Source organism: Sorex araneus, chromosome 4 (genome assembly GCF_027595985.1).
Source record: "Sorex araneus isolate mSorAra2 chromosome 4, mSorAra2.pri, whole genome shotgun sequence".
In the NCBI taxonomy this organism is placed as follows: domain Eukaryota; kingdom Metazoa; phylum Chordata; class Mammalia; order Eulipotyphla; family Soricidae; genus Sorex; species Sorex araneus.
This window is the reverse complement of record NC_073305.1, coordinates 42,756,674-43,038,745: the sequence shown is the minus strand read 5'-3', so window position 1 is coordinate 43,038,745 and position 282,072 is coordinate 42,756,674. Positions and strand designations below refer to the sequence as shown.

Genomic DNA, 282,072 nt, shown 5'->3' with positions numbered 1-282,072 from the left:
GGAGGGCTATGGGATGTCTGCAGGAGGAGGCTGGAGGGGAACTTGGTCATGCAGTTTGATGCCCCAGCACCTCTTGTTTGAATGGCCGAGGGCCTCAGATCAAGCCTCTATGCAGTGACTCACTTGAAATAAGGGTTGATTTACTCGAGGCAGCACACCAGGATTCCTTCATTAACTGGACACCCCTGGAGAGGCATGGCAGCTATGGGATACCTCTGTGTGTATGTGTGTGTGTGTGTGTGTGTGTGTGTGTGTGTGTGTGTGTGTGTAGAGGCATGGCAGCTATGGAATACCTGTGTGTGTGTGTGTGTGTGTGTGTGTGTGTGTCCCTGGAGGGGGGAGGGTAAGGGTGCATGCACCAGACTCTGCAGCCCTTGGCATCGGCGCCTCCCCTCGCTGCATCGCGCCCACTGAGCCTTGAGTAGCCCGAGGTGTCTCTGAGCCCTGTGCTTCGTCCCCAGCAGTCCTGGCCCAGCTGTGTCTGCAGGCCCCCTCCAGAGTTGTGGGCTCCACCGGAGGACGGCCGGGTTCCCAGGTGACTCAGAAGGACACCCTGCAGGGCCAGCCCTCTGGGTTTGAGGCTGCATGGGAAAAGTCCAGCAGCAGGCGCCGGCCGCCCACACTCATTCACAGAGCAAACAGACAGTGAAACCTGTCTTCTCGCTACATGAGGAAACGGACTTTGTTGGGGTTTGGGGTTTTTTTTTTTGAGGGAGCTGTTGAGGCTAGAGCCACCATAAACTGGGGCCGCCGAGCTGCTGTGAGAGCCACTCAGTGTGGCATCGGGTTCAAAGAAAGTTCAGCCTCTTACTCTTCCCACACCCACTGTTTTCTGAAGAAAAATGGTGAGAAGCACACAGAAGCGCTAGTATCAGTCTCTGGTCTTTGATGTGTGTCTGCCTCCGGCCCCGCCGGCCGGCCTGAGCTCTGTGGGAGGACACGCACTGTCGTGTGTCGTAGTTTCCTCACCCATGGCACGTCTGCACCGAGGTTCTCTCGGATTTGGCACCTCCCACTGAAACCCACTGGTGTCTCCACCCTGGGGAGGAGTCGGACCTTCTCAGCTCAAAAGATGGACCAAGCGGGGCAGGCCCAAGGTGGCCGCCTTCCCAAAAGGGCTCCAGACTTTTTTTTCCAGACCAGGTTGGTTATGTGGGCTTGTGAGGCTAAATTTCTTCCCATGCTCACTTTTCACTTAAATATGGATGAAGTGGTATCTTTAATTTTTTTTAATTGAATCACAGTGAGCTAGTTAAAAAACTTTCATGTTTGAGTTTTAGCTATACAATGATTGAACACCCATCCCTCCACCAGTGTATATTTTCCACCACCACTGTCCCCAGTATTCTGCTCCCCATCCTGCCTCTCCCCTGCCCCCATAGCAGACAATTTCCCCCATACTCACTCTCTCTCTTTGGGCATCATGGTTTGCAATACAGATACTGAGAGGCTATCATGTTTGATCCTTTATCTACTTTCAGCACACATCTCCCATCCTGAACGGTCCCCCCAACCATCATTGACTTAGTGATCCCTTGTTCTATTCCAGCTGCCTTCTCCCCCAGCTCATGAGACAGGCTTCCAGCCATGGAATAGTCTTCCTGGCCCTTGTGTCTACTGTCCTTGGGTGTCAGTCTCGTGTTATTTTATATTCCACAAATGAGTACAGTCATTCTATGTCCCTCTCTTTTCTGACGTATTTCACTTAGCGTGATACTGCCATGAGAGATGGTGTCTTCAATGGAATTCTTTCACAAACCAGGATTCACTCTGACTGCTCTTGACCTTCAAACCCTGAGTCGGCGTCACGCTGGTGCAAAAGACCCCACCATTAGGTCATGTCGCAATAGCACTACATAAGAAACAGTCTGGAGCCGGACACTCAAATCTCGCTTCACGAGTCTGCAGTTTGACTAGGAACGTCTTTGGGACTCACTCATGCTAGGTCCACTGATTTGTCTGCCGGTGCTTGGCCTCTGCTCTGGGCAGTGCCAGTCACATGCCTGCAGCCTGGCTGGCTGCCAGATCTCAGCAGGTTCACTCCTGTGTCTGTTGGTTGGTCAAAGAGGGGCTGGCTGGTGAGGGGTGAGAGTGAGGCCTTCGTTTCTGAGCTGACACATCTCTTGGCCTTATTCTGTTGGTCAAAGCCAGTCACCAGGTCTTCCCACTTTGAGGTGCGAGGAAAGGGACTCCTCTTGATGGGAAAGGTCATAAGGTCATGTTGTCAGGGTGTGGGGACCAACAAGAGTAAAAATTTGGGAACAGGGGAACAGTTTTGCAGTTATCCTACCACAGAATCTGAGGATCGTCCCTGTTGCACCCCCACATACACCCTTTCTGTCCCAATTCTCACTTGTCATCTTCAGGAAAAGTTTTGCCTTCTCTCCAGACACAAAGACATACACGTGACTTCTCATGGACCACTGTGATAGCAAAAACAAGAAAGGATGTGTTTTTCAAAAGGGGAAGGGCAAGAATAGGGAGAGGGGACGGATTCAAGGACTGCATAACCATACCCTGGAAGACAGGGCCACAGAACACAAGTCACCCAGATATCTGGCTGAAGCCACTTGAAGTTTAATTAACTGTGGCAGTTTCTGAAAATGGGGCAGGGGCATCTGCCAAGACCTGGGAGAGGGCGGCAGAGGTGGGAAACTTGCACTTTTCTCTTGATACTCATCTATACTGTAGAATTGTTTGATTCCGTGCAGTTTGGCAGACTTGTTAACTCTGGAAAGAACACATTCACAATCAGTGGATGACTATCTGCATTTCCCAATAAGCCGGTGAATATCCATTTCTGACCAGCTGATTCACAACAAGGTGGTGGTGGTTGTCTTCCCCAGAGGGTCCACCATGCAACTTTCAGCAGGCCAACACAAAGGCAGGCGGGGGGCGGGGAGAAAGCCACAATGCTCAGAGTTCCTGCTGCCTACACTTCCTCGGGGCTGGCCCAGGCAGGGTCTCCATCCTCCTGACCCAGAGCCTGTGTGAGAAGAGAGCACGTTACCTTCCACAGGGGAATGTCCATCGGAAAAGAAGGGTTCGACAAGATCAGATTCTAGTAACACACTAATCCAGTTTTCTTTTCAGAGGGGTCCCACACTAGATTATGCTCAGGGCTTGCTCCAGGTGAAGTTCTGAGGACCACATGCAGCACCAGGGATCAAACTGAGGCCGGCCCTAGTCTAAGGCATAGCTGTACCCCTCTATGATGTCTCTGGTCCTTGGACCTTTTCATCTGTAGAAAATGGAGATTTTTCTAGTATTGCAGGTATAGACCCTGATCTCCAAGTACTACCACCACCAACACCATTACAACAAGGAAAAGGCATCTCTATACACTTATTCAGTCCTTTTTCCTCTCCTTGGCTCTTGTCACCCATGGTGGTAGCTTGGCAGTTGAAGGACTGAGTAACTGGGGACATTGAAAGACAAGTTACCTTACAGAGTAATAGCTACGTAGCGGTTTCAAAATATGACCACAAAATGACTTGGCATCCTCTCATAAGAGGTTAGGTCTATGACCACTCCCCTTGAATCTGGGCCATCCTGTGTCTGCTCTTATATAACAGCTGAAGCAACACGAGGTGACTTTTGGTGCCACGTCAGAAAAATAACAGCTGGTTCTCTTCAGCACTTGCCCAGGGGAAGCCAGGTGCCATGTAAGAAGCCTGAGTGCAGTGAGATCTCTGCTCTAAAACGGCCATAGACTGGCATCTGGTTTGCAGCCAGCATCGGCTCTGGCCACAAGGTCGGACCCCTCCGGTCAGCTTCCAGTCCTGCACAACTGCAGCCATTGCTGGCCTCACACACACGAGCCAGTCCCTGTAGAGAGGCCAGGCCAAGCCACAAAATGATGAGCACAGCACATAAGGACTGTTGTACTGCTGTGTTTTGTGGCAACGGTAATTGGGACACAACTGAGCTGAATACAAGCAAGCTCTTAAGATCACTTCTTGTGTTAGGTTATGTACGTGCCAAGAAAGAGGACATCGTATCTCCCCAAAAATAGTTTCACCAAGTAACCAGGAAGAAAATTTGACTAATTTTTTCTGCACGTTCTTCTTCCTCACCTCCCACTTGCTCCTCACCTGCTCTCAGTCTGCCTGGATCTAGCCTTGGAAGTGACTCCTATTAAGGCCACCACCAACATCTTCGGGGCCAAGACAGAAGCACTTCCTGTTCTTGACTTCCTGCCTTCATTTTCCTGTTCTCTGCTTCAGTCTCAGCAGGACTGATCATCCTTCCTCTTGAACTCCTTCATTTGCTTGGCACCCAGGGTTCCCTTCCTTTCCCATTTCTCCTTCCTATATTGTCACTCCTTGTTCTGTACAGCCTCCACCAATAGGAAGTTAGAGGATGGTGGTGACATCCCATCCTCCCTCTCACTTCTGCCTCTCATCCTTCCTCTCATTCTCCCTCTCTCTGTCTGTCTCTCTTAGTCCCATCTTCGACTCTCTCTTTCTCTCCCTCTCATCCTTTCTCCCATTCCCCATTTTTCTCCCTCTCCCTCTTCTACTCTCTCATTCCCACTCTTTCTCTCTCTTTTCTTCTGCCTCTCACCCTCTTTCTCATTTCGCCCCTTTTCTCCCTCTTTTCTCTCTTTTCCCCACTCCATCTTCCTCTCCCTGTCTCCACCTCTATCTCTCCCTCTCTTTCTCCCTCTCTCCACCTCTCCTTCCTCTCTCCTTTCCACTCCATCTTGGCCTCAGCATCTCCCATGCACATGACTGCCATCTTCATGCAGGTGATCTCTGTCGCTGACCTCTGAACTCTACCCTTGCATAGATATCTAGGGGGCCTCTCTATTTGGGTAGCTCTCTATTTGGATAACTTTATTTCTACCACATCCAGGAACTGATTCTTCACACTATTCATTCCTTCCCCAATTAGGAGAACCCTTAACTACCCAGAAGTAATCTGAAAACCTGAGTCATCCTTGATTCTTTCCTTTATCACAATCCTCACCTTTAGCTCGTGTCTCCCCAAAAATAATTTTCAAAGTTCTCCAGCACATCTCTCTAGCCCCACCACAGTTTCCATCATTACAACCTCAGTCGCCAGCATCTCTTCCTTGTTGACTGAAATGACCTCCTGATTATTCTTCTGCTTCTTCTCTTGCCTCCCACCCAACCTCTGTTTTTCACCTAGAGTCTTTGGACCAGGGAGCAATAAAATGTGAATGATATTATCAGTTGATTTTTTTCTTTTATTTTGTCCATCCCATCCTCAAAATGCTTATAAGCCTGGAGCCATCCCCAGAATTCTAAGTCAGGTGATATTGACCTGATGGTTCAGTGTTTGCTCCACCAGAGCTACACTACATGGTGTTTAGGGGTCCATGAAATGCCAGCGATCAAACTCAAGAGTCAACACACTTGCTAGGTATGTGTTTGACCGCTTGAACAAACTCCCTAGCCCAGGTCAGTGGTTTTTCAATCTTTTTATAGTTACAGACCAGCCCATAGAGAGGAGATTAAAAACCACTAAATTAGATGATATTACACCCACACTTCAAACTATTTCCTGAAAGGACCATGGAGACAGCTCAAGTGGCAGAGCACACGATGAGCAAGGCCCTGGGTTCCATGCTGCACTGCCAAGGACAGATACACGGAATATTTAGCTTTGAAACCAGTTTTCCAAGAAATTTTAGAAGTGCTTCTTTAAAAGACAAGACAAACTTCTCAGTCCTATGCCACTGAGGATGGTATTCAGTCATGGCCCTTATGGTTGCCCTCTATAAGATTTAGAAATCTTGGTTGTTCCTAGCTTGCTAAAGGATTTTATGTTTTTCCAATAATAAATTAATGTTTCATTTCATTTGAATGTTCGAGTCCTATTCTGCTGATTTTGTTGTATTTACATAAATTTTGATTATAATCTTTTACTTATTAATGCAGATGCTTAAGCATTATCAAGAAGGTAATATTTTCCATTTTAAGCATAAAGCAAATGTTCATGGACCTATTCAAATTTTCCCTTAACATTTTCTTAATTTTCCTCTTCCTCATTTTTACTAAATTGTACATTTATAGGATTTATCTATTTTGTGTTAATTTTAGATGTAATAGCAGAAAATTATTTACATTATTAATTTTTAAATTTGGACTGGAGTGATAACAGCGGGTAGGGCATTTGCTTTTCATGCAGCCGACCTGGGTTTGATTCCTCCATCCTTCTTGGAGAGCCCAGCAAGCTAGCGAGAGTATCCTGCCCAAGTGGCAGGGCCTGGCAAGCTCCCCGTGGCATATTCGATATGCCAAAAACAGTAACAACAAGTCTCACAATGGAGACATTACTGGTGCCCACTCGAGCAAATCGATGAACAACGGGATGACAGTGCTCAGTGCATATATATATAAAAGAAAAAGACACAGTTTTTGAAAAAAATCTTTTCAACTTATTGATTTGCAGTTTTGTAGAATTTGGGGAGTTTCACATGAATCACGTGAATATCCCGTTGCTCATAGATTTTGCTCGAGCGGGCACCAGTAACGTCTCCATTGTGAAACTTGTTGTTACTGTTTTTGGCATATCAAATACACCACGATATGGGGAACTTGCCAGGCTCTGCCTTGAGCTTGCCAGGCTCTGCCATGATTCAACTTTATAACATTGGAAATTTATATAAATATACATATACACACACACACATATATATATATACATACATATATATTGCTTTTTGGGTTGCACCCGGCGATGCACAGGGGTTACTCCTGGCTCTGCACTCAGGAATTACTCCTGGCAGTGCTCAGGGGACCATATGGGATGCTGGGAATCGAACCCGGGTTGGCCTCATGCAAGGCAAACACACTACCCGCCGTGCTATTGCTCCAGCCCCCAGATACTACGTTTGTGTCTTTGTTTTTGTGGGTCACACCCAGCGATGCTCAGGGGTTACTCCTGGTTCTGCACTCAGGAATTACTCCTGGCAGTGCTCGGAGGACCATATGGGATGCCAGAGATTGAACCTGGGTCGGCCAAGTCAAGGCAACCCACTGTACTATCGCTCCGGCCCTGGAAATTTATATTTTAAACTAAATCCTTATACTTTGAATCAGGTTTTTTAAAGTTTGCCTCAATTATTTCAAATCATGAGTTTTATAGAATTGATATTCTAACACTTTCGCACAGAAACAAGACAAACGTGAACCTTTAGACACAGAAAGGAACCCTTTGTTTTCACTAAATTTTAAAATACTGGCATAAGAAAACAGTAGAACTGCCAATGTTTATGAAAACATGAAAACTTTTTTTGACTTTAATTTTTATAGCTTCTGTACCTCTGTAAAGCAAATTCTTCACAGAAATTGTCTAAGGCTTATAGGATAAAGTCCTGCAACTGTTTTCATGGAGCCCTAATCTTAACTTTTGCTTTTGGGTTCCAATCCTGCTGCCCTTCCTGAATAGTACAGGTTCTGAAGCTCAGAAGACTTTCAGGAGTTAAGAACAATTTTATCTTTTCCAATAAGAAAAAAGAATAAGAGGAGGGCGGCTGAGGTGGGTCAAGAAAGACAGGATGGAGATAAATCTGGAGCCGCTGAGCGTGAATCGGACCCTCTGCGCCTAAAGACCTTGATTCCAGAGATGTAACACATTCGGGCATCCAGCGCAGCATCCGATAGCAATGCACTGGGACTGCGAACTGGGCTACAACTGGGGGGAATTTTTCCCCCCCCACCCTGTCTTCCTGCATGGAAAGCGGCGGCCTGGCAGCACCCACGTGGCAGGCGCCATCTTCTGTGACTCCAAACCCAGAGGTATTCGGTTTTTACTTTTGGGGCTCCCAGGAACTCATGGGAAGGGGGCGTAACCGGCACGCCCTCGGCCCAGATAAATCCAGAGCCGCTGAGCGAGAATCGGACCCTCTGCGCCTAAAGACTTTGAATTCAGAGACTTCTTACAGCAATGCACTGGGACTGTGAGATGAGCTATGTAATTTCTGGCACAATTTTCCCTGGACTTTATACAGAAATCCAAAACCTCGCAGACGCTGCCGCGTCCGCGCGACTTAACATTTATAATTGTCAGCAATGTGAAACGGTTCCTTTTGAACAGGTCTGACTTGGGGGGGAAACTCCAAATAATAACAGTAAGTTTTTGTTGAAATTTTGAAGGTTTTTAATGTAGCAGCCACCTCTCTGGACTGTGAACTAAGCAAAAGCCCCACGCTGGCGGACGCGGCATGGCGTACACCATACTATGAGGCGAGGGAAGGGAGATGAGGGGGAAAAAGAAAAAAAAAAGGGAAAAGGAAAAAGGGAAAAAAAAGAGAGAGTGAGAGTTATGTACTTGTAGTAGTGGGGCTACATATCTCTTCATTTCCAGCAATGAAAAACTAATTATCAAATGTAGTAGGTCTGTCTCTCTTGGTTGGAAACTCCAACAACTATAGTGAGTTTTGTGTTGAATTATGGAATGTAATCAAGGTAAAGAAAAAATGAAGTGAAATTCATTAGTTATACAGTAGGGGGTAGGGGGTGGGGGCGGGGGTTATACTGGGGTTTCTGGTGGTGGAATATGGGCACTGGTGAAGGGATGGGTGTTTGAATATTGTATAACTGACATATAAACCTGAGAACTTTGTAACTTTCCACATGGTGATTTCATAAAAAGTTAAAAAAAAAAAAAAGAAAGACAGGATGTCTCCAGGATGAATTGAATCCCTTGGGTGATTGCGACCACCCAGTGTTTCCCTACCCCCACACTCTGCTCCCAGTCTGTTTCTCAGGGAAGTAGAGAGCTCTACTGGTATGTGGCTGACAAATTAGATCGTGGCCAAATCATTATAAATCTAAGACATTATCCTCTTCGGCTTTCCTGATCCTGAGGTAGACAAGCAACATTTTCTTTTTTTGGGGGGGGGGGGGTCACACCTAGAGATGCACAGGGGTTACTCCTGGCTCTGCACTCAGGAATTACTCCTGGCGGTTCTCAGGGGACTATATGGGATCCTGGGATTCGAACCCGGGTCGGCCATGTGCAAGGCAAACGCCCTACCCGCTGTGCTATCGTTCCAGCCCCAGACAAGCAACATTTTCTTATCAGACCATGGGCTTGTGACCGGCAGCCTTTTAGCAGGCCTGAGAGAGAGATGGAATTGATGGCTTAGCCTGGCAGCAATCCCTCTGGAAGGGAGTAGGAGTCAGGTGAAGAGGCCACTGGTGTGAGAGCAGCAAGGTGCCAGCACTCACTGGCCAGCTTTTCTGCTTTTTCGTTTCTCTGGCAGCTTAGAATCACCAGGCACAAGTCTCCAAAAATAACTTGATTGGGGAAATTCTTGCCAGGGCTGGAGCGATAGCAAGCGGGTAGGGCGTTTGCTTTGCACGAGGCTGACCTGGGCTCAATTCCTTCGTCCCTCTCAGAGAACTTGGCAAGCTATCGAGAGTATCCCTGTCCGCATGGCTGAGCCTGGCAAGCTCCCCATTGAGTATTTGATATGCCAAAAACTAGCAAGTCTCACAATGGAGACGTTACTGGTGCCTGCTCGAGCAAATTGATGAACAACAGGATGACAGTGCTACAGTGCTACAGGGAGTTTTGGGTATCCATCCTCATCTTTCAAACTAGAATAATATCTAATTGCTATGAAGCTCTGTGAAATTTGAGAACCAGTGGGAGGAGGTCTTCTAAATGTTAGGGTCTTAGATGTGAGAACCTTTTCAGTTTCAATTTTAACTTCTTCTTCCATAACTTTTCCTTCCAAAACTTTTATCACAGCACTTACTGATGCCATTGTTTCAGTGCGGTTTTTTTTTAATAAAAATTTTATTTTATTAAATCACCATGTGGAAGATTACAATGCTTTCAGGCTTAGGTCTCAGTTATACAATGCTGAACCAACCATCCCTTCACCAGTGCCCATATACCACCACCAAAAAAAAAAAAACACACAGTACACCTCCCATCCCGCCCCCCCCCCGCCTTGTAACTGACAAGTTTCATTTTACTTTCTGTTTACTTTGGTTACATTCAATATTTCAACACAAACCTCACTACTGTTGTTAGGAGTACCCCACTAGATTCAGACATACTGTGAAGACAAATGAGGTCGCGCAGCCGCAGTAGCGGCCGCACGGTTTTAAATTTCTGTACTTTAACAACTAAGTCCAGGGAGATTTCTTCCAGATATTGGATCAATGCAGGCTTGAAAACCAAATCTGTGGTCATCATAATATGGCGGACACCGCGCCCTTCATCCCTGGAGAGAAAGAGGCGAGAGAGAGAAACACCTTTCCCCTCCTGGGCGGGCAAGGGGCCCAGGCTTAGTTCTCAGACTGGAGACATTCTGTGAGGAGTTGCCCATGCCGAAAGAGGTTTTGCTGGGTCTGGATTCACGCTCTTGCAGCTGCGGAGAGGCCGCACATGCGTGCGGCCCCGGGATCACATCTCGGCGGTGGGAGGGGCCGGTCTCAGTACATTTTATACATTATTCTTTGCCCTTTCTAAAAAGGGCTTAGCTCTGCACTGATTTTGTCCCATTTCCCCACTTAGCACATTATGTGGGGGCTTCCAGTATCACTGTTTCTTGGGTTTTTTTTTGCCTTTTCTGCTTTTTGGGTCACACCCGATGATGCACAGGGGTCATTCCTGGCACTGCACTCAGGAATTACCACTGGTGGTGCTCAGGGGACCATATGGGATGCTGGCAATCGAACCCAGGTCGGCTGCATGCAAGACAAATGCCCTACCCGCTGTGCTATCGCTCCAGCGCCGATTGTCACTGTTTCTTAACATCATCTAGGTCCTTGTTCAGGCACCACTTGTCACCGTCTCACGGTGATGGGGTACCTGGGAGAGACAAGCCATTTGAACCTGGTCTAAGACTGATAGTTCCTAGACAAGAACACAAGCTACCAACTGGGAATTAATAGACGCGGGCCAATGACTGGTGGTTAATTGACAATTTTATTCAGGCCAAGTAATAATTATATAGAGGCAAAGTGGGCAAACTGTAAGGGGACGAGGGCCCACAAGGAAGATCAAAGGTTGCGGGGCAACATAAAGTTTCAGGGGGACACAAACTCAGCATCTCCAAGCTTTCTAAACAGAAACAAAACTTATTCTTAAAGGTTTCCGAGACAATCATGAATGTTTCTAGGTAACCCACATCCCTGAGCCCAACCAAAGGTGAATTAGTAAACTCTACTGTTCTCTTGGGAGAATCAAGTTCCCTGTCATCAGCCCATTGTCATTGTCTGGACTTAGTATCGGAAGTCATTGCCTCTAGGAACTCTGGAGAGATCTCCCAGGTTACCCAGTCCATTCCAACACGGCTGTATTATTGTTTTTTCTTTTCTTTGCTGTCTTCTTTTTCTTCTTTGGTTTCCCTTTGGTCCCATCTTCAGGGAGACTGTATCTATTCAGATCATAGTTTCTAGAGGAATTGCTCTTTCCCCCCCGCCCCCTCAGCAAGAAGACCCCTCAGGAGAGCAGTCCCGAGCTTGTGTCCAGCGATAGGGAAGAGAGCCTCAAGCTTCCCTCTCTTCTTGTAAATAAAACCCACCGAGCGAGGTTGCTGCAACCCAAATCCTTTAGGGTTTTCACAAGATCCTGACGATATCTCTCACCCACAAAAACATAGAGAACAGGATTCAGGCAACTGTGGGAAAAGGCAATGCTTCGAGTGACCTGGAAGCAGATGTCGATTCCAATGGTAATCGTGCAGTTGAAAAGAAAGTTGTTGTAGGCATCAATGGTCTGTACCAATAGAACACAGTTGTAAGGGAACTGAGACAAGATGAAGACAGTAAGAACAGTGATGGTCACCTTGAGGGCTTTATATTTGGATGAATTCTTGACTTGTTTGAGAGCATGAATTATGAGCACATAGCAGCAAACCATGACCATAAGGGGAAGGAAAAATCCTAGGATGACATTCAAGGTCAAGAAAGCAGACTTCAGTTTGGTACTCTCACCTCCAGGATAAACCATGGTGCAGAGGATCATGTTAGATTTCTCTGTGATTTGACTGTACAGGATCTCGGGGATGCAGAGTGTGGCTGCCACCACCCAAACAGCACCGCTAACCATCTTGCTATACAGAAGTCTTTTCTGCCTCCAAGTCTGTGCTCTTATAGGCCAAGCAACGGTGAAGTATCTGTCCACACTGATGCACATGATCAGCAGCACACAGCTGTAGAAGTTTATCTTGTACATGCTATTGACCATTTTGCACATGAAGGACTGAAATATCCACCCCTCGACAGCAGCAATAGACCAGAAGGGAAGAGTGAGAAGAAAGAGCAGGTCAGCAATGGCCAAATTAAAAATAAATGTGTCTGTCATGGTCTTCGGTCTTTTACAGCGCCAGTAGACGAGGATGACCAGAAAATTGCCCAAGGCACCCAGGATGAACACAAACGTGTAAAAGAGTGGGATGAAGTAGCTTGCAAACTGCCTGACATGGTCTTTTATGCAGAAATAGTCGATGCCACTTTCACTCTGGTTATGTTCCAGAGTTGGTATGGTCCAGGAGTAATCATCACTGAGTTCATCAGGCATATAGGACTGCAAGGAGAGACAAAATGGCACCAGGTCAAGGAATTAGTTTTTAGAATTAGTTTCTACAATTAGTTTAGTTTCTGTCTGATCGTAGTGGCATGGAACACTTAACCCTTCCAATCCCAAAAGTCTATGATATGACAAAATAAATCATATGGGTAGTAAGAAAGAATTTTTGGAGCATCTGCATGGATTGAAACAGGTTTATTTATCCAATGAATGTTTGTTGAGATCATTCAATACATCACGTACTATGTCATTTTCATTCATGGTAAAAATAGCGTAAGTGAGTAAGTCATATGTGGTTCCTGCTCTCACAAACTTACCTATTGTTGGAGGATAAATGTGAGTACATGGGCAGTTATAGGATGGAAGAAAGCTCTGATGGAACAGGAAACTGTGTTTGGGGTCCACTGATGGGGGCACAGATTTTTTAATCAACTATGAGAAGAATTCTGATTGTTCTCTTCTTTATTCTGTCTTCCCATAAAGGTCCCTCAGGGGCTCTGAAAATTTTCTGGGTCCAACCTTTGAGTCTTCTTAAAACTATGGATTCTTCACTCCAGAAGCAATGACACAGATACACATATGTTCTTACAATCTCACATAGGGACAGACATAAACATTAGAATAATCTTAGTGGCTATCAGAGACCCTTTGTCCAAAACCCTGTTAACAATGTAAAGATAGCAGGGCATTAAGTCAAGCAGAAGCCTGGGTCCTGTGCAACAGTACAGATCATACACCAATGAAACCTATACTCACACACACACACACACACACACACAAATGGAAACATCCAGTTACATGCCCTAAATGGGTATGTTCAAACACACATGAATATGTCTACATTAATACCTTCACCATCCATGCACACACTCACATATTCACACACATACACCCTCCCTTCACACATGCACACTCCCAACTCCATGTGTCCAATCACAAGTCATATGTGAATGTGTGCACACACATGTACACACATCACATCAATACCATTTCAGTGGACTACTTTCCTAAAAGTTAGAACCCCTGCCAGAGGAAAAATAAATAAGGACTAGAGGTGAGATAAGAGCCTTTAACAGAGAAGGAGGATTCCCAAGATGAAGGGGTGACTCAGTCCCCCATCTGCCAAGTTCTAAGCCTCTACTTGCTTCCTTAAACACTCTCTCATTTCCCACAAGTTCCCACCCCAGTGTTCCCAACAAGGTCCCTCAATTCCACCAGGGCCCAAGAAATAGTTCTCACTTCATCTGGCAAGTACAATTGCTGTTTGATTCATCTGTTTATATATTATGGACTAGAAATAACATCAAGTACACAGTGGGGTTTGGTTTTGTTTTGAATATCAACTCTACTTAATAAATAAATATACTCAGTTTATGTATTTAACTCTTCATATTGAAATATGAATATCTCTACCAGTTTGGGAGGGTTAGTTGTGTTCTCCCCATCTATATGCCTCATAATTCCCATCTATTTCTGATAACTTCAAGAAGCATTTCCTGAGCCATAGCATAGGTGGCTGACTTGTGGCTAAATAGCTAAGAAAGTCGGCTTCCAGTATGCTTGAGTATCTGAAGGCCTCTGCAATCCTGAAGCACTTGTTATCTCTTCATTGCATGTGAGTGGAGAAAGGTCTTTAAGAAGTCCACCAAAGTGCCTGCTCGTGGGGCAGAGGCGAGAAAGATGACCTCGCCCAGCTTGCCCACACCGCTGCAGGAGCATGTGGGCCAGGGCACTGTCAGCAATGTGTACGAGTCCGTGGAGGATGCTTTCCTGCTGCTGGACGCACTGGAGAAGGCAGTGCCTTGAAATAGAGTCAGGGTCTGGCGTGTATCCGCATGCCTAGCCTCTCTGAGTAGTCCTCAAGCTTGTACCTGTGCACTGGCATTAGCCCTGTACCTTGGAGACATCCCGCAGGAATCAAGTTGATCTGCAACCCATAACAATGGATTTTGCCAAAGGCTTGCTACCTAGATTAAAGGAGAAAGTTGTTCTTCTGGTGTTTAATGATCCCGTATGCAAAGACTCCACCTGAAGAGGTGGGAAGTCATGGGAGAGAGGCCGCTTGGGCTGGTGGCAGAGACAGTCGAGAAGTTAACGGACAGATTCTTCTCTCTTGCTCTGGCTCTCCTTTGAGTACAACCCAAAAGAGATTTTGAAAACAGTGACGATAAAAGGTCTACAGGGGAGCACTGCATTTTCCAGGCAAGCAGGTGGAGAAATCCTCAGTCCTGAAGTTCACCAAGTTCTGATTTTAGTGTATGTCCTGGATTGTATCAAATACATATAGATGTATATATATCGTTGTATATATATATATGTAGATATATATGTATGTATATATAGATGATGTACACATACATAAAATAATGTACCCTATTAAATATGTATATAAGTTGATAAGCTGACCTTTAATATATTTTGATTTGTTAGGGGGGATTGGTTTTTGAGGGCCTTATCTGGTACTGCTCAGGAGTTACTCCTGTTTCTGTGCTCAGGGATCACTCCTGGCAGGCCTGGGGGACCAAACCGGGTCAAACCTAAGTCTGCCACATGCAAGGTCCTGCTTTGCTATGCTATCTCTCTGGCTCCCAACAAGTTGATATTGAATATATCTTGAAATGGAAGTAATTTCTTGGTTGACAAATAAAACTGAAAAAGTTATAATATAGAAAAAGTAAAAGGGTAGGATTCTCTTTTACCCAGGAATTAGACCTACAAAAATACTTGCATACACACACACACACACACACACTCACGCGCACACACACACGTGTGTGTAATTGTTATTTAGATATAAAATACAAATGAAAGGATAATTTTAGTGTTGCCTGTTAAAGCAAAATAATGAAATCAACTTGTGTCCCTCAGTAAATAAATTATAGTATATACATTTGTCACAGAACATGAGTGGCATATCCTGTGCCACTCATATTTATATATGAGTGTATATATATATTGGGTCTGTATTGGGTCTGTATATACTGAACTAGAGGAACTATGTTGTATTATTGAGTATAAAGAGCAATGCTATCCTGTACATATATTTTTGAAAAACAACAAAAGGGTGTGTGGGATATATATATAATAGGATCTCATAAAAGTGGGGATGGAGGAATATTCAATTTTGGGGGGAGGTAGTATTTGCACTATAACATATTCATGAAATTTTCATAAAGATTTTTGCTGTAAAAAAATAGACATATGAACTTATTCTACCATGGCAGAGGGTGGGTTGTGGGGGGTGCAGTTACTGAGACAGTGGTTGAGGGAAGCAATGCTATGGTAGACAGAAAGTTGTGTGCATGAAGCCATCATTAACAGTATTGTAAGTCACAGTGCCCCGAGGAAAATTTTAAAATGAAAATTTATTTTAGAAAAAGAAGAAGTCCATCAGAATCTGTTGAATTTTGTTTAACTATGTTTCCTAGACTTATTTGAACATGGAAACCTGTTGTGTGTTGAGTGCTCATTAAGATAACCAGATACACTTAAACATAGATGAAATGGTCGCACTATCCACTGTCCTCCCATTATTCATCAATTTTCTAGAGTGGGCAGTTTCCATTGTGAGACTTGTTGTTACTGTTTTTGGTATGCAGAATACACCATGGGGAGCTTGCCAGGCTCTGCCGCGTGGGCGGGATGCTCTCGGTAGCTTGCTGGGCTCTCCAAGAGGGACCGAGGAATCGAACCTGGGTTGGCCACGTGAAAGGCAAACAGCCTACCCACTGTGCTATCGCTCCATAGACAAATAATAAAATAATATGCTAAATATTCAACAAATATTTATAAGTATCATCTACCAGCCATGACACTTTCAAAGGAAAGTGTCTTTTCTTATCCAATGCAATCACTTCCACAGGACACATTTGTCTAAAATATAGAACTAGGAAAGGAGAAAGGTGTTAGAAAGCACCCCAGTTCTTTCTGAACCATGACAAACAGGCTCAGGTGAGCCTGGCTAACTGGGGTCCCAACAGGAGCTCTACCACGTAGAGGCCACGTACCAGGCATTGGGGTCACCTGCGTTACTTCCAGAGACCATGTAAGACATAGAATTTAAATCATTTATTTGAATCTGAATGATTTGATCAAGAAAAATAAAATTCAGTGCCTGGTAACTGTAGATGTAAGCAAACAAAAACCTCTGCACTATGTGAACCCAGCTGGCACCGTGGGCAGCAGCACAGGCGGCTTCTTCTCACTCGGGCTTTTTGTTTCTACGCCACAAAAATCTTGAAACTTCAACAGCTTTGTTTTGTGTGTATGCGTGAGTTCGAGACTTTAGAGACCCTGATCCCAACCTCAAGACTTCGAGTGATAAGCCTGTGTCGCATGACACCGAGTTCCCCATTGCTCGAAAGCAGCAAGATGGCACTGGGCGGGGACAGGGAGGTGCCCCCACACCCTCACCCACAGCCGAGAGACCAGCTTGTTAGGAGCGGCAGCTATAGCCTTCCCTGCCAGCACCCTCTGTCTCTAAACCCTTTGGGCAGCCCAGAGGAGCCTTGGGAGCAAACAGCACCCTTCAGGGCTCTGGGACCCCTCAGGCCACTCTCCCAGCCATAATTTGCTCATCTGCACACATGACTCTGCCTTTGTTGTGAGGCTAAAGGTAAGAACGTAGGGCATCTTCAGAAAACGAATGATTTCTCCACATGCAGTGGCCAGGATCTTTGAATTCCCAACTTTTTTTAAAATTTATTTATTTTTTTAATTAGTGAGTCATAGTGAGGGTATAGTTATAGATTCACACATTTTTGTGCTTGTTTTTCCCTCATGCAATGTTTAAGAGCCCATCCTTCCGCCAGTGTCCATTCTCCACCACCAATGAACCCAGTATCCCTCCCGCCCACCTTTTCTGGTCAGAGGTATGGAGCTTCTTTTATATGTTAAAAAGTTGGGAATTCAACTTTTTAACATATAAAAGAAGCTCCATACCTCTGACCAGAAAAGGTCATTTTGACTTCCCTTTTCTTCTTCCCCGGGTCTGCCTTGCAGAGTCTGGATGGTGTCCAAAGTCCCAAATGAGAAAAAACAAACAACTAACAGTCTTAGAAGCAGGCTCAAATCCCAATGACCAGAAGTCAGAGGAATACTATAGTGAGCAAGTCATTTGCTTTGCATGCAGATGACATGGATTCCATCCCTGGTACCATGTATGGGCCCCAGGGCCCCCACCAGGAGTGATCCCTGAGCTCAGAACCTGGAGTTAGCCCTAGGTAATGCCAGGTGTGGCAGAATTTTTTTCAATTTTTAATTGAAATGAATGATATACTCTGCCAGCCCAGCTCTATTTGCCTTGTGCTGAAAATGGACCACGCCTCCAGAGGGACCGGAGGGCGTATCCTGGTCCAAAAAGTGGAAATTAGGCTCCTCACTTCATTTTGCCCAATGGATTCTTTGGTTATTCTCGTTAGAAATACATACGCAGTATTAAGCCTCATCAGTTTGTCGTGAGTGATTTCTTGAGCATCCATTGTTACCAACTCCGCAGACCACCGAGACCCACACTGTGAGCTCCACTAAACAGGCTGGACTTCAGCTCTCTTGCCCATGGGGAAAAGAAAAATTTAAATCCACAGCTATCTTAGTGAGTTGTCTAGTAACATAACAAAGACATCGGAATTGGATTTGACTCTCTACTTGATTAGATTAATTTATAAAAAAAATCACAAGTGAGTCTCTGGATAATAATGTTATTCTAATTTTTTTAGCCTCCTTGAGAAATATAGTATATATACTATTCTGTGTTTTTATTCCAGCCACATAATACTACGGAAGAAAGACAGCTCACATGCCCATCAGGGCTCTTCAAAAAGACAAATGGGGTTTCCTTTGTCTGTGTTGGTCTGAGTTTCAGACCAGACAAATGGAACTAAGCATACCTTAGTTAAAAATCATCAACCCACACTTACTAATAATCTTTTTTTTTTTTTTTTTTTTTTTTTTGCTTTTTGGGTCACACCCAGCGATGCCTAGGGGTTAGTCCTGGCTTTGCACTCAGGAATTACTCCTGGCGGTGCTTGGGGGAACTTACTAATAATCTTAATTGATAGTTCTACTTCTCTATTCATTATATTGTGTGTTAATCAGATACTTCCGTTTTAATTTAAAGTCTGTTGTTTTATATTGCTTCACAATATTCAGTAAATATCGGGAGTAGAGCTTCACACCTCTGTGTGTATCAACTTCACTATATCCACGACTGAAGTTTTAGTGCTATTCTCAATCCCACCTATCAGTCATTTATTAATAAAATCTAAAGTATCACTCCCTCTGTCTTCACAGCATACTTGGCAAAAGCATATATGGTGGTTTGTGTGCACAAAACCCTGAGAGTGTCTTAGATATCTACTAAAGAGTGAAACAGGGCTCAGAAGAGACCTTGCACTGGTAAATGCCCCAGAGTCCCTCCTCCACCCAAAGGCTTTCCCAAGCCCCCAGAGAGACAAGAGGGCATTTGGAGGAGGCTAAGGAGTAGGGCTATACTCACCATGTATTCTATGGGTACCATAGTGTCCATGAAAGTTGTTTCTAGAAAGAAAGAAGACAAGTCACGTGGAGGACTGGCTTGTACATGCAGTAATAGACACATAAAGATTGAGATTAAATGTTAGCTCTGTGCTCATGAAAAAAATCTTAAGCAAGAGTTCATTCTATTGACACCAAGTCAAACACTCTATATTTCAAGATTATCTTGGCTATTATTGTAGGAATGAAAGAAATGCTTCCGTGGAGAGTCTGGTGCTTTAACATTTCCCCCAACATATTCTTCTCTCTCTCTCTTTTTGTTTTTGTTTTTGGGTCACAACCAGCGATGCACAGGGGTTACTCCTGGCTCTGCACTCAGGAATCATCCCTGGCAGTGCTCAGAGGACCATATGGAATGCGGGGAATCGAACCCGGGTCGGCCGCGTGCAAGGCAAACGCCCTACCCGCTGTGCTATTGCTCCAGCCCTATTCTTCTCTTCTCTTTCTTTCTTTCTTTCTTTCTTTCTTTCTTTCTTTCTTTCTTTCTTTCTTTCTTTCTTTCTTTCTTTCTTTCTTTCTTTCTTTCTTTCTTTCTTTCTTTCTGGTTGGGGGAGCATCCAACTAGTGCTTAAGGGTCCTAGGTGCCCTTGACCAATCAGATTGGCAGCTGAGTGACAGTGCCTGAGGGTGTGCTTCAGTTTAGGCCTAGGGATCACCTGGCTGCACCTGTGGGTGCTCCAGGGCCCCAGAGCTACACCCAGCAATGCTTAGGGCACTCTGTGGTGCCAGGGATTGAGCTGAGGGTCGGTCCATGCAGGATACATACCCTAAACCCTGGAATATCTCTAGCTTATCAGCACATCCTTCTCACATTAGTTCATTATCCACCCCTCCACCCACCCACCCCGTACTAGATTCAGCTTCCCTGTCAGAGACTGTTTTGTTCAGTATCTCATCCTCATTTTATTAATCAGGGGACTCCACACAGGGAGAGGACAGCAGGGAGTACAGGGAAATCTCTGGGTAGGGACTCTGCAGGGAAAGGCTCTCAGGGAACAAGAACACAGTTAGGGATCTACCAGCAGGAGGATGTTCTTCTCCTGAGGGGCCCAGCACCCCAGCACCTATCTGCATGCTCTAGACAACGTTGGGGCTAGAATATGGACCCTACTTTCCCTGTACCCTGACTGCAGCATGAAAGGAAGTGGTACACTTGTTTACCCAATAAAGACAGTTCCCTAATGAAAGGTCCTCTCAGCTGCTGACATAAATATTGCTGTTGTTTTAAATCTGTCTCTGTCTCTCTGTTTCTCTGTCTCTATCTCTCTCTGTCTCTGTCTGTCTCTCTGTCTCTGTCTCTGTCTCTCTCTGTCTCCATCTCTGTCTCTGTCTCCATCTCTGTCTCTGTCTCTGTCTCTCTCTGTCTCTCTCTCTTTTCCACCCCCCCTACATTTGGAGGCCATACCCAATGGTGCCAATGGTTCCTGCCTTGGTGCTCAAGTATCACTCCTGGTACTTGAAGACCATGAAGAGGAGGATTGAGCCTTCCATATGCAGAACATGTGTTCCAACCCTTTGGATTGTCCTCCCAGTCTTAAATTGTTTTCAAACCCATCCCTGTGTGACCAGAAACAACAGCCTTATTCCGTTATGCATCTAGGCTGGGCCTTTTCCTTCAAACCTTTGGTGTGTACATCCCAAAGTAACATGTCCTGTTCTACACCCCATGTGTAGAAGGACTTTCATAAGTCCAACTGTAATCTACTGTTTTTTCATCACGCAGCTTCATGACTTACCTTGCTTTTCTGAAAGTACCATAGTTTTCAGTACATAGTGTGTGGGCTAACTGCTTTGGAAAACTGTTTTTGTCGGATTCTGTAAGACTTAAATATAAACTCACCATGTGATATAGTTCTTCCACTCCTAAGCACCTCCCTAAGATAAAAGCAGGTTTGTCCATACAAAGACTGCATAGGAACCCTCCCAAGAGGTTTTATAATAACCAGTGACTGCAAACAATGCCGTGTCTGTCAAAATGGATAAGCTAGCTGGGCAAGGGTCAGGGAGATGACTCAGAGGACTGGAGTGTCTGATTTCTGGGGCCCTGGGTTCACCCCCTGCGCCATATGTCCTTGAGCAGAGATACAAGCAGTCCCTGAGAACCACCCAGTTGATCTAGTAATAATATTTTAAGTTAGCTGTGTAATAGCAACATAATGGGAAAGAACTGAACGGTCATTACACTCAGCCAAAATATAACCGTCAAAATTATGCCAAGAAGCCAGACCTCAAAAGAAGTATATGTTGAGTTATGTTAGCAATACAAAATTCTAGAACATGCAAATTATAGTGACCGAAAGTAGGTTAGTGACTTTCTCATAAGAAAAAGGTGAGAAATGGGAGGTCAGGAGGATGCATCTGTGCCTAAGGCAGCCACTTGATGATGTGTTCTCCATAGCACTGATGTGATGGCTCCAGGACACTATACATTTCAAATGTTCGTGTTAACTGAAGTCAGGCCTGATAAATACTAAGAAAGTGAAGAAAGAAAATAAAAGGCAAGCTCTTATGAAATCTTTCTGGTTTCCTTCGACTCCATGCTACTGTAGCCCCATGTGGTTATTAGCAGACAAGAAGAAAAACTGCCCAGACTTCCTCCTTCAACCTTCCCAAAAGTGGCTTTTCAAAAATGCCTTAGAGTGTCTTACATTCATCTCTGGGGATCAAGGGCTCATGTGAGCTTGTGTTCTTAAATATTTGTTGAAATGAGATGAGATGAAATTAGTTTTGAAGTAAAGCATTGAATTGGACATATCGTGTGTGTGTGTGTGTGTGTGTGTGTGTGTGTGATGCATATTTCTGAATCTAGCAATTGAGAGTCAAAAAGTAATGAAATACTTCGGTAGGATGAACCATTAGTGCCCAGATCTTGGTTTCTAAATACCTTTCTCCAAAATGAACCAAGTCTCCGTGAAGAAAGGTCTGGTTCTAGATCCAGGACAGGGAAACCACAAGATGAACCTGGAACTCTGCCCTGCCACTCTTTTGGCATCAGAAAGCAATTAAGTGCTCAAAGGTACACTAGGGTTTATAAAACATATACAGGAATCAACCCAATGGGAAATCAAATTGCCTTTGATTTCCCACTGGCAAGTAATAATTACAGCATAATTAATTATTGAGATTCCATGAATCCATAGCAATGTGTATCAGTGGAAAAATAAACAGGGAAAATTAATTTTGTTGTAGGATACTAACTAATAAATATAGAAGGAATCATGGTATTAGAAAGCCACAATTGGAAATTAGTGGGTAAGTATTTGATAAATAATAGGATACTTATCTCAGTTCAAAGAATCTCCTCACAAATCACAAATTCCACCATCAACTTTCTCATTTTGTGCTCTTTCTCTGTATTTTCAAAATGTGATAACTAAAAATGTTATTTAAATTTACAATTGAGTTTAGGAGACCTCAGTTAATTGTACTGTATTAATTTTGGGGAATAGGGAATATCTACTTCTGAGATATCAACTAGGAAGCAAACACTTCATGTATTTCTCTGATAGGTTAGGGCACCTACTTTTTACTTGCATGAAGAGACTGCGTATTAATAAAACAATATATGATTAAACACCTCCTGTAGAAAGAAGCCACATGAAGAGGAAAGAACAGTGTAGATTATAGATAGTTTTAGGATACAGACTGTTAGTAATGACAGTGAAAGAATTTGAGAAAAAAAGTTCTTCGGGGCTGTGGAAGTGAAAATTTGCATGAGCACTTTAGCGGTTTTAGCCATATCCGTCAAAATTGACAAAGCGCCATAGCTCTGACTCAGTACTTCATGGTCTGGAAACACACCCTACTGGTATTCTCACAATTCAGGCACATATACAGACATCAAGGTCTCAGCTTTTTGCTTTTTCCTGCAGAGCAAAAAAAAAAAAATACTCCTGAAAAAAACCTAAGTCTATGGCATTGGGTAATATTCTGGTGCATACATTTATTAAACCACATGCAGCTAATTAATAGAATATCATAGACCTCAGATAATACAAGCAGACCACGAGATTATTAGGTAAACATAATAATGTGTAGAAGACTATGTATCTTTATTGTATATTTTAGATACATATATACGTATATATTTATATATTCGTTCTTTCACTGCTAATCAATCCTGAAACACTTTCGGGACGGAGCCTGAATAACGAAGACCAACAGAAAGTGAGTCTTTCAGTTTCCCCCTATAGGGAAGCCATTTTGGTATTTCACCTTGTGCATGACATTGTGAGAACTATCATAAAAATAACTTGTTGGTGTTAACCAAAAAAAAAAAAAAGAAAGAAAGAAAAGAGAAAGGAAAAGACAAGAACCCACCAAGTTCTTGCACCCTGCACACCTGTGAGCAGCCCTTGTCCAGTGGGAGCCCGCACCCACCCACCAGCCAGCCTAGCAACAGGCCCCACCCAGGCTGCATCTTACAACCTTGGCCCCTGCTAACTTTTTCAGAGCTTGATCTTCCTTCCATTATACATGTGTTGATGGCTCGTAGAAAATTTGGAGAAAGACTAAAAGAATAAAACAGAAACTTGTTCCTTCTTAGAGCCATCATCCAGAGGCCCCTACTAGAATGATCTTTGTATGGTTAGAGTATTCTATTCCCCAAATTGCCAAGTCTCTGAGCTAGCCTTCGCTTATTTCTTGCCCCTGAGAAAGAGGGAACAGGAAAGAGAAAACCCACAGGAGACTATGCAAAGCTAGGAGCGCAGGACGGCTGACTCAGCACTGCCCCTGCCTCACTCACCCCTTGCTGCCTCATTACTAGCCCTAAGCTGTCCCACCTGGAGACTGTTGAAGTTGAGTGCCACAGTGGGGTGAGGTGAAGGACCCTCCCCGGTCCAGAAGTGAAATCTCCCTCCTCCCTCCCTGTTCTTGGTCCCTTTCTGCCCTTGGGATCTCAGGCAGGAGTGACATGTTCTCACGAGTCCTGGGGTTCTCTGGAGAAACAGCTCAGCTTCTTCCTGGGTTAGTGGGACATATACTTTGCATAATTTGAGAAGGGGAACATGCTCCATGTCAAGTTCATTGCTCATGTGCCATACCACACATTTGTTTGACTCAATGGATAATACAAGACCCACATCTTCAAGAAACACAAGGAAGTCAAAGAGCTGGGTTGTGTGTACTGCATGGAGGAGTCGTGGACTCATTCCCCAGCACCACATGGTCCCTTGAGCACCACTGGGGAGAATCGCTGGATGCACCCTTCCACCCTCACCCAGAGAAGGTGGGGGGAAGCTCATGTTCATTTGTAACAGATACATCGTGACTGCAAATTCCATCCATGCTCTGAGAAGCTTTGGAAACCATGAGAAGGAAGGCATGTGATTAGCACTGGGGAAAACTAGGAGGACTTTGTAGAGATGACATTTTTGCTACCCCTTGAAGGGTAGAGGGTCTGGAGACAGGTCATGAGGAGAGAAAACTCTGCTTTGGGACAAGGAAACACATCCACAAAGGCACAAAAGCCAGAAAGGGCAAGACTGTGCCTTGAAGAGAGGGGAATGGGAGAAGATGAGGAGATTCTTCAAAAGCAGAAAATGCCTAGTTCAGAACATAAGCCTGGACTGTGTCACTACCCACCTGTTACTTTCATGTTCTCTGTGGTGCTTGAGCCACACCAGGAACACCTGCACGCCCTGCCGAGACGCAGCCTCTCCCACTCCCACCTCTGCCTCAGGTGTTTGCAGCAGCTCATGCAGTAACGCAGGGACTAACTAACTCGGAATGCCGGTCTGGACTCTGTCCGCAGCACTATGCAGAAGCTGTCGCATCTCTGGCATTTTTGTTTTGTGGTCTCTCAGCTTCTCTCACCCTCCACAACAAGTGTGGGGGCTCCGTCTTGTCTAGCAAGTCACTTGCTCCCCAAGCCTGGGTCTGGGGTCCCCTCCTGTCACTCGGACACTGTGCTGGGCCCAGGAGGCTCCCTCCCTGTGTGCGTCAGGGAGAAGGGGGTGCAAAAGAGGAGGCTTCAGAGCAGAGAGGTAGACTCTGGAAAGAGGAGACGTTCAACCTCCGGGTGCTAAAACACCCATTAACTCCAGTTTGTTCTGCACAGAGGAGATACGGAGGGGCTCTGCAGGCCACTGGCAGCACCCCATTGCTACCTCAATGCAAAGCAGCAGCTCCTTAGGGAGCTGGGAAGAGCGAGCATGTTTGAAGAGTAAGACAGAATTGGCTGGTGACTTCTTTCAAATAAAGTAGCTGAGACATCTTTTCTCAATGCAACCCCCCCCCCAAACACACACGCTCCCAAATCTCACCCAAGTAAACAGAGGAATTTTTTTTTGGTTGGCTTTGGTTTGGGGGTCATAACCACAGTGCTTGGGGGACCATGCTGTGCTGGAGATGGAACCCAGCAAAGCCAACATGCAAAGCCAACATTCAACTCATGAAGTCAACTCCCAGCCCAAGCAAACATAAGTCATGGAGGAGAGAAAAATTCTCCCCTGGGGCATGGCTTTTTTGAGACACGGCCTTTTAGGACTTCTCTCTGCAACTCGGTGACACTCTGGCCAGCTGGCAGGGCATCCAGCTACTGGGCACACTCTAGTCTTCCTTTCCAGTTAGCAGCAGTCACTGAATTTGATGCCAAGTCACTGGGTGCGACACCAGCTGCTTGGAGGGGTATAAGATTCCACCCCCTACATCTACCACAATCTGCTGACCTCTCTGGTCACTTCTCGGGATAAAGTTCACCCCTTTTCAATTTGCCACAGCTACCAAACTGCCAAACCCAGCTTTCAGCTGGACACTCTAGGCCCCAGGCTGCCCTTGCTGGGCTTCACTCTCTCGGCCTCTGATCCCCTGCTGTGTAGTGTTCACCTTTTCTCCCCACTTAGAGGTACACATCAGACAGGACGACTAGACGCCGCTGCCGTGGCTGTGTGGGTGGAGAGATGAGACTCCTTCCCTGCCCTCAAAGCCAGGACAAGACTCTTGCCTGATTCATCTTCCCCCTCTACCCACCGCCCTTTTCTAGCAGTTTCTAGCAAGTGGCTGGGCCTCAGGTCTGCGGGACAAAGGAAGTGAAAGCCTGGGGTTGAGAGTTGGTGTAAGCAGCACCTTATCTTGGGCCTAGGTCCCTCTAGACATGGGGAGTAGAAGAAGGAAGGGCGATGCTACTCACAGCAGGAGAGGCTCCAGGAGTAGCTGGCACGAGCCCCAGGTCTGAAGCTGGTCTGGGACGAGCAGCTGGCACGGGCCCCCTGGTCTGAAGCTGGGCTGGGACGGAACAGCACTGTTCTAAGTGCTGAGTGCACCCCTGCTGGATAAAAGAAGTAGATCTCAAAACGGAGTCACCCTAGTGGTGCTGTTATTTATGTGGTTATTTATGAGGGGGCGGGGTGAGGGGGTAGGAGGGTGGAGTGGGGAGCAGAGGGAAGGGAAAAAGTAGGGGTGGGGAAGGCAATGAGGGTTACAGCTGCCTCTCCCAGCAGAGCGGATGATGGGTGAACAGCAAAGAAAAACCCAGAGCTGCTGGTCATCCTCAAACACGCATACCACGTCACAGGGCGATCATCGAAGAACAATTCTCCTAGGCAGCATGGTTGCTGACAGGACAGGGGCACTGGGAAATTCTGCTGGGTCAGCAGGTGGGACTGTGGTAGGGGCGCAGTTGGGAGGGGTCTCAGCAGGTCTGTCTGGCATGGTCACCCTCAACCCTGTGGGCCACCCTGCAACCCATTTGGGCCCTTGTCCTGTCCTCTGATGACCAGGATAAAGCCACACATGCCTCTTTAGATAAAAATGAGTGAAAATATGATTCACTCCTCCCCCCCGCCAGCCACACCTGAAGTGTCCCAGGGCCACTGTGGTAGACAGAGCAGCTGGAGACCAGGCCCATCACCCCCAGCCTCTCTGGAATGGGGCTGCTCTAGAAAGCCAAGTACGTGGCCACTACATAGAAACCCAGAGTTCTGGGAGGCCACGGACGTCTTAAGATCAGTCTCAAACACAGAAAGGTTTGATTCTGACATGACCTCAGTCCATCGGGTACGTTAATAGTCTCTGTATGCTCCTCCTCACCCCAACCCCCGCTTTTTTGTCTTGGGGGCCACTCCTGGTAATGCTCAGAGGTCACTCCTGGAGATGTGCAGAGGACCATGTGGTGCTGGGGATTGGACCCAGGGCTCCATATGCGTCCGATGTAGCTACTCTAAAGTAGCTCCCACATGCTTCACCTAATTTATCCTGGGAATTCACTGACCTTTTGAAAAAGCCTAAAGAACCAGAATGCTGCTCACAGATCACTCTGGGCTGGGAGGTAATAGGTTCTCCAGTCCCGTTGTTGCACCCCTGGCTCCCAGGCCACGCCAGGCACAGGCCTGATACTAGAGAGAATAATAGTGAAATAGGAGCTGCAATTCATCTCCCACTCTACGGCACAGAAAAGACTGCTGACTCCTCATCCCTGAGGCAAATGCTTTTTCATGCTTGTTCTTCGGGGAGAGATCCCGCTCAGAGTAGTCATCATTCTGTGAACTTGCTGGGGCCGGGCACATGACCCGTTAACCATCGCCCACTCCTCAGGCAGAATCCAGCATGCTTCAAGACGTGGCTAAGTCTTAGCTACAATTATTTAACCATTGAGTCCATTAAGATGCACCGAACATTTTCAAAGACATACTCTGGCAGTAAGGAGAATAACTAGGACCTGGTGATAAGAACAGCTTCCCTCTTGTTCTATTTTTGGTGTTTAAAGAAATGACTTGGATGGTCTCAATGGGCTTTGAGATGATATTAACACTGGAAAATAAATGCTTCATGCCATAAAAAAAAAAAATGTAGCTAAGTCTGTTACCTAAACGAGAAAGGCCAATGACCACAAAAGATGCAAGTCAGAATGAAAGCAATGGTTGAGACCGCTGCTGAGATGTGACCCTGGGGGCCACACGCACGTGCGGCCCCTCCACAGCTGCACAAGCGTGAATCCAGACCCAGCTGAACCAAATTCAACATGGGCAGCTACTTGCAGAATGCCTCCAGCCTGAGAACAAAGCCGCGACCCCATGCCCGCCCAGGAGGGGAAAGGTATTTCTCTCTCTTGCCTGTCCCTTCCGGGGGATGAAGGGCATGGGGACGCCATATTATGACGACCACAGATGGGATTATACGACAAAAACTGCAGCAAAAGGACTCGAGGGTGTTCTTGGGAAGGTGGGAGGCACCGGCCCCTCCTACCACTGCTGAGATGTGACCCCGGGGGTCGCACGCACGTGCGGCCCCTCCGCAGCTGCACGAGCGTGAATCCAGACCCAGCTGAACCAAATTCAACGTGGGCAGCTACTTGCAGAATGTCTCCAGCCTGAGAACAAAGCTGCGACCCCATGCCCTCCCCGGAGGGGAAAGGTATTTCTCTCTCTGGCCTGTCCCTTCCCAGGGATGAAGGGCGTGGAGACCGCCATATTATGACGACCACAGATGGGTTTACAAGCTTGCAATGATCCAATATCCTGAAGAAATCTCCCTGGACTTAGTTGTTAAAGTACAGAAATCCAAAACCGAGGGGCTGCTACTGCGGCCGCGCGACCTCATTTCCCTTCACAACAGGTCTGACTCTAGTGGGGTGCTCCTAACAATAATGGTGAGGATTGTGTTGAAATATTGAATGCAACCAAAGTAAATAGAAAGTAAAGTGAAATTTATCAGTTACAAGGGTGGGGTGTGGGGGTGGGCGGGATGGGAGGTGTACTGTGTTTTTTTTTTCTTTCAGTGGTGGGATATGGGCACTGGTGAAGGGATGGTTGTTTCAGCATTGTATTACTAAGACTTAAGCCTGAAAGCATTGTAACTTTCCACATGGTGATTCAATAAAATAAAATTAAAAAAAAAAAAGAAAGCAATGGTTGATTCAGCCCCGTCAGAGCGCTAGGGCAAGGAGACCACTTAAGACTGGCCCCGTCCCAGGTTCACCAAGCAGGAGGGCTGAGCAGTGCTCAGCCAGGCTCTGCCAAGTGCTCCAGACTTTTCCCTCTCCCTCTAAAGGGCAGGTGTGACAGGGAAGTCAGGGCCCAGGACAGGAGCAAAGGCTCCTTTGGGGCAACCTCCTGGCTGCCTTTGGTCAGGGAGAGCCTCAGGAAGCTGCACCCCACATGCCACCCCAAGAGTGATTCCAGCTGATCTTCCCCAGGTCAGAGTGTCCCCATGCACTCTGTTCACCCACCAGGTGGTTGAGTAAGGCTGGGGGAAGGTAGAGATGAGGGTCGAGTTCAGGGAAGAGGAGGAGGAACAAATGCACCCTTGTGGGACGATGCCCTTGGCCATGGGGGTGGCCTAAGGTCCAGGGGAGGCTGGGACATAGAGGGGATGTCAGGTTCTAAAAGACCTGCCTTAGAACTGCTTTCTCTTGTGAGCAGAGTGAAGGGTGAGGCTGGAGAGGCAGGTAGGTGCAACTAAGCCCGAGAAGAAACTGAGAGGCTGGAAGGTGCAAGGAAGCCCTGGAGGAAACAGATTTCTTTTTTTTTTTTTTTGCTTTTTGGGTCACACCCAGCAATGCTCAGGGGTTACTCCTGGCTCTGCACTCAGGAATTACTCCTGGCGGTGCTTGGGGGACCATATGGGATGCCGGGGATCGAACCTGGGTCGGCCGCGTGCAAGGCAAACGCCCTACCCGCTGTACTATCGCTCCGGCCCCGGAAACAGATTTCTTGAATGAGCCTGGGGTGAATGGTTTTTAGGCAACGTCCTGTTCCAGTTCACTCATGATATTACTCCTGGCGGTGCTCAGGGGACCATATAGGATGCTGGGAATTGAACCCGGGTCGGCCGCATGCAAGGCAAACGCCCTACCTGCTGTGCTATTGCTCCAGCCCCCAGATTCTCCATATTTTAAAGGAGATCATGGTGTTCTTCTTTTTGCTGGGCCTCCCTTACTTAAATCTTGGGAAAGTAATTCCAAAAGCATGTTGAGGGCCTTTGTGTGTTTTTTGTTGTTGCTGTATTTTTTTTGTGTGTGTGGGGGGTTACTGAATCACTATGAGATACAGTTACAAACTTTCATGTTTGAGTTTCAGTCATACAATGATCGAACACCCATCCCTCCACCAGTGCACAATCTCCACCACCAATGTCCCCGGTATACCCCAACTTTCCAACCCTCCTCCTGCCTCCATGGCAGACAATTTGTTGAGGGTCTTTGGAAGAGCATGAGGGTAGAGGTCTACACTTTGTGGATGAAGTGCTTGTTTAGCTTGGGAAGTTCAGCATGGCTTGAAAGGGTCAAACATAGTTTTGTGGGGAGGGTCTCATTAGGGCAGATGAGGCGTAGCCTTGGATAACTTCCCAGGAGTGAAGCTGCCAACACTCTTCTCTGCCTACTCCTGCAGGTAGGGGGGAAGCACTACTGAAGGGGGGGGGGGTCTTACTTGTACTGAGGCCCAGTGCACCACCTCCTTTTGCCATTATCCCTTGGCTACTCCGATGGAGCAAACAGGCCTCATAGAAGACCTGGGAACCTAGAGCAGTGCTGTCCAGTGGTGCTCATGGTGGTCGTGTACAATGGGGGTAAGGGCCTATCTGTACCATGCAGCCACCTGGCACGTGCAGGTGCTAAAACTGCAGTGGATGCAACTGAGAAAATGTGATTTTTTTTTTTAATTGACTTCTCTGCAATTGTATCTTTAAGAGAAGTAGCTACACATGGCTAGTGCCACCAGCGTGGACAGATGATGACTCATCTTTCATCAGCTAATATCTCTACCACCACAGCTTTCTTTTCCCCCTTTAGTTTTGAAGCCATACCCAGCAGTGCTCAGTACTTACTCCTCACTCTGTGTTCATGGATCACTTCCGATGGACTCAGGGGGCCCTATGGGGTGCTGAGAATCAGACCTGGACTGACTGTGTGCAAGGCCAGCACCCTACCCATTGTACTATCACCCCAGCCCCCCACCCACCCCCAGCAGCAGCTTTAAGACAGTTCATGCTATGATGCCAGTCAGAGCAGTAGGCCAGTGGCTGAGCCACCATCTTCCCCTTGAAGTCAGAGGGACTTGAACATCTGCTCCTTCTTTCCCAGGAGGATTAAAACTAATGCATCCTTTAGGGCCATTGCTTTTCTAGGCATCCTGGTGTGTGTGTGTGTGTTTTAATTTCTCTTTTTTTTTTTTGTAATTTGTAACAGACCTCACTAGAGGATAAGAGCAAGGTGAAAGGAGATAGTCTTGTTCAGTTCAGCCCCCAGAGCCCTATGAGGTAACACACAGAGGAAGAGAGAAAAGATGGAGCAAGGGAGAGAGTTCACAGCAATAGTTAGAATTAGCGACCAAGAGAGAGGGCTAGAGGGACATGGGTCATGACCATGTGGCCCTCAGGATCTGGCACACAATGGCGATGTTGTGGATGCAGGTTGTGGTATGTTCACGTTTTTGGTTTGTTTGTTTGTTTGTTTGTTTTTGGTGAGGGGTGGGAGGTGGAATGTATTCTGGAAAGACTTGGGTTCTTTATTACAGAGGAGGTATGAGAATAAAGTTGATTTTTAGCTGCCAATGAAGCATTCTCTTGGGATGTGATTATGGCTGAGGTTTTGAAGTCAAGATGCCTGGGTTTAGAGAAGAGGTCAAGAGTTCATTGTGCGTCCACCAAGCTCTTGCAGAACTGAGCTATTTATAAGGGAAATAAACATCACCCATACCTCTTAAGGGCCGGGCTTTGTAGCCCCTGAGTTGTGGGACCAGCTGCAGGATTTGTGGTTCAGTTTGCTTCGCCTGTTAATAATAGAAATCATCCATTTGTTCTGACACGCAACCTCATTGGAAGAGATTACTTAGCACTGACTGGCAAGTGCTTCCCATGCACCAATAGTGACCTAACAAAGGGAACAGGCAGAGAATTAAAGCCGGGAGATGGCCAGAGACCAAGAGAAAGACTCCAAGAGGTTGACTTTGGGGGAGGAGGCCCCCCGGGGACAGTTGATCAACCAAGCTTGTGGTTCAATGCAAGAGGCTCAGGTTGTTGAACTGCTCGAGCCCTGTGGTCCCAGGGGTTAACCAGACACCCCAGCAATGCTGAGAGTCATACCCACTGGTGCTTGAGGGCCTCCGCGACAAAATCTGGTGATGCTCAGGGGAACTTGTGGTGCTGGGGATCAAATTGGGGTTAGCTGTTTAAAAGGCTGAAACGTTAACCTCTGTCACTGACCCAAAGAGGCGAGTTTTAAGACCTGAATGTGAAGTGCCCTTAAATGTGAAGATGAGGGTCCCCATTCCTTCACAGATAACAGTGTTATCTGTTCCCACTCAGGGAACAGATAACAGGGAAAGCTTGGAGAATGAGAGACCCAGTATGCTGGAGGCAGAGGCTGAAGGGCTGACCAGAGAGAAAGAGGGTAAGTAGTTTGGATCTGACGCCTGCAGAAGGTGGAAAGCCACAGAAGGAATTTATTCATGCAATGACAAGATACAATTTCCATTTCTGGTTTGTTTTGGGTTAGTTGTTGTTGTTGTTTTTGTTGTTGTGTTTTGGTGAGGTCACACCCAGTGGTGCTCAGGGATCACTCCTGACAGCGCTCGGGAGATGACTGTATGGGCTGCTGGGGATCAAACCCTGTTCGGCCATGTGCGAGGCAAGCACCCTATCACTCTGGCCCCTAATTTCCATTTGTAACAGATCATGGGCTGCAGTGGGTTAACTTCATGGGAATCACCAAAAGTTGGTGGCTTCTCTGCAGGCATCCTCAGCCTGAGCTCTTCCAGGGCAGGGCCAGGTGGTCCCAGTAGAGTGTTCCCAGAGGCGGTTGCATAAGACAAAGGTCACCATAGCCCCTGGGGGCCTGACATTGCCCCTTATTGATCTTCCATCTCTAGGGAGACATCAGGGTGAGTTCAGAGCACTCCTATTTCTCCTTCCTCCCTTCCTCCTGGTACCCAGTGGAAAGCAGCCACTAATTCCTGGAGAATCTTTACATGGCGGTGACAATTCTACATCGAGATACACTGAAGTAAATCTAAGGGCTGTTTTATTGACAGTCTTTATTTTTTGGAGTGGTTTTAGGTCACAGTAAAAATTATCAGAAGGCATAGTGGCAAAACCTCCCTCTGCCCACTAGCAATATGGAGGCTCAGTGACATTTTTTACAATTGATGAACCTATATAGACACCTATACATCACTCAAAGTCCTTAGTTTACCTGAGGGTTAATGCCTAGGTTCCCTCCAGATATCTTCATGGATTGATATCTGCATCCTTTTTAGCTGATATTTCATCATCTGGCATAAGTGCAATTTATCTATTTACCTGCTGCAAGGTGATAGTGACTGGGTTTGGGAAAAATATGAATAAAACTGCTAGTCACATTCACGTCACTGTCACTGTCACTGTCATCCCATTGCTCATGGACTTGCTCAAGTGGGCACCAGTAACATCTCCATGTAAGACTTGTTACTGTTTTTGGCATATCGAATACGCCACGGGTAGCTTGCCAGCCTCTGCCGTGGGGGCGAGATACTCTTGGTAGCTTCCTGGACTCTCCAAGAGGGGCGGAGGAATTGAACCTGGGTCGGCCACGTGCAAGGCAAACGCCCTGCCCGCTCTGCTATCGCTCCAGCCCCACATTCATGTACAAGTTTTTATTAGAATATATGTCTTGAAATCCTTTACCAAGAGGTGAGATTATTGTAATGTCTGGTAAGAGCATGTTGAACATGCAAGATCTCCCACCAGCTTCCAAACTTTTATATCTCCACTGGCCATGGAGGAAGTTATAGTTACTCCACATCCTACAGCATGTTCTGATTTGGGACATTCTAACTGGTATGTGGAGGTATCTATTTTTTGTTTAAATATACTTTTTTTTGGGGGGGAGGTGGAGAGAGAGAGATTGAAGAAAAGTGCCAGCCGGAGGCAGACAGGGGGTGTGGGGCAGGAGGGAAACTGAGACTTTGAATGGTGGAAAATGTCCACTGGTGAAGAACATTATATAATGTTATCTATCTGGTGTTGTAACATTACATAACTGAAACCCAATTACGAACAACCTTGTAACTGTGTATGTCACTGAATCAACTTAAAACATTTTTAATTAAAATGAAGGAAAGACTAACACACAAAAATAAATAAATAGATCTACTTTTCTACAATGGCACATTATATGAAGAAGTTCTCTATCTGGTCTTTGCCATCTGTATATCTTTCTTGGTGAGATGTCTTTAAGGCCTTTGATGTATTTTCTGTTTCTTACATCAATACTATACAGACTTATTTACTTATAGGCTTCTTTTTCAAAAAATATTTTGAACTTAGAGGACTTTTGTAAGCTCAGAAATAGACCATTGATCTTTAAATTCTTCCTTTCCTATAAGAAATATTGCTTAGGGTCAGAGAGATGGCACAGAAGATTAGGTACTTGCTTCACATGCTGTCGACCCAGGTTTGAAACCTGGCATTCCATATAGTCCCCTGAGTACCACCAGGAGTGATTCCTGAGTGCAGAGCCAGAAGTAACCCTTAAGTATCACCTGGTGTGTCCCCAAAACAAACAAAACAAATGTATCTTAAAAATAGACCCCACCCCACCGCCTCATGTGCCCCCCTTTGTCATCTTCCCTTCCCCACCCAACCACTTGCTGCATTGATACCAATTCCGTTTCTCAAAAGATGAAAGTTCAGTAGCAGGTGTTTTTTTAAGTTAGAAAATTTCCACAGCACTGAGAGCTATATCAAAATATTCTCAGCTTCAAACTGGTCACAACAAGGCTCCCACATCTAAAGTCAGATGCCTGCAATGAAGACTTCAGAACCAAGTCTTGAGGGGCCAGGGCCCATTTCCTCTTGGAGTCACACTTGTACCTGTATCCAGCTTACAAAAGCCCTAGACACACATACATACCCAATACCGTGATCTGCTACCCGCTGGACGCAGGCAAATGCAAAGAGCCAAAACGGGCTTCAGACAGAAACACACTGAAACAATAGGGAATAAGTTTTAATGACCACATTTGGAGGGGAATAAAAAGAGCTCCCCTGCCTCCACAAACAGCACACACCCTGCCCCAAAGAGCACACAGCCACGCCCCAAACTGATTTCTGCAGTCCAGAGACACCTCTGGAGACCTCAGTACAAGGTGAGTCCTTTGCAGATCTAGCAGAACATTGTATTCAAGGTTCAGAGAAGTCCTGCAACAATGACAGTGGCTTGTCTTTTGTACTTGGCTGTTCCTCTGACACGGAGAGATGAAGCCTTTTCCCCTTTATTAGAGATTACAGAAGATGGAGACTGTTGCTTTGGCTGCGATTTTGCTGTCTTGTAGCCAAGGGACTCCTAGAAGAGGCTGAGGGGACTTCTCCTTCCCTACCTCAAATAATTGTTCTTCCTTTGCCTCAAAAATGTAGCTCGGGGCTGGAGTGATAGCACAGGGTATTTGCTTTGCATGTAGCCAACCTGGGTTCTATTCCCAGCATCCTATATGGTCCCCCAAGCACCTCCAGGAGTAATTCCTGATTTCAGAGCCTGGACTAAACTCTGTGCATCACTGGGTGTGACCCTCCTCCCCAAATTTAGCTCACTGCTCTTTCTGTTTTCAGGTTCCCACTCTCAGTATAGTTTCTTGCACTTTCCCCCACCCACCCACACTTCTAGGATGACCTAGAAAGAGAGCAAAAACTTCAAGTCAGCTGAACAGCGTTGGAGTGACTGCTACTTACTGTGAGGCAGAGCCAGGGATTTCACTTCTCTGTCAAAGAGGACCTTTCAAAGGGCTTCTCTGAGGAAAGCAGCACTCCTGCAGGTAAAAACCAAGCCCAGACTGGCACTGAATGCATGCTCCATGAGTGATCTTTTTCGGCCAAGGGGCTCATCACTCATTAGAAGGTTGGGATTTACTCCTAGTCTCTAATTCTGCACTTACAGGCCAGGCCATCATTGACTCAGAGGGTCAGTATCTCCTTCTTTATAGCAGAACATTGATTAGTATCCCTGGGGTTGCTGGCCAACTGTCTAGAGATGCCAAAGCAGCATTTACCTCTGTGTGTATGTATGCATATATATATGTATGTATGTATGTATGTATGTATACAAAGAAGTCAGTGGCTTTGGAAGGTTCTCATGGTTTGATAATGAGTAATGCTTCAACAGCTTGCCTGTGAGCCTGTGGGAAGGAATGGGTAGAAGAGAGGTAATGGGATTCTAGGGGGAGTCCATGGCCTGAGGAATGCTCAGAGGCAGGAATGCTTCCCCTTTTGTTTGAATTTGGGATGGACAAGTGTACAGGAGTAAGTAGGGAGGTCTTCCAGAGAGAAGGGGACTCCGTAAGATGTCTTTGATGGTGAGTTTTGGATGGGAGATCTGCACAGGAAGGGGAGGGGCAAACAGAGCATTATTATGAGCAAAACATTGTAGGAAGAAAAGAAAATATCCTTCAAAATTCCTGGAAAAGCAAAAGGCTGTTTGGGGCGGGGAAGCATAATAATGATTCTCTACTTGGCTGCAGGAGACACTTTTGCGTAGTCTCTAGAGCACAAACACAATATATTGATGTTGATAAAAATGCTAAATATGCTCTATGGGGAAGATGGGAACCATCATGGGATTGAAATCCTCATCTATAAGGATTGGAAGGTGCCTATAAATGATGACTGGAACACATAGCTAGTGATTTAAAAACCCTCCAATCTAATGACTTAAAGAAATACCTGGAGGTGGTGGTGGGTGAGGAGTGATAGTACAGCAGGTAAGATTCTTGCCTTGCATTCAACCAACCTAGGTTTGATCCCCCCATCCCATACGGTCCCCCAAGGCTGCCATGAGTGATTGTTGAGCACAAAGCCAGGAGTAACCGTTGAGCACAAAGCCAGGAGGAACCCCTGAGCACCACTGAGTATGCCTCCCCCCGACACACACACACTGCAAAAGAAAAGAAAAGAAATGGAAAGAGGAGAGGAGAGGAGAGGAGAAGAGAGGAGTGGAGGGGAGAGGAGGGGAGGGGAGGGGGGAGGGGAGGGCAGGGCAGGGCAAGGGAGGGCAGGGGAGGGGAGGAGGGGAGGGGAGGTGGGAGGGGAGGGGAGGGGAGTAGGGGAGAGGAGGGCAGGAGAGGGGAGGGGAGGAGGGGAGAGGAGAGGAGGGGATGGGGAGGGGAGGGGATGAGGGGAGGGGAGGGGAGGGGAGGAGAGGAGAGGGGAGGGGAGGGGAGGGGAGGGGAGGAGAGGGGAGGGGAGGAGAGGAGAGGGGAGGGGAGGGGAGGGGAGGGGAGGGGAGGGGAGGAGAGGGGAGGGGAGGAGAGGAGAAGAGAGGAGGGGATGGGGAGGGAAGAAAGAAAAAAAAAGTAAAGAGATGCCTAGGAGCTGGTGATATAGTACAGGATATAGTACAGGGTAGAAGGCACTTGCTTTGCAAGAGATGACCCCAAATTTGATGTCTAGTACTGCTTGTGGTCTCCAAGCATTGCCTAGAGTGATCACTGAGCCCAGAGCCAGGTGTAAGCCCTGAGTATCGCCAGGTGTGACCCAAAACAAATAGCAAACGCCCAGGTACAATGCGAACCTTTCCTCAGCAGTTCTTCATGATAGTTCACTGACCTCCAGTGCCGGGTCCAGCTTTGACCTTGGAGAGGGAGTTATGGGAGTGGGGCTGAGACACCATATGGCGCAGCGGTGCCACCCAGGCCTTCAGCTTCACCAGCCTTTAGAAGCTCCAGGGGTGACTCATTCTCATGGGCACCATCAGAACATGGCTCAGAGCCATGCTGACTCTGCTCCCCACTCCCCGGCCCCTGAGAAGTGCTCATGAACACATCCACTTAACCTGCAGGCAGCCATTCCCTTTTCCTGGGCAACTTAGCTCCATCCCAGCAATTCTTCAAGTGTGTCCCCAGGAACCAGCCTCAGCGGAGCCTCCTAGAGCCTCTGTTGCACTAGGAAACCTCAGCGACCTGTGCTTGTGGCCAACAACCCCCAGTTGTGTTGCTGGGTTTTACCCAGGATCACCCAGGCTGCTCAGGGGCTCTTCTGACTTCTGCCACATCCACAAAGTACGGAAAACACCTTCCCCAAGCCCATTTTCTAGAAGAGGAGTGAGAACTCTTCTACCTAAGCAATTATTTTTAGGTGATGTCTATAAACAGAGGGCTACAAGGATTGTGTTACTCACTTCTAGCCCTCTAATCCACGCCGTTGGAGATTCTTGGGTTGATTTTTTTTTTGTCCCTCCACGCACACACATCAGAAACCAAAGCCACCAAGGCCTCTCGCCTGCTTCCTCCTTACCCCTCCTCGCCCCCTGAGCTCCCTGCTAGATGCCCCATGAAGATAAATTCCTCCGCCTCCTGCGGTTGCTTTTGTGTACATGAGTGGGACCTGCCACTCCTTGCTACCACCTGGTTGTCCCCCAGCCTCTGTCACTAACAGTGAGTGATGAGCCCCCTCCCCGCCCCCAGATACACCCAGACGAGGCCACAGACTTACCTCACTTCCTTGGGTGGGCAACTGATAAGTATGAGCCCAGAGCTCTAGATTCGCTTTAGAAAAGGTTTTGTGTGAAAGAACTGGATTGGAGATGGCAAGAAAAGCTGCCTGCTGGCAGGGAGAGACAGATGCCAGCTTCCGAGGCAGCTGGAAATGGTCCTTCTAGTTATTAAATAACTGGTAGGAGTGCCTTGTTTTTCTTCATCTTTCATCTTTGCCTGTTGCCGTTACAAACTTTGGGGGCTTCACTTCGTTTACTCAAAGTGTGTGGGTGTCAAAGTCACACCGTGGAAAAAAACACACACACATACATATACCGCAGGCTTTTTTTTCTCTGCCCTTATGTAGAAGCATTTATGGCCTCCTGGAATAAAGAAAACTGCCTTTTGCAAATTGCCTTTTGTGATTTCTCTTAGAAAACAAGTTTTGCTTCTTCTAACTCACACCAAAGATGTTGGATAACACTGGGCTGTCTTTGCTGCTCCCGCAGGGAGCTTAAGGTTTATTGAGCCAATCTTTCAACAGTGAAACTGAGACATAACTAATAATCCTATATTGCTTTTCTCTTTCCTTTATATAATTTGTTTGGTTTATTTAGCAATGTCCTTTTTTGTATAGACACAGGAAGACAGTTGACACTATACTATGTAACATGGAAGTTAATTGACCCCAAAATATTTACACCTGGGCATCCATATTTACTTGACTTAAGCCTCAGTTGCCCTTAGTTCCTAGCACTCCAAGACCAGGGTCTCAACAAGGGACTAATGGACCCAGGGCAAGCTGTGAGCTACCCTGACATCAAAATGGGCCAGGTCAAGCGCCATGATACTTAACTATAAGTTAAAAGCACAGTCATGGACAAACTCTGTCATGACCCCAAAACAGAGGTAACTAAATAAGGACCCTGCTGGGGTTAGAAAGACTAACCTGGCTTGAGAACATATATATATATATATATATATATATATATATATATATATATATATAACTGTGCTGATACAAAATGACATTGCTAGAAATATTATAAGAAGTAAATTTACTGTGACTATTTAAGTGGATTACTAGCTGAGGAGAAAGCAATACACCCTGAATGAAATTCCATCCTTGGGCGGATCTCCCAGTAATCTTGAGTAATCTTAGATGAGGTTTTGTCCTTGAGGAGTGGCCTTTACCTCTCTTTGTTGATTTACTAATGTTCAACCCCACCTTTGCATCCCCACCCTACATGATTCCTACATAACTGTACTGTAAAGGGTTGTGGGGAGAAACTAATAAGGGAGTGGAATACTGGAGATGACAGAGCAAGACTGGAGGGAGGAGAAGAAGACAATGGCAGAGGAAGATAGAGGCAAGAAACTAAAGAGAAAAAAGATGACAGATAAAAGGAAGACAACAGCAGCAGACTAGAGACCATGAGACAGAGAGAGACAGAGACTGAGGGAGATGGAGGCAGGAGACGGAAGGGGAAGACAAAGACTTGGAGATAGAGAAGACATCACACCAAGGGAAGACTGACAGTGAAGACTAGATGCTGAGGACTAGATGTTGAGAACGAGAATGTCAACAACGAGATGCTGAAGATGAGGAGGAGAACTGAGACTTTGGGGACTTTGAGGTCACCGAGGAGACTTGGATGATGGAACTCTGGTGACCGGCCATAACGACGACTACGACTGCTCCGTAGAGGGAGAGATCCCACGATGCCGGAGAGTCTTCCTGCTGCCTGTCCTTCACCTATAGGTCAGGAAGGGTCTGGGGAGGCAGCTCCCTGCCACCAAATGCCACCTCCAGGTCCTACCCGCACATGGGCCCACCACTGCCAACTATTTCACCCTTATCCTCTTTCTTCTTCCTTTCTACCCAACCTTTCAATCCTTTGCATCTTGTGGTTTGTGAAAACTCACACAAATACCAAAAAAAAAACCCTGAATTTTTCAGTATGCAAACTATGAAGAGGTAATTGATAGAGAAAGTGGGGGGAGCTGAAAAGATGGCTTAAGTGTAATGGAAATGGACATTAAACGTTTTCATCCTTGGAGGGCTCAAATTTTTCTTGTATTGAGATGGAAAATGGGGTACTAGCACAGCTCCTGCGATTGTGATTTGGTTCAGCCACACTGGGGGAAGTACACTGTTCAGTGGATCTAGTCACACAGAAGGTTGTCTATTCCATGATGTTTTCCCTTCTGAGAGTATTCACTAATGGCCCTCCCTCAAGCGAGTATCACAACAGAGGTACCTGTCTTGGAGAAAATTAAAACAAAGGGTTGGAAAGATGGCTCAAAGTGCTGAGTGTGTGCTTCGCATGCAGGAGACCCAGGTTTGATCTCCAGCACTGCATAATCCCCAGTGACCACCCCACTCCCTAGGCACATAGCTTGGAGTAGCCCCCAGCACCACCAGGTGTGCCCCATCCTTAACAAAAAAAAAATTGTTTTAAACAGGCAGCATGTGCACAAACAATATCTGATTTTTATAAAGAATGCTACAGGTAACTCCAACATTTTGTTTATTCTAGTTATATAACTCTGCTTTAATGAAAGACTTACATTAGTCTAATGCCATACCTAATGTCAGTACTAACTAAAAGAAATCTAAAGAAAATTTTCACTTCTATTATAAGAAATAAAAAGCTAAAATAGTGTTCAACATTGGTTTTGTAGCAGCCATTCTAGAAAAGACTGTGTATTTACATGAGCTGTGTGTTTCTCATGCCTTTCCTGCTTTCTCTATGTCTATGTGTTATTTTTTATTTGTATATGCTAATTGGTATAATTTGGTAGGTTATTTGGCACTTTGAGAGTTATATTTCCTTATTTATTTAACTTATTTCCACTAAGTTATATTCCCATATAACTTAATAGAAATTGTTACTTTGACTTACACCACTTTTAACTATAAAAGGCTTTTTTTTCAAATTATAAAAGGATTTATAATAACACTTTACTTTATATCCTTATATCAATTTTGTATATCCATCTGTGGATACTGTATAGCAGTTAGAATGTGGTGGATAGGTACTAACATACAAAGTTCTCTGGGTTATGTTTCTAAATGGGCAATTGTGATATGTTCAATATTATGGCATTTACAATGGCAACAAAAATGCCAAAATGACATTATCTGTCTAAAAACACATAATGTTTATAAGTGCAGAGAAATGTTTTGGAGAGATTCATACCCAAATGTCACATTTCTTACCTCCTGGAAGACATGGGAGTCAGTGGAAAGTGGTCAAAGGAGAGATTTGGCTTTGTCTATAATCATGGACTATTTTACTCTGAATGTATTCAGGAATAAACTGTATAATTGTGCAACTAATCTGTATTTAAGAGAATACAGATTTTAGGATTTTAGGATCTTCAGGACTGGGCCTCCTCTACCCAGCTCCCCAGTTATCCAGTAGCTTGGTAGTCACACCCACAAACTGCCCCCAGCACCATGTGATCTCATCAACGGCCAAGATCCAAAGACTATAAGATAAAGCTCCTAGAAGATTTCAGTATTTCCTGGAGCATGCAGCTACAGGTTCAGACCTGTAGCCCACTGATGTACCTAAAGTAGCACACTTTTTTTTTTTTGGTTGTAACATACTTGCTTGTAATCTCTTAAATACAGGCTTAAATGAACCCAGAATGAAATACAACAACCTTCACACACTTCCCTCTTATTGTGGTGGGAAGACGCTTGCTGTGGTGGGATGGGTGTTTGAATATAATCTGTAATGAACTACTGTGAACTACTTTATGAAAATAAAATGTATAAAAATCACAAAAAATATTTTAGGATCTTAATAAGTGTTTCTGTTTGCGTAAAATATCTATAAATATAATTTTTCTCTTAAATTTAATTGTGTAAAATACTTTCTTCCATTTAGAATTTTTTTTTAAATAATTTCATCTCATCAATATATCTCACCTTTGTAATTAAGAACCAAGGTGGAGAGGCTGGAGTGATAGTACAGCAGCTAGGGCGTATGCCTTGCACAACACTGACCAGGGTTCCATCCCTGGCATTCCTTATGGTCCCCTCAGCACTGCCAGGAGTAACTCCTGAATAGAGAGTCAGGAGTAAGCAACCTATGAGCATTGCTACATGTGACCCAAAAAATAAAATTCCTCAAAGGCAGACCATCATTTAAAAAAAAAAAAGTCTTGGGGCTGGAGTGATAGCACAGCGGGTAGGGCGTTTGCCTTGCACGGGGTCGACCCGGTTAGATTTCCAGCATCCCATATGGTCCCCCAAGCACCACCAGGAGTAATTTCTGAGTGCAGAGCTAGGAGTAACCCCTGTGCATTGCCGGGTGTGTGTGACCCAAAAAGAAAAAAAAAGTCTTGTATTCCACCACATACATATACACTATACTAAACATACGCGTACGCAATAACATACACAACACAAACAGTCACATGTCCAAGGCACAGCAGTTTCCACCCTATGCCACACTGTGTGAACTTTCAGGGTGTCTAAACCACATCCAAGCAGGTCTTTCTGATTAGCTGATAACTTCATTTCCAGGCTTCCGTGCCATCTGATTGTCAACTCATAATTTCAGAACTGCCAAAACCAAGAGGCACCTGATTTTGTGGTGGTGCTTGGGTCTGTGGGTACAGCCTGACAGCCACGCACCTGGTTTTCTGACCCCAAACCACAAAGCTCCCCATGTGGCTCCTCAGCATCCTTGTGACTTCATCTTGTTCCTATGACTAGTCTGAGCTCCAGAGCAGACACGAGGGAAATGATAGAAGGCCCAGAAAACTATTGACTTTGACAGAAGATCTTTCAGAAACAGCTTCATTCAAACATTTTAGTCTTTACTCATTTATTTAGGCTGAATGTAATGGAATAACAGGTAGATTTGGAGGAAAATGTAAAGCCAGATAACACAAAAGTTTTTGATACCTTTTGTGGGTATAATCTCCCTCCTTCCTTCCATAATTCCTGTCTTTGTCCCCCTAGTCCATGGGAAGAACCACTGGACAATCCAAACTATTGATCTGGAGGAAATGATTTCAGATCAGAAATTGGAAAATGATAAATATGTCAGTCTTAAAAATAATTTTAAATTTTATTTTCATAAGGTTGTTCACATTAATTGATTACATTCACTCTTTTAACACCAATCCCACCACCATTTCACCTTCCCACCAGCATTATTTTGAATTTTTAAATAATTCATTTGAAAACCACCATTCAAACCTGCTTGCCACAGGGAGATGCTAGATAATTTATTTTCTATTACCTATTTTTTTTAATTTTATTTTATTGAATCACCATGAAATACAGTTACAAGCTTTCATGTTTGAGTTACAATCATACAGTGTTCGAACACCCATCCCTCCACCAGTGCACATTCCCCACCACCACTCTCCCAGTATACCCCCCCTTTCCCACCCTCCCCTTGACTCCCTGGTAGACAATTTCCCACATACTCTCTCTCTACTTTTGGACATTATGATTTGCAACACAGATACTGAGAGGCCATCACTTTTTGTCCTTTATCTACTTTCAGCACACATCTCCCATCCCGACCAATCCTTCCAACCATCATTTTCTTCCGGGAGCCAAAATGTCAGTATAGCCTGACCTGCAATTAAGGATCCAACCTTTTTTTTTGGAAAAATGTCTATACATTAAGAAACTAACCTCTTCTTGGAAAAATGTTAGAACACATTGTGTAAAGTTTCTGAGCAATGCCCGAGATAACTGTCATGCGCCCACCGTTAGGGCTTGCATCCTGTGTCACTGAAAATGTGCATGTATTGTTACTTCCCCATTTTGCCTACTTCCTCATGTAATCAATTATAAAAAACTAGCTTGAGAGAAATAAAGAGCTTTTGCTTGCTGCTTGATCATAGCCTTGTCTTGCTTCCATTCTTCTCTCTCTCTTTCTTCCACTTGCGCACCCTCTCCTGGTTAACCACATTGACTAGTCCCGAGGGCTGGGACAATTTTCTTAGTGATCACTTCTCTATTTTAGCTTCTCTTTCACTGTTGGTGGGAATGCCAACTGGTCCAGCCTTTCTGGAAAACAATTTGGACAGTCCTTCAAAAACTAGAAGCTGAACTTCCATCTGACCCTGCAATACCACTTCTGGGAATATATCCCAATGATACAAAAAAAAGTCACAGTAGAAATGACATTTGTTTATTGCAGCACTGTTCACAATAGCCAGAATCTGGAAACAATCCGAGTGCCAAAGAACAGATGACTGGTTAAAGAAACTTTGGTACATCTACACAATGGAATACTATGCAGCTGTTAGGAGAGATGAAGCTATGAAATTTGCTTATAAGTGAATAGATATGGAGAGTACCATACTAAGTGAAATGAATCAGAAAGAGAGGAGCAGATATAGAAGGATTGCACTCATTTGTGGAGTATAAAATAACATGAGACTGACACCCAAGGACGGTAGACACAGGGGCCAGGAAGATTGCTCCATAGTTGGAAGCCTGCCTCATGAGCAAGGGAGAAAGATGTCATTTTTGGTCCTCTCAGACTTTCAGATGAATTCCTCTCTCACGCTTTCCTGGGATCTTCAGCCACTACCTTTGCAACAAGTGGTTCCTCCAGACACCACCCATGCTGCTTCCACCTGCCTTCCACTGAGGGTATCCCCCCGCAGACTCCAAGTTGATTGACCACAACTCCTTAAAAATATTAAAGTGAGGACAGGATGCTGCTCAGTGGTAAAGAACTTGCTTTGCATGTGTGAGACCCTGTGTTTGATCCCATTGCACTGAAAAATAAATAAATAGAGGTGAGGCAGAGAAAGCAGCTCCTTTCTGGGGCTGTGTCCCAGCACCACAGAGAGGACAGAATGTAAGGGTCCAGAGAGAAATGGCTCCTTTGGTGTCAATGGCCATGTCTCCCAGAGAAGCTTAAAAGAGAACCACCAGGATTTGTGAACAAAGAGAAGCTTTGGCCTGAGAGTCAGTATTTTCAGTAATTTTTTACCTTGACTTCTAGGGAGTTCCTCATGAATCTCAACCACTGCAAGTGGAATATTGGCCACCCAGCCTCTTACTCCAGGGTCTTTCATGACAAACTCCACACAGCAGTTGGTACAGAGGCACGATGCATCCCTGACAGAGCAGGCCTGACGCTGCCATGGACCTTTAGCACAAATCTTCATCCCCCAAATTATGTTGGCACTGCCTGAGATCAGTCAGTTCATTGACACTCCTTTCTCCTTCCTTCCCTCCCTGAGGGGGCCACTCCAATGCACACATTCCCCCCAGCTCTTCAGGAGCACACAAGGCACAGACATAGAAGAATTGCACTCATCTGCGGAATATAAAACAACAGAATGGGAGACTAACACCCAAGAATAGCAGAAATAAGTAGCAGGTTTGCTCCATGGCTTGGAAGCTGGCCTCACATGCTAGGGGAAAAGGCAGTTCAGATAGAGAAGGAAACACCAAGTAAAGTGTGGCTGGGAGAGGCGTGCCCAAAGCAGACTATAGACTGGACATGATGGCCACCCAATACCTTCATTGCTAACCACAACACCCAAAAGGAGAGAGAGAACAAAGGGAAATGCCCTGCCCCGGGTCGGGGGGAGGGATGGAATGGGGGTGGGTGGGAGGGAGGCTGGGGTCATCAATGGAGAGCGGGCACTGGTGGAGGGATGGGTACTCAAGCAGTGTATGACTGAAACAGAAGCATAAAAATATGTAAATCTGTATCTGTACCCTCACGGTGATTCATTAATAAAAATTTTTAAAATAAAATAAAATCACTAAGTGGATGGTTGATGGGGATCTGTATGTTTATATAGGACCAAAGTAATACCAAGATGATATGGTTTGAGTCATCTGGAGAAAGCATAAAAATAATGGCCTAAAAGATAGTTATGGCTGTCCTCTTTTTAATGCAGTGGTTAACTTTAGCATCAGAAATTGGAAGGAGCTATTATTATATGGCTTTAACTGTCATATATTCTGATATCACAGCATAAATGGTATGCAATATAGTCAATATAGTCAGCATTTACCTCAGTTTAACTATATCATCCTGAAGGTGTAAATTACAGGAAATATAGGAGAGAGGAAAGTGTGTTAGGGATGTCATAGACAAGCATGGGTTGCCTCAATAGGCCCAGTTGTTGCAAGATTTTATGAAGAAAAAAATAGAAAGGCAGGACAGATGGTATAGTAAGGCACTTGACTTGCATGTGGCCAATCTGTATTTGAGCCTTGGTGCTACATATGGTCCTCTGAACATGGCCAGGAGTGATCCTGAGAATAGAGCACTGCCAAATGTGAACCAAAAACAAAAAGAGAATAGGGGTTGAAAATATACTTTAGCAGGTAAGTTGATTGCCTTGCATGCAGCTGACCCAGGTTCAATCCCTGAACCTGGTGGACATGATTCCTGAGTCAAAAATCAATAGTAATCCCTGAGCACATAGGATGTGGAAGAAGAAAAAAGAAAGAAAGAAAGAAAGAAATGAAAGAAAGAAAGAAAGAAAGAAAGAAAGAAAGAAAGAAAGAAGAACAAGAAAGAAAGAAAAGAAAGAAGAAAGAACAGAAAGAAAGAAGAAAGGAAAGGAAGGAAGAGATAAAGAAAGAGAGAAAGAAAGGAGAAAGAAAGAAAGAAAGAAAGAAAGAAAGAAAGAAAGAAAGGAAAGAAAGAAAGAAAGAAAGAAAGAAAGAAAAGAAAGAAAGAAAGAAAGAAGGAAAGAAAGGAAGCAAGGAAGGAAGGAAGAAAGGAAGAGAAAGAAAAAGAAAGGGAGAAAGAAAGAGAGAAAGAAAGAGAGAAAGAAAGAAAGGGAGAAAGAAAGAGAGAGAGAAGAAAGAAAGAAAGAAAGAAAGAGAGAGAGAGAAGAAAGAAAGAAGAAAGAAAGAAAGAAAGAAAGAAAGAAAGAAAGAAAGAAAGAAAGAAAGAAAGAAAGAAAGAAAGAAAGAAAGGGAGGAAAGAAAGAGAAGAGAAAGAAAGAAAAGAAAGAAAGAAAGAAAGAAAGAAAGAAAGTAAAGAAAGAAAGAAAGAAAGAAAGAAAGAAAGAAAGAAAGAAAGAAAGGAAGGAAGGAAGGAAGGAAGGAAGGAAGGAAGAAAGGAAGGAAGAAAAGAAAGAAAGAAAGAAAGAAAGAAAGAAAAGAAAGAAAGACAAGAAAGAAAGAAAGAAAGAAAGAAAAAAAGAAAGAAAGAAAGAAAGAAAGGAGAAAGAAAGAAAGAGAAAGAAAGAAAGAAAGAAAGAAAGAAAGAAAGAAGAAAGAAAGAAAGAAAGAAAGAAAGAAAGAAAAGAAAGAAAGAAAGAAAGAAAGGAAGGAAGGAAGAAGGAAGGAAGGAAGGAAGGAAGGAAGGAAGAAGGAAGAAAAGAAAGAAAGAAAGAAAGAAAGGAAAGAAAGAAAGAAAGAAGAATGAAAGAAAGAAAGAAAGAAAGAAAGAAAGAAAGAAAGAAAGAAAGAAAGAAAGAAGAAAGAGGGAGGGAGGGAGGGAGGGAGGGAGGAAGGAAGGAAGGAAGGAAGGAAGGAAGGAAGGAAGGAAGGAAGGAAGGAAGGAAGGAAGGAAGGAAGGAAGGAAGGAAGGAAGGAAGGAAGGAGGAGGGAGGGGGAGGGAGGGAGGGAGGGAGAGGGACATAGGCAGAGAGACAGAGACAGTAAGAGATAGAATAGAGACAAAGATTAAAAATCACTGATAAAATGTAGCATCTGAGTGCAAAGCATGGTCTGAGATTCTGGGATAGGTTCCTGGTTTGGTGAAACAATTGTCCCACAAGGCTGCAAAGAACATTTTGAAGAACATTGAGAGAATGGCTATTGGCTATTAGACAGCGTTCAAAAATGATCACTGATTTTCGGCATGACAGTCTTAAACTCTGTACCATCTTCCCAATCCAGTGTTCTCCTTTTTGAGAAATGCAAGGGGAAATAATATAATGTATTTAATTATTTGTGGGGGGGGTATGTGAGACATTTCATCTAAAAATACTGTGATGTTCAGGTCCACTACGGAGTGGATTTTGAAGGAACCACATTTGTTAAAGGCTAGAAGTACTTATAAACTGCTGTCATTTGACCGAGTACATACTGAGTATTGACTGTATTTACTGAGCTAAAATGTTGCCCAATGTTTTCTAGAGTTTGCATTATTTAAAGTGAGTAACATGTCATAAAATACTTAATTCAAAATTATAAAGAAGACACTATCACAAGAAGGTAAAAAAATTAATATCTGATAAACAACTTGGTTCAGCACCAGAAGCTAATTTCCACGACCAAAGCAAATAAATTTTATAACTTTTCTTCACTTCAGGCTACTTAAAGTCTATGTTCATTTGCACAATTCGATCAGCCTTATGATTAGTTATGGTTATGTAAGTGATTAGATAAGGTTATGGTATGTTTGAATCTTAAATACTGTAAAGTCATTAGCAGCTCATATTTTACTTGAATGAATAATGAAATGAAAGGATGTTTGTGATAAGATGTCAAATTTTGGGTGAACAATTATGACATTCTCATAATGTAAATGACTGGCTAACCTCCAGATAAATAGCTTAATTTACAAAAATTAGTCTGCATGCCTCAGACTTCAAACCACTGAGGTGAAAAGGATGTTGCATGAGTGGAACCCCTTCTCCCCACCAGCCCACCACCCTCTTCTATGTTCGCCTCCTTCCTCCACTTTTGTCAACTTGCTGAAAGAGGGCTAAAGAGCACCACTTACTGTACTTCTAGCAAGCACAGTAAGACTGCTGAAAAAAAGAGAATAGAAAAAAGACATACATAGAGACTGGAAGAAATCATAGCACTCACCAAAAAACATGACAGTTTTGTACTCTGACAAACAGGAGATGGGAGTGACCAGGACAAGGCAATGATGATGTTTAGCCTAGGGACTCCACTGATGTTTCGTTTCCCACTGTCAAACTTTAGAAAGGGGCCCTTCCAATGGGGCCACCAGGAGATGAGGACTTGCCTTTGCTCACAGTAAGGGGGAGATTGTCTGCCATAGAGGCAGGGGAGGGGTGAGATGGGGAGGAATATTGGGGACCTTGGTGGTGGGAGATGTGTGCTGGTGGAGGGTTGGGCGATCGATCATTGACTGAAACTCAAACAGAAAAGCTTTATAACTGTAACTCACGGGGATAAGATATACATATATGTAATAAAATAATAATACAATAAAATTAACATTCTGAATTTTTAAAAAGTAATGTGGAGTTTATGCCCAATCAAATCAAACTTGATCACTGGCCAAATAAATAGCAGTACTCCTACATCTTTTTAATTACATTTTTGTCTTAAAGCACAAGAGCAGAATAGAGTCAACCAATGTACATACTTTCTGATGTGTTTAAAATAAATCCCTAGGGGTTGGAGCGATAGCACAGCGGGTAGGGCGTTTGCCTTGCACATATCCAACCTAGGTTCGACTGCCAGCATCCCATATGGTCCTCTGAGCACCGCCAGGAGTAACTCTTGAGTGCATGAGCCAGGAGTAATCCCTGTGCATCGCCGGGTGTGACCCAAAAAGCAAAAAGAAAAAAGAAAAAAGAAACCCTGGTGTTACTCATTTCTAAAGTTGAAAGTTGAAGAGCCCTTTTGCCCTTCTCAGAATGATTAAACCTAAGTGAATCGTCCTGTCAGTGTCACCTGCATTCCGGAAGAGGCAACTGTGCTCTGACAAACAAGAAGCGGGAGAGATAGGGCAAGGCAATGCTGTTTAGCCTAGGGAGCCCAGTGATGTTCGTTTTCCTCAGTCTAACTTTAGAAAGGGGCCCTGCCAGTGGGGACACCAGGAGATGGGGACTTGCCTTTGCTCACAGGCAGCCTTTCCTCGGTGATGAGAAGAGAATGATTTTATTCTTCAGCTTCATTTAAAGCTTTGAAGACAACTGCTTCTTTTACAGAACAGAAAACTGAAATCCTAACCACATTTAAAAATAACCACTTTTTAATTGTTGAAGTAAAGAAAATTTATTGGGGAATAAAGGAGGGAAGGAGAGAGGTTGATAAAAACACATGCTCAAGGGGCTGGAGTGGTAGCACAGCGGGTAGGGCGTTTGCCTTGCACGCGGCCGACCCAGGTTCAATTCCCAGCATCCCATATGGTCCCCTGAGCACCGCCAAGGGTAATTCCTGTGTGCAGAGCTAGGAGTGACCCCTGTGCATCGCCGGGTGTGACCCAAAAAAGAAAAAAAACACATACTCAAGAGGGAACACGGACTTCTCCTGAATGGAGAACCACAAACATATTTGTTTCCCAAGCAGGGGTGTGGGGACTGGGTCTTAAAGTATGAAAGTTCCATGTCAAGAGGGTCATGAGGGCAGCATGTGTGCGCCAGTTCTCTGTCAGGTTAGGTTATAGACACTTTCCCCCAACTTAGAGCTGTTGGTGGTCTTTTGCCACTCTTGGCATGGCCTTGGTTTCAGCTGGGGACCCTCTCCTCTCAGGGGGTCCAGCATCTCTTTTCTCAGGAAGTCTCACACACCTGGAATTCTGCAGCTCCATGGAATTAGAGGATGATGTTTCCTTCATCCTTCTATATGTAGCTGGCATTCTGCAGAATAGGGCTTTATCTGGTCAGCAGGGGCTTACCCCGAAATGTAGTTCCCATGGAACGGCATTAGGCTTCCCCTTTAATCTTGTGTCAGAATAAGGAGTGTGACTACTAACTGTTTCAAATGAATTTCTTCTGGCTTTCTCTAGGTCGAGTATCATTGCAGATATATTCAAGGGGTATTTTAAAAAGTCATTCTTGATGCTCATGTGCCCTGAGATGGGTCATTTGCAACACTTGTTAAAAACATCCCACTCTTGAAGTAGAATTCTCAGCAACCACTAAGAACAATTAAGTTGCATTGGTGAGGAAGTTATTTCCAGTCCTGGAATTAAATCAGGTATTTAATTAAATCAGATAATTTAATTGAGTCATTAATTTTCAATCCAGGAATTAGCAACAGGCATCACAGAATCTCTCTCTCTCTCTCTCTCTCTCTCTCTCTCTCTCTCTCTCTCTCTTTCTCACACACACACATACACACACATACATACACACAGGCAAACAAAAGGCTCCAAATTAACACACAACAAATTAGAAAAGGATTGGAATAAAAGGGAACTTTGGCTTTTTGGGAATAATTTGTGAATTTTTTATAGCAGCATTCCTTTATTTCTTACACAGTTCAAGAAAAGGTTGGAGATAGTACAGTGGTTAAAGCACTTGCCTTATACACAGTCAACCCTGGTTCCATCCCCAGCACTGCCTAGAGTAAGCCAGTAGGCCTGAGTACAGCTGGGCGTGGTCCCTAACACACACACACACACACACACACACACACACACACACACAAGAAGATGAATTACTAGTAGAAAGATGGAAAATGGTGTAGTCACTTGAAAAGTTTGGCAGTTTCTCAGGAAGATAAGCAGAGACTTACCACAAAGTCAGCCAAAACATTCCACTTTGATATGTTTTCCCAAGAGAAAAAGAGATGTACATGTGCAGACACAAAGATATGACTATTCACTGAAGCATTATTTGTAGTGGTCCCAAACTTGAAGCTAGCAAAATGTTTACTGATGTGGTTGGGGATGGGAGGGGGGTGAATATCAGACTTGGGTAGAGTCCAGGGCTCTGGGTTTTATACAGGCGTCATATGACACCCCCCAAAACACCGGCTGAAATGCCCCCCCTTTTATTGCTTGGTATCTATCAACCTGAAAGTATATGTCAGCCTGACTTGAATAATTCTTTGGATTATTCAAAGAATCAAGTAAGACTTCATAGTATAGCACTGCCATTTAGCATCTTTTAGGAACATGCATTTTAGCTAAGATAAATATTGTCCCCACTGGAATGCATTAAAAGTTCTGATCCTATAGAGATCTAGTGATCAGAAAAGTCCAAGGGAACAAATGTTCATTTGAGTGGGTTTTCCCCAGATATCCACTGAATTTCAGGGTGAAGCAAGTAAAACTTGGTTGAAATCATTAGCTTCATAGAGGTGTAGTAGTAACCATATATCATTTGGGGTTCCTTTCTAAGGCTCTGCAAACTTCAGAAAATCAGATGTTCCTTAATGGACCATTTGGGTGGTCTTGAAGTGCATCTTCAGCTAAATTCTGGTGCTAGACTCTCAGCGTTAGCAGAAATGTTTAGTGATAAATACACACAACACACACCTAAGTACACAGTAACAAACAAATCTTTTGCTATTGAGATTAACAAAGAGAAGGTGAATGTATGAATCTTGACTCAGTCTACAAATAAATATCTAAATGGCAATGTGCCATTTTATAGCCAAAGAAGCTGAAACTGCACAATAATGACTCGCTCAAACCCCCATTTGGCTAAATGGTGAGATGGATAAACCCAGATATGTCTAAACATTATCTCACCAGAAATTAACTCATCTAGAACGCAGTTTAAGCTCAAACCAGGTTTCAACACAAGAGTGTTTTCAAATATAACCTTTGTCTCGTCTGAAAGAGGAAGTGCTACTTTTTAAGAGAACAATGATAAGATCATCTAATAAATCATCGTTATCATGATTCCTCTCTTCATCTTCAGGAGATGGAGAATCACAAATGTGCTCATAAAGGAAGGCAGCCTGGCTTTTTTTCCTCACTGATATATATACATGTATATATATACATGTATATATATATATATTTACCATGTGTTGTTACTGATGCAGCTTGGATGAATATAGATTCAGTATCAAGAGCTAGTTGATGAGCTCATGCTTTGAGGTCCTTCTATTACCATGTCCAGTGTCCGGTTGCTTGCCACTGGAAGGCAATATTTAAAAGACAAGGGTTAGTGACAACAAAACATGTTTATTTGGGTGCCAAGTACCTGAGAGTATTCACAAACCGTCTTGCACTCAGGCTTGTATCTGGGGCTGGTGCAGGAAGGAGGTGAACATAGAGTGTGGTGGGCCCGTGGAGAGAGGGATCCCATTCATGCAACAACATCCTGCTCGCCTCGGTGGTTTGAGAAAGTCTGAGGCATGCAGACTGATCTTCGTAAATTTAAAATAACACCATTGTACAGCATTAGCGTTTAGTAGTGCTTCTGACATCATCAGGGATCAAATATCTGTTTGCTCTTTACCCCTCCTTTGTGGTTATCCCCTAGTTTAACACTTAAGGCAGTTTATAGAAACTTCTTTTAACATCAGGTAGAAGGCAGAAGAAAGGGGTGAGAGAAATATCTAGAAATTCTGTGGAGAATGAGATGGAGGTTCCAGTACCTACTCACTTACACTTCCAAGTCACAAAAAACAGCAAACAAATGTTCCCCTGACTGCAGCAAGATTCCAGCCTAGGCTTTCCTGCTCACATGACTGAGGACTGATGCCAGAGGATCAGAACCCATTCTCCGGTGATCCCTTCATGACGTCACAGTTTCCCCACATGTTTTGCAGAAGAGATGATGAAAAGATGAGGCATCCTTGTTGGGAAAAAGAAAAAAGCCCTTGAATAGGGAGTGTGTGAAATCCCCTCCACTGTCCATTGGGCCTGAGTTTGGATTTGCTGCTGTCTCTCCTGCTTCCTTCCCTGGGGAACAAACGTGCCCGAGGAGAAGCCACTATGTCCCAGCTTCTCCCATGACCATGGTGACTCGGGTGCACGTATGAGAGGGTTCCAGGCCAGTAGTGGCTCCAAGTTGAGGGTTCAGAGGTGGAAATTAATCGAAATGAACCTGAAAGTTTCTTTTCAGAACCCATGGACACAAACTCTAACTCACAACAGCAAAAGGCACCACGGCTCTTCCCATCACTTGGACTTCTCAGAGTCTCAGAAGGCATACGGGGGCTTCACTGTGTCTTTTGTGGTGCAGAAACTTCTCAGTCTGAGGTAGTCCCATCTGTTTATCTCTGTTTCCACTTGCTTCGCCAGTGGAGTGTCCTCTTTATTTATTTTTTTTTATTTATTTTTATTTATTTATTTATTTATTTTTATTGAATCACCAAGTGGAAAGTTACAAACTTCTCAGGCTTATATCTCAGTTACACAATGCTCAAACACCCATCCCTTAACCAGTGCCCATATTCCACCACCAATATAAACAAAAACAAAAGCAAAAACAAAACAGACAAACAAACAAAAGAAAAAACAGTATACAGACCACCCCTCACCCCCCAACCCACCCCATAGGTGAGTGATAATTTCACTTCCTTTTCTCTTTACCTTGATTACATTCCAGATTTCAACACATAACTCACTATTGTTCTTAGAGTTTCAAAACAGACTCACTATTCTTGTTGGAATTTATCCCCTAAGAATACAGCTCTATTAATAGGGAAATATTTGATAATAAGTTTTCCATTGATGTGAATGAAGAGATAAAATGTCGCGGCCGCGGTAGCGGCCGCGCGGCCCCGACTGGGGCTGGCCCTGTATCCCGAGGCTGTTTCAAGTTCAAAGCACACATTTTTTTTTTTTCCCGCGCCAAAGTTCATACCTTCTCAACGGACCCACAAAATGTCGGACTCCACGCCTTCTCCCGGAGGGGAGAGAGACCAAGAAGGAAGGTTATTTCCTCCGTTAGCCGGCGTGGGGCAAAAGCTTAGTTCACAGTCTCCATACATGGGTGCAAGCACTTGCTGGAACCCCAATTCCTAAAGCTGTCTCTGGTTCCCGCTTGTTCCACATCCACCGGCTCTGCAGGGGCATGGGCGCCCAGGCCGAAAACCCGGCCGGCCGGAGCCGAGCACGGGCCCCGACTGGGGCTGGCCCTGTATCCCGCGGCTGTTTCAAGTTCAAAGCACATATTTTTTTTTTTTTCTTCCCGCGCCAAAGTTCATACCTTCTCAACGGACCCACAAGGAGTGTCCTCTTTAAAGATACCTTTAGCCTCGATGTCATAGAGGGTTTTGCCGACCATGTTTTCGATGTACCTGAAGTACTCTGGTCTGATGTTGAGGTCTTTAATCCATTTTGGTTTTTTTGGGTCACACCCGGCGATGCACAGGGGTCACTCCTGGCTCTTCACTCAGGAATCACCCCTGGCGGTGCTCAGGGGACCATACCCCTGGCGGTGGTCAGGGGACCATATGGGATGCTGGGATTCGAACCCGGGTCGGCCGCGTGCAAGGCAAACACCCTACCCGCTGTGCTATCGCTCCAGCCCCGTCTTTAATCCATTTTTATCTGACCTTTGTGCATGGTGTTAGGTAGAGGTCTGAGCCCATTTTTTTGCATGTAGCTGTCCAGTTTTGCCAGCACCATTTGTTAAAGAGGCTCTCCTTGCTTCACTTCACATTTTTTGCTTCCTTATCAAAGATTAGGTGATCATATATTTGAGAGTGTGTGTAAGGATATTCCACCCTGCTCCATTGGTCTGCAGCTCAGTTTTTGTTCCAGTACCATACTGTTTTAATTATAACTGAAAAACCTTCCATTTAGTTACACTGAGAAGCATATTGGTGAGGTCTGAAAACTGAAAAACCTCAAGTGATAAGTGTTATCTTGTCCAAAAATAGTGTTTCTTTATGGTCTAAGCTAGGCACTTGCTCATCTGTGATTTTGTCCTTTATCTGCAAATAAATAAGTATGTGCTTGTACCTACACACACACACACACACACACACACACACACACACACACACACACAAACCTGCAAAAACAGTGTACAAATGCAGGGTCAGCCTACTCGTAGGGCTTTTGAAAACATCCTGCCCACCGCTATAGGTCAAAGTTGTGGTAGATTTTGTTTTGTTTCATATTGTTTTAAGACCACGCCCAGAGTTGCTGAGGTTACTTCTGATTCTGGGCTCAGGATGACACTGGCAGTGCTCATGGGACCGTATGCAGTGTCCAGGATCAAATCAGAGTTAGCCGTGTGTAAGGCAAGTTCCTAAGCTCCTGTACTACCCTCTGGCCCATCGTTTTCATCTCAAACTAGAAGCCAGTTAGAAGAAAATCCTTTCAGGAATAGGCAGGTATGTTTGACTGACTTCGAACTCTGAGAAGCAAATACTCTGTAAACCAAAGAATTTCTGAACTCTCTGAGCCTTTTGTATATGAATCATTGCTCCCAGTTTTACTCACAATCCTTCTTCCCTTTAAACAATGAAAATAGATTCTCCCTTGAACTTTTGCCCTCTGAATTTTTGATCTTCAAAGGGTTCTTTTCCCGTTTCAATCTATCGTGTTCTTTCAAAATAAATATAATACCCACAAGGGGTATCTGTGCTGGGGTTCAGCAGATTTACAATGAACATTGCTTGTGACTCTCTGGTTTCTTAGAAACAATGCCTTTCAAATCTAAATTCTAGTGTCTTTGGGACCCGTGGTAATAATTGCATTTAATTCACATTCTCCATGAAATAGAGATAAAAGATCCAGAAGAAATGTGCTCAAATGAAAGTCGTGCAGTAAAGGCTGACAATTGACTGGATCGGATATCATCTGGGAAAGTTAAACTAAAACTCTCTCTTTCTCCTCCACCCTCTTTCTCTCACTCTTAGTAAAATTAGAGAGAAGAGGAGGGAGAGGGGAAGGAGTTTCAAATGCACTCGGGGAAAGATGAAGCTGGTTTCCATACTATATCTGAATCAACTACCCCAAATTTGTTGTATAGACCTCTTGAGTCAAGTTTCCTTGTGCTAACATTTCTGAGAGCTGATGACAATGCGTTTTCTATACCCCAAAGCTCCACTCACCCTACTCGCCATTATGAGCCATCTTCAGGGTGAATTACATATTCCTCTGAGTGGTGAAAGCCACACAGTGGCCTTTTACTGAAACCTGTAATTATGGGGTGTGTATTTCAACAAAATCTAAAATAATAAATGACTAATTTCAGGTAAATAAAAATTTTGCCTGCCTAAAATAAATTCACAAGCCTATTTTAAGAAAGCACATGATGATGATTTTGTAGTGTTGGTGATCAAACCCAGGGCTTCATAGACAAGGCAAGGCAAGTGCTTTTTCACTAAGCCACCCCCACAAAATAAATTATCAGTGTTTGTTGATGCTACCTACTGGTTAAAAACAAAAAGCATATATCAAAATAGGCCCATCCATCCTCTGAATTATCTTAGGATTTCAAAGTCCTTTGTCCTTTTTAATTTCCTAAAATATACACACATTCTTGCACATACATATCATACAAACACATGCATATGGCCACATACAATACAAACATGTCTATATATGCACACATAAGCACACATACATACACTCATGGACACATACTCCTCTTTCGTTTCCTTGTCATAATTACATGATTAAATTTTTACTTACAGGTACAAATTTTAAAATCTATATTAAGTATTTTCTCCCTCCAAAATAACACTGATCTTTCAACAAGCTGTTATCTATAGAAACTATTAGAACCATAGCCTGTGTTAATATCTGATTATATGGCATTCCAAGTTTTCCCAAATTCTTACCTTTTTTATTTAAAAAAGTGAATTTCATTTTAATCCCCTATACTATTGACTAAGTAATCTACATGTAAGTATTTTCTATTGAAAGATGTTCTAACAGAGTGTTACTGGACTCAATGTACTAACAGTTTCAGTGACTGTACGGACAGAATCATACTGACAGAATCAGTAACCTCCTGCCTCTTGGACACTAGGAAACCGTACATTAGTGGTTTGGATTGGGAAATAAGGGGAAAAGAAGAAGAAATCGGGAAGTACCATACATTCTTTTGCCAGATACAGATAGGATAGAACACTTAGGCCAGGTTTCAAGTTTTTTTAGGTAGTGAAAAATTAGCGCTGCTCAACAGCATTCTTTAAATACAGGAAGAGATATTTCTGCCCCACATGTTGTATTATCTGCTAGCACTGTTCAGAGAAGCAAGATCCTGAACTTTATTTTAAACTCAAATTAGGACCATTTTCCTCTTTATCTGTAAAATCACTTTCACAAGAAACAAAGCCTTCAAGTGTGTCTCTGCTTCTCCCCTTCCAGTCAGTCTGTGAGATTATAATTAGTGGGTTTATGACCAGGATAAAGAATAAATAATCCTCCACTGAAAACCACACTACTACAATAAACATTTGCAACCTCAAGATTCAAATCAACAATTCTTAGAATATTTTTAAATGATGACATTACAGGAAAAATCTTGCTCTTTTAGTAAAAACAGATGCAACATTTTTTTGACAGACTCAACATTTTTCTGATGATGAGATAAAATACGAGTTCAGATTTTTAAATTTTACTGTCCTTTCACTTCAGAGCTAAACAAGAAGTTTTCCGTGAACTTTCTTTGAAAGTTTCTTGTTTAGGTCTGAAGCAAAAGAATAGTGAATATAAAATAAAACAGTGTTCATAACTTCTAATCATTTTAAGATATTATCTATAGCACCTCATTCCTTTAAGACATATATGCATATATATACTTAATTAGGAAAACATTATTTCCAAAATTGTTTATAATAGAGTTTTAGGAATACAATGTTCCAATACCAGTCCAACCACCGGTGTCAACTTCCCTCCACCAATGTTCCCAGGTTCCTTTCCACCCCCATCACTCACCTCCAGCCTGCCTCTTCTACAGAATGTTTCTTAAGTTTGAGATTATTTTTTTTAATTTTCTGTTTTTATTGTACATACAGTATGTAAATAAAGTTTGCCAAATATCACATGTTTTTTTAAAATTTTTTATTTTATAAGGTAGTTCACAATATGTTATTACATTTAATATTCAAACACCAATCCCACCATCAATACACCTTCCCACCACCATATTTGGGATGTTTCCATCCCAAGCCCTGATCCCTGCCCCAAAGCACAACTGAATTAATGTATTTTGTAGTGTTTATTATGAAAAACTACTGAAAATGCTACCAAAAAAAGTGTCCCTATAGGAAACATTGTTCTATTTTGGCAAGGGGCCATTAAGACGTTCTTTAGGATATCACTAACATGTTAAAGTTTGAGTGATGTGAGCTTTCGTATATATATCTAAGAATATATGTATGCATATATATGTACACATATATTTCCCTTTATGACTGGTTGCCTACTATTTGAACCCCATCAAATGTGGTGTGGTACTCTTGGGAATGGGTAGGGAGTGTCTTATGATATGTCGAGCCACGTGATCCAAAAATAAATTCACTCATGCATGAGGCTGGTCTGAGCTTGTGAGCATAGCCTTGAGCCGGCAGCTGGTTTGTGGAGCTCTTCAAATGCCAGGGGCGGGTCCCTTGGAGCGGGGATGGCTCTCACCTTCCCTCTCCGGGGGGCGTCCCAAGTGAAACTGCCTGGCGTGTGGTCCGGTTACATGGCTAAGGCAGGCGTCATGTTGCTCCCTTCCGGAAGAAATATCACATGACTTTTAACTTGTAAAAAAAAAAAAAACAGAACAATATGAGGAGTTGAGAGCCAGTAAAACATGTAAGTATATATTATTAAGTAAGTACATTCATCTGTGATTTTGCATGCTTCACTGTCACCATGATTACCCCCGCAGTCCTATACCACAGACTTACCCAAGTTTCCTTTTGACCCGGAGATAATGTTGAAAATAATGTTAAAGGGTTTATTGGTGTTTTGACTGAAGTACTTACCAACTACCTATTTTCAAAGATTCCATAAAATATGGAATCTTTGAGAATAAAGGAGAACACAAAATAATTTTTGTGAGACATTAGGTGTTTTCTTCCTTGACAAAGTATTTTTTTCTGGCAATTATTAAAAGAACGCAACATGGTAGCATTTCTTTTTAACCAATAATTCATATATTTTTTCACTACTCTTGGAAAGCGATACAAATTATCCAGAGTTTCTTACTCAAAATTCAATATGTAAAGTATAAAAGTGAAATCTCTGGAAATACTTTTAAAAATAAAATTTAAAACATAATCTATTGATTTAATTAATTTCCACCAAAAAATGCAAGATAAACAGACATTAAAACAAGAAGAATTTCGTTTATAATGGTCATTTTTTTTCAATAGGGTGTCTCTTTTGTTTTGTTTTGTTTTGAGGTCACAGTAACCCTCAGGTAATACTCCTGGCTGTGTTCTTTAGGGGAATGTGCTACTTGGGGACCACATGCGGTTCCACGAAGTGGGGTCTGTCATGTGCAAGCCAGGAGCCTTCTACTGTCTGTCCAGCCAAAGGACGTAGATGTCTATAATGGTCATTTTAAAGTGATCATTATGATTCAGCAATTTGAAAAATCACGTAACACTTTTTTTCCACACATCAGAAATGAAAGTAAAAAGTAAATGTTTTTTCACACTATTCACCCAATAACATGTCTACTAAGCTTTTAAATTTTGTTTTTTTAAAATATGCATTTTAGTCCATTGGGTAATTTGTTAATGTGATTAACTTTTAGCTGTGTGTTTAAAAAAAAAAAAACGCTCTTTATACAGTTTGGATATTAGTCCCTTATTTGATGTCTTGTGTGCAAATATCTTCTCCCAGTCAGCAATATCTTTTATTTTAAATCAAGTTTTTTTTTGCCATCAGAAATATCTTGGGTTTTGTTTTGTTTTGTTTTGTTTCGTTTCGCTTTTATTAAGGGGCCATAACCAGTGGTACTCAGGGCTTACTCCTGGCTTTGCACTCAGGGATCACTCATGATGGTACTCAGAGGACCATGTGGGGTGCCAGGGATCAACCTGAGTTGGCTGCATGCAAGGTAAGTTACCTGCTGTACTATTGCTCCAGCCCAGATGTAGAAATGTTTTAAATTAATGTGGTCCTATTTGTTTATTTCTATTTTCATTATCTTTGCCAATGTAATCCAATAATTGAAGTCAACTTTGAGGTTCAAATCCTGGAAAGTTCTGCCTAGTGTATTTTATGAACTTTGGTCTAAGACAAAGGTTTTTTTTTTTTTATTGAATCACCATGTGGAAAGTTACAAAGCTTTCAGGCTTAAGTCTCAGTTACACAGTGCTCGAACACCCATCCCCCCATCCCTTCACCAGTGCACATATTCCAACACCAAGAACCACAGTAAACCCTCACCCCGCCTGTGTAGCTCATAAATTTCACTTTACTTTCTCTTTACTTTGATTACATTCAAACAAAAAAACTCACTATTATTGTTTGGAGCTTCCCCCCAACCCCCAGAGTCGGACCTGCTGGAAAGGAAGCATTTGATAATTTGTTTTCCATTGCTGAGAATGAAGAGATATGAGGTCGTGTGGCCACAATAACAGCCTCGAGGTTTTGGATTTCTGTATTTTAGTATTTTAGTAACTAAGTCCAGAGGAATTTCTGCCAGAAGTTGCATCATTGCTAGCTCGTACCTCTCTGCTACTTTATATTCCACGTATGAGTGCAAGCAATTTTTCTATGTCTGTCTCTTTCTTTCTGACACATTTCACTCAACATGATACTTTCCATGTTGATCCACTTATATGCAAATTTCATGACTTCATCTTTTCTAACAGCTGCATAGTACTACATTGTGTAGATGTACCAAATTTTCTTTAACCAGTCATCTGTTTTTGGACACTCAGGTTTTTCCCAGATTGTGGTTATTGTAAACAGTGCTGTGAAGAACAAAGAAATGCAAATGTCATTTCTACTACACCTTTTTGCCTCTCCGGGGTATATTCCCAGGAGTGGTATTGCTGGGTCAAATGGGAGCTCAATTTCTAATTTTTTGAGAATCGCAAGACGAAGGGTTTTAATCCACTCTGAATTGATGTTTGTGTATAGTGTGAGATATGGATCCAATTTTTTATTTATTTACCTGTGGTTATCCAGTTTTCCCATCACTACTTGTTAAAGAGGCTTTCCTTGCTTCATTTTGTATAGCCTGTTCCTTTACCAAAAATTAATTGTTCTTAGATCTGAGTGTTTATCTATGGTTTATCGATTCTAATCAACTGGTCAGCCAAACTACCCTTATTTCAATACCATGTTACTTCATTGTTATAGCTATATAGTGTAATTTGAAGACAGGACATGAGATACCTCTCAATTTCTTTTCTCTCAGATCATTTTGGAAATTCAGAGAGTTGTATAGCTCCATACAAATTTTAGTAGTGTTCATTCTAAGTTCTTCAAGAATGTCATTAAAATTTTGATGGGAGTTGCATTGGATCTGTATAATACTCTGGGTAGGAAAATTTCACACAATATCACTGCATCACTGTCATCTCATTGCTCATCGATTTGCTCGAATGGGCACCAGTAACATCTCCATTGTGAGACTTGTTGTTACTGTTTTTGGCATATCAAATACACCATGGGTAGCTTGCCAGGTTCTGCTGAGCGGGCAAGATACTCTCGGTAGCTTGCCCGGCTCTCTGAGACAGGCAGAGGAATTGAACCCAGGTCGGCCGTGTGCAAGGCAAATGGCCTACCTGCTGTGCTATTGCTCCAGCCCATATAAAATATTAAAAATCTATATCCAAAATACATGAAGCATTCAAAAAAGCTCAGCAACAAAGAAAGCAATGAACCTCATAAAGAAATGGGGAGAGAAGATAAATAGACACTTCTATGAAGAACACATACAGATGCCCATTAAGCAGAAAAAAAGATGTTCATCATCACTTACTATTATGGAACTGCAAAACAAAATGATGTGGTATCATCTCTCATAAATGAGAATGTCATCAAAAATACTTGAAACAATCAGAGTCGCAGGGAGGCAGTGTAAAGGAACCTCCGACCACTTTTCATGGGAATATCATCTGGTTCAGCCTCTCTGGAGAACAGTATGGCAATTTCTAGGATGGCGGGAGTGGAGGGAGGGGAGCAAGAGCAGCACTCCCATATGGTCTAGCATTTTTCCATTTCTTAGCATCTACCTCTGAAGAACAAAGACACTAATCTGAAAAGCTATTTGCACACCTATATGTATTGCAGAGCTTAGTACAATAGCCAGGTTATGAAAATGATCCAGATGTCCAACAACAGGCAAATGGATTAAAAAGTTTGGCATAGGGAGCTGGAGTAATAGCACAGCGGGTAGGGCGTTTGCCTTGCACGTGGCCGACCTGGGTTCGATTCCCAGCATCCCATATGGTCCCCTGAGCACCCGCCAGTCTTAATTCCTGAGTGCAGATCCAGGAGTAACCCCTGAGCATCGCCAGGTGTGAGCCAAAAAGCAAAAAAGCAAAAAAAAAAAAAAAGTTTGGCATACACACAAGGGAATACTAAAGGGAATACTATGTAGCCACCAATCAAAAAATAAAATTGTGGATTCCCTAAAACTTGGATAAGGATCATGCTAAGCAAAATAATCCAGACAAGTACTGGATCATCACACTCACGTGTGGTGCACAGGGATTTAAAAAATAGTAAACCATATCCATTGCAGTGCACTACAAAACTGAGAGCATCAGGCTGGATGGGAGTAAGACTCCCATCTTGATGAGGTGATTGATGAGGTGGCCTGAAGGTGAGAGGGGCACCAGGGGTGGGGGGGGGGTTGTCGTGGGCACTTTGATGGTGATAAGGAGAGGTAACTGTGTACTTCAAGAACAAAAATGTTGTAAACACATAACCCAAACTATAACAATTTTTTTTACATTTTTAATTAAGACACTGTGATTTACAAGGTTATTCATAGTTGAGTTTTAGGCATATAAGGTTCCAACAGCAGTCCCACCATCAGTGTCAACTCTCCACCACCAGTGTCCCCAGATTCCCTCACACCCCAGCCACATCACCTAGTCTTCTTCTATGACATGCACACTCTCAAGTTTTGGTTGTTGTAGTTTCTCTCTTCTGCTTTTATTGTTATTGAATCTGCAATTTGGATGTGTAACTATGCCATGCCTGTACACCACCAATTTGCTGAAGGGAATACATTTTTTTAATTAGAAAGTAAAACCAAGGTACTGGAAATATAGAAGTGCAAGTAAGGTGCTTGCCTTGCATACAGCCAACCAGTTTTGATCTCTGGCACCCAATATGGGCCTTCGAGTACCTCCAAGAGTTATCAACTTACTCCTGAGTAAGTCCTGAGCACTGCTAGGGTGGGACCCAAAAAATTAAAAAATAAATAATGTTAAGTGTGCAAAAATCATGACTGCAGAAGCCAGAAAGAGGTGCTCCCAAAGGGTGCTCAGAAGGTAGGCACATGGAGGTACCAGCAATTCTCAGCCCATCAGGCCTATATTTCAATGCAAGAGCCCATTGGTGCAATGCTGCTCAGTCCCTGAAGTGTCATGAATATCCAGGTCACCCTGACATTGCTGGAACCCTCCAGAACCACACCCAGAAGCACTAAGGGGACCACATGGTGCAGGAATCAAAACCACACTAGGCATGTGCCCTAGCCACTATGTATCTCCCAACACCACTGCTTTGTTTCTTTTTTTTAATTTTGTATTGCATTTTTTATTGAATCACCTGAGATACACAGTTGCAGAGTTGTTCATGATCTGGTTTCAGTTATACAATATTCCAACAGCTCTCCCTTCACCAATGTACATTTCCCACCAAAAATGTCCCCAGTTTTTCTTCCTATAACCCCCCCACCACACACACACACACACACACACACAGAGCCTGCCTCTGCTCCCACTCCTCCTCCTCTTCCTCCTCCTCCTTCTCCTCGTCCTCCTTCTCTATGGCAAGCACTTTTCCTCCTCCTCCACCTCCTCCTCCTCTTCTCCTCTTCCTCCTTTTCCCTTCCCCCCTCCTCCTCCTCCTTCTTCTCTATGGCAAACACTTTTCCTCCTCCTCCTTTCCTCCTCCTCCTTCTCCCTCCTCTCCTCCTCTTTCTCCTCCTCCTCCTTCTTCTTTCTTCTTCTTTCATCATTTATTTAGCCCCTCACCCCCAAAGAGGGACATTTCAACTGCCTCAGGATTTCTACCACATCAAAGCTACAATGAACATCTGTGTGCACACGTCCTTTGGGGGCTTTCTTAAATAAATTCTTAGAAATAAAGGCAACATCCTGGGACAGTGGGTGTGTGCATTCTCAGTTTTGCTAATAATTTCCAGTGTGTCCTCAAAGAAACTAGTCATACTACTTTATTGTCCTACCAATGCCTAACTGATCCAAGAACTTTAGCTAGCACCTACTTTTAGTAGCAAATGTTGCAAAAAATGTTCTTACTCTGCTAAAATCATTGGCCAATAAGTCATTAATAGAATTATCTTTACAAGGGGAAAATAACTGAACACATTAACAACCAAGGATAAGGTCAAAGAGATAGTACAGTGAGCAAGGCACTTGACTTGCACAAACTTTAAAATATCTATATATAGGACAAATATTTTTGCATTTTAAGCATGATAACCTTCCAGTTACTGTGTTGCCCAAAAGGAGAGGAAGGTGGAGGAGGTGGAGGAGGAGGAGGAGGAGGAGGAGGAGGAGGAGGAGGAGGAGGAGGAGGAGGAGAGGGAGCAAAGGTAGGCTCTGTGCGTGTGTGTGTGTGAGTGTGTGTGTGTGCAGGAGGAGGAGGAGGAGGAATAAGGGTGCTTGCCATAGAGGCAGGGCGTGTGTGAAGAGGAAGAGGAGAAGGAACAGGAGGAGGAGGGTGAATAATAATACTGATTATCTAAAAATGAAAGCAAAAAGTTAAAAAATAATAAAAATTTGCCAAGCTCTTAAGAATCACTTCAGGGGCTGGAACGATAGCACAGCAGGTAGGGCGTTTGCCTTGCACTCAGCCGACCCGGGTTCGATTCCCAGCATCCCATATGGTCCCCTAAGCACCGCCAGGAGTAATTCCTGAGTGCAGAGCCAGGAGTAACCCCTGTGCATTGCTGGGTGTGACCCAAAAAGAAAAAAATCACTTCAGGGGTCTTTATCAATGCCTTCCTTAAAGCCCTAGATTGAGTTAAGTGATTCTTGTCTAGTTTACCAAAAGATGGCTACATTATGTTGACTTGTCCTTTTAAATTTGCAACTGTGTATATCTCTTCTACCACACAATTGGGAGTCTCATTGTTTCAGTTACATATCTCTCTCTCTCTCTCTCTCTCTCTCTCTCTCTCTCTTTTGCTTTTTGGGTCACACCCAGCGATGCTCAGGGATTACTCCTGGCTTTTCAGTCAGGAAGCACTCCTGGGACCATGTGGAATGCTGGGAATCACTCAGGGGACCATGTGGGATGCTGGGAATCAAACTCGGGCCAGTGGCATGCAAGGCAAATGCCCTACCCGCTGTGCTATTGCTCCAGCCCCATCGATTACATTTTTCTTTTGAAATCCATTAGGACTTTTTAAGGTTCTGTTACCTAAGACCCAGAAATATGTGATATTTTATATAGAAGTATAGCAGTCCCAATATGAAAAAAAGGCAAAAAATAAGTCATTCTTTTACAGGATATCCTCAAAATGTGATATTGAGTCCAACAATCAACTATAAATCAGTTACTGTGTGTGTTAAAAACCATTGTTGGGGGGCTGGAGAGATATCACAGCGGGTAGGGCGTTTGCCTTGCACGCGGCCGACCTGGGTTCAAATCCCAGCATCCCATATGGTTCCCTGAGCACGGCCAGGGGTAATTCCTGAGTGCAGAGCCAGGTGTGCATCCCCTGTGCATCTCCAGGTGTGACCCAAAAAGCAAAAAAAATCAAATAAATCAAATAAATAAAAACCATTGTTGGGGAACAGTTCCCCGCCCCCCCCAATGGTGCCCGGACATGTTGTGCACCGGGTCCAGGCAGATGTGGGGTGAAGCATAACAGGCTCGCGGAGAAACCTCCTCTGGGTGAAGCTGATGGCTGTTCAATTTATTACGAAATACACGCATAGTTTATAGAGGGTCTTGGCTTAAGAGGATGGTCCAATCACAGGAAGTTTAGCATTATTGGCCTATCACCTCTCCACCTCTGCTTTTGCTGTGGTCCAATCCCAATCATGGCTAGACGCTGCAGTTAAGATTATTTGCTAAATGATGCAATTTCTGGCAGATATTTCTCTGGACTTAGTTACTAAAATACTAAAATACAGAAATCCAAAACCTTGTGGCTGCTAGTGTGGCCGCTTGGTCTCATATCTCTTCATTCTCAGCAATGGAAAACAAATTATCAAATGCTTCCTTTTCAGCAGATTGACTTTAAAGGAGAGAAATTCCGAATAATAACAGTGAGGTTTTTTTGTTGAAATATTGAATGTAATCAAAGTAAAGTGAAAGTAAAGTAAAATTTATCAGTTACACAGGCGGGGTGGGGGGCTGGGGAGGTGGGGAGGTGGGGGGAGGTATTCTGTGATTCTTGGTGGTGGAATATGTGCACTGGTGAAGGGATGGGTGTTCAAGCATTGTATAACTGAGACTTAAACCTGAAAGCTTTGTAACTTTCCACATGGTGATTCAGTAAAAGAATAATAATAATTAAAAAAAGATTATTTGCTAAGCATACGTGACAGTTTCTGTGTCTAGGGCTCATCTGACTAGGAAGTCAAGTGAGGCTCAAGGCCGAACACCCGCTGCTGGCTGACACCCTGTTCTTGCCAACTTTGCCCAGATACTCCCTCTTACGAAGCTTCGCTTCTGGGCCACTTTGCAAGGTCGGGTTTTATCTGCACCAGTGTCTGTCACCATGCTCCACAAACCATAATGGTTAAATCACAAGGACTAAATAATTTAGTCTCAAAAATTCATAAAGGAGGTTGGGTGGGTGAACCCAGGCCCAGCCCCAGTAGAGCCCCAGCAGCTGAAAATCTCCAGAACCCAATCACCATCATGCTCATGGGTGGGACAAAGTGTTTATGCATCTCTTGCCAGTGATGATAAATCCAGTTCCAGACTTGAAATTTAAATAGCGTTGTTGCCTCTATTATCAGTTGCCTCTATTCCTTTTCTGATCTGTCTTTCCTCATCTGTGTTTCTGTCTAGCCCTTACCTGATCTCAATAGAAAAAAATTCACTTTGATTCTTTCCATTTACCATATTGACCATCTAACAAATGTGTTTTTACAGTTGCATCTCTTTTTTTAAAGACACAATTTCTTTGTAAGTGAACCTAATTCTACAGTCTATATCTGTGCCACCACTATGTTCTTGCAAACATAAAATTCGAATTTATTTTTACAAGTTTTGAGTTTAGTTCCTGAAACATTTGCTAAGCTCTGTACATAATTTGGCTAAAATGAATGTAGTGGTAAATGAAAAGAAAAATGAAATTACTGAAACCAGAATATTATTTAATACCCACAATATACCAAAATAGTTCACAGCTGCTTTCTGGTTTTGCTCTTGAAACCATTGTGCATATTGGATCCATCACAGACTCAAGCTTTGGATGCTCTGCCTAGCCCGCTGATGTTTGAACTTTACGAGACCTTGATTATGGGATCTAAAATTAAAATTCTACTGTGTATTGGCCAAAAGCAACCCAAACCCAAAAAGCATGATCTACATTAGCTTATCTACTCCCTTAGGTAATCTATTCCCAAGTCAAGGTCAATGTTGAATATACTGTCCTCAGTTTTAAGTCTCCCAGGCTCTCAGAAGGCTCTCCTTTTGGCACTCCGTTTATTTCAGCATATGTGGTGCTGAGCTCACTTTCTAGCTTACTTATGCATCTTTGATAGTTATCTATGACAGCAGACTTGTGTCTTAAAAACCTAGGAAATGCCCACAAGATGATCTGTGCTAAATATTGGTTTTAACCACCCAATGAGCCACTGATATTTGCAATAATCTACCTCATCTTGAGGTTCTATCTCTTCTAAGAGACTGGTTCTTAAGAGTGTTCATGAGCACTCCTGGAGTGTGGTAAAATCTGCAGATTCCAAATTAGACTTTGTCATTTAGAATATCTAGAGGCAAAATCAGGGAGGAATTTTCTCAACAAATTTCTTAGTGATGCAAAGCAAAATAGTTTGAAATTCGCTGCTTTTGTTTTTCTCCTCCCCCATTTGTGATTATCTTTTAAGTGAGAGGTGCTAGAGATTTTTTAGGCATAGAAGAGACCGAAAAAATGGTTGGACCTGAGTGCCCGAGAATGGATGACTGGTTAAAGAAACTTTGGTACATCTACACAATGGAATACTATGCTGCTGTTAGAAAAGATGAAGTCATGACCTCTGCATATAAGTGGATCAACATGGAATGAGTCAGAAAGAGAGAGACAGACATAGAAAGATTGCACTCATCTGTGGAATATAAAATAACAGAATAGGAGACTAACACCCAAGAATAGTAGAGATAAGTACCAGGAGGTTGGTTCCAAGGTTTGGAAGCTGGCCTCATGCTGGAGGAAAGGGCAGCTCAGATAGAGAAGGGAACACCAGGTAAAGTGTGGTTTGAGGACCCACATGGGATAGGAGATACACACTGAAAATAAAATATAGACCAAACACGATGGCCACTCAGTGCCTCTATTGCAAACCACAACACCCAAAAGGAGAGAGAGAACAAAAGGAATGCCCTGCCACAGAGATGGGGCGGGGTGGGGGGATGGGGTGGGAGGATGGGAGGGATACTGGGAACACTGGTGGAGGGGACTGGGCACTGGTGGAGGGATGTAAACAAAATGCAAACATGAAAGTTCATAAGTTTGTAACTGTACCTCACGGTGATTCATTAATAAATATTAAAAAAGAAAAGAAATATATTTAAAGATAAAAAAATGGTTGGAGTGGGGTGGGTAGGGCGTTTGCCTTGCATGAGGCCTACCTGGGTTCGATTCCTCCGCCCTTCTCAGAGATCCCAGCAAGCTACAAAGAGTATCCCACCCACACGGCAGAGCCTGGCAAGCTCCCTGTGGTGTACTTGAAATGCCAAAAACAGTAACAACAAGTCTCACAATGGAAACATTACTAGTGTCCGCTAGAGCAAATTGATGAACAATGGGATGACAGTACAGTACAGTGCATGACAGTGCAGCTGATGCAGGCCTCTCAGAGGAAGTTCTGGGGAACAGAAACAAAAATAGGGTGTGCACAGAGACGGCATGCATTGAAAAGAACAAGAACAACCACTGCTGGCACAAATATGGGGAGAAAGGGGCTTTCATTCATTGTTGGTGGGAATGCCAACTGGTCCAGTGTTTTTGGAAAACAATATGGGCATTCCTCAGAAAACTAGAGATTGAGCTTCATTTGACCCAGCAATACCAGTTCTGGGAATATACCCTGGGGGCCCAAAAATATACATCCAAAATGCCACCTGCATGTCTATGTTCACTGCAGCACTTTACACAATAGCCAGAAGTTGGAAATGATCCAATTGCCCAAGAACAGATGATTGGATAAAGAAAGTGTGGTACATCTACAGAATGAAATACTATGCAGCCACCAGGAAAAATGAAGACATGAACTTTGCTTATAAATGGACGGACATGGGAGTGAAATGCTGAGTGAAATGAGTCAGAGTGAGGACAGATATAAAAGCATTTCACTCATTTGCAAGATATATAAAAATATAATATGAGATTACTATCCATATTATATTAGTATTACTGTGCTATTACTAGAGCAATAGCACAGCGGGTAGGGCATTTGCCTTGCACATGGCCAACCCGGGTTTGACTCCTCCGCCCCTCTTGGAGACCCCGTCAAGCTACTGAGAGTATCTCACCTGCAAGGCAGAGCCTGGCAAGCTACCCATGGCGTATTCGATATGTCAAAAACAGTAACAAGTCTCACAAATGGAGACATTACTGGTGCCCACTCGAGCAAATCGATGAGCACGGGATGACAGTGATACAGTGATACTATCCAAAGACAGAAGAAACAGGGCTCAGGAGGACTGGTCCATGGTTGAAAGCTTGCCACAAGTATGTGTGTGTGTGTGTGTGTGTGTGTGTGTGTGTGTGTGTGTGTGTGTCTTGGGGGAGAGGGAGGGAGCAGGGAGGCAAGGGCAATTAGGATAGAGAAGGGACCACTATGACATTAGTAGTAGAAATATCACTCTGGGCAAGAACTGAGGGTTGGAAGTAGGTAAAGTATAAAACACAATGCCCAAAAGGTGTGTGTGTGTGTGTGTGTGTGTGTGTGAGAGAGAGAGAGAGAGAGAGAGAGAGAGACGTGTCTGTCATATAGGCAAGAGGGATGGCAGGAGGGAAACTCTAGACATAGGTGGTGGGAAATGTATACTGATGATGAGATGGGTGTTGGAACATTGTATGACTAAAATCCAGTCATGAACAACTTTGTAAAAAAATAAAATAAAATAAAAAGATCGGTCGAGCGTAAAACAGAGGTCGATGCTAAGTGTTATGAAGCCAAGAAATGATGAAGGCATAGATGGCCCTTTGCAGCAGTTGCCCAGCCCAAGGTTTCACGGTGCACAGCAGCTTGGCAGCCCCAAGTGGCGGAGCCTGGCCGTTGCCATTGGCAACAGCGGGGCTCACTTGAAAGACCAGGACTTCCTGTTACTGGAAGCCAATGAGCATGCGGTAAACTGCCTGTCTCACGCACTTCCGGTCCGTGCTCTTGCGGGCCAATAAAAATGCAGCACTTGAGGTCAGGTGTCTGCGTTCCCATTAGCAACCGGAGGCTTCTAAACAATCTGCCCGCCCCCCCATCTTCTCGGCGCCCGCCACCCTCGGCCATCCGGGCCTTGCTGGGCTGCGCGTGGCCTGCCCCGCTGCTCCGGGCCTCTGATTCTCGCCCGCCGCCATGGTGAGTAGCCGCTGCCCTGCGCCGCCCTGCTCGGAGGAGAGAGCTGCGGATGGAGACGCGGGGAGAGAGTGGTCCAGGGCGATGCCTCGCCCCAGGGCGCTGCTAGGCCTCCCAGAGTAGGGCTCTGCGGGTGCGAGCGGCTCGTTTAATCCCGGCCCCAGCCCTTCCGGGACAGCCCTAGGTGAAGCCCTCTCCTGACAGCCTTGTCCGGCCACGTCTGCTCTTCCCGGCACCTGGGAAGGAGCGATGGAAGGAGCTGGCCTCCCGCAGAACGCGCGCACACGCCCAGGTGCACGGTGATGGATGTGTTGGAATCATTCCTCCACCCCGACGGACTCGCGCGCGCACACGCACGCACACACATGCGCACACACGCACACGCACGCACACACATACACGCATACATGCACGTACACACGCGCACAAACACGCACACACACATACACGCAATCGCACACAGGAACACAGTCGTGGATGTGCTAGAATCATTCCTCCGCCTCTATGGATGGACATGCGCACGTACACATGCATGTGCGTGTACACACGCACACACGCACATGTACAGTGATGGATGTGCTAGAATCATTCCTCTACCCCTAGGGACGGACGCATGCGCACACGCGTGCAAACATGCACACACACACACACACACGCATACACACGCGTACAGATGCACACGTACACACATCACATGAACACACGTGCCCACGCGCACACACACACACAAACACATACACACACGATTGAATCCAATTTTCAGATGGGACGATAGCTCAAAACGGCTGCCGAAGTATACCTCTGTCACCAGGATTCCTGCCTGTCTCACACTATGTTTCAAACGCCGTCTTACTGATGCGAGAGAGTGCAACTGAACAAAAGGCACCATTCCCTACCCTTATTGAGCTGAGAATCTGCCCACTCTTTTTCTTGGTTTTATTAAAATATCAAAAGCTATAAAAATGGTGGTGATGATGGTGGTGGTATCTCAAAGTTAACGGCTGAGACTTTGAGGCACAGTTACTTCATTAGTAAATTGCAGATAATAATTGAGACTATGGTTGCTAAAAATAAGGGATGAAAAATTACATATGAAGTAAATAGCGGCATGCCTGTTAGCGTATTAAGCATTCAATGTATAATAGGTTCTTTTGGATTGAGCTAATTTTTACCATTGCATTCACTTCCAATAATTCTGGAAATTGTCTCTCAATAGCTTTCATTTCCTTTCCCTTCCTAATATTTTGGGGGATGGAGGTGGTGCTCCCAAGCAATACTCATTCTTGGCCAAACTGGGGCTTCACTGCAGGTTCAGCAATACTGGTATCCAAGATTCCCCGGGCCACCCGTGGGACCTCCCGGGATGCACCTGAAAGATGCTGGAGAGCTACATGGTGCAGTGATCAAGCTGGCTGCAGGCAAGGCATGCACCCTAACTCCAATAATATCCAATTCTCCTTTCCTTCACTTTCTGGAACAATTTTGAAGCAGTAGCTTGGGGATGCTCTTGTTGGATTCTTGCTCTACTTTCGTAGCTCCTTTTTTATTCCTTAGAGACTATTTCTGCCGTAAATTCAAGCATTTTGATTTGCTGTTTATATATCTTCCCTTGTTTGAAAATAGTTTAGAAACTGATGATTACATCTGCCTCTTATTTAGCAGATGGTAAAACTGGTGTTGGTGAAGTTCAGTGACTTTTGGTGACAGTTGTGTAGTTAGACTTAAACTAGGTCTTTTAGTCCAGGACTTTGGCTACTTATATCCCACATTAGCCTATTCCTTTGTCTCTCTAATTTGACTCTCTGTGTGCAAATGGGGTTGCAAAGGTTTGTAAATGTTCCTACGTTGACAGTGTTTCTCTTATTAAGCTCAGGCTCCCATCAACTTTAGGGGAATTTTCTGCCTTTGTCTTAATGTTCATCATTTTCATTTTGGAAAATCCAAGTCCAGAAAAGGATTGAAACAACAGAGTTCAGCATGGGCTCGAGTTAGATTGCCTGGTTAGTACCTCTGCTCTACTACTTACTACTTCAGTACCTTTAAAAATTTCTTCTCTGTACCTCAGCTGTCTATCTGTAAAATAGGAAAGACAATTTCTCTTTCATAGGGCTGTATTGAGAATTAAAGCAGGTATTCTAGGACATTATAACCTCTTAGTCACTTTTTAGCTGTTATCATCACTGTTATTTCTAATGTTTGGTATTAATTCAGGGAGTTGATGAATAATCAATATAAACTAAAACATAAGAAAATTATTCCTTTCCATTCGTATTGTCTAGCCCTAAAATTTAATCTTTTTAAATTAAATTTTAATTTGATTACAAGTCTCACAATGGAGATGTTACTGGTGCCCACTCGAGCAAATCGATGAACAACGGAAGGACAGTGTGACAGTGGACAGTGTGATTAAAGCACCATGATTTACAAAGTTATTCTAGTTGAGTTTTAGACATACACTGTTCCAGCCCCAATACCTCCATCAGTGTTCCCAGGTTCCCTCCCCTACACTCAATCCCCAACACCAGCCTGCCATTTGACAGGAACCTTTCTGAGTTTGGTTGTCAAAATTTGGCTCTCATCATTTCAGTGGTGTTGACTCTGGTTGGGATATTTGGCTCTATCATTCTTTAACACCATCCATGTAACTGAATCCCATATATCCCTCCCCTTGTTTCTTCTTATCTCTCTCTTCTCCCCCTTGATCCCCTTCCACTTCCACACTATTTCTTTCCTTCTTCCTTTCCTGTAGGGCTATGGGTGATCTAGGCATCCCCCCTTAACCATTGCTTTCCCTCATCTAGTTATTCTAAATACCGCATATGAGTGATATCATCCCAAGTTTATCTTTCTTCTGGCTTACTTCATTTAATATGATATCCAGTTCCATCCATATTGCAGTTAATTACATGATTTCATCATTCCTTACAGCTGTGTAGTCTTCCAGTATGTTCTCCCATTCAGTTTTGCTGTCTTTCACTCATATTTCTTTCGTCATGCAGAAGCTCTTTAATTTTATGTCATTCCATTCCATGTTTTTCATTCTATAACCTTTGCCCATTGGCATCACATTGCTAATGACATCTTTGAGGTTCAGATCTTGAAGCAGTCTGCCTCAGTGTATTTTATAGATTCGATCTCACCTCAAGGTTCTTGATTCACTTTGAGTGACTTTTGTGTATGGTGTCAGATAGGGATCCAGCTTTAATTTCTGAACACAGCTATCCAGTTTTCCTTGCACCATTTGTTGAAGAGACTGTCTTTATTCATCTCTTGCTCTCAGCTCCTTTGTCAAATATTAGTTGGCCATAAATATAGGAATTTGTTCTTGGATATTCTATTTGAACCTATTGGTAAGAGTCTCTCCTTATTTCAGTACCACACTTTTGATCACTATGGCTTTATCATATTGTTTCAAATTAGGTAATGTGATGCCTCCTAGTTTCTTGTTTTTTGGTATGGTTTTTTCACTATGCAGGGTCTTTTATAATTCCACACAAACTTTATAATGGACTGTTCTAAGTCCTTTAAAAATGTTGTTTGAATTTGGATAGTGACTGCATTTAATCTATATAGTAGTTTAGGTAGGATGGTCATTTTAACAATGTTGATTCTTCCAATCCATGAGCATGGAATGTTTTCCACTTCCTAAGGTCTTCTCCAATTTCTTTCTTAAGTGTTTTGAAGTTTTCGTAGAATAGGTCTCTTACCTCTTCTCTTAAGTTGATTTCTAGGTACTTGATGGTTTTGGACACTATTTTAATTGGGATAGACTTATTGATTATTGTCTCCTCTGATTCATTATTTGTACATAGGAACACAACTCATTTTTGTGTATTGACTTTGTAACTGGCCACTTTGCTATATTGGTTTACTGTTTCTAGAAACTTTATTATGGACTCTTTAGGATTTTCAATGTATATCATCATGTCATATTCAAATGGAGGTTTAACCTCCTCTTTTCCAGTTTGGATCCCTTTTATTTCATTTTCTTTCCTAACTGCTGTTGCTCGGACTTCTAATACAATGTTAAAAAAAGAGGGGAGATGCTGGACATACTTGCCTTGTGCCTGATCTTAATGGGACTGCTCTAAGTTTTTCACTATTAAGAATAATTTGCCTATGGACTTTATATAGATGGCTGTTACTATCTTGAGGAAGTTTCCTTCTGTGTTGATAAATCTCTTCTATGTTGAGATATCCTATATGATGAGGATATTTATCATGCATGGATTTTGGATCTTGTCAAAAACTTTTCTAGGGGCGAGGTGGAGCTATACTGTCATTCGTGGTGGTGGAATATGTGCACTGGTGAAGGGATGGGTGTTCGAGCATTGTATAACTGAGACTTAAACCTGAAAACTTTGTAACTTTCCACATGGTGATTCAATAAAAAGAAAAAAGAAAAAAAAACTTTTCTAGGGATCTGTTCATTTCTTCAAGTTTCCCCAGCTTAACAGAGCAGAGTGGTTCATGGTAATCTCTCTTGATATCTTGGATTTCAGGGGGTTCTGTTGTAATTTCTCTCCTTTCATTTCTGATCCTATTTATTTGAATACTTTGTCCTTTTTTTTAATCTTGAAATTTTAATCTTAATTACCAGATTAATCAGTAAGATAGAGATATGAAATTTAAGGTAAGTGTATACCTCAGATATGTTGGTTTACATTGGTCATAATACCTCAACTGGTTGTTTTGAAACAGTTTGCCAGATAAATGACCCATTAGAAGCGTCTTGATAATTCCTTTTTTGGAGAGTGAGGTGGGAATATAGTGTTCAGGGCCCCTTAAGCACATAAGGGAGCCACATCCCTCCCCTAAGGGTAATTTTTTAACTACGAAAATGTAACCGCTTGATTTGTATAAATATTAAAAACTATGTGTAGGGAAAGTGCTAGAGATGTAATTCCATGATAGAGTGCATATTTGGCATGTATGAGGCCCTGCTTCCGAAATCTGCACTCAAAACCAGACCAAAGCAACCAAACCAAAGTTATTGGTGAGTAGGGTCAACTTGGTGAAGTAAACTGTTCATCTATAGTCTACAGTACATAGCTACAGTTCAACTTGTATTCTCAAAGGTAATATACATGTAATTAATAATAGACACTCTTAAGAGTATGGCATCAAGGAGAAGATAGAGACATGCAAAGGCCCTAGGGTCCAGAAGGAGATTACAAATGGGATTAAGACGACAGGTGGAACAATGCCCAAAAGGAGTGGAGGAAGGAGAGAAGGGGAGAGAGGAAGAGAGAGGGAGAGAGAGAGAGTGGACAAGAGGACGAGAGAGAGAGAGAGAGAGAGAGAGAGAGAGAGAGAGAGAGAGAGAGAGCACAAGTGGGTGGTAGGGGGTGATGGGAGGGAACCTGGGGACACTGGTGCTGGGAAATGTACACTGGTGGAGGGATGGGTGTTGGAATACTATATAGCTGAAATCCAGTCATAAACAGCTTTTTAAGGATATATCTCACAGTGATTCAGTTAAAAAGTTTTTTTTTAATTGTTCAGAAGATCAAAAGTAGTAAAGACAATGTAAAATATAATAACATTTTAATACTGATGTTGTACACTGTTTTAACATTTGAGGAGTAACTGCCTCTGACTTCAACTCAAGAAAACACCTTTTTGTTGCAAATGTAATCAGTTTTTGTAAAACACCTTTTTGTTGCTAATATAATCAGTTTTTGTAATGGCGTCAACAAATAAAGGGATGATATTTATTTTTTTAAAGGGGACAGTTAACTCTAATTCTGGATATTTAGCAAATAAAGCAAACATCTTCCTACCTTTAAAAAAAAAAAGAAAAAAGATGACAGGTGGATTTAGCAGCTGAAGAATGGAGCAGGTGAGGACCAGAGAGATAGGATAGCAGGTAAGATGCTTGCCTTGAACACAGCTGACTGGGTTCAATCCCCAGCACCCTGTATGGTCCCCTGAACCCCACCAAGAGTGAACTCTGAGTACAGCTAGGTGGGACCCCAAAGATGAAGCAAGTCAGTTGAGAGCTAAGTACCTGCCATGTCAGTTGGGTTTGTAATTAAGAGGTTGTCGGTAAGCATTACAGAAGCAAGTTGAGCAGTCTGTAGGTTTAAAAACTAGAAAATGAAGATTAGAAGAGCAGGAGGGAAATAGAAGAACATACTGGAAGCTAAAGGGAGTCTTGCATTTTGCTTTTATTTCATTTTTTAACATGTATTGAATCACCATGAGATACAAAGCTACTAAGTTATTCATGCTTGAGTTTCAGGCTTACAGTGTTCAAACACTGTCTCCTTCACCAGTGTCCACTTTTCTCCTTCAGTGTCCCCAGTTTCCCTCCCCCCCACATACCTTCCTCTGTGGGAGTTTTGCTTTTTTCTTGTAGCATGACTGATGCTTACCTAGGTGAGTGAGGTCCTGGCCCTTGTACACTTACGTTGGAAGGAAATTGAGACTATGAAGAGGAGGCAAAGATGTCTGGACGTGGAGACGCTGTGAACAGCTGTGGTGGGAGAATTGGGTAAAGGAGATCATGCCTAGTGGCCTGGTGTGGGTCTCCGTAGAGGAGAAGCTAGGGAGAAGCAAAGGAAGCTTGGAATTAGACCACAGCTCCCATTAGAGGGCTGTCTTAGATACTCCTTTTAGGGGGCGTTGGGGCATGGCATACCACACATAGTGGTGCTTGAGCTGTTCCTGGCTCTCTGCTCAGGAGTCACCCTTGGTGGTACTCATGAAACTATTGTGGTGTCAGGGATCAAACCCGGATTGGCCCTACGCAAGGCAGGCACCTTAGCTTAAGTCCTGTCTCCAACCCTATCCTATATATTCTTAGAGGTAATTCTGACTCATTTAGTCATTCCCAACATAGCTGCTTAATTTCACAATTTCAGTCTAGCTGTAAAATGAAGACTTCATCAATCTTTCATCTTTAGCCCATAACTGTTAAATCTCTCAACTAATTTAAAGTAGAAATCAATTAATGGCTGTTTCAGAAACAAATATATATTTTAAAGCTGATCCATGTATATTTTTTAAATGTACCAGGGTAAGACATGGGTAGGAAGCATTGCCTTGCATATGCGAGGCGTGATCCCTGAGCCACAAGTAATCTTCAAGCACAGCTGGGTGTGACCCAAACACCAAAATAACAACAAAACTAGTGGTTTAAGCATCATGCTTATTTTTCTCACATAACAGCCCCCTCACTGCTCATCTCAGGTGGCTGGACGGGGGACTGTGTCCCCACCCTGGACCATTGTTTCTGTCCGCTTGGTTCAGCCAAGCCACACCTCCTCCAGGCCTCAGGAGATGAGCTGTGTCAGAGGCATGCCCCGTCCTTGGGAATAGCCCACATATCTGGCTGCTCTTATCTGCTGCTTAGCAGGTGTGCCGAGACGTGACGTCCAGTTGGGCAGACAAGCCCAGGGAGTAGGGAATCTGATGGACACTTCACCACCATGGAGGATCTGACATAGTTTCATTGTTGGCTCTTTCCTCGCATCTTCAAGACTAACAAATTGCTCTCTCTCTCTTTCAGGCAGAGCTGGGCCTAAATGAGCACCATCAAAACGAAGTCATTAACTATATGCGTTTTGCTCGTTCAAAAAGAGGCTTGAGGCTCAAAACTGTAGATTCGTGCTTCCAGGACCTGAAGGAGAGCAGGTATGGAAGCTTTTTAAAAGAAGAGTGGGAACAGGGTTCCTTTCTGGTGGCCAGTATGGGCCTCTGTAAAGAGACTTTGATGACCTTTACTGGGATTGATTGTCGTGAGTATTAACTCACTGAGAGCAGCCACACTAAACCTGAGATATGTGACATTCAAGAAATTTGATTTTGATGGAAACTTCTACTATCAAACATGCACATATTATATGGGATTCCAAAGCTCCAGAAGGGCAGATGGAACATTGAAATACATGTGATTAATGATTGGCTCGCTGTATTAATTCCTCCAGAAACAGGGCCAGAGCAGATAGAGTGCTTATCTTGCACAGTGGCTGACCCAGGTTTAATCCTCAGCACCCCAGATGGTGCCCCAAACTCTGCCAGAAGTGATCCCTGAGCACAGAGCCAGGAGTAAGCCCTGGGCATCACTGGGGATAGCCCAGAAATAAAAATAAGTAAAACAACTCCAGAATTTTATGCACTAGTGACAGATCAAACATTGTGTGTCAATGCTCAGGGTGTCACGTGGTCGCTGAGCTCTGCTGGGTGAGGCTTTGATAGCTCCCAGCACCACTGGCCAAGTATTACTGGGGAGGGTCCTGGGACCTCACCTAGTTTTGGTGTTGTCCCCCTGTGAATATTTTTGAATCCAGAACCTTAGTTATTTTACTTATTAAATATTGGAATCATAAGACATGACACTAAGAAAACATCAGTGCAGTTTATATTGAAGAATTAGGAGAGGGTTAAAGAGCAGGAAACCATTAAAAAAACACTTGCTGACTAGTATGAAACTCTACATTGATTTGTGGCAGGAGATGATTAGTTTGTTTGCCCAATGATTGAGTTATTAAAGGACTAGAAAATGGACGTTTGATTTTAGCAGAGCTTTCCATACTTAGCTCCCCTTGGAAATATACCGTCTTTAAACAAAGCCTGCTTCCTCCCCTCCTCCCCCAAAGGCACCTGAAGCTACTATCCCCCGTGGTTCCATTGCCCCTTACAGGAAACAGTATCTGCTTGGGAAACACTGATCTAGAGCTGTGTTTCCAACCTTTTCCTACCATCATCCCCTGGCCTATCAATTTGCCCCCCAGTCTCATACCACAGCCCCCATTTACATGGTTTTCACCTGTGGCCCTCTTGGAATATCCTGGGGGCCCACCGAGGGCCCTGTGACCCCCTGATTGAGAAATGCTGGTCTGGTGGATAAATGGGGTGGCGGGGGGTGGGGGAGGAGCCAAAGAAAGAAAAGGACTGAATGATAATGAGACATCAGATTTTACTTGCAGATCAGACACTGGTGCATTAAATATGAAATAAGACATGAGAAGGGTCACGAGAGACAGCAGCCACAGACTTTGCTTGGTCACAGGGGCCGTTAGCTGTAGACTGTTATTTGTTTGATCCACTAATCTAATAATACGACTTCCTAAGCCCCCCAGCAGATATAAGCAGCCATTTCATTGTTAAATTGTTCAGGCACACGGGGCTGGAGTGATAGCACAGTAGGTAGGACATTTGCCTTGCACGCGGCCGACTCAGGTTCAATTCCCAGCATCCCATATGATCCCCCGAGCACTGCCAGGAGTAATTCCTGAGTGCAGAGCCAGGAGTAACCTCTGAGTATCGCCAGGTGTGACCCAAAAAGCAAAATAAATAAATAAATAAATAGTTTAAGGACAAGCCAGAGAAAGTAATTCATTACTTTATACATCCCAGTGCCTTAATTACTGTTTAAAATAATGAACTTGAGTTGCAAAAAACAAAAGATTCAATAAAATTTGATATGTTTTATAAAAAAACACAGAAATATCAGCACTTTATAAGGAATTTCATATGAAAACAGTTTGGTTTTTGTTTTTCTAGAGTGGTTAAATTCTATATCCATAAAGGACAAAAACTATTAAAATCAAGAATAGAGTAGGGGCTCGAGTGATAGCACAGCGGGTAAGGTGTTTGCCTTGCACCTGGCTGACCTGGGTTTGATTCCCAACATCCCATATGGTCCCCTGAGCACCGCCAGGAGTAATTCTTGAGAAGCCAGGAGTAACCCCTGTGTATTGCCAGGTGTGACGCAAAAAAAAAAAAAAAAAAAGAATAGAGTATAATTTTTCAAAGAGCTCGGTATAACTCTTCATTATGCTCTTTCAGAAGTGTAGAAGGAAAAAAATTGTGAGCTGTCCTGGGATGCTTTTCATGAGCTGATGCTCTGAGCTAAGGGACTTTTGAGGGTGGAGGCAGGGACAAAATTGTGGTTAAGGACAGTCAGGTATGCACAGAAGCAGTCTCAAGAACTCAGCTCCTGGGCCAGGGGTGAAGTCCAGCAGAGACCACTTGCTTTGAATGTGTGAGACTCTGAATTCCATTCCCTGCTCCACCCCAACACATGAAATTCAGTTATTCGGCATGTTGCTGCGGTCCTGAGAAATGATTACAGTGAGTCTTTCCCTGTGGGGACATAGTGTGTCACCCTCTGCACTCTGCACTTATGTTCCCTTCTGTAAAGCAGGAGATTAAGGAAAATGGTTCCAAAACATTTTGCCAACCCAAACATTCTCTCTGTGAGCATTTAAAAATAAATAAATAAAATTACTTAGGGTTATTTCCTCATTTTGGGAACCTTCAGAGTGCTAAGAGAACCAATAATGACCATTTATTTTCCCAGGGCACACCAACTTGTGTTTAAGCAGTTATTAAAATGGTAGAGAAGAGCTGGAGAAGTGGCACAGAGTTCAGGACTTGTCTTACACACAGCAAAATGCAGGCTTGATCCCTGGCATTGCATGTGGGCCCCTGAGCACCACCAAGGGTCACTCCTGTGCAGAACCAGGAGTATCCCCCGAGCATCACCACCTGTATCCCCTAAGCCAAAAAATTAAATTGAATTGTCTTTTAGTGATGAAAAAAAATAACAGAGAAATTGTATCTTCTGTGTGACATTTGGAACCACTAAGATGAATTATAGTGAAGAAGTAGATTTTGAAGCATGTTTCTGAGCACATGCCCTATATTAAAGGGTGCACACATTGTGAAGAATTGTTTAAATACGTATCAAAAATTGATCGAGCTTAAATTATTTTCAGCCTGTTTTGTAGGTCAAGAAGAGAGTTCCCAGACAAATTGTCACTGTTGCCCTTGAATACCTTTTAAGAGATGCCAGGAGTGTGGAGTGCCTGGTTTTGTTTCATTTGATCCAGGGCTCTGGCTGTTAATCCAGAGGGTTTGGACGGGCTGTTTTTCAGGCTGGTGGAGGAGACGTTCACCATCGACGAAGTGTCCGATGTCCTGAATGGGCTCCAGGCCGTGGTGCACAGCGAGGTGGAATCCGAGCTCATCAACACAGCCTACACCAACGTGTTACTCCTGAGGCAGCTTTTCTCCCAGGCCGAGAAGTGGTACCTTAAGCTGCAGACGGACATCTCTGAACTTGAAAACAGGTAGTAGAGTGTGTAGCTGCAGTTACTTCTGACAATAGAGGCCCCAGTGTGATCGTAAGCATTTGTGAACGTCCTGGTCTCTCTTGGGGCTGGTGCATGAGAAAAGGGGGACTGGACAGTGGCACATCATCTTTTTCCTTAGTGACCTCTCAGGTGCCACTCAGTGCTCCCTTCAAAATGCTATTTCCACTGCTTTTATAGATATTATAAGGGCTTCAAGATTTAGGGGATTGGTCCTCTGCTGCTGAGTCTTTCTATAGCTTTGTTATCATGATAACTAACTATAATAAGCCCAGAGATAGGTCAAGAGATAAAGATTAAGAGGTAGTTTTTTTTTTTTTTTTGAAGTAAATAGATTTTATTCAGAAGTTTCTGAGGGAGGGAGGAAGGGATAAGTGGAAAAGGAAAACCAGTAGGAGTAACGCACTCAAGAAAGAACGCGGGCTCCTCCAAAGATGGAGAGAGCTCTACACACACCCTAGCACTGGACACGAAAGCATGAAAGTACACATCTCAAGGGGGGAGATGCGGGCGACACATGTGCTCGGCCACATGGCACAAGCAGCACATGGGCTCAGGCAGCATATGCGCCAAGAGGTAGTTTTTAAAGAATTGATTCAAGTAGCATCAACTCAGACTAATAGTATTTGAGGTTTATTTCCAAGTAATTGCATATAAAAGTATTCCCTCCTGAGCCAGGGAGGTACAGGAGAGGAGATGCTGCCTTATTGCCTTACATGCAGCTGACTCCAGTGGCGTCCCTGGAACTGGTCCATCCTCCCCCGCCGCCCCCCAAGCTCTGCCAGGGATCACTCCTGTGCACAGAGCCAGGAATAGCCCCTGAGCACCACCGAGCATGGCCCCAAACACACACACACCACACACACACACACACACACACACACACACACACACACACGAAAAATTAAAATTAACCAAGTGTACTGTCTTCTGTCCTTAGATAGGAACTCTCAGAAGTGTGTAATTCGAACAATTCCGAGAACTCAGTAACTTTGAAAAGATGGTGAAATTGAAAGACCTGCCAGAAACTTTTTCAGCCTGACTGCGGCCCCCAGGGGCCGTTCTCTAAACACAGCTGTGGCTCAGCAGCTCCCCTGGAGTCAGTGCCGCACCGCCAGGTGGGCCCGGGAGGGGAGGTGACTGGATTTTGATGGCACTTGGAGATACTGACCTATTAAGGAACTCAGAAGAACAGTTAGCACTGGGGACTCTCTGCGCTCTCCTGTGGGAAACTCATTTACCTTCTCAGTGGAAGGGAATTACCAGGCGGTCGTCCCCAAACCATCTGTCTTTTGTTGAGACAGAGCAAGCTCTTTCTGAGTCGAAGTCATTACTCTTCCAATAGTCGTCACAAGCCAGCTCCGCTTTTCCAAGACTATCTAAATAAAACCCATTTGTCTTTCATGAACACTTACTCAGCTTCCCGTGTCTGTTATCTAACGGAGCAAACTCAGTAGGGCGCCTGAAAATACAGAGCTGCCAAATGTCCGGCACTGTATTAACGTTCTGGCATTTCATATCGGATCCCGGTTGATACAGTGTGCAAAAGCTGTGGGAAACTCAAACCTGTATGACTTGCGCTTTCAGTTTTTAGTGACTTAATGTGATTTTTGATGTGTTGAAATCCCATTCTCTTGCTTGTCTGTTTCTGTGGCATGTAAGAGCTTGGTACTGGTAATTTTACTCTCCTTATGTTTGAAAAGACTATTTGAAATGAACATTTTTCTCATGTTTGCTTTTTTTCTTCAAGAGAATTATTAGAACAAGTTGCAGAATTTGAAAAATCAGAATTTACATCTTCAAATAAAAAGGTAATTTTTAATCATTCTAATTCAATGTTTTAACGCCACCAATATTTAAAATCCTCAACTTATGCAGAACACTGAGTTTAAAGTGAGAATTCTCAAAATAAATAAATAAATAAATGAGTAAAGTGAGAACTCTCAATTAAGAAGCCTCTCAGATTTCTTAGGCAAAGATGAAAAATTTAGGAAGTAACTATAAACAACTGGCAGTTGTCTTTGACTTCTTCTCTTCTCCCTCTCTCCCTAGTCCTGTCCCTTCCTTCCTTTTTTTTCTCTTTCTCACATGCATGCACACACACAGAACCACTGCAGTCTATCTGAATCCCAACTGGAAACACACACACGCACACACCTGCAGTCCATTACACATACAATTCCTGCAGTCTTATCTGACTCCTGGCCATATGCACTAATGTACACAAACACACAAACACATACACACACACACACACACACACATCTGCAGTTCATCATACACACAATCCCTGCAGTCTATCTAAATCCCATCCGTACACTCACATGTACACACTCACACAAGAAACCTACATTCCCTCTGAATCCCAGCTATACATACTCAGAAACACACACGTGCGCACACACATGTGTACATAGACACACACATATACACACACACATACCTACCTGTTTTCTGCAGTCCATCATATACACAGTTCCTACAATGTATATGAATCCCAGCCACATACTCAGGTGTGTGCATACACACACCTACAAACCTGTATTCCCTTTGGATCCCAGCTGTATACACACACACACACACACACACACACACACACACACACACACCCCGCAACCCTGTGTCAGTGCATCTTGCTGTCATATTCTAACTGGGTGACCCCAAGCAGGTGACCTGAGGTGGCTGGGTTTTTTCTTCTTCATCTGTTCAGAGAAGACCATTGTAAATTTGTAATAGCTACTTATTTCTCTTTTTAAGTGATCCTCATTGTTTGCTGGGACCACTTGATGCTCCATTGAATAGATGCACTATAAGAAGTCCCTGGTGTTGGATAGTAAAATCCAACAGAAACGAACTTGTATACAGTTTCTTAGTTATCCTAAGGAATAGGACATATTTCTGGCTTAGAAATTTCTGAGCCAGAGGGCACATATTCTTTTGGTTTTAATACATAATGCTAAATTTCCAGCCAAGTTTTTATTCCTCCATAGTGTAATTGCCTAAATCTTCATCAATACCTCAGTTTTTCCAAGAGTGTAGAATTTACACACTCTGTGTTCCAAGTTGAAATTTGAAATTTTAGGACTAGATAGATACTAGGATCTCAGCCATATGCTCTGGCTTTGAGTGGTCTCTTTCCCCTCTTTTTTCCCTCTTTCCCCTCTGTATTATCTTTTTTATTTTTCTGATTTTGAAAAATAAATTTATATTTTATTTTCACACAACTTTTTATCTTTTTTAGGTAATATGCTTACTAATAGTATTAACATGTATCCTTTTGAAGTACAAAATTACTTAATCTTTATCACCACTAAAGTCTCCAAAGCCCTCCCGCTGTCTTCTTGTGATTCTAGTTTACACACACACTCTCTCTTTCTCTCTCTCTCTTTCTCTCTCTCTCTCGCTCTTGCTCTCTCTAGCTTGCTCTCACTCTCTCCCTCCCTCTCTGTCTTTCTCTTCTCTCTCTCTCTCTCTCTCTCTCTCGTCTGAGAATCTCAGCCTTGCAGTCAGAGGCCAAGGGTTTATCCTCATTTGCTGTTGTCTCTTCTCTTGTTTCTTCTTAAACCAGAGATGAGTGAGATCATCCAATATTAGAACCTTCCTTTTTTTTAAAAAAAAAGTCCATTGATTATCTTCCTCTTTTTCTTTCATAACTTTTCGATTAGATTTGAGGTTATTACAGTAATGTTAAAGTTCACAGTATTGATGTACAGAATTCCTATACCCCCTCCCCTGCCACTACCAGTGTGCCCCATCCTCCACCAGTGTCCCTGCATCCCCTCCAGGGTGACCTTCCCCCCAACCCCTCCCTCAACTAAATGGGGAATACTGTGCAATTATATATTTTGTTAGAGATAGGAAAAGATGGCTTTCCATTTTATTTTATTTTTTCCTGGGTCACACTTAGAGATGTGCTGAGGTTACTCTCAGTACAGTGCTCAGGTGACCTTGTAGTGCTAGGGGTTGAATCCAGGGCTCCTACCTGCAAAGCATTTGCTCCAGCCTTCTGAGCCACCTCCTCGACTGGCTTCCCTTTTTGTCTCTAACTTCCAGTGGACACCATGGGTCAGGTACTGTCTTGGACACTGGGATAAAGTAGAGAACCAGGCCATCACAAACCCCACCCCGTGGAACTGGCATCCCAGCAGATACGTTTACACAGTCTCTTCTCCGGAGACCGTGCAAGGTTCAGGGATTACCCGTGATTTATTCCGTGGTAACTTCACTATGGTTTTCTTTACTTCGTTTTAGCCCCTCGTAGACATTATGAAGCCAAAACTTGCGCCACTGAATGAGAGCGGAACCGCAGAACTCCTAAACAAGGTAACGGCACTGGTTTGGGAAAGGGCAAACATCTCTGTCCTCTCATTGGCTGCGCCGCTCCAAGGTGGAGAAAGCAAGTCCCGGAGGAGCGTTATTCTCTGTCACTTTACTAAGTGCTACCAGAAGAGGGCGCACTTCCCTTCCCCACAGCCCGCACAGCTTGGCACTGCCACGTTTCATGGGGAACTGAGCACAGGGACTTGTGAACAGTGTGATAGTAGTGGACATCTGACATTGATGGTCTATGAGAACAGTAAAGAGATTGTATTTTATTAAACTATTTGTAAATCATTAATATGCTACAGTGCTACATTAATTTTTTACAAATAGTTTAATAAAATACAATCTCTTTACTGTTCTTATATATGAATAAATATTTTTTACAGCTCTTCACACTATACTAGATATTTAGATCAAAAGGTCGCTTTCCTCCCCTAAAAAAAAAAAAAAACCATACCATGTCATTAAGAAGGAAGATACAAGCAAGATAGTCCTAACCTCTGGGTCACAGGTACCATGGGGGAACAGGAGACACAGCTCCATGTGGATGACAGGAATGAGAACAGGCTGTGAGAGCTACTGGACAGTGAATTGGCAGTAAGAAGAGGCGAGAGGGCCTGGCAGCCAAGACGGCTGGCCTGATCCCGACAAGACTGCTACCCCGAGACTAACGGAATTGTCAGGAGTAAGGTCACCTGAGGGGTGACTCTTGGGAGAGCTGTTTAAAAAAGATGTTTGACCTCCACTCAGGATCATGGCGGGAGCTTGGGCACAAGACAATGGAATGATGGAAAGTTGAGTTTAGCTGGATATTGAAAACAATAAGTGAAATGTAATTTTGACTGTGAGAAAGTGCTTTGATGAACAGTAAAAGTCTGAATTTCTTCACAAAGGAAATTTTAAGACTTGTGGAAGAGAATGAGAAATTGAAGTCAAGGCTGAGGAACACCGAAGTGCAGGTAATTGAGAAGTACTTTAACAAAATACTGAGTCTCTCACAGACTGAATACTGAGTGTTTGTTTTAACTTGTCTACAGGCTACAAACGCACTGGATGAGAAGTCGAAACTAGAAAGAACCCTACAGGATTTACAGCTTGACCAAGGAGATCAGAAGGTATAAGGTCATTTAGCTGTTTTACCCCCATTTTCTAATATTGTGAATTTAATGTTAAGTCACAGTTCATTATGCCCATCTCCGCTGGGTCCTCAGAGGAATGCCACTTTGTCCTGCATCAAGGCCTCCTTGTCCCAAGGGGCTGGACAGAAACCAGTGCCCTTCCCTCATCCATCCTCAGAAAGAGGGACACGATACACAGCTCCCATGCTTCACATGTTCTCAGAGCTACTGACTCGAATTTTTTTTTCAAGTCTTTCCCCCTTTCACGTTACCATTCCAATTGTAGTCGGGAGAAAGGAAATGAAGACATGAGTAGTTTTTAGTTCATTGGATTTGTCTTGTTCTTTGTGTTGGTTGTACAAAACATGTTACTTGCGGCCAGAGAGATAGTACAGGTGTTAAGGTACATGCTTTGCACACAGCTGACCTAATTCACCCCATGTGGTCCCCCGAGCACTGCGAGAAGTGACACCTGAGCACAGAGCCAGGAGTAGGCCCCAAGCACAAGTTGAGTGTGGCCTAAAAACAACAACCATCACCAAACTTATTCCTTAAGTTGCTTTAAGTGAGCATATACAAAGTGGAATGAATTTTTCTCGTCACAAACCTTCAAATCCATCTCTGAGTAGCGGTGCTTGTGTGGCACGTGAACCCCAGGCTGAGTTATGGAAGTTACCTCCTGAACAATTCTGTCTCCTCATCACCTCCCGCTGTGGTCCCATTCCCTGGTAGGGTTTCATGTCTGTAGAACCACTGAGTGAACTTTTGGTGTACAACTTGTTTTTCTAATGGTTTTAGTGTCATTGCAGATGCCCAGTAAACAGTCTCCAAATCTCCTTCATGAGACTTCCATTACATTTTTTTCGGTGAAAAAAAGAAAAGGGAAGAATGTGGTATTCCCTTGGTACTCATCACTTGACCAGCCTTGGGTTCAAACCAGCCTTTACTCTCTTCCTTTCTTCTTCCCCACCCCATATTTTCTAAACAAACATTCTCACACTGTATCGTTTAACTTGTAAGTGTTTAAGATAGAAGAATATTTCTTACATCGCTAAAAAGATTAAGGAAAATACAGTTTTCACATATTATATATCAATCACCATAGATTCATAACACAATTAAAATACTCCTTAATCTTTATAAAAGCCTTTTTTACTTTGGTCCAAGTGTACTTCAAGAATTGTACCCTATTCAGCAGGAAGCAGCCAGGTTTTAGTTGAGGCTCCAACTTCCATAGACATGGAAGGAAGACTGACTGTGGGGATTGAAACCAGCCGAAAGAGATTAGGGGCTGAATTCAGTATAAGAAACCTGAAGATTTGTCTAGGCAAGAACTTTAGTCATAGCTTAAAGGTACAGACAGTGGTTCTCAGCTTATTCTTGCCCCTTCCTTTGTTTAGGCTTGTAGATAAGATGATGTGTGTCTTAGGGGACCAGTCCACAGAGAATTTATTGATTCCTTTGGCACCCACTGCCTGCAACCCCTTGGTAAGAACATGCTTCTTTAGAAAAACCTCTTCTTGTTACCAGGTAGAACAGATGGTTACTTTGAAGATGCAAGTCTGCTGTCTTCCAACACACCATATCTTTGCCAATAAGCCTCTTTCTTAACCTTTAAAAAAAGAAGAAAAAAAATAGAGCCAGACTAGATAGTATCAACAAGTAGGTTTGCTGATCTGGGTTCAATCCCCAGAATCCCATATGGTCCTCCGAGCCCGCCAGGAGTGATCCCTGAGTGTGGAGCTAGTAGTAACTCCAGCACTGCCAGGTGTAGCTCCAAAACAAAAAATCTTTTAAAGAAAAAATTTGACAAAAGCAAAATGTCTGCATGGCTTCACTAATTACAATGAAAGACCAGATTTCAGGGCCGGGGAAGAGAGCTTGAAGACTTGAGTCTCATCCTTATCACTGCAGGGTCCTGCAGGCTCTGCTAGCTGTGACCCTGAAGACCCCTTGAGTCCGAGGAAGCCCACCGACGGCCCAGGAGCCCCCGGAACCACTGGTTCAGAACAGCAGCTCATCACTGGCCAGAACACTGGACCATTTGGCCCAGCTGGCAGAGTATCCCCATGAAAGAGCATGAGGCGCCCTGAGCATCGCTGGGGACGCCTTCCCCAGAAAGACAGGATTCCAGAAATGAGGAAGGATTTTTCCTTTTGTCCGTAGTCACCTTCATGTTTAACAATTACAGCCATTTTTCTGTTTTTTTCTTTGTTGGTTTGTGGGGTTACAGCCAGTAATGTTCAGGAGCTGTTCCCTGCGGGGCACTCAGGAGTCACCCTGGTAGTGCTGGGGAACCATGAGCGGTGCCTGAGATCAAACCCAGACCTCCTGCGTGCAAAGCATGTGCTTAATCCCTTAAGCTATCTATCTCTCCTGCCGCACTCGTTTTCTTATCTATACAACCGCTTTCCTATTAGAAATGTTATCGGGTAAAAACCAAGATAATACGAGGACAAAGTGTACAAATATGTATAGCCCCATTAACTTAAAATAATAATAATAACCTTAAAACTTCTGGTTTTCAGGGCTGGAGTGATAGTACAGCATGAGTAGGGCATTTGCCTTGCCTGCAGCCGACCTGGGTTCAATTCCCAGCATCCCATATGGTCCCCTGAGCACCGCCAGGAGTCATTCCTGAGTGCAGAGCCAGGAATAACCCCTGTGTACTGCTGGGTGTGACCCAAAAAGCAAAAATAAATAAATAAAACTTACAGCTTTTAATTTAGAAAACCATATAATCAGGAAGTAGTAGACACATAATGTTTCATGATAAATAATGACTAAAACATATATCTTTCAAATATTTGTTATAAATTGCACTGTCTTATTCTTTACACCTTTGGCACTCAGAATTCTCCACCGGGATCTTTTTTTAACTTTCCAAACAAAATCTATTTGCCAATTTTAGGAGCTCATCTCTCACTCCTGTCCCTCTTGGGAATTCCTGCAGTTCATATTACATATTTGGGGACAGGTGGCCACACAGTGCTCCCTGCACTGAGGGCTGAGGGCAGCTGTGCCTGCCAGCAGCCTGGCCGGACTGGAACTCCAGAGTGCTGGTGAGGGCACCGAAATGCACCCACAAGAGGAAGCATTTGTTTTCAGTTCTTCGGATCTGGAAACTGCCATCCCCAGATGGTTTTTACTTAGAGTCTTAGAGTGTATACTGGTTATTCTTCCTAGGATCTCGGGAAGGCCCCAGACCTGAGTGACTTAGAAAACACGGTTGCTGCTCTCAAGAGTGAGTTCCAGAAGACACTTCAGGACAAGGTGGAAAACCAGAAGTCTCTGGAGGAGAATTTGGCCACCGCCAAGCATGACCTCCTCCGGGTTCAGGAGCAGCTGAGCCTGGCTGAGAAGGTCAGACCCGTCGGCTCACATGCCAATACGTGATCAGCACAGGACGCAGAACCCGTGAAACAAAGGGGACCCTGGGACAGCTTCGGCTTCTCCTTCTTTTCTCCCGAGAGTGAGCCAGCAGTGTCTCTGTAGACGGCTCTTCTCTGGGCACTGGGATTTGTCCGCCTCTGGTACCAAAGTATCTATTGATAGCTTCCCTTCCTGTGGCGTGGCAGCGTACTTCTCCCTGGACTGCCACCTGCTCTTCTTGCTGTCTCCCCTTCAGCCTGGCAAAGGGCCGGGTGACCGTATTATTATATTTTTAGAACAATTACTTGCCATATGAAATGTGTCAAGAACTTGATTCTTTGCCCGAGTGCTTCTACTCCTTCGGACAGGGACACTAGTGCGGGGCTGCTTAGAGGACTAGCGCACGGGTCCTACCTGCGGAGGCCCAGGTCTGATCTGGGGGCGAACCTGAGCGCGGCTGGGAGCAGTCCCTACCAGGAGCAACACGGGTGCTACTCTGAGATTCCGAAACCTATTGTGCTTATTTTACCCGAAAATGTGTTTGCTATTGCAAATTCCCATGTCTAAGGCAGAGTATGTTTGAGTTATTTGCTAACATTGTACTTGGGCGAAGTGTTACGGTTTTATTGACATGCAACTGGAGAGAATGTCTTTGGGGGGGGTCCCCAGGAGCCGTGTGCACAACCAGCAGTGCTTAGGGCTGACTCCTGACTCTCTGCTCAGGAATCATTCCTGGAGGGACTGATGGGGTGCTGGGGGATCTAACCTAGGTAGCTGCTTGCGAGGCAAGCACCTTACCCGCTGTACTATCTCTTTGGCCCAAGAATGTAATTCTAAAGTTTGGTTAGGGTAGCCTTCATTTCATAAATTTTAAAAATCAGAAAATAGACCAGGGAGGTAGCTCCAAGGGCTAAAGTGCATGCTGGAGGCTTGAGCACCCCAGCACCCAGCCTGGGAGTGTTCCCCAAGCACCGCCCAGCGGGTTCCCCCCCTTCTCCCCTGCGCCCCGTCCCTCTATCAAACAAAATAAAACAGAAATGAGAAAGTAACATAAGCGAAATATCGGAGCCATAAAAACATACATTTCCATCAGATTTGTTATCTTTTAGCTATTTCTTAGTGACAGGATAACTTTTTTTTTTTCACTATGCAGGAATTAGAGAAGAAATTCCAGCAAACAGCAGCTTATCGAAACATGAAAGAGATTCTCACCAAGAAGAATGACCAAATCAAAGACCTGAGGAAAAGACTGGCCAAGTAAGCCTGCTGACGCCGCGGCCCCCGCCCCGCGGGGCGCTGTTTGTTTCTCCTCGGCTCGGACCATGTGTGCAGAGAGGTGGGGGGTGGGGTTGCTCAATCACGCCGCCCGCGTCCAAGACGAGCAAGGAGAACTGGCTCGGGGCTTCCTTGGGCGCTTCCACGCGGCCCACACTGACCCAGTCCCGCACGGCTCCCACGGGCGCTCTGGGCAGAGGAGGGGAGCGGGAAAGCTCCCCAGGGGCTCGGGCTGCCCCTCATGTCGCCGCTGTCTCCCGCGGGACAGCTCAGACCCAGTGAGACCACGCGGTGGGCTGTCCTGGGCTGGAGCCGTCTCCTTCACCCAGTGTCTCTGACAGCCCCCGGGAAGTCGAGGTCCCTGTCCAATCAGAACTCACCGCACGCAGGGCGTCCTTGAGACCAGAGCCACCCCATCTTGGCAGGCCGGGCCTCCTGGGGCCCATGCAGCCCTTACACACAGCCCCACAGCAGCGTTTCTCTCCCTGCTGGGTTCTGCCTGGAAACTCGGCTGTTGCCAATCAGAGATCCAGGAGAACAGACCAAGCAAATGAATCCAAAATCAGATTTGTCCTCAGAGAACTTGTTACTCCTGTGCAGTGCTCATGGGACAATTCCTGGACTTCTGTACTGAACTGCCATAGATCTAAATGCTGCAAGAGCCCTGGGTTTGGAGGTGTCCTCGCAGTACCTGGTCCGTTCTCCCCCGAGCTGGCTTCTGTCAGAGCAGTGGCTTCTTTACATTGTATTGAGTCACCATGAATTACAGAGTTACAAAGTTCATTCATGATTAAGTCTCAGGCATGCAGCATTCCAACTCCAATCCCTCCACCTGCCTTCACTTCCCTCCCCCAGCTTCCATCAGTTTCCCATCCTGCCTCTATCACAGGCATCATTTCCTTTTTCTTTTTCCCCCTTCTAGGCACTGTGGCTTACACTAGTGTTACCGATCGTGTATCACGCATGGCACAACCTCCTTTCAGCACCTAGTCCTGGCCCAGAGTGACCACTTCCCTCTATCTTTGTCATGATGGTCCCTTCCCTGGATCTGTTCCCCTCTTCCTACTCAGGACCAGTTCTGCTCTTCACTCCCATTGCCTTCAGCATTATTCTCCTACTAGCCCGCATAAGACTGAGGTGTCAGTCCCTCTCCCTCTGACACATTTCGTTCAGCATGATACTCTTTAGTTTCATCCACGTATCAACAAGTTGCACGACTTCATCTCTCCTTACAGCCAAGTAATATTGCATTGTGTATATGCACCACAGCTTTTTAAAAAATTTTTTATTAGTGAACCACCGTGAGGTACAGTTACAGACTTACAGACTTTTGTGCTTGCATTTCAGTCATACAATGGTCGAGTACCCATCCCTCCACCAGTGCCCATTCTCCACCAACAATGGTCCCAGCATCCCTCCCACCACCCCCACCCCTTCCCCTCCAGCCCACCCCATCTCTGTGGCAGGACATTCCCTTTTGCTCTCTCTCTCCTTTTGGGTGTTGTGGTTTTCAATAGAGGTCATCATGTTCAGTCTATAGCACCTTTTACTTGCTGGTCCCTTCTCTATCTGAGCTGCATTTTCCCCAGCATTCGAAGCCAGCTTCTAAGCTGTGGAGTAATCCTCCTGGTCCTTATCTCTACTATTCTTGGGTGTTAGTCTCCCATTCTGTTACATTATATAACACAGATGACTGCACTCTTTCTATGTCTGTCCCTCTCTTTCTGACTCATTTCACTTAACATACTTTCCATGTTGATGCACCTATATGCAAGTTTCATGACTTCATCTTTTCTAACAGCTGCATAGTATTCCATGTGTAGATGTACCAAAATTTCTTTAGCCAGTCATCTGTTCTCGGGCACTCAGGTTTTTTCCAGATTCTAGCTATTGTAAACAGTGCTGCAATGAACATATAAGTGCAGATGTCATTTCTACTGTACTTTTTTGCATCTCCGGGGTATATTCCCAGAAGTGCACCATAGCTTTTTTATCCAGCCATCTGTGCTTTGACACTTGGGTTGTTTCCAGATTTGGGCTATTGTATATAGTGCTGCAATGAATATATGCTCTATGTCACTAGGAGTGCAGATGGCTTTTCCATATTGTGTTTTGGGGCCCTTGGGGCATATTGCCAGGAGTGGAAATATTGGATTTCGTGGAAGCTCAATTCCTAGTTTTCTGAGGAATATCCACATTGTCTCCCCAAAAAGACTGGACTATTTGACATTCCCACTAGCAGTAAATGAAGGACATTTTTCTCCACATGCTTGCCAACGCTGGTTGTTCTTTGTGATGTGGGCCAGTCTCTGTGGTGAGGTGGTAGCTGTTGTTGTTTCAATTTGCATTTCCTTGATGATGAGCGATATAGAGCTTCTTTTCATGTGCCTTTTGACCATTTGTGTTTCTTCTTTGAGGAAATTTCTATTTATCTCTTCTCCCCATATATTGATTGGGTTGGATTTTTTTCTTGTAGATTTCTAACAGTACTTTTTATACCTTGGATATTAACCCTTTATCTAATGGGACTATATCAAATTAAGAGCAATGATTTTTAGTGGAAAATGTAGTTCTGCTGGGTTTTGTTGCTACTGATATTTCGGATAAGTTCATTTAGTAGCACCAACAAAAAAAGCATCATGACATTATGCTCTGAGTTTAACTGACTATAACTCTTTCCAGATACGAATCTGAAGATTAAAAACAAAATGAATTCATCTGGAAGCTGCCACACATGAAAATACAAGCTGCTTCTCACCTCAGGCATGTATTTTGAAGCAGTTTGTTATATTTTTCTCTCTTTATTTTTCTAATATTTAGACTTTCCTTCTAATATTTGGATATAGAGTTCCTATTTTCATTTGTCTAATTGAGAAGAGCTAGAATTCACTGATTCTGGCCAGTCCAAAACTCCTTTCTGCTCAGTGCTCCAGAGTCTTAGTTCAAATATCAGAACCATTTTTTTCCATGAAGAAGAGATTTTTAGAGTGGGAGGTAGTCTTTTGAATTAGTATATAAAAGGTACCATACTAATGTTGAAAGTTAGCATTGTCTATTCTTATGCATTCCCCAGTGTAAATGTCTAGTTATTAAAAACAGTTATTACAAATAAATCTTATTTTTAGAAACAAAATCTAAGTAATTTTCTGTTTGATCATTTAAATATTAACTCATTGAAAATGTGAATGCAATCTATTTTGGCAAAATTTTTACCAATTAACAGTGAACAAGAGGATTCGCTTACCTTGCTCACTCAGTGTCTAAGTTTTGTGTTTATCGGAGGAGGTGCAGTCATTTTTTTGCACCATAACTATGAGTCTGTATAATTGACGGAGAAGTCAGAGTCATCCTGTACTACTATCATTGAAGAGATATCTAGACTTAGAATAAATGTAATCTCTATACTTTTAAATTACATATTAAATAAGAACACTATTATAAAGGACATAAGATCAGTTATCAGATCTCAGATTCAGTTGTTGATTCTAATTTTTTATGTAAACCTATAGGAAATGCATTTTTATTATTTCCAGTTGTCCTTTTTTTTTTTTTGAGTGACTTTTGGATTAGAAATTAGGAATCTTTTTAGCAGTTGTGTGGTGCACCAATATAGTATGTGTATGAACAAAATATAATCCATAAATCAGTAATTCCTCAGAAGCAAAATGCATACTTGTTTGCATAATTTTATATATAACATCCTTTCTGTTATTTACAGAGTAATTATTCTCATTTCCCAGACCAGTGTCACACCCTAAATGAATGCCATTTACTAAGACAGGTCTTTCCACTTTCACAAGTGAAGATTTTTTTCCTAGAGGACAGCTTTTTGATCAGAGGGTGAGGCTTGTTGTTATTTTTACTCAAGCTTTTAGTGTTAGCCTTGAATTTATTTTTCTAAGACTTCATGTTAAAACGATTGATTGATAAAGGGAAAGATAATTCCCCCCCACAGGACACAGATATCTTTAAAAGAATGACGAATCGGAGAAGGTAGGGATAGATTTAGTCTGCTGGTACAATCTATGAAATCTCTTTAAGTGCCATTCCCTTAGCCAGGCCACTCATCAGTGTCCATGACTCACTTTAACTGAGACCTCCAGTTTCATGCCCTCATTCTTTATCCCAAATGTAATGCTGTTTCCAAATATATTCCATTTTTTATGGACCAATATATAGGATATTTTATATAGTTCAGAAACTGAACTTTAGATTAAATGGCTAGAGCCCGTAGAAACCGTTATTTCTTCCCTGCACCTCTGTTAGTCTGATACCTGTGAGGAAGGAAGGTGTGTTGGGAAACGTGTGTCACTTGGTGGACTTTCAGCTTGGGTTTTGGGTCGCACTTTAGAATATTCTGTAAAATGTGTACCACTTCAACAGTACACTCAAAAGTATTCCTGAAGCTTTAAAACCAAACCATGCCATCATTCAGATTAAACAGGTGTGATAGTCTTTGACAAGTCAGCAGGATTTCTTTTACTTGTAAACTCGGGGCTCTGGTTTTATCACAGTTTTGTTTAATTCATGTCTTCATGCAGTCTTAAAATTTTTATTGAAGTGTTTCTTAGTTTCAAGATCATTGAACTAAGGAACTCTTTTTCAGTCTATATTTGTTGGATTTCCAAGAACATTGGTTATAGCATGAGTTGAACTTCAAGTATTTCTAGTGTGAATGGCCAGTGTGAGCATTGGTAACTATTGTAATATGTTTTGGTTTAATTACAAATCCAGCTACCTACTAAATTATGACTTGGGCCTTTCATGGACAGAAATAAAATGTAAAAGTTTTATGTTATTGTCTTCTGTTCAACATACTTATTTTTTCTTGTTATGTATGACATTTTGAGTCTGTTTTACATGTTTAATAGTTATTTGCATGTGTCTTATGTAATTCTTTCTAAGGAATATATTGAAATGAAAATATATTGCTCTATATAGACTTTGTAATTCTATTATTGATCCCTTTGCTGTCTGTTACCTTCATTCTGATGACCTGAGTCTGTAGAAATGTTTACATTTTTAAATGTCTGGTGCTTTACATATATATATATATATATACACATATCTAATTGTAAAAATTTGGCGTTAATGATTTCTTTCTGCTTAAGTGTAAGTTGCTTATATACTAAAGCTTTCCATTTGACATGCAAGACATGATTTGTCTCATATAAGTCCTTCAAAATAAAAGCTATCTCAGCAAAAAAGGTAAACAAGAAGTAATTAGATGAAACAATTTTTAATACCACTTAGAAGAAAATTTTTACTATTTCAGTACGATGCTTTCAGAAAGGCAGTCACCTCTACCTTGGCAAGAAGAGAGGTAGGATGGGGACAATGGGCTGCTGTTGAAGCAGGGAAGGTGCATGCAAGGCAAGCGCCCCACCCACTGTACCATTGCTCTGGTCCCCATCCCTCTTTCTAAGGGTAAGCAGCCTGGATCCCTCTTGATAAGATTTGACAGAGGGCAGGGATGCCGCTCTCTCTCCACTCCTTTCAACACTACTGGAAGAACTAGCTAATTTGATAAAATAAGGCAAAGGAAATAAAAGAAGATATTTGGGGAAGGGAGAAAAATGAGACTGCCTTTGTCCACCAACCAAAGATAGCATGATTTTCTGTGTAAGAAATATGAAAATAAAAAAAAAACAGAAAAACTAATAAGTAATCATAACAAGTTTTAAGAAATGGGGTTAATATATCAAAGTCAATCTCTATACTAATCACAAACAAGTGGAACTTGAAATTAGAAGCACATTAGCGCCCCAAAATTGAAATAATAAATCTAACATATGTGTAAGATTATATGAGAAGAATCTCAATCCTGACAACTGAAATAAGAATTTCATATTCATGGAAAGGAAAACTCATTCTTGCCAAGATGCTATTTCCTTCAGTAAGTCAATGTGATTTATAGTCAATATGATCCCAATGAAAGGTCTACAGAGTTATTTGGTTAATTATGGGTAGGGTGTTTGCCTTGCATGCGGCCGACCTGGGTTTGATTCCTCCATCCGTCTCGGAGAGCCCAGCAAGTTACTGAGAGAATCCCGCCCACAGGGCAAAGTCTGGCAGGCTACCCGTGGCATATTCGATATGCCAAAAACAGTAACAAGAAGTCTCACAATGGAGACGTTACTGGTGCCCACTCGAGCAAATTGATGAGCAATGGGATGACAGTGATAAAGTGATACTGATAAAGTTATTCTAAAATTTATATAGGCAAAAGACTCAGAATATCCAACACAATATTGAAGACTGTAAAGGTGGTAGTAAAGAGTAGGCAGAGATCAGTGGAACAGAATAAATAACCCAGAAATAAATCCACATTAAGATAGCCAATTAATCTTTGACAAAGTGGCAAAAGAAATACATTAGAACAAAGATAATCTATTCAACAAGTGATACTAAAAAAACTGGATATCCACAGGCAAAAAATAAGTTGAAAAGGATGCCAGGTACAAACCTTCACAAAAGCCTAACTTTTAACAAAAAGGAACTCAAAATGAATCATAGATTTAAATATAAAATGCAAACTAAATCTAGAAAATAACACAAAGAAAATCTAGATGAACTTGGGTATGGTGATGGTTTTTTAGATACAGCATTACAGGCATAAGCTATGCCTGTAAAAAAATTGAGAAGCTGGACTTAAATTAAAAACTTATGCTCTATGAAAGATAATGTCAAGAGAATGAAAAGGCAAGCCACGGGCTGGGAGAAAATATTTGCAAAAGACATATCTGATAAAGGATGTTACTCAAAATATACAAAGCAATCTTACAACTAAAAAATAAGAAAACAACCTAATTAAGAACTGGGCCAAACATTTTAATAGGCACAGCATCAAAGAAGACAAATGTCAAATAGCATATGAAAAGATGCTCTCCAAATATCATATAGGAAATGCAAGCAAATTAAAACCATGAGATACTTCTATGTACCTATTACAATGGCCAAAATCCAAAATTCCAATCCAGCCAAATACTGAAAAAGCTGTGGAGCAAAAGAAATTCATCTATTGCCCATAGGTCTGCAAAGTGATAGAGTCACGTTGAAAGACATTTGGAAATACAAAATCAAATGGACTCTTGCTTAACAACCCAACAGTCACAGTCCTTGGTATTTACCCAGAGTTTTGAAAGCATGTCTAAACTAAAGTCTGCACAGGGATATTTGTAGCGGTTTTATTCATTAATAGCCAAGTTTGGCAATCAATGAAGATGTTCTTCGGTAAGTGAATGGATACACTGTGGTATAAGATGGAGTTATTATTCAGTACTAAAAAGAAATGAGCTATGAAGCCACAGAATATCATGGAAAAAAGAACCTTAAATACATTACTAATTTTCAAAAAAGGGGTTGGGGGGTCACCTTTAAAGGCTGATTCCAACTGCAGGATGCTCTGAGAAAGACAAGATTGTAAAGATAAGAACATTTATATGAGCAACAATACAGCGGGCAGGGCATTTGCATTGCACAAGGCCAACCCAGATTTGATCCATGGCATCCCATACAGCCCCTAAGTACCATCAGGAGTAATTCCTGCGTGCAAAACCAGGAGCAATCCCTGAACGTCACTGGATGTGGCCCCAAAACAAACGAACAAGTCAAGAAAAAGGTCATTATAGATTGCTCCAACCCATTCTTGGTGGAAATTACACCACCAAGAATGAACTCTACAATAAACAATGGACTTTGGTTCAGATGTGTCATGGGTTCAGCAACTGAAACCATACTCCATTCTGGCAGGGGATGTTACTCTCTGTCACATATATGCATGCATGTATGATGATTTGTGGAACTCTGTCTTCTGCTAAATTTTTTCTGTGGACCTAAAATTGCTCAAAAAGAAAAAAGGAAGGGGGAGGGTGGAAAACTTTCCTTCTGTTTTTTTTTTTTAATTTTTATTTTATTGAATCATCATGAAAAAAGTTACAAAGCTTTCAAGTTTAAGTCTCAGTCATATAATGATCAAACCCCCATCCCTTCACCAGTGCACCTGTTCCCCCACCAAGAACCCCCTCTCACAACCACCCCCCCACCTGAGTGGCTAATGATCTTCACTTTATTCTCTCTATACTTTGAATATATTCAATATTTCAACAGAGAACTCACTATTATTATTTGGAATTTTCTCCCAACAATCAAACCTGCTGAAAAGGCATCATTTGATAATTTGTTTTCCATTGCTGAGAATGAAGATTCTATGAGCTCACGCGGCCGCAGTTTTGGATTTCTGATATTTTAGCTCAGTTCACAGTCTAGATGCATTTCTGTAAGAAGCCACTGGGTGCCAAAATGGGTTAGTAGACCTCCCGGATCATATCTTTAAGGGGCAGAGGGGCCGTTTTGTGCACGGCTGCTCCGGATCTCATATGGTTTGTTTGTTTTTTAAACAAACAAACAAAAAGTATCCCCATACTCTGCTTAGCGTTCTCCCATAGTCTGTTCACGCAATCCCTTCCCCCAACTCCATGGTTTCAGTTGTCCAAACCTTATCTTTCCGTGAGCCTGGTCCTCCAGTCCGGTTGTGTGCCAGCATCTACTGTCAGACAACAGGACATCCACCACTGAGTTCCTTTTTGTCTCGGTGAAGGAACGTCTTTGGCCATTGGTGGGCTCAGCCTATTGTATCCGATCTATCAGACCATCCCCCCTGAACCTTCTGACCCTCAGGAATCTACACAGGCAAATCTTAAAATCTCCACTGCAATTTTGGAAATTGTCTTCTACCTCCAAAGAGCCATTACAACAGTGTGTCAGGACTGTCTTATGAGTCTTGAAAGAAAACTTCTTATCAGTCAACTCACTCAGCTTTAGTTGTCCCTCCCCTGTGCCTGCTTCCTCAAGCCATGTCTGCAAATGCACTTCCAATTACTCCTTGTCACATTCGCTAGAGTCTTAGGGTATTTTTTTTTTGGTGGGGGGGGGGTGTTGGGTGAGGGGATTGAGCCACACCCTGCAATGCTCAACGCCTACTCCTGGCTCTGTACTCAGAGTCTTGGAAATAATTCCTCTACAAACAGGACGTTATTTCTCCTTACAGACATGCTGTGTCTGCACTATGATACTCCTTTCAGGTTTTTTTTTTTTTCTGGTTTAGGATTTATGACTAAATGGAGGAGTGACCCAAGAGTTCTTAGACCCAAGAGTTTAGAGGAATCTGATGTCAGGATTCCTGAGAACACCCACCCCAGGGGCCCATGTCATGTCAGAACCCCATCCGTTCTGCTGACTTAAGCAAATGACCTTTTCCAGGAGGTGTGTTTGATCCCCTTCGTATCTGCACCACCCTGTGATAAGAGACCATGTCTCTGCACATTCTGTGCTCAGCCTGTAAGAGATTATGTGAGTCTCTAAATGCTGTCATGGGATGTCCCGTTTCTGCAGTGACAGTTGGCTGACCAAAACTTGTCTTCCTTTATCCCAGTGTATTCCAGGTGAGAGTTTCGGTAACCTACCCAGCTGTGTGCACCGTTTTATCACCAGCACATAAAACCATCAGCACTGAGATCCATCCCTTTGTCCTCTGTCTGGCATCCAAGTCCAGTCCTAACTCTCAGGTCCTGCTTCCTGGGGTTCCATCTGACACCCACTGTTTAATCTGGTCTGCCCCCAAAGTAGATCCTGAAACAAGAATTTTGGTTTAAACCGTTCACTTTGGAAATGACCCCTAGAAGTATAATGAGGGCATAGGGGTATGAGGAAGGATATGATGAAAACTAACACCGGGCATGTGGGTGAGGCTGAGTCCGAGCCAGGAGTGAGGCGGTCAGGGCAGGACCCTCCAACTCCTGACTAGGCTAAGTGCTGCTGTGAGGATGTTAGTCTTGTGACTCAGCTGAGCTTGACTCTAAGGCCAAGAAGGGGCCCAGGTTCTTCACCACAGCCTTCTACAGGCCCAGCTCGGATCTGGACAGAACTTCAGTTGTGCTGAAGAAGGTGTTTGGAAGAAATAGCAGTGTCTGAGTCATGCCAGCGAGGAGTGCAAGAAAAGGTCCTACCAGTCTCGGAAGCTACCAGCGAACTTCCAAAGTTTAATGATCTCTCCATGCTTATCTTTTATTTATAAGAATTAACACATAAAGAGGCCGGAGCGATAGCACAGCGGGTAGGGTGTTTGCCTTGCACTTGGCCAACCCGGGTTCGATCCCCAGCATCCTATATGGTCCCCCAAGCACCGCCTTACTTCGGTGCTTACTATATGGTCCCCCAAGCACCGAATTACTCAGGAGTAATTCCTGAGTGCAAAGCCAGGAGTAACCCCTGAGCATCGCTGGGTGTGACCCAAAAAGCAAAAAAAAAAAAAAAATTAACACCTAAAGCCTCCAGAAACCCATGCCTAATACTTGCCCTAGCCTAATCCTATCATTTTAATAAGCCTGACCCTAGAGTAGGCATAATCCTACCAACTAACCCAAAATTGACAGTAGCCTGTTATATCACTTCCCTTTTAATCTTGGAACACAGTAATATTTTCCACCTAAACCCTGCTCATCCCTAACCCTAACCTTAACCCTAACCCATGTAGGCCTGATGTCTAGTGATGTCCAAAACTATAAAATTTCCAAATATTAACCCTCTCTCTACACTTAACTTTCATTCTTCAGAATTAACACCAAAAAAGTAACCCTTAAAACCTCCAGAAACCTATGCCTAATCCTTCCCTAAAGCTATCACTAAAACCTCACAAGGAGACTTTGCTCAAATACGGAAGGGAAGGAAGGGAGGAAGGGAGGAAGGAAGGAAGGTGACCGTGATATCTCTGCAAACCTTCAAGATAGACATCACCACGTCCCCTGCCATGCCACCCTTCAACACTATTAAAAGGTCAGAGCAAAGCGTACATTGGAAATACACAGCAATCTAAAGGCAAAATATTCACAAAAAAATTTTAGCATTGTTAGTAACAGAGTCTAGAAAATGAAAATTTCAGCCTGGGTCCTGGGTGGCAAAAGGCACCTGCTGGGAACTGTGAGGCCATCAGTCTGACCCCTGGAGAAGCCACATGTGCCATCTCCAATCCCAGCACCCCTGCTTTTGGGGGCAGCTAATCTAGTGTTGCCCAAAACTTACAAAATTTTCACATTTTAATCTTCTCTCTACACTTAACTTTAATTTTTCAGAATTAACACCAAAAACAGTGGGTAGGGCGTTTGCTTTGCACATGGCCAACCCAGGTTCGATTCCCAGCATCCCATATGGTCCCCTGAGCACCGCCAGGAGTAATTCCGGAGTGTAGAGCCAGGAGTAACCCCTGTGCATCACCGGGTATAACCAAAATAAATAAATGAATGAATAAATAAATAAATAAATAAATAAATAAATAAGCACACAAAAAAAAAGATGACCCCTAAAACCCAGAAACCTAACCCTAACCCTTCCCAGAGGCTATCACTAAAAAACCTCACAAGGAGATTTTGCTCAAATACGGGAAGGAAAGAAGGAAGCTGACTGTGATATCTCTGCAAACTTTGTAGATAGAGGCAGCGATCAGTGCAAAGTCCTAGGGGCAGGGCCTGAGGGAGGACTGAAGAAGAGGCAGAGGAGGATGTGTGCTGGGGGCAGCTACAGTAGCATGTGGCATACAGCCCAAATGTGGGCAATAGAGTATGTGTGTGAGAACCCCCAGTCACCACAACAACAAAGGAGAAAAGAGAAGGGGGCAAAAATGAAGCATAAAAGTTCCAGGAAGGCATCATGATTTACAGTTTGGTTTCCCCCAGTAGCTCACTTTACTATAAAGATCGACACCATTCAAAAGAGAAAAATCTAAAAATCAAATGTGGCCGCATAGATAAGCAAGGAACAGCTCTCTCCTGGAGCACCCACTTCTGTTTCAAGCACAAACAGAATACTTATGAGAACTGGCCACACTCCCCAGCTAGATCGCAGCAAAATACGTTAGACCAAATCACACAAAGCATTTTCTGCTGGACATTCCCATTTGCTCTGGTCATCAAATCTGTCCCCTTGACCACTGGAAAAACACAAATAACAGCTACACAGTGTGGTGGTTATGTCCATAAATAGGATGCTAAACAAGAAAAGTAAAATGCAGACGTTACATGAAGCCACGTTTATCAGCTTTTTGGTTTGGGATCACACCCAGTGGTGCTGGGGGAACACACCTGACTCTGCATGGGGGGGGGGGGGGTTCCGACAGTGATGCTCAGTGCCAGGGATCAAAGTCTCACCTCTATATGTGAAGCCTGCGTGCCAGCCCTTTGGACTCTCCCTGCACCTAAGGCACATTTTTAAAATATAGTAAAATAATAGGGGGAAGCTATGGAACTATCACAAATAGGACAGTGGTCCCCACTGGCAGGTGAACTGAGGAACTAGAGAAGAGAGGGGAAGGGGTAATATTTGACTTTTTCACCTCTCTGGCACCAGCGTTTCATGAGCTCCTATACTTCTATAAGCCTGCCCCCTGTCATCGGTCTTTGACTGCTGGATAAACAAGGCCACAACAGGCCATGATGAAATATAATTCCCAGTAAATTGTTAATGGGGAAATGGAAACCAGAACGTGAGCAGTGTGGTTTGAGAAGCACCAGCTTCTCTGCTCTACAGCAGGGATCCATTTAACCCCGGGACATTGCTCTTTCATAGGTTGGATAATGTGTCTGATAGAGTATTAAGGTTAAGATTCATGCACTAGGGGCTGGAGATATAATACAGCAGGTAAGGCACTTGCACGCTTCTGAACTGGGTTTGATTCCCGTCACCCCATATGCCTGAGCCAACCAGGAGCAATCCCTGAGCTCAGAACCAGGAATAACCCTCTGAAAATAGCCAGGTGTAGGCCTACAACTTTAAATAAATAAATAAAATTCGTGTTTTAGAATACAATCTCCGTACACCACACCTGCCACCAAAGTGCCACTATCCTTCCACCATTGTCTCTAGATCCCTTCTTGTCATCTGTCCTTCCCTTCCCCTATCCCCTCCCTGTTCTATCAGTGGAGTTTTAGGGCCTCTTTACATTGATTATTGTGTATGCTCTTGCTTTGTTTCTTTATACTCCACATATGAGATCATCCAGGGTTTGTCTTTTTCCATCTGATTCCAACTTAGCAGGATACCCTCTAGTTCCATTAAGGTTGAAACAAAAGACAGGGCTTTCTCTTTTCCTTAGCTGTGTAGTATTCCATTGTCCACAAATAACCCAACTATTAACTCATGCAAAACTCAAAACCACTCACACCTCGTTAGAAATGCACAAAGGAAGTGAAAGATTTATTTACTGAAAACTAAAACTCACTGTTGAATTGAAGGAACATGAAGAAGTGGAAAATTATTCCCCATTCATGAGTTGAAAAAAATTAAACATTGTTAAAAATAGCCTCTGAGAGGGCCAGAGCCATAGTACAGTGAGTACTGTACCACCCTCTGACTAGTATGTAGCCGGCCAGGTTCTTCTATCCCAGGCACCCCATATGCCACCTTTCCCCGCCCCCACAAACTCTGCCAGGAGTGGTCCCTAAACTCAGCCAGGAGTAAGCCCTGAGTACCTCCAGGTGTAGCCCTCCCTCCAAAATAAATAAATAATTCCTAAAGACTTTCTGAGCTGTTGTCAGAAATTGTGGCACATAGGGTGAGAAGATTCTAGGCTTCTTGGTTGACAGACAACACACTTATCTTTGAGATCTTTTTACCATTGTTGCCTCTGAAGAGGCAAAAACTGTAACAAGGGGCCAGAGCCGTAGCACAGCAGGGCATTTGCCTTGCACAAAGTCAATATGGGCTCAATCCCTGACACCCCATATGGGACCCTGAGCCGCAAAAAAAAAAAAAAAAAAAAAGCAGAGAAATGAAACAGGTAGGAAAAGCCTGGCAGAAATGGACTTGGGCATTCACCAGGGCATGGAGAGAGAGGACAGGGGAAAGGAGGGGGTTTCGGGGAGAAGATCTGCCATCTTGATAATAGGTGGGGGAGAAATGCCGTTTCAGAAATACATTTGTGCTCCAAGGTTCATTCACAATAGCCAAGATCTGGAAACAACGGGAGTGCCCAAGAACAGATGACCGGATAAAGAAACTACGACACATAGTCACAATGGGCTGCTACTTGACTATAAAAAAAAAAAAAATGAAACCATGTAATTTTCTGCTACATGGAATGTAAAGAGTATGATGCTGAGCGAAATCAGTCAGAAGGAGACAGAACAATCTCTCTCATAGGTGGGGGGTTATAAAGAAACATAGTAGGGGAACAAAAATGGGTCAAAGGTTACAGAACCTGAGACTGGGTCTATAGAACTGAGCTTGCCAAGGGGGAGGCTTGGGAGGGCGGTTGGGCGGCCGGGGCAGTGGTGGAGGGAAGCAGACACACTCGGAGAGTGTAGAGTTGGAACAGTGCAGCGTGCAACCCTTGTAAGTATCGTAAATCAGGGTGCTTCAAAAAAAAAAAAGAGTTGGGGAGCTGCAGGGGGTCTTCTGGGAAGAGGATGCTGTCCAGGGCCAACAGCACCTCAGAGGAGACCGGAGCCTCCTAGATCGAGGCTGCGTGCAAGCCCCACCTCTGATGCCGTGTGGAGCCAGGTTTAGAGCCCGTGTGCTTGGGAGACCTTGGTGTGGCCCCCACCCCACACACACACCTACCCACCCATGTCTCCCAGACGTGCTTACAGAATCGCCCATTCCCACGGCAGAGGCCTGGAAAAGGGACTACAGCATCTGCATTTCTCACCAGCTTCCCTGCTGGTGCCCCTGTTCGTCCACGCACCGCGAGGGCGGAGGGGAGGCAGCAACCCCGTTCGTTTGCAGCGTGGAGCTGGCGCAGCGCGGCTTGTGTGTTTTCTGGCAGAGCCGCCTCCTCGCAGGGCTTCTCCTGTTATGAAAGGAAAGGAAAGAACACGCGCGCGGCGGCACAGCAGGACACAGTGGGCGCCCCTCGGGGGCCTCTCCTGGGCCCCTGGGATATTCTGACCCTGGCAAATATTTTCCCAGCACTCCGGCTGTTTTCCTCCCCTCGGTGATGCTTCTCGTAGGCCTGGAGCACTTGTTCCCAACAGAAATATTTGAGGTGAAGAAATAATGTTTGGCCAACAGCAACAAACAGGACCCAGGGCTCCTGCCTGCGGGCTCTCCAGGCCCGTGTTTTCATAGCACGTGGTTGATCTTAGCCGGGCAGGTGATCCGCTGACCCCGGTGAGAAGCCACCGTGTTCCCCAAACAAGCTCAGGGCTGCATCTGTTCTCCCTGGCCTGAGCCTGCGTTCCCTGGCCGCCTTTCTAAAACAATGCCTGCTTTGTACTTGTTGACCCCCACCCGTGACTGCAGACAAGGTTCACGTCCATTCACAAGGCAGCCCCTGCAGCTTTCTCTGCGCTGACCGTGGTGCTCGGGGAGGGGGCACCCGGGCAGCTATTCCCTGTTCTCTCCTTTGAGCCTTGTCTGGGCTTCAGGATGCCCGGCACTTTGCCCACTATGCCCTGGTCAAGCAAACACACATTCAGACAGTGTTCGCCTGTATTACTTTAGGAATGGCCTTCCTTGCTATAGGGACTTTCATGTATTTCTCTCTTTCAGACATTTTTTTGGTGGGGTGGGGAACACAGCTAGAGATACTTTTGGGGCTGCTCCCAGCTTGGTGTGGGGGCTGGAGTGCCTTCCTGGCCGTGTCTAGTGGATTCTGCAGTGTGCTTGTGAGACTTGCTGTGCCCCCTCCCCCCTCCGGCCCAGTACTAGATGGGACCATGTTTAAGGCTGCCCAAGTCATCAGTGTCACATTACTCCCCCCCCCACTCACCTCCTCACTCAAGTAGGCCCAGAAACAGAGCAGTCGTCACCACAGCCAACTCTGCTCCTCATTCCCTCGCTGCCCCATGCCGTCCTGGTACCCTCTGCTCTGAGACTCACCAGAGGGCACAAGGGGCTTGAAGGGATACAGTGCCGGGCTGGAGAGTTAGTACAGCAAGTAGGGTGTTTGCCATGCACTTGCCAGCCAGGTTTCATCCCCAGCGGCCCCTAGGATCCCCAAGCCCTGCTATGAGTGTTCCTGAGTGCAGAGCCGTAAGCACCACACACACAAAAAAATTAAAAATAAAGGGTTCAGTGGAGCTCAGAACTGTCCTCCATTGTGCAAATGCCAAACATAAAAACTCAGGAAGGGGGCTGGAGTGATAGCATAGTGGGTAGGGCGTTTGACTTGCACGCAGCCAACCCAGGTTCAAATCCCAGCATCCCATATGGTCCCCTGAGCACCGCCAGGGGTGATTCCTGAGTGCATGAGCCAGGAGTGACCCCTGTGCATTGCTGGGTGTGACCCAAAAAGCAAAAAAAAAAAAAAATTCAGGAAGATTATAAACTCGCTTTTGTTTATTTTTTTCATCGGGAACCAATGCAGTCAATTGCCAATGTGCACATATCATGCACTTCTATAAATATATAAACATTAAGTTGAGCTAATTTTCTGCAAGTCAGAGAAAGAAAAAGTCAGGGTTAAATTACCCCCTCCCCCCAAATTAAACAGTCAAATCCTGAAAGGACACTCTGAAACTCAAACAGTCTGAAAATTAATCAGAAAATGCATAGCTGGAAGCCTGCCTCATGAGCAGAAGGGACAAGGCAGGTGGAATAGAGAAGGGATCACTGAGAAAATGATGGCTGGAGGAACCAGTTGGGATGGGAGATGCATGCCGAAAGTAGACAATGGACCAAACATGATGAGCTCTCAGTGTCTGTGTTGCAAGCCATAATGCCCAAAAGTAGAGAGAGAGTATGGGGAATATTGTCTGCCATGGAGGCAGGGGGAGGGTGGGAAAGGGGGGGTATACCCGGGATATTGGTGGTGGGGAATGTGCACTGGTGGAGGGATGGGTGTTTGATCATCGTGTGATTGTAACCCAAACATGAAAGCCTGTAACTATCTCACGGTGATTCAATAAAATTTTTTTAAAAAAGAAATAGATAAATTTTTTTAAAAAGTGGGAAAACAGCCATAAAAACAACTCTAGTTGTAACAACCAAATGCAACATATGAGCCCTGATTAGATCGATTGGGTCCTTGAGATCTGGATCTAATCTTCAGGGATAATGCCTCAAATGTTTGACATGCTTTGATAATATCTAAAGTTATTCATCGACCTGAACATTTTAACTGTCTTGTTTGTTTGCTTAAGCAGCGGTGTGCACGGGTGATTCCTGACTCGGTGCTCAGGGACCCTGTGGTGCTGAGATCAAACCAGGGCCTCCCCTCTGCAAAGCATGCATGCAGCCAGCCCTAAAGACCATCCATCTCCTGAACCCTGAAAACGTTTAACTCGCAATGCACTTCCATAGTGCAGCCCTCCTAAACGGGGGGCCACCACCCCATGTGGGATCACATAACTGAATGTGGGGGTGACAAAGACCTGGGCAACCGTAAGAGGCTTCTGACTGTGCGACGACTGGGAACTAATTCCAGCTTCAATGCGCTGTGAGTGGCAGCAGGTGTCTCTAGAAGTGCACGCCTACGTTGCATTTCTGGGCTGACACAGAAAGGGGTGACCCCTCCACACGGCAGGTGGTTGAGTGCTGGGACCTGCAGGGCTGGTGCTGCCTGGGCCTTCATGCTCTGAGCCACGGGGCACCAGAGCCACCGTGATCTGCTCAGAGGCCTCCAGACAACACGTAGTGGTGCTCTGGGTCCATATAGTGCTGGGGTCTGAGTCAGGTCCGGAATATGCAAGGAGTGCTCCCCTGTCCACAGAGCTGGCTCCCCACTCCAGGAACGAAACTCTGAACTGCATCTTAGTTTAGTTCATTTACAGTTAAGTGACCATGTGTGGCCTGTGGTACCATATTAGCACAACTCTAGGTGCTTGTCTCTAAAAACCCTTTTCTCTCCAGGTATGGGCTTGGCAGTGGTGGTCTGATACCTTGAGGGGATGGGGGGCAATAACTCTTGCAATAAATAAAGTTCAACACAGAAATGCAATATAGAAAACCATCATGGTGGGGCCTGGGGCATGGCTCAAAGGGTAGAATATGTACTTAGCCTATGCAAGGCCCTGACTTCAATCCCCAGCACTGCAAGCCCCCCTCCCCCCAACACCACCAGTGTGACCCCAGTAGCCCCACATACTGATATCCGACGGAACACACCGCTGGCCACCAGGAGTGACTTCTTGCGTCCTTGGAATCAGTGGGCTCTATAGATACAGTTGGTGGACAAGGTCACTGGTGCCCAATCTGACACAAACTCTGGGGAGTTGCATGAGAGGTGGCACCATACACAAATATTTGAAAGCTTACATTTTAATTTTTCTTAAATTGCATTAGAAAAACACTGGCTTACAAATATGACAATGGTATAAATGTTTTTTGTTTTGTTTTATTAGTGAATCACTATGAGTGATTCACTAATTTAGTGAATCACAGTTACAGACTTATAAGCTTTCATGCTTGTGTTTTAGACATACAATGCTCGACGTTTTGTTTTTTAAGTCAAATTTTTAAGTTAAAAAATGTAGAGAAAAGGGCTGGAGTGATAGAACAGTGGATAGGGCATTTGCCTTGCACGCAGCCGACCCGGGTTTGATTCCCAGCATCCCATATGGTCCCCTGAGCACTGCTGGGAGTAATTCCTGAGTGCAGAGCCAGGAGTAACCCCTGTGCATCTCTGGGTGTGACCCAAAAAGCAAAAACAAAAAAATGTGCAGGAAAACAATCATGGATGTGAGTCACAATTGAGGCCTCTCTGGGACAGACATAGAGTGACTGCACTCATTTGTGGAATATAAAAAAAAAAAAAACGAGACTGACACCTAAGGATAGTAGAGACAAGGGCCAGGAGGATTGCTCCTTATGAGCCGGGGGAGAAGGTAGTTGGGATGGAGAAGGGATCACTAAGTCAGTGATGGTGGGAGGGATTGCCCAGGATGGGAGATGTGTGCTGAAAGTAGACAAAGGACCAAACATGATGGTCTCTCAGTATCTGTATTGCAAACCATAAGGCCCCAAAGTAGAGAGTAAGAAGAAAATTGCCTGCCATAGAGGCAGAGGGAGGGGTGAGGTGTGGGTGGCAGGAGGATCCCAGAGGACATTGGTGGTCGAAAATGCACACTGATGGAGGGATGGTATTTGATCATTGTATGACTGAAACTCGGGCTGGAGCGATAGCACAGCGGTAGGGTGTTCGCCTTTCATGCGGTGACCCGTGTTCGATTCCTCCACCCCTCTCACAGAGCCCGGCAAGCTACCGAGAGTATCTCGCATGCACGGCAGAGCCTAGCAAGCCACCCATGGCATATTGGATATGCCAAAAACAATAACAATAAGTCTCACAATGAGAGACGTTACTGGTGCCCACTCGAGCAAATCACTGGAAAACGGGGTGACAGTGACAGTGATGACTGAAACTCAACCGTGAAAGCTTTGTAACTATATCTCATGGTGATTCAATTTAAAAAAAAAAGTTTCCCTGGTAATTCAGAAAGATGGCAGGTTAGGTGGGATTATATATAGGAAGCACCAAAGGGTCTGATCTGGGGATATGGGACTTGGATCTGCAGCGACGGCATTGCCTGGGAGGTTGTTGGAAATGCAGAATCACTGGCCCATCCTGGCCCCATACACCCACATGCATGCACACGCACCACAGGCATGGGTACACAAACCCATGTGCTAACACATGCACATGTGCGTGCACAGTGAAGCAGGGGCTCCCCCAGGCTCTCTGGATGACCTGTCCTTCACCACCAGAGCTGGTCCAGAACCCCCTCCAGCAGACCCTGGTGTTGGTTCTGCAGAACCTCCTCCAAGTGGAAACTGGCTCCGGGCGTCTGCACACAGGTGAGCAGGTAACTACTGGCAGGCAGGGGAGGACGGTTGGTGCCACAGGCTGTGCCCTTAGACCCTGGGTCTCCTGGCACATGGCGAGTGAGCCACAAACACGTGGACACCGGAAGGAACCTTCCATCGGGCGTGATGCCCAACCGCCAGGTAAGTTCAGAGTGAAGAGCTTAGGCTGGCAGCAAGCGTCTCACCAGTCACGCGCATGGATTGGAGACCCCCACCATGCACCGCACCACCCAGGGAAGGATAAGTCACCCCGCCGGCACGGTCAGGAGGCCACTCGTGTACCTGACACGCTTCGTAGCCAGGTGCCCCTAACAGCCAGCTGGGAGGTGAGGACGAAGGAGTAGTACCTGGGGGCGGGCTCAGGCGCTTCTTAAAGAGGGTGCCATCTGGGTCAAGAAGAACAGAGGCTTTTCCAGGGCCGGAAAGGGAGTCGGCTCCCAGCTCGACTCCGGGAAACACGCACAACAGCACTTTCCCGAAGGCGAAAAGCCCAGCTGTGCCACATTCCTCGGGGCTTTACACACCAGGCGCAGTTTGGACTTTATCTCCTGGGAAGCTGATGAGGTTAAGGAACAAGGGGCTTGCTGGGCTGAGCACATGACTGAGGGCTGAGAGGCTAGAGTCCCGGCCCAGGGCTCTGACCCATACCCACGCCACTGAGCCTGGGCCGGCCCCACTTTCTCTGCCTTCCTCCTGAGATCCCAGATCCACCACGCCGGCCCCCTGCCCAAACTCCACACTGGTACGTGGCACAGAGTCCCAACATGCCAGGCCAGGAAGATTTTTCCCCCCCCCCTAGAGCAGTGTGCTGCAGGCCCTCCGCCCCCTGGCACCGGCCTCCACCAAGAGCCCATCTCGCGGCCAGTGGCCCTTCACTCAGAATTGATTCCCAGACCCCAGGGATCCAGCGCCTGTGGGGCGCAGTGTCCGTTCTCAGGAGTTGCACGGCTGCCTTTCAAACAAAGCCATCCGTTAAGATGAAGTCATGTAGGGGCTGGAGCAATAGCACAGCGGGTAGGGCGTTTGCCTTGCATGCGGTCGACCCGGGTTTGATTCCCAGCATCCCATATGGTCCCCTGAGCACCGCCAGGGGTAATTCCTGAGTGCAGAGCCAGGAGTATCCCCTGTGCATCTCCGGGTGTGACCCAAAAAGCAAAAAAACAAAACAAAACAAAAAGATGAAGTCATGTAAACTCAGACCCAGAGACAGGATGGACCTCACTGCACTTGTCTTACATGCAGCCGACCCAGCTCACTCCTGGCACCACCACAGACACAGAACTGAGCGTAGCGCCCAAGCACCACCAAGTATGGACCCCAGAAAAAAAAACAGATAAACTACAACGTGATGTCAACGACCGAATATCTGATTTAAGACAAAGGCGCTATTCAGAGCCCTCTACTTCCCAACTGCTAACCAATCGCCAGCCTGGGCTCTGCGGGTTCTCTGTGACCACAGCAGATAGTACAGATTCTCTGTGACCCTAAGGCCTCGTCCCCAACCCTACCTCCACTGCTCTCACTTGCAGTGAGTCACAGAGGAAGTATTTCCTCCCCAGAAACTGGCGAATAGCTCCGGGCAGCGTTTCCGGCCCCCCCCACATCACCCCCCCACCCCGCAGTCGTTAGAACAGCCCTGGCCAGCCCACCTCCCACCAGCTGTGCCCTGCTGCCACCCCACTCCCGAGTGCATGCCCCCTGCCTCCTGCCCACGCCTGCTCTAGCCTTTCCTTTTTGCACCCGCTGCCCCCGCAGCACAATCGGTCTTGTCAGATTAGAGCTATCAGATGGGGTTCAGGCAGGGGTGCGGCTCTTCCCAGGAGCTATGCCCGTGAGGAGGCTATCTGGGGATGTCTGCTGGGTGGCCCACAGCCCCACCCAGAGCCTCCCATTCTGGACTGGCTCCCAGGGGCATCTGGCAGTGTGACCGCAGGGTTGCAGGTCTGAAGGCCAGAGGAGGGACCTGAGGCAGGGTATGGCCCGTGTCTAGCCAACCAATGCCACGCAGCAGGTGGCAGCCCACTCTGCTGGGCATCTCTCCAAGGAGCCTCGTCCTGCAGGCTTCTGTGTGCCACCCACTGGGAGAGTCGTTTGGGTAAACAAGGATGTGCCCAGCAGAGAGCATGGCCCCCGCATGCCTCCTGTTCTAACTGCTTCACACTATCGAGGAGGTGCCCTGTTCTAGCCCAGTGATCAGGGAATTATTCCAGAGCCATGCTGGCATCAAGCCAGGTGTCCAATGACAAATGAGTGGATCTTGAAGGTGTGCTATAGAGACACCAGGGAATACTATGCAGCCACAAGAAAGGACGAAGTCATGTGATTCACAGCAACTTGGGTGGAACTGGTGGATATCATGGTGAGTGAAGAAAGTTAGAAGAAGGACAAGTACCAGATGGCCTCACTTATTTGTGGTATATAAAATGACAGAAATGCAAGGCAGGGGATACGTAGATTACCCAGGATGATAGAAATGAGAAGGGTAGGGAAGGAAAGATTCGAGGGGAGTGGCAAGAAAAGACAAATAGGAGGTAACAGGGGTAGGAGTCGGGGACTTCAGCTCATGTGTGGTGTAGAGGTGTAGGAAACGTATGTGTCTCTACCATAGGGCCAACAACACAAGAAGCATGAATTCTAAACTACAGTAACCAAACTTAACATGTGCTGGTTAAGGAAGGAGTTTCGGAGGGTAGGAAGGAGCCTGGGGACATCCGTGCAGGGACGTTGACACTGGCAGTGGGACTGGTGTTGGAACACTGTATGCCTGAAACTCCATTGTGGACAATTTTACATATCACAGTACTTTAATAACAAAGCAATTTTTTAAAGGCAGCCCAATCCATACATCAGAACATTAGTACATAAGTATCCTTAAGAATCTTTCCATAGAAGGGGCTGGAGCAATAGCACAGCGGGTAAGGCGTTTGCCTTGCACGCGGCCGACCTGGGTTCGATTCCCAGCATCCCATATGGTCCCCTGAGCACCGCCAGAAGTAATTCCTGAGTGCAGAGCCAGGAGTAACCCCTGTGCATTGCCAGGTGTGACCCAAAAAGCCAAAAAAAAAAAGAATCTTTCCATAGAAGAAAGACAGACATAGAAAAATTGCACTCACTTGTAGAATATAAAACAACAGAATGGGAGACTAACACCCAAAAATAGTAGCAATAAGTACCAGGAGATTTGCTCCATGGCATGGAAGCCGGCCTCACATGCTGGGGGGAAATGGCAGCTCAGAGAAGGGAATACCAACTAAAGTGTGGTGGAGGATCCACTCGGGATGGGAGACACAGGTTGAAAGCAGACTATAGATTGAACATGATAGCCACCCAGTACCTCCATTGCAGACCACAACACACAAAAGGAGAGAGAGAACAAAAAGGAATTCCCTATCACAGGGGCCGGGTGGGGTGGGGGGGACAGGAAGGGGGGGTGGGAGGGACTGGATGGGGGGGTGGGAGGGACCCTGGAGCCATAGGTGAAGGAGAATGGGCACTGATGGAGGGATGGGTACTCGAGTATTGTATGACTGTACTACAAGCACAAAACTCAGTAACTATACCCTCACGGTGACTCATTAATAAAAAAAAAAAGAATCTTTCTATAGCTTTTGAGTTGAGAAGCGAGAAATTAAAAAAGAAAAGGAGGAAGCATAAAAAACACAAAGATTTGGTAGAATGAACTTTGAACTTTGTTAAAATTAAGAACTTCTGTTCATCAGAAGGCACCATGGTAGAATAACAAGGCGCAGACTGAGCAGAGAAATGTTGAACTACACAAAACTGAGGACAGGGCCAGAGAGAGAGAGAGCTCTGGAGTGGAGGCTTTTCAGGCACGAAGCCTGGATTCGAGCAGTGTCAGAACAAGCTCCGAGCATAGAGCTCCTGAGCACCATCAGGTGTAACCCAAGCCCTACCCTCTGCCCTGCCAAAACCCACCAAACTGACAATAGGCTCATTTAGAATAAATAATTATAAATTAGTAAAAGAAAGCAGACATACCAATTTAAAACCTGCAAAAGGCTTGGACAGATGTGTGAAAGAGGATTGGATAAGGAGCCAGTTAGCTATGGAAAGGCAAATAGCCCTATTAGTCATTAAGAAGTGAAAATCGAAGACACAATGAACGAACTATCACTACACACCCCTCCAGACTGGGTAGAACTTTAGAAACAAAACGCACCCGTGTTTCTGAAGGTACCAAATAAGTGAAGCTCATCAGAATGTAAATTGGTACAATCTCTCTGGAAAATATTTTGGCAATAGCTTCCAAAGCTGAACATATACCTGCCTCATGACCCAGGAGTTTCCAGGTATATCCACCTATGCACACATACTAGAATGTTCACGACAGCTTTAGCATCATAGCCCTAAACTGGAGATGACACAGCATGCATCAGAGTTTGGACACCATCGTGACATCATGGAATGCCCACAGTTGTGAGGAAGATCCTTCTAGAATCACACACAGGCAACTATAAATACCGAGAGCCAGAGCCAGGTACCAGAGAGCACAGACCACTTGCACCCAGTTTTGGATAAGTCACAGCATCGGAGACCAACCCCAGGAACAGAAACCTAGACTATGGATTCCTCTGAGGAGGATGCCAGGGGTAGCAAGAGAGACACTTCCTAGAATCAAAGTTGAAGAATGAAAATAGAGCTAGAGAGACAGTACAGTGGGTGGGGTGTTTGCCTTGCACACAGCTGATTGCGGTTCTATTCAGGGCATCCCTGGGCCCTGAGTAAGGCGTGAGTACCACCAGGTGTGATTCAAAAAAAAGGAAAGGGAGGAAAAATCATCATAATAGTTTCTCTTGTTGGATTGCAGGCTTTTTAGTAAGGGACCCTCCACCTTCTTCAGCACACATGCATAAGTGTGCACACATATATGCATACACCATGTGCATGCACACGCGCGCGCACACACACACACACACACCTTTTTCTTCTGCCACCAGCCTGGAGGGAACTCCCAGAAGGGCCAACTAATGGCTGTGCCAAGGTGAATATTTCCTTTTGACTTCAAATAAAAGTTCCCCAAGCACTTCTGCTTTTATTATCTCTTCCTTATTGTTTTTGCCTATAGGCGCCACAGCCTACAGTGTTGGGGATTGAACTCACAACCTGGCATGTGCTAGGCATGTGTTCTGCCATTTGAGCCACATCCCTGACTCCTAGTCCCTTTAAAATTTTAATTTTTAAACGCATCTTCTATGTATGTACCAGGTACTACTCAACGTGTGGCCTTAATACTTTCTGAATGTGTTACCTACTTATTCATTCAACTTATTGAGGATGCAGATGAATAATGGCCCGGAGGGCTGGGGAGATGGTGCAAAGTTCTGAAGCACATGCTGGACACCCAGAGTTTGATCCCTCAACACAGCACTGTCTTCTGAGCACTGCTGACTCGTATCAAACATCACTGGGTGTGAAGGAGGAAGAGAAGGAGAAAGGGGGGGAGAGCTCATTGGACAAAAGCCCTGCTTTCATCCCTGGCACAATCTTGTCCCCCAGTACTTCCAAAATCACTGTGCTATTGTGTGTGCTCCCCCCAAAAAAGAAAGAAAAATGTTCTTGAGACCAGAGCAATAGAACTTCGGGTAGGATGTGACTGACCAGGGTTCAACCCTGGCACCCCTTATAGTTCTCTGAGCACTACCATAAATGACCCTGAGTGCAGAGCCAGGATTAAGCCCTGAGCACCACTGGGTAAAAACAAAATTTGAAGAGGAGAGGAAGTGAGGGAAGGGGAGAGGAGAGGAGAGGACAGGAGAGAAGAGGAGGGGAAAGGAAGGGGAGAAAGGGGAGGGGAAAGGAGACAATTCTCTAGTACAGAGAACTTAGCATTTTTCCAACTGTGGCCCCTTTTAATCTTGTTTCTTGTGTTCCCACCTTCCTACTGGTTGGCCCCCTAGTATTTGCCATGACTCCCTTCACCCCCATTTATCTGATTTTTCACCTGTGTTCCTCTTTGGAATATCCTGGGATGCTCTGAGGGCCTCCAGGTGAGCAACGATAGTCGAATATATATTGTGGCAGTCAGGTAGTACACTAAGTTTCTGTTGAATGAACCTCAGGCAGAAGGCATATGTTTGTTCCACTACAGATGAGGAAATCAAGGTCCAGAGATAGTACAAAGTTCTGGAGCACAATCTTAAGCAAGTGATGCTGGGTCACACGGTCAGCGGCAAGTTGAGATTCCAACTCAGCTCCCATGTTCTTCCATAGCATCCATCCAGTGTCGCCGTGCCCTGAGCCACATCACCTTGCAAGGCCAGTGGAGAGGGCACGAATCTCTCCCTCTAGATTGGCCAGTCTTGGGATTGGGGGTCTCTGCCCCACTCTGGTGCCAGGGTCTGCCTTGCATGCAGCGGGCAAGTAGGACCCGCCTGCAGGTGGAGGGGAACGGAGTGCCCACGTGGTTCTTCCTCCGTGTGCAGGGGGACGGGGAGTCCCTTCAGGCCTCCCCGCCGTGCCCCAACACCCCCACCACCACCCTCCAGATGTGCTAAACCCCTTTGATCACTTTGGTTGTTACCCTTAAGTTCTGGTGTTACTTATGGACTAGGAAGCGCTTCATAAAACGTTCTTTCTGTAGGTGCACAGCAGTTGGAAAGGGTGTGTTTAATCCAGTGCCCTTTTCCCCTTTACCCTCCAGCGCGGCAGGAAATGTTTGCGGGCTCCACGGCCCTATCTCCACGCAGGCACTCAGTGAGGAACTCGGTCAATGACAGGTTGTGGTCAAGGGACCCCTTGATCTCTCCAGGGAATTCCGCAGCCCACACCGGGCGTCACCGCGCAGCGGCTGGCACCCGGCGCCGCCCCGCTTCTGGGCAATCCCGGGCGCCTTCCAGGCGGCAGCGGCTGGGCGGGGTGGGGCTCGCCGTCATCCATTTACCAGCCTCGCCCCTCCAACTGGCGCGGCGTTAATGAGATTAGCAATTAAAAAGCGGGCGCGCGGCGGGCCCTGAGGCGCGGGGCCACCCCCAGGCCGAGCCGGGGCGGGACGGCGGGCCTGGCGGCGGCGCTCGGAAAGCAGCGCGCGCGGCGACCGAGCGGGACCGGTGCGCGCCGAGCTCCGGGGCCATGGAGAAAGCGCGGCCGCTGTGGGCCAACCCGCTGCAGTTCGTCTTCGCCTGCATCTCCTACGCCGTGGGCCTGGGCAATGTGTGGCGCTTCCCCTACCTGTGCCAGATGTACGGCGGAGGTGAGTGCTGGCGCCCGCACCTGGGAACGCGCCTTCCTGGCGCCGCGGTGCGCGGGGCTGCGCGCTGGGACCGCGGCCGCCCGGGGCCCAGACCCGCAAACGCAAAGCGCCCAAGTGATTTGCCCAAAGTGACAACGCCGAGAATCGGGGGTCCCCGGGGCCAACTCGGGCTGCAGCCAAAGGTTCCCATGCTGCCCGCGGCCGCATCCCCGAGCCCCCCGAGCCCCGCCGGTCCCCATCACCCAGGTCCCCCCTCCCCAGGTTGTCGCTCCGGGAGCCGCGGGAAGCAAGCGCGGGACACGGCGCTTTTGCTGCACCGTCCAGTGGGCACACTTGCCTACAAGTGAGAAAAGTTGGCAGGACAGTGTCGGGCTCGACAGAAACTCGTTTTACTACTCGGATCCGAAATACACTCCTTGACCGCTCGATTTGAAAACAGGTTCCAAAAGGATCTTCAGCCTTTTCTTTAACTTTTTTTTTTTTAAGTAAAAAAGTTGGTTTGGGTTTGAAGCTACATTGGGCGGGAAACGCAGATCATTATTTTGTTTGGGGTTTGTTGTCTCTACGTTGATTTTTCTGTCTTTACAACTGTTTCCGCTGAGCGCCGGCGGCGAGCTCAGGTCATAGCGGGTCTCGCGCCCCCGCTTAGAGTTAGAGAGTGTGAGACTCAGGTGTTTCTTGGGAACCTCTGCGAAGCCCGGTGCCCGTTTGGGAGGCAAAGTGACAACAGAGATCCAAGTGTCAGCGTTCAAAAAAATTTTTTTAATGTCCCAGTAGTTCCATTTCTAGAATTCGACCGAAAGGAGGAACTCAGCAGAATTCTGACAGCAGGTGGAGAAGAGAAAATAGGTGTCCCTCTTCCAATAAGAACAGGAAGCTTGGGGCTGGAGCAATAGCACAGCGGGTAGGGCGTTTGCCTTGCACGCAGCCGGCCCGGGTTCGATTCCCAGCATCCCATATGGTCCCCTGAGCACCGCCAGGAGTAATTCCTGAGCACAGAGCCAGGAGTAACCCCTTGTGCATCGCCGGGAATGACCCAAAAAGAAAAAAAAAAGAACGGAAAGCTGGGAGTTTCCCAAGACCTCCACTAAAGGGCTCCATTGCTTCAATAAACTTGGACCCACTGTGCAACTGCAGCTCTTTGCACCCACTGAGATGGGGTTTTTTCATAAATTTTTATGTACCTCTTTCTCGTGTCACATATTAAGCAGAGGAAGAAATCAATTCAAAACAATCATCTCTGTTATGCTTCAAAGAATGCAGAGAAAAGAGAATGGGAAAAACATACCAAGATGTCAGTAATAGTTACCTCTGCTGGCTTCCCTTGGAGCATATCTATTTTATAATCTTTTATAATCACCACAACTTATATTTTTGCCATAAAAGACAATGTAAGATGTTTGACCAAAGCACTTATAAAAATTTAACCCACTCAAGACCGCAGCCTAAAACACTGCTCCCCTCCCACATCTGCTTAAGAAAAAAAATCCACCATAAGTTAATCCTGTTTTTTTTTGTTAAGGATGCATGTTTTACTCTGATTACATTTTTATTTGAAGAGCATAAATACATCACAATTATGGGAAGACTGCCATAGGCTCTACAGCTTCATGGCTGATTTTTTGGAAAGATTTATTTGTCAAGATGAGATTTTGAGTTCCTGTGCTCAGATTATCTTGTCATATTATCCACCCACCCTCCCCCACCATGTTATCCAACCAGGTGAGCCTTGCTCTCACGTGACTGTCTAGTTCCTTGTTTCTAACAGCACCATCATCTGAATGGTCTATGGTGGAGCACAAATAGCAGTGCCGTTCTGTTGTAGATTATATATAAGGAGTTGCTAGGGAAACTACCAGCGCTTCAGGACCCAGGAAAAAGAAGAAATCTTATGGCACAGAGTCTACTTTGACTGCATGGGTGGATGCTTGACATATGGACACTGGAAAGAGCAGGGACTGGAGGGACTGGAGGGCAGATGAGTGGATGCAGGAAAGAAAGCCTGAGATACATGTATGGTGTTGGATGGGCGGATGGATCCATGGTGAATGGATGGATGGAAAGAAGAAAGCATGGGTGGATGGAGCCTTTGGGTAAATGGGTGGATGGATGCACACGTGCATGCATGCATGATGCATGGATGAACGGAGGTGGATAGATGAGTGGCTAGGTCAGGCGGACAGATGTGGACCGAGTAGATGGCATCCTATTTATGCCTACCACAAACAGACCAAACTGCGTATCCTGGCACAGCAGGTATATTCCCATTCCGTTTTCTGCCCCTCCTCTTCCAGCCCTCCATCCCATTCTACACAATTCTCTCCCTCGCACTTCGCACATGCTGTTTCCCCTATGTGGGATGTTCTTGTCAGCCCGAGGAGCTCCATTCCTCCCTCTAGGTCAGACCAAGCTTCTCTTCCCTCGGACACTCTCCCTGACTGTCCCCACCAACTCTCAGGCCAAGGACATTCCTAGTTTGTTTTTTCTAAGCTGAGCACTGACCCCATCTCTGTGAAGTGGTAGGGTCGAAAGAGGCACCCCATCATACTGTTTGGATAGGCAAGCACTGTCTGGTATGAAAAAAGAGCAGGGCATCGTGGTGGGGTGCTAGCGGTTTCCTGGAACCTCTCATGTGCCGCACCTATGTATTATTCAGTGATTGCAGCTGCAATTTACTCACCTACCAGGAATCAGAGTCTCCAAAGAGGCGTTTGACTTCCTTCTCAACAGAGTCTGACCTGTGGGCCTGCATCAAACAGAGCCCTGAATAAACCTTAGAGCCCTGTTGTGCCAAAATATTTCCCAGAATCAAAGGGATTAGGGGTCGGGACGCATTCCCCCCCCCTCCCCTGGGCTCTGCTGGGACCAAGGAGGCCAGTTCCCTTCCTGCTCTCTGGGCCAGGCCCCCAGGAGGAATGTTAATTCGGAAGATTACATTCCGGGTACCAGCCACCTCTTCACACAGCCACAGGCTTGAGGACAGCTGGTGGCCCAGGAGCTGCCCAGAGTCCCTTCTGGGAAAGGTTGGTGGGTCTGTCTTGGCAACCATGTCAGAGTCTAGGGCGGGGTTTGTGCAGGAAGAAGTGGCATGCCATCTGATGTGTGGACGATAACCATGCCAGCTGGATTCGTTTATTCTATCTTACTTGTGGTTTGTTTTTATGTACAATGCTCAGATCATAGAAGTCAGAACAGCCATGCAACTGGTAGGAATGTGGGTCGTTTTCTCCTGTCGTTTTCCGTGTGGGATTTGTATCATTAAAAGGGGATGTCTGAGGACACCGACGATGCTGTGGGTCACTCTCAGACTGGGTCCCCCACCTCCCTTCTCCTTGGCTCTGAGGCTTTGGGCTTCCCATTGCAAACTGGAGCCTGCACCTGCCCGAGGAATGGGGAGACAGACCCGCGGGGAGGCTCCGCAGGGCACATGTGCTCCTGCTCCCTCATCTGCACCACTGCTGCCAACCCCAGGGCCCACTCAAAAGGGACACCCTGCTCCCTGCCCCTTCCAAGGCCTCCAGCTCCCAGGAGCAGAGGGTTCTGTGCCTGGCACACAATTGGGTTTGGAAGGGAGAGGTGGGACCAGCTATGTGGCACCTGCTGACCTCCAGGGTGGACAGCTGCCGTGGTGGGTTTTGGACGTGCACCATGTCCTCGCGTGCAGAACCTGGATGTGATAGACATGTGACTGCTCCAGCAGCGGGTGTCAGCCAGCCCAGCATCCTGCCAGCCTCCTCCACTGTGCGGGGCCACGTGGAGCTGGGGACTGAACCCCACCAGGTCATCCCTGTGTGCTCCACAAAGGTGATTGCCCTGGGGGAGGGCGCAGACATGAGAACAACCCCTCCTGAATGGCGCAGGAAGGGCCCTCACCCAGGGCCGACATTGTGGGACTAACTCAGGAAGAAGGACGGAGTGGCAACTGTGTGTGTCTGTCTATGCAAGTCTGGCTTGTGTGTCTGTGCATGTGTGTGTGTCTGTGTGTGTGTCCGTGCCTGCCTGACAGGCTGTGTGGGTCTCTGTGCACTCAGGGCTAGCTGTATGTATTTGTGTGTCTGTGCACTCACATCTTGCTGTACGCCTGTGTGCATGTGCGTAAGTGTGTATGCCGTGTGTGTGTGCCTATGTGCATGTCAGGCTCTGTGTGTGTCTGTGGAATAACATCTTACTGTGCATATGTGTGCATGTGTGTGCATTGTGTGTGTGCGTGCACATGTGCATGCGAGCATGTCTGTGTGTGTGTGCGTGCGTGTGTGTGTGTGTGTGAACATGACTTCCAGAAATTGTGAAGGAGCAAATATATAATTTCCAGAGTAAGTTCAGGATTTAGGGCTGCCGGTACATCCCCCCAAAAGGTTCGTCCTCCCCTCCTGCCTGGGTTTCTGGGCTCCATCCTGGTACCAGCAGGGCTGTCAGGAGCCATGCCTGAGCCAGAGTGTGGCACATCCCCGCAGGGCTTCGATGCTGCACAGCACCCCCCACCCCTGCAGCTCCTATCCTCCACTGTAGACTGCAGAGAGGGCAAGGAGGCGTGTGGAGGAACAGGGTGCTCAGGCCTCCTTGGCACGCTGTCCTGGAATGAAGGCAGCATAGGAGCTGGCAGTCCTTGCCCAGGGCCCAGCTCTGAACTGCCAAGACACAGGGCACTGCCCCATGTGGCTGTGGTGTGTGTGTGTATGTGTGTGTGTGTGTGTGTGTGTGTGTGTGTTTATCCACAACATCTCCTCTCCTGGAAGGGGCCTGACCTGGCACTTGCAGACACCCACCTGTGACAGTCCCTCTACACTCTGACTCCCCTCAACCCCCCCCCCACCTCATTCAGCCAGATGCCCCCCCTGACTTCACCCTCTCCGGAAGCCTGCCCTACCCTAGTTCAAAGCCTCTTCTGCACTCACTCGCCTTGGCTGTCTAACTGGGCACTGCATGGAGGGGAGCACAGTGGGGGAGGGTGTGGCTGCAGTGGGGAAGACCCCCCACCTCCCCGCCACTCCTCACCCTCACCCAGTTTTGGCGTCACAGGGAGTTTGACCCTGGGGTCTATGTCCCATCCCCACCCTCAGATCCTGATTGAGTTGGCTTCTAGGCGGAACAATTGAAGTTTGAAGGCTCCCTGGGGTCCCTGCTGGGCATCAGGCTAACAACCACATTCTTATATCCTTTCTCAAACAGAAGGAGCACAGGGAAATTAAACAACAACCAACATAAATGTCTAGGCACTTAGCTCCATCATTCAGTCAGTTGGTCATTGGTGCTGTTTGCAGACTGCCGGGCTATGGTGTGGGGGGCAGTTTGTAGCGGTGGTGATTAGTGATCACCCTTGGTCGGGGGAAGTACAAAAAGAGCCCTTTAGTGCGGCAGAGGCAGAAGTGTCTTCAGTGAGGGCTTTGCTGAGATCAGACATGATTTGACTGACTCTAGCTGCCAAGAGTCAGTCCAAAAGGGTTTCTGGCTGTCGCAACCATGAGCCTAGACCTGAACAAATGAGTTGAAGCTCCAGAGACATTGCAGGCAGAAGTCACCTTTCTGTGGGAAGGGCAGCGAGCAGAATTCACCGGAGAGAAGTGACTGTGAGTGCCATGAGGCTGTGCCCTGTGGGAAAGAGCCAGGGCAGCGGCAGAGGAGGAAAAAGGTCCCAGAGGAAGCAGAGCTAAAGGGCCTTGGATAACAGGCTAGGAAGATATTGGAGCACTGTTGCAGTGTTCTTGAGCAATCTATTGGTATGTGTGTCTAAGGTCATAAAAGCAATATGTGTTCATGGCAGAGAATTTGAAAAAATTTTTCAGAGAGGAAATAAGAAAATATCTCAAACATCCAGCACTGTAAGTCAGTCATGATAACACATTTTTTCTTTTTAAAAAAAATTAAGCCATAGTTGGGCTGGAGAGATCATACAGCAGATTGTACACTTGCCTTGCATGCTGCTGACCTGAGTTTGATCCCCGGCACCACATATGCTGGGCCCTCCGGACCCCAGAAGCAGTGATCCCTGAACACAGAGCCAGGAGTAAGCCCTGGCCATAGCCAGGTGTGGCCCCAAAGCAAAAATAATAACTTAATATAATGCATTTTTTACTTGTTATAATTTCCAAAATCAGTTAACATTCTTTGAAAATATGAACTTACAGCTCTGAACTTTTTATTTATAGATAAAATGTCACTTAAATGCATCCATCTTCAATGTGGTACTTGGAAGTATTTATAGCTTCTCTCTATTTAATCCAAATGTTTATCTCCTATTAATAGAAGAATTTGATCATTTTATATTTACTATCTTGCGGTGTTTGCTCTTGTGTTCTTTTTAATCTCATTGGTACCCCTTGCTATTTCCTTTCCGTTGTTGTTATTGGTGGGTTTTGTTGTGATTTTTTACAATATCACCTATTTCTTCCCCTTTTACTTTTTTTTGTGGTGGTTTTGAAAATATAAATCCCATTTAAAGTTTAACCTAAATGTGAACTTATTTTCTCTAGTTGTAAGTATTAAGAATGAAATGCTACCTACTGATTCCATGCCAGGAAAGCTGAACATTTGAGCATATGTCTGCTTCTTGTAATGTCCCCATTCACTTTCCAGGGCCCAGAGCCATGGTGCAGTGGGTGGGGCGCTTGCCATGCACATGATCAACCAGGTTTAATCCTCGGCACCCCATGTAGTTCCATGAGACTGCCAGGAGTGAACCGAGTGCATAACCAGGAGTAAGCTCTGAGTACCACCAAGTGTGATCCCTAAACAGTAAATCCCGTATCACTTTCCAACATTTCAAATCTATTCACGCAGTTGATTTTAATAGTTACATCTTCTCATTTGAGAATTACACTTTCCCTTTGTGTTAGTTTATAATGATGGTAATAACGATGTTTTCAGGATCTGTCCTGCTCAGCTTATTTTTTGGCCTTCATTCACTCTTTTGTAACACAGCTTCATCACCGAGTTCCTTATTTTCTAGCTGAATTCCTTATACAGCACTGGTTGACTGCAGTTCATTGGCAAGTTATTTTTTTCAGAAATAGTAAATAGATGGTTCATATTCTAAGCATCTCCCCAAAATAGTTTTCTTTTGCAGCCCACATAAAATAGCCATAGTAGCTGGTTTTGCTTAAAACTTTTTAGAGTTTTCTTATTTCATGTGACTTATTCACATTTTCAAATTCTGCAAAGAACTCATATCCTTATTTATTCTTTGTTTATTCTTAAGTATCCTATCTCAGGTACTATATAAGATTTCTGTCTCAAAAATTGCAAACTACGTTCTAGTATTGGTCAGCTTTGCTTTGTGCCTGGCAAATACTCATTTCCAGCCTGTGTCTCATCTCTCTACTCTGATGATGTCTCTCATATATCACACGTTTAAAATACTTTTGTCATTCATTTCATTCACAGGTTATGCTTCTAGGACATCTTTGCCTAGTCCAAGTTCATAAAATTTCTTCCTAAGAAAAAATTTTAACTTTATAAATAATTTTTTAACTTTATAACATAAAAGGAACAAAAATCAAAGAGGACAATAAAAGGCTAAACTTTTTTTTCTGCTTTCTTCTATAAATTATAGTGTTCTCTAGATTAGAGCTGTCCACATGGAGTTTTTTAAATGAAATATGGGATATGAGTTGGGTTCATTTATCCTGTCTTGTTCTAGCCTCGTTATTTGAAAGACAATTGCCTTGCAAATCCACAGATCTTATGTGGCCGGATGGTTGGGGTGTAGTTGCCTGTGATTGGGCCTGGTTGGCTGGTGCAGGTAACAGAAGTTACTGATGGGCTGACCAGACCTCCCACCTGGATCACAGACCTGGAATTTCTATCCTTGCATTGGGCAGTGGGTCCCGGGGCATCCATCAAAAAGGAAGTGGGGAGGGGCCTGGACAGGCCCCAGTGTTACTGTGAACATGCAGGATGCAAACAGTTTCTTCTGATACCCCCTCAGGCTCTGAGTGTGGCTCCAAGCATACCTGTCATTGTCAGGTCTCCTGCAGGGGAGCCCCTATTGTCCTCTCTGTCCCCATGAGGTTGAGAGGAGGCTGGTGAGGGGTCGCCACACAGGTCTGTGGGGCAAGAGGAGACCACAGTCGTACCGAGATTTCAAAGCAGAATTGGAAGAAGTGAGGGAAGGGGGATAATGCTGGGAATGGGAATATTGTTTAGCATTTGATGTGGCCCCCTCTGGACGTCCAGGCTCATGGTCACTGTCACTTGGTGTCAGTTACCACCAAGCTACTCCTGGCATCTCATTTGCCAAGGAAGCAGGCAAACGCATGAGCCAGGCTCTGTCCCTCTGCTATGTTCAGGGAGGACACTGACCCCTCTCGCAGTGTCTGAGCCCTGGGGATGAGAGTGCCAGGCTCCTCTTTGCAGCAGAATGTTGGGTGATACGGAGGGACCCAGTGTGGTCTGGGAGTACTGGTGAGTGGGGGCACAAGGGGGACAGAGGACAGCGCAGGCATATATATGGGAGGAAGGACACTTTGCTGGTAAAAGTCCAACTTCACAGACACGTGTATCTCTTCCTTACTCCCTGCCACTGTGTGCCCTGGGTTTGACTTTAACCCAAAGTCCTGTCCTCTTCTTTCTCTGCTCCTGCTTCCAGGTCCACAGTGAAGGAGTTGGGTCGGGGTCTGGGTGGGGTGCTGGTTGAGGGAGTGTGAAGAAGGAGGGGGTCTCTCTGTGGCAGGATAGATTGGATGGGGGCCTGGAAGCAGACTGCCCCCTCGGTCCCTGTGTCTGGCAGGAGGGAGGGCTTCTGTATCCCGTCCATGCCCCCTGGCCACCTACTATGAAGAAGCTGCTTATCTTCAGTTGGCTCCTTGGGAATCGATGGATCATAAAAACTAAGTTAACTAATAAAATGTTTATAGCCCAAAGTACCCTTCATCCAAATGAAGTTTTAGGCTGAAGGTCACTTCATCCAACCTACATACCTATGTGAAAGTGCTTTGTAACAAGAAGCCGAGGGCCCTGATCTCCCACACCTGGACTCCAAGCTCTGACTCATCTCTGGCTTTTAGGGTATTTTTTATTGATTCATTTATTTATTTATTTGGGGATGATAGTGGTGGTGGTGTATGAATCACATCCAGCAGTGCTCAGGGCTTATTCCTAGCTCTGTACTTAGGGATCACTCCAGATGGGGCTTGGAGCACCAAACACTGTGTTGGGGATTGAACTGGAGTTGGCTGCCTGCAAGGTAAGCTCCTCGTCATCTATACTGTCTCTCCAGCCCCCTATCTCATACCTAAAAATGGTATGACTGAACGAGAATTATGAAACTCTGGAAAATTCTGAGGCAGCTAAAATTCCTGCCTGGATTCTCAATGACAAGAAGCAAGGCTGCTAAGTCCCCACCCAACCCCCATCCCACACTCTGCTCAGGGGGGCTGGAATGATAACACAATGGGTAGGGCGTTTGCCTTGCACACAGCCGACCTGGGTTCAAATCCCAGCATCCCATATGGTCCCCTGAGCAGCGCCAGGAGTAATTCCTAAGTGCAGAGCCAGGAGTAACCCCTGAGCATCGCCGGGTGTGACCCAAAAAGCAAAAAAAACCCACAAAAAAAACAGCACACTCAGCTCAGGGCCTGCACCCTTGGAAGTTCTTAGTGAAATCATACCCCTCCCTCTCATAGGGCATCTTGGGGTGAAGTCCAAAGCCCAAAGCAAATATGTGGAGGTCAGCTAGTGGATAGATTCAGGGATGATATTAAATGTGTAAGAGTGGAGTGTTTCAGTTCTGATCATTATTAAATAAAATACAGAATTTTTTACTATGTAGATGGAATGATGGCTCTGAAAGCGGGACTGGGACATCTGAGATAGGAGTGAAGCACTCACAGTGCTTAGGACAGCATGAATTTACTACCCAAAAGAAATATTCTAGAAGTTTTAACAACTAATAGAACTGCGTGTCATTTATGAATGAATGGACGGAGACAAATGGATGATGAGTAGATGCTAGAAGGACAGTTGATGGAAGGAAGAAAGATGTGGAAGGCTGAGAGAATTTACAGTTATAGGATAGAGAATAAAGGAAATTAGGAAGATGGATATATGAGGGAAAGAAAAAGGATGGGTGAGTTGATGGGCAAGTGGGTGGATGGACAGATGAATCAACAGATGGACAGATGATGGGATAATGGGTAGATTTACAAGTGGATGGGTAAATGGATGGGTAGGTAGATGGATGAATGGGTGGATGGATGAGTGGGTGGATGGATGGGTATATTTTTGGGTGGATGCATGGGTGGATGGACAGACCAGTCGTAGGTGAATGGAAGATGGATATGTGAATGATAGACGAGAGTAATGACAGAAAGATGGGTGTCTGGAAGACAGAAGAGTATGAAGACAGGATGGAAGAAAGATGGGAGAATGGACAGGTGGAGGTGTGGGAGAGTGAAAGGACAAGGGGAAAGACTGGAGAAAGGAGAGAGAAACGGACGCTTGCACAGAGGTTGGGGAGCCATTGAGCCAAGTCCCCTGGGGTGATGACCTGGCTCTGTCTGCACCCCCACAGGAAGCTTCCTCGTGCCCTACATCGTCATGCTCATCGTGGAGGGGATGCCACTCCTGTACCTGGAGCTGGCCGTGGGCCAACGCATGCGGCAGGGCAGCATCGGCGCCTGGCGGACCATCAGCCCCTACCTCAGTGGTGTCGGTACGTGAGGGACTCTCAGATCCCATCCTCCCTGGACACTGGCCATACTGTGTCTGGCAGCCAGTGTGGGGGAGCGTCCACTGGAAGATCTGCTGGAGCAAGAGAGGCCTCAAATGGGGCAGACGAATGGCTCAGAGAGGGCGCCACAGAGTAAGGGGGTCAGGGGAAAGGACTAGCTTTTTTTTTTTTTTTAAATTATTGGTCTTGGGCTATGCTCAGGGATCACTCCTGGCAAGGCTCAGGGTGACCGTAGAGGGTATCTGGGATCAAACCCAGGCCAGCCACATGCAAGGCAAGTACCTTACCTGCTTTACTATCTCTGTGGCCCCATGAAGTGTGTGGGGTGGGGGATGCGGAAGGGGGACTAGCTTTCTGATTGCACATATTCTGGGCTGCTGAAGCACCTTGCTTCTCACCTATGAGCCTCAGCTTGCTGATCAGTGGAGGAAACAATTCCTCAAGGGCTAGCAACCATTCTGAAATGAGGTTTAACTGTTCCATGTTAATTAGTAATTGCAAGTCACTCTCTTTTAGTGAGCAGCTACTGCGTGCCAGGGCTAGACTAGACCACACATATGCGCGGGCTCATTTAATCCTCAGCACACCAGTGATCGTGGGAGTGGGGAGCACGAATAGCTGCAGTGCATGGGAGCTGTGGTGCACTGGACAGCAAGGGGAGAAGTCCTTAGCCCCTCCTCACCTCTGCTACCCCAAGTCTTGGCACAGGTGCCTGCCTTGCACACCTTCACCCTCCAGGGCACCGCTGCAAGCAGGAGGGACTTTGACCAGCAACGGCCATGGCCTGGCCCGAGGCAGGCAGGAAGGCAGGTGGTGTGAAAACAACCAGAGTTTCCAGGGCAAGGAGGCTGGTCTCGGATGCAGAAGAAACACAGCAGCGCCTCCCTGATAGACCCTTCCAAACCCGAACGAGCCGTTCTGAATGGCTGTTCACCAATCAGGCAGAGGTGTGGGCTTCCTCACCCCGCCCAAAGAAGCAAGCCCCGCGGGCTTCTCGGGGGCAGCCTGTGGGGGTAAGAGGACAGAGACCAGATGTTCGTGCCAAGTGGTGCCAGTCAATATTTAACAGCCAGCTCCGGGTGCTGGGGGGAAGGGACACCTGGCTTGTGGCCTTTGCCGGTGCTTACAATGGCAGTACTCCCACTGTGGCCCCAAGTGGGGAGCTGGGCAGCAATGCCCCCGCCCCCTAGGGTCCCTGCAGAACTGACCAGATCAGGGACTTGATTCCTCACACCTCTGTCCCCTGCCACCACAGGGCACGTCTTGCCCCAAATGACCCAGCTGAGGAGCACCAAAGAGGAAACTTCTATTGAAGCTTCCCTGGGCTGGTCTCAGGGGTGCTAGGGGGCTGACTGTAGATCTTTGCACACTGGGTCTGGGTCCTGCTCTGCTGGACAAACCCTGTCCCTCAGTTTTCCCTTCTGTGAAATGGGGATGATCCCACCCTCCTCTCACCACTGTTGTGAGGGTCTAAATCACACGGAGGGTGGGCTGGAGAGATAGTACAGTTCAATAGGGCACTTGCCTTGCATTTAGTTGACCCCATTTAGTTCAATCCTTGGCACCCCATATGGTCTCCTGAGCCCCGCCAGGAGTGATCCATGAGCACAGAGCCAGGGGTAAGCCTTGAGCACAGCCAGAGGTGGCTCCAAAACAACAACAACAGCAAGACATAAATCCCATGGAGAGGGGCAGAGCAATAGTGCAGGGGTAAGGTGTTTGCCTTGTATGCGTCATTCCAGATTCAATTCTCGGCATCCCATATTGTCCCCTGGAGTGAGTCTGCCAGGAGTGATCCCTGAGCACCGCAGGGTGTGGCCCCCAAACGAAACAAACCCAAAAGTGCTGCTAAAGCACATGGGGCATCTAAAGCACATACTTAGGCTGCTTCTGCCACTCAGGGCTGCCCACCTCCATCCTGGAGAATGATTTCGAGAGAGGAAAGTGAGTCATCCTTAGACAGTGCTCCCCCCAAGCCTCCAGCGCCTTACACTGGCCATCGCAGGACCTAGTGGAGGAGCTGTGCTCAGTACCCCTCTGTCCCCCCAGGCGTTGCCAGCGTGGTGGTCTCCTTCTTCCTGTCCATGTACTACAATGTCATCAACGCCTGGGCCTTCTGGTACCTGTTCCACTCCTTCCAGGTGAGCGCAGCCGGGAGGGAAGGGGGGAGAGGGTGGACAGCAGAGCTGGAGGTCAGGAAAGGACTCGGGGAACCCAGTTGGGGTGGGGGGGGCTTTTGAACCTGGGGTCCCCGGCCCTGTGGTTGTCAGCCAGCCTGCACAGGCCTCTGTGGGGTGTGTGTGGATATGCATACATGTGGGAAGCTTGTCCACAGCTGCTGTTGGGGTCACACTAGGGCAGGAGGTGCCCCAGGTTTTAGAAACCAACCACTGCAAGGTGGGTCCCAGGGAAAGCCGTGGAGAGGCGGCGGGGTGAACGCCACTCCGGGCTGTCCCCACCCCGGGCCCCACGCCAGCCTTGACTCTCTGGGATGCCGGGGAGTGCTCAGGTGAATGAGCTCAGTCAGCGGACTAGGCTGTCCACACCTACCCAGGCTTCCTGCCCAGCCCCGCCCAGGTCACCTCCGTGGAAAACTTCCTGCCAGGGAGTCTGAACCACCCTGAGCTGAGCCTGTCCTGCAGGCAGGCTTCAACCCTGCTGCTGCCCCCTCCACGTTCTGTGGAGAGTCCGGACCGGTCCCCTCTCTCCCACCTGGGGAGTGTCCATAGATGGTTGGGCAGGTTGAGCACTGCACAATGCTAGTCCAAGGGAGAGGCGGCAACTCCCTACAGGCCGCCCTCCTTCCGGGGGTGTCTACTGAGTGAGACAATGTCCCCAACGTCAAAGAACAGACCCTGTTCTAACAAACTCTGAATAATTGGAGGGTCTCTGCAAACTGAAAATGACATGTCTCGGGCCAGAGCGATTGTACAGGAGTTACGGCCTTCCGCGTGAGTGGCCAGGTTCAACCCCCAGCACCCCATTTGCTCTGCGGAGTACTGCCAGAGTGATCCCTGTGAGCACAGAGTTAGGAGTAAGCCCTAAGCACCACCAGGTGTGGTCCAACCCCCTCTGAGAGAGACAGAGAAGTGAGGGGTCCACATTTGACTGGCACAGATGCCCTGGCCATTGTCCCTTTGATCCAGCCTTGCCCGAACACCAGAGCCAGGCAGTCCTCCATACACACCTGTGAGATGTCAGGAAACAAAGGGTCGGAGAGACAGTCCAGCGGGAAGGGCATTTGCTTCTCATGCAGCCAAGCCGGGTTCTGTCCCTGGCACCCCATATGGTTCCCCGAGCCCGGCCAGGAGAGACCCTTGAGCTCAGAGGCAGGAATAACTCCTGGGCACTGCCAAGTGTGGTCAAAAACAAAACAAAAATGGAATGTGACTCCCGCTCCCCCCAGCCCCACCTGTGTCCCCAATACACCGTGCTCCCGGGGTCTGTGGGGACCCCCCCTGGGTGCTCCCCTTCCGAGAAGGACCCGTTGGGCTCCTGTGCAGCCCCCGCCCTGCCCTCAGCCCTCTCTGTGTAACGGAGACGCTTCCTCCAATCCCAAAGGACCCCCTGCCATGGTCCGTCTGCCCGCTGAACAGCAACCACACGGGCTACGATGATGAGTGTGAGAAGGCCTCCTCCACGCAGTACTTCTGGTACCGGAAGACCCTCAACATCTCGCCGTCCATCGAGGACAGCGGGGGCGTGCAGTGGGAGCCGGCGCTGTGCCTGCTCCTGGCCTGGCTCGTGGTGTACCTGTGCATCCTGCGGGGCACCGAGTCCACGGGCAAGGTGAGCCTCGAGGGAGCGGGCAGGGGGGCAGCTGGGCCTGGGGCCCGCCGCAGCTGGGGTGGGGGTGGGGGCAGAAGCTGGGCTGCGCTGCGGGCCGACTGGTGGGGCTGATACAAAGTGCTTGCCATGGCCACCCCCGTCGTGGAATTCCCCCTTTCCCAGTACCTAACAGCGACCAGCCAGTCTAGCCCTTGCCACCCCCAAAGGGACACGAGACACAGGCTGCCAGGCAGCAAGGAAGGCTTTGAAAACTGTAAATAGGACCAGGGAGATGGCTCAAAGGGCTGGAGCACATAGTTTTGCATGTGGGAACCCCAGGTTTCATCCTCAACACTGCGTGGTCCCCTGAGCACTACCCCTGAGTACTGCTTAGGTGTGACCCCCTCAAGCCAAACAAGCGAACAGACAAGTAATAAGTGACTGCAGATGCCCCCCAAGCCTGAGCCACTGCTTGTGACTTGACTGGACCTCAGGGGCCCCCTGAGAACTCTTGGGACTCTGATATCCCAGTCAGGGATGTGGCTATCGCCTCCAGGCCTCGTGTGTGTGTGTGTTCCCGGGTTTGAACCCCGGTATAGCAAACTAAAATACTTCTGAGAACTCTGACTTCTCAGTCTCCCTCACCCTCCCAGGTTCTGGAGCGTCAGTGGGACTGAGCACCTGAGAACAGGAGCATTGAGAGCGCCCCCAGATTCCAGCATGCAGCCTTGCTTGCAAACTTCTGCTGTGCGTGGCTTTCAATGACCCACAGACGGGGCCAGAGAGATAGTACAGTGGGTAGCGCCCCAGATGGTCCCCCAAGCATTTCCAGGACTGATCCCTGAGCACAGAGCCAGGAGAAAGCCCTGAGCACTGTTGAATGGAGCCCTTTTTGTCCAGCTTCGGCAGCCTGTGTGCCCACTGTCACTCTTCAGAGCAGAGCCACCGCAGGGTCGGCCATGCCAGGCCTCGCCCTTCCTGGCCGCATTCAGTGCCCCACTCGCCTGCAGGGAGAGAGAGGGGCTGGCCCTGGGCACCAGCCAGGGTGGGCAGTCAGAGCAAACCCAGCTCCCCAGGGCCTCAGGTGGCAAGCCACTCTTCCTGGCTCCCTCTCTCCCTTCCTTCCTCCCCTCCCCTCCCCCCTCCCCTCCCCTCTCCCCTCCCCTCCCCTCCCCTCCCCTCCCCCTCCCCTCCCCTCCCGTCCCCTCTCCTCCCCTCCCCTCCCCTCTCCTCTCCTCCCCTCTCTTCTCCTCTCCTCTCCTCTCCTCTCCTCTCCTCTCCTCTCCTCTCCTCTCCTCTCCTCTCCTCTCCTCTCCTCTCCTCTCCTCTCCTCTCCTCTCATGATCTTCTCTCCTCTCCTTTCTTCCTTTCTTCCTCTGCTTCCTCCCTTCCTCTTTTCCTTCTGCTTCATCTTCCTTCCTTCCTCCCTTCCTTCCTCCCTTCCTTCCTTCCTTCCTTCCTTCCTTCCTTCCTTCCTTCCTCCCTCCCTTCCTCCCTTCCTCCCTCCCTCCCTTCCTTCCTTCCTTCTTTCCTTCCTTCCTTCCTTCTTTCTCCCTCCCTCCCTCCCTTCCTCCCTTCCTTCCTCCCTTCCTTCCTTCCTTCCTCCCTCCCTTCCTTCCTTCCTTCCTTCCTTCCTTCCTTCCTTCCTTCCTTCCTTCCTTCCTCCCTCCCTCCCTCCCTCCCTCCCTCCCTTCCTCCTTTCCTCCCTCCCTCCCTCCCTTCCTCCCTCCCTCCCTTCCTTCCTTCCTTCCTTCCTTCCTTCCTTCCTTCCTTCCTTCCTTCCTTCCTTCCTTCCTTCCTTCCTTCCTTCCTTCCTTCTTTCCTTCCTTCCTTCCTTCCTTCCTTCCTCCATCCCTCCCTCCATCCCTCCCTCCATTCTTTCCCTCTCCCTTTCTGTCCCTTCCTCCCTCCCTCCCTCCTTTCCTTCTTCCCTCCTTCTCTTCCTCCTCCCTTCCTTCCTTTTTCTCTTCCTCCTTCCCTCCCTCCCTCCTTCTCTCCCTCCTTCCCTCTCTCCCTCCCTCCTTCTTTCCCTCCCTCCTTCCCTCTTTCCTGTATCCAGTGTCATCCCAGGGTACATCAGGCTCCTGAAGGATGAGCCCCCTCCCTGGCACTCCCTGGACCCCTGGGCAGATGTTTTCCTCTGGCTTCCAGAGTCTGCCACGACCAGCACGGCATCCCAGGGGGAGCTGAGGGGCTCGCACAGGGGTCTGGGGCAGTTCAGTGCCTGTGGCAAGCCCATCTTGCCCATCCCCAATGCTTGGCTGATGTTTCACGCTAATGGGAAATGCCTTTGAGAACTGTCTTTGCCACATAATTACAAACATGAGCCCAAAGGCGTCTGGGTTGCGCCTGCATGCTTGGCGTTTTAACCAGGCACTCCCTTCTCTGGTCACGTATGAATGTGTCCGTGAGCCTGTCATACCGTGGGAACTACTTGAGTCATGCAGGCTCCAGGAGAGAAGTATCCCCAAGTTCCGTTCCTGGGGAGGAGGTTTGTTCAGCCCTGGCCTCTTCAGGGGGATGTTGTTGCTTTTCTCTCTCTCTAAATATTGAGGCTTAGTCACAAATGGTTTCTCTAGATCACAGTCCAGCCACACCCTGCCCCCCGCCTCGATGCGGAACACTGAGCTCCCCGGGGCTCCCCGAAGAGCCTTCAGGAGTCTGAGCAGGAGAGAGATTCCCCGGCGTCCTCTAAGTGCCAGCTAGTCATGGACACTGGTCACCCCCTGCCCCCCGTGTCCCTGGACTCCTGTTACGTCAGCGGTCAGATGCCGTCCCTTCCCACCAGTCCCTCGCCCTGCCAAGCCTGGTTTATTTCCTTGGAATCTCCAGTGAATTTATCACTCTTCGTGGGTCACCAAGGCCTCGGTTAGCAATCGGTGACACAAGCCAGACCTGCCTCCTCTGCCCGCCCTCCCTGGAGGCCACCGGGGCTCAGAGTGCATGCCAGGCCCCCGCGGACGTGGGTCTCCAGCCCTGTTTCTCAGGGGGCCACCCGGACTGTCAGAGACCTGCTTTGACAACTAGAGCTTTGCTCTTCTCCAGAGGCCCGGGGGCAGCTGGGCTGGGCTCGAGGACACCTCCAGTCCCTGCGGTGCCGAGGTCACTATGCAGTCTCTAGGGCCAGGGTGTGCACAAGTCAGAGCTGTCCAGGGAGGGGCCTCTGCGAAAAGCAGCCAAGACCTCATTGCGTTTGCGCAGGCAGCGGGTACTGCTGGCCTGTGGTTTCTCACCCCTTCGTAAAGGTGCCACCATGGGGCGTCCGATATGTGCATTACAGGGACCTGTTCCCACTTTCCCTCGGGACAGCTCAAGGCCACGCACCTCTCCAGTCCCTCCTGGCCTCTCTCCCATCCTCTGCGGCTTTCTGCTCTGAGAAACCCCTTCAGTCTTGCCGTGATGCCCCTGCTTTGCTCAGGGGCGCCTCTGCCTCAGCAGCCCTGGCTGGTGCCTCCCCCGTGTTTGCCTTTGGGCTCATCTGCCCAGAGCGTCCACACGGCTTTTCATGTCTAGCCAACCCAGCGTGCGAGGGCGAGCAAGTGTCTGCCGACTGTTGTTTTCAAGCCTTTTCGAAATAAGGTTGGGTTGTAGGCAGGTGGGGTAGGTGCAATGTCTGGGACCTGCCATCCTCTTCAACACTAAACCTGTGTGTGTGTGTGTGTGTGAGATAGAGAGAGAGAGGAGAGAGAGAGAGAGAGCGTATATGAGTGTGTGTGACTGAGTGTGCTTGAGAGAGTATGTGTGAGAGTGTGTGTGTGTGGGAGTGTGTGAGAGTGAGAGTACGTGTGAGAGAGTGTGTGTGAGAAAGACTGTGTGTATGTGTTGTGAGAGAGTGTGTGTGTGAGAGTGTATGTGTGTGAAAGTGTGAGAGAAAGAATGTATGTGAGAGAGTGTATGTGTATGTGTGTGAGTGTGTGTGTGACAGAGAGTATGTGTGTAAGTATGTGTGATAGTATATGTGTGACAGTGTGTGTGCGAGAGTATATGTGTGTGTGACAGAGTATGTGTGTGAAAGTGTATGTGAGAGAGAGTATTTGTGTGTATGTGTGTGTGTGAGAGAGAGAGAGAGAGAGAGACTGTGTGTGAGAAAGTGAGTGTGTGTGAGAGAGTGGGGGGGTTTAATGAGGGAGGCAGCAGACCAGGCTCCCCCACCTCTCCAAGGCTCACTGCCCTCTGTTGCCTCCTGCAGGTGGTGTATTTCACCGCGTCGCTGCCCTACTGTGTGCTCATCATCTACCTGGTCCGGGGTCTCACACTCCATGGAGCCATCAACGGCCTGGCCTACATGTTCACCCCCAAGGTACAGGCTGGTGGGGGGCAGGCCCTGAGGGCATCCCCACTCATCCCGCTGCCTTCTGAGCTGGGTGGGAAGAAGGGGAGACTGAAGGAAAGTTGGAGTGGCCCCCTGGAGTGGGAGAGATGTGCACCTCCTCAGGCACGTAAGACTCGAACCCTGGGAAGTGTCATCCTCACCATCCCCCAGCCGACGGCTGCCCCAGGTCTGGGCCTGCCCTCCTGGCACCCCTGCTCACTCAGGTCCCGTGGGCACCGCCCCGTCCTTACTCTCCTAAACATTGTTTTCCGGAAGGAAGTCCACGTCCAGAGCCCCCTCCTGGCCCCGCAGAGCCAGGCCTCATGGCGCCGGCCAGGAGGACACTGTAGCCTCGGGACTGGCCCCGGTTTCATGGAGCAAATCGAACTCCTGGAAACAAACTGATCCCTGCAAGGCCTCACTCCACACCCCTTTAGAATCCCCCCACCACGCTCCTGACACGTCTCCTAATGTCAGTGTTGGAGCTGACCACCAGGCCTGCACACAGCCTGCAGAGGGATCCAGGGGCCCAGCCCTGTGGGCAGCGTGCCAGCCCACCCTTGCCGCCAGCACATCTCCCGCAGGCATGTGCGGGAGAACAGGACCCGAGAACGCGCACGGATGGGCCCAGCTGCAGCCCGGCCCAAGCGGGCTGGTCCCCCGCGCCCCTCCGGGTGCCCCAAGAGTGAGGAAGCCCCCCCTCCCTGCTCGCTTTCCAGCTGGAGCAGTTGGCCAACCCCAAGGCCTGGATCAACGCCGCCACCCAGATCTTCTTCTCGCTGGGCCTGGGCTTCGGCAGCCTGATCGCCTTCGCCAGCTACAACGAGCCGTCCAACAACTGCCAGAAGCACGCGATCATCGTGTCCCTCATCAACAGCTCCACCTCCATCTTCGCCAGCCTCGTCACCTTCTCCATCTACGGCTTCAAGGCCACCTTCAACTATGAGAGCTGCTTAAACAAGTAGGTCCCCGGTGCCTTGGAATCGGTGGAGGGGTGGGGTGGGAGATTGAGGGACGGGAGGCAGAACTGGCCCTTGCATCCCTCCATCCAGGATGCAGATCTGGGCGGACCCCCAAACCCCACCCAGTAGCAGAGGGCCTAAGGCAAGTCAGTGTCTCATATCCAAAGCGCTGGACACCATCACACTCAACACTGACCTCATTGACTTCTGCCCAAAACTCCCCAAAAACCAGCAGAGCCTTGGAGACGAAAGTGTCTGCCTGGAAATCATACACAGGCAGCCGCAATGCCGATCCTGAGACTCGGGCCGAGGGTGGGATTTAAATGGATGCACATTTTTCGGACTGGAGCAATAGCAAAGCGGGTAAAGCACTTGCCTCGTACGTGTCTGACCTGGGTTTGATTCCTCCGTCCCTCTCGGAGAGCCCGGCAAGTTACTGTGAGTATCCCGCCCGCATGGCAGAGCCTGGCAAGCTCCCTGTGGTGTATTCAATATGCCAAAAACAGTAACAACAAGTCTCACAATGGAGATGTTACTGGTGCCCGCTCGAGCAAATTGATGAACAACGGGACGACAGTGCTATAGTGCACATTTTACATTAATGGCATCCTCATTGCATGAGTTTGAGCTGGCTTCCCTTTCAATAAAAATTCCTTCCAGCCTCTGTTCTGCTCCATGGCCATTTGCGGGTAGCAGGGAACAGCCCAGCCATGTGGCACGGCCATCAGCATAGAAAGTTCTGTCGGACTTGCCGGTCCCTTGATTTCAAAGGAGCAGGCTGTGTGACTTTGGTTGTGTTTGCTCATCCATGCACCTAACTGACATTCAGAACCACCTGGGGCCTTACGAACAGCGCTGTCCCCGCGTTCCCCCGGAATCAGGCCAGTGTACGGCTCTGCTCCACAGGGTCATTCTGCTGCTGACCAATTCTTTCGACCTGGAGGACGGCTACCTGACAAGCAGCAACCTGGAAGAGGTGAAGGGCTACCTAGCGTCTGCCTTCCCTGACAAGTTCAATGAGGTGTTCCCACAGATTAAAAACTGCAGCCTGGAAGCGGAGCTGGACACGGTAAGGCGGAGGCTCGACAGGCGTCCGGGTCTCGGAGCACTGACACAGTCGTAAGCAGAGCCACAGGAGCAGGCTCACACGGGAGACCCTCGCATGTCCCAACTCCAGGAGAATCAGAGAAAACCCACCACTTCCTCCCTGTCCCTAGAGCATGTCAGAGACTTACCCACGACTCCCTCCGGGGGCCTCTGGAATCCTCTGGCTTCTCCTGTCCTTTCCCTTTTCTCTCTTCTGGTTAAAAATATAGTTCAGGGGGCTGGAGAGATAGCACAGCGGGTAGGGCGTTTGCCTTGCATGCAGCCGACCCAGGTTCGATTCCCAGCATACCATATGGTCTCCCGAGCACCGCCAGGAGTAATTCATGAGTTCAGAGCCAGGGGTAACCCTTGTGCATCACCAGGTGTGACCCAAAAAGGAAAAAAAAATACAGGTCAGGGCCTAAAGAGAAAGCACGGGTGTTATGTCACTTGCCTCTCATACGGCAGACTAGGATTCTATCCCCGGCACCACATATGGCCCCCAGCAAGACTGATCCCTGAGTGTCCGGCCAGGAGTAAGCCCTGAGCACCACTGATTTTGCCTCCCTGCCAAATTCAGTTAGAGAATAATACAGCAAGTGCCCAGAATAAACACTTGTGAATATTTTGTTCTTTGGCACGCAAACTTTTGTACATAACAGAGAAAAATGATGCAAGACAAAGTAATACATTTCAAGGAACTGTAAAGTTATTGACTCCAAAATTTCCCTACTCAGCATTTAAGAATCTTTGTATTTTTTGGGGGGTGGGGAGAGCCTCATAAGCAATGTTCAGAGGGCCTGGGGATATTCGGAAATTCTTGGTCAGAGTTTAGCCCAGGGATGTGGGGTGACTATGGCTCAGCAGTTGTGAATCAGACACTGGGAATCCCCAATCCTTGAACTACCTTCCTGGACCAGGAACCTTCATTTTGACCATTTGTGCTACAGAGAGAGAGAGAGAGAGAGAGAGAGAGAGAGAGAGAGAGAGAGAGAGAGAGAGAGATACACACACACTTAAATAATATCAATGTCTTGTTGACTATTTTTTTTTCTTTTTGGGTCACACCTGGTGATGCACAGGGGTTACTCCTGGCTCTGCACTCAGGAATTACTCCTTGTGGTGCTCAGGAGACCATATGGGATGCTGGGAATCAAATCCGGGTCGGCTGCATGCGAGGCAAACGCCCTACCGCTGTACTATCGCTCCAGCCCCTTGTTGACTATTTTTAAACTAACACAAAAGGCCGTGGTGCTATAGGAAAAGCCCACTCAGGGCCTAAAGGCCTTAGCCTGTGCTAAGAACTATGTGCTTGACTTTCCTGCAGGAAAGAACTCAAGAGCACATCAGAGAAAGACAACATAATGAGTCATTTATTAATGCAACGTGTGCACTCAAGACCCAGAGCACAGATATTGCCAAAAAGGAGCAGCACTGTTTCTAAGGCAGTCAGAATGCGCTGCTCGGTCTCAGAATGCAGCTGTGCTGGAGAGAGTCACGCTATTTCCATGTCAGTGTTTAGATTCTGCGGGTATAGAAACAGTGTACATTAATAAGTAGAGGAGAGGGTGGAGTGTGGGGGTGATGGATTTTGGAATCAAACTCTGTCTGGTTGCTTCAGGGGTTGCCATAGCATCTGCAAACTGTTTGGGTGCAAGTGGGCATGACTGTGAAAGTCACACAATGAGTGCATCGTGACCTGGGCCAGAGGGTGTGTTTCTATCAGCCACTTGATTCTTTCTTCTGCAGCTAACTGGTATCAGGTCCTTATTGTTCTCCTGTTTTGCTGCCAGGGTTTGTAACTCATTAACTCCATTGGCAGAAACATCCCAGGTGTCCAGGCTTGTGTGTGGACCTGCAGGGGAACCCAGAGCAGAGATGGACAGGGGGGCTGGTCAGTGTCGCCGTGTGAAGGGCCTGGGCAGCAGCTCCTGCTCTGGGAGTGTGCATGGCCAGGTTCGCTCCCGTGGCCACAGGAGGCTGCAGCTACTGAGGGCCTGAACAAGACAGTAGTTTTCCCAGGACAGGCAGTTTTTGATTCCGTCCTGTCCCTCTCTGGGTTAGCTATAGACTATGTTTATATCGGTTGTGTTCCTGTCCCAGGTGGTTATTTTCTCATCTAACCTTTTGTTTTTAAGAATGATACATGTGCCATCTCCTTTACTGTATGCGCCGTGTTTTATTCAAGGTTATTCACACACACACACAAATACACACACACACACACACACACACACACACGTATGCATTTTCCCATTCTCTTACTAACACATTTGGGTTATGTCTTAAATCTGATATCGTATCTGACATGAGAGTGGACACGTTTGTCTAATTCTCAGAGTTAATGTAAATTATTCCAGGCCAGGGATGCAGGTCACTGGGAGAGAGATGCTCCGAATGTGGGAGACTCTCTGTGGATAGGCAGCTCTGGCCAGAGTCTCTCTCCTTGCACTGTGTCAACATCCCGGCACCAAACAGCAAGGCCTCAGGCAGTGCTTCCAGTCATTAACCCTTTCCTACCTTATTTCCTCCCTCTCCACCTCTGTCCTACAGGTTAGCCCCAAGTCTTGTGCCATGGCCCCTATGTAAGCAATTTTCCCTAGTACCCACCTTGGACTGTGTGGGGGACAGGGGACCATACGGCCTCAGTTGAGAAGCACTGGCTGAGTTACTATTCTCTTGATCCGCTTGACCTTGGGGGTGGCTTCAGTGACTGACTGCTCTCATTTCAAATTTCCTTTCTTTTATTTTTGGCACCTGGAGCTTTTTTTTTTTTTCATTTACTTTTGAGTTTGGCTCAGTGTCCAAGAATGATGTGGGTTATTGATTTATTTCTCTTCCTTTGACCCCCCTTGGCTTTAAAAAAAATTTTTTTTTCTCCACATTCCATTTTATCCTCTACTGTTTGGAATTTGTACACTCTATTTCCCTTCTTGAAAATTTCCCAGCCACAGTTAGCTTAACAAAGCCCAAAGTTGGACAGCATCCTGCCTTCCTTCCCTCCCGGACTCTAGAACACTTTCAGCTCATCCCTCCTGCTTGAAATATCAGTTCTGCACTTTTTTTGTTGTTGTTTTGCTTTAGTTTGGTTTGGTTTTGGTTTGAGGGGGGCCACACGTGGCAGTGTTCAGGGCTGACTGCTGGCTCTGTGCCCAGGGATCACTCCTGGCAGTGCTCTGGGGACCCTATGGGGTGCTGGGATTAAACCTGAATTGGCCATGTGCAAGGCAAGCACCCTACCCGCCGTACTATTGCTCTGGCCCTCATAGTCCTGTACCTTTCAAACCCACAAATCAGAGGCTCCTTTAAACCAACAGTATTTACATCTACCTGCACTGGCTATTTTAATTTTGTGTCCTCCCAGGATCCGCAGGCCGTGGACTCTCAGGACGGCCTCGGTGTACGAGGAGGTACCAGGCCTGGGGCTCTGGGCCTCGTGCTTGTCTGGAGTTGCTTTAATAAACAGAGACAGCCCAGAGACACAGGACAGGGTTTAAGGCCTTGACCTTGCGTCTGGCCAGTTCCATCCAGTGCATCACATGTCCCCTGAGCCCTGCAGGAAGTTTTCAACTGCTCATCATTCATTTGCACATCCCAGCTCTCTTCTGGGCCCCCTGCCCCCATCTTCCTCCAAAAAGGGTTTCTCTAGAGCGATACATTTTCTAAGGTTTTGTAGGTCAATATTTTAGTCTCTGGGTTTTTTGTTTGGTTGGTTGGTTGGTTGGCTTTTGGGTCACACCCGGCAATGCACAGGGGTTACTCCTGCCTCTGCACTCAGGAATTAACTCCTGGCTGTGCTCAGGGGACCATATGGGATGCTGGGAATCAAACCCAGGTCGACCACATGCAAGGCAAATGCCCTACCCGTTGTGTTATTGTTCCAGCCCCTAGTCTTTGTTTTTTTCAAGAACAGTTTCCCCTGAGTAGAAAATCCCAGACTAACAGGTTCTCTCAACACTTTGAAGAAAATTACCTTGTGATTTTGACTTCTGTTCTTACCATTGAAGTGTTCTTTGTAAGCAAGAACATTTCCACAGTAATTGCAAGGAAGCTGTTCCTTGGATCTTTCCTCCATCTCTGCAAGCAAGCAGTTTCTTGGTTCTTTCTCTGATATCTCTCCTTTTGTTTTTGGCTTTCCCCAACTAAGTGTAAATGAGTTTTTATTTGCCCGGACTTAGCTTTGCCTGGGGTCAGCCTTCCTGTATCTCTAGGTCCAAGGTTCTTATCTTCCTGTTTCAGTACATTTGTCCCTGTTATTTCTTAATCATTGCCTCTCCTCTCCACACTCACTTTTTCAGATTTCACTGAACCTTTATTTGCTTTTTATTTTGGGCCATACCCAGCAGTGCTCAGGGCATACCCCTGGTTGTGTATTCAGAACTTACTCCTGGCAGTGCTCAGGGGACCATAATACGGTCCATGGACCAAACTCAGGTCAGCTGCAGCAAGGGTCTTGCCCTATGATCCAAATCCACTTCCTGACTTCTCCTCCTAATACCGTATATCCCATTCGTCACTCCTGACCTCCCCTCCCCACCCCGTTATTCTTTGCTTCCTTCCTGGATTGGTCCTGTCAGTGTTTCCCCCAGGGGGCATTGGCACATCCACAGGACTCTCATTTCAGGTGCAATAGAGGGGCTGCTTTCTGTTGGTCATTTAAAGAAGGTAGATTTCCATGGAGGCACTGAATGATTTTTTTTTTTTTTCCGAAAAGGGGCCTGTTGGCCAAACTAAGCCTGGGAACCTCTGCTTCTAGGATTGCTCTCCAGATCACTAAATCTCTCTACAGCACCATGTGGCATTAAGCCTGTCAGATGAGTCTGTCATTCAGTAAAATTTTAGGTGCAATTTTAAACAAATGCTTTTATTCTAATAGATTCTCCTTAAGTGTTTTTCTTAGGAATGTTGTCTCATCTTTGACACATGATGCTTTAAAGGCTCTTGGGAAAGGAGGGGAGTAGGAGGGGGCTTAGGGTTTCCCCAGGGTGACAATGACGTGAGCAGGTCAGCATTCAGCATTTGCAGAGTTGGTTTTTTCAATTGCAGGAGATCACCCCCCAACCCCACGGCCCCCCATGGCCCATTGTCTCTGCCTCAGGGCCAGCAGAGCCCGCAGACCCAGTGAGGTGACCTGTAGTTGAGAATTGAATCTGGGGAAGGATATTCTAAGTCTGGTTTGCTCCTGCTCCGAGGCTTACGTTCCTGTGGGTTTACAATCTCTGTTTGCAAGCTCACTGCTACTCCTGCGGGTCTAAATTGGGGGGACCCTCCCCCATAGAAAGGGTTTGCTTCTACTGCTGGGAGCCAGAGGCACCCCCACCCCACAAGCACCTTCAATTGTCTGGGGTATGCCATCCCGCGCCGGGCACATCTGGCGGTGCTCAGGGCTTACTCCTGGCGGGGACCATACGGAGTGCCGGGGTTGGGACTGGGACCAGCTGTGAGCAAAGGAGGCACCTTGCCCCTATTCTATCTCTCCAGCCCCAGAGAAATTAGTCTAGAAGCATGCTCTCTGCCTCAGTTTCCATGGTGGGTGCCCCACTCCAGAATCCTCTCCCCAGGGGTCTACACCTCCTCCCCTCCCCTAGCTTGCCCATCATCCCGGCTCCATTCTGGCTTCTGTTGCCCTGTTCTCACCCCATCTTCAGCTTCCCCGACTGAGGCCTTGAATGCGCATCTGGCCTGAAGTTGAAGCAGCAGCGATTGGTCCAAAACACTTTTACTCTATTTGACATCATCCCGATGTCTGTGTGCTGGGGCGAGACAGGGAAAATCTGTGTTTCCCTTGACTGACGTGTCTCTGACACTGCCAGGCGGGCACCCCCCCATACCATGGCCCCCTTGGTGAGGCCAAGGGACAGGAGGGCTGACGGGGCTCCAGCCACAGGCCAAGGGCCCTGCTGCTCAGTGAGGGCTGTCGGAAGAGGGTGCCGTGGCCCCAGGTTTGGTGATACCGTCTTGTCCCCTGCGCAGGCCGTCCAGGGCACCGGCCTGGCTTTCATCGTCTACACGGAGGCCATCAAGAACATGGAGGTGTCGCAGCTCTGGTCTGTGCTCTACTTCTTCATGCTGCTGATGCTGGGCATGGGGAGCATGCTGGGCAACACGGCCGCCATCCTCACGCCGCTCACCGACAGCGCGCTCGTCTCCCGCCACCTGCCCAAGGAGGCCATCGCAGGTGCGCGGCGGGGGAGGGCTGGAGGCAGGGAGGCTGAGCCGCAGCCGGGCGCTCTTTCGGGTGGCCCTGAGGGAGCTGGGGCCACTCGCCACCACTCAGCCTGTCCCTGTGTCAGAGTGCGTGATTCCCCGGGACCACTGGCTCTGCACACCCTGGCTGCCGCCCCCAGTGAGCCCCACCACTGTGCTCATTCCCGATGAACGTCCATGGTCTGCCGACTCTCCTGGCAACAGCTTTACCCCGTGCCCACTGCATGCACGTGGGCAAGCAGACACACAGAGGTATGCATGCACACAGAGAGAGGCACACAGGCACACACACACATACACACACAAAATGCCCAGGTACACACACGGGGGGGGGCATGCAGGCACACATAAAAGCATGCACACACAGAGTAACATACACAGAGAAAGGCACACACACAAGCATGCACATACAGGCACACACACAGAGGCATGTACACACAGGCACACACAGTCATGCACGCAAAGGCATGCACAAATAGAGGTATGTGCGCACACACAGAAACACACAGGCATACACAGAATCATGCACACAATAGAGGCATGCACACATAGGCACACACTCAGAGGCATGCACATATAGAGGCATACACACACAAAGACACTTATGCTCAGGTACACATAGAGAGGCATGTAGGCATACATAGAAGCATGCACACACAGAGTAGCATACACAGAGAAAGGCACACACACAAGCATGCACACATAGGCAATCATACAGAATACACAGTCGTGCACGAAGAGGCATGCACACATAGAGGTATGTGCACACACACAGGAATACACAGGCACACACAGACACAGGCAGAGGCATGCACACATACAGTTAGCACGGGTTCACAGAGGCATACACAGAGGTATGCACACAATAGAGGCATGCACACACAGGCACACACTCATGTAGAGGCATGCACACATACACACACAGAAGCACTCACACATGCACTCAGGCCGCATACACCTGCAGCCAGCCCTACCCCTGACAGCAGCTCCAACTCCTCTGGGCCACCCAGTTTCCAGAGCACCCCCGAGGACACCACAGACAGCTGGGCAAGCAGGTAGGGTGGTGGGGACCCGGGCAGGCGGGCAGCTTGGTCCTCTGGCCGCAGGTCTGGTGTGCCTCATCAACTGTGCCGTCGGCCTGGTGTTCACCATGAACTCTGGCAACTACTGGTTCGACATCTTCAATGACTACGCAGCTACACTGTCCCTGCTGCTCATCGTGCTGGTGGAGACGGTCGCCGTGTGCTACGTGTACGGGCTGGGGAGGTAAGGAGCCGCCCCCACTCCCTGGGGCGGGGGACCCGAGGGACCCGCCGCCCCTCTCTCCCTGTGTGCTGTAGCTAGCGTCCCTCCCACTTGCTGTCCTTCTCCCAGGTTTTCCATTGCATCCCCAGATCCCAGCAAAGTCCTTGTCTCACTTATACCTTGATTTTTTTTTAATTTTTTGTACTTTGGGCCACCTGGAGGTGCTCAGGTCATGTCTGCCTGGCCCTGAAGTCAGGGGTCACTCCTGATGGGGCCGGGACCCTGCAAGCAGCTCCTAACCACCTCAACTATCTCTCAGGCCTGGCACCTTCAGTTTTGCTTCCAGCCCCTCTGCTCCACTTCCTGTGTTGACATATTTATCATCGGCTTATTTGCCTGCTGACCCAGCTGGATCCCAGCAGCTTCCTGGGGGCAGGGAGTCGGACTTCAGGCGCGAGACTCTTGATCACTGGCCAGCAGCCAGCGTCAGTATTTTTCAGACCTGTTGACCAAAGTCTAGTGGGAAGGTCACGTGAGCCTGGGCGACGTGCCCAGTTGGGGTGCCAGGCTCTGGGCCATGGCGGCGGCTGCACAGCACTCAGGGATTTACCCCCCAGGGATGCTGTGGCAGGGCTGAGAAACGCAAGCACGCCTTCCAGAGCAGGTGAAGGAATCCCCCTCACACTAAGGCTTGTCGGTAAGCAGGTCTAGGAGGACCCAAGATGTCACACCATCAGTGGATTTCCAGGTGAGATTTGGGAGTGACCTTCAGGAGTCCGAAGGGCTTTGACTCCCGCCATGTGGTCCCAGTGAGGCAGCAGCAGCCACCAGGGGGAACCCTTAGAAGGTCAGGATCCCTGCCTGCCGGAGCTGCACCCAACAGGTCCCCTCTTGCCTTGCATGTGGCCAACCTGGGTTTGATCCCTGGCATCCCATATGGTCCCCTGAGCACTGCCAGGAGTGATCACTGAGTGCAGAGCAGAATTAAGCCATGAGACTGCCGGGTGTGGCAAGGAAACAAAAAATAAATAAAGTAGGGGACTGGAGTGATAGCACAGCGGGTAGGGCATTTGCCTTGCACGCGGCCGCCCCGGGTTCAAATCCCAGCATCACATATGGTCCCCTGAGCACCGCTAGGGGTAGTTCCTGAGTGTATGAGCCAGGAGTGAGCCCTGTGCATCACCAGGTGTGACCCAAAAATAAATAAATAAATAAATAAATAAATAAATAAATAAATAAATAAATAAATAAATAAATAAATAAATAGATAAAGGATCCTGGGCTCCCAGAGGCAATACCTGCATGGCAGTGCATGCAGGTGCTACCCCCAGTTCTGTTCAGGGTCACTCCTTCCGGTTCTCAGGGGACTACAGGATTCTGGGCATCTAGCCTGGGCTTCCTGCATGCAAAGCCTGGGCTCAGTCCTTGAGCTCTCTCTCGCCAGGTCCTGCGTTTGAACATGAGGGCATTGCTCCCTGGGGAACCCAGCCCAGAGGTGACTGCTCACAGGATCGTGCTGTGGGTCCCCTCAATGACACACCAAAGTCACAGCTTTTGACCGGTGCCTTCATCCCTTGAGCCAGGACACATGTGTCCACATGCATGTGGGGGGTTTGCTCCATCAGATCCTCATAGGGCTGAAGCAGTCCTACACCCCTGCTTTGCTGTAGGACTTCTCAGAGCCTTGGAGACCCCTGTGAGCCTCCAAGAGCCAAAGAGCAGGGTAAGAATTGAGACTGGAGCATTGAGACTGGAGTGATAGCACAGTGGGTAGGGTGTTTGCCTTGCACGCGGCCGACCAGGGTTCGATTCCCAGCATCCCATATTGGCGGTTCCCCAAGCACCGCCAGGAGTGATTCCTGAGTGTAGAGCCAGGAGTAACCTCTGAGCATCGCTGGGTGTGACCCAAAAAAGAATCTGCAGCATTTTCCAAAAAAACATTTTTGGGGGCGGGGCCCGAGGAATACTTTCTCCTTCCCCTCTCATGGTGTCAGAGGGAGGAGCTGGTTCTGTTTACCGGAAAGAGGGGTTTGTGGGGCAGAGGGGGCTTCCTGTGCTGGCACTGGAGAAGCCCCAGGTAAACATGGACAAACGGTCACTTAGGAAATGCCAGTCCAGAACGAGATGGTTCCCCGGGGAAGGTGCCCGTTTCAGGGAAAAGAGAGAAGGATCACAGAATATGGGGAGGGGTGCAGGCGCTGAGTCGGGGCAGGAGGAGGAGCCTGGGGTGGGAGATTGGAGGGCTCGATGCAGCAGGGGTGGGCGAGAGCGCCACCTCGTGCCCAAAGTATGGAAAGGGACGTGACAAACCCAACTCTCTGCCACGTGTGGTTTTGGGACTCCCGGTTGTATGTACAGAGGACAATGTGCTCAAGTCTGGAGTCTGTGTGCTTGTCCGGAGCTTGTGTGCTCAAGTTCGGAGTCTGCTTAGTCCCCAGTGGAGACTCAGGACATCCCCCAGGTCCAGGGCAGAGGTGGCCGTGACTGCCTCTGGGGAGTCTCACCTGCCCCGCCCCAGCCCTCCCCAAGGCTGCCTTTCCCGCCCTGGGGAGCAGTTCTTTTTTATTATTATTATTATTTTTTTTTAATTGAATCACCGTCAACCACAGTTACAAAGCTCTCATGTTTGAGTTTCAATCATACAATGATCGAACACCCATCCCTCTACCAGTGTACATTTTCCACCACCAGTGTCCCCCTGCCTCTATGGCAGATCATTTCTCTCTCTCTCTCTCTTTCTCTCTCTCTCTCTCTGGCTCTCTCTGTCTCTGTCTCTGTCTCTCTCTGTCTCTCTGTCTCTCTATCTCTCTATCTCTCTCTCTCTCCCCTTTGGGCATCATGGTTTGTAGTACAGATACTGAGAGGCCATCATGTTTGTCCTTTATCTACTTTCAGCACACATCTCCCATCCCGAGCAATCCCTCCAACCATCACTGACTGAGTGATCCCTTCCCTTATCCCAGCTGCCTTCTCTGGCAAGCAGTTCTAAGGCAGGAACCCAGGTCTGGGGCCTTGACCTTGATAAGTCACATCTGGGTGTCCTTAGGCAAGGGTCCACCTAACCCTTCACCTCCGTCATGGGGGCACAGACGGCTGAACCAGTCTCTCCCGAGCAGTAAAGCTCTTTTCTATCCTTAGGCATGTGTCTTAGAGAAATACTCGATGCCCTGTGAAATCAAAGACCAAATGGATGCTGTTTGGGCTATTGCTAAGTTTGGGTGAAAAAGCCCCCCGAGAGAGAAAGAAGCCATGATAGCATCTCATGCGTGCCGGCCTGGTGGTGAGCTCACTGCTCTGTCTGCTCCCCGAGCCTGCCCGGCAGCTGCTGCCTGAATGGTTTCAGTCCCGGGGAACCCTCTCTGCTCTCAGGGGACAGAGGGGCTCCTTGCTGGGTGCCGATTCTCACAGGCAGTGGAGGGAGAGAGGTAGGCAGTAGCGGGTAGGGAGGGCAGAGCTGCCCTTGGTGCCTGCCGGGGCTGAGGATGGGCTAGACAGAGCCCGCAGCCCCCACACGCCCTGTTCCCATCATGCAGGGCACTGCCCCTCCACCTGCACCTCCCAATCCCCTCAGCTGCATCCTGTAATCCTGCATCCTCTGAGACAGCAGCTTTACTGTCCGCCGAGAATTCAAGAGTTTGGTCCTTGGTGGGGCTCAGGCAGTCCCCTGAGCGGCCAGCTCTGCCCAAGCACAGGTCACTCTCCCGATGGCTCCCCCTTCTGTCCCAACAGGTTCGAGAGTGACCTGAAGGCCATGACGGGCCGCACGCTGAACTGGTACTGGAAGATCATGTGGGCCGGCGTGAGTCCCCTGCTCATCATCAGCCTCTTCATCTTCTACCTGAGCGACTACATCCTGACGGGGACGCTGCAGTACCAGGCCTGGGACGCCTCCCAGGTAGCTGCAGCTTGTGGTAGCAGGGTTGGGTGGCTCGCCACAGTATGAGAATGTCACTGGCACTTAAAATCACTCAGCCCCTGGGACCAGAGAGAGTACGGCGAGTAGGGCGCTTGCCTTGCACATGGCTGACCAGGGTCAATTCCTGGCACCCCATCTGATTCCTGATCCCATCCAGGAGTAATTCCTGAGTGCGGAGCCAGGAATCGCCCCTGAGCATCACTAGATGTGGCCCAAAACAAAAACAAAACAAAACAAAACAAAACCCAACAGCCTGGGGTGGCAGCGCTAGGCTGAGGGAAGTGGGAGACACTGCAGGGTCTCCCCATGGCTGTTCTCCTGGGAGCTGGTGCAAAGCCCCTGTGGGTCCTGCCGGACCAGCCTGGGCACAACCTGGCACAGATCCGCCACAGCCCAGAGAGGCGGGCTCTTGAGCCTCACATTGATACACACAAACACTTCAGTGCTGACTGGGACCCACACCAGGGGCTGGTTCCCAGAGAGGCCAGGCTGGGGTGGGCTCCCTCAGGACCCCAGGCAGCAGCAGTTTGCCAGACAGCAGGCAGGCAACAGACACCCGGGTGGGGCTGCTGGATGGAGGGTCGGCCCGGGCTCACTTCTAAGGGAAGGGACAGCACTGGGCAACCTGGAATTCTCCTGCCCAGGAAGATCCTGTCGGCCTGCGCTGTGAGTGGTGCGTGCAGCGGGCGAGCAGGCCCTGATGGCCACTCGTGTCACCCCTCACATGCACCCTGCGTCCAGAGGGGCTGGGCTCATGGGGCCGCTGCAGAGCACTTGCGTGCAGGTATGAGCCCCTGGGTTTGATCCCTAGCACCACACACACACACACACACACACACACACACACACACACACACACACACACACTCACTCACTCACTCACTCACACACACTACAAGCACCAGTTATGTCAATAGACATAAAATTACTAAAGACCTAAGATTACTTTCAGACTGCAAGAACGGTTTCTGGATGTTTCCTCCAGTCTCTGTACTTGCACTCGTCCCTGCAGAACATGAAGAACAGTCAGTGAGACATGTGGGCTCGGTGACTACAGCTGAGTGGCATCTGGTCATCTCCATGTAGGTTGAGAGCAAACACCTGCTCCCAGAGAGAGTTGACCTATGATCCTGCATGAATCCCGGGGAGGTGGGGGGTGGATGTGAGGAAGGGTGTTACTGTCTCTTATCAGTTTTAGTGGAATTGCATTAAATTCCACCGAAATTAAAATAAATATAAATATAAATTAAATGCAAATTAAATAAATTAAATTAAAATAAAGAGGGGGGACATTCAGCACCCTATCAAGTAACTAGAGATCCGTCAAGACTTCACTCATGGGGCCAGAGATACGGGAGTTAGGCGCTTGCCTTGCATGCAGCTAGCTCCAGTTCAATCCCTGACACTACATGATCTCCCAAGCCCTGCTGACAGGGACCCCTGGAGTACAGAGCAGGAATTAACCTCAGAACTGTTTTTGGTGTTTTGAAACACACCTGGCAGTGCTTCGGACTGACTCCTGGCTCTGTGCTCAGGAATCACTCCTGGTGGGGCTCAGGAGACCCTACAGGGTGTCGGAGGTTGAACCTGGGTTGGCCGTATGCAAGGCAAGTGCCTTACCCACTGTACTCATTTCCCGGTCCCTCCGAGTACCGAATGTTTTAATGCAGTGTTGCTCAACCTTTTCCCAACCAAAGACCTCTTCTGACCTTGTTTCCTTCCTGTTGACCCCCTGTCCTACCTGTGGGCCCCTGAGTCTTGTGGTCTTGTACCACGGACCCCCTCATTCATGCCATTTTCACTCATGGCCTCTTGGAGGAGGGGACAGTTGAGAATGCTATTCTAGTGGGTAGCACTGGGCTAAGGAAGGTCTCTGCATTTAGCTGTCCTGGCGCCCTGATTGTTCTTGTTCTCTGTGGGGAGTTGCACGGCGTGGCGCTCTCCACACAGTGGCTGGCGGGAATGCAAGCGAGAGAAGGCGAGGGGCTGCAAAGGCAGGGCAAGGGGGAGAATGCCAGGTTTCATGCATTCTTCCCATCCCTACAGTCTCTTGTTCAGCTACAGGCTTGACGGGGGGGTGGGGTGGGGGGGAGTGTGTGTGGGAGGAGTGAGACAGGGGTGAGAGGTCACCATGTTCTAGAAGGTTCCGCTGAGGAGATTTTGCTGACGCTCAGCTTCTCCTTTCAGGGCCAGCTCGTGACCAAGGATTACCCGCCATATGCACTGGCTGTCATTGGGCTGCTGGTGGCCTCCTCCATCATGTGCATCCCCCTTGTGGCCTTGGGGACTTTCATCATGCGTCGCCTGCAGAGGGGAGACCCAGCCCCGGTGGCCTGAGGCCTGGGCTTCCCGGAGCCGGCGGTCAGCCTCTCACGGTTTCACAGCCACCGGGCACAGGTGGAAACTCCTCGCTGCTTTTAAAAATATTTATCCAGCAGTGCTCAGCCTGTCATCTGCCTGAGTCTGTAAAGAAGAGTCGGGACGGTGTGGAGGAAGGAGACTTCAAGCCCCCCCTCACGTGACTGCCTCCCCCCAGGGTCACAGGGGTAGCCCCTTGTCAAGAGTAGGTGGGTTTCCCAAGGCTGGTCCGGAACACACTTGCTCTCCGGACCCTGCGGAAAGTCCCCGAATGCCAGCTAAAGTTCAACTATGATTTTTTAATAAATTAAAATGGAAACAATCCCCCTCCCTGGAGATCCCAAAGCTCTAGAGGGCAATTCTTTTAGACCAGTGGAAAGGGGTGGAATGCCTGAGCTGACATATTGGAACGTCACTGGTGTGAAATCACGTCTCCTGATTCCCAGTTAGCCTGAGTCTGAGATGGCTGTTCAGTGGTAGGACCAGCCCTCCAGGAAAGGCAGCCTCCGTGGGGACCCCAAATGAGGTCACCTTCTCCAACCGAGCGCTCTCACCCAGCTCACAGCAGGCCGGGGACCAACCCTCTCTACAAACAAACAAAACAGAAAAAACAAACGGTCCAATTACACCCCCGAAGTGCCTTCAGCGTGGTTCCACGAACTGTCGAATCAGACACATCTGCCTGCCGTGTCTGGTGCTCTGGAAAAGGTGCCGGGAGTCACTGTGAAGATGGAGACGAAGCACCTTCCCACGGAAGGCTCCGTGTCACGTTTGGACAGGACGACCAGCTCTTCACAGCAAAGTCTACAAACACCACTTACAATCAAGTTTAAATTATTTATCTGTACATAAGTTTTCTAACATGTACATAATTCAAACAGAACATCGTTTAACTAAAGACACACCGTATTTATAATATAGCTAGTCCACCACATGTGCGTCTGGTCTTTTTGTTTCACTGCAGTAAGTAGGGCAAGACCATCCCTGAAGTGCAAGGGGTCCCCCCTACTTTTCCTTGAGGCCATAGAATTGCAGGGGTTGGGGAGGGATTTCCTTTGGGCCACACCTGGTGGTGCTCAGAGGCTATTCCTGGCGCTGTGCTCAGGGGTGACCCCTAGTGGGACTCTGGCAACCACACACCATGAGGAATTCACAGCTGGACTGGCCACACACAGGCAAGGATAATGCCTTATTCCTTGTACTCTCTCTAGCCCCGTGGGTAGATTTCTATGGACATATTCGAATATTCTTATACACTCCCTTGGAATACAAACTGAAGATGTCATCTTAAAAAAAATCTTTTCTTATCTTCTCAGAAGCATGTGAGAGGTCTTTCCTGGTTCTGAACTGCCATGTTAACAGTATCTCCCAGGGGCTGGGGGGAATAGTCCAGCAGGTAGGGCATTTGCCTTGCACGTGACTGACCTAGGTTTGACCTTTGGCACCCCATACGGTCCTCCCAGCCCACCAGGAGTCACGCCTAAGTGCAGAGCCAGGAGTAAGCCCTGAGCACTGCCAGGTATGGCCCCCAAACCAAAGACAAAGAACAAAAACAAAAAACAGGAGTATTTTCCACTTGACCTAATACTTATAAAAAGACCATTTGCCTTTCAGAAGCATGAAGTAGCATTTATTTCCCACAACTAGTGCTCTGGTTTCCCATTAGAGGATAATGATGGTAGAATTATTTTTATCACTATTATTATTTGCTAAGGAGGGAACTCAGGGCCTCACACATCCAAGGCATGTGCTCTACCATGAGACACATCCCTGCTTCCAGCAGAGGGTCCTTAATGTTGAAAAAACAGCTATCAAGGTTTGAAGAGTCGGTATGCTAGTGGCAAATCCACGGTGGAATCTCTCCTGAATCCTGAAGAACCAGACCCCACTGGTCTCATGGTCTCACCACAGGGCCTGTCCCTCCTGGTGCCCAATGTCAGCTCCCAGTCTCAGCCCAAAAGATACCAGTATTCTCGGGAGCAAAGGCGAATATTGGCCTGGATTATTCCTTTAGTCATAGTTACCCTCCTTACCCAGCTAAACCACCTGAATGCATTTTAAACTCCCAGTGCCCAGGCATGCCTGGATATGAGCTAAATCCCATAGGAAAGAAGAAAAATGTATCACTGTGTATGAAGTTACATCAAAAGTGATCATTTGAAGGCAGTTTAAATATTTGCAATCATGTGGGAAAGTCACTTTCAAGATCTCAGTCTTTAGGGTTCTTTGGGGGCTATACCCTGTAGTGCTCAGGGCTTACTGCTGGCTCTGAGCTCAGGGATCACTCCTGGTAGGGCTTGGGGCACTATATGGGGTGTCAGAGATTGAATGTGCTGTGTGCAAGACCAAACAAGAGTATTGCCTGCTGTACTACCTCTCTCGTCCCAACAAAATCCTACTTTATAGTATAATGTGCCCCAGATGAAACTAAGTTTTAGTTGTTTTACTCTGGTGTCTGGGTACTTCACAAAAAGAATGTTTCTCAATAATCCTCAAGTCAGTAAAAAATTCTTTGTTGACTAATTTCTAGGTACTGCACCAAAGGGGCCATCTTGACTTATTTGTCTTTACTCTCCAATAAGAAAAAAAGGACATTCCATCCCTAAGTACTTCACAGTAACCATGACACTGTGGCCAGATCACAAATTCCAGAAATTTCTCTCCTGTGAAAACAAGAACAACCCTGACTTAGCTCTAAAAAATCAGGTAGGGGACTCTTTGGTATTCCAGAAACTATCATCATAAATAAAAGCCCAAACAAGGCCCAAGCTTTCTGTCATTAACTGGTTGCAGTCCTAAGACTTCCCTTTTAAACACAGGATCTCTTCCCCCTACTCACACATGTGCGCTAAGAACTGGAAAATAAAGGAAGAGTCCAGCCACTCCCCGTTCCCTCTTGCATGTCCACCCCTTAGGTAACCAGTGAAAGCAGGCTGGCACCACGGAGACTGCCACTGGCAAGAGGCTTAGGTTCCACAGTAGGAAAGAACTCTAATTTGCCATTAGAACCCGAATCAGAACATGGCTCCTCTTAATTCCTGCAGATGTCTTCCAACGCCCTTGACGATTCCTGAGCACTCAGCAACCCCCACATCTTTCTTTGGCTGAGCAACCACGACAGGTCTGGGTGTGACTGGAGAACAGTTCCGGGGCAGAGGGCACGAATGCGTACAACCAATTTTGGTGAGAGTTATTTTAGGTAAACAAATAAACAAATAAAAATTCCACTTTATAGACAGACAAGCTGAGGCAGAGAGTTAACTAAGCATCAGATTCTACTAGTAGAGGGAAGGGAGACAAAAGTAAAACAACTAAACATCTTTTGCAAGGCAGTAAGTCTATCCATAAATTTTAAAAAAAAGTGTATTTTTTAAACCAGAATTTCTGAGCTAGTTTCTTGTATGTGAATCGCTTTTCTATTTAGCAGCCTTTTTGTGATCACCCGGGGGCTAATAAGTTATAAACCAATCCCTGGCAGGGCATGCTGGGGACAGGGTGCTTGGGGAAGACATGGAGCTATCCTTTATGGCACGTGCATCCTGGACGCGAAGAGGGACCACGAGAGATAGCAAGCAGGATTTCAGAAAAGATGTGTCATATCTAAGAAGGAAACCCATGGGCCCAGTATGATGGTGTAGGAGGGGACGTATTAGCTGCAGTACCCTGAGAACTTCAGGGTCTGAGTTTTGAAGAACGAGGCTGATTGCAGGAATGGCTAAGGTTCATTCTGAGCCAAGAGCCAAGTGCAAAAACCCTAAGACCAAAAAGGAGGCCTGAGGTTGGGATCCTCCAGAGGGGGTGGCTGAATGTGATCTTGAAGGTACGGACAGGGGTCAGGCCTTAGCAAGGATCCTGGTTTTCCTTCACAGAGAGGATTGATTGTGCCCTCTCAGGACTAGATTTATGTCTGGAAGGTCACCGGTAGAGAATGGCTAGAGAAGGGGAGCTGGAAAAACACTCCAGGGTCACAACAACACAAAGAAGAGACAATGGCACGAACTTGGAAATTAATAGAAAAGAAATGGGTGTGTCCAGGTTCTGTTTCGGAGGGAGAGTTGTCAAGAGTAACCAAGTTACTGACAGCTTGGGTGTGCAGCTGCAGAGGGAGGGGGAGGAGTTTGTTGTACTGGGGGGGGGGTACAGCTGAAAGGGACCTGGATGACCCTGGGTGCTCTCCTGAGTGGGTGCTGCTGCAGTGGGTCCTGGGCTGCAGGTGACATTAAAGTATAAGACAGAACTAAACCCATCCACACCCCTAATGCAACCCAACTGCAAGGCATTATACACAGGTGGTTTGAAGGCACCGAGCCCGGGTGATCCACACCGATGCAGTAACTAGCCACTGCAAAGACGAAGGCCTCTGAGCAAGAGCACCTTCTGCTCACACCCCTGACGTTCCTGGTGCGCTGCCACTCTTGCGGTAGATTCCTAATAATTCATTACCAAATTTGCTAAAGTGTTTTACTTAAAATCAGAAAAGTAATTCAGGAAACAGCATTTTATTTTATTTTTTGGCCATACCCGTGTTGCTCAAGGCTTATTCCTGGCTCTGAATTCATGGGTCACTCCTGGAGGGCTTGGGGGGACCACATGGGGTTCCAGGGGTCAAATCCAGGTTGGTCATGTGCAAGGAAAGTGCCCCACATACTGTACTATTACTCCAGTCCCCAAACACAACTTCTTAAATGATCAAAACTAGAAAGCAAGATTTCAAATGCTATGAATTTTCTTGTTTATACTGTCTGATTTTTCTATAATGATCATGCACTGCTTCGCATGAACTTAAAATATTTTAAAGAATAATAATCCTTTCAAGACAAAATACAGAAACACCACCAATAATTAGAAAAGAATATGACATTTTATTTTTCCTTATAGATGTATAGTACATAGATTTAGAAATAAAATCATTGCAGGGTTCTGAAATATTGATACTTTAAACTCTAACACACAACATTAGTTCATTCACTGCAAACAGCCATATTAGCAGTTCAGATTTGGTCTTTGTTGAAATTAATTTCTTTAGAAATGCCCAGTAGCACTGTGTAATATATTGCAGTAGACATAAATTAATTTTCATATTTTATCTTTGGAACAAATTATGCTTATTTACATATTAAGAATAGGTAGCTCTAATTACTTACCCTATTGTGAGTTTAAATGAGTGATTTTTAAGCTACAGAGGGTTTTCCAGCTATTATTTCCTTTAGGGTTCTAAAAGCAAGAACTCTTAATGATGTTTATAAAAGATAATGTTGAAGAAAAGATAAATCCTGAAATAAAGGCGCCTTTAGATATTTAAGGACAATAAAAAGGCTATTACTATCAGAAAAAAAACTATACAGTTTCAAGCATAACACAATATTGCAGCAGTTTTTTAACTGAATTATTTTAAAGTGGTGGTAAATTTGCTACCATACATACTTTTCTAATATTTAAACCTCATAATTACAATTTGAATATACAGCCCGACTTATAATTAGAACTATGCACAGCTTCTAGAGATATTTTTCAGGTTTGTCTTGGCATGTAAATGAGAGACTGAGTTGGTCCTTGATTTGGAGAACTCTAACTACCCGGAAGCACTAAATTTTAGAGACACTTATTGACAGAGACCTTTGCAGAGTGAAAGCATCACTTCCATGCTACCTCCAGGCACAGTATCAACTCAAGTACTGGATCCTCTCACAGGCCTGCAAGTCTCAGGAAATGGCCCCCAAAGAAACGAAAATGTCTGGGAGGGGAAAGCTGACTAGCAAGGGCATTGTTCCACACTGGGGGCAAGCCTTGAAACAGAGAAGGCTTTGGACCTCTAGCAAGAAAGAGAAGAAAGAGAAATGTTACATTCTTTGAATTTTAGACCAAAAAAAAAAAAAAGGATTAAGACTATCTAAATTGTTTCTGTCACATTCACACAGCTGGTCCAACTGCAGCAGTTCAGCTGAGTGAACACACAAGAGGTACCAGACTTCTCCTCCCTCACACTGCTGACCTGACGTATGTGGGAAACACTTAATAGTTTATAAACATAGCAGAACTAGTTTACTTTACAACTTTATGAAAAGTCCAAAGATATATGAAGTATGCCTACTAATAGCAACTGCTTCTATAATGACAATAATGGAAGTGAGCTAGAAAAATAATTGTCCTGTTTTAAATAATGAAAGAAGCAAGATTTTTTAAATATATTACTTACTCTGCAACAGTTGATTAAACTGACAATGAACAGATTCCATCCATTCTGTGAGCTGAATTCAGGTTGCATTTTAATTATTGAACAGTGCGTGTGTGTATATATACATATATATGTATATATGTATTCCAAAGTAAAGAGATCATCAAGGCAGTAACATTAAATCAATCTAAGTCATCAACCCCCCACAGAGAGCACAAGATGTGCTTTTGGACAAAGGCTTTAAAAAGACCTCGGCTAATGTGGAAAGCGGGTCAGTAAAGATTCCAGTTCTGCACAATGGACTCTTCTAGGCCAAGCCGCTTTCCACAGACACAAATTCAGTCTATCTTTTCCTTCTGAACCAATCTGGGAGCATCAACAAAATCTTTGCCATTATAGATAATAATTAAAAATGTTCCAATGCTTGCAACTCCCCAGAAGATCACATAGGCCAGTGTTTCTGTCCAAGTATCACCTGCAGATATAAAGAAAAAGTTGATCAATGAAATCCATTTTATTGATACTATATGCAATTTTTAGCTGTTTAGTAATCTTGACAATGTTAAAGTCTATCACCATGTCTAGGGGAAAAATACACGAAGAACCTCTCAATGAAGGTTAAGCAAGCAGTTCTCAGATGTTGGCTAATTATCAAAATTCTCTTCATGGTTTGACAAAACACTGGTCTACTGGCTCACACAAATCTGCATTTCTTTCAAGTTCCCAGATGTCGCCGGTCTAAATGCTGAACTCTGTGAACCTCTTGACTGAACTACTTCATATTATATCATGCAAAGACTTTAAGACTTTATAATCCAGTACTGCAAGAAAGTGTTATGATGTTGGGAAAACTGGATAACCACATGTAAAGAAGTAAAGCTGGATCCATATCCCACACCATAATGAAAGTGAATTAAAAGTGGATCTAAAATCTTGAGATCAGACTGGATTCTATTTAACACAATGAGGAAAGCATTGCAGAACACTCTAAGATCTGGACCTCCAAGGGGTTTTCAGTGACATGGTACCATAGGCAGAGGAAACAAAAACAAAAGTCAACCAATGGGACTAACTAAACAGAACAAACTAAAGAGCTCGTGCATGGCAGGGCCCAGACAGAGAGAGAGAGCACAGCAGGTGGGACCCTGCCCTGCATGAGGCCTACTGGGTACGATGTGCCTCGATGATTCTGAGCCTGCTAGGAGTGATCCTGAGAGCAGAGCCAGGACTAAGTCCTGAACATCACTGGGCCTGGCCCAATCTCTTTTTGCCCCCCTGCTCCCAAATATATATATATGGGCTGGAGCGATAACACAGCAGGTAGGGCATTTGCCTTGCACGTGGCCTACCCACGTTCGATTCCCAGCATCCCATACGGTCCCCCGAGCACCACCAGGAGTAATTCCTGAGTGCAGACCCAGGAGTATCCCCTGTGCACCACTGGGTGTGACCCAAAAAGCAAACAAACAAACAAACAAATAAATAAATAAATAAAACAAAGGCATCCAACTGAACAAAGAAAATATTTGCATTCAATACATCAGATAAAAGTTTAATATCCAAGATACATAATGAACTCACAAAAATGAACCAAAAAACCTTTAAAGCCCTATCGAAAAGGGGGAAAAGAAATGAAGAGACAGATTCTCTGCTGAAGGTTTGCAAGGTGGCAAGTAGACACACAAAAAAGTGCTCCTCATGACATCATCAGGGATATTCAAATCAAGGCAACAATTGAGATATCTTAATGATATACACTTCATCAGCCTGACTTTCCAGAGATCTAAGAATAGTTTCTTCATTTTCCAAATGTCATAAAAAAAATAAAACCACAACTAATGCACAAGAGACCACAGGCGTAGCTTGCAAAGTCTAAAACATCCATTACTAGGCACTCTATAGAAAATGCCTGCTGGCTTCTGCTCTAGGGTAACAGCCTGCTCCTTCCCGGCATTGTGACGTCTACAGTCTGAAAACTACCAAGGTTACAAGATAAAGCATTGCTCAGTTCTCTTTAAGAACGCAGCAGAACCAGTAGTGAGGGATGTGCAATGAATCTTTAATGCAGCAAATATATCTCAGACACAAGAGATAAAATGAGGAAGGGTTTTATCTGCCCTCAAAAAGTTGCTGATCCAGTGAAAGACCAAGGAGTATGCAAACCATCACAAAAGAGAAAAGTAAAGTATAATAGTATGGTATGTCGGAGACCCAAAAGACATTTACCACCTCAGAATAAGAAATTCCTTAGTAGGGCCGGAGCGACAGTACAGCAGGTCGGGTGTTTATTTGCCTTGCGCACGGCTGACCCGATTCAATGCCTGGCATCCCGTATGGTCCCCCAATCAACACCAGGACTAATTCCTGAGTGCAGAGCCAGGAATAACCCCTGAGCATCACTAGGTGACCCAAAAAGCCAAAATAGTAATAATAAATAAATAAAATATAAAAAAAGAAAAAAAGAAAAGGAATTCCCTGGTGCTTATGAAGTATAAAGAGGCAAGTGCTAAGAGAAGTAGAATACAGTGGGTAGGGTGCTTGCCTTGCACACGGCTGGCCTGGGTTCAGTCCCCCTGAGCAACACCAAGAGTGAACCTTAAGTATAGGATAAGCCCCAAGGATCGCCAGTGTAGCCCCCAAATCAAAAATAAACAAAATGCTATGGTAATCAGTAAGGGGAAGAAGACAGGCCTGTCCAAAAGGCAGAGGAGAGCTCCCCTGCGGATGGGTGGGATTCAGACAAACAGAGACACGCTACCTGAAGGTCACTCCACACAGAAACAAAAGCCTCGGGAGGTACCTCTCACCCACGACTGCCTGACACTGCAGCTGGAGAGCAGCGTTTCTGTCTGGGGCCACATGGCCAGGATCGTCTAAGGGCCACGGGTGAAAACTGTGTAAATGGGGCGGGGTCCATGGCACAACTGGGGATCCACAGGAAACAAGGTCTACAGGGGCCTCAGGTACAATTAAACTAAGTCTCAGTCAAATCCTGAGAGCACGAAATTTTTTTTTCCTTTTCTTTTTTTTTTTTGCTTTTTGGGTCACACCCGGTGATGCTCAGGGGTTACTCCTGGCTCTGCACTCAGGAATTACTCCTGGCGGTGCTCAGGGGACCATATGGGATGCTAGGAATTGAACCCGGGTTGGCTGCATGCAAGGCAAACGCCCTACCCGATGTGCTATCGCTCCAGCCCCAAGCACAAAATATTCTTAATGGGAGACACTTTAATTTTAAATATTTAACAACTCAGTAGCACTGTAGCACTGTCGTCCCATTGTTCATCGATTTGCTCTAGCGGGCACCAGTAATGTCTTCATTGTGAGACTTGTTACTGTTTTTGGCATATCAAATACGCCACTGGTAGCTTGCCAGGCTCTGCCTCGCAGGCAGGATACTCTTGGTAGCTTGCTGGGCTCTCTGAGAGGGGCAGAGGAATCAAACCCGGGTCAGCCACGTGCAAGGCAAACACCCTACCCACTGTGCTATCACTCCAGTTCAACAGTTTAGTAACAAAAGAAAATATTAAGAAAGTGGGGTAGAATACTTTTTAGCCTTTAATATTAAGAGAATGGAAAAAATGTTTATATTGCTCAGTGAAAACACTAAAATATGTATAATATTTTATACTTATAAAGACTGAAACGTCAAATACTAGGAATCACTTGCTAAGAGAAGCTTATGTCTGGAAGTCAAGGTGACAAGTAATATTTTTCTCTTAATTTTTCCTAAGAGTAGTACATAGTAGTACAATTATTATATACAACTTTGTAATACAAAAAAATATTTAAACTCTTCAAGGGACAAAGAAGTCAAGGTGACAAGTAATATTTTTCTCTTAATTTTTCCTAAGAGTATCACATAGTAGTACAATTATTACATAACTTTGTAATACAAAAAATATATTTAAACTCTTCAAGGGACAAAGAAAGTCATTTATCAAGTTACTGCACATTCCCTTCCTTTCACCTCTATAGATTAATCCCAACTCCTTGCTTTACTCATTACATTTATAAAAGAAACAATCTCAAAAGATGTTCAATATAAAAAGCTTAACATTCTAAGAAACAAATGTAAGAGCAGACTTACCAGCCATCAGCAAACAGATAATGCACATTGAAAAGGCAACAACCATGATAATAGGCAACTGGAAAAGAACATGGAGAGAAACTGTCATTTTAAAAAGGCAGGGAAAAAAGAATGGTTGCAAACTCAGCTGTGCATGCTTCAGTGAAGACAAAACTCTCCCACAGTCTGGCACACAATTTTTTCAACAATGAATCCTCATTTAAAGATTCAATCCCACCTGCCTAAACTTTCAGATCAGTTATAAGATCTGGACTATGTCTCTGCTCTAAACCAGGCAGTGCTTAGTGCAAGGGTCCCCCATGACAACTAAAGTCACCAACCCCACGCCTATACCCGGTGCCCACTGCAATGAGTTGTAAATGAGAATTGAGAAACTCCCCTTTGCTTATGCTTTCTCATATAAAAATGATGTAAGAAAGAGAGTGAACTGCAAAAGAAAACAAAGCTAATTTGTTCCTCTCCCTGATCTCTAGGGAAACTTAACTATCTAAATTCCATTTAGAACAACACTGTTTGAAACCCAGGGGAGCTGCATCACCTACACTTTTAGACACAATGTTCTTAATCACTTGAAAAAAATAAAGGTTTCTTACAGCCAGGAATTTCCAATCTCTTGGAACACTCAAAGGACTATGAAATTCTAATTCATCCACTGAATAGTTCCCAAGAAATAAATCTATGGAGTCCTAGAACAGAAACAAAGAAATCAATAATATTCCAAATTAGATGTGATTACATCTAAAAAAAAAATTTTTTTTAAAGTGCAATAAAGACCAGTGAGTAGCCTCAAAACCAAACTTACTTGTCTAAATCCATCAGAAAAGTTATTCTTGTAATAACGGATTAGTGAGTTCAGGCCATCCATTATAAGTCCCAACTGAGTTCTCTTCCCAGTTCTGGTAAAAATAAAGTTATGTTGTGGGTTACAGACTTGCATACTATGTTCTCACACTATTTTATGGGTAACAGGTACCTGGCATTATAGAGATTTAAAAAACATGTCTGAAAAATAAGGGGATGGTTCATAAACAACATCACTAGTAGGTCCAAGAAACGGGGATTCTTTTTCTAAAATAATACCTAAGTAAGCAGAAAGAAAAACATTTGAGTTATAGTGGCAAAAGAAAAAAAAAAAAAGAAGAGAAAAATGGAGCCTAGGCTAACTGGCATAAAACATGAGTCTAGGAATACTGTTTTGCTTCCTCGGAATTCATAGATAAAAAGACTTAACCTGCTGGAGCAAAGTGACATTTCTCTAATCTCTCCATACAATGTGGTCCTTGAGAGTGGTCTCTCTGTCACCTAGGTGCATCTCAGAGGTGCACACAGGCCTGCTTCAGATGCATGGAAGGCCTGAGAAAAACTAAAAAGCCTGATTCCCCATTCTCACTAGGCATCAGAATCACCTAGAATGGTTCTGAATGTACCAGTGCCTGGGCCTCATCTTGGAGCAATCCTGATGTGCAAGGAGGGCATTGGACTATGGCCGTTCCTGTGCGTAAGGGGCTAAGTGATTCTCCTCTGCACCAGGATCGTGAAGCACTAAGCTGAAATGTTAGTTCAAAGCACGACTTGCCTCGTGAAGTCTGTCTTCAAGGCACCAGTTCCTGCATACTGTTTGGCACAAGCATTTGCATTGTCAGCCCAGGCTGTGGGGGGAATATTTAAAATTAATATTAACACTGATAATATTTAAAATTATCAATATTTTATACTGTTAATTTTAGCTGATAATGTTTAAAATTAGAATTAAGATTTTAGATAATATTTAAAAGTAAAATTATTGATAATTTTAGCTGATAATATTTAAAATTAGAATCAAGTTCTAGTTGTTTTCTCTTTGTGGATAAATTCTCCCAGCAGTCCTGTGGTCCTTAGGCCACTTCTGGTGCTTAGGGGCCACCAGGGCTACATATATCCATACGGTGCCAGGGATCAAGCCCAGGGCCTTGCACATGTTAGACATGAAAGACTATAACAACACTTAACCCACATTCCCAGCCCAGAACTAGAGTTCTAAGTCCAAAATATTAACTTATTTCAAAGTTCGAGTAACAGCTTGATTAAAGTAAATACCCACCATTTTTGTAGATCTTCTCAAATTCACTCTGTTCTTCAAGATTTTGTCCAACATGCAAAACTCCTAATCTCTGAAATAAGAACCACACTCATGTTTATGGGCAAAATATTTAAGGAGACAGTTCCCAGGCCATGTTGTATGGCCCAAAACCCCAAGAAGGTTTTAAAAAGTAAACAGGTTGTCTACAGTTTTCTTTTTTTTTTTTTTTTTTTGCTTTTTGGGTCACACCCAGCGATGCTCAGGGGTTACTCCTGGCTTTGCACTCAGGAATTACTCCTGGCGGTGCTTGGGGGACCATATGGGATGCCGGGGATCGAACCCGGGTCGGCCGCGTGCAAGGCAAACGCCCTACCCGCTGTGCTATCGCTCCGGCCCCTACAGTTTTCTTTATAAGCCTGAAGTATAACTACCTCCCTGGCTGAGTAAATTATAGTGGAAGTATGCAACTCCTAAAAGCTATGCTGCATCCAACACTAGAAGAAAGGTGCAGTGTGAAACTGTGCATACATATTCAGTGGCCGAGGTTAGATTCCGATTTATGTGTGTAAGCCTAAGAATGGCGGGACAAGACATGAAAAGAGCTGGGTTAGGTGGAAGCAATGTGAATGCTTTCTGTTACTAGTTTTTAAAGGTGAAGCTTCCTTAAATTATAATTTTTTTAATAAAAGAAAAAAAAATAACTTGCACCTGCAGCTGGGCCTGAAGTGAGCGGTGAGCTAACATGCTCTGGATCACGTTGGTCCTGTCGAGACAGTCCATGCAGTTGCTGCGGAACACACCTTCCTGGTTTGTCTCCACCTTGCCGGCAGCATCCACTAGAAAATAACTAAAACATATTTGTATAAACACTCTCATACCAAAGTCAGTCAAATCTACGAAGATATACATCTGATTAACAGGAGTCTTACATCAATGACATTATCAATCTATTAAGATGTTAAATGGTGGGCCAGAGTGCTAGTACAGTGTGTAAGGCATTTGCCTTGCATGCAGCTGACCTGAGTTCAATCCCTTGCATCTCATAAAGTTCCCCAAGCCCTGCCAGGAGAAGGCCCTGAGCACTGCCACGTGTGGCACAAAAATAAAAGAAGAAATGGAGAAATGATGATTTGAAGATAACTGAAGGATCACGTGATCTACATGGGAGTGAAATGGTCACACTCCAAATCCCAGATCTGTTCTACTTTCCAAAATTCCCTGGGAGGTGGAGTGGGGTAGGAGCAATGCCCAGACAGGTCATCTGAAAGTCACTGGTGAAAACCAGACTGTTCCTGAACATGGGAAGTGGCAATGGGGAGATCCTGGTGCCAACCCTGTCATCTTGCTCAGCCTCTTTAGTGGCTAAAATGAACAGATGAACCCAAGAAACCATTCCCACTACCAACAAAGTGCCAGGCCCAGCTAATGCTTTCTTAGCCGGGCACCTGACAATTCTCAAATAAATGAGCAGAATTTCTTTTAAAATTGAATACCTAGAGTCATTTTATTATGTCACTCTATAATTAAAATCTCGAAGAATACTTCAGCTGCCAGGATTAAACCACATGGTAGAACAAAAGAACAGAATTCATTGTTTTACAATAAATTTACAGATTCTGGCAGATTCCATTTTACAGACTTCTGGCTCGAAAGTAAATAAAGACTGATATATAAAGAGTAAACCCACAAACCAAAGGTAAATACCATTAGGCTATTTGTTGGGGCTTCAGAGATAATTCAGGGGGTAAGGCACTCGCCTTGAATGCATCAGACCCAGGGTTCAAACTCCAGCACTACCTGAGCACCACTAGGAGTGATCCTCAACACAGAGCCAGGACTAAGCACTCAGCACTGCCAGATGTGGCCCAAACCCTCCAAACCCTGCCACCAAAAGGATCATAAGTATCTGTGATATTTAGTCAAAAGAATTTAAAATAAAAAGTAGTAAGCAAACTTCAATTATGTAAACATTCGAAAATTTTTTAATTTGTAAAAATATGAAAACACCTTGAAGAATAGAATATATTCAAATTGTCAAGTTTCATCTCTTCAGTAAAAACAAAACAAAGAGAGTAGTAAGCGTTTTCAACCAAAAGAAACGTATTTACAAGCCTGTTAGGTATGTTAGGTATGGTAGGTAGGTCAATATATACAGGTTCCTTTCCCCTTCACCGCCACAGAGAAATAATAGGTCTTACCTTAATTCATCCTGCATTTCTGCTACCTGATCCAATAAAATATTTAGCCGATCCCATCTCATATTTTTACACTCCTTATGGAAGTCAAATGCAATATATCTGCCAAAAGAAAAGATATTCCAAAAGTGAGCAAAGTTCCTGGGAAAGCTCAGCCCTCTTTTCCATCTCCGTAGACACACGCACACACATGCAAACGCCTGCTTCCATGATTCCAGGCGCACACACCTGTCTTCACCTGGTCTTTTATTTATTTTTGTTCGTTTGGGAGCAACACCTGGTGATGTTCAGAATACACCTGCCAGTATAGATATCCTACGCTAAGCTGAACAAAGTTGCCCCTGAGAAGGGGTTAAAAAAAAAAATCACCACAGGGCCAGGAAGTGCAGCAGGTAGGTGCTTGCCTTGCACACACGGCTGACCTGGGTTGAATACTTGGCACCCCAGATGGTCCTCTGAGCATCGCCAGGGCTAATTCCTGATTGCAGAGCCAGGAGAGAGTCCTGAGCGTCACCAAGCATGGCCTCCCAACAAAACAAAACAAATCATTAAACAACTCCCTAAAAATTAAGGGAGAAAGAAGAATTGAGAACTTAAGCATCATGGGGTTGACAAGCTCAAGTATGCTGCTTCTGGGGCTGAGAACCGAACCCAGGTCGGCCACGTGCAAAGCAAGCACCTGCTTGCTGTACTAGTGCTCTGACCCTATGCATATATTACACTTTTTGTTTGTTCTTGCGCCACAGCTGGCTGTTCTCAGGACTTACTCTAGGCTCTGCATTCAGGGACCACTCCTGGAGGTGCTCACAGACTATACGGGGTCCCAGAAATCAAGCCTGTGTTGGCTGCATGTGAGGCAAATACTCTACCTGCGGTGCTGTTGCTCCAGCCCTACATTTCCTGAATATTCTCCCCATGTAAACCAACACCATTTCTGGAAGGAAAGTTTCCCTCCATACATATGTCCACTCTCTCTTCCAAGAGAGGGCAGACAGAGCATTTTGCATTTTTTAAGGTCCCACTGCTAATGTTATAGGACCCTCCATGCCACTGGCCCTTGTTCTGACAGAACTACAGAATTCACAAGTGACTCAGGAACAGGCATAGCTGCTACTCGAGACAAGGCTAAACTGCAGATTAGTTCCAATTCATGTGATGCTTGGGACCGCAGAGACCACACCAATAAGAAATTGGAATCTGTTAGCCAGGTGTCACAGCAACACAAAGCCTTGAGGAGGGGATGCTAATCAAGAATTACAACCTCCACAAAATGAAAACATGACCAACAAATTATCCTTTAATAAGCATGCCAGGGGAAGTATTTCAAGTCAACAAAAGCATGCTCTGATTTTGGGGTAGGAGGGTGGAATTACAGTCACACGCTGCGGTCAGAGGCTACCAAGTTGCTCCTAAGGGTGTTTGAGGGACCTGCAGTGCTGGGGACAGAACAGCAAAGCATGCAGGAGGTCCACTGAGCTATCTCTCTGGCCCAGTGCTTTCATTTTTTTGATTAAAGAAAAAAATGTTCCACAAGCTTCTGCTAGGCACCATCTTGGTGCACCACAGCCCTGGTCAGGAGACAGAGCAACGAGTCCCAGACAGCACCACAGCACCAGAGATCTCCCATACAGAGCCAATGTCACTGGGGTACCCCAGATGGAGCAGGTGCAGTCTCCTGCCTACTCCAGATGGAATCCCGGCACCCAAGAGCTCTCACAAGCAAGGCCCAGGTATGTGGATACCAGGACTAACTCTCTAGGCCATAGGGTGGCAGAGGTCCCTCCCCGGCTCTCTGCCTATTCCATGGCCTAGCTGTCATGCCCACAAGCTTCCGCCGGGAGCCATCTTGGCAGACCAACAGCCCTGGTCCAGAGACTCCCAACTGAATCCCAAACTGGACTAGTGCCCTACAGATATGTCTCTGGAATCCAACCATCTACAATCTAGGATCCTAGAAGCGCACAGCCACAAAGTGGCTGCACGAACTCTCATGATATTTAAAATGAGAAATGTAAAATGAATTATCTAGCATCTGCCCTTGGCAGGCAGGCTTGAATGGTGGTAGGAAAATTCAGGCAAAACATAATGCCCAAAAGCAGAGAGAGCATTGGGGAAATTGTCTGCCACAGAGGCAGGGTGAGGACTGAGATGGCGGGGGGATATAGGGGACATTGGTGGTGGAAAATGTACACTGGTGGAGGATGGGTGTTTGATCATTGCATGGCTGAATCTCAAACATGAAAGCTTTGTAACTATCTCACAACGATTCAATAAAATTAAAAAAAAAAACAATTAAGAAAAAAATGTTGAGCATAATGGGTCGTATGTAGGAGCCCTGGGTTCAGTCCCCAGCACTACCTGGCCCCTGTGCACCACATGCAGAGCTCCCCAACTCCCCCCACACACATACAGCTTAAGTATATCCAGAGAGATCTGTATATTCCTACATAGTTATATGTAAATGCACACCTATTCCGAAAAGGCCTGCAACAGGCATCTAGTGAGGTACCTGATCATTCCACTTGCCAATGAAGACACCATTGATGCAAACACCTGTTCAAGAGGCTTCTCGGAGCCCTTCTGGTTTACCTGCCAAAAAAAAATTGGAACACCATAGATTTTCTTTCCATTTATTTTTAAGAGGGTAGAGTAGTATCAGTAGAGACAACTGGGAAGCATCAGGTTCTTGTTATTTCCTCCTTAAAATACTTTTGTTTTTAAAGCCCAGAAGTTGTGAGAACCAACTTCATAAGAGTTCTGGAAAACAATGAAAGATTTACAAAAGATTTCCTTTTTCACTTTTACTTTTATTGATGTATTGTGATTCAGGATATTAATATTTGTGTTTCACCCTTAACGTGGCAAGCTCCCCGTGGCGTATTCAATATGCCATATAGAGTAACAATAACAGGTCTCATTCTCCTGACCCTGAAAGAGCCTCCAATATAGCACCGTTGGGAAGGACGAGTAAGGAGAGGCTACTAAAATCTCAGGGCTGGGACAAATAGATACGTTACTGGTGCCCGCTCGAGCTAGTCAATGAACAGTGATACAGTGATACCTTAACGTTACTGCACCAAGTGCCAATACCCCTTCACCACCATCCCTTTGTCTCTTTTTGTATCCCACATCTGTGCCCTTCTCTGGCTTCCCAAAAGCTGATTACTGTAGTTTTACAGTAGAGTTTAAGATACACTTTAGAAAATGAGGACACTCAAAAGGAGGCACAGGAATTTACAAGAATTTAGAAAGTTCTCCAGGATTTGAAACAAGATCAGCCACACATAAGGCAAGCATAGTAATCTATCTTTCCAGCCTCAATGCTATGCTTTTTTGTTGGCTTTTGTTTCATTTTTGGGCCACATACAGCTGTACTCAGGGCTTCCTGGTTCTGCACTCAGGGGACCACACGCTGATCAGGGATGTTCGTCTGCAATGCAAGGCAAAGCAGCTTATCCATCATAGAATCTCTCCTGTTCCTGCTCCCTGACCATAAGCTCTACTGCAAGCTACAGTAATCAAGGTGGGATACAAAAAGACACATAGGGATGGCAGTGAAGGGGGACTCGTACTTGGTGCAGTAACTTTAAGTGTAAAACACAAATATTATTAACACTCTGAATCACACTACATCAAGAAAAGTAAAAGTGAAAAAGAAAAGTCCAGTAGGGTGGGGGACAACAAACTCTTCCCAGGCAGCTCTGGGCGTGGCCCAGAGGCCCAGGAAGTTCCAGCACTGCAGCGAGCAGCACCCCAACCTCACACCCTGCACTGAGCCACTTTGTGGGAGAGGCTGCGGTGGCCCAGCTCACTGACTGGGAGGCAAAAGAAAAAAAAAAAATACAATCACAGAAAAAGGGCATTATATGAGATACTGACCTCTTTATAGAAATATGATAAATATATAAACATAAAAAACAATGCCAATCCAAATTCAGGGGAAGTTATTCCCGGAATAATAATCATATAAAAATTAACATAATATAGAACATTATTAGAATGTAGGAAACAGCACAGGAGCATCCTGATGATGCAGAAATAAAACATTTGGTAAAATTCAGCATTCTTTCTTGATTAAAAAAAATAGAAGAATTGAAGGTAACTTCCTAATTACAAAAAAAGGGTCACTTGTCATCCCGTTGATCTTAGATTTGCTGGAGCGGGCACCAGTAACATCTCCATTTGTCCCTGTCGCGTGTTAATGTAGCCCAATGGTATCTGCTTGCTCCAGGAACACGAAGAGCCTCAAACCGTTCGTTCAGGGTTTTGACAAAGAAGTCTGACCATCTCGTAGGTGAGTGGCCATGCAGTCTTTTGATGTCCCATGGAATCCAGTCGGTAACAGCTCTAGTCCAGTGGTCATCTCTAAATAGCATTACGTGTCCAGCCCATCTGATTTTCGATGTCTTGGCAAACGAGACGGCATCCCTGATTCTTGATCATCAATGGAGGTCAGAACTCTGGATTCCTTCTCTCACTTGAGTGAAATGTGATATCCCAAGCATAGCTCTTTCAATTCCTCTTTGGGATACCCGAATAGCGTTCTCGTTCTGTTTTTCTAAGGCCAAGGTCTCTGAGGCGTATGTTAGTGCAGGAAGAATGGTGAAGTCGAAAAGATGTGCCCAGAGCCAGAGGTTCTTCGTCCTCTTAACAACTTCTTTGATGCTCTTGAAGGCGTTTCACACTGCTCTCTTCCTCCTGCACAGTTCTGGCGCCAAGTCATTCCTTGTGTTGAGTTCTCGACCCAGGTACACATAGCTACTGCATTCGGAGATGTTCATTCCATTGAGAGCAAATTGAACCTCAGGGACTAGTTTGTTTTTCATGAACATTGTCTTGGTGAGATTCAGCTGCAGTCCGACCGTTCCACACTCGTGGTCAAAGTCGGCCAGCATTTGTGCCGCTTGGCTAATATTTGGTGTTATTAGAATGATGTTATCAGTGAAGCAGAGGTGGTGTAGTTGCCGACTGTCTATCTTCACTCCCATTCCTTCCCATTCAGTCGTCACATGAAGTTCTCGAGACTGGCATTGAAGAGTTTTGGTCAAATGGTATCACCCAGCCAAACCCCTCTCTTTATGTTGATGATTACTTCCTTGTAGAATAGTGAGATCCTGGTGGTGAATCCGTAATACAGCTAGAGGAGGATCTTGATATACTGAGTTTGACTGCCCTGTTTGGCTAGGGCTTCAATGACCGCTTCAGTCTCAACAGAATCAAAGGCCTTCTTTAAATCAATGAACGTTAGACAGAGCGGTATCCTGAACTCTCACGAAACTTCAATGACCTTGGTCACTATATGGATAGGGTCAATCGTGCCTGAATCCTTTTCGGATTTGACCATTCTTGGCAGTTGAGATGTAGACTTTGACTGTTGTAACTGATGGCATAGGGAACTGCTGGTGAACTTCACATTCCTGAGAGAAAAATCACCCAAATATCTCCAGATGTCTTTTTTGAGGGGTTCTGACTACCTAGAGACACATAAGAAACCTGTTTCTCATCACACCTACCTGGTTACTAGGTGTCCTCAAAGAGGACACCCCTGAGGAGGATCACCACTGGCTCTCAGAGGAAAACCCCAAGGTCATCAGCCACAAATTGAAAGACAAGCCTTTAGATTTGAAGGAGAAGATGGATCGAAATAAGTCTCCTATTGCAAGCCTCTGAGTTCCGATTGCCCCTCTTTATGGCCATGCTTCTGAATCTGGAGTTTTTGCAAGTATGTCAGAGATACTGGAACCTGCTCTGCATTTCCTGTGATCTGCCAAGCTGAAGGGTAGTGTACCCTCTGAAGTCAAAGCTTTCAGAGGTGCATCTGCCTGGTCTTTTATGTGAATGTGCTTTATCTTGTTTAACCACTGTCCTGAGGAATTTCCAGGACCCAGAAACAGAGATCCTCTGCCTGCTTCCCCCAATCTCCTGCGCCCCAGGGGTCACACCCATAGGACCCACCCTACCAGCGCCTGATAAATACCTCATCAGCTGACCTCCACTACCTCCACGACCCAGCCACTGCCACGCTCCAGGCCGCCTTCCAGACCACGCGGCCGCGAAGCACACATAAGACACTTAATATCCATTTTCCGTAATTACCGCACCATATTTAATGGGGTTCAAATATGATGTGAGCCATGGAAACATCTGTGAGGGCGATTAGAGGTCACCCTAAAAGCCTCCATCCCTCTCGGAGAGCCCAGCAAGCTACTGAGTATCCCGCCTGCACGGCAGAGCCTGGTAAGCTACCAGTGGTGTATTCAATATGCCAAAAGCAGTAACAACAATGGCCTCATTCCCCTGACACTGAAAGAGCCCCCAATACAGCAGCATTAAGAAGGATGAGCAAAGAGAGGCTGATAAAATCTCAGGGACAAACTAGACAGCCAAAACAAAGAAGGACTAAAATGACTGTCTGTACTTTCAATGCATGTATGCTGGCATTGGAAGCATCCATCGAGGACCTGATGGTGCAAGTGCAGAAGATCAAGTATGACATCATTGGTCTGACTGAGACGAAAAGGCATTGATCACATCACATCATTTTGACACTGGAGAAGAACTGTTCCTCGGAACATGCAACAATAGAGGCTTGGTGGGTGTCAGTGTCCTTGTCAACACAAACTTGGCCATGAGCATTGATTCATTCGAATGCCTAACAACCCAAATCGGATGATTACACTTGAATACATGTGGCTCACTGCCGGCAGTTTCTATCTTCGTCATCTACACACCAACATCCAACTATGATGAAGAAGAAATTGAGAAGTTCTACATGGAACTGGAGAAGTTCTATAAGGAAAACCACACCTTCTACAAGATCATTGTTGGTGATTTTAATGCCAAGATAGGACTGAGAAGGTCGCCCGAAAAACTCCACATCAGGACCAATGGCCTAGAATGGAACAAACAGGATGAGAGACTGGCTGAGTTCATCATGTTGACCAAGACCATCCATGGTAATTCACAGTTCCAGAAGGCTGAATCAAAACGTTGGACATGGGAGTCTCCTGGTGGACAGTTCCGCAATGAAACTGAGCACATCATATTTAATCGACAGTTCTGCCTGACTGATGTCGCTGTTGTCCCAAAATTCCAAACAGGATCAGACCACCATTTCCTTTGTGCAAAATTCTACTTCACAGAGCAGGAAGAAAGGTCTGCAAAGTTTGAGAAGAGAACTCCCAGAATGACCACCAACTGGGAGCACATTATTGCGGCAACATGGGAAGATGCCATCATGGACAACATCCATGAGGAATATGATCGACTGGTTCAGCACCTCCATGATTGCGCGAGGAATGCCGAGAGTAGGAAAGCCACAAACAGACGCCTGTCTTCAGAAACTCTTGAGCTCATTTGCCAAGGTGGTTTGGCATGAGCCTCAGGCAATCACAAGCTAATGTCTGAGCTTGCAAAGCTGTGCAGAGAAGCAATAAAGGAAGACCTCAAAGAGAGAAGAGCAGCAGTGTTGGCCGATGTAGCAGAAGCCGGGAAAAGTATTCGCAATGCTTGCCTGTCCTTCGCCAACTACAAGACCAAGATGACTGCCCTCTGACGTCCTGATGGATCTATCACATCTTCCAGAAGGACAAAGGAGAGGATTATTCACAACTTCTACTTGGATCTCTTCAATAGCCATGTCCACCTGCCCACATACCAAATTCCGAAGGATGGATATGTCGTTCCCAATGTTCTCCCTTCTGAAATCCGACACACCATTTCATTGGTAAAGATGTGTACAGTACCTGGTCCAGACAAGGTCAGACCTGAACACCTGAAGAATCTGCCGCCAGTACTCATCAATACACCGGCTCGGCTCTTCACACGCTACCTGTCTGAATGCAAGGTTCCGTCCCAGTGGAAAACCAGCAGGACCGTTCTGTTGTACAAGAAGGGAGACATCCACGACATCGCCAACTATCGCCCAATCTGCCTACTGTCTGTCATCTACAAGTTGTTCATTCGAGTCATCCGGAATAGAATAGGCAGAACACCAGACAAAGGACAACCATGCAAGCAAGCCGGGTTCCGAAAAGGATTCAGCACAAAAAAGGGGTATATACAAAAAAACTCCAGAGCTGATATACTTTAACTAAAAAGATAGAGATATTCCCTGGGGCTGGAGTAATAGCACAGCAGGTAGAGCGTTTGCCTTGCACATGGCCAACCCAGGTTCAATTCCCAGCATCCCATAAGGTCCCCTGAACACCGCCAGGAGTAATTCCTGAGTGCAAAGCCAGGAATAACCCCTGTGCATCGCCAGGTGTGACCCAAAAAGAAAAAAAAAAAAAAGATATTTCCCTAAAGCTGCAAACAAAATTTCAATTTTTGTCATTTCATTTCAACATAGAAAAGGAAGTTCAAGTATGGCAATTAGACAAAACAAAGAAAGGCATCCAAAGTATAAAGTAGTAAAATTATCTCTGTGTGCAAATGCATGCTCTTCTAAATATAACACTATGAAGATTCCACGACAAGCTGTGAAACATAACTGAATTAAAGCCACATTCTACAAAATCAGTTATATTTTCTAATACACTAAAAATGAACAATACAAAAAGAAAATTCTGTTTATCAGAGCATCAAAATGATAAAATATCCAGGAATAAATTTAATCAAGAAGTGAAAAATTTTTACACTAAAAACTATGAAACACTGCCAAAGGGAATTTTACAAGCCATAAACAAATGGAAAGACACTCATAAGTAAGTGAGAAAAGATTCATCCTCATAGAACGAAAAGCTTAATGCTGTTAAGAGTAGTAATTTTATATTACCAATATTTTTGTTTTTAGTGTTCCCCAGGAAATATGCAAAAAACATACCAGATTGATTATAACTTGTTTTCCATAAATAATTACTTGTGAATCAAAATGCCTTTGGAAACCATCCATCTAGAGAGAAAGAAAAGAGTTATTTACTTCAGGGATATTAAAAGATTTTTTAAAAAGCATCCCCCTTTATATAACATCTATATATTCAAAGAATGTGCTGAGGATTAAAGGCATGTCTTCCAAATAATTTAAATATCAAGCATTAGATAGCATTATTTCTATTCTAAGAATAACTCCCAGTAGAACATACTAATTAAATACCATAAAGTTTAGAACTCTAACAGCTAAGTTTGCCACAACACTCGGTTTCTTTTTCCGTATTTCTATATTCCTTTTTCCATATTCCTAACATGCCACAGCCTTCTGATGTAGAGGCGTACAATATGCTCAAACTGAGAAGGGACCAGAAAGTGCTGAACTGTTTTACGTAAGATAAACATAAGCTCTACCTACAACTACAATGACACTGAGCATGGATGATACATACATGATTAGCTACTTTGTTGATTTGTGGCCTTGGTTTGTACTTGAGGTTTGGTCTTTGAGACCAGAAAACTGGTATTGATCCTCTGGTCTAAAAGAGAAAGAAATGTGAAAAATATATACACATCCATCCACCAATATCTGCAAAGGAAAAGGAAAACTACATTCTATCCAATAGGAAAAAAGCCCACGTGTTCATATTTTGTGGAAATATATTTGGAAAGGACTTTTACTCCAATTTTTTTTTTACATGGCACTTGTGCAGTAGTTTTTGTTGCCCCTAAATTCTAATATATAAGTCAATGTATCTACAAATAAAAATTACCAAGAATCATCTATTTATAACCTGACATTATGAGAAAACTAAAAAACTGCTCTATTCAATCTCAAATACACTGATAATCTTATCTTAGAGGCAGTTTAACCTAATGCTTTGGAGCATAAAGTGCTCCACAATTTCACAGGGAGACAACAAAAGCAAGCTGGAGTATCACAATGAGGTGCTAAGTAGGCAAAATTCACCGTAAGTCAGCTGCTCATCCTATCATCATTGCCTAAGTAAATCTCAGGGGTTAGGCAGGGTCTGGAGGAAGCGTTCTGGAACTGAAGAGTGACTGCCTGAGGGTTGGAGCATCAGTACAACAGGCAGGGCACTGTTCTGCATGGGAGTAGCCCGATTGATCCCCAGCATCCCGTATGGTCCCCTGAACCCTGCCAGGAGTAAGTCCTGAGCACCGCTGGGTATAGCCCCCAAACAAACAAAAATACAAAAAAGAAAAAACGGTGCCTGCTTTCCTGCTTTTTGAGCACAGGCTCACAAGCTCAAACCCTTGGCGCCCCGTGGGACTCAGCACAATCCTGGCAGGTCTGTGTTGGAAACTAGGAGCTCGGCCGTCTGCAACTCCAGGGACCACAAGCGATTTCTGGCTGCACTGTAGTTAGGTGAATGAGAGTACCACAAGGGATGCAAAGCCCCCACCCAATCGCACAGCACTGAAACTAAGAAGATGTCAGCACCACAGCCAGATGATGCAGGCCCTGGTGAGCAAGGATGTGAGCACCGCAGCAGCGCCTGGTGAGGTACTGAACCAAAAAGCTGTAACATGTAAACCTCAGCTAAGAGCGAGGGTCCTGGAGAGCACATGCACAAGCACAGCAATGACAGAAGGGCTGATCTCGGGGGGTCCCAGTGGCCTGTCACGAAAGCACTGCCACCTGACATGCGACACCTGGTGAGCACTACAGATAAGCATGTGTGCAGACCTGCCCGCTCCCGTTATCACAGCATTAACAAGGAAGGGAACCAGGGGGGAGAAGAGAATTTAAGAGAAGGAATAAGGGCTTGCTCTCCAAGCCTGCATTCTTCCTTGCTTGTCTGCGTATCTCGCTTGTCTCTGTTTCTTTGCTTGCTTATTTCTACTCTGGAGATGTGTACTTCTTTTTCTCTCCTCCCACATCTTTTAAACAAGATTCAATAAAAACTAGTGAGAGAGAGAGGCGGGGGGATTAAGGGACTAGAGAGAGAGAACAGCAAATAGGGTGCCAGTAGCCCATATGGAATGATTGCTGAGTGCAGGGCCAGACGTAAATCCTGAGCTCTGCATGCCCCCTCACCAAAAAAAAAAAAAAAAAAAAAAAATTAGGCAGACAAGTAGCTCCATTCCCATACTCCTGAACCTCATACCCTGCTGTCTCCTTTACAGATTAATTCAAGGATAGAAAATGTCTGCATTTCAAGTGCCCAATTAATGACTATCATAGTTTTTAGTGAAACATTTGCCAAAAACATCTGCACGTTGCAGACAAAGACTTACATTTACCAATTTATTTTTGGTTTGTGGGCCACATCTGGCTGTGCTCAAGACTTAGTCCTGGTTCTGTGCTTGGTGGACTATATGTGGTGCTGGGGATCAAACAGGCATCAGCTGAGTGCAAAGCAAAATGGACATGCTATACTTTTGATCCTGTCCAAAATATACTTTTATTTTTATTTTATTATTTTGCTTTTTGGGTCACACCCAGCGATGCTCAGGGGTTATTCCTGGCTTTGCATTCAGGAATTGCTCCTGACAGTGCTTCGGGGACCATATGGGATGCCGGGGATCGAACCCAGGTCAGCTGCTTGCAAGGCAAACGCCCTACCCGCTGTGCTATCACTCCGGCCCCAAAATATACTTTTAAAGGAAGGAATGGGAGGGAAATTTCAACACTAGATGACACAGACGAGTACTACCTAAGCAGAAAATTATAAACTAAGCAGATCTAGTTGAGGTCCAGTGGACATTAGCTTGCCTGGACAAATGAAGACTTGCTTCCATTGTAGTGCACAATTTGTTCTGTTTCTACAAAATTAGCTGCATGGCCTTCAGAATCAATTCCTAAATTGGAAAAAGAAATTCACATACTATATTAGAAACTCACTAATCATTTTTACTTCAAGAGAACCAAGTCAGTTCAAACGGGTAGAAAAGTAGCTCTACAAATTAACTTGCCACATAATCAACAAGCCAATAGAAGTTCGCTCATTTAAAGTGTTAAAGACAAATTAAGAACTCCTTAATAAACAGATAAAATTGGTTGCTACAATGCATCCTAATTCTGTATTTATTGGTAAAGTACATCATATATAATTCTGCTACAAATTTCTGAATGTTTCCTCTATATATGTACATATGTGGACTTTGTATGTATGTGATTAACATGCCATACTCTAGTGGTACTCAGGGGCTACTTTCGGTTCTGTACTGGGAGATCAAGTGGTGCCAGGGATGGAACTGGGTCTCCTGCACTCAAAGCACAGGCTGAGCCCATCAAGCTATCTCCGGCTCCCAGAGATACATTTTAAAGAAAACAATTCTCATGGGACTGAGTATATCCACAGATTGGATCCCAGTTTGAGAAAGAAAATTTTAAATGTTAAAAAGCATTAACTAAGGACGAGAGTGGTAGGAAAACAGGGAGGGTGTTCTGCCTTGCACACAGCTGACTCAGGTTCAATCCCCAGCACCCCATATAATCCCCTAGCATGACAGGAGTAATCTCTGACTGAGCAATCCGTGACTGAGTAATCCCTGAGCATCACCAGGTGTTTCCCAAAAAGAAAAAAAAAAAACTACTGATTGCAAATCAATCATTATATCTGACATATTTCTCAAATGTAACATTTTGATGTGTGTTCATGCGTGAGCTACCAGGATTACTGCTAATATAGTAAAAGAACAAAATGAGTCACTAGGTTAATAATACTCAGTAATAAAAATGAAAGCATATGACAGATGGTTGAATTTCATTATCAAAATGAAAGCATAAAAATGTTATTCTAGAATTTCCATAATTCCATAAATATACCCATAACCTTTGTTTGAAAAACACTCAAGTGTTCACAAAGCCCTAATACAGCCTAATCCCTTAAAATAAACAAAAGGGACAGGGCTATAGAGTGACAGCAGAGCGCCTAGGAACTTGCCCTGCAGGCAGCACATATGTTCTCCTCAGGACTGACAGAAGACCCTCAATACAGGGCCAGAATCAGCTCCTGAGTACTGCCAGGCATGGTCACACACACACACACACACACACACACACACACCCCACACACACACCTTAACACTTTTTTAAAAAAGATTTCACTGTCACTGTCATCCCGTTGCTCATTGATTTGTTCGAGCGGGCACCAGTAACATCTCTCATTGAGAGACTTATTGTTACTGTCTTTGGCATATTCAATATGCACAGGTATCTTGCCAGGCTCCAGGGACCACATGGGCTCGATACTCTCGGTAGCTTGCTGGGCTCTCCGAGAGGGGCGAAGAAATCGAACTCGGGTTGGCCTCATGAAAGGCGAACGCCCAACCGCTGTGCTATTGCTCCAGCTTTTAAAAAAAATAACTGCCAGGCATGGTAACACACACACACACACACAACCTACCTTAACACTTTTTTAAAAAGATTTTCTTTTAAAAAAATTAAATTGCTAATCAAAAGAAACTTTCAAGATAGTCCCTAACAAATCATCAGAAAAATATCAATGGATGTGTAATTATGTATATAATTCCAGATATTTTCTAATGTACTTTTTGACATATTTCTCAAACATAACATTTTGATGTGTGTTCATGTGTGAGCTATCAAGATTACTACTAATATATTACTAGAAGGACAAAATTTTTTTTTTTTTTTTTTTTGCTTTTTGGGTCACAACCTGGCAATGCACAGGGGCCATTCCTGGCTCTGCACTCAGGAATTACTCCTGGCGGCACTCAGGGGACCATATGGGATGCTGGGAATCGAACCCGGATCGGCCATGTGCGAGGCAAACACCCTACCCGCTGTGCTATCACTCCAGCCCCTAGAAGAATTTTTTTTTTTTTTTTTTTTTGCTTTTTGGGTCACACCCGGCGATGCACAGGGGTTACTCCTGGCTCTGCACTCAGGAATTACTCCTGGCGGTGCTCAGGGGACCATATGGGATGCTGGGATTCGAACCCGGGTTGGCCGCGTGCAAGGCAAACGCCCTACCCGCTGTGCTATCACTCCAGCCCCAGGAGAAAATTTTTGAGTAGGACCAGCAGTGAATGTTTTTTCTTCTTTGGGATTGGTGTGGAATATTAAATGTATATTATTCAAATTATTGTGAACAACTTTATAAAAATAAACTTTAAAAGAAAAGAAAAAATGTTTTTATAAGAAAAAATACTTTCTGCATGAGTTTAAATTAATTGAAAACTATGTTGAGTTTGGCTGTGCCTTCAGAAAACCAACAAATATTATGTTTAAGTTGTTTGTTAAGCATCAAGAAGTGGACTCTTATATTCCTCATTCACATTTACCAAGTAACTGTAAAATCCAGAGTAGAGCACTGAAAACCTACCTAATTATGAAGCAAGAAATGAAACTATAACATGGTTATTATGTGAGACTGAAAACGAACTACAACTGGCTGCTTTTGTGGCTCCATAATATAAAATATTAGTGGTCTAACCAAGAACTGAATCAAGCTGACAAAATTAATCTTACCTCTTACATAGTAGCGCACACCAGCTCTGAAACAACTCCTTCTTGAGATGAGAATCCAATCAAAGTGTTTTCCATTAATAGAACATGAATGCATAGTAATAACTTAGCTACATTAAGAAAAATATAACATGTAGAAATTGTATATGTGTTATGTTATTAGGGTGACTCTATCATTAAGAGAAAAAGGAAGAAAGCATATAAAAGTTTTTTGCCTCTCCATGAACATTCATAAGTTCGGTCAGTTGGCCTACGACAGACACATCATGTTTAAGTGGTTTCCACCGTGTCTCTATTTAATATTACCTTTCCTGACATCGTCACTTTTTTCTAAAAGACCCCCCTAAAAAGGAACTAAATATGAAGAAGTGTGTATCTCTAAAAGCTTTTCTTAATATACAAGTATTTACCTAATTACTGATTTACAATATATTGATAACTCATTACCATTTCAGCAGATAGAGCGTTTGCCTTGCACGTGGCCGACCCAGGTTCTATTCCTTTGTCCCTCTCGGAGAGCCTGACAACCTACCGAGAGTATCCTGCCTGCACAGCAGAGCCTGGCAATCTCCCCATGGGGTATTCGATATGCCAAAAACAGTAACAAGTCTCTCTATGGAGACGTTACTGGTGCCCACTCGAGCAAATCAATGAACAACGGGATGACAGTGACAGTGCAATGCTACATTACCATTTAGTAATGGCAGGAAAGCTATATGTACCTGGCTAACATCATCATTTTTTGTGATTGGCAAATCTCTTACATTAAAACAAGGTTTTTATTAAGTGTAATGAACAGAAATGAATAAACAGTATTCGCAAAAATATTGTACAGGGAGTTATTAGGAACTGAACTAGATTGTGCTGATGGAAACACTGTGAAAATAGTACTCATTATCTGATTTTCTTAGGGAATGTCAAAATGCATTAAGAATTTAACTCCTATCTCTACCAATATTTGCTTCTTAATGTTTACCAGACTGATGGATGTAAAAAAGAAAAGTTTGTTTTTAAAAAAAAAAAATTGTCTTAAGAGCCTTACTTTTCCATCGTCCTCACTTTGAGGGTTTTGTCTATGCTCATTTTCTATATGTAACATCTTTTTAAAAAAAATTTGGGCTGGTCCCTTCTGGAAAACAATTTGGACGACTCTCAAAAAATTAGATATTGAATTCCCATTTGACCCAGCAATACCACTGCTGGGAATATATCCCAGAGAGGCAAAAAAGTACAATCGAAACAACATCTGCACATGTATGTTCATCGCAGCACTGTTTACAATAGCCAGAATCTGGAAAAAACCCGAATGCCCCAGAACGGATGACTGGTTGAGGAAACTTTGGTACATCTATACAATGGAATACTATGCAGCTGTTAGAAAAAAGGAGGTCAAGAATTTTGTAGTCAAGTGGATGGGCATGAAAAGTTTCATGCTGAGTGAAATGAGTCAGAAAGAGAGAGACAGACATAGAAAGATTGCACTCATCTATGGTATATAGAATAACAGAGTGGGAGACTAACACCCAAGAACTGTAGAAATAAGTACCAGGAGGTTGACTCCATGGCTTCGAGGCTGGCCTCACGTTCCGGGGAAAGGTCAACTCAGAGAAACGATCACCAACTACATTGTAGTCGAAGGCCATGTGGGGGAAGGGAGCTGCGGGCTGAATGAGGGCTAGAGACTGAGCACAGCGGCCACTCAACACCTTTATTGCAAACCACAACAGCTAATTAGAGAGAGAAAACAGAAGGGAATGCCTTGCCACAGTGGCAGGGTGGGGTGGGGGGGAGATGGGATTGGGGAGGGTGGGAGGGACACTGGGTTTACAGGTGGTGGAGAATGGGCACTGGTGAAGGGATGGGTTCCAAACTTTGTATGAGGGAAGTATAAGCACAAAAGTGTATAAATCTGTAACTGTACCCTCACGGTGATTCTCTAATTAAAAATAAATACATTAAAAAAAATAATAAAAAATAAAAAATAAAAAAACACTTAGGTAAAAATTAAAAGGTTTAAAATAAAAAAAAAAAAAAATTTGGGCTGGAGCAATAGCACAGCGGGTAGGGCGGTTGCCTTGCATGAGGCCAACCCGGGTTCGAATTCCAGCATCCCATCTGGTCCCCTGAGCACTGCCAGGAGTAATTCCTGAGTGCAGAGCCAGGAGTAACCCCTGTGCATTGCTGGGTGTGACCCAAAAAAAAAAAACCAAAAACCTGATTCTTCTATTAAATAGAATATATCTTAAGAGGATAAAATATTCATGAGTCTAGTACCCAAACCCTGACTATCTTTTCCTTCTCCATCCCACAAATTGCCCTTCAGTTGGAAATAACTGTGGAGAGAGAGGGGAGTGTGAAGCTTAACAGCACAGCACTCACCCTGCATGTGCAAGGCCCTACCTAGGTCAGATCCCCAGCACCACAAAATAAAAAGATGAGAAAAGTAGAAGTAGTATTTATTCTCAGGCTAACAAAGTTTTCTTGTGCCTTTCTGCCTTTATCATATGAAACTGTGACTTACGACATAGCTGCTTTTATTTGATCTTTACAAAAAGGACACCATATGGGAGATATTAATAAAGATAGTATTGGAACTGGGAGGAAAGAAATGACACCATGGTATAAACTTCAAGTCCTGTTAATTCCCCTAGTACATTCCTACTGTCCAGATACTACATGTAGCAGTAATTCATGACCCTCTTGTTACATGCAACTACAAGACATAAAAATCTTCTGCTGATGGAATTTGTGACATTTACTCCTGAAGTGGTACTGTTAGTATTCTTGCAAATGCCTCTGGGAATAAACATACCGGATATGTACACAAGTTTTGGTAAATCACAAGAGAATGCCTTTTCAATACGGGAGTACCAACCAAATGACACTACTAGGATGCACATCTAAGGATTCATCCTTCTCTACTAGCTAGTATCATCAAACTTAATAACAATTCATCTTGAAGTCCCAATGTACATTCCTTAAAAATTCATAATGCGGGGCTGGAGTGATAGCACAGCGGGTAGGGCGTTTGCCTTGCACGCGGCCGACCCGGGTTCGATTCCCAGCATCCCATATGGTCCCCTGAGCACCGCCAGGGGTAATTCCTGAGTGCAGAGCCAGGAGTGACCCTTGTGCATCGCCAGGTGTGACCCAAAAAAAAAAAAGATTCTTTAAAAAAAAAAAAAAAATTCATAATGCTAGAGAGAGTCCAAGGCGACATTTATTCACCCAAATTATCTATTATAAGTAAAGGCACAAAAATAACTACTAGGATATGTCTGTCCCTCAGGGAACTAACATTAGCAGCAATAGACTGGTTGCTTTATGCATCATTTCCCTCTGATTATAAGACAAATATACACATTAGAAAATCCAGAAAGCAAGGAGAAAACAAAGAAAAATTAAAACCACAGGAAATTCCATCACTTTTATATAACTATTGAAATATGTGTAAATTTCTTTTCAATTCTCTCTCACCCCAGATCTTTTATCTCTATAAAGTATATCTTATTTCACTAAGTGCTGCATTTTTTGTAAACTGAAAAATCTGTGGCAACCATGCACTGAGCAAGTCTATTGTATCACTGTTTTTCTAACAACTTATGCTCACACTGTATCTCTATGTCACATTTAATTAGGGTATGTAATTTTTTCAAAAACATAAAACTATTACACTTGACAAACTGCAGTATAGTATAACTGTACTGTAAATTCGCACTGGGAAATCAAGGAAGTTCAAACTACCTCTTTATTGTGACACACACTTTGTTGCAGTGTTCTGAAAACACAATCAGCTAAGATGTGCCTCTACACATATCCAGGCTCACGGCTTCAAATGCCTTTTCTATCTCCAAAGACTCTCGATGTATGACTCCACCATGAACTCCCTAACTTCTATTCCCATCAACCCATCTCTTTTCTTCCCTATTTAACCCATTTAAACCATCTGTTTCCATCCCTACTTAAATACCTGCAGAAAACTTAAAATCAGCACAACCCAATGGAATTCTACATACTCTTCAACCTCCCTCCGACCTCTGGGCTTTTTTCCCTATCTCTTAGTGAATGGTTTCCTTCTCCGTATTCTGGCCAAAAATCTTAGCTTCATACTGAATTTCTCTCTTTCACACCTCATGTACAATCTGCCAGAAAAACCTGTCAACTTTGCCTTAAAAATCTAAAACTCAGAGGGCCGGAGTGATAGCACAGCAGGTAGGGCGTTTGCCTTGCACTCGGCCAACCCAGGGTTCGATCCCCGGCATCCCATATGGTCCCCCAAGAACTGCCAGGAGTAATTCCTGAGTGCAAAGCCAGGAGTAACCCCTGAGCATCGCTGGGTGTGACCCAAAAAGAAAAAAAAAATCTAAAACTCAGGGCAGGAGTGATAGTACAGTGGGGAGGATGCTTGCCTTGCATGTGGCCAATCTGCACTTGACCCCTGAGTCAGGAGTGATGCCAGCAGTGATCGCTGAGCGCAGAGCCAAGAGTAAGCACAGCCCGGTATGGCCTGAACATGAAGGAAAAAAGAATCTCAACGCTGACCATTTTTTACTAGCATCACAGCTCTCATCCCAGTCCTACGCACCGTCATCTTTCTCCTGGATCATTACAGCTGCCTCCTAATTCTACCGAGTCTTCTCATGTTTGCCGTTCACCTCTCCTCTCCTCAGTGCCAAGCAAACCTGTCTTATTAATTAGCCTCTCCCCTGCTCTTACTCAAATCCCAAGGGTTTGTCATCACAGTTCGTGCAAAAGACAACGGATCACCTAGGAGTGATCCCTGAGCGCAGAGCCAGGAGTTAAGTCCCTAGTGTCACTGGGTGTGGCCCTCATTCCTCAAACCCCACCCCCCAAAAAGTAAAAAACATTTTTTATGGAAATATGCCATTTACAAACAGTATTCTAAGATTTTATGCTAATGGACTTGGTTTTGTGATCAAACACCCTATTCTAAAACTCTCTTCGTGGAATCTTTAAAACTCTCCAAAATCACCTTATAAACATTTGAATAAAGATTACTAAAAAAGGTAGAGAAATATTATATAAGGATACAGCCATGTAACACTGGAAGTGCAAACCGATGGACCTGAAATGAAATCATATGTTAGATTTAAGAATAAACACAACACTTTTTAAAATAAATGGAAAGAAGCACTAGATAAAACATAACATGCTTGGAGAGGTAATATATAAATCTAACAAGACAGCTATGGGGTTAACTTTTAATTTTAAAGATATTTTCTTGAATGTAATAATATCTTTTCAACTAAAACACGTGTTTTAATTACTGGGGTTTGAATCATCACACATCTTAGAAACTAAGTTAGACCACATAAAGGTGCTGAATGTTCACCTCCTCTCTTTCAGTCTCTGCCTAAAGGAAAACCCAAATTCACGCCTCCATGGAAGAGATCTACCTCTGCTAACTGTAGCTGAACCTACTGCTCAGGAAAAATAGAAGGCAAATGACAATAAAGCAATCAAGCAAATCAATTCACCCAGATTCATACTTACCCAGACTCTTTCCTATGGGCCTCCTAGTTTACCCCTTGCTTGCACAAAGCACAGAGGTAGGTAATGTCTATGTATGTCTTTTCTGGTGACCGAAGGAAATCAGATTCCTATATGACAAATACAGAGCTCTCCACTGTTGTTTTAGCTCTGCTCCCTTACCCATCCAACAGGACCCATTAATTCTTACTTACAGAAAGCAATATATTTTTATTTTAAATTAATTTGACTTCTTCAATCTAAAACAATGTAAGCCTTATCTAAATTTTTAAGTTATAACCTGATAAATTAAAACTCTGTACCCAAATTATTGGTGATTAAGCAGCCATTCATAGATGCAATAAATTAAAACTCAGGACTGTGACAATTAGGCAGATTTCACTTAGTGTACATTACCTCTGGTTGAGCAGAAAGTTCTCTTAGAAGATGACCATTCCACACAAACCGCTGATCTGCCTAGAAAAAATATTGTAAAATTACTAAAATTATCAGTCAGAACATGGAGCTATGGTAGATAAGAGCACAGGGCTTCTATGTATTAGGTCCTGGGTTCAATGTCCAGTACCAAAAAAGAAAATTTGTCAATTTCTACAGAAAAACTGCCAACAATTAAGTTTCCATGTGATAGTCAAAAACATTTTCTTTGACACGCTCCAAACAGAACTTTTCCTTTCAAATCTGTCCCTCCATGGATAGTCTTCTCACTGCCTCAGACCACTGCTCCTGGTCCAGATGTTTCCCCAAACCGATTCTCTCTGATACATCTCAACTTCGATCACCCTTGGCAACATGCAACTCCAGTTTAAAACAATTTTCCTTGTTTCATGTCCTGGTCTTGCCCTTGCCCTTCCTATTTATTCCTCTACATCAGTATTTCTTAAACTTTTCCCACCCATGACCCCTTTTTACCTGAGAAATGCAACAGGGGTAAGCACTGCCAGAAACACCTCAGATTTATAACACAGTTGCTTTTTAATTATTTTTTGGTCACAGACTACTGAGAAACCTTTTACAGTTGCCAAACTCTTCACAACTCCTGCATTCAGTTACTAGGTCATGACCCAGAATCTGCAAAATTATTCTTGGACCAGAGCAATAATAGTACAGAGGGTAGGAGGCTATTCTTGCCATGCACGAGGCCAGCCTGGGTTCAATCCTTGGCACCTCACACAGTTCCCCGCACCACTACCAGGTATGCCCCCAAAACAAACCAAAAAACAAATCAAATAATGAAGCTCTACGTGATGCCAGCAGATATGATCTAATAAGATACAAAGTGTCTGCTGGAAATCCTCTGCCAGCTTTCTGTGATGAAAAAAAAGCAAATCTTTGCATGGTCTAAGCAAGCCTGGAATCCGGCAGCCTAACTCTCTGACCTCATCTCTGATCATCAGAGTTTCAAACTAAAACACAGAAGAAGCTCCTTAATCAACTCAGCAGATGAACCAATTTTTCCATTCTCTATAAAATATAGGGACGATCTCCCCACAGTCCCCATGCAGCTGACAGGAAATGCACTATGTCATAACCAAGTAACAGTCAGACTCATGATCCCTACTGATTTATTCCAGCTGTACTTGTTATCATCCACAATATAATTTAAATGTTTTACTAATCAATAAAAATGGCTTAAAACATGATAAATATTTGTTAAAAGCTAAATGAATATGAATTTAACTTATTAAATGGCAAAGTTGTTTAAAAAAAAAAAACCTGTTACTGAATTAGGAGCAAGAATGGCAACTATAAAACTGGGAAATATAGCAAATTCAGGACTCTACAAAGTGATTAATCTGCAAATGTCAAATCTTAAAGAGAAATGGGAGGGGCCAGAGTGATAGTATTGCCTTGCATACAGTTGACCCAGCATCCCATATGGTCCCCAGAGCAAAGCCAACGCCAGGACTAATTCCTGAGTACAGAGCCCAGATTAATCCTTATGCATCACCAGGCATAAGCCAAAAGCCAAAGACAGAGAGAGAGAGAGAGAGAGAGAGAGAGAAGAGAGAGACATGGGAAAGTACAAGAAATGTAACTGATATGGAAAGACTAGCAGGAATGATGAAACCCAAACCAAAGAAAAGCACAACATCATACAACACAAAACTGACCAATGTAAAACTGTCTGCTTTAAGATCAAACATCTAAGGTACAACTGATTCATGTTTTTGTGTCTGTGAATCCCCATGTTAACTGATTCTTGATTAGCTGACAAAAACTTTCCATTCCAATCCCAACACCAGAGAAGGCTGTTTCTTTAGCTCAGTCTAATACTGGACCTGCCTGTGTCTGGAACTTTTGTCACCAGACCATTAGGACTTAATTTATCATTTTATAAGAAGCCAACCAACTAAAATACTGACTTTGGTTGAATTATATAAAACTGTCATTTTGATTAGTTAAAAATAAAAGTCCAATTAGGTGCTGAGGAGACCACCCCGGAGTTAGAATGCACGCCAAACTCCCTGATCTGGTTTGCTCGCAGGGACCACACAGCCCCCACGCAGCACTGGGTGCAGCCTAGAGGCCGCTGAGAATTTTGTATCGCTGAATGTGTATACATTGAGTATACACTGAGTGTGTATGCACTAGTGTGTATATGTTCAGCTTGTTTCGATGAGGCTGGGGAGCACCATCACCACCCTAGGACCCAACATTCAAGAGTGTAGCCCAGTTGCCCAAAAACCAGAGTGGCCTCCTGAGCACTGCCTGGGATCACCTCTCACCCCCAAAAAGTCAATTATTGCCAATTTCCAATCTAATAAAGGTACCTGACAGAAGTCCTTTGAATTCTGTCTGCCCCATAAACACATCTAAAGTTTGTTACCAAAAAAAAAAAAATCAGATAACAATTGACCAGATTAACGAAAAGCAAAAATTTTAAGATCTTCTGAGGTCCAGTTTTAGTTACACCTATTTTTTAAAATCTACATAACAAAAAGTCTACCCTAAATGGGTTTTTTAGGGCTAGAGTGATAGCACAGAGGTAGGGCATTTGCCTTGCACGCGGCTGACCAGGGTTTGATCCCCAGCATCACATATGGTCCCCTGAGTAATTCTTGAGTGCAAAGCCAGGAGACCTGTATGCATCACCGGGTATGACCCAAAAAGAAAAAGAAAAAAAAAACTAAATGGGTTTTTTATTTCTTGAATTTTCTAGTTGCCAAAACTGCAAAAAAGGACATCTAAAACTTTATAAGCATAAGTATGCTGCTGATATGACAGCTGTTATAATATAAGCACTGTGCTTTAGCTTAAGTTCTGAGTACCTCAACTGGTTCTTGGTCCCATCTGCATAACTTACACAGACTCCAGTATTTTGTGATAAGCATCCAAAACAAGATACACATCCAAATTTCCATACATGATCCTCACACAGCCAGGATCATGTCGTTATATTTTTATGGATAAAAAAGATACCATTATTTAAAAAAAATTAAGAAAAGAAAAAGAAATGAATATTAAGTTTACCCTTTCCAATAGACTCATTTCTTGGAATTCTGGACTAGTGTTGGACAGTCGCTGCAAAGTATGTGTCAAATCATACGTTGTTGAAAAGTAAAGTCCATCCATACTTAAGACGTGATTTATCATTGCTAGGAACGTTTTATTATCTTGCAACTGCAAAGGAAGAAGAGGGATAAAAGCCAATGTAATATCTGACAAGATATATGTAGCACACAAGACAAAAAATAAACACCTATTAAGTCCCGCTCCATTAAATCTCACTGGTACAGGAATCTCCTCAGGACCTAGGACACAGTTCCTGACAGGGAGGTGATGCTCAACTGTATTAACCAGTAAGGGAGAACTCCTTCCTTGGGTACTCTTGAGAGCAGAGTTATATCAATACATTATCCCCTGAGCTAAAGATCAACTCTGTACCAGACAATTTACATATTCTCCTTCATCTTCATGACAACTCTGCTAGGTAAATAATCAACTTCCAGGGCTGGAGCAATAACACAGCGGGTAGGATATTTGCCTTGCACGCGGCCGACCCGGGTTCTAATCCCAGCATCCCATATGGTCCCCTGAGCACCGCCAGGGGTAATTCCTGAGTGAAGAGCCAGGAATAACCCCTGTGCATCGTCGGGTGTGACCCAAAAACCAAAAAAAAATATATATATATATATACATATGTATATATAAATAAATAAATAAATATAAAAGTTAAAAAGAAACATTCAGTAAAATAGTACTTTCATTTTCTTTATTCTATTTCTGGGCCATTTCCAGCAATGCTCCAAGTTTACTCCAGGCTCTGTACTCAGGGATCACTCCTGATGGGGGTTTGGGGACCACATGTGGTGCCAGGGATCGAGCCTGAATTGGGTCGCGTGCAACACAAGTGCCCTACCTACTGTACTATCTTTCCAGCCCCATTATCTTGATTTTCCGATAGTCATTTTTGTTAGCTTTCTCAATTAATACCAAGACTGACGTTAAGGGCTGGAGAGACAATACAGGGTGGTGGCACTCAAGCACATTCTGGCTGCAGTGCTTGTGGGGCTGTCACAGTGCCACATTCCCATGAGGGAACCGCACTTGCTGCTGGAGGTCTACATGTGTTTTGGCTGTGGTGCCTGTCAAGGTAACACAAGCTGCAGCTGCAGTGCTCATACATGCCCGATGGCACCAGAGATGACACATGTTATCATAGTGCCAAGGACCCCAAACAAATGAACCCCTGGGACTGCTCTCAAGATATCGCATTTGATGATCAGGCACTTTTTTTTTTTTTTTTTTTTTTGCTTTGTGGTTCACACCCAGTGATGCTCAAGGGCTACTCCTGGCTCTGCACTCAGGAATTACTCCTGGCAGTGCTCAAGGGAACATATGGTATGCCAGGGATTGAAACTAGGTCTTCTTCGGGCAAGACACATGCCCTACCTGTGGTACAATCGCTCTGGCCCCACAGGAACTTTTTCAACCAATGGCAAATCCCCTGCACTACTACTGTATAGGGATTTTTAAAAAACAAACAAAACCCTTTTCACACTTAAAAGTATGGAATGAAGCCTTGCTCTCTGGGTTGTTTAAATTGCTTAAATGACCAGGCTTGAATGCGCAAATGTATTGTGTCTCCTTCTCCCCACTCCCTAGGCTATCTTTGGGTTTTGTGAATGATGCTTCCAGTTCTTACCTGAATATCAGTTAAGTGCAACATTGTCTTCTTATAAGAAAGGACATCAAAATCTGTTGCTTTCCAGATTACATGATTGAAAAATTCTCCTACTTTTATCTTTTTGGTAATGACAATTAGATAATTACCTGCAAAAAGCAAAACCAAACTTACATAAATAAGGTACTCTTAAGCATAAAACAACATTCTTTTTTGTATAAAGGCTAGTCAAATGAGACTGAACAGGGCAATACAGGGCAAAATTCACTCAAAATTCACTCCAAAATCACTCCTATGGGTTTCCAGCTTTGTAATCAGGGGTTACTCCTAGCAGAGCTCAGAGGGTGGCCTGAGCTCACGTGCAAAGCAGGTACTTTAATTCCTGTTGAGAGGCAGCCTTCACACTTTTCTCATTGGAATAAAATCAAAAAAACTCCTTTTTCGGAGGGCAGGGTCACACTCGGTTCAGGGCTTACTCCTAGCTCTGTGCTGAGGGATTACTCCTGGCAGGCTTAGGAGACCATATGGGATATAAGGGATCAAACCTAGGCTGGCCACATACAAGGCAAGTGCCTACCTGCTGTGGCCTGCCCCCCAAAAAGAACTTTTTAGAAGACACAATGTCAGGTTAACAAATTCATCTGCATGTCATCTGGAATATATAATCAAAAGTCTCCCTAAGAACAAAAGTGTAGGAAGACTCCACTGGTAAATTATGGCTCCCCTGGTAAATTATAGCAAACTAGCAAAGAAGATGTAATAATAAACCTTCTCAAGCTCTTCCAAATAAAGCAGAAACACACCCAAACATGGTCTATATGGTCAACATTATCTTGATTCCAAATACTGACAAAAATAGTCTCCCAAAAGACAATTATAGAGCAACATTGCTGATGAACATAGAAGTAAAGTTCCTCACCCAAATCTTGGCAAATTAAATCTAGCAATACGTCAATAGAATCATGTAAGGGCTGAGAGATTGATTGTACAGGGCTCTAAGACACTTGTCTTGCAGGCAGCTGACCCCAGTTTATTCCCAGGACCATACAGACCCCTGAAAACTGCCAGGTATGACCCCTAAGCAGATTCTGGACTTCAACCTCGAAGATATATGTGGAGACTCAAAGTCCTGGGAAACCAAAAATAAAAGTAAGTGGGATAACAGTGGGTTACAAAGTGTTTTTCTATAGCAGAAGAAGCGAGCACACAAGCTGGAGGGAGAGTATAGTGGATTGGATGCTTGTCCTGCATGTGGTCGACCTGGGTTCAATCCCCAGCACCCCAGATCGTCCTCCAAGCACCATCAGGAATGATTCCTGAGTGCAGAGTGCAGAGCCAGGAGGAACCCTTAAGCACTGCCAGATTTGGCCTAGGAACTAGAAAATAAAAACTAAAAAATGCTACTCAATACCATTTAATATTTTTAGTATTAGGGAAATTAAAAGATTTCCACATCAAAAAGATCAGAAAAAATCTTGGCAAGGTTACAGAGTAGGAATGTAAATTGATAAAGCCTCTGGGATACATGAAATAAGAACTCTTGAAAAACTAAAAATCACACAATACCATTTCTAGAAATTCATTTATCTTAAGAACATGATAAAAGCTTATTTGAGGCCACTTTCCGCCCAGACGAGACCCCAAGCGGCCACACATGAACAGCTCCTCCGTTCCTGAACGACCATAATCCTGTAGGCCTACTAACTAGTTTCAGTACCCAGTGGCTTCTTGCAGAAATGCCTCGATTGTGAACTAAACTGTGGCCCCATGCCACCCTGGGAAGGGAAAGGTTTTTTTCTCTCAGCCTTTCCTTTCGGCAGCGGTGGCGGCATGGTGACCGCCATCTTTTAGAGCCCATTAAACAAAGGTACGAGCTTGCAGTGATGCAACTTCTGGCAGAAATTTCTCTGGACTTAATTACTAAAATACCAGAAATCCAAAACCACATGGCTGCTGTTGCTCTTTATTCTCAGCAACGGAAAACAAATTATCAAATGATGCCTTTTCAGCAGGTCTGACTGTTGGGGGAAAATTCCAAATAATAATATAAGTTTTCTGTTGAAATACTGAATGTAATCAGAGTAAAGAGAGAGTAAAGTGAAAATCATCAGCCACACAGGTGGGGGGGGGGCGGAAATGGAGGTATACTGGGGTTCTTGGTGGTGGAACATGTGCACTGGTGAAGGGATGGGTGTTTGATCATTATATGACTGAGACTTAAACCTGAAAGCTTTGTAACTTTTCTCATGGTGATTCAATACACACACACACACATACACACACACACACAAAACAAAAACAAAAACAAAACCGTATTTGAAAGAATACTTGCACCTTCCTATTCACAGCAATATAATTCACAATAGTCAAAACAGAGAATCAACCTAACTACCCACCAGCAGGTATTTCAGTAAAGTTGGGGTATATATATATACATGGTGAACTAACAAATGTTAAAGATGAAATGGGGCCTCTGGAGACAATATGAGGGAACAGGAGGGAATTGGGCTAAGTGAAATTAAGCAGAAAGTGAAACAGAATACCAGATGCTTTTATTCATGTATGGAATATAAAACAAACTAGAAAAAAATGGTTTTCCTTTAAAAAAAAATTGAGAGTTCTGGAAAGAGAAGACAGCAGCGAGGGTTGCCTGCCTTGTACATGTCTGATCCCTGGAATCCTGGCATCCCATACAGTCCCCTGATCATTGCCAAAAGTAATTCCTGAGTGCAGAGCCAGGAGAAACCCCTGAACATCACCACACAAAAATCAAACAATTTTTTAAATAAAAACAAATTTTAAAAGAACTGAAAAATGTGACTACGATTTGTGGTATATAGAAAAATAAAACAACATAACAGGCAGTACTGAATGTTGGCCATGAATTACAAATCTGAAATTACTAAGGGAGGGGCAGGGAAGGCAGCCTATATGTGGCATAGGACAGTGGCAGGGGGTGGGTTTGGATACTATGTGGTGGGGAAAATGCAATAACTTTGCATACCTATACCATAAATATTAACACCATTGTAAACATGTTCCCAAAACTATAATGAAAATAAAAATTTTTAAACTTTTAAACCCGCTGGATAACCATCAAGAATAGGTGGGAGTAGGAGTGATATGCAGAGAGGGTCTTCTTGATAAAGGCCTTAGAACTTTGAGGTTGCACACTTACAGGCAAAGAGCTGCATTTCTGACATTTCACAGTACTACAAACCAATGGTAGAGCAATCAAAAGTGTTTTTGAAAAATGACAAATATCTAAACCCTGTAGTTTTTTATTACTTAAAATATATCAAGTGTACCATTATTTTATACTCTTGTGTCAATTCAATCACCTCCTTTACCCATCTTGGCTTATTTTTTCTTACCTGCCACCAAATGGATGGTGCCCAATATGCCAAATATTGGTCTTGTGACAGCTGAAGGAGGAATATCTTTCTTGACTATGAGAGAAAAAAATTAAATCACAAGTCAACTTATGATGATTTCAACAGCTACTTCAATGAAATCAATACGCAAGACTTATTCTGAGAAAGAAGAAGTCCAAGTGATACTTAGATCTCTGCCTATCTAGAAGATGGTGCTAAAAGTATCCTGCATCCTCACATTAAGTTGTAGGTTTTTTTTTTTTCTCTTGATTTCTGGGCCACACCTGGCTCTGTGTTCATTGATCACTTTGTCGGGGCATGGGGGGAATCACCAGGGTTGCCAGGGATAGAACCCAGGTTGGCCACATGCAAGACAAGAACTCTAACTGCTGTACTATTGCTCCAGCCCCAGTTGTAGTTTATTTGTAACATAAAGTTTTACCAAATTTATACAACCTCTTGCCAAAAACTAAGTTCCAATGCTCTTGAGAGAATCAGAAAGCAAGGGAAGTGGAGGTTGAGAGAAGACTGTAATCTCAATATGCATTTATGGAAAGTACAAAAAAGATTAGTTTATGGATGGGTTGATAGTACAGCACATAGGGCATTTGTGTTACACACAGGTAACCTGGGTTTGATCCCCAGCATCCCATATACCCCCCTCCACCACCACTACCCCCAGTACCACAAGGAGTAATTGCTGAGTGTAGAGCCAGGAGTAAGCCCTAAGCACTGCCAGGTGTAGCCCAAAACCCAAAATCAAACAAATGAAACAAAAAAACAAAGATTTGCTTAGGGCCAGGAATATGGCTCAAGTGGTAGAATATATAACTGTACGTCTGTGGGTCCAGGCTCCTGCTAAACACCATTAAGTGTAGTCCTAGAGATGATAAACCCAAACAGGAGTGCCTCCTACCTGCCCACCCTCCCCCGCACACAAACTACCAAGGTTAAACCTGGGATCGGAGGTAAAGGATCACAAGAGAAAGGAGAAAGGGAAAGTCTTCTCAGGTCTAGCAGTACTTTGCACAGGAATGCAGAGAAGTCTTATCATTATCAATGATTTTTATCAACATTGCCCTTATTAATAATAAAGTATTTTACATGCTATGTGGTTCATTTCATATGTATAAAACTTTAAGCCAAAGTGTTTCACAAAATATATTCTTTAAAATTCCAGTTCAAAAAAAATAATGCCCCCCAAAAGAAAGCAGGAGGGTAGGTCTCCCAAAGAAGACATACCCCTCTATTGCCTCTCCCAACACCATGATGCAGAGAAGAAAGTCTCTCACAGGCTATAATAAAGAAAGCTGTTCAGTCATTTATTTATTTATTTATTTATTTATTTATTTATTTATTTATTTATTTTTGCTTTTTGGGTCACACCTGGCGATGCACAGGGGTTACTCCTGGCTCTGCACTCAGGAATTACCCCTGGCGGTGCTCAGGGGACCATATGGGATGCTGGGATTCGAACCCGGGTTGGCCACGTGCAAGGCAAACGCCCTACCCGCTGTGCTATCACTCCAGCCCCTGTTCAGTCATTTAATTCAAGGTTTTCCACACTAACGTGAATACAAAATTTCAGTATAATAATTAATCTTAGTAAATTAAATGTTTATAGGAAGCACACTATACTTCTAAGAAATTCCTCTTAGGCTGACACCCAAGGACGGTACATACAATGGCCAGGGGGATTGCCCCATAGCTGGAAGACTGCTTCATGATCAGAGGGGAGATGGAATAGAGAAGGGATCACTAAGAAAATGATGGCTGGAGGAACCAGCTGGGATGGGAGATGCATGCCAAAAGTAGATAATGGACCATACATGATGACTTCTCAGTGTCTGTGTTGCAAGCTATAATACCCAAAAGTAGAGAGAGAGTATAGGGAATATTGTCTGCCTTAGAGGCAGGGGGAGGGTGGGAAAGGGGGGGTATACCCGGGATATTGGTGGTGGGGGATGTGCACTGGTGGAGGGATGGGTGTTTGATCATTGTGAGATTGTAACCCAAACATGAAAGCTTGTTAACTATCTCATGGTGATTCAATAAAATGTAAAAGAAGAAAGAAAGAAAGAAAGAAAGGAAGGAAGGAAGGAAGGAAGGAAGGAAGGAAAGAAAGAAAGAAAGAAAGAAAGAAAGAAAGAAAGAAAGAAAGAAAGAAAGAAAGAAAGAAAGAAAGAAAGAAAGAAATTCCTCTTAATCGCTGCTTAGAAAGTCTTTCTCAACATACTGAACTGGGCCCTCACATACCTGAGAGGGTAACCTCCGTGGACACACGGTCAATGATAAGTACATCTTCAGCTCCATCATCACACGCTTCCACATAAAACTTCTCAGGTGTGATGTGCCTAAGAAGAAATGTAAAGTCATAAATAACTATACCAAAAGAGGTAAAGAGTTCTACAAAACTATTCAATTGTTTCAAAACTACTCCAACTGTATTCAAATTTCCAAATGTTTTTTGGCTTCTAAATAAATGAAGCTGAAGGAGTTCACTATTCTGAGACTAACACCCAAGAATAGTACAGATAAGGACCAGGAGGTTTACTCCATGGCTTGGAAGCGGGCCTCAAATGCTGGGGGGAAAGGCAGCTCAGATAGAGAAGGGAACACCAAGTAAAGGGTATATGGAGCACCAACTCAGGTTGAGAGATACGAGCCAAACATAGACTACAGATCGAACACAGTGGCCACTCAATGCCTCTAGTGCAAATGACAACACCCAAAAGGAAAGAGAGAACAAAAGGGAATGCCCTGCCACAGAGGCGGGGTGGAGTTGGGGGGAGGGGTTGAGGGTGGTGGGAGGGATACTGGGACCATTGGTGGTGGAGAATGGGCACTGGTAGAGGGATGGGTACTCGATCATTGTATGCCTGAAACACAAGCACGAAGTTTGTAAGTCTGCAACTGTACCCCACAGTGATTCACTAATAAAAAATTTAAAAAAAAACAACAACTGCAACTCTCCCTTGTATATTTAACGCTGATGTGGTTCTAACTTCCCATGAAACCATGCATTTAATTTATACCTCTCTCCCCACAAAAAACGATACTAGATTCAATTTATAGTACTCAACCCCATGAGGCAAAGTAATGGAGTTTGGAGGCAAGTCTACAGACCTGCCCCTTCTGACTGACCTTGGGCACATCCCCCAGTTCTTCACTCCTTTACCCACGAAAGAGAAGATACAGACTCGTGGGGACAAAATGAGCTACTGGGTGGGGGACATCTCATTTTGCAAAATGAAAAATATATGAGTTAAATTAGGGTTAGGATAGGCTTCTCAAAATACTTGCAACTCTGTAACCAGAGGTCAACAAAGTAACAGCTGTTTCCTCAGAAGATAAGCTGCATACCTCAGTCCAGCAGTCTAAGACCTTTTAGAACTGTTTAAGAAATATCAACAGTTAATAAAAAATACAGTAAAAATCTAAGTGTGGGGCCAGAGAGATAGCACAGGGGTTAAGGTGCTTTCCTGGAATGCAGCCAACCTTGGTTTGATCCCAGAACCACCCTGTCACACTAGCATACCAGGAGTATCCCCCCAGCACAGAACTGAGGGTTGACCCCTCAGCCCGAGGATCATTAGGTATCTAAAGAACCACAGGCACTTAAAACAATGGAGGCCCAGACTACTGTTGGGCACAAGAAGCACAACCTCCCAGGGTACCAAAGCTGGGCAAGAACTAGGATGTTGTTTCCAAGAGTCATTTCTCATTATATTAAACCACAACTGAAAATCATAAAGCCACAATGGAAATGATTTCTATCTGTGCAGCAGTCCCTTTAAATTCTAATCCATCTGTTCTGCTTTCCTTCCCGATGGAGAAAAAAAATCTTATAAAACCCACACAACCATCATTTCCATTACTTATTTTTAATCATTCACAAGCTCTTTGGAGTTACAGAAGCAAGAGCTATAGCAGGAAGAAACTATACTGACAATTTCTGGTTTTGGAGGAATAGTCAACCCTTAATTATTCAAGTAAAACAATCTTGGTTTTGGAGGAATAGTCAACCCTTAATTATTCAAGTAAAACAATCATTTTATGATTCTCCTGCAACTAACTAGTTACTCAGCTAGTGTCCTCTATTTTGAGAGGAGGCTATGCTAAGACAAAAATTATTAATACAGATTAAGCAAAATCCAATTAAATTAAAATCTGCTTCAAATATGGAAGTCTTCAACATGCACTAAATAAATCATTATTATTAAATATTATCTAATTACATGTATATATTACAAATTTAATCAATTTACTCTTTTGAGGGGCCAATCTGGCCCTCTGCTCAGGGGTCAGACATGCGGTGCTAGGCTCCTTGTGTGGTATAAGGCCATGGCTGAGGCTGCAAGTTGGGCAACCACCTTCACCTCTGTACTAGCTCTCCATTTACTAGTTGGGTTTTTTCAGTCTGTAATGTGATGTACAAAGACTCCTATCAACATTTTTGTACAGTTTCCTCTTACACATGGAAACATAACATTCTAAGATCCCCAGTGGATGCTTAAAACCACAGAAAAGTACTATGTATATGTGTATAAATTTTATATATACATACTGCTTCCCTATACACACTTTTATGATAAAGTCTAACAAACTGGACATAGTAAGGGATTAACAACAGAAAAGCAATTATGGCATATAAGTTAGTGAGTAGTCTCTAAAATACTTTATGTAATAATTTCTTTCATTTTGGGGGCTGGAGCAATAGCACAGCGGGTAGGGTGTTTCCTTTGCATGTGGACAACCCGGGTTCAATTCCCAGCATCCCATATGGTCCCCCGAGCACTGCCAGGAGTAATTCCTGAGTGCATGAGCAGGAGTAACCCCTGTGCAACTCTGGGTAAGACCCAAAAAGAAAAAAAAAAAATTCTTTCATTTTTGTTTTGGTTGTTGGACCACACCCAGTGATGCTCAGAGATTGCTTCTGGCTCTGCATTCAGAGATAGAACCTGGGTCAGCTGTTTGCAAGGCAAAAGTGCTATCTGCTGTGCTATCAAACTGGCCCCATGTAATAATTATTTCAGAATAATGCTGACTATGGTATGGTTTACAGTGTGGAATGCTGCCCCAGGACACCTTAGTTCACTGAGATTCTTGTAGAAGCTACAGTAACTGAGGCACTATATTTGCATTATTTTTAAGTCATAGGTTATTATGGTACTGTTATAGCAACAATAGAAAACAAAGAGATGAAATCCCCCCACAGAATGAAAAAACCACATTACTCATGTCTAGAACATACCCACAGACAGAAACACTTTATCTTCCTGACAGGAGGGAATGAGATATTTCCCTTAACTGAATTCTTTTTCATACCTGTTGTTTGGGTTTATAAGTGATAAAAGCTTTTAAAAACCTTTTTTAATGGGCAGTCTTTAAATTTGATTAAATCAAGGTTTTCCCCTGTTTAAGTACAATAATGCTTTCTTGACTGGCTCACATATATCTTGAACACACAAAATAACATTCTAGTAATATAGTAGCACTGTCGTCCTGTTGTTCATCGATTTGCTCTAGTGGGCACCAGTAACATCTCCATTGTGAGACTTGTTACTGTTTTTGGCATATCGAATACGCCACGGGTAGCTTGCCAGGCTCTCCGAGAGGAACGGAGGAATCAAACCCGGGTCGGCACATGCAAGGCAAACGTCCTACCCACTGTGCTATCACTCCAGTCCAGTAATATAGTATGGTATAAAATTAATAGGTTTTATTTTCTTAAGGCTAGAAGTTTATGTTGTATTTGGGCCACACCCGGTTGAGTTCAGGGCTTCCCCTGGCTCTGGACTCTGGGATCACTCCTGGCAGGCTCAGAGTGTGGTATCAGGTACCACCACCTAAACCTGGTTGGTTCTGTGCAAAGGAAAAGCAGCCCACCTGCTGTACTATCACTCCAGTCTCCAAATGAGCAGGCTTTAAACAGACCTGGTTTGAGCTATTAGATAAGAAAACCAAAGGCATACAGAAGTTAGCTGGCATCTGCTCTAACAGAATGAGGCTTCTGCTAGTGACTATATTCCTAAAAATCTCAGTTATTGATTTCACTCTATGCTTAAGAGTCCCTAAAATCACAGTTAGAAACTCAAAACTTACAGCGGGTAGGGCATTTGCCTTGCACGTGGCCGACCCGGGTTGGATCCCCGGCATCCCATATGGTCCCCCAAGCACCGCCAGAAGTAATTCCTGAGTGCAAAGCCAGGAGTAACCCCTGAGCATCGCTGGGTGTGACCCAAAAAGCAAAAAAAAAAAAAAAAAAAAAAGAAACTCAAAACTTATGTGAAATTTACTTCCAGTCTGATCACATTTGAAACAAGGTCAGTAAATTATTATTATTATAATTGAAGTACACAGCAATGAATCTCCAAGAGCAAAAATCTTCCAGCGAAGGCCTGGATAAACTTTCAGAGGATGGATTCTAGAGAGCACCAACAGGTATGGAGCAGATACTAGTCATTCAAGTGCAGGCTTAGAAGTTCGGGTAAATGAGCTAATTTAACACAAAATGTCCAAGAGGTGAGGGTCAACAGGTAAACAGACATGTGCAGTAGAGCGCTGGGAAAGGTAGTAAGAGTGTGAGTGAGGGGGATGGAGTGGAAGTGGGTTCAAAGTCTGTGTAGGAGCTATGAGATCCCCACCCAAACCAGCAGTGTGCAGGCACCTGCCCTCCAGACCCTGGGAGATGCTTAAAGCAACAGCAACAAAGCAGCTCTGGCCTCCAGCTAGGAACTGCTGAGAACCAGAAAGAACACCAAGAGAAGCCAGGAGATGAGAGACGGTCTGCTGAGTTTGGGGAAATGGTCCTACCCCTTTTCTCTGCCAGGTTCCCAGAACACTGGAAACTAAGATGATTATCAACCCCTTCCCTAGCCCCCACAGGCGCTTTAAGAACCTGAAAACAAAAACAAAAACAAAAACACATGTATTGGCCTTCAAGAAAGACCACAGACAGGCACTCACCTCCCCCAGAGAGAAAGCTGAGTTCCTGCATGATCACTCTACAGTGAAAGTTATCAGATAAGATGTTCTAATTACTTTCTTTGCAGCTAGTTCTCTAGCAATAGTAATGAAATAATAACCAAATATCACCAGATATTTGACAAAAGCTGTCAATATAGAATACAAAGACCAAAATAAACAGAAGAATAACTGTAGGTAAATGAACTCTACTAAAACCGAAATAAAACTTCAACACATATATGTAACTGATAGAAAACACTGCACTCATTAAGTAAGAACTGGTCATAAGGTCAGTGAGAGAGCGCAAAGGGCTGAAATGTGTCTTCACAAACAGGAACCCTGGGTTTCATCTCTGGCATGTCATGAAATGACCACAGGGACCAACCCCTAAGAACAGACAGCAGTAGCCCCCAAGCACTGTTAGGCATGGCCCTGCAAAACATAAAAAAATAGCTATTATGTTTAAAAAAAAAAAAAAAGAAAAAAAGCATTGCTTCTGCAATCAGCAATCACTCCTAAAAGCGATTGGGGGAGCCATGATGTGGAATGATGGGGCTCAAACCCAGGTCAGCAGAGTGCAAGACAAGTGCCCTACCTGCTGAATATCACTCTGGCCCCAATCCATTATTTTGTTTGTTTTGGAGGCCCACCTGGAGATGCTCAAGGGAGCTCTGTGCTCAGGGATCATCTCTGGTTGACTCAGGGATCACATGGGGTCCTGGGGAATCAAACCTGGGTTGATTACATGCAAGGCAAATGTCCTACCAGCTGGGCTATCACTCTAGCCCCTACCCATTTTTTTTTTTTGCTTTTTGGGTCACACCTGGCGATGCACAGGGGTCACTCCTGGCTCATGCACTCAGGAATTACCCCTGGCGGTGCTCAGGGGACCATATGAGATGCTGGGATTCGAACCTGGGTTGGCTGCGTGCAAGGCAAACGCCCTACCCGCTGTGCTATCACTGCAGCCCCCCCATTATTTTTTTAAATGTATTGATTTACTACTAGTTTACAACGCTGTAACATTTCAGAAGCATCACTTCACAATTCTTTATGTGTATGAGCCTCACTGCACCTACCAAAGTTCCCGTATAATACCAAGAAAAATGAAACATTTCAATAAGGAAATAAAAACTACTGCTGACTACATCTGAATCCTAGCACATAGCAGTATGAACATCAAATGCTATACTATAACTTTAATGAGGAGATATAAAAAATATCTTGTTGTTTAGAAGGAGAACAAAGTACTAACAGAAATCACTTAAACACTGTAAGCAGCTATCTCTGGGACAATGGGAATCTGGAGTGCAGGCAAGCGATCCCTTTTATTACAAGCTCTCTGTATCATTCACACTGAAAAGAGTATCATGTATCAGACTGGAAGAAAAAGTGAATTTTTAATGTGTTAAAAAGTGTCTTTGAAAAGATTTATTGCAGCCTGTGATGCCTGAGCCTACGTGCTGCCTGTGCCCATGTGTTGCTGCCAAGCACATGTGGTGCCCAAGCACATGTGTCGCCCACATCTCCCCTCTTCAGACGTGTCCTTTCATCCTTTCCTATCTAATGCTGGGATGTGTACCGGGGCTCCCTCTCCACTCTGCAGAAGCCCACACTCGCTCTTGAGCATGTCGACACACTCTCTCTTGAATCATGTGTTCTCTCTTGAACACACTCTCTCTCCCCGTCCTCTCTCCCTCTGTCCCTCTCTTTCTCTCCATGCTCCCTCCTCAAAACTTTCAAATAAAATGTTATTAAAAGAAAAAACAAAAAAGGATTTATTGTAGATAACAACAGAGAGTTCTGGCCCAAGGGCTCTGGAACGTGGCTAATCTTACCTCTCAGAGAAATGCTGTGAGAATCTAAGCTTCTGCTGCTGCTGCCAGCAAGGCTATTTTTTTTAGGGCACAACCAGCAGTGCCCAGGAGCTATTTCTAGCTCTGTGCTCAGAAGCAATGTGGATCAGAACCTGGCTCAGGAAGATGCAAGACAAGTGCTTTAATCCCCGACTACCTCTCTAGCCCAGCCTTGTAAGGGAGGGGCTGGAAAGGTAGCTCAGCAGGCAGGGTGCTTGCCTTGCACCCAGCTGACTTGGGCTCAATTCCCAGCACTCCAGTGGTCCCCTGAGCCCACCAGGAGTTATCCCTGAGCACACCCGTGTGGGCCAAAAATAAAGCAAAATGAAAATGCCTTACAAACTGGCACCAAAAAGTACATAAACACTGACTGCCTGAAATCAATATTTCTAAGAATATGACTCAGAAACTCCCGAATGTTAGGAATAGTAGGAACCATCCCAACTCAAACACACCTACCCTTTGCTGTCCTCCCTCCTCTCCCTTCCCCATTGCCCAGCAATCTTTAACTGGCCTTAATCTGACTCATTCGTAAATTTTATTCTGAAAATCTTATGCTCCCACGTTTCATTTCAATAGCCAGTGAAGTTAACTTTAATTCTCTGGCACTCAGCGTCAGCAACACTTGAATAAACATTCAGCGGATTGCACGGTTTTTGTTTTTATTTTTTTATTTTTTTTTATTTTTTTTATTTTTTTTTTGCTTTTTGGGTCACACCTGGCGATGCACAAGGGTCACTCCTGGCTCTGCACTCAGGAATTACCCCTGGCGGTGGTCAGGGGACCATATGGGATGCTGGGAATCGAACCCGGGTCGGCCGCGTGCAAGGCAAACGCCCTACCCACTGTGCTATCACTCCAGCCCCCGGTTTTTGTTTTTAAATCTTCACCAAACAGGCTATGAAGTCTCCAGACAAGTACTACTCTGAATTTATCCATTGCTCTTAGGATTTATCACACAGGAAGAGAACAGAAGTTGACCGTTTTCTTAGAAAACCCAACATAATTAGTTAGCAAACACTTCCATTAAGTTGTTTTTATATGAATGGCTCCTCACTAATGTTTTCTTTGGCTCAGGATCAGAGTATACTGAATTTTAAACTTTGTTTCCTTTATCCTGAAAAGGAAAGATCTGGACAGATCAAAATTGAACTGCATGTAGGTAATATCACAGCTAGTAAGAGGAGGAAGAGGGCAATGGTGAGCTCTTGATTACAAAGCCGACCATGTCCCTGAAGCTGCATTCGCCTCATTTCTCAAAACCAAGGATATAATGAGGTCTCAATGTGATAAAACAGTGAAACTAAGCCAGAAGAGTCAATGACAACCAAATTCAATGAAAAATTCAATGAAAAAAATCCTCCCCATCTTTCGAAAGAATGGTCTTCAACTGCTGTGGTGCCTTCCACTTCCACCAACTCTCTCACATTATTTTATAGATTTTTAGAAATTATGACAAGGAGAGTCCCTTCAAGATTATTTGCTAATTATTCTATTAATATCAAATCTCTTAATTTTAAAAAATTTGGTCCTATACAAACTGTTGAGTGAAGCTATTGCCAATAACTGATATACACAATTACCTCAAAGGATAATACTACTCAGAACTGTAGAGAGATAGTACAACGGCTAGGGCACTTGCCTTACATACAGCGCAGTCCTGGTTTGGTTCCCAAGCATGCCAGGAGCAACTCCTGAACACGGCAGGTGTGACCCCCAAACAAACCATATAATACTACCATGTTTCCTTCAGGACAGGGGATTAACTATCAAGCCACTGTTCTGATTTCAGTTAAGATGACATCTATTTTTGGAAGCTATATAAAATATGGCATAATAAAATGGTAGAGCCAGGTTTAATCCCTTTTCCTCTGCATGGTCCCCCAAGCTTCACCAGGAATTGGTACTGGAGCACAGAGCCAGGAGTGAGCCCTGAGCACAGACCTGTGTGATCCAAAATACAAAAAAAAAGTAACTAAATAAAGAAAATTTGCAAAACTGAAAAAAAAAGGCATAATTATTTAACCCCACATATTTACTTTTTATTTAGCTATTTTACTTACAAGCATTACTTTGTGGTATAGGATTTAAAAAGGAAACTAATCACAAGGGACTACAAGTTAAATTAAACAGATTCAGTTCTATTATACTAACTGTAAGTGCATTTAATCTTAGAGCAACCTGGAATCCAAAGGTCTCAAAAGTACATTCCAGGCCCAAGGCTACAGCTCAAGGAGAACAACACATGCCCAGTATGCACAAGGGACTGAGTCTGAGTCCTGATGCTGCATCACCAGGATTGACCAGGAGTGAGCCCAAGTTCCCCAAACTCCCAATCTCAAAGGTGGGTGCAGCCCCCCAGCACTGCCATGTGTGGCCCAACTTCCTCTCCCCCCCAATTATTCATAACTGTCAGAATGGCTACCGTAAAAATAGAACAAATGGATAGCGCATGTAGTACTATAAATACATACAGAATGAATTATTTAGCCTTTAAAAGGAAATTCTGACATACCATAATAAGGATAAATTTTGAGAATATGCCTAATGAAATATGACAGTCGTTAAGGACAAAGATTTTGTTTCATTTATATAAGTAGTCAAATTCACACAGCAGAATGGTGACTGTCAGGGAATGGCAGGAGGAGAATGGGGGTTGCTATTTAAGGGTATGGAGGTCTTATTTTGCAAGATGGCAAGTGTTCTGGAGATGGATAGTGGAAAGACCACACACAGTGTGAAAGTGCTCAATGACACTGGAATGTGCACTAAAAGCTGATGAAATATTAGGTCAATTTTGCCACAATTTACAATAACACAGAATGAGAAAAATGAGTACTAGAAGATTTCACCAATTTATACAATGTAAGCAAATACTACTGATGAACCATGAAAATAAATCTTCAGGAAAATCACAACAGAAGTGGGAATATCAGAGAGAAAGCGAGAAGAGATAATGAAAGGGGTGGGAGCGGGTAAAGGTGGATGCTGGTTGCTAATGTTTTCTAGCTAAGTGAAGTCAGAAGGAGAGGGACAAATGAAGAACCACTCAGCTCATGCATGAAGTAAAAAGAAACACTGAGGGCATAAAAAAACAGCCATGGACGCTCAGAGGCTGCCCACAGACTGAGTCTGCTGAGGGGGAGGGTGGGTCACTTTTCATCCTATCTTCCTCAAAACCCTGAGGTCCCCCACCTGCTTCCTATTCTTTGTACACCCTAGATGCCATTTTCAACAACCAGGCTAACTATTTAATCTAGGTTGGGTTGTTTGGTTGCTTTTTTTTTGGGGGGGGTGGGCGGTACGGGGGAGGTGGGCCAGGCCTGGCTGCTTAGAGATCACCACTGGTGCTCATGGGACCATATGGGTTCTGGGGATTGAACATGGGTGGCAGGCAATCTCTCAGGCCACCACCTAATCTGAAGCGCTAATCTATGATTTATTCTCCCAAACTCACCAAGCAAAGCTCCTCAACCAGCATGCTCAGGTCTCGCTCAGCTTCCACTAGGCTTCAAATTTATCCCATCACGTCTGTTAATTCATTTCTAGTTTAATTCCTATTAGGCCTGAGAATAGATATGATCTGATTTCTAGTTTTTTAAAGTTAGGCATAATTTCTTTTTTTTTTCTTTTTTTAGCTTTTTGGGTCACACCTAGCCATGCACAGGAGTCACTCCTGGCTCTCAGGAATTACGCCTGGTGGTGCTCAGGGAAACATATGGGATGCTGGGAATCGAACCCGGGTTGGCCGCGTGCAAGGCAAACGCCCTACCCGCTGTGCTATCACTCCAGCCCCTAGGCATATTTTGTGGCCCAGACTATGGTCTACTTTGATGAATGTTCCATGTGAACTTGAGAAGATGTATTCTGTTGTCTGTAAAGGAAGTTTGTCAGGAAAACAAAACGTTATGTACTCTTTTGCAGTATATGAGAACTATCACAAAGCTGTTTACATTGTGGAACCTCAGAGATCCATAAGTAGGTCTACAGAGGGGCTCTACAACTGGCACTTAAAGTCACAAAGAGATCCTCTGTGATGTTATGGTCCCACAAGATCCATCAGGAATAATCCCTGAGCAAAAAGACAAGAGTAAACCCTCGTCACCACTGGGTGTGGCCCAGCCTTCCCCCATCCAAAAACACACAAAAAGACAACAACCAAGGTAGCAAGTGATCTGAGGCAGTCTAACACTAACCTGGACTCTTTGGCCCCAAACCCTACCTACCCAAAGTCTCAGGCAGAAGCTCCCTATCACGAGTGTCTAAGCTACAAGGCTAGCCTTAGAGTTGGATGAATCATCTGTTTCTGTGGGGCTGCAGATGAACTGAGGCCTCCTGCAGCCAGGTTTGTGCACTACCCCTGGAGCTGCCTCCAGGCTCTAAACCATGCAGAAGGTCACGGTACTGGACAGACGGCACGCCTTCATCATAGGGCAGCTTGGTTCTCTCCGTATTCTCAGCACTGCACACCTATTCTGACAACAAAGCTATGACAATCTTTGAAGACAAACAGCAGCTTTCCAGCTGAGAGAAGAGCATTTCTTCAGAGGCAAACAAGCATTTTATTTGTGGGGGCTTGGGGGTGACAACCAATGTGCTCAGAGGTTACTCCTGGCTCACATACACAAGAGGGGATAGAACCACAGTCAGTCACATACAAGGCAAGCACCTTAATCCCCTATACTACCTCTTCACCCCTGGTTCACTTTAAAGGATTCCCTAACTTACACTTATTTCAACTGATTTTTTTTAAAGAAAATAAGAACATTTTAAGTATTTCCAATGCATTTCTGCTACATACTATTTTATCATTTCAAATGTATCCGTCTGTCATTATTCATATCTACATTAATTATTGGTCACAAAATAGTACATTTAGAGGCCCAAGGGATAGTATAGCAGATAAGGGTCTGTCAATAGTGGTTCATCCCCCACATCCCAAATGTCCCCTAGCTCTACCAGTAGTTATCCCTGAACTCAGAGCTAGGAGAAAACCTTACACACAGCCGTGTCTGGCCCAAAACCAACCAAATAAATAGTGTGTTTAGAACTGGGAATGTTCAAAAAGTATTAATTATGAACTTTAAGTTTTCAATCAATACTGTTTCCTAAATTTCAAAATCCATATGACCATGTCAACTATTTCCTCTTATAAGTGACTCATCTCTATACCAAGGACAAAGACAACAGCAATCTGATAAAGAAAAAAAAATGCTAATCTGAATAATGCAATGTAATGGAAATATCATTCAACTCAGCCTATGGTGTTCCAAGGCCCATCCTGCCAGTTTAGCTGTTTGATCTAGCCGTGAGTAAGGTCACAGACAATTACTTCCCTCTCCTTAACAATCCAGGATGGAGGAGAGAGAAAACCATGACCTCACAGAAGCAATGAAAAAAACAGTAATGTACATAAAAAGACTCAAGTTGCTGTTACTTCAAAATTCTGTATTCCAAATTATCACAGACTGTTAGTTATGCCAAACTGGTAGGTGCTCTACATTGGAACGTTTTTCTATTTACTCAGAAATTCACTGAAGATGTCTGCGCAGGCTTGATTTTCTGCTAGGTCCCAAGAAGTGCTAAGATAAGAAATCAATATGGAGGTGTTTTAATGTTTTACATATTTGCAATCTACTTGTAAAAGCAAATTATATATAATGATTTTATTTCTAGGTGACAAAGTGGTTCAAAGTGTGCTGATCTGATCAGCATGTAAAGAGGGGAGAAAGGAAGAAGGCATTCTGGGCATAAGGATCTAAAAATTCACAACACAAAACAAGACAGTGGCTGGGTCCGTAGAAGGGAGTGTGCGGTGTGTTCTCTGGGGGTGGGCACCAGGCACCAATTAGGAAAGGGGCGGCAAGGGGCCTTGCCCATGGCTGACCTGCGTTTGATCCTCGGCACCACATATGGTTCCCCTGACCCCTGCCAGGAGTGATCCATGAACAGAGCCATGAGTAAACCCTGAGAACCGCTGGGTGTAACCCCCAAACAAATAAACTAGTAAAACTAATTTAGGGAATAGACTGTGAAGAGGCCAGAATATAGGGGGCTAAGAATGTGGGTTTCAGGAGTCAGAGAAATAGTACAGGGGGTAGAACTTTTGTTTTGTACAAGGTCTTCTGGGTTTGATCCCTGGCACCCCATTTAGTCCCCCGAGCCCACCAAGAAAAATGTGGGCTCCTACTGAGCATCCTATAATTCAACAGATCAGAACTGGAGACAAACAGCAGAGGATGAAACCAGGCTATTAGGAAGGTCAAAGTCATACACAGCAGGACAGTGGGTAGTGAAAATACACAGCATACAAGTGGACAGTGCTATAGTGCTACATGTGTATATATGCTATTACAGAGAAAATGTATGTAATGGGGAACAAATAATTTAAAGTTCTAAGCACTCAATATTAAACAGACACAGTGACAAAACTTAAGAAAAAAAATCAAATGACCTCTTGTATGGATCTTTCTTATAATATCTTAGGCATGCTTTTTAAATAACTATTATGTTCTGCTAATTCTGATATGGATCAGAAACCACTTCCACTTCCATAGGCATCTAGAAAACAACACTCCTTAGGTCAGAGGCCTGGAACATTTAAAAACCTGGAACAGACTTTCTCAGAACAGGAAGAACCAAAAAGAACTAGAAGAGAATACAACTCACAAATTCCTTGGTAAATGAAAATACAGCTTTTAAAAAGTTGCATCCAGACTGGAGCAATAGTACAGGGGGTAGGGCATTTGCCTTGCACATGGCCAACCCGGGTTCAATCTTCCGCATCCCATTTGGTTCCCCAAGCACCACCAGAAGCAATTCCTGAGTGCAGAGCCAACACTGTGGGTATGACCCAAAAGCCAAAACTGAGTAAATAAAAAAGCTGTATCCTCCCATTTACAAAAGCCCTCCAAACTTCATTCTAGGGGGTAAAAGAGTTAAAAACTGGCAAATTAAAGATTTTTCACTTCCACAAAATCCTAGATTTACTCCTTCGTCCAAATAAATTTATATTTCCACTTCTAGAAAAAGTCAATACAAAAGGGGGAAGGGCGAAGAGATAGTCAGGGTTGAAGAAGTTTGTCTCGAATGCCACCGACAAGGTCTGATGGCACCACATGTGGCCCCTCAGCATTGCCAGGAGTGATCTCTGAGCACAGAGCCAAGAGTAAGTCCTGAGCAACACCGAGTGTGTCCCTGTCCCAAAATGATAGCAATAAAATCAATCTAAAAGCATCAGCCTAAATACCTAAGGGTCAAATTTCCTTTCTCCTTTACAGATACTAGCCCCTTTCCCCCCATGACTGGTGTGTATTTCCTCAGTGGCTCATAAACAATCATCATTAGCTCAAATTCTCCAACCCATTGAACCTTTGCCACAGGAAAATTCAAGTATGTCCTGTAACCCAATGCTTAGCTGCATTAATCCAAGGTTCTATACTGCTTAAACACACTTGAGACGTGGTACAGGATCATATTAAACCCGTTAGTGACTATCAGATAGACAACAATAACCTAATTAGCCAGCACAGTGCAGGTGACACTGGCCAGGCCAGAACCCTAGTGGCTGGGCTCCTAAGGCAGGCCATGGCCTTGCAGATAACAAAAATGGGATAAAAAAAAAAAAATTAGCCATCGTCCCCCCCCACCCCCACCCCAAGCAAAGTATCTGCTGTCTAGCAGATGACCTCACTCCCCATTCTGCAGCCCTAAGTTTAAACTGAACCTTTCAGAAAGTTAACAGAGCTTGAGATTCTGCAGTGGGGCAGCGGAGGGGAGTGTAGGGATCGGAGAACCACATTTTGATGTCCTCATATTGATATCCTTGTGAAAAGAAATGACACCTCTGCCCAAGTACTCACTTAACTTGGGGTGAATAAGTGTCTGGAAAGCCCCATTCGCTTTTGCTACCAAGCAACACCCCACCCCCCAGCCACTGGATTTTCAACCTAACAGCTATGCACACACATGAAAGGGGGAAAAAAGTATAGGGGCCGATGGTAATTGGGGAGGTAATGCATGCTTCCATTTAACCTGGAACCAGCCCCAGACTCGACCCCTTAACTAACCCGCAACGCTTAACAACCAGTGTCTGTCTTTCCAAGTCTTTTTAGATAAAATTTGGCGCTACCGAAAAGTCACTGCAGCAGGGGGACAAAACGGGCGACCCAGAGGGCTGTCGCCGGTAACTTGGGGCCCGCTTGTGTGCCGCAGGAGAGAGACGTAAAAGCGCAGCCAAGTTCGCAGGCCCCGGACGGTAATTAACGGCTGCTCGTCGCCTTTCTCCGCATCCCAGAAAGACCGACCAGGTGAGCTCCGCTGCGCCCCGGGTGCGGGGGGGCGGGGGGAGGCTCAGTGACTTCTCCCGGGGGCTAGGATGGCTCCATCCCACATGGTGGAGGGGGAAGACTTCCTTCTTCGCCGCCTGGCGCTCCAGGACCCCCCGACCCTCCTTCCGAGAGGGCCAGGGGGGCGCAGCAGGACGCGGCCGGCCTAGGGCTACGCTCGCGGCCGGGCCGTGCAGGACGGGCAGCAGCGGGCGGCGGCGGCGACCCGGGCGCGGCCGCCCCTGAAGGCCGCGCCCCCCAGGCTCCCGGAGCGCCGGACCCCCCTTCACCCCACGCCAACGGGCCGCCCCCCGGGCGCCGCATTCCGCACCTGACAGCCCGCCGCCGCCCCCCGCCGCCACTCACAGCTTCAGGTGCTCGTAGGCCGTGGCCGCCATCCTGCGCTGCCACCTCCTTCCTCCTGGCTCCGTCCGCCCCGCCCCGCGCTAGCCGCCGCCTCGCGACGGTGCGACCGGTCACCCCAGGCACGGCGGCCGCCGCCCCACCCCCCGGCCACCTCTGGACCTCCTCCTCCTCCTCCTCCTCCTCCTCCTCCTCCTCCTCTCGGCGCCTCGCCCCGCCCCGCCCCGCCGGCGCCCGACGGCCCCCGCCCCCACCAACGGCAGGCGGCCGCGGACAAACTTGAGGAGCGCGTTGGCGCCCGCGGGAGGCCAACAGCCCCCGACGCCGCCGGGGATTGGAGCGTGCGCCCGAGAGCGCCGTGACGTAGCCGCTGCGGATTGGCTGAGCGCGTTTGGTGGGGGGGAAGGCGGAGTCGGGAGCGCGGGGAGCGGCCGCGGCGGCGGCGGCGGCGGCGGCGGCGCCCAGGGGCGGAAATGCACAGTCGAGCCGCAGAGGCTGCAGGCGCTGCGTCAGGGATGAGCTGCGGCGCAGGGGAAGCCCGGCTAGTACGGGGCCAGTGGCGCAATGGATAACGCGTCTGACTACGGATCAGAAGATTCTAGGTTCGACTCCTGGCTGGCTCGCGGCGTACATTTTTCTTCTTTTTAATTCTTTTGTGGCCCGTTCTGGGGCCTGATGTTAGGTTAAAGAGAACCCCGCTTGGCCGTTGATTCGGCAAGGTGAAATAGCTCGCTTTATTGTTTTTTTTATTTTTACGCTTCTTGGAGCCAGAGCGTCGTCTTTTGAGCTGTGTGGGTGGTGCCTTACGGAGCACCTCGGGCCGTGCGCTGCAGAGCACCGCCGTCCGCCGGCCGTGGAGCCCGCTTAGGAAAGCTGGGACAGGGGTCGTTCGGAGTGGGGTGGCGGAGACGTGCGGTGGCCCAGGCCCTGCCCGCGGCGGGGCGGGGGAGGGGGGACGCCGCGCAGTCGCAGCTCACCGGGCTTTGGGGGGCTGCCGGCGCGGGGTAGGCGGGTAGGGGCCCCCGCAGAGACCCCGCACGCTGCAGCGCGGCTGCGCGGGACCCCGGCTCGCGCCGCCTCTCCCGCCCACCCTTACCCGGGAGAGGAGGAGGAGGCGGCGGCCAGGACGTCATGGGCTAGAAGGGGGTCTCGAACCCGCGGAGAGAAGAGAGGCTGAGGCGCAGGATGCAGCCCATCCCCGAGTCTCTCCGTGCCAAGTTGTGGCAGGAGCATTCAAAACGCATACTGTCTCCTGGAACAAAAATCGTGCAAATCCTCATTTCTGAGATTATTAGCATTGACATCTTCCCTCCCCACTTAGAGACTCCCCGCCCCACACATTTTCTTATTATTAAAGATAATTTTTCTTAAATCGATACACAATTGTTTTTCCAGATTGGGGGTGGGCGCGGGGGGAACACCAGAAATGTTTTCTCATTTTGTCATCTTAGCTTTATATTTAAGATTCAAAATCATTAAATATTCTTTGAGGAAGATTTCCTGCTAGAGAACTAGTTATTTTAAACATTGGCCTGTGGCTAGGAATTTGGGCTATTTTTAACATTTTGAACGCTTTAAAAAAATAATGCCATATTGAGCTATTTTGATGTCTTATAAATGTTTTAGATGTGGCATGATGAGACATTTTTAGTGTCCATTTCATGGACTTTTTCAAGATAGTACATATTTTCAGTTTTTCCTCCCCCAAAATTTAAGCCAATCTATTCTTACATCAACAGCAGGCTTCCTTACATGCTAATTAACACTTGTAAAATCATTATGTTTGCCTTATGTGTTTGCAATAATTGAAAAATGAAAATTTCTTTTACATTTCTTATGTACATATCTTCTTTTTTCAGCTTTTGTTATAGATTTGCTGGTCTTTATAACAAAACACATTACTTGTTTTTTCAGTTTATCACTTTCATTTTTCTTGCACTTTTTTTGAGCTTAATTCTCATTTTATTCCAATTAACCTTTACAGGGAAGTACTTTTTTCCAACTGTTTTGTTTGTATTGTATTCCCTATTTATTTACAACCTAGTTACTTGTCTCAGCAAAAGATCAGTTGTCTTTTGGGGGAGAGAAGGGTCACATGCAGTTGGTCACACCCAACTGTGCTCAGGGCTTACTTTTCTCTGTACTCAGGGGTCACTCCTGGTGGTGCTTGGGAACTATATGCTGCCAGGGATGGAACCAAAGTCAGCCCCAGGCAAGACAAGCACCTTAACCCCTTTACTATCTCTGACCCTCAATTATATCTTAAAATCTGTCACTCAGACAAGTCGTTCACTGTCCTGAGCTTTTTACATGCACTAACAAACACTCTCACAAACAGTCTCACAAGATAGATTCAGCTATTATTTCCATTTTTATAAATGAAGGAACTAGGGGCTGGAGTGATAGCACAGCGGGTAGGGCATTTGCCTTGCATGCGGCCGACCCGGGTTCAAATCCCAGCATCCCATATGGTCCCCTGCACACCGCCAAGGGTGATTCCTGAGTGCATGAGCCAGGAGTGACCCCTGTGCATTGCTGGGTGTGACCCAAAAAGCAAAATAAATAAATAAATAAATAAATGAAGGAACTAAATTTGCTTCTGGTCATTGAGCAAGTAAGTACCATTTGTATTCGAATTTTGTCTGGACACTTGAGCTCTGAGTTGTCCATAAATTTCCGTGTGCCAAGGGTATGAAGCTACTTGGGACACTTCCTGGTCTGGGCAAGGAGAGCTATCATGTATACTCATCACGTTTTCTCCTCTACTGTTAGTCACTAGAAAAATCTCATTTCTAAGTCCTGGTGATGCTTCTTTCCAGCTCTGTGTTCTTGGACACGGCCTTTCCTTTAATAAAGTAAGCCTTTGGGTTTAAGCCTGTCATACAAGGCTTTAAAAAAAAAAGTGCTGGATGAGGAAATGTACTGCAGTCCAAGGGGCATGCTTAGATCACCCTTAACCCCAGTGTTTAGAGAGAAGGACAGAGCAAGAAAGAAATCAAGGGGGAAAGAGAAAACGGGAAGTAATGGGTGAACAAGCCTCTGGGCCTCAGTTATACTGGTGGTATGGGTGAGTGGTAGAGTCATATATTCAAAACACAGACTCGACAAGACTCAAAATATGAGATCAAACCTTCAACCACTGAAACTTTGTAAATGTGCCTGTCAAGTTCACAGGCAGGAGGAATGGAGTGTGGGCTGAGGTGGGGAAAGAATATGGGAACCCTGGTGGAGGGAGGTTGACACTGGTGGGATTGGTGTTGAAATACTATATACCTAAAATGTTGCTGTCAGTAACTCTGTAAATCACAGTTCTTTAATAAAAGAAATATTTTAATAAAATTCGTAAAAGAAAAGAATGCTGGGGCCGGAGTAGGGTATAGCTCTTGCTTTACACGTGGCCAACCGGTTTTGGACCCTGGCACCCCATATAGTGGGCACCACCAGACTACCAGGAGTGATCCCTGAGCACAGAGCCAAGAGTAAATCCTGATTGCTGGCCAGATGTGCACCCTCCCCCCGAAAAAAAAAAATGTTTTCTGCTGAACAGCCTCCTCTGTGCCAATTTCTGAACGTGGCACCAAGTGGATGTTCTGTGACCAGGGAGACAAAGGTTGACCTTTCTTTGCCAGCAGTGGAATACAGGCCAGGGCCTTTGTGAACATTCAGTTCAGAGACTTGAGTTCAGAGTGAACTCTCTGAGGCTGAAAAACCAATGCAGGGAGAAACAAATATTCTCCTGGTGTTTGTATGCACACAAGCCAAAATCAATTCTAAGGAAAGCAATGTACAGGATTAAAAAAAAAAAAAATCAGTCAAGGATAGATAATACAAACATTTTTCACTTTTTTTTTTTAGGTCACACCCGGATGCACAGGGGTCACTCCTGGCTCTACACTCAGGAATTACCCCTGGCAATGCTCAGGGGACCATATGGGATGCTGGGAATCAAACCCGGGTTGGCCACGTGCAAGGCAAACGCCCTACCCTCTGTGCTATCACTCCAGCCCCAACATTTTTCACATTTTTAATTGGCATTAACAAGCTTTTTCCAAATAGTAAAATTGTTGCTAGGCATTTTTACAAAATCTTGCAAGGAACCCAGCAGAGAAACAGTTCAAACTTCAGGTGGGCTTGTTGGCACTATCTGAATGTTCTCTGCAGTCTGCATTTTGGGGGGAGGATGTGGAGTCGGGGGTGGGGGCACATGGCCCACAGCCAACAAGTGTCTCCATGGCCAGGTAATACTCCTAACTCATGGCTTCGGGGCCACTCCAAGTGACAGAACCCAGGGCTCCAGCACTCGGAGAATGCACTCCAACTCCCGAGCCAGCTCCCAGCCCCGCAGCCACTCCGATGTCCACTTGGCAGCAAAGTGGCTTCTCAGCATGGCTTCCAGGTACCCACCTTTCATCCATCTCTTGCCTTCCCACCAAATCTCCAGCGTTTGGGGTGTTCCCTCACTTCCCCTCCTCCACGGGCCTCTTATGGACCATACCTAACTGCGTGGCCTGTCTATAAGGATGCAGGTCACTTGGCGGGACGTGTGTGACCAAATGAAGGGAGTGCTGACGTGGTCTTACACATAACCCCAGGCTCCTGCTAGGACTGTAGCACATGAGGCTGTCAGCTCTCCACCTGGACCAAACCTTTGTGACAGCTTTTTCTGGCCCAGGGTACAGCCTGGTCCTATTTATTTATACTCACTGCCCAAGGGCCTATCCTTTTATGTATGAAGGACTACTATTTTAAACTCAGGGAAATCACAGAGTCCTACTTTTATCAGTGCTTGAGAACACTCCAAATGTTCTAGGGATGTTTTGTTTCCACTCAGCAAGCGTGCTGGGCTCAGGAGGCTAAGCTGTGTCTCCTGCCTCAGCCCCCGCCTCTCCCTACTGCCACCTCACCAGGATGTCCACATTCATTCCCCAAACTTGTGACAAGTTCACCCTGCAAGTAAAAGAAATGTGGATATGATGAAGTGGGCATGAAACAGGCGGCCCAACATTATCTCAAGGGTTCATATAAGAAACTCCTAGGAGGTCAAGAATTTTGTAGTTAAGTGGATGGGCATGAAAAGTTTCATGCTGAGTGAAATGAGTCAGAAAGAGAGAGACAGACATAGAAAGATTGCACTCATCTATGGTATATAGAATAACAGAGTGGGAGACTAACACCCAAGAACTGTAGAAATAAGTACCAGGAGGTTGACTCCATGGCTTCGAGGCTGGCCTCACGTTCCGGGGAAAGGTCAACTCAGAGAAGCGATCACCAACTACATTGCAGTCGAAGGCCATGTGGGGGAAGGGAGTTGCGGGCTGAATGAGGGCTAGAGACTGAGCACAGCGGCCACTCAACACCTTTATTGCAAACCACAACAGCTAATTAGAGAGAGAAAACAGAAAGGAATGCCTTGCCACAGTGGCAGGGTGGGGTGGGGGGGAGATGGGATTGGGGAGGGTGGGAGGGACACTGGGTTTACGGGTGGTGGAGAATGGGCACTGGTGAAGGGATGGGTTCCCAAACTTTGTATGAGGGAAGTATAAGCACAAAAGTGTATAAATCTGTAACTGTACCCTCACGGTGATTCTCTAATTAAAAATAAATAAATTTAAAAAAAAAAAAAAAAAAAAAAAAAAAAAGAAACTCCTAGGAAGGTTTGCTCCCTGACTTGGAAGCCGGCCTCACATGCTGGGGGAAAAGACAGCTCAGAGAAGGGAACACCAAGTAAAGGGTGTTGAAGGACATGCTCAGGTTAGGAGATGCGTGATGAATGTAGACGATAAATCGAACACAATGCCGCAATCAATACCTCTATTGCAAACCACAACACCCCAAAGTAGAGAGAGAACAAAAGGGAATGCCCTGCCACAGAGGCGGGGTGGGGGTGGTGGGAGGGATACTGGGAACATTGGTGGTGGGAGAATGGGCACTGGTGGAGGGATGGGTACTCGATCATTGTATGATTGAAACGCAAACACGAAAGTTTGTAAGAATGTAACTGTACCTCACGGTGATTCACTATTTAAAAAATTAAGAAAATAAAACTCCTAGGAGGGGCAGAGCAAGGTGTGAGGAAGAGAGAAGTCAGTATATAGCCACAAGCCAAGGAAAGCGGCAGTTGTTGAAAAGGGCAAGGAGGGCCAAAGCGATAGTACAGCAGGTAGGGAATTTGCCTTGCACACAGCCAACCCCAGTTCAATCCCCAGCATCCCATATGGTCCTCCAAGCATTGCCGGAGAGCCAGGAGTGACCCCTGAACATCGCAGGGTGTGACCCAAAAAGCAAAGCAAAGCAAATGTTTTAAAAGGGGCACAGACTGAATTCTTCTCTACACCTCCATTAGAACAGCCTTGACTTGAAGTGTTTGGCCATTTCTGGTCCCAGAACTGTTGGATCAGAAGCTGGAATGATAGTACAACAAACAGGGTACTTGCCTTGCATGCGGCCAACCCAGAGTTCCATCCCCAGCAGCTCATATGATCCTCCAAGCTCACCAGCAGGGATCCATATACATCAGTACCAGCAGACCCTCGCTCTCAGCTTTCCTGGATCACTGGAACATAGGCCTGGCAGCCTCAGTATGTAAATGTTCTGGACTTTCTGCTGAAGTTTGTATGCGTGGCATAGGGTTTGCAGCAGAAGAAATTGTGTCTGTCTCAAGCAAAATTCAGGTAGGTTCACCACCCCTCACGAAAGATTGTAAATTCCAGGGCCAGGGATGAGGCAAAGGCAGACCCTAGATGAACCAGTGGGAGGTTTTCAGTGAACGTACAAGGGATTTCAAGTCTGCCCAGAAGCCGGGAGCAAGGAGAGGGAGACAGGAGAGAGCGGGGCAGACTGGGATGCTGGCTTTTCTCAGGCCACCAAGGCAGTTTCCGAAAGGCCCAAAGTAAGGGCACAAAATGAGGCGAGAGACAGGGCTGAAGGCTGGCTTCGGGGGTCTGGAATCAGGTCATGGTTCTCATTTTATCTCAACTTGGAAATGTCGAAGGAGGAGCACATGTGGTATTGTGAGGCCCTGGATACACACACACACACACACACACGAATCAGTTTCACCACCCACCACCCACCATAAAAAGCCACAGGATAGAGCACATGTGGTGTGTGTGTGAGGCCCTGTTTTTTCACACACACACACACAGAAATGGGGCTCGGGGAACTAGTATAAATGCTGTTCAAGACAAATGTCATTGCTGTTGCTATCAAGACACATCCTCTGTCTCTGGCCTAGGAGCCTTCTGGCTTTAGCCAGGATCCATGAAATCATGAATACTAATTTATGAAGCTTCCAAGGAAGATGAAATCCAAGACCCTTCACAGTTCTGAAATGAATGGCGATATCCCTTCCTTAAAGAATCCAGAGCTGGCCGAAGAGACACTATATAGGTTAAGTCACTTACCTTGCGCACGATCGACTGTGCTTCAAGCCTTGATACTACATATGGTTCCCTAAGAACAGCCAGAAGTAAGCCCTGAGCACCCCTGAGATGTGGCCCCAAAACAAGAATTTAGAGCTGAAAGATATCTAGTCCAGTTAGCAAAAAGCACCACTGTGCACAAAAACACACAAGACCCGGTAAACAGCAAGTTGGAGGGCACTTTAATAATAGTGTACAAATCAATGCAATTTCGTTATATTTTGAATAAATTTATAGTAATTTTTGAATAACTCTATATTAAAATGAGATACAAAGGAAATAATTTCCCTGAACAATGAAATTTTCATAAACCATATATAAATTTCTCACATCTGTCCAGTCCTGGCTCAGAACAATAGATAGAGAATATATTTGACTCATTTATTTCTATTTTTAAAAATTATTTCAAATAGGAAATGGAAAAACTAGGAGTTATTTCTGGCACCAAGGAAAGAATTTGGTTTCCTGGCAGATGCCTTTAACAGATGCATCAACACCCAGTGACCGGGGTGGGGGTCAGACCTCACACACTCTGTGGGTTCCAGCACCCACCAGGGCTCTGCTGCATTCAGGGATTTGGAAAATGGCACCTGAGAAGGGGCTGCAGGAGGCAAATGCCTAGTTCAGCTGACCCTTGGACAACACAGGAAATCAGGGGCACCTACCCCATAATCTAACTTCTGACCCCCCTCCCCCCCAGTCCCTCCCCAGGGCCATGCCCCAGTCTCCGAAGAGAAGGGTTTCCAGACCCACACCACAGCCTTCTCCAGTGCCCATGCCCACGGATGTGCAAGTTCCTGAGAGGGGGTCTCTGGATCCACATTCACAGCCCCGGAATCCAACCACCCAGCATCCGAGATGCAATCTATGGATGTGAGTCTCTTAAACAGAAAAACCTCCTGTTTCTGTTCACACCAGCATTGTTTCAGGCCCAACAGTCACCGTCTTGATTCCTAACAACTGCTTTTCATTTCTAAAGCGTGATTCAATCTTGTGGAAACGAGGGGATAGCGGGAACTGGAGGTGGGCAGAACCCGATTATCCGTGGTCCAGCCTCCCAGGTCACAATGGCAGACCCTGGCTGAACCAGCAGGAGGTTTTCAGGGAACATACAAGGTATTTCAACTCTGCACCCAGAAGCCGGGAGCAAGGAGAGGGAGATAGGAGAGGGCAGGGCAAATTGGACCCTGGCTTTTCTCAGGCCATGGAGGCAGTTTCCGAATGGCCCAAAGTAAAGGTACAAAAGGAGGTGAGAGACAGAGCTGAAGGCCGGCTTTGGGGGTTAGGTCACGGTTCTCATTTTATCTCAACGTGGAAATGTCAAAGGAGGTCTTTTTAAAATACGTTTATTAAGCCTGGCCTTGTGCTTTCTATGTACCTACAAGTACAACCCCATTATAGCTCTATGTGGCTAATAAGTCATAGGGCGTTTAGAAGAACAGATGGCTTCTGTGAGGAGTCCGGGGAAGAGAGAAAATGGGTGCAGAGTCCTCTGACAACAGAAGCTGATTCTGGGAGTTCTGGGCATTTGGCCATTCTCTTCACGTCCGTCTCCAACAGGACAAATGCCATGTTTGCAACGTTTTGCTGACTCACCTTCATCCAAGGCCACTTTTGAATTCTCACTGGAAAAATGAATCCCACACTTTCGTTCATTCCTCCATCCACAAGCCAGTCCCTGCTACTCCGGCGGTGGCACCGGGTCACCGGCTTCCCTCTGTTGCACTTAAAAGGTGAGCAACGGTGTATCCACAAGCCAAGGTTGGAAATCATCCTCAGGTGCAGACAGGTGAAGCCCTCCTGCCCGGCTTCCTGTGCCTGCCAACCTTGCCACAGCGGAGGCGGAAGACTCGAGAGGAAGGCACCGGCCCGGGGCGTACACGCACAGCCCTCTGTGTTCACGGGTTCTCAGGTGACTTCCCCACTCATAGTCAGCTGAAAGCCCATAACCCTGGCTGACGTAACAGTGGCATGAGTTTCGTAACACAATAGGGTGAGTTTCATCACAAAGGAAAAGGTAACCCATGGCGCCACAGGTGTGCTTCTTCCGGGCACCTGCTACCCTACCGAGGCCAAACACGGTCTGGGGACAGAGCTGGCTGCTGTGGAAAGTCAGGGAGACTCCTGTGCCTCTGGCTCCACTGGCACCGGCTGAGGCCTGGCCAGGCTGGACTCTCACCGGATAGGAAGGGAGGAAGCAGAGACTTGGTGCCAGGCCGCGAGCCCAGTAGGCAGTGGTGCACTGGCTCCGAACCCCACTCTGAGACAAAGCCCCAGGGTCCTGCCCATAGGCTAAATGCTGGTCAATCTCTTCTTACAGGCCTCCTTCTGGAAAGGCCCAGGAGGGGGAGGCCTCTGGCCTCAAAAGGACACAGAGTTCAAGTTTTGTGCTGAGGGGGGAGTTGAAAGCCGGCCAACCTGTGGCCCTCTGTAAGCCCTTGCTAAGTGTGATGAAATGCATATGACAAAGGCACCCAGGGCCAGCTGGCCCGAATCCCAGCAGACTTTTAGCGAGGGTTCCAGAGCTCTGAGCCTCTGGGTCTGGCCTAGGTGAAGCCAGAGACCCCAAACACACCCAGGACCGTATCTGTTACAGCGCGGTGGCTGCGCTCTGCCTCAACTTGCCATTTGGTGACACTCTTGTCTGTGAGGTATTTGTGTGTGTGTCTGTGTGCGTGCGTGTGTGTGTGTGTGTGTGTGTGTGTGTGTGTGTGTGTCAGACTGAAAGTGGAGGGAACCATTTTATTTTTTTCCAAACAGAAGAAGGACAAAGAAAACCCAGAAGAAAGCAATGTACCTTATACTGGTTTTCTCCAGACACAGTGCCTGTGCCAAGAGCTGGACAAGAGAGAAACCTGTGACATGAACAGAATAACTTATCCTGAGGTGCGCCCTCCATGCCCGTGAGATCTCACACACACACACACACACACACTCCTTTACAAGGGGCAAGCTCTTGGGCTGTGGCCAGAAGCTCATTGTGAAGAAGTCAGTGAACAGGGGTGTGCGGGATGTCCCCACACAGGGTCCTGTGACTCTCCTCAGGAGGACTCCAAAGTCACAGACTCTGAAGAGCTTCAGCAGGGACCATCACCACCACCACCACCACCACCACCACCACCACACACACACACACACACACACACACACACACACACACACACACACACACGGAAAAAAAAAAAAGCCTGATGCCTGCACCAGGTTCTTGCCCCCAGAGCACTCTTGGCTACCCTGGGGGCGAGTCTCTGTCAGGCCCCCAGCCAGCGGTCTTTCAGTGAGCAGAGGCTGGAAGGGGCATTAGAGAATGACGTCAGGGTACGAGGAGGAATCCCTGGTCTCACGCAGGTCAGAACTCAGCCCTTGTTTACCAAGTTAGTGAACTCCACAGCTTCCAAAGCACAGGGAGTCTGAACACCCCTGCAATCATGCAGCCTCGGGGCTGCATTAGAAGATGTCTCAGATCATGGGGCCTGGACGTGGGCCTGTCCTCAGGGGAGAGACCAAGGCTAGACGTGTCCTGTCCGCAGCTGCTGCTCTTCAGAGGATATGGTGAAAGCACTCCCGGCCACCTTTCTCCCTCTGAAGTGGGAGCAGTTTCCAGAGAGGACAAGCGGGTCACCCCTGAAGCAACCACCTGTCAGATGTCACCTACTTGCCGGGGGCATCTTCCTGAGTAATCCGAGGGAGGCGTGGCGGGGGAGAGAAAGGCACCGGGCGGATATGCCAACCAAGGATCTAAGCAGGTCAGAGGCACCGAATGCTCTCCTGCCGCCCGCCCCTCCTCTCTCCAGGCCCGGGGTCCCTCGAACTAATGGGCAGGCTTCTCTCGTGCCCCCCTGCAGCCCGGCTTCCCATCCCCCACTGCTAAAAGCGGTGCTGGGCTGGGGCTGAGGGTGAGGGCCCTTTCTCCAGCCTCTTGACATGACAGGAGTGACAGAAGAGGTGATCTTCCAGCGGGTAGCATCGATGACCATCCTCATCGTTGAGCTCGAGACCACAGTCCTGTGGTGAGACAGGACAGACCACCCAGACCGATGTCAGGACAGATAGAGGGCGCTGTGTGCACCCCTGTGGGCAGCTAGGCCCACTCCTGCCCTGAGCCTGAGCCCCTCCACCCCTAAGCTCACTGCCCAACCCTGACAGGGACCCCCAGAACTGAGATGTGAAACCACACACCAGATTTCCAAGCATGGGACTCCCCCAAAGGATGCAAGATCTCAGTGGGGAAAAATATAATCTTAAATTGACTTCCCATTGAAATAACATTTTGAATATGCGGGGTTGGATTTAAAAGAAAAAAAAATATTTTTTTTAACCCTACTGTTTCTTTTGACTTTGATAGCACAGCCACCAGAACAAAAACCCAGGTGGGACCCGAACTTGAGGCCCGCTCAACCGCACTGGGCAACACGGCCCCTCAGCGTGTGAGGGCCTGGTGGACAAAGTGTCTGCCTCTTTCCAAGCCAACTGGGGCTGGAGTTGGCTTGGAAAGAGCCCCCGCCTGCAACAGGGCTGGGCGAGGGACTGACCCACAGCCCCACCCTCCTCACCCCATCTCACAGAGTCAATCTAATCTCCGTCTGCACGGGACTCCACCTCATTCTGGAAGAATCTACTACGCCTACCCTCTTCACAGGGCTAGGCTGGCTGAGAACTGTGGGGGTCCTCAGCCTCAGGGGAGGCACAGGCCAGAGAGGGGGCAGAGGGGCTTTCCAACCTTCCCCCCACCAGCCACATGGCCGTGTTCCAGGGGACCCACTCTCATGACCTGTAGGGTTCAGCCTCAGAGAAAGGGGCTCCTGGCAGAGGAAGGGTCTGCCAGCAGTGGGGGGAGGATGACCAGTCCCCACCCAGCACACCAGCCTGATAATATGGACCCCCAAAAGGCTCCCCTCCATCACCCAGGGGCAGAAGCTGCATCTGAGTCAAAACCGGACAGTTACGAGCATGGAGGAAACAGGGAAGGCTCCCATGCCCCAAACCAAGCTCCCCAAATCAGGCTTCCCTTGTTTGCTCCATGGCTACCCCAGATCCCGCGCACTGTTCTCAGAGGCGTCTCCTCTGGGGCTGCGCGGGAGGCCTACCTCACAGTGGTAGCAGTCCACGTGGAAGTCTCGGTCCATGGACACCACGCGAATGGTCTCATCGGAGCCCTGCGGAGAAGGAAAGCAGGGATAAGGGGGCTCAGCGATCCCCCAGCCTGCGTGGGGCCGGGGTCTCGGGAGAAGGGCATGGGTGGGAGGTGAGCAACGCTTGTAGAAAAAGCCACGTCTAGCCAAGAAGAGGAGAACAGAAGGACGGGGAGCCCCTCCCCTCTGGAATGTTCAAGTCCACACTGAAGAAAGCACCAAGGTGGGCACTTTCCGTTTGTTTGTTCTTGGCCATGCTGGGGGACCTCACCCAGTCCCATACATGGACAGGCAGGTGCTAGGGACGAGCATTCTGCTCACTTTCTGTCTGTCTGTCTGTCTGTTTGTTTGTTTGAGGGGCACACCCAGCAGTGCTGGGGGCTTACTCCTGGATCTGCATTCAGGGATCACTCCTGGTGGGGCTCTTAGGGGATCATATGTGTTGCTGCGGATTGAACCCAGGTCTGCTGCATGCAAGGCTAGCGCCCTGCCCGCTGTGCTACATTGCTCCCACCCCACTGCTCACTTTCTAGGAGTTAGTGACCTGACTGTGGGTCACATCAGGGCACTCAAGCCCTGGGCAGGACCACCTGTGCAAAGGGGCTTCGTGGGGAGAACACGTTTTATCTTGGAGTTGAGGTGTCAGGACAGTTTCTACAAAGGTGTAAGGCCAAGGCACGAATCTTGGGAATGACCTCTCACCTCTGGGGGGAGGATGGGGAGGCCACAGGCTGCACACTTGGGAGCCAGCACCCTGCGAGGAGAAGCAGAGAGAGGTGAGTGACCCACACCCGTAGCCCACAGCCCGCGCAGCCCAGCCCACAGTGTCCAGCCTGCAGTGTCCAGTCCGCAGAGTCCATGTCCACAGTCCATGTCCACTGTCCACAGTCCACAGCCCGCACCATCCAAAGGCTGCATGCAACCCACGTCCACAGTTCACAGCCCACAGCCCGCACACAGCCCTCTGCCCACAACCCACACACAGCCCTCCGTCCACTGCCCCCAGCCTGCCGTGAGGGGAAGGGGCCCCGAGTCCCCACCATGTGAGTTATGTCAGAGAGAGCTGGTGGCACGGGGCCTACAGGGCCTGGCTGGTTCCTCCGGGGCCCAACCTGGAATCTGATGCTCGGTTTTCCCACAAACATGACTCCTCATCCGGCTCCTCTGAGCAGCCCTCCCCAGGCCCCGTGACGCCCCTCTCCAAGCCATCAGGTGCTGCTGCTGGGCCTTGAGGGTGGCTGCTGGCAGCTTCTCCCCCCCGCACAGAGCCCCGGTCACAGGGCTGCCTCCTTACTTGTGGTAGTCCCGGACGCAATAGATCTTGTTCTCGGAGTCCACGGTGAAGGGCACCCCATCCAAACACTCGTTGCAGATGACACAGCGGAAGCAGCCGGGGTGGTAGGACTTCCCCAGGGCCTGCAAGATCTGTGGGAAGGAAGGAAGAGAGGCCGGCGCTGAGCAGGGCTGAGCAGGGAGAACACGCAGGAGCAGCTGCCATCTCTGCTGGGCCTCTGAGACGTGCAGGAGAGTATCCGGATGCAATAAACAGTGGCCTTCTCAGGAAATGGGGAGAGCAGGGCCAGGAGAAGACCCAGCGCAGGTTTGGAAGGGAGCATGTCACGGAAACATGAAAGGGGATTCCACAGGTGAGGGGCGGGGTGCAAAAAGCCTTTAAGTCCCCCGCTCCTAGGGGAGGGGGTCCTTCTAAGCAGCTTTAACAGCCTGATCATCCAGATTTAGCCCTGATCCTCTCAAATCCAAGTGTAAGCAAAGCCCCAGCGTTGTTTTAAACACAATCGGGGGAGAGCCCAATAAGCTCCTTCCTCTCCGAGTCATTTGATCTGGATGTAGTACTTGGAACTGCAGGAACCAGGATGGAGTTGAGACAAGGAAGAAGAGGAGGGACAGAATATCCCTGGTAAGTTCAGGGGCTACGGAAGTAAGTCCCCACCTCTCAGCGGGTGAACTGAATCAAAACATTTCTCCTAAAAAGTCTGAGGGTCTCAAAGTCTGGCCCCTGGACATGCTGTGTCAGCAACACCTGGGAACTTGTTTAAAGTGCAAATTCTGGGGTCAGGGGGATGGTGCGGTGGACTAGGGTTCCTGGATTCCACCCCTGTCACCACGTGCCCCATCTACCCAAATAACATGCCTAGTACTGTTTGGTATGGCCCAAGAAGAAAGAAAGAAAAATTAAAAAAAAAAGCACAAGCTCAGCTCCCACCCAGATCTCCTGTCTCATACTCTCTGGGGGGAAGGCCGGCAGAGGGCATTCTCATCTGATGCAGGCTGAATTGCCAGAAGCTCGGGTTTGAGCTAAAGTGGGTCTGGCTTCTTCTATGATGTACAGTTGAAAGGACCTTCTGGTGACACCGTGAGAATCATTTCTGTGGTCTCAGGTGCTCTGAAACTCAACACAAGTGAGGGGTGGAACTGATACCAGCAGGTCTGCAGCAGAACATGGATCTGTGGGGGAATGGACGCAACAGTCCTGGGCCTCTCCACAGGGGCCACCCAGCACAGAGGCCTCCACTGGCTGCATAAGGGACTAGGAGGCGCGGAAGGTCGTCAGTGGAGCAAGAGAGCTCCGGGCAAGATGCTCTGGCTCCGGCTCGTTCTCCTAAGCCCTCGCGCTGTGGCCAGGATGCTGCCAAGGAGGTCAGGAGAGGACTGCGTGCTCGTCCAGCTCGCCCCTGAATGCTTGGGCTTTCAGCTTCCACGTTCCCCCTGGGGTTTCGCTAACCTTCGGGGCCCCTTTCAATCTGCAGAAAGCTGCCAAAATTGGAAGAACATCCGGCAGAGCTTCCAAAGTCCACTTGGCAATCTGGATTGTGGAAAGCATCCCGGCCCCAAACTAATGCTGTCTTGGCAGAAAAAGACCCTTCAATTAGTTTAACCTACATTATGCCAGAGCGTGGCCGGAGAAGGACTCCGTTTTTTGCTGCAGTTTGAACTAGCTATCACCGTTTTGTTTTAACCATGAGAAAATGCCCCATTTCACCCCTCAGATCCCAGGGTCTTCTCGACGAACAGAAAACAGGCGCAGAGACAGACTTGACCTCTGGGGTTCTGGAAGAGCCGAGAATGCTGTCTGCAGAGCCTTCCTCTGCGTGATCGTCACAGCCGGCAGCAGTTAAGGTTCTTGTTCGGCACCTTTCCATCCAGAGAGACGCCCACTAGAAGTGTTCAGGTCCCAGAGAAGACCTGCCAAACTCCCGATTCAACTTCACACATCCTGTGTGCTCAGCAGATGTTCTCCAGAAACCAGTTCCTCCTTTTCTTCCTGTACCCTCGGGCAGGGCCTCGCCTCAAGAGATGGAGAACACTCGGCACCAGTCCCACCTGCTCTCCTACCCCCTTGAATTGATACTGGCCCGTGCTTTTCTCTTTGATCCACAGAAGAAGAGAGAAACGGTGTTCTAATCTCTGAGCCAGGGACTTCAGAAAACTAGTGGCTTCTTCTTCCTTCTCATGCTGTAAGAAACTCCAAGGCAGACCACTGAGTAGCAGTACTCAGGGGACCATACATGGTGCCGGGGATCGAAAGCCTGGTCATGTGCAGGGCCAGAGCCTTAATCTTGGTGCTATATTTCTGGCTCCAAAGTGAGGTTTTTTTGTTTTTTGTTTTTTTTTTTGGCTTTTTGGGTCACACCCGGCAATGCACAGGGGTTACTCCTGGCTCTGCATTCAAGAATCACTCCTGGCGGTGCTCAATGGGACCATATGGGACGCTGGGAATCGAACTCAGGTCGGCTGCGTATAAGGCAAATGCCCTACCCGCTGCGCTACCGCTCCAGCCCCCAAAGTGAGCTTTTTTTTTCAATATTATCACCCAGTAGACCTAAAGCCAGAGACTAATGTTTAAACCTTGAATTAAGCAGTAAGTGAAATTTCCTTTGATATAGCTCCCCTGCACTACATAATCCTAGATATGTCTTTCACATTTTGGTGTGCTTTGGCCACACACTGAGTAAGACCACCAGCACCCAAAAGAAAGGCGTGAAGTCATCTTGGTTCTTCCCACCCAACCTTGCCTCCATCTGCACACAGCTGAGCAAGTGACCCCAGCCGCCTCCTCTGCGAGCAGAATTGTCCTGCTGAGCCCCAACCTCATTTCTGATCCACTGACTCACGAACAATGAAGCATCATCACTGCTTTGAGCTAACACACCTCAGGGTGGCTTATCATGCTGTGGCCCATGAAGTAAATACCTGGATACTCAAAGGAGGCTGGATGGTACACTTTCACATGCAGGTGTACCAGGGGGCTCCTGGCCAACAAAGTAAGTCTGCGGCAATCAAGGCCACAGAGGTAGAGACCTATCTTTGTGGCAGGGTTCCTGACTGAGAAGACGAGAAGGAACTTTCTGGGGTGCGGGCTGTGTGAAAGGTTCTCAGTCTGGGTGGGGGCGGGTATATATACAAATTCATTCGGCTGTACACTTAAAATGCATGCCCTTCATTCAATGAGAAAGGTAGGAGGAGGGCAGGAGAGGTAACTCATGGACTGAAGGGCAGGCTTTGCAGGCCGACAGCCAGGATTTGATGGCCAGAGTTCTACCAGCACTGACCTCTAGGAGTAGCCCCTGAATCAAAAATCAAAAACAAATTCTTAAAAATCGTAATAAAAAAAATGGTAAAAGGAAGAAAAAAATAGCAATGAAATGAATGGATCGATTTAGGGAGGATCAAAAGGTTTCCAACTGAAAGAACATTAGATAATCTGTGATCACTAGGGAAATTCTATAGGCATGATCTCCAAAGTGAAGAATCTGATTGCTGACACAGAATCAGGACAGCCCCACTGACCTCCCAGCTTTGCTTGAGGATGGGTCCTGGCGCAGAGAGAGGGAGAGGGGAGAGGGGGGAGAGAGAGAAAGAGAGAGAGGGAGGGAGAGAGAGAGAAACAGAAGGGGGGAGAGAAAGGGAGGAGGAGGAGAGAGAGAGAGAAGGGGGAGAGAAAGGGAGGAGGGGGAGGAGGAGGAGAAGGAAGAGGAGGAGGAGGAAGGAGGGAGGGAGGGAGAGGGGGAGCATCTCAGAGAGCCACGGGTGAAGGGAGGAATGGAACACGGGCAGCTCATTGCTCACTGCTTACCCCAGTGCCTCAGAACTAGCTACAGACCCTCAAACTCATTTTAGTCAGGGACCGAGCTGGGCAGAATATGGGGGTAAACAGCCTGGATTTCCTGCACCTGACTTTAACATTAGCCGAGATTAGGGCATAAAAACAGGCTCGTTTGCATCTCCCGTGGGCTGGCCATGACGAGGGCAGATCAGAGGAAGGTGCATGTGGTGCCAGAGCCAGAGGGGAGGGCGCGCGGACAGCAGCGCAGGGCTGTGCAGGTGGGGTGGGGGGCGCGGGAAGTTACGAGGCTCCCACTAGTACCTGGCTTCACAGACTGAGGGGAGATCCTGAATGAGTCGGCAACACACATGACCACAGTCTGATTGGAAAGCAACTGCGTGGGCTGTTTCTGGCCGTGCTCGCCTATGGTTTTGATACTCGGGCAGGAAGGGGGGGTCTCACTCGGGAACAGCTTCGGTCCTGCTCTCGAGGGGGCAAGCTGTGTAGTACGGACACCCCTTCTCAGGACGCTGGCCGTCCCCACAGACCAAGGTGGGATGCCCGGTTCTCACAGTTCTTCCCGTGCCTCGTCTTCCCCCCACGCTCTGGGGACGCGGCGAACCCCACTCACCATGTCCATGATCAGGTGGCCACAGAGGAAACACCTGTCGGCCGACTGCTGGAAGCCGGAGTACTGCAAGGGAGAGAGAAACAGTTAGACCTGGGCCGGGCCCACATCCCCGCCCTCAGCAAGGATTATAAGGGATGCCTCAGAGAGGCATGTTACTCTCCACAGGAGTCTATCAGACACCCCCCCCCAGCCCCCCAACAAGGGCCATGCTGCACAATGAGTTTGGCCACAGGAGCCTTGCAAACGGTGACGCCCTCGCCTGGGCATTAGCTGTGACCTGCTGGGCTCTGAGCAGAGGCCATGCAGAGAGGGGCTAGCCTCTGCTCCAAAGCTGCTCAAAGACAGTCCTACCACCTCTGGGTGCTTGGAAGGGAAGCACATTCCTGGCCTCCACCCTGGCCCTCACTGATTTGGGGGGTGGGAGCGCAGCAATTGCGATTACTTCAGGATCCCCTAGAACATTCTGCTGCACACAGGGCTGTAGCCACTGCCAGTGTTTGGAACAATGCGGCCAGGCCTGGATGGTCGGCAATTCCCAAGTGGCAGCGAGGGAAGTTCAGACAGGTAAGTTCAGACAGTGACCTTCTCAAGGTCACTCAGCCAGTAAGGAGTGAGGACAGCCTTCAAATTCAAGTCTGAGGGGCTGGAGCAATAGCACAGCGAGTAAGGCACTTGCCTTGCACGCGGCTGACCCAGGTTCAAATCCCAACATCCCATATGGTCCAAGCACCGCCAGGAGTAATTCCTGAGTGCATGAGCCAGGAGTAACCCCTGTGTATCGCCAGGTGTGACCCCCAGAAAAAAAAATTCAAGTCTGAGTTGGTCAAAAACTACACACACACACACACACACCCTGTTGCCAAAAGAAATGGGGTATTTTTTTAAAAAACACAGTAGACACGACACAGAGATACTAGGAGCTTAGATATTGCTAACATGACTGAACAGGAAAAAACACCATGAAAAGGAATGTGGGGGAAGGAAGACTTTCACCAGCACCCCACTAGAGAGTGGAGTCTGCTCGCCCACCCTCCCCTCCCCGTGCTCTGAGTAAGAGGCCTTCATGTTCACTTAGTTGGTCTAAAGCCCCTCCCCCACCAGTGGTCCTCCTGACTCCTATGGGCTAACCCTACAGTTAGCATGTTAGACTTCCAACATGCCTGGCCAATCGGGGCCTAGCTAGACCTGGGCCTGGCTCATCGGGACCTGACCAGAACTGGCCAATCAGGGCCTCGCCAGACTCAGGTCTGGTCGATGAGGACACTGCATGGTTTTGCTTGGGGCAGCAGGTGAGCTGATGAGACTGGAGGCAGCAGCAGGTACAGGACAGGCTGGAAACTGAGGGTCTACGGACACCAGTGTTCCCACCAAGAAGCAGGCGCAGCCAGCCCGGGCCAACCGCCCCCGGCCTGCCGTGCAATAGGGAGTCCAGCCACCGTTCATGGGGCACGTCCTGCCAAGCACTGGGCTGGGTCTAGAGACAGGAGGGTGGAGGCATGTTCCTGCCTCCCTGGGACACACAAACCCCGAGATGCTGATCGGTGCCCTCCTCAGCAAGGGCCTGCCCGCAGGGGCAGTGTGGCGGCAGCTTAGTAAAGCGACACTGTGTTGTGGAGACCGGGAGATGAGACAGCCTTAACAGAGGACACAGAGGGCTGTCTGGGCGAAGAAAGGGCAAGACGCTCCGAGGAGAAGACACAGCCCGAGCCAAGGTAGCAGTGGGGGGTGCGGAGTGCATGGGAGAGAGGATGAGGTCTCCTGAGAGAGCGTGTGAGCTGAGCCCCAGTGCCACAGGCCCGGCAGGTCAGCTGGCACTCCTACAGGCAGCATGACGGAGGTCATTAGGCTAGATCAGGAGCTGTGTGCTGGCCTGGGGCTCCCTGCCTGGGCCCCGTCTGAGAGGTCCGGGGTGGGCCTAGGAACTGATCCTTGGAGAGAAGGATCCAGATATAATGCAAAGCCTTGTTGAAGGTGTGAGAGGGGGTCCCGGGGGACTTCTGCAGCAGGCAGGGTGACGTCAGGAGCTGCAGTTCAGATCTGAGCATCCATGGCGTCTAGATGGACGCCGAACGTGGAGGTGGTGCTGGGAAGAAAGCAGGGTCTGGGGTGTGATGTTTCAGCGGTGGGCAGGGCTGGCAGAAACAGGGCAGGCTGCAAGCGGACAGGCCAAGAGACCCTCAGATCCTTTCCAGGACAAGTTCCAGGCAACAGGTCGCTTGTCTTGGGAACGTGGGCCTGCCCCGCTGCCCACCCCCACATCAGCGTATATAGCAAGGGGGAGGCAGGACCCCTTTCTCAGGCACTGGAACCGCAGAGAGAAACCGTCACGTGGCTCCGCTCAGGTCTGAGGGCAGGGACTCACTCACCAGGAAGTCTTCCTCGCAGAACACCTTGCCGTTGACAAAATAAAAGGCTTTTCCTCTCAGCTTCCGGCCTGGGGAAAGAGGAAGCAACAAAGGCAAAATAAGAGGAAAACTTGGATGTGTGGTGACAAGGAGATTTTTTTTTTTTAAAGGCAGAGTCCTTCCAGCACAGAGCAACACGGCCGCTGTGGAGAAGGCGCTGGGTACCAGCAGGCGCTGGCAGAAGATGGGCCTTCGGGAGATCATCTCGGCCCACTGCAGAAAAGGCAGCCAGTGGGGCGGGACAGGGGACCAGCAGCCCCTCAGGTGCTTAGAGACCCTGCTGCCCCCTCCTCCCACCCCACCCCCACCTCCCGTTTGGGACCACCCACTAACAGGCTCACTGCTAGTGGCCACCAGGAGACTCACACTGAGCAGGACCACCTACCACTTCTTCTTCTTCTTCTTTTTTTTTTTTAATTTTTGGGCAAACCTGGTTACTCAGTGGTTATTCCTGGTTGTAGGGGCTGGAGCGATAGAACAGCGGGTAGGGCGTTTGCCTTGCACTCAGTCGACCTGGGTTCAATTCCTCCGCCCCTCTCAGAGAGCCCGGCAAGCTACCGAGAGTAATCTCGACCACAAGCCTCGTGGCGTATTCGATATGCCAAAAACAGTAACTACAAGTCTCAGAATGGAGACGTTACTGGTGCCTGCTCGAGCAAATCGATGAGCAACAGGATGACAGTGTCAGTGACAGTGACTCCTGGTTCTGCACTCAGGAGTCACTCCTGGCAGTGCTCAGGGGACCATATGGGATACTGGGCATCAAACCCGGATTGGCCCCGTACCAGGTCAGTGCCCTCTCGGCAGTGCTATGGCTCCGGCCTCTCACTTCCTTACTTTCCTCTGAACTAGCAGGAGCGTGCACTGCTGGAAGCCTGCTGCTGTTCCCGTTTCCTCTCTACTAAACGGGGCAGCTGAAGGCTGGAAACATTCAAAAGCACTGACTCATTAGGTCTAACCTGAGTTTCCAGAAACTCTGGACACGGTTTAAGAATGACACACTTTAGGAGCTGGAGTGATAGCACAGCGGGTAGGGCGTTTGCCTTGCACGCGGCCAACCCGGGTTCGATTCCCAGCATCCCATATGGTCCCCTGAGCAACACCAGGGATAATTCCTAAGTGCAGAGCCAGGAGAAACTCCTGTGCGTCACTGGGTGTGACCCAAAAAGCAAAAAAAAAAAAAAAAAAAGAATGACACACTTTATCAATTCCTCTGACCCTCTGACATACTTTTTCAAATCCCTCTCGAGCACAAGGGTGACGTGTTTCTAGCGAATGGGATATCTCGACGGGAAACCCTGGATCCGTTCCTCTGACACAGCCCCAGATCAGAGCTCATGCCCAGGGTCACGCAGGCTCTGCGGGAACCTGACACACTGAATGACGGGCTGGAGAACCCATGGGCTCAAGGCACTGAACACAGGCTTCGTGCAGGGGCTGGAAGCCGGACCCTCACCCCCTCATGGTCTCTCAAGCACTGTCTAGAACGATCCCGGTGCACCGAGTCAGTGGTCCCCGAATGATACAAACCCAGTGGTCCCCGAATGAGACCATCACTGGTGGTCTCAGGCCCCCTGGGGCTGGCGTCCAGACATGAAACCAAAGTCGCCCAAGTCACAAACCTCCCAAGTTCCCGAGGCATAGAGAAACTCAGGGGCCAGCAGGAGAGACACAGCTGGAGAGGGCGTGACGGAGCTCGGAGAGCTCGAACGCGCTGAAGCCAGGGAAAGCCACCACTGAGGGGACAGAGTCAGCCACACAGGCCCACACTCTGGATGGAAGGAAGACTTGCTGAGGAAAAAACAATGCTATGGCAAAAACGGAAAGAGGAAGCGGGCAGAGGGCTCCTCAGGGAGAAGCATGTCTTCTAAAGGGGGGAAAATGGTCAATGTGGCATCAAAAGCCTAAACTTCTATGCAATGTAAAACAGCCAAGTCGGGCTGGAGCTACAGGACAGCAAGCAGGGCTTGCTCGCATGTGTCCGACTGGGATTATTCGATCCTGGCACCCCCCAATGTTTCCCCCGAGCCCTGCCAGGAGTGATCCCTGAGTACAGCGGGTGTGGCCCCAAAGCCAAATAAATAAACTAAAATCTAAAATAAAAGACGACCGCTGAGGGGCTGGAGTAATAGCACAGCGGGTAGGGCGTTTGCCTTGCACACGGCCAACCCAGGTTCAATTCCCAGCATCCCATATGGTCCCCACAGCACCGCCAGGAGTAATTCCTGAGTGCAGAGCCAGGAGTAACCCCTGAGCATCGCCGGGTGTGACCCAGAAAGAAAAAAAAAAAAAAAGACGACTGCTGAAAAATCAACTGGCTCCACAGCATGGAGGCAGGAGGTAGCACTGACAGGCTGTGGAGAGGGCAAGGTGGAGGCGGCAGAGGGGTGTCCACGGGCCTGAGGGGGGCCCCGTATGGTCTTAGGAAGGGGCCTTCCACCCCAGCCAAATCTCTGCCGAGTACCCAAGGCTGACCACCCACTTCCGCTCTGTCCCCCACCCTTTGAGACCTTCTGAGAGACCCTTACTTTGATAATGCGGAGTCGAGGGAGCTTGAAAGGGGCAGGGGATGGTTTAGGTGTCCAAACCGTCCTTCCCTCTAAGCCAGTGATCCTCTCTTCCAGGCGGCTCTCATTCTAGTACCTTCACCACTACTTCTGGTTACTAAGCCAAGGTCACCAGAGGGAGTCCTTATGGTAACACGATTTCAGAACGCCCTCAGCTGTGGGAGTTGGTGTCACTTAATTACTCATAACCCTCCCCGGATTCCAGAGGACTTGGGCATCGGGAAGGATCAAGGAGAAGTGGAGTGTCCCTCAGCGTGTCACCCGGGCTGAGCTGCTGCCCCCTCTGTGTCCCCAGCAGGCGAGGGGACAAACACAGCCCTCCCACTGTCTGGCCCCTGCTAGGGGCTCCCGAACTTTGCAGCTCACTTCCGGGGTTCCCCACAGGCGGGAGGAAAACAAGTGAGGCTGCAGGGGGTAGGTGGAAGCAGCTCCCAGAGAGGCACCATCCCGCCCAGGTGTGGACACCGCACTCAGGTTCTAGGAATGGGGTGCACAAAGCTCCAAAGAAGGTGAGCTGGGGTTCCTTTTTCTCGCTTTGTTGTTGTTGTTGTTGTTGTTGTATTAGAGAACGTCATGGAGGCAACCTGGGGACACTGGTGGAAGAAAGATAACACTGGTGGTGGGGCTGGTGCTGGAATATAGTATGCCAAAAACTATGAATTACTTTGTAAATCATGATGCCTTCATTTTTGTTTTTAAAAAAGGTGGGTTTTAAAAAAAAACAAACTTCGGGGCTGGAGCAACAGCACAGTGGGTAGGGCGTTTGCCTTGCACATGGCCGACCCGGGTTTGATTCCCAGCATCCCATATGGTCCCCTGAGCACCGCCAGGAGTAATTCCTGAGTGCAGAGCCAGGAGTAACCCCTGTGCATTGCCAGGTGTGACCCAAAAAGCAAAAAAACAAACTTCACATAGGAAGATCCTTCAACAAGCAAAAACACTAAAGTCAGGATCTCTAAGAAACACAACACCTTTCCCCCCCGCCCCCCCCCCCCGCCCCATGAGGGTATCAACACCCATGTTAAACACTCCCACCCACTTGGGTTGCTGGCCTTGCATGTTCTGCAAGCTGCTAACGAGGAGTGTCAGGAGTGTCGAACAAGAAGCTCTTCCTGGAAAGGAAACGTCGAGATGTTTGTCTCTGACCTGGTAAGGCTGTCTGGGACTTGGCTTAGGAAAGAACCAGAAATGTGAATCAATACTTGGATTCAAACCCAGCCAGAGAAATGACTGCAGAAAACAAGTGCGTGAACAGGATGAAATAGCACATAGCCATTTAAGATACCATTTAAGGGACTGGGGAGGTGGCTCCACGGGCTGGAGCACAAGCTTTGCATGTGGGAGGAACTGAGTTTGATCCTGGGCATTATACGGTCCTTCACAGGTACCAGCAGGTGTGGTCAAAGCACCCCCAAATTTTAAAATCATATCTAGTATTATGTAGCACAGGCGAGCTATCACTGTCACTGTATCACTGTCATCCCGTTGTTCACTGATTTACTCGAGCGGGCACCAGTAACGTCTCCATTCATCCCAGCCTGAGATTTTAGCAGGCTCTCCTTATTCATTTTCCCCAACAATTGGAGGCTCTATTCAGGGTCAGGAGAATGAGACTGCTATTGTTACTGTATTTGGCACAGCGAATACACCACGGGTAGCTCGCCGGGCTCTTCTGTGGATAATTGTTATTAATATAAAAAATTGGGGGATTGTGGAGAGTTCTCCAGTGCTTTTTCACCTAAAGGAGACAACCAGAATGAGATGCAAATCAGTGCTCTTATCTATAATGAATAATGCAAATGAGCATTCTGCATATAGCAAGAAAGTCTGCAGAAATTCTTTCTGCCTCACCTCACATTTTTTTGTGGACTTAAGCTTAGTGTGTCACAAGAAATTAAGGAAAGGAACTGCCAAATACCAAAGGAAATTTCACTTACTACTTAATTCAAGGTTTAAACTTTATTCTCTGGCATTAGGTATACCAGGTGATAATGTTAAAAAGTTCAAGGCTCTGGCCCTGCACATGACCAGCTTTCGATCCCCGGCACTATGTGCTGTCTCCTTAGCACTGCCATCAGAGACCCCTGAGTGGGGCCAGAAGTCAGTCCTGAGCACCACCAGATGTGGCTGAAAATCTCAACCAAAAATGAACGAAAGTCCACTTTTGCCTCATATATGTCTATATTGACATTTTCAAGAACTATGTACTTCGTAGTCTGAAAAGCAGTATTTTTCAGGTTTTAAAAGAAAAGCCTGGTGAAGGTGTGCCTCTCTACGATGTCAGGAAGACAAGCGAAGGACAAAGTCTGGGAGAAGGCCTGGCCCCGGGGTGGGGTGGGGTGGGGGGGACATTTACTTCTGAGTGGCCCTGCCGGTTCCTGCACAGTCCAGGGTGGGTGGGGGAGACAAATGAAAGGCAGCAGAAACCCTGCTTGCTTTCCTCTTCATCTCTTTCCTCCACTTCTACTAAAGCAACGTGATTTACAAAACCGCATCCGTCAGTCCACACCATACCCTCCACCAGCGTGCCCGCTTCTTACATCACATCTTGCTTCCCTTTTTCTTTTCTTTTCCTTTTTATTGGCAGGTGGTCGGGGGGGCACAGCTGGCGGTGCTCAGAGCTTACTACTTGCTCTGTGCGCAGGGATCAGTCCTGCCGATACTTCCCCCAACATTCCACAACAAGCAGGCATCACTTGGATCATCTTCTTGAAAACTGTCTGGGTGACTAGACAAATCTGCTGCCAGGCACCAGAGCTAACAAGTCCCATGTCCCGACCCCCTAGAGATAGGGGAAGGACCCAGCGCCTACACCGGCTTCGACCTTTTGTTTCTTGGTCTGCCTTTCCTTTTAATTCCTTTATCTTTCTGGCCACACTCAGCAGTGTTCAGGGCGAACTCCTAGCTCTGTGTTCAGGGATCACTTCTCTTTTTTTTTCTTTAATTTATTTTTTATTGAGTCATTGTGAGACACACAGTTATAAGGCCGTTCATGATTGGATTTCAGTCATACAGTATTCCAACACCCATCCCTCCACCAGTGTACATTTCCCAGCACCAGTGTCCCCAGGTTCCCTCCCATCACCCCCACCCCTGCCCCCTGCCTGCCTCTATGGCAGGCTCTTTTCTTCCCCCACCTCTCTCTCTCCCTCCCCGCCTCTCTCCTCTCCTTTTGGGTATTCTAGTTTGCAACACAGATACTGAGGGGTTATCATGTCTGTTCCTTTACCTACTTCCAGCACGCAATTCTTATCTGGAGTGATCATTTCCAACTATCTTTGTCACCGTGGTGGTCCCGCTCTACCTCAGGGAACACTCTTTTACCAGGTCTGTCCCCCAATGTCAACTGACTTTCACAGAAAAAACTCACAAATCACTTCCTGTCAACTTCCTGAGTGGAATACCCCCAAACTGCTGCCAATTCTGGGCTCCCTTTGAAATTTTTTTACATATGTGGGTGAGGGTGGGGCTACACCCAACAGTACTCTGGGCTTACTCCTGGATCTGTGCTCAGGGATCACTGAGCACTGATCCTGGAGGACTCGGGGCACCATACAGAGAGCCAGCGATTGAACCCAGGTCAGCTGTGGGCAGAGAAAGTGCCCTGTCCCACTGTAATATCTCTCCTGCCCTTCTGGGCTTCCTTTCATCCGAATAAAACCACCCCATGGGTGGGTAAAAAGGCCTGACCCCCACTGGTGAGTTCTGAGGATGGGGAACCGGATCTGTCTGCGTGAGGGGCCTGGCCACAGCCGTGAGGGCCAGCTCTCTCTCTTTCGAGCCATCAGAGAGAAGGAAATGACACTCCAGCCCATGGGGTCTCACCTCGCTGTCCGGCAGCTCTGAGACGACACATACAGGCAGGTCACCTGACTGGGGACAGACCCGTGGGCGCGGAGGACCGGCAAGCCCCCTCGCCGTGCTGAGGAGGGAGGCAGAGAGGGACCGTGCGCTGGACAGACTCCGACCAGGCCCTCCCTGGAGCGTGCTGGCTCTCTCACCTGCCTTCACCATCCAGACCTTCTCGGCGATACCCAAGCTGAGAGCGGCCACTAGGTGGTGCCACACCACCGCCAGCCAGGGGGCGGGCTGGGGGAGAGCCGCTGCCTATTGGCTGGGCACTAAGGGGACTGGCACCGGAGCCAGCTGAACTCCGTCACCACCATCTGCAGTTGCACGGGACAGACCTTTGGCCCACACCAGAGAGGTCAGGTGAGGTAGCAGCCTGAAAGAGGCGACAGAAACAGCTACAGAACCGCGATCTGAACCTGGTGTCATGGGGGCCAAGTTCACAGCCACCCACCACACCACACGTCCCCAGACGGAGCCCTAGACACGGGTTGGGGGGAGGGGGGAGGCGCGGGAGGGGAGGAAGAAGGCAGGTCTATTTCCATTTATCTTTTCTTTTTTTTTTTCTTTTGGGAGGGACGGCTTACTCCTGGCGCTGTGCTCAGGGGTCACGCCTGGCTCTGTGTACAAGGAGTTGGGCTCAATCCAGGGTTGGCTGCATGCAAGGTGAGTGCCCGGCTGGGGCACTAACACTGTCCCAGCACGAAGGTTTCCTGGGCCTCTTCCCACTTTCCGGGGCGGTGGGAGGAGGGCCTGGTTACCCTGTCCCCATGCACTTCGAAGGGCAGAGTCAGAGGTCACCAAGCAACCGAGGACCCTAAAGGCACGTTGGAGGAAGAAGCCAGGCCGTGTCAGGGCTCCTATCCACAGGGGATGAAACAGAATGGGCTTGGGGTGAAGGGCAACCGCCACCCCCCAAATGAGTGCGATGGTTCTCCAACCTCAGCATGCTTCAGAACTGCCGGGTACATCAGTCAAGATCCAGCAGGGCAGGTCCCTTCCCAGATACTCTGTTTCCAGGGAGATCTGGGGGCAACTCCTCTGACCTATCCCCAGGGACACTGACGGTGGGTGCTGAGCCAGGGACCCAACTTGGGGGACACCTGAGTGGGAAGTGGCTTCAGGCTTGTCTCTGAACTGGCATTTCCCAATTTATTTCTGTCAGATCTAAGTGCTCAGTAAGGCCTGGGCGCCCCTGATAACCTCTGTCGGCCCGTGCCACAGAGGCTGGCATGCGGGGCATGAGCTGTCTCTGGCCTGCAGATCCAGGACTGGCTTCCAGGAGACGACAGCAGGCGACAGGCCCAACCCAAAACACACGCCAGTTTCCCAGAGCCTCCGTCGGAGCTGATCTTGTTTTCAGATGACAGCCTGTCTGCACCATGGACAAATGTTTTACAGAGGCATCAAGAATCCACTCCCTCAGTGCCATGATGAATATTTCATGATGGTTGTAAGGTGTTTGTTGTTTTTCCTGGGTCACACCCAGGCTATTCTCAGGTGTTATTCTGGGCTCTGCACTCCTGGCAGTGCCCGGGGGACCATGTGGGCTGCAGGGGATTGAACCCGGGTTGGCTATGCATAAGGCAAACGCCCTACCCACTATACTATTGCTCTGGCCCCATAAGGGGTTTTTAAAGCGGAGAAGAGAGAAAATGCAGGGAGAAAAAAAAAAAAAAAGCCAAAGTAGCTGGATGAAAAAAAAGGGTCACAGAGAATCAGACTCACCACACCCATCTTTCTCCCTTCTCTCCTAAAACACCGTCTCTGGGGGCTGGAGTGATAGTACAATCGATGGGCACCTGCCTTGCACACAACCAACCTGGGTTCCCTTCCTGGCACCCCTTATGGTCCTTGAGCATACAGCCAGGAGGAAGTAGGGGATGGCCCCCAAACAGAGAACAGAGAAACTCCTTATCTGTTCTGGAAATCACTGGACTTAACTGGAAGGCTTCACTACACATTCCGTTTCCGGAATACCTCCCTAAAAAGTCAAAGTGTGATGGTCTGCCCCACAACGGGAACAGATATGGAGAGGAGGAAGTGAGATCCGGAGGTGAGATGAACTTCTAACATATCCCCCTCGGGAGGGCTTCTACTCCGTCTAGGGATGGCTGCTCACTACACATGGCTCCAGGCTCGAAAGGCAAAACTTAAGCTAAAAACACTAAAACTCAATCAAGGACTTGGATTGAATTTAAGTCCCGGAACCTAAATCCCTGAGGTTCCCTGTGACTGGAACAGAAGCATAAATTCCTAAAGGCTGGGTAGGTGCAAAGTCCACCCCGTGCCTCCCCATCTTTCCCAAAGCAGTTTTGTGGTGTTTTTTTTTTTGTTGTTTGTTTGTTTTGCTTTTTGGGCCACACCTGGTGATGCCCAGGGGTTACTCCTCCTGGCTCTGCACTCAGGAATTAATCCTGGTGGTGCTCAGGGGACCACAAGAGATGCTGGGATTCAAAGCCCGGTTGGCCGCGTGCAAGGCAAACGCCCTACCTGCTGTGCTATCGCTCCAACCCGTTTGTTTTTTTTTTTTCCAGAATCAAAATGTTTTCAGCGCAGAAAAGCTATCGTTAACAATAAGGCTCAAGAGAGAAACCCAGCAACCAACCGCTCAGCATCGGCTGGGACTTCCCAGGGCCACGTGGCCTCTGTGGGCTGAGGAATGAAGCCCTGGGCCGGGTCCTTGGGTGCCCACTGACCGTAACAGAGAGGCGGCCTGTCACGAAAGGCCTGGAATCCTTGGCAGAGGGTGAGGGGGACAGAACTAGGGGTCACAGTGAGGAATCCAGCACGGCAAAAAGCTCCGAGTCGGAGCTTAGCAAGTTACCATCCTCAGAGCCCCTGCAACGGGCTTCAGTTTGCTCAACTGAACCTTTTTTTTTTTTGGTGGTGGTGGTGGGGAGAGCTGCGGGGAGCACATCTGGTGATGCCCAGGGACTCCTGGCTCTGTACTCAGGAATTACTCCTGGTGGTGCTCCAGGGACCACATGGGATGCCGGAGATGGAACCCAGGCCAGCCTAAGGTGCAGGGCAAGCACCTTACCTTCTGTACTATGATCAACTAAATCTTTTTCCGTTTTTGTTTTAGGGTCTCACCACGCTGTGCTCAGGACTTCCTTGTTCTCCCTTTCTCCTCCCTCTCCCCTGCTCCTCCGTGTCCTCCCCTCTCTCCTATCTGTCTTCCCGCTCCCCTCTTTCCTCTCTGTCCTCCTTCTCCTCCTCTCTCTTCTCCCTGTCCCTCTCTCCTCCCGCCTGTACAGCCCACACCCCAGACCATTTCTCCCTTGCCCAAAGATTTCCTTCAATATCTTCCCACTTTCCCTTCCTCGCATTCTTGATCTCCAGTTTTTTCCCAGCTGACTCATTCAGCTCATGCAGAAATGCTAAACCCAGGGGGACCACGCAACTGCTCAAAAATTCACGGGTCAAAGGGCCTTCCCAAGGCCCTGATCTCTCCTCCGGGCGCACCCGCCGGGCCCTCCCTGGAATCCACTGCCCTCCTCCACGTCCCCGGCCTCTCGGTGCCATAGTCACCACCGCCCCCGCCCAGCCGCGGCCTGATAAGTCATGGTGAGCGCCTGAGGCCAACGCCAGCCTCCCGTCTCGAATACGCTCCCTCCCAGCGTGGCAAATGGGGCCCAGCGGCTAGTGGCGGCCAGGGCTGTTGTCCACGCCATCCCGGGCTCAAGGTCCAACAGGTGGGGACCCTGGCCAGCAGCCAACACAACACCCCAGCCTCCGTCTGCAGGTCTGTAGAAGGAGGTGGCAGGGCTGACCTCAGCGGACGGCTACGAGGGTCCGGGGTCTGAGAGCCGGAGCTGGGGGGCAGGGATCAGGCTGACAGGAAGTGATGAAGCTCACCTGCACGTGGCTTGGCAGTTTCAGGGTCACCTGGGCAGCGGCCTGCCCCGAAAAAAGGGCAGAACCTCCGGGAGGCTCCGTGAGTTTAGAATCGGAGCATCCTTAAGGCCAGACCCGCCGGGTGGCCCATAACCAACCAAAGAGGAAAACTTTTTTTTTTTTTTTTGGCTTTTTGGGTCACACCCGGCGATGCTCAGGGCTGACTCCCAGCTCTGCACTCAGGAATCACTCCTGGCAGTGCTCGGGGGACCACATGGGATGCTGGGAATCGAACCCGGGTCAGCCGCATGCAAGGCAAACGCCCTACCCACTGTACTATCGCTCCAGCCCCCAAAGAGGAAAACTTGATTCCAGGTGCAGTTCTCAGACTTAGGCCGGCAGTGCTGGGGCTCCACCCCTGCCACCCCCACAGCCACAGCTGGACTCTTCGAGGAAAACCAGGTCCTGGCCAGAGCCCCCCACTTGGGAGGCGAGAACTTTGCCGCGGCCCTTCTTGAGTTCGAGAGCATGAAAAGACGTGTGCCACAGTCTGGGGGGAGCCGACAGGAGGAGTGCTGTGGGGTCTGGCTGGAGTTCCCAAAGCATCTCCCACGCCAGGAAGGGGAACCTCAGGGCAACCCCCATTCACACCCCAGCACCACCACCCCCTACACCCCCACCTGTGCAGGCTTCTCGGGGCTGGCCCTGGGCTCAGCGGGGGCTGGCTGCCCGCAGCCTCCACCCCACGCCCCAGCCCCATGTGCCACAGGCTTCTGGGGAGAACCTTGCCCAGCCTTGTCTAAGCCATCGGGGAGAGAGACGGCCACGTGAGCACGGGCCTGGTCTGTGTGGCTCCCAGAGGACGCTGATCCGCACGAGATGAACAGAATTTTCCTTCTTTGGTTTTCTGTTTTGTTTTGTTTTGTTTTGGGGGCTGCACCTGGCACTGCTCAGAGGTTACTCCTGACTCTGCACTCAGGGATCACTCCTGGAGGTGCCCGGGGGAGCCTATGGGAGCCGGGGATAGAACCCCGGGTTAGCGACGCTCAGAGCAGACACGCTACCTGCTGTGCTCTCTCTCCAGCCCCAGAATCTTCCTTCTGAGACCCACTGCGGCCTGGGACGAGCACAGGTGGCCCCCTCCACCCACGGTCTCTTCTGGAAGGTGCCAGAAAACCCCACTTGACCCCTTTCTTCCTTCTTATTCTACCTCTCTCGAGCCACGAAGGGCGCCAGCTCCTTCTCAGACAGGCCACTTGACACACGGCGTCCAGACACGGTTGTCTGGGGCCAGTGGCCAAGGCTGTGCCTGTCCGTCCCCACCTACCCCTCCCCCCGCCCAGAAGACGGGGGGAGGGGGGGCAAGGCAGAGCCTCCAGGGGTGGCAGGGAGAGGAGAGCCCAGGGCCCACCAGGAAAGGGGGACATGCAGGGCTAGTAGGGACTCAGGGGCCTTGGGGCCCCAGCGCTAGCTGCATGGGTGGTTTTTTGTGTTTTTACTTTTTTATTGAATCACTGTGAGACCCTTACAGAAGCTGTTTATGATTGGATTTCAGTCATACAGTGTTCCAACGCCCATCCCTCCCCCAGAGCACATTTCCCAGCACCAGTGTCCCCACGTTCCCTCCTATCACCCCACCCCCACCCCTGACTGGCTCTTTTCTCCGCCCCCTCCTCCTTTGGGGCACTGTGGTCTGCAACAATGAAAGGTTATCAAGAATATCCCTTTACCTACTTTTTAACCCTCAGATCCTGTCCAGCATGATCATTCCCTGCTAGTCCTGTCACACTGGTCTCCTCTATCTCATCTACCCTCAGCCCCCCACACACTTGTGGTTAGTTCCATGGGTGGGTTTTTAATCCCAAGAAATGTTCTTCCCCACTTCGTTTTTCCACCCAGGAAGCCAGGGAAGAACCGGATGAGCCGGTGGCGGCGTGCCCAAAGCAGCTCCCGGGAAGCCTGAGTTAAGGGAACAGAGGCAATAAGGAACCACTCAGACAGGTGCCTGGGCTGTCCACCACGCTCCGGGACCCTGCAGTGGGCAGATGGCCTGTGGGGGGCGCTACAGGTGCACAGGGGCCCAGGGCAGAGGGAATGCCACCACTCCCACTTTCTTTTTCTTTTGTTTGCTTCTCTTTGTTTCGGGGCCACACCCAGCTATGCTCAGGGCTTACTCCTGGCTCTGCACTCAGGAACCACTCCTGGCAGCTCAGGGGACCAGATGGTTCTGGGGATCCACCCAGGTCAGCTACGTGCAGGACAAGTGCCCTGCCCACTGTACTCTCTATCTCTCGGGCCCCTCAACACCCACTTTCTCCCCAAGCCTCTGCCCGTGCCTTAGACAGATCTTCCAGGCCTGGAGTCCCAGAGCAGTTTGGGGCTCTCGGTCTCTCCACCAGCAGAGAACAGGGAACGATGCGGGTGAGGAGTGAGCGGGGAGAAGAGATTCCAGGGATAAGCGTGAGCAGAGACAGGGAGGAGGAGGAGGAGGAGGAGGAGGAGGAGGAGGAGGAGGAGGAAGAAGAAGGAGGAGGAGGAGGAGGAGGAGGAGGAGGAGGAGGAAGAAGAAGAAGAAGAAGAAGAAGAAGAAGAAGAAGAAGAAGAAGAAGAAGAAGAAGAAGAAGAAGGAGGAGGAGGAGGAGGAGGAGGAGGAGGAGGAGGAGGAGGAGGAGGAGGAGGAGGAGGAGGGAGGAGGAGGAGGAGGAGGGGGAGGAGGAGGAGAAGGAGGAGAAGGAGGAGGAGAAGGAGGAGAAGGAGGAGGAGGAGGGAGGAGGAGGAGGAGGAAGAGGAGGAGGAGGAGGAGGAGGAAGAGGAGAAGGAGGAGGAGAAGGAGGAGAAGGAGGAGGAGGAGGAGGAAGAAGAAGAAGGAAGAAGAAGGAAGAAGAAGGATGAAGAAGAAGAGAGAGGAGGAGGAGGAAGAGGGGGAAGAGGAAGCAGCAGTAAAGCAAGTAAAGCAGAGAACAGCTCACAGCAGCCTTCGAGGCCGGGCCAGATCGGGCCCCAGCTGGGCCCACGCTGGAACAAACTGACTCATCAATAAGCTTTCCTCCCCTGCAACTTTCTTTCCTTTTTTCTTCTATTTTCTGGTTTTTGGGCCACGCCCAGTGGTGCTCAGGGATTACTCCTAGCTCCATGCTCAGGAATCACTCCTAGCAACAACCATATGGGATGTGGGGGATTGGACCCCGGTCGGATGCGTACAAGGCAAGTGCCCAACCTGCCGACTGTCACTCTGGTCCCTGCCACTTTCTTAGCTGAAATGCTCGAGTCAAATAAAGAGCTCCTACACCATTTCTTCCTCCTCACCCCGGGAAAATGGAGCCAGCAGAGGGAGATGTGGGCGCCAGAGTCAAAGGCGATTTCTACGAGCACGTGTCACCACAGTTCTGGCTCAGATAAAAGGCAAACACGTGCTGCAGATTTTTGTTTTGACTCGTCACAAGAGAACCAATAAATAAGCTGTGATGGTGGGGGGTGGCGGGGGCAAAGAGGTAGGCATGTGCCGACTTCAAAAACGCTGACGTGCAAGTGCCCGGGAAGTGGAACCAATGGCACCAGCCCAGCTCCAGGGAGCGACCACCCGGTGCCCCCCCACGCAGGTACTGCCCAGAACGGGAAGCACACGCAGAGCTCTCAGAATCTCTCCGCGTGCAGAGCTCCCTGGCCCCGGGACCCCCACAGCCACAAAAGCCCCTCCAGCTTCGCTGTGTTCTCGATGCTTCTTGGGTGTCAGCTGGGGTGGGCCCTGCGGTGCCAGGGACTAGGCCCATGCTGGCCACCTGTGCATCAGTCAACTTCCCGACTCGTCTCAGAGCCCCCACCCCACCCCGGTGCTTCCCGAGGAAGTGAAATGCGTGTCTGCATGTGGAATGTCAACTCAGGCACCTGTCTGAAGGAACCACCATGAGGAGGGAGGCTCGGAATGCGGGCATGCAGCTGGGCCGTCGGCGCTGGGCTGGGCACGGGCCAGGTTCACACTCCCCTGGGGACCCTCTCGGGCTGCACCACGAGCCAGCTGAGAGCAAGAGCAAGCCTCCCCCTGCCCTGCCCCCACCCACCCCCCCGGGCCTCTGGGGGCTTCCGGAGAAGCCCGACGCCCCCAAGCTCAGGCTGCTCACTCCAGCCCTGCCCTGGACTCACCAGGATCTCTGAGAAAGCAGAGGCCCCCACTCCAGAAATCTCACCCAAGAACCTGGTTCTACAGCTCAAAGTGGGGCTGGAGCAACGCGGGCTCTATTTAAACACCTCTTGGGAGTAATCAGCATGGGGAACCAGCGGGGCAGAGGAACCGACCCCTGGTGGGAGACGCTGGGGAGAGCCTGGCTTGCCACTGACAGAGGAGAGGAGAGGGGAGGGAAGGGGAGGGGAGGGGAGGAGAGGAGAGGGGAGGAGAGGGGAAGAGAGGAGAGGGGAGGAGAGGAGAGAGAAGAAGAGAGAAGAAAAGAAGAGAGAAGAAAAGGAAAGGAAGGGAAAGGAAAGGAAAGGAAAGGAAAGGAAAGGAAAGGAAAGGAAAGGAAAGGAAAGGAAAGGAAAGGAAAGGAAAGGAGAGGAAAGGAGAGGAAAGGAGAGGAAAGGAGAGGAAAGGAGAGGAAAGGAGAGGAAAGGAGAGGAAAGGAGAGGAAAGGAGAGGAAAGAAGAGGGAAGAAAAGAAAAGAAAAGAAAAGAAAAGAAAAGAAAAGAAAAGAAAAGAAAAGAAAAGAAAAGAAAAGAAAAGAAAAGGAAAAAGAAAGCAGGACACTCCACAACGTGGCCAGACTTGGCAAACCCCCTGCAGCGTGCTGGCATCTTCCCCCAGGCGTGTCATTAATTCAGTGAGCCGCTTGCTGAGGGCAGCACTGGCCTGGACTCCAGATGCCCAGGTGTGCTGCGCTGGTTATAAGGCCGATGCCATGAACCCGGGATGCCCACGGATGCCTGTGCTGGCAGGAAGTGGCACTGAGTGCATGTACACACACGCACACGCGCACATGCGTGACATGGGCAGTGATTGCACTGCTGTGTACACTCACGTACACACGCACACACATGTGTACACGTATGACACAGGCAGTGACACTGCATTACCCCTCCCCCACACACACACGCACACAGGCACTCATGCAGTGGCCTCCAAATCAAGTATCGGGGTCAGAGAGTGAAACGGTGTCCCTCTGGGCTCAGCAGTCACCTCTGGGTCAGCTAGAGTCGGGGGCAGTAGAGTACAAAGCAGCTGACGAGGAGTCTCTGTACTTTGTCAACCCTCCCCACTAGTCCGAGACCTTCTGATACGCACCACAAGCTGATGTCATCAGGGGCAGCCCTGAACACACCTGTCACAGGCGTGTATACGCTGGCGGAGAGAAGCCCTGCCTCCCTCCCACTGCCCCCCTCCTCCGCCCCTCCCCCAGCCAGCCCGGACACTTACTGCAGGCCGCACAGGTGAAGCAGGCGTCGTGGTATAGGCTCCCCATGGCCTGGCAGGCCTGGCCGGCCCCGAACACCCCTTTGTTGCACTTCACACAGGCTCCTGCGAGGGCGAGAACACACCAGTGAGTCAGGAGGGAAATGGGAGAGACTGAGCAAAGGGGGAGAGGCGGCCTCCCCCTCACCTGCCCCAAAGCCTAGGGGTGAGTCCTCCAGCATGCCTCCCTCTCCCCGTCTCCCGCCTTCCCACAGCAGGGACCGGCCACAAGAGTGGCCTCTAGGACACCATAAGCCTCCTTGGCCCTCCACCCCAGGAGGCTCAAGAGAACCACAATCCGTGCACTGGCCCGCTCTCCTCTGCAAAGCTGCCCAAGGCTGCATCCACCATGACTGTACTATACCCTGCAAGCACGCAGCGGGAGCAACTTCTTGTCTTTTGCTTTTTGGCTTTTGAGCCATGCCTGGCTATGCTCAGGGTTTGGTCCTGGCTCTACACTCAAGAATCTCAGTGAGACCATAGGGGGTGCCAGGCATCGCACCCGAGTCTCCTGCATGCAAAGCATGTGCTCAGCCCCTCTAAACAATCCCTGGCCCTCAGGCACCTGCGCTCACTGTGCTTCCTTCAGTCATGCTGTTTTCTGGTGGCAGCCTTCTGCCCAGAGTGTAGAAATCCCAGGGTTCGAGAACGCCTGTCTTTCCACTCAGCAATCCTTCACGCCATGCCCCATGTCTCCCCACCTATACCAGCAGGATCCCAGAGAACACACGAAGCCAGCACCTTAGAGCTGACTCATCACATCACCCCCCTGCCCCCCGTGGAGCAGGGCGACCATCGGGAGGAACAGTATTGTGTCAGCCAAGAAAATGGGAGGCAGGAAGACTCCTTCGTCGGGAGCTCCAGGGTCATAAGCGTTGGTTATCTGCAGTTCTTCTGGTTTCGACATCTCACTCCGGAAACTTTCAGACACGCAGGAATGTTGAAGGGGAGCACCCCCGTGCCTTCACCCCCATCCTCCAGCTGCTACCATTTTGCTATCCCCTTCTCAGACACGCCATCCATTCTCAAAGAATTGCGAAGACTCAGACCGCAGTTCACTTCACCCCCGCCCCAAGCACTGTGCCCTTGTCTACCAGCGTCAGCAGTGAGAGGTGATGACCTCTTCGTTATCTTCCACAATGAGACCCATAAGCCATGGCGTGAATGCTTTCTTTTTTTTTAATACGTCTGAGTTTTGGCAAATGACCTACATGACACAGGCCTGAATCAAGGCACAGAGTCTACCCAGCCCCGCGGCAGATTCCACCGCGCCCCTTTCTTTCTGCCTTCTCTTGATGGCTGTGAAATTATGTGTGTGTCTATGTTCGTGCATCAGGAGGATGCGACTCCAGAAAGCTGGGACCGTTCTACCTCACACATTGCCAGGTCAACAGTGTCCCCGTCACTAGAAAATTGAAGGCATTCACGGAATCTAGAGCCATGAGCATTTCCTTTGGTCTGAAGATTTCTTTTTTTTTTCCCGGTTTTTGTTATTTGGGTCACACCCAGCAAAGCTCAGGGGTGTTAGTCCTGACTCTGCACTCAGGAATTATTCTTGGCAGTGCTCGGGCGACCCCATGGGATGCTGGGAATCGAACCCAGGTCATCGCGTGCAAGGCAAATGCCCTAACCACTGTGCTACCCCACTCAGCCCCTGGTCTGATGATTTCATATACAATGTTAAGCTTCTCTTAAGTCGGGAAAACGCATCTGCTCCAGGCAAGCTGCACCCCTCACTCTGGGGCACGCAGAGCCATGCCCATGTGGTGGGAAGTGTGAGGAGGCCAGGAGGCTATACCCATCCGTCACCATCCTCTGAAGACTCACTTCAGCAGGCTGCTCACTCGGGAAGCCCGGGAGGTGGAGGGCTGTGGCTGGGTAACAGATGGCTGGTCACTGAGCCCCACCCAGCTAGGGGTGTTGGTAACTGGAGGGTGTGGATAAAGCACTGATGTGTTCTCACAATAGTCAAAACCTGGAAACAACCCAAGTGCCCTAGAACGGATGACTGGTTAAACAAACTTTGGTACATCTACACAAGGGAATACTATGCAGCTATTAGGAGAAATGAAGTCATGAAATTTGCTTTTAAATGGATAGACCTGGAGAGTATCATGCTAAGTGAAATGAGTCAGAAAGAAAGGGACAGACATAGAAGGACTGCACTCATTTGTGGAGTATAGAATAACATCACATGAGGCTGACACCCAAGGACCGTAGATACAAGGGCCAGGAGGATTGCTCCATAGTGGGAAGACTGCTTCCTAAGCGGAGGGGAGAAGGCATATGGAATAGAGAAGGGATCACTAAGAAAATGATGGCTGGAGGAATCAGTCGGGATGGGAAATGTGTGTCGAAAGTAGATAATGGACCAAACATGATGACCTCCCAGTGTCTGTTGCAAACCATAATGCCCAAAAGTAGAGAGAATGGGGAATATTGTCTGCCATGGAGGCAGAGGGAGGGTGGGAAAGGGAGGGTATACCCGGGATATTGGTGGTGAGGAATGTGCACTGGTGGAGATTGGGTGTTTGATCATTGTGAGATTGTAACCCAAACATGAAAGCTTGTAACTATCTCACAGTGATTTAATAAAACTTTAAAAATAAATAAATAAAATAAAATAACATCAGAGTCAAAAAAAAGCATTGATGTGTTCTCCACCAAACATGGCCCTCGGCATGGTTTCCAGTTGCCTGGGCACCCTCAGTCTCTCCTAGTGAACTGGGAATGTCTTTGGAACACGAGTGTCTCTTCAGTGTAGCCCATGCAGATGTTCAACAAAGCGCTTCTGAGCGGCGTTACTCCCCTGGCCGCCCCCACATGGGCCTTCCCTCCCCTCTTCCTTGGCACACACCCCCTCACATCTTGGCCACATATGTGGGACCCAGGAGGGCCTTCTTTTCACAGAGATTCAGAGTCGGACGCACCTCTGAACACTCAGCCCCTGACAAAGGGCACTCAGCAAACCACACATGGGGACAGAAGAAAGGGTTAACGAGGACACAGGCTGGGCAGTGCTCCGACTGTCCAGACATCAGGTGAAGGGGCAGAGAAAGCTGTCCTGAAGGACACCGATGATCAAGCAACAGCAGGGCTTGGAGTTTGAAGCACTGCTCCCCAGCAGTGCTCAGAGGCCCAGAGGCCACTCCTGGTAATTCTCGGCCAACTGGCTGGAGACACGGTGCTGCTCAGCCCTGCAGGGCTGGGGACCATCAGGAACAACCCAATGACCTCCACTCAGGGACCACCAGGTCCCCACAATGCTCAGTTATGGGATGTAGAGGACAGAACCAGGACAAGGCACTTGCCCTATCCCCTGGTCTATCTCCCCAGGGCCCAATGGCAAGGTGTTAAGATTATTTGCTCATTCCGAGGTCCACTTCTGGACCACACTGTCCCAAGGGCCCTCAGTGAGGTCCCTCTAAGCCTTTTAGCAATTTTTCCTTCCTGTTGGGTTATGAGAATTTCTCCTATATCCAGGACACAGTCGCTTTATAAGATAGATTTTGGTCCAATCCCAGGAACTGTGCTTGCACCACAGTTGCCCTGGACTCTTTCAGGCATCTCCATTCCAGCTGTGTCCACCCTGACCCTCCCTGCCCGGGCCTGCCAAGGCTCAGTGCACTGCTGTCTGGCCCTCAGCAACCACTGTCCTTTGCTCCCAGGGGGATGCCAGGGATCATCAGGCCACTGCATTTTGCCTGGTTTCTGTGTTGGGGTTTGTAGATGTGTTTTGGGTCTCAGATGTTTGGGGCAGTTAAACTGGAGGTTAATCCACTTTCCTGTTCCTGTCTCTGGAATGGGCAGAGAGAAACCTATGTGCTCAGCACTATGCCACACGATTTACGTGTATGACGATCCCACAGGACAGGCGTGAGCTCCCGCTGCCAGGAAAGAAGCTGAAGGTGCAAGACTGAGCCGCAAGCCCTGAGTCTCTAGCCCCAGTTTCAAAACCATCCACGCACCGAATTTATAAGAGGACCAAGGGGAGTCAGGGAAGGGGGGAAAAAAAAACAGTCCAAAGGGTTCAAACTTTACCCCACCTTTCCAACTGGGATCACTGGTAAATCCACAGATACCACCTCACAAGCAGGGGCGGGGGAAGAGCCCTCACTCACTCACTGTGGTGCTGGCACGTGGCCTGGGGGTCCTGGGCACGGAGGGGCCCCGACACAAAAGGAGTGTGCTTTGGGTCAACTCAAAGTCTGGGGACAGGTGACAGTCAACAGACCCAGGTGGGCATTGTTTTTTTAAACATGATACTGCTAATTTAAATTTCCTTCTTTCTGGTATATTTTTTAGCAGAACTGATTTTTTGTTTTTTGGGGGTTTTTTTTTTTAGAGAATAGTTTTAAGTTCATAGCAAAACCGAGCAGAGACCCAGATTTCCCTTAAGCTTCCTGTTGCCAAATCTGTGTGAACCCCCTTCTGCCTGATCAGCCTCTGAGGCCAGAGATAAAGCTGTGACAACTGGTGACCTCAAGTCCTGATAACAACGATAAAAACGGATGTGTCTCATTGTGCCCCCCAAGTGCACGGTTCATGTGAGGGTGCACTCCTGGCAGTGATCACTTTACCCGGGGACAGTGCATCAAGGCATGTGCTGACCAGTATGATAGCACACAAGAAGATTCCACGGGCCTTGGGGGCTGGAGTGATAGCACAGCGGGTAGAGCGTTTGCCTTGCATGCAGCCGACCTGGGCTTGATTCCCAGCATCCCATATGGTCCCCTGAGCACCACCAGGAGTTAATTCCTGAGTGCATGAGCCAGGAGTAACCCCTGTGCATTGCTGGGTGTAACCCAAAAAAAAGCCCCCACCAAAAAAAAAAAAATAAAGATTCCACAGGCCTAAAAGCCTCTTCTCTCCTCCTCCTCCCTCCCTGACAGCTGGCAACTACTGACCACTGACGTTTCTTCTGCCTTCACAGTTCTGTCTTTCCAGAATGTCCAAGAGACAGGACCAGAGACCTGTGAGACAGCCCAGGAGTTCAGGCACTGGCCGTGCACACCGCCAACCCTGACACGAGATTAATACCCAGCATTACAGGCCCCAGCACCACAAGAGAGCCCCTAAGCACGGCTGGGGTGGTCTGAACACCCCTTCCCACACACAAATTTTAAAAATGTAGAGGTGTGGGGGGGAAGGTGAGCTTTTCCAAACTGTCTCCTCCTGCACGAGTTGTGCAGGAAGGCACCCCCCGGTCTTGACAGCTGGAGAGCACAACTTCTTCCCAACACTGGAGTGACCCACAGTCTACGTGACCGCTCCCCTACTGGGGGTCTCTCCTGCTTCCTGGTCTCAGCGGTGATCCTAGATATTACAAATAAGACTGCTATAAACATCCGTGTGCAGGACCCTGGGCGACATCTGTTCACGTACCATGGAGCAGGTTGAATTGCATGTAAAACATGTCTTTGTTTTGTTTTGGGGGGAGGGGGTCTCTGGAGCTGTACTCAGAGGCCCCCGGGAGCTGCCCCTGGCATACTTGGTCAGGAGTCGCTCAGGTCCAGCAGTGCGATCTCAGTTTCTCCCTTTCCTATGCTGCCTACTTTTAAGATATTGTCGAGGGGCCGGAGAGACAAGGGTTGGAAAGGGCTGGAGCACAAGCCTTACATGCTCAAGATCCCAGGCTCAATCCCCAGCTACCAGGGCCCCAGCTACCCTGGACACTAAGCAGACTGGGGGGGTGAGGTGGGGGCTTGGCGGGGGGCGGGCAGAAATCTTACAAGATACGCCAAACTGGGCTGGAGAGATAGCACAGCAAATAGGGCGTTTGTCTTGCACTCGGCCAACCCGGGTTCGATTTCCAGCATCCCATATGGTCCCCTGAGCACAGCCAAGGGTAATTCCTGAGTGCAGAGCCAGGAGTAACCACTGTGCATCGGCCGGGTGTGACCCAAAAAGAAAAAAAAAAAGATACACCAAACTGCCTATAATGATGGCTCATGGATTCTTGTTAAAATTATACATATTCCCACAGGAAAAAGAAAGCACTAGAGACAGGCTTCTAATTTTGGGGGCGGAGGACAGAGGGGATGGTTGGGATCACACCTAGAGGTACTCAGGCGTTACTCCTGGCTCTGCACTCAGGAATTACTCCTGGTGCAAGGGGACCACATGGAATGCCGGGGGTTGAACCCAGGTCTGCCGTGTGCAAGGCAAGCGCCCGCCCCGCTGCACCATCCATCTCTCTGGCCCCCCCAGGATCTTATTGTACCCTCTGGACACCAGGAGGCAGAGAAATACCAAAATTCCCCAGGCCTTTCACCCACTCTGCTCTGTGGCTTGTGGTTTTCAATCAGGTAAGGCCAGCGGGGCTCCGCAAATTCATCCAAAAAGATAAGACGTGCACAGACAGGGGTCTGCTGTGTATTTCCATAGCTCACACACAAGGGAAGAGTGGGGCACCCCGCCCACCCCATGCCCACCTGAGCAGTCGCCCAAGCAACACTGACTGCACTCGAATGCCAGGGCCTGCGGGGAGGAGGTGGGAGAGTTCCAGGCCAGGAAAAAGGGAAGGGAAGGCACAGAGGCCGGAAGGCCAGGTGCAGGCTGACCACTGGGACAGCAGGAGCCGGATGCACTGGGGGGAGGCAGGTCAGGAAGAGGGGGGCTCTAGAGAGAGGCCCCAGTACACGGGAAGTGTCAGGAGGTGAAGGGAGTGAGGGAAGACAGAGGAAGGGTCGGGAGAGAGAGACAGGCCAAGCCCGGGCGGCAGAGCTGCACCCACAAAGGGCTCAGGGCTGCCACTGACCGACGTGGGCTGCCCCTATGGGACTGCCCCACTGACAGCCTCAGGGGAGACAGGGGACCACCGGGTACGCAAGTTCTCCCTCCCAGGCTGGCCTGCTGCCCCCCAGGAGTCTGCAAAGGGCAGCCCATGCGTCGGCAACCTTCTGAGTATTAAGGGAAGAAATAAAGCCCATGGCAGAGACGACCCACGCTGATCCCAGAGACCAAGGCAGGGCTGGAGAGTCGCCTTGTGGGCCAAGTGCGCACTCTGCGTGCAGGAGGCTGGGCCTGGATCCCCCGCGCTGCTCTGGCATCCAGTTATACCACTAAGGGGCCGTGACGGTTTCTGATGCGTGCCGGCCACCATCCTAGCAGATCTGGGCCGTCTCCCCCGCAGGCTCACCACTCCGTGATCGACACCTCTACCTGGGGCTGGCCTGGGCCCAACAGCAGTTCCCCGCTAGGCAACAGGGGAGAAGAAGTTTTTTCCAAACAGAATCTGTGGGATCTCAACTATATCCCTAACAGACAAAAGGGAACCGGGCAAAGCCCTCCCCCGCCTCCTGGCACGTCCTGGCCTCCTCTGCCACGGTTCCAGGAAGATTCTTTGAGACTAATAACACGGCACAACTGATCGAATGCAGACGCCACCCAGCCTGGCCCGGGCAGCAGTCCACGCGAAATAAGCGGTCCCAAATTGGCATTAAATCATCATCTACACATCCACGCCAAGAAACAAATCTGCTTTTGGAACCGCAGCACCTTTCCCTCCCTTGCAGAGAGGCTGGATTTAACAACAAGAAGGCAGCGAAGCAACTTTGCTTTGAGAATTCCTGTCTCCCTCCGTTCAACATCGGACGGATGCTGAATCTGTCTGAATCCCGTTCAGCTGAACCCGTGCCAACCCAGGTGACAATAGAGGCAGCACTTTGGGTTGTTATAAAAAGGCCCCAAGGCCGCAGAGACAGCACAGATATGAGACGCTTATCCGGGAACGCGACCAAGCCCAGTTCGATCCCTGGCACCACAGACGGTCCTACAAACATCACCGAGTATGACCCCAAAACTTACTAAAATACTAAAACGATATGGCTCCTCTGGGTGTGACCCGACACCCCTGGATCACAGCTGGCTCTGGGAGGGCGACCACCCCCCAGTGAGAAAGGCAGGGCCCTCCTGGAGCCGGCCCACCTGTGGACACCGATGGGCAGCCATCATCTGTAGCCGGAAGCTGGGCATCCCATGGGATGGCAGAGGCACAAACCACCTGCTGTGCTGGTGAGGTGAGGCGAGGGGCAGAGGATCTAGCCTATATGGGAGCACGGCTGAATCTAGGGTAGGTGGGAGCACGGCTGAATCTAACCTAACTGGGAGCACAGCTGAATCTAGAGTAGGTGAGAGCACAGCTGTGTCTAGGCTAGATGGGAGCACCGTTTATCTAGGCTAGGTAGGAGCACGGCTGAATCTAGCCTAGGTGGGAGCACGGCTGAGTGAGATTTCTGACAGGCTGGAGGTTGCAGTTGTGGACCTGGACAGCTAAGGGACAGGGAGAAGGGGCTGGGCGGGAGCCCCTCTGTCTTCTTCCTCCCAGCCACACCGGGGGCTCACACTCAGGGCCACTGATCAGGCTGGCCACGCACGCCATGCACTGACCCAGCATATCCACCAGGTGACAGACATTCAAGCATCCCAGGGGCTCCGACAGCAGCTCCGGGTCAGGCCCCAGGAAGTAGACCAGGCGGCAGGCAGAATCCCCCTGCTCCCCCCCCCCCAAGACCCTGCCTGGGCCTCCCTCAGGCACCTTGCACATCCCCAGGCTGACACTCTCACCAAGCCACAAAGGAAGTACTTAAGGCCATTCTGGGCTGGGGGGATTGCGTGAGCTACTTTCTTTGCCCAGGGGTTGCTCAAAACCAACTTTGTGTCCCTTCAGGCAGCAGGAAAGGAAGCGCTAGTGTGTGTGCCCAATCTCTGCCCAGACTTCCCCTGACCAGACCACCTCAGGCTTACTTCTGCAGCAGAGAACTTGTTCCATGGTGCAGGTGGGGGTTAAGAGTTCAAGTCCCACCCCTGCCCCTTCTCCCTGTCCCTTAACTGTCCAGAGCAAGCCCGCCCCCAAGTTCTCAGCCCCACGCCCATGTCCTCTCTGACCTTCACTCTTCTGAGGAGCTCCTGTTGCAGCTCCAAATGGAGCAAGAGGAGAGGGAGCAGGGGGTGTTGGCTCAGGGAGGCAGCTCCCTCCCAGGAGTGCTAAGAAGGTAGTGATGCTTGGACAACTTTGTGAACACACGGAAAACTCCTGCAGAAGCCAGAGAGTGATCCCTGAGTACAGAGCTAGGAGTAAGTCCTGAGCACCACCAGATAGCATAGCGGGTAGGGTGTTTACCTTGCACATGGCTGACCCAGGTTCAATTCTCATTACCCCAGACCCTCTCCCAAGCCCCACCAGGAGTGATCCCTGAGCAAAGACTCAGGAGTGCCACTAGGTGTGGCTCAAAAAGCAAATAATAGGAACTTCTCTACCATCTATTTTCAAAGGGTGAAATGCATCTCAAGCGTGCTGCTATAAAAAAAAATAAGAAACCACATCACAGTAAAGAAAACAAAAAAATATATACCTAGCCAAATGCAAGGGTAAAATTAAGTGTGTATTCACAACATAAAAACGGGGGAAAATTAAAAACACAGAAGAACAGCACTGTCCACAGAACTTTTTCTGCAATGAACATGTTCTATGCTATTTTGTATCACCCCTTAGGGACAGCTCAAGTGAATTCTGAGCACTTCAAACGTGACTTAGAAGCTAAGTCACTGAATTTTCCTTTAATTACTTGCATTGTACTAAGCTCTACAGGGGCTAGGGAGATAGCTCTACAGGTTAAAATAAATACTTTGAATGCTGGAGTCTGGTTTGGTCCCTGACTCTGCTCGGTCCCCAGCTCCACTAGAGTGACACCCCCGCCTCCCCAAGCACTGCCAAGCACACAAACATACATAAAAACCAGTGCTGGAGGACTGGAAAGGTAGTACAGCAGGTAGGGCCATTTGCCTTGCACGCGGCCGACCCAGGTTCGATCCCCGGGATCCAATATGGTCCCCCAAGCACCGCCAGAAGTTAATTCCTGAGTGCAGAGCTAGGAGGAACCTCTGAGCAACGCTGGGTGTGACCCAAAAAGAAAAAAAAAAAAAAACAGTGCTGGAAAGATAAAACACAGGATTAAGGTGCCTGCCTTGCACATAGCCAACCCCAGTTCAATGCCCGCCAGTCCACACTGTTGGTCCTCCCAGCACTGTGAATAGTGATCCCTGAGTACAGAGCCAGGAGTAAGTCCTGAGCACCACCAAGTGTGACCCCAAAAGAAAACAAAACCAAAACCAAATAAATGAAAGAATTAAATAATGTCCAGTGTATCTTGGACAACAGAATTTCACAGTTTTATCTCACGACACAGACCAGTTCTTAGTATAATAGTAAATAAGTAAAAGAAGAGACAATCATGCAGTATGTACCACATTGTTTGCTATTCAGCTTTTTCTTCCTCGCCCCCGTGCCAGGAATACAACTCCCGGCCACATACATGCGAAGCATGCATTCTACCACTGAGCTATATCCCTGGTCCTGGAAAGGTGCTGAGAACTAGGTGCTAAGTCTTTGGATGGTGGGGGGGAGTGGTCGCACCTGTGCTCAGGGTTTACTCCTGACTCTGTGCTCAGGGATCCCTCCTGGTGAGCTCACGGGACCATATGGGGTGTCAGGAGACAAAAATGAGTTGGCTGCATGCAAGGCAAGTGCCCTGCCCATTGTACTATCTCTCTGGCCCCTGATGTGATTCCTGAAGCTCTCCTGAATCTTCCAAAAATATAATACTGAAAATCACTACCTTCAAAATTTCAAAATTAGCAAGCAGTATTTTGTTTGGTTTGGGGGGGGTGTGGAGGGTGTGGACTGTGGGGGATGGGGCCACACCTGGCTGTGTTCAGGACTTACTCCTGGCTCGGTGCTCGGGGATCACTCCTGGCAGGATTCAGAGATCCTATGTGGTACCAGGGACTAAACCAGGGTTGCCTCATAAGAAGTGGGCTTGGTTTTGTTTTTCAAATATGAGAGGCCTGGGCTGTGGGTCGGTGAAGGTACATGCCTTGCATGTGCAAGGTCCTGGGTTCAATCGCTGGTACCTGAATGTCCACTGCTGCTCCCTCCATGCTCCCACCCCCCACCGAATTCCCTGAGCACCTCCGGAAGAAGAGACCCACTGAGCAAGCCCCCCCCCCCGCCCTTAGGCGCCTGCGCTCACCGTGCTTCCTTCGGTCATGCTGTTTTCTGCCCAGAGTGTAGAAATCCCAGGGTTCGAGAACGCCTGTCTTTCCACTCAGCAATCCTTCACGCCATGCCCCACATCTCCCCACCTATCCCAGCAGGATCCCAGAGAACACACCGAGCCAGCACCTTAGAGCTGACTCATCACATCCCCCCATCTCCCCGATCCCCGTGGAGCAGGGCAACCATCGGGAGGAACAGTATTGTGTCAGCCAAGAAAATGGGAGGCAGGAAGATTCCTTCGTCGGGAGCTCCAGGGTCATAAGCGTTGGTTATCTGCAGTTCTTCTGGTTTCGACATCTCACTCCGGAAACTTTCAGATATGCAGAAACGTTGAAGGGGAGCACCCCCGTGCCTGCAGCCTGCACCCCCATCCTCCAGCTGCTACCATTCAACCTGACCATGCATTGAGGTGCTTACCTGCCGTGTTCCCCACTGTAAAGTTACTCTTTCTCCTTGTAATTAAGGAGAAGTAGGAGGGAATACTTTGAGATTAATATCCCATTCTTCATCCTCTAATTTTTTTTTTCATTTTGGTCCATTTTAAATAACCACTAATGATTCTAACTTGAAACAATGACCTCAAGGGTCTTTTGAAGCAGGGGCCTTTCTTAGGGTTCCTACGGGTGCTCGGGGAGCTGCGGTGGGGGCCACAGCTGGTGGTGCTGGGGATGGAAGTCAGGGCCTCTGGCAAGCCAAGCTGGTGTCCTACCCGTGCACCATCTCCCTGGTTTTGAAGAGAGCTTCTCAAGCCAGCATCGAACATCCCAGTGCTTGAGTCTACCATCGCTCTTCCTCGTCGGAAGGCTCAAAACTGTACTCATCTCCCGGGATCTTTGCATAAACTTTAACAACTAGAATAAATACCAACCCTGGCAAAGAGTTCTAAACCCATTTGCAACCTGAATATTATATTTATATCACTATGCCCTCTCCTCCGTCCGATTATTCCACATTCCATCCTGACACTGGTTCCTGTTTCCTCCAGCCCCTCCAAATCCCCAGTCAACATCCGGCCCCCAATTTGCTTTTCTCCTGCCTCTTTCCTTCCATTTCACCCTGGGGCCCTCTGATCTCTCGAAGAGGGCTCAGCTGAGTTCCTGGCTGCCTCCACTTCTCAGCTAACTTAGGGCTGCCACATGAAACACAGGATGGTGCATGGTTCAATTCGAACTTCAGAGAAGCAGTGAATATTTATTTATTTGTTTATTTATTTGTTTTTCTTTGGGGGGAGGGCTGGAGCAATAACGCAGTGGGTAGGGTGTTCGCCTTGCACACGGCCGACCCGGGTTCGATTCCTCCACCCCTCTCGAAGAGCCCGGCAAGCTACCGAGAGTATCTCGCCCGCACAGCAGAGCCAGGCAAGCCACCCGTGGTGTATTCGACATGCCAAAAAAACAGTAACAACAAGTCTCACGATGGAGACGTTACTGGTGCCCACTCGAGCAAATTGATGAGCAACTGGATGACAGTGACAGTGACAGTTCTTTGGGGGGACGGGTCATATCCAGAAATGCTCAGGGGTTCCTCCTGGCTCTGCACTCAGGAATTACTCCCAGTGGTGCTTGGGGGACCATATGGAATGCCAGGGATTGAACCCGGGTCAGCCACTTGCAAGGCAAATGCCCTCCCTGCTGTCCTATCAGTTCGGCCTGCAGTGAAAAATTTTTTCTTTTTTTTGGTTTTTGGTTTTTGGCTTTTGGGTCACACCTGGCGATGCACAGGGGTTACTCCTGGCTCTGCACTCAGGAACCACCCCTGGCGGTGCTCAGGGGACCATATGGGATGCTGGGATTTGAACCCGGGTCGGCCGCGTGCAAGGCAAATGCCCTACCCGCTATGCTATCACTCCAGCCCCGTGCAGTGAATAATTTTTTAAACGTAAATATTTCCTCAGCATTGCACTACTCATTGTCTAGCTGAAATTCAAATTTAACTGGACGGCCGGACTTTTATTTGTTAAATCTGTCAACCTATCTCAAACATAAGAAACAGTGGACATGAACTTGCCCACACAATGGGTGAGCAGTTTACACAAAAATGATAAGCAGCTGAAATACTGAGCAGACTTTGTTATCCTTTTCTAGAGAGCGGTGTGTGTGTGTGTGTGTGTGTGTGTGTGTGTGTTTTAAACCGTTTTTAGCGAGCATAACAGACTGAAAAACCCACAACGCGTAACATCATGCTGTGCTGATTTGTCACAAAGTAAACAGTCCTGCCCGAGCACCAACTAGATCAGGAAGCAGCGTGCCACCCACCCCAGACTCAGGATTCACTACTGCCGGGCCACTGCGGGGGTCCTCCACAAGGTGGAACCGAAAAGAGTGGGTGTGGGCATGAATACGGGGCTCAGGCCCACCTCCGGCATAACTGTGGTTTCCTCCGCTGCCAGATGGGCTGGAATAACAGGCTGGTTCTCGGGGCCACAGCGAGGATTAGGCGTGCCAGCATGTCAGGGCCTCCGGCACATGGGAGGCACCCAGCAAACATTCATGTCCTCCCTCCCTCGCCCGGAAGCATGCTTCCTTTAGCGTCCTCCCAGGATGAAAACACATCAGCCACTCTCCCTCGCCACAGAACCTGCTGCCTCCGCCCTCGGGGCCTGCCAGTGCTCAGAACCAGCTCTCCCTCCCGTTGCTTCCCCAGTTGCACACTCACAGAGGGCATCCTCCCACCCGGGGGCAGCTCAGCCACATCCACACCTGAGCAGAAGGCCCAGCACCCCCGGCGTGCAGGCGGTCGGTACCTGCTAGACACCTGACTGAAAGGATGAACAAGCCCCTACAATCTGCATCTCCTCTGCCCAACCTGCTTCAGCTCACCCAGCACTTTCTCAATCCCCCCTGCTTGCCCTTCTGCCTGCCACCACAAAAGAGCCGAAAATCTCCGGCCCGATCGCAGGAAACACAGCAGGCTGTGGGCAGAGTAGACTTCTGGGGTGCGGAGCGGCTGAGAGATGAGTGAGGGGCCCCAGGGCAGAGAGAAGCCCCAAGCTCCACACGAGCCCAAAGCCGTAGTCCCTGGCAACCAGCCAGAGCCAAGGGTCCAGAGAGATGGGAGAGCAACTCACGGGGGTGAGCAAGTCTGAGTGAGGAGTTCCGTGGGCAAGGAATTCTGTGCAGAATCCTGAGTGGGGAACCTGTGTGGGGATCTGGGAGTGAGAATTCTGGGGAGGAATCTGGGAGCGAGAATTCTGTGGGGGGATCAGGGAGTAAGGAATTCTGTGAGGGAAGCTGGGAGTGAAGAATCCCGTGCGGGAATCTAGGCATGAGGAATTCTGAGTGAGAACTGGAGAAAGAAAGAAGAGCTTTTCTTCCGGGGCCTGTGGATGACTGGACCTGGTCTGTTCTAACAGGCTCAGTCTCTCTGCCGATGAGGGCAGATCTTTAAGAAATCTGCTGGGGACTGAAGCAAAGACCTTCTCACTCTCGGGGCCTTCGGACTTCCCATGTCCACTGCCCATTCTCTGCTTGGCGCTGGAGCGGAAGGAAGAGGGGCCTGTCAGGAAGCCCCGGAGAAGAGATTCCTGTTACATGGAGCGGGAGGGGGGTGGGGGGCGGGGAGGGTGTCTCAATTCTGAGTCTAAAATTACTGGTATAAAATTAGACTCTGGCTGGCCCTGCAAAGAAAGCCAGCCAACCAACCGGAGTGGACACAAAGTCTCCCAGAAGGTTCCAGAAACCAAATGGAACTGGCATTCACAACAAATAACTGGAAGGGGAAAAGACCTTGAATGCTGACTTCTGGACTCTTCCTCAGCTACACCCCTGGAGGCCCTTGAGCAGTACAATCCTCACCAGCGTGTCCAGTTCACCAAAAGGTTCATTTTCATCAGCTCGAAAGCTTTATAAGAAGGGTCTGTGTTCAAGTGACCATGTCTCTACAGAACGATGGCTGACTTCTTTGATTATTCTTCATTTCTATTTTCAGAACTTCCTATACTTAGCCGCTTGTTCTGATTTTGATTTTTTGTTTTTTTTTTTTGCTTTTTGGGTCACACCCAGCGATGCTCAGGGGTCACTCCTGGCTTTGCGCTCAGGAATTACTCCTGGCGGGTGCTTGGGGGACCATATGGGATGCCGGGGATCGAACCCGGGTCGGCCGCGTGCAAGGCAAACGCCCTACCCGCTGTGCTATCGCTCCGGCCCTTGTTCTGATTTTGAAATGGCAAGGATCACAGAAGACTTCTGTGTCAGAGGAAAGCTAATTTAGAAAACAAAAATAAACAGGGGTCATCGAGACAGTACAGCAGGCAAGGCGCTTGTCCTGCACGTGGCTGACCCGGGTTCAATGCTCCTTGTCCCCTGTGGTCCCCTAAGCTCCACCAGGAGTGATTTCTGAGCACCGAGTCTGAGCACCCCTGAGCTCAGAGACGGCCCCAGGCCACCTGGGCCTCTTCATGCTGCCTGGAGGCCACCCCCCACCCCCCACCCCACAGCCACTCTGGGCCAGGCCTCCTCTCCTGACAGGAAATGCTGTCTTCGAGTCTCTGACTACCGCCAGGAGACAGGTTCTCTTCGGGCGCTCTGCTCGCCTGGACTCGCTGAGCTGAGGTGGTTTTTAAGGCCCTGGGAGACTGGCTCAGCCACCACCAGCAGCAGCTCTGTCCTGCCCGCGCAGGCGCCTTCTTCCTCCAGAACACACCCGAGTCCCCCCCACAGCAGGCACGGGGCCTCCTCACGGGGCTCGCCCTGGGCAGAGGCAACTGCCCAGCTGGCAACTGGACCGGCTTTTCATGAAGATTCAACGAAGAATCTACCAGATGTTTAATTAAGCATTTGTGTGGTGATGGATAGATCAACTGCATTTGGCTTTCGGATGGGACGGGGTGGAAATGCTGATACTTCTCTTAGGGGGTGGGGTGGGGTGGAGTGGGGTGGGTTGGGATCACACCTGGTGGTGCTCAGGGCTGACTCCTGGCTCTGTGCTCAGGGGTCATTCTTGGTGGTGCTCCGGGGAGCGAACAGGGCCGGCTGCACGTAAGATAAGTGCCTTACCCCCTCTGCTCTCTCTCTGGCCCCTGGTATTTTTGGTAGACTAACACTGCGGACCAGAGAGACGGCACAACAGATGGAGCAGGTGCTTTGCACACAGGAGGCCTGGATTCAATCCCCAGCACCCTATGGTGCCCCCAGCACTGCCAGGAGTGACCAGTGAGACAGACCTGAGCACCGCCGGGAGAGCACCATTCATTGTAAGGGCTGGAATGACAGCACAGCGGGTAGGGCGTTTGCCTTGCACGTGGCCGACTGGCCGACCCGGGTTCGATTCCCAGCATCCCATATGGTCCCCCGAGCACCGCCAGGAGTAACTCCTGAGTGCAGAGCCAGGTGTGACCCGAAAAGAAAAAAGAAAAAAAAAAAAGCACCATGGTAAGAGTTTATAGGGTAAAGCAAGCACCACGGGCCACACCGGCTCCAAGCGCTACAGACTTCTCTGCTCTGTGCAGAAGGGAAATAATACCAGTCACCTGGTTTCCAAGGAGCCACACTTCAAAAGTCACAGCAAGTGAAATGAACTATCTTAGCTATCTAGGTCCCAGGCATTCTCATTTTAATACATCAAGAACATCAAAGTATGACTGAGCTATCTTACATTTATTTAATACCTAGCTTTCAAAATCCGGCGGGCATTTCAGATACAGATCACAGCTTAATTTGGACCAAGCCACTTCTGAAGAGCCTGGTAGCTGCTGGAGGCTAGTGACCCCCCTTCTGGCCAGTACAGAGAGTCCTCTCTTTGGTCCTTTCCATCCCATCCCCAGTCTGCAGATGAGGAAACTGAGGCCTGAGGATGATGACGGGTCCGCTCCTAGCAGGTGGAGCGGGGCCAGTGCACCCTCTGAAGTGGCTTTTCATTCCCCAGAGAACCCCTGCGATTCTGACTAAAACATGACAAGAACATCTCAGATGAGAAGATACACGTGTGCCCGCTGGCCCGGCACCTCTCTCAGCTCCCAGGAAAACTCCCCCAGGACTCGGGTGAGGGAGCGCTGCGGTCTCCACCCTTCCCCCTGGGAGGGGATCTGGGCGACCCCTGCTGCCCCTGTGGGGGGTGGGGGTGGAGGGGCTGGCTCTGTGCCCTGCACCCAGCCACAACACCTCCACCCCAAACACCCGCCCTCCAGGAGCACGGGAGAAAGAGGCCTTTCTCCACTGGCTACTCGGCCTCTTACCCACCCAGCACACACGCCCCACGCCCAGCTCCAGCGGGGCGGGAGTGGCGGGGAGAGCCGTGCAGCGAGTGAGTGCGCAGAGGAAGCCCTCACGAACTCCCATTCAGCCTCTTTTTTTTTTCTTTTTGGGTCACACCCAGAGATGCCAAGGGGCTACTCCTGGCTCTGCACTCAGGAATTACCCCGGCGGTGCTCCACGGGGGAACCATATGGGATGCTGGAAATCGAACCCTGGTCAGCCGCGTGCAAGGCAAACGCCCTACCTACTGTGCTATGGCTCCAGCCCCCTGTTCAGCCTCTTGAACTGAGCAGGAGCTCCGTCCAGAACAGCTGCCGAGGGAGGGAGTCACTGGGGCTTGAGAGTGGCTGTGGAGAAAAAAGGGTTCACTCACACAACTCCAGCTCCGGGTTCCAGAGTGCCACCCTTCGGGCGACCTCCCTGGCCCCTCTTTCCTCTCACTTTTCTCTCCTCTCTTTCCACTCTCCCCATTCTCTCTCTCTCTCTCTCTCTCTCTCTCTCTCTCTCTCTCTCTCTGTCTTTCTGTTTTTGGGGGGCGGGCAGATCCAGCAGTGCTGGGCTCTTGGGAGGACAGTTCCCGTGGTGTCTCCTGCATGACAGAAGCTCCTGACCTCTGTCCTCTGAACTACCTCCCAGCCCCTCGTTTGGTTGGTTTATTGGTTGGCTGGTTTTGGGGTCACCAGAGCTCAGGTGCTCAGAGCTCAGGGGCTCACTCCGGGCTCTGCACTCAGGGATCACTCCTGGCAGGACTCAGACTATACGTGGTGCTGGGGATCGAACCCGGGGCAGTCACATGCGAGGCTGGTGCCCTCTCCACTGTACTACTGCTCTGGCATCTCCCTCCTCATTTCTCAACGGCCAATCCACGTACCCTAAATTTCTTCCCCAAAGGAAGCTACCTGGATTTCAGAGGTAAGGCCGGTGAGGACTTATCCGAGCGAGAACGAGCCCTCTGACTGAGCACTGGGAACACACAGTGTGTGAGGCAGAGAGCCAGCTGGGCCACCCTGTCCACGCGCCTGCTGTGGGCATGGACGTCTCCACACCCCTCAATTCCACCCCATTTCTGCGTCCCTGCGGGGTCACTGGCACCTCTGCAGACCAACAAGGCCTCCAAGCTCAGGTTATGGGCTCCAACCCTGCCTCCCCCTGCCACACACACACACACACACACACACACACACACACACACACACAGAACGAGGCGCGTCCCACTTCTAACAGAGTCACCCCAGAGCTAGGAGTCCCCTCCCTGGCAGCAGCCCTAAATCCAGACAAGAAGGGAGACCTTGGCCCTGGGGAGGGAACAGAACTGCAACCACAGGTGAGGGAACGGCAGGTAAAAAAAAAAGCCGGGGGCAGAACAGGGAAGCCAGGTGCCCGTGAAATGCCACCCGCTCCCCTGCCACCAGTGCTGGTGGTGAAGAAAGCGGCTGGTGATTGCTCCGGCACCCAGCCTGGCGGTCAGCAGGCTGTCTGGAAAGCGTCACCTTCTGAACTCACAACCTCTCCGCATGGGGAAGCAACGGGAGCTCTGGGGGTGGGGCAGGGAGAGCGCAGTGGGACAGGGCGGGCCGCTGACGGCAATCACACCTCCCACCTGGCCCCCATGTCACATGTCACGGGAGCCAACTCGGTCACAACCGGGCTCCTGCCTGCTGAAAAGCCCAGCAGCGGCTCAGTGCCAGACGCAGACGGGGAAGTGGCTGTTCTAGACACAAGCTCCAAGCAGCCAGAGGCATGACTGCCACTATCCTGCCGTGACCCTCCTGTGCTGCCCGACTCCACCCCCCACACACGCACGCGCACACACACACACACACACACACCGGTTCACACCCGGACTCAAGGCACTGGTTTCCAGAGTTCTGCATCATCTCCCATGCTAACCTTGCGCCCTGCTCCTGAAGGTCAGAGAGCACCCTGGCAGGCTTCCAGAATTTTCCACATGCTATATATACCCACTTGTCCAGGGGGCAGTGGGGGGGGGGCGAGGGGGCAAGTGTCAAACAGAAGTCCCTGATAAGCTCTCGATGCCAATTAACTGGGACTAACCGGTACGTGTTCTCCTTGAATACACGGAGCCACGTCCCAGAACAAGAAAGGGCAGGAAGGAACACGGCCAAGTTGAAACTTAGGGTGCTCGGGACTTAAAAAAACATGTTAGCCCAGGGACCCTGCAGCCTTTCTCCTGGAACACGCCCCCGGAAGGTCTCCGGCTCCGCCACCGTCTTGGGGAGGTTCTGTGTCCAGCTGGTCTCCTGGGGAGGGGACAGATGGAAAACAAGACCGAGGGCAGATATAAATATTTACTGGCAAGCTCTGCCTGCCGCTGAGGCCTCTGAAACTCTGGAGGCTGGTTTTGTTGCAGGGGAAGGTTCCTGCTGAGTTGGCTGTGTGGACTCTTTTTTTTTTCTTTTTGGGTCACACCCAGCGATGCTGAGGGGTTACTCCTGGCTCTGCACTCAGGAATTACTCCTGGCGGTGCTCAGGGGACCATATGGGATGCTGGGAATCGAACCCGGGTTGGCCGCGTGCAAGTCAAACACCCTACCCGCTGTGCTATCGCTCCAGCCCGCTGTGTGGACTCTTAAGCAGCGTCGCTTCCTCCAGCACCTGGTTAGAAGCGGCCCTCCCTGCGCAGGGCCTGGGGTGTTGGGAAGGGGCGCACTGGTGTGACAGCTGCGAGCGGCGGCTGCCCGACTCCTTCCTTCCACAAGGCCCTGTGTCCTCAAGGGGGGTGGGGGTGGGACACCAATCAACAGATGGAAAGGCCAAGCGTGGCCGTGTCAAAAGGTCCTCAGAGAACTCTGGGTTCCTCCTGGGAAGACCAGGCCTGGCTTCCCGGTCACAAGGGGGAAGCGTGGACGCGTGCCAGTACGAGGAGGGCAGGAGCTCAGCCATCGTGGGCTGGGAGCCCAGGTCGGGGCAGGCAGCTGGCCAGGTTAGGGCTTCGCGGAGCTGGGCCGGAAGGTTCCAAAGACCAGGCCTGGGCCCTGCCCTGGGAAGGGGGCCCCAGGCTCGGGCACAGGCACTGGCCCGTGGGCCCTGCTAACAGTGAAACCTCTCGGGATGAAGGCCCAGAGCTCAGTCCATCCTTTGCCACCCCAAGAAGCCTCCAGAGAGAAATCCTGGCTGAGAGACCCAGTAGGTCAAGGTGGAGCTAACATCTCTGGAGGAGGGTGCAGAAGGCCACTGACCCCGCCGCAGCAGCCACCAGCACCCAGCCAGCAGGACTGACGGCCTCCCGGGCAGCCAAGGTCCAGCTGCATTCTGGTCACGGCACACTCTCCATCCACCGTCCCCCCCCACCCCCAACCCTGTCAGGAAACATCTTATGAAACTGTGTCAAAGCTTCAGCAGTTCCCTTCAAATCACATAATTGCTCACCAACTCCTATCCCTGTCAGAAGGCAGAACTGTGATTAGCCTCAGGTGTGGGAGACCGCGGCGGGCAGTGGGGTGGGGAAGGAAGGAGCCCACAGAGGCTGATTGCAAGGCGGGTTACTGTCGGGTGTTTGCTTGGCAAGCAACTCGTGGGTGCGTATCATCCATCAGTGAGGCACCAATTACATGCCTGTGGACCAGAGAGACTGGACAGAGGTTAAGCACTTAACTTGCAGGCAGCTGAAGCCTTCCTGATTTGAGGGGAAAATGACTGGGTATTTCTCCCCCAACGCGCGCAAGCTGTCTGACTTCTGGAGGGCTGGGGGGTCCCCCGTTCTCAGCTGTGAACTAGACCGGCGGAACTGGGAGTCTTGGGTGGCAAAAACTAGCTGCAGGCTCAGAAATTCACCTCCATGGTCACAGGGGCCCAGAGTCAGGAAGCCCAAACCAGGACCTGACACTGGCCGAACCAGAACAGGGACAGCAGTTCCCAGGTAAGCAGGGTCGAACACCAGCTGCGAACACCATCTCCCAGTGGCCATTCCCCGCCACCACCTTTGACTCCAGCACTTGGTTCGGGATGCACCCAAGGTGGGTGGACACAGCAGGGGGCTGGCGGGGCCCACCCAGGTGACTGTCCTAGGACCCTGGAGTGGTTGCTCCACCACGGGGCGGGCCTGAGGTGCTCCTTCCCCTGTTAAAAATGTTCCACAGGGGGCTGGAGCGATAGCATAGCAGGTAGGGTGTTTGCCTTGCACGTGGCCGACCCGGGTTCGATTCCCAGCATCTCATATGGTCCCCTGAGCACAGCCGGGGTAATTCCTGAGTGCAAAGCCAGGAGTAACCCCTGTGTATCGCCTGGTGTGACCCAAAAAAAGAAAAAAAATATGTTCCGCAATGGCCCTCACCTTCTCACCCTGGATGCCAAGCATCTACTGCTAACTAAGTCAGCCAAGCGGCTCAGAGGGCTGCAAGGTGAGTGCGGCCCAAGATGAAGACACGGGACGTGGGAGGCAGCAGCGGGGAGGGTGCGTGTTCCCGGGCTGGCCTGGTCCCTGGCGCCTCCTGACAAGGGTCACTCCTGCCTTAGGGCTCCACGGCAACTTTCTGGCAGGTCGCAAGCACTCTGCACACCACAGTGGAAAGGCACAGCCCACCAGGTCCCTGCAAGTGGGCCCGACCCTGAGAGCCAGGGCCTGTGGGGAATTCTGCTGTGGTGGCCCCGACCACCAGGTCTGAAGGAGCTGGGGCCCAACAGCGGGGGTGTCTCTGGGGGCACAGCCCTATCTGGCACTGCCATAGCTGCAGGGCCACCGCACCCTGTGGACCCCTTCTCAGGGCACCCACCAGACCTCGGGAGAAGCAGGGACACTACGGTGTCCCAGTTCAGGACGCGGCTGACCGGTGCATCCAGCCCCCGAGCTCCCTGCGGGGGGCTGGGGTGCCCACAGTACGGCTGGAGCTCCACGTCCACCTCGGTTCCCTCGCCCCCTTCGAAAGAGCCACGAGACACCAGAGTCCCAGCCCCCAGGGCCGTGTCTCTCTGCATCAGCTTCCTCATGAGGCTGGCTCGTGACAGGGGTGGGGTCGTGGTGTCCTTTGCCCTCAGAAAGGGCAGACATGGCCAGAGCAGGGGAAGGCACGGGACCCGGAGGAGGAAGAGGCCGGGAAAGATCAAACAACAGTCTCAACTGTCTCCATCCCCCCCTCCCGCTCCCCCACCCCCGGCTTCCTCTGCAGTGTAAACAGTGGCGCTAACACAGGAGCCGCACCTCTGGGCGGCGAGCACAGGTCCCACGAGGGCACAGCCACAGCTGGCGTCCGTTTCGAACCCCTTCCTCTCAGATAAAGGACACCAGCTGGCAGGCAGGAGTCATGGAGATGGGAGAGGGGACCCAGGGGCCCTCCCGAAGGCCAGGCGACACCACACCCTCCCCAGGGGGGCTGCAGGACCCCTCCCTGCCCACTCCCAACAGTCCTCCAGGCACAGCAGCTGTGGGCCTCAGGGTCAGACACACGCAGGACCCTGCGCCCAGCCTCTGCGCCTCCTCTGCGGGGCGTCCGGCTAAACCCACAGCGACTCTGGCGGCCGGCTCCTGGGACAGTGATGCAGTGAGAGACACCGTCTTTGGGACAGCGGGACCCCAAACAGAGCATGCTCTGGGCCAAATCCCCCAAGACCACCAGACCAAGAGAATGGGGGGGAGGGGGAATGAGTAGTCTTGGCACCTGGTTCTGGAAAGGGAGGGAGAGAAAGCAAGGGAGCCCGAAGAGAATAAGGCGGGAAAAGAACTGACAGAGATGGATGCTCAGACGAGAAACTTCTCAGGCCAGTTCAGAGAAGTTCGGTCTAGGGGCCCAGGGAGTGAGAACTCCAGAGGCTGGGCACATCCTTCGCGTGCATGAGGTGCCCAGGTCCGACCCCGTGCCACATGGTTCCCCCGAGCATGGCCTGGACCTGAAGCACACAGAGCTGGGAGAAGTCCTGCGTACTGCTGGTGTGGCCCCAAAGGAGAGCTGGGGAGGGGTGGGGAGGAAGAAAGGGCAGTGTCCATGCTGGTGCGGGCAAGCTCTCCCTTACAGGGGTCAGGAGTGGCCCCTGGCTCCGAGGAAAGCCCTGGTCCTGCACTCACATCCCTGCTGTCCATCAGGCACCAGCACTCGCCCCTCCTAGCACATGGACCCCCCCTGCCCCGGTGAGGGCGGCGGGGATGCAGGACACAGCCACACAGCCGTGCCGCTGAGCCCACTCGACATACCAGCAGACACGGGAGACTGCCCAACACGGGGTGCGGTCAAAGGCAGGTGGCCAGCCCCTACCCCCCCGGAGGCCGCCTAGCACCCCCCCACATGCTCCCTGTACCCCAACACCGACAAGAAACAGGAGGGAAGGAGACTCAGTCATCACTGCCAGCATTTCCGGCCTGCTGGACTTCCCACATGTGATGTGATGCTCAGTCAAACCCAGAACGTAGGATTCCACTCACACAAAATACCCAGAACGGGCCAATCCAGAGATGGAGATGGAGCACAGACGGGGGGAAACAGTGCTGGATATGGGGCATCTGGTTTAGCGGAAGAAAAAAGTATCTGGGGACCAGAGAGAGCTGGCCTTTGCGTGACAGCGTAAATGGACTCAAATGCTGTAGGTTGTTCCCTTCTGAATGGTTCATATTATCCAATGTTATCCCCCATTTAAAAAAAAAATCATAAAAATGGAAGATTTCCCCATCTGTCCAAGACAGTTTGGTAAAGCTTGTAAGAAGCATTATCTTATGGCTGGGGGGGTGCGGACTCAAATCCCTGCCCATCCTCCACCCAGGGGAAACTCTGGGGTCCAGAGTTTCCATTTTCACCTTCCTAAGGGCCACTTTCCTGGGGGGTAGATGGGCACCCGGGCACACCTGCGTCCAGGGCTGATGTGACTAGTAAACAGAGCAGGGAAGGTACAGCCCAGCCTGCACGACCCAGGCCCCCAGGGCTGCCTCGACTCTCCCTGTCCTTCCTCACGTCAAGCCTCTGCTTGAATGTCCCCTCCTCAAGGGGACCTTTCTAGCCACACTCACCCCTCAACTCTGTCCCCGCCATGTTCCTCACCCCGTCTCCTGCCCCGCTGCATGTTCTTGAGACGTCTCTCTCTGTCAGCTCGCTGTGCACCCCGCTGGCTGGAAGAGCCCCGAGAGGCACACAGGTCGGTGCCGAATAAACGCAGGGCACCCGGATGGATGAACAGCATTCGCACACAGCACCCGGGAAGCTGCCGCGTATATGAGCCCCCAAGAAAATAAAACTGCTGTTGTGTCAGTCAATGAACTTGAACTTAAAAGTTACACGAAAGGTGACTGTTTAAAGCCCACAGTATTTCCAGCTAAGTATTATTCCCCAAAGTGGGGTGGCAGAGGCGCGGGGTGGGGGTGGGGGGTAGAGAGATTTGCCATGCAGAAAACGGTTTGTCCACTGGGGCTGCGAGCCTCAGACTGAAACCTGTCAACAGCAGCGCCCCTGCCTCAGCTGTCCGTCCCATGGGGCGTGAGACGTTTCCTTCAGGCAGAAGAGAACACGGAGTTCGGTGCTCACTCAGATGCCACAAACCGGCCACCCGAGCACCTGGGGCAGATGGCCACTCTGAGCACAGCGCTGGGCAGGGGGGACGCCTTCTCCTTCCCCTTCCGGGGCACCCCTGCCCCCGCCACCCCACCAGGCCTGGGTGTCCAGGCTCTCACGCCTCAAACGGGGAAAACATGGCCCCAATTACTCAGAGTTCAAAATAAGCACAAACAGAAAACAACCCTCAGACTCTTCTAAAAATAGGCTGTCTTTCTAGTCAGCTCCCCGAAGAGACCACTACATCATTACTCAACAGAACTCAACGGCTCCGCGCTGCCTCGGAGCCCACTGTGCAGGGCAGGGGGGGTGGGGGGGAAGCCTGGAACCAAGCAGTCGCCAACAACTTGTGGTTGTGAAAAGAAAACAAAATAAAATCCGCAAGTTTGAGTAAAATCAGCAAGGAGCATCTTCCATGCCCCTGTGAGTTTTGGCTGTGGGTGTAACCTGGCTTCTGGCTGGAACCCGGTGGGGGGTGGGGGGGGCGGGGGAAGGAAGGGCTCTGTCAGGAGGCCCCTCTTGACGGGTCTCAAATTTCCCCAAATGTGAGGATCATCCCGCCAGCCCCTGAAAACGCAGACCCACCCAATGCTTCCAGTGCAGCTGTTCTAGAAGGCCTGGGAGTCTGCATTTACGGCCAATTTCCTAGTCAAGAGGTAGATGCTTACAGGTCCTGCGAAAACTCTTGGAGAACCACTTATCTTGAACATTCTTCCATGTTAGTGTGTGCCCTGTGTGCACGCTCGCCCATGCACACACGAGCGCGCACGCCCACACACGCACACGCACACACACGTGTGCACACACACACTCACCCCCGCAACTCACTCTCAGAGGGCCTGAGAGAGCCCCCGCCCTCACACTGCCAACCCACCAGACCCAGCAGTTGGTTCTGACTGCCAGAACCAACAGCAGGGGCACCTGAGAAGCCAATCCCGCAGGGACTGATCACCGCGAGGCGCCTGACATCATACCCCACACGCTTGAGATCCTAAGCAGTTCCCCTTTTTGAGCGCAGACATGAGCAACCCCCTCCCTCCCTCCCCGCTCACGGGCAACACCCACGGCAAGACCCCCTTTCCATGTGAGGCTGCTGTCAAGGTTCTGAATCAGAAGTTGTACTGGAAGGGGGGGGAGGCCCGCCACTCTGAGACTTCCAGCACCGCCCCCCACCGTGGGGATCACTTCATCCCAGTCACCCCAAATGTAAGGGCTCGCCCGTACCGTGGCCACCTCCACCATCAGCTTACTCACCAAAGTAATCGGCCTTGGGGTGGGCGTCCATCTCCCGCTCCAGTCGCTGGGTGAGGGCTTCTAACTTCAATTCGGCGGCCGAGGGCCCAAGCTCCGGGCCTGGGGGGGCGAGGGTCTGGCAGGGCAGCTTCACTCTGGGGGGGCTGGCACCCTCGGGGAGCACAGGTCCCAAGCTGCCATCCGGGGACCTGCCTGGGGGCCCTTCCTTACCCGACAGCTCTGGCGGGGTACCCATCGCTGGATGGACCAGGCTGGCAGAGCTGAGCTTGGGCCCAATGCCAGGGTCTGTGCTGCCCGGCCCTGGGGCTCCATCCGCCTGCAGACTGTCAGCTCGTGCCACCAAGGATGCCGCCGGGCTGGAATGGTAAGATTTGGGCCCATCCTGGAACCAAGGCGGAGGGTCCACGGAGGGTTTGGACATCAGGCCTGGCACATCCCTTCCCGGCCCTGAGACCGTTCGTGGATTCCCTCTTGGAGCCTCGGGGGCTGCGAAAGATGCAGTCCGGGTCTGAGCAGGCCCTAGGGGGGCCCCGTTCTCGGGGCCTGGGTAAGGCAGACGGGTGCTGACCCTCTGGGAGGAGGCAGTGGCCCACAGGCCCCCCACGGCCCCATCGTGGCCACTCTCAAACCCCCGGCCAGAGCTCAGCAAGGGCTGTGGCTGGTACACAGGGTGGTCCCTGGAGGGTGCGGGTGGTGGGGGGTCAATCCCTCCAGGGCGAGGCCACTGGCCGCCTCCCGCCCTGATGCCAGGGGGCACTCCAGGTTCTGTGCTCCACTTGGGACTTGCCAAGGAGACGTTGTCGTAGTAGTCCCCGTGGGTCAGGCAGGCGGGATCCTCGCAGGGACCCGGGCGGGGGACAGGACCCTCCTGGGAAATGCAGTCCTGGCTGCCCAGCCGGGCGCCCCGGAGGAAGGGTCTGGGTGGCGCTGGGTGCACGGGCGGCCCCGCGGAGCCCACCGACGCCATCCCTGGGGCCCCGGTGGAGGCGGCCAGAGGGGGCTTGGCCGCACCGTCCCGAGCAGGCCTGCTGCCCGGGCGGCCCCCGCCGTTGGCCGGGCCGCAGCTGCCCCGGGCCAGGCTCTCCTCCTGCAGGCGCTGCTGCTGCTGCTGCTGGAGGTGGATCTTGGCCATCTTGGTGGCAAACACCCTGCGCGTCTCCTCGAACTCGGGGTTGTTGCCCGCCCCCTTGTCCACGCGGAAAAGTCCGTCCTTGGAAGCCTCGTACATGTTCAGGTCCTCGATGAACTTGCTGGCCTCCAGGCCCAGGTCGTCGTACTTATCCATGTCGCCGGGGGTCGGTCCGACGGGGCCGGGGCGCGGGGTGCGGGTGCTCAGGTCCGGCCCCGGGCCGGCGGGACGCTCATGCCCCGGGCGCGCGCGCTCGGGACCCCGGGACGCAGGCGGTGCCCACGTGGGGGGCGCGCGCGGTGCCCGCCGCCGCGCACGGCTCTCCTCGCCGGCTCAAACCATCGGATCAAAGAAAAGTCGCGGCGAAGTTGGCGGGGAAGCACATCCCCCGCGGGCCGGGCCGGACCCGCGCAGAGGCGGCCGCCGCGGGCCGGGGGCCGGGTCCCCGCCGGGGCCGGGGCCGGGGCCGGGGCGGGCGGCGCGGGCGGCGGCGCGGACACGTCCCGGACCCGACCCGGGAAGGCGGCGCGGGCGGCCTATTGTCCGGGCGGCGGGCGCGCGCGGGCCGGACGGCGGGACGCGGAAGTGAGTGCGCCGGACGCCGGGCCAGCAGCGCCCTCCCGGCCCGGCACGTCCCGGCGGGGCGCCGAGACTGGGGCGGAGCGGGCGGCCGCGGGGCGGGGTCAGCGCCCCACCCCACTCCACCCCGGCAGGCCCGCCCCCACTCCGCCGCACCCCGGCAGGCCCGCCCCCACTCCGCCTGTACCCCCAACAGGCCTGCACCCCACCGCACTCTGGCAGGCCCGCCCCCACTCCGCCCGCACCCCCCTCAACAGGCCGGCACCCCACTCCACCCCACACTCACTCCATCCCCCTGGCAGGCCCGCCCCCACTCCACCCACACCCCCAACAGATCTGCACCCCACTCCACCTACTCCCTTGGTAGGCCCGCCCCCACTCCACCCACACCCCCAACAGGCCCGCCTCCCACTCTACCCACACCCCCAACAGGCTGGCACCCCACTCCACCCCTGGCAGGCCTGCCACCCACTCCGCCCTTACCTCCGGCAGCCCCACGCCCCACTCCACCCGCACCCTCCTCCAACCAACCCCACCCACACTCCACACCACCCATCCTGCCGGCCAGCACCCCCAGAACTCACTCCAAACCTCCCAGCATGGCTACTTCCCCCTCCAGACACCATCCTGCACTACTCTCTATCCTCCACCTCTCCCCTCCCCCAACACTCCCCCCCAGGTCCTCTACTCCACCCCCCCCAAGCTTGCAGATCTGTAGGAGTACTTGTGCAGGCTTCCCTGTCTCCCTCCTCAGCCCAGCTCCTGCGGCCCGAGATGCACAGCTAGGAGCTGGAGAGAGTTCTGAGGCCTCCAGTTAGTTGCATCCCTCTGCCTCAGTTTCCCAGGTAGGAAACTTACCCCTGGGGTTGCTCAAGGCCTCTCTTTCTAGGCAGTGCCTGTCCTGCTCAAAGTGAGCAGTTGGTGGCATGGGGTGGGTAAGGGGCTGGGGTGGCACCCAAGGGCTGCCCGGTCCTTTTTTGACAGGTAGAGAGAGAAGGCCTGGCCAGAGAAGGGTGAGAAGGGTGAGAGCCTGTTCCCGGGAACACACACAGTGTTTTGTGAGAAGGATGTCGGGGTCTGAGTTTGTATTTTCTGTTTTCATTTGCTCCTGGAGGTGCTGGTGCTCACGGCTCTGGGCTTGAGGTCATAGGATTGTGTGTTGCTGCAGAGGCAGCCAAGTCAGGGGCTCGCTAGATGAGAACCTTAACCACCAGGCCCTCTCTCCAGCCCCCAGAGCACAGACGTTTGAGGTCCTCATTGCAGAAATAAAAACGTGTGTCCTGGTAGTTGTTTACTCTCTCCTCTCTCTCTCTCTCTCTCTCTCTCTCACTCTGTCTCTCTCTGTCTCTGTCTCCTTCTCTTCCTCCCTTTCCCCCCAAGTTCTGGCTCCTGAGCCTCCCACTTGTTGGAAACTTCCCGGTAGCTACTCCAACTTGCCCCAGGAAAGGAATCATTTTCCACACAGCAGCTGGAGTGATCCTAAGGCAAACGCCACATGAGTTGCTTCCCTGCTCACACCTGCAAAGTTTACTCCAGTTTTCAACCAATAATGGCCTTCCCACTCCCAGAGTCACTTGCCTCCTCCCTCTGGCTAGCATCCCCTTGCTGGCTTGCTTTCCCTGCTGGAGCTTCCTGGGTGTGCCCAGAGCCTGCCCTTGAACTTCCTCCTTGGCCAGTACTTTCTTCCCTGGGGCCTTCTTTTTCAGACCCTATCAGTTACAATCCTGTAATTATTTATCTCTGTGAGTTTGGGAGTGATTGGTTGGTTGTCCAACCCCTTAGCACACATGTGCTTGCCCAGTGTCTGGCACCTAGTGAAGAAGAAGCAAATCAGTGAATCTGCCAGGATTATGACATGGAATTAAGAAGGGAATAGACAGGAAAGTGCTCAGTATCCTGTAAATACAAAGTACGGTTCACAGGCCATACTGTCTCTCCAGCCCTCTCTAATCTCTTTAAGGTGCTAGAGAAATAGTACAGGAGTTAAGTGCTTGTCTCACATGTACCTGACCCAAGACTGCTGCCTGGTACCACAAAGGACCCTCCGAGCATTGCAAGGAATAACCCCTGAGCACAGTCAAAATAGCCCTTGAGCACTGCCAGATATGGCCCCAAATCCCATCTGCTGCCCCCAAAGAAAGCTGCCCACTACCCACTTGTTCAAAGGTAATCATTATAAAGCAGTTCTTAGGTGTTCAGTAATTCTTTCTTTTTTTTTCTTTTTTTTTTTTGCTTTTTGGGTCACACCCGGCGATGCACTCAGGAATTACCCCCTGGCGGTGCTCAGGGGACCATATGGGATGCTGGGAATCAAACCCGGGTTGGCCGCGTGCAAGGCAAACGCTCTTGCTGTGCTACCACTCCAGCCCAGTAATTCTTGTTAATTAATAACCAGACTTACTCATAAACTTTTTTTTATGAAACTCTTCTTATGAAAAGTCACTTTCTTATGAAATTTTAGAACAACGTTCTCAAACAAGGCCCCAAACCAACAGTGCCAGCATCGGGTGGAATTGGTCTAGAAAAGCAGTTCCCAAACCTGAACTTGGATCAGACCGCCTTAAGGAGGGCTAGAGAGATAGTTCAGGAGCAAGGCACTTGCCGTGCATGCAGCCCGCCTCAATCCGAGCCCCAGCACCACCTACTGAGCCTCACCAGGAATAAACCCTGCGTATTCGACATGCCAAAAACAGTAACAAGTCTCACAATAGAGACGTTACTGGTGCCCGCTCGAGCAAATCGATGAACAACAAGACGACAGTGCCACAGTGCTACAGTGCTACTTTGGTGTGACTTAAAAATTTTTTAAATTCTATAAGAAGCTCTTTAAAACCCTGAGTGCCAGAAGAAGGATCAAGGGGTTTGATCCCTGACACTGCATGGTCCTGGTAGGCTCAGAGCACACCTGCTATGGCCCCCACAACAGTAAAAGCAAAATCCAAGCACTGCTGGGACCCAGCCGCTCCAGTTTCTGATTCAGCAGCTGAGGATGGGGGTGCTAAGAACCTGCAGGGCCCCAGGTAAGGCGGAGGCTGCAGTTC

At 47.6% G+C, this 282,072-nt stretch overlaps 5 protein-coding genes, 1 non-coding gene and 1 pseudogene across 7 annotated transcripts; 4 read left to right on the top strand and 3 right to left on the bottom strand.

Annotated features, from left to right (window-relative positions):
- Positions 1–11,433: 11,433 nt before the first annotated feature.
- Positions 11,434–12,513, bottom strand: CCR9 (C-C motif chemokine receptor 9). Its single transcript, XM_004614523.1, has one exon. The coding sequence runs from the start codon at positions 12,511–12,513 to the stop codon at positions 11,434–11,436; it is 1,080 nt and encodes a 359-aa protein (XP_004614580.1).
- A 1,689-nt stretch (positions 12,514–14,202) lies between these two features.
- LOC129404220 (methyltransferase N6AMT1-like) lies at positions 14,203–14,809 on the top strand (annotated as a pseudogene).
- Positions 14,810–71,763: 56,954 nt separating this feature from the next.
- LZTFL1 (leucine zipper transcription factor like 1) lies at positions 71,764–97,880 on the top strand. The gene is made up of 10 exons (XM_004614524.3): positions 71,764–71,895; positions 79,406–79,530; positions 82,779–82,973; positions 84,745–84,805; positions 87,246–87,317; positions 88,211–88,276; positions 88,355–88,432; positions 91,622–91,798; positions 92,961–93,064; positions 95,765–97,880. Exons 1-10 carry the CDS (start codon positions 71,893–71,895, stop codon positions 95,781–95,783), a joined length of 900 nt encoding a protein of 299 aa, XP_004614581.2. The 5' UTR covers positions 71,764–71,892; the 3' UTR covers positions 95,784–97,880.
- A 21,928-nt stretch (positions 97,881–119,808) lies between these two features.
- SLC6A20 (solute carrier family 6 member 20) lies at positions 119,809–155,540 on the top strand. Its single transcript, XM_004614525.3, has 11 exons — positions 119,809–120,086; positions 130,594–130,734; positions 132,802–132,893; positions 134,314–134,541; positions 138,710–138,820; positions 139,552–139,793; positions 140,701–140,863; positions 146,854–147,058; positions 148,194–148,353; positions 152,062–152,227; positions 154,436–155,540. Exons 1-11 carry the CDS (start codon positions 119,966–119,968, stop codon positions 154,583–154,585), a joined length of 1,779 nt encoding a protein of 592 aa, XP_004614582.1. The 5' UTR covers positions 119,809–119,965; the 3' UTR covers positions 154,586–155,540.
- A 3,905-nt stretch (positions 155,541–159,445) lies between these two features.
- On the bottom strand, positions 159,446–215,139 carry SACM1L (SAC1 like phosphatidylinositide phosphatase). 2 transcript variants are annotated; one of them, XM_004614527.2, is made up of 20 exons: positions 214,983–215,139; positions 199,721–199,818; positions 197,465–197,539; positions 194,112–194,239; positions 192,437–192,586; positions 189,362–189,421; positions 188,507–188,540; positions 183,458–183,559; positions 180,734–180,819; positions 178,446–178,532; positions 177,950–178,018; positions 171,635–171,714; positions 169,129–169,227; positions 167,639–167,777; positions 166,952–167,021; positions 166,448–166,520; positions 165,674–165,767; positions 165,465–165,557; positions 164,872–164,929; positions 159,446–161,256 (listed from the first exon to the last, which is right to left on the bottom strand). In XM_004614527.2, exons 1-20 carry the CDS (start codon positions 215,012–215,014, stop codon positions 161,120–161,122), a joined length of 1,764 nt encoding a protein of 587 aa, XP_004614584.2. In that variant the 5' UTR covers positions 215,015–215,139; the 3' UTR covers positions 159,446–161,119. The 2 variants fall into 2 exon arrangements, with proteins under 2 accessions (XP_004614584.2, XP_054992150.1); XM_055136175.1 differs by lacking the exons at positions 194,112–194,239; positions 214,983–215,139 and having other exon boundaries at positions 199,721–199,795.
- A 390-nt stretch (positions 215,140–215,529) lies between these two features.
- TRNAR-ACG (transfer RNA arginine (anticodon ACG)) lies at positions 215,530–215,602 on the top strand. The gene has a single exon. It is a non-coding gene; the product is annotated as a tRNA-Arg (tRNA).
- A 6,973-nt stretch (positions 215,603–222,575) lies between these two features.
- LIMD1 (LIM domain containing 1) lies at positions 222,576–278,927 on the bottom strand. Its single transcript, XM_004614596.2, has 8 exons — positions 277,324–278,927; positions 251,294–251,395; positions 235,595–235,662; positions 233,229–233,291; positions 228,827–228,957; positions 228,235–228,286; positions 227,488–227,556; positions 222,576–226,405 (listed from the first exon to the last, which is right to left on the bottom strand). Exons 1-8 carry the CDS (start codon positions 278,606–278,608, stop codon positions 226,268–226,270), a joined length of 1,908 nt encoding a protein of 635 aa, XP_004614653.2. The 5' UTR covers positions 278,609–278,927; the 3' UTR covers positions 222,576–226,267.
- Positions 278,928–282,072: the final 3,145 nt, after the last annotated feature.

Bases quoted from the DNA above. Each gene is read 5' to 3' on its own strand.
- CCR9 (XM_004614523.1), bottom strand. From the start codon at position 12,513: ATGCCTGATGAACTCAGTGATGATTACTCCTGGACCATACCAACTCTG.
- LZTFL1 (XM_004614524.3), top strand. The intron at 79,531-82,778 runs GTATGGAAGCTT...GCTGTTTTTCAG, and splicing joins CAGGACCTGAAGGAGAGCAG to GCTGGTGGAGGAGACGTTCA. The intron at 84,806-87,245 runs GTAATTTTTAAT...ACTTCGTTTTAG, and splicing joins TTACATCTTCAAATAAAAAG to CCCCTCGTAGACATTATGAA.
- SLC6A20 (XM_004614525.3), top strand. From the start codon at position 119,966: ATGGAGAAAGCGCGGCCGCTGTGGGCCAACCCGCTGCAGTTCGTCTTC. The intron at 134,542-138,709 runs GTGAGCCTCGAG...TGCCTCCTGCAG, and splicing joins GCACCGAGTCCACGGGCAAG to GTGGTGTATTTCACCGCGTC. The intron at 148,354-152,061 runs GTAAGGAGCCGC...CTGTCCCAACAG, and splicing joins TACGTGTACGGGCTGGGGAG to GTTCGAGAGTGACCTGAAGG.
- SACM1L (XM_004614527.2), bottom strand. From the start codon at position 215,014: ATGGCGGCCACGGCCTACGAGCACCTGAAGCT. The intron at 178,533-180,733 runs GCAAGCTAATGT...TTTCTCTTTTAG, and splicing joins GCAAGTCTTCATTTGTCCAG to ACCAGAGGATCAATACCAGT. The intron at 167,022-167,638 runs GTGCAAGTTATT...TTCTTATTTCAG, and splicing joins CACTTCAGGCCCAGCTGCAG to AGATTAGGAGTTTTGCATGT.
- LIMD1 (XM_004614596.2), bottom strand. From the start codon at position 278,608: ATGGATAAGTACGACGACCTGGGCCTGGAGGCCAGCAAGTTCATCGAG. The intron at 228,958-233,228 runs GTGAGTGGGGTT...TCCTTCCCACAG, and splicing joins GCCACCTGATCATGGACATG to ATCTTGCAGGCCCTGGGGAA. The intron at 227,557-228,234 runs GTGAGAGGTCAT...CCTTCTCCGCAG, and splicing joins TCCCCATCCTCCCCCCAGAG to GGCTCCGATGAGACCATTCG.